The sequence below is a fragment of the Epargyreus clarus genome, unplaced genomic scaffold (assembly GCF_041222505.1).
Source record: "Epargyreus clarus isolate Ecla_fem2 unplaced genomic scaffold, WU_Ecla_fem_2.2 ptg000011l, whole genome shotgun sequence".
NCBI lineage: Eukaryota > Metazoa > Arthropoda > Insecta > Lepidoptera > Hesperiidae > Epargyreus > Epargyreus clarus.
In genome coordinates, this window is record NW_027332219.1 from 4800777 (window position 1) to 5046064 (window position 245288).

The window sequence follows — 245288 nt, forward strand, 5'->3', positions numbered from 1 at the left end:
CACTGATTGTTGCTAGCTGTTGTCGACTGTGGTCACCTGTACCTCGTCGCCTATCGTCTCGTCTCGTCACTTCTCTCACAAATTGACACTCACTCTTTACCACTTTCATGTACCGGTTATATTACTCAGTATGCATCCACATCAAACCACAAAATCACTGTCGCAGTAATTAAAATATATCAATCCGGTACCATCAAAGATGGCCTGACCGAACGTTTTAGCCTACATGACCTGACCTGAAACCATTCATTCGTTCATATGTACATTCCACACTCAAAAGCTTTTGAACTGACCCGATTGAAATGCAAGCACTCGCGAAATATTTGCAAAATATAGTGAATGATATTTCTATGTGACGCGTATGAATTGAAAAAGGTAAAAGTCATTTTCATTCGGAATTTAGTTAAAGATACTGTATTAAACGTAATAAGGTGTATTTTGTTCTAGTACAGAAATAGCGAACGAGTATGCAGTGTACCTGGTAAGTGGCTACTGTCGCCTATGGACATCAGTAATCGACCCTAGATAAGATGAGATTCCTATCTGTGGTCGGTCACAGATGCGTTGATACCTTGGTGGACTAAGTAAAAACGCTTCGGATAAGTACTCGTATGTCTCCCATAGTGTGATGGGTACATACTTATCCAAAGTAAGGATGTTGACTCTTAAAACTAGAACACAGCAGCGCTCAAAACTGCTGTCATAAGTCAGAAATTTATGAAAGATTACAATGAAATTTTAACTGTCTATCTATTGTTCAACAGACAAGGCGAAAACCGTAGCAAAATAGGAGTTTTTTGTATGCCGACATCGCCGACCACCATTTATTTTCAAGTTATATTTATTTTTAGTATTCGTTGTTATAACGGACACCGTTATACATACTGTAAAAATTTTAAGTATCTATCTATTACGATTCAAGACATAGGGCCTTGTGACAGACGGACAGACAGCGGGGGCTTAGTAATACGGTTTTATTTTTACCTTTTGGATACAGTACCCTTACCATGAGTTTTTACGTTTCGACAAATATGACTGTTTTGGTATTTGTTTACGTATTTTCCCATACAAATTCCAATCAGCGCCCCTAGCAGATTGTGTCAGAACTAGGAAATCGTATGGGCCAATACGTAAACATATACTAAAACAGTCATATTTGTCAAAACGTAAAAACTCATGGTAAGGGTACAGTACCCAAAAAAGATAACTTTAATTTACACTTACATGAACTTAGGACCCAAAATTCCTTTGTAGTTTACCTACACCATACTATTTCTATAGCAAACCTTATCGTTCTATTTCCCAAGCTTATTATTACGCCTACTAGATTTCACACCTTTATGGATAGCAATAAAGGAAATCGAACCCACTTCCCCTCTGAATAGCCTTTATTTAGGGGTGAGTTTACCTTGTTATGGGGTTGGTTTATTGGCTTCTGGTATGTTATATGCAGTTAATGATTTATTATTGTATGTAATAATAATAAATATTACGCTAGTATGTTATACGTTTTATGTAGTGGTTAAGAAACTCGGCTCTTGATCGAGGAGTCCGAGGTTCAAAACCCCGCATGCACCTCTGATTTTTCAAAGTTATATGCGTATTACAAATTACTTATCACTTGCTTATACGACGCAGGGAACATCGTGAGCTGAGAAATCTTAGAAAGAAAAAAAATTAAGATGTATGATCTCTACCATGTCGCACTTGGTCAGCGCGGTGTACTATGGCCTAATCCTTCTCATTATGAGAGGAGACCCGTGCCCAGCAGTGGGACAGTAATGTGTTGATGATGATGGGTGAGACGCGCGTGAGAGCGTAAACACCCTCGACAATATATGAAAAATCTAAAATGCCCATTCTATCAAAATCTCTACCCCTATACTAAAGGGAAAAGGAAAGATGAAATTGTTAATAGGTTATCAATAATAAATTTGGCTCACTGGGTAAAACAACAAACTTTATTTGGGTCACAAATAAGCAATGTACAGTCCTAAGGGATGTGCTTTAAACCCTTCAAATTAAACGCAGTAATAACATACGTAGAGTTTTAGATTAAATTACTATGATTTTTATGATTATCTAAAACTTTCTATAAATAAAAATTAAAATACATATAATTTAAGTGTCTCTATGTATGTTTTTTTTATATATAGGAGTAGCAGACGAGCATGCAGTCCACCTGATGGTAAGTGGCTACTACTTCCCACGGACATCTGTAATCAACCCCAGATAGGATTAGATATTCCTACCTGAGGTCGGCCACAGATGCGCCGCTACCCCTGAGGACTAAGCTGGAACGCCTCGGAAAAGTCGGTCTCCCTTACCACAACCTTCAAACCGGAACACAGCAGCGTCTATCACTGCTGTTATAAGGTAGAAATAGATGTGGCGGTGGTGCCGCCTGAGGCGAACCATAAAGGGTTCTACGACCTTCAAAATGTATGTAGGTAAGTAGGTATTTAAAACTTATAACAAAACAAAAGGTTTTTATTGTCTGTCTGCTTGCCTGTTTGTTCCGGCTAGTCTCCGAAATGCCTGGATTTACTTTAACAGCAGTTTACTGGCAGTGAGTTGATATTATAAAGGGTTTAGAATAGGTTATCTTAATAATATTAAAATATCTGATTTACACCGTATTCAATATGACAACTTAAAAGATGTGTGTATGTGAGTGTGTGTGTGTGTGTGTGTGCATGTGAGTGTGTGTGTGTAGGACCCACAACTTAGAAATCCTCCGAGTGTTAGTATTAAGGCTCATTTGACACTTACTTAATAACTTAATTCTCAAAGCACGAATTTCATAGATGCAACCCTTTAGCAAATTAACCCTACGTTGGAGGGTTAAGGGCGTTATAAGAATAAATAATGAGCTACCCTCAGTAGGATCACAAGAATTACCTTGCCCTCTCTATTAACGTGGAGTTGAAATTAATTTATTCTAACCAGGGGATTTTAGGGCTTGGCCCTAATTGTAGAGTTGAATTGGAATTATAAATTATGATAATCATTTTTTTACAATATTGTCGTATGTGCCAACCCTAAAAAATGGTCACATTGGACTCTTCGGAATGACAGGACATCTACACGGTAACGGCAACTCGTGACTCCATTGTTTTGGTATTTCTTCTTCTTCTAGTATCATATTGAACAATTGCGTTAAATGCGTTGAAACGGCAGATATACATATATTTTAGTTTGTGGCTTCCAAGTTAACACCCGTTCGTTTTAAAACAAAATTGTTCTGTAAAATGCAATTGTCTGGAATAAACGATATTTCTTTTCTCTCTTTTTTAACACGCTTTTATTTTCTAGACACAGGTGTTGTGGCCGTACCTCCCCAGTCGAACCGTATTGGTTTTATTACCCTACAAATGATCGTGGCTATTATTATGGCATTTTTTTCGAATATCTATATTTAATGCAGCTGTCTAACACACATATAAAAACAGTACGGACATATAAAAACTTACAATCCATTTAATAAATGAATGTCTTAATACATAATATATAAATAATAGAAAAAATAAATAACTAAATAATTTAATTATTATTAAGTTCGCCCTTTGTAACCACTAGGTTTACAATAAAATTTAAATAAATAAATTATTTAAAATCGCTGTCACTGAGGCCACAACCTTACGGTTTGCAAGCGTTACTTTTGATGCAACTTTGTTTGCAAATAAAGACAACTCATAATTATTCCATTAAATTAATTACAGAACATTAGCAAATAAGCTCTTAAAATCAGTGACTATTAATTTGAAAAGTTCTATTTCAATTTACAGAGTTTGTGAAGTTGAATGTGCATAATTTAAGAGTTCTAACAGTTCATACGCCATTAGAAGTGTAGTTAGAAGGTAAAGTCACTTTAACTAATTATGTTCATAAAACTCGTTTTAATAGTACATAAATGTAATTTTCAATAATTTATACGAGATTTCGTGTATCTTCAGGGTCCGGGGTTCAAATCCCAGTTTTTCTTTATTTTGATTGTTTAATATCGCACAGTATCGCAATATTGACCATGTGAGAATTGATAGACTTCACATACCTATAAGAACTTTATTTTTGTTAAATAACTTGCCGAAATAAGTGAGAGTCGAACTCGCACATGGAGGGTTCGGGACCATCAAATATTCATTTATTATTTTTAGTATTCGTTATCATACTTGAGATCCATAAAACTAAAGGCATTATAAAATTTAAACTCTCTACCTATTACGGTTCAAGAGATAGAACCCTGTGACGGACTGACAGCGGAGGCTTAGTAATACAGTTCCGTTTTTCCCCTTTGCGTACGGAACCCTAAAAATATAATTGTTACTTCTAAGAGTTATAACGATTTTATAATAACTACATACACAAATAGAATGTAACGGAACTGTCAGTTTGTTTGTTTCGTATACAAAGGAAGTAGTTTAATGTAAATTTCCTTTGTATATTGTAAATAGAAGTTGAACCGAATTGAAACTTGTGCTAAGGAGTAGTTGTATGTTCAATATTGCTCGCCTCTGTCTGCGTTATAACTTATACGAGCATCTCCGAACTTTGCATGGATTGTAGGCTCATTTTGAGCTAAATTCTGTCCCACTGTTGGGCAAAACTCGTCTCAGAGAGCGAAATAAAATAAAGAACTGAAAATCAGTGGCCGTGGTTCGCCGCGGTGAGGCTGAGTGTGGACCCTTTTGATAAATTTTACTGCAGCAATGTTTTGATTTTAAAGTTATGTTTCCTATTGTTTATGTCACATAATGTTGTAGTATTTTTTTACAAATAAATGTTTCTTTCTTTCTTTCTTTCTTTCAAATATTAGGTTGTAGTCTACCACGCCAATTATGGCTTAGTCAATTTCGTATTTCTTACTATCTTTTTCGGTTCAAATCCCAGGCACGCACCTCTGATTTTTCAAAAGTTATGTGCGTATTAGAAATTAATTACCACTTGCTAAACGGTGAGGGAAAACATCGTGAGGAACCCTGCATACCTGAGAGGTATATAAAAAAATCTCAAAGGAAGGAAGTCTACCAATATGCACTTGGCCAGGGCGGTGGCGCTAATGCTTCTCATTCTGAGAGGAGATCCGTGCCCAGCAGTGGGACAGTAATCGGTTGATGATGATAATGATGATAAAATGCGATATTATTACGTAAGGTTTTAGCCCTTTTTATGGTTCTTTACGCCACAGTCCCGCGCGCCAAGTACATTGTTAGACTTCATATATTCTTGAGATTTTTTTAGAAAATTCACTCGTGCAGGTTTCCATACAATGTTTTCTTTCGTCGTTTAAGCAAGTGACGATTAATTTCTAATCCGCATATAACCTTTGAAAAGTTAGAGGCCTCCAAAAAGATTTGAACCTGAATGGACCTCCTGAATGAGATGCCAATTTCTTAACCACTAAGCTATCACTCCCTTTAAGTTAATACCACGCGTCAATAACTCTTATATATCACACATTTAAATCAGAACACAGCAGCGTTAGACACTACTACATACACACATTTGTTTCATCTTATATATAAAATTCTCGTGTCACGAAGTTAGTTACCGTACTCCTCCGAAACGGCTTTACCGATTTACACCAAATTATATATGCATAATCAGTAGGTCTGAGAATCGGCTACTATCTATTTTTCATACCCCTAAGTGATAAAGGTTATTCACCCTTAATTTTTTATTTTTATTTATATGGCAACACAACGTTAACCGGGTCAGGTAGTATGTATATACTATAAAGAAAAATAACATCAACTAAGAAATCTGCTCACGTGTGGCTAGTCTAGCGCTTAGCGCAGATAAATTAAGCGCTGGAAGCGCTTTAAGCAGAAATAATGGGACCCTGCTTTGTAATAGCGGATATTTATGTTCGAATGAGATTATTTGCACTAAGTTATTACTATTTCAAGGTGATAGAAAACTCTTGTTATGTTAGACTCCGGCAGCACCACCGCCACTCCTATTTCTGCCTTATAACAGCAGTGTTAAGCGCCGCTGTGTTCTGGTTTGAAGGGTGTGGGAAGGGAGGCATACTTTTCCGAGGCAATCCAGCTTAGTCGTCAACGTAGCGGTAGAGGTAGCGGCACATCTGTGGCCGATTCTAGGTAGGTATCATAGCTGGAGTTTATTACAGATGTCCATGGGCGGCAGTAGCCTCATACGATCAGGTGTATTGCATGCTCATCTGCTACTCCTATATTATAGAAAAATACTTAGATGCCTAATCTAAGCGGTGACCCATACACAGCAAGTCATTCAAAGACATATCCTTGAGAGTATGGTTTAGCCCCAGAGGAACCATTGCCACACCTATAGGACATTTAGGATTTAGGACACCTGTGGTACAAATTTACTCACGACGTTTTCATTCACCATTTCAGCGTAATAATGAATTTCTCATACATACTTTAAAAAAAAATCACACCCTGGGATTCGAACCTCGGACTCCCAATTGTAAGGCACGTTTCTAACCACTATACTATCACTATTAACATATTTTATACTACTCAAAAAATACAACCCTTTTTCTGTAACAGTAAAATTATTCAAATTTTTTACTGTTATATTTTGTCTACTAACTAATGATGTACATAAACAAAATTGTGTTACTTCTCACGTCTCAAGTATATTCTAGAAAAAGATTCCTTTGACGAACGAGCTCAAATTTAACACAAGCGTCTTGTATTCGCGCTAAGAAAATTTACAAAAACTTATTTATAACGAAAATGTGACACCTACTTATGGAAGATAGAAATATTTAGTAATAAAATGAGTACGCAGTTTATGTGTACATAGCTGATATATTAGCCACTCCTAAAGTGAACAGATGGAAGGAGTTTCTTTGGTTCGACTCCGACCGTACCACCGCCACATCTATTTGCCTGATAACAATGTTATGCGCTGCAGTGTTCTGCTTTGAAGGGTGTGGTAAAGGGGACATACCTTTCTTATGCATTCCAGCTTAGTTCTCAGGGGTAGTGCCGCATCTGTTGTAGCCAACTACAGCTATAAATGTATACTTATTTTATTTTATTTATTTAGTTAGTTAAATCATAACTACAGCTAACATTACAGGTTTATATCTAATGCGTTCGAGTAAGAAAACAAATTGTTATACATTAATAAATTTAGTGAATATAGTCAATTATATTAAATTTCAGATTAATTGGTACATTTATAATCAAGTAGGTACATCGTTACTTACGTCAGTCATAATTAATTATTAGTAATCATTATTTAATTTCCACATTACATTATCTGGGGTTAATGACAAATGTCAGGCGACAGGTCACGTGGACTATATGCGTCTATTACTCTTATATTATAAAAACTATATTGTAAGTAGTTAGTATTGTATGTAGCTTAAACGGTGAAGGAAAATATCGTGAGGAGACCTGCATACCTGAGAGATTTATAAAAAAAAAGTTAAAGGTATGTGAAGTCTACCAATACGCACTTGGCCAGCGCAGTGGACTATGGCCTAATCCTTCTCATTCTGAGATGAGACCCGTGCCCAGCAGTAGGACAGTAATGGGTTGATGATGATGATGATTGTATGTAGTAGCAATACATCAGATAAGGAGACCCTTTATAGTTCAACTGCGAAATCACCTGCGCTATCTCTATTTGCAACTTATAATAGCAGTGATAAGCATTTCTGCTATAAGCTGTTATAAATTCTAGTTCCACTGTTCGAAGAATGGATTAATGACCAACATATCAATGATTAGAATTTAAATAATAAATTACAATGACACATAAATATTTGCGAACATTTCGTAACAATTGAACACAGTCATAGTCCATTTGTCTACAAGCGATATTATAATTCAATCCTGTGGGCAAACAAGCTCATATCCAAGCTATGCGTAACAATAACAAACATTACCCAATATAGAAGACGTATTACACAATCAAAATGCCTCACATTGTGGGAGGGCGAGATTGCCCCAATTTGATTTACACACAGAATGCATAATATAATATGTCAGCCATAGCTTATTACTAAGATAATCCATTATTAGAACATTGTTATATTATTAAGGGCCGTCAGCCTTGAATTATTATTTGAAACACACAAGTACACTTAAAGGTTTTTAAAACATTTAATACGTATATTTCACGGTAATAGATAAGTGTGCATCGAAAGAGTTAATACATGGGAAAATTTATTGTTTAACAATTGATATAGTAATTATTTGTAGCTACTACAAGCTTGCAGTCCTCCTGATAGCTTAGTACCGACCATGGATATCTACAACTAACTTTATATAGAACAGGGCTCGAGCTAAAGCTGATCATTGTAATGTTACCCCTGCTGAAAAGTAAAATGGTCGCCTGATGTGTAAGTCAGCCTGCATCCACATCCTTCCACCAAAACACAAGAACTTTACGCTTGCAGTGACTCATCAGTCGTACCTCCCCAATCGAACGATACTGTTCTACCACCAAACTACACTTAAAACAAAACCTATTAATTAATAATATTAATAATACTAATTAAATACTTGTACATTAATCTAGTATTGTATAATATATATTTCTTAAGTGCGTGTGTATGTCACTGAACTCCTCCTAAACGACTGGACTGATTTTGATGAAATTTGTTGACTGTGTTCAAGGGGACTTGAGAATGGTTTAGATTCACAATTTAGTCCATGGGAAAAGGTTTTTTAATTAATTTTTAATTCGTAAGTAGTTATAGAATCGGAAACTATGCATTTGATCAAGTGATGATCTTTAGCAAAGTTGTTATCCAAGAGCCCACGAGGGTTTGGGAGTTGGTAAGACCAATTTTCGACAGATGACACCACTGTCATTCCAATGCAGGTACTAATTTTCCGTTTTATGTATGTCATATTATTTCTTTAAAATGCAGGCGAATAATTTTCTATAAAATGCCGCGGGCACCACTAGTATTGTATAATCTTTTAAGGCGTCAATTTATTACGTATGCCGTGCTCACCTATAACTGTGGAGACACGACCTTTTATTCTCTACTTGTTATCTTTGTGATTTTTTATTGTGTTTTCTGCGTTGGTGAGCCTTAATTAAATAAATAAATAATGTTCTTCAAATATTCAAAAGCAAGCAAACCTATTTCTATTTCAAACACAGCCCAATGAATTTTCATGTAACTCCAATAAATTTCATGTAACGAATCCGGCATGAACCCCATAAATTCCACTTGCGAACCGCAACTGTAAAAAAATATAAAAACTGTAAAACACTGAACTTGTTTCAAACGTGACGCACTTGCGAAGTGTTTTTGTTGCGAAATAGATTTGTTAGGTTCGTGATATACTTAAAGTTCAGTTGTGTTATGTTGAGATTTGTGATTGCTTTATGGTTTTATGATACTTTCTGGAGAATTGGGATGTGGTAAGGTACACAAACTTGTTTTAAGAGATTGCTATAGCAATAGTACCTCCCGGATCGTACTACACTGATTCTAACACTATCACTACACGTAAAAGAAACAAAACCTATTAATTAAGAATATCCTCCATACATTCAAAAGCAAGCAATATACCCCTTTCTATTTCAAACAGCCCAATGAATTTCCATGTAACCTCAGTAAATCTATGTAACAAATCCGGTATGAACCCCATAAATTCCACTTGCGAACCGCAACTATAAAAACTGTACATACTATAAAAACACTGCACTTGTTTCAAATGTAACGCACTTGCAAAGTGTTTTTGTTGCGAAATAGATTTGTTAGGTTCGTGATATACTTAAAGTTCAGTTGCGTTCAGTTATGTTGAGTTTTGTGATTGCTTTATGGTTTTGTGTGAATTTCTGGAGAATTGGGATGTGGTAAGGTAGATAATAATTGCTATAGTGGTATTACCTCCCGAATCGTATTATACTGATTCTAACACTACCACTAGCCGTAAAACAAAACAAAACCAATTAATTAATTACCTTCTCCATATATTTAAAAGCAATCAGTATACCCATTTCTATTTCAAACAGCCTAATGAATTTCCACCTCTGAACCTCAGTAAATCCATGTAACGAATCCGGCATGAACCCCATAAATTCCACTTGCGAACCGCAACTGTAAAAAAACTGTACAAAGTGTAAAACACTGCACGTGTGTCAAACGTAACGCACTCGTGAAGTGTTTTTGTTGCGAAATAGATTTGTTAGGTTTGTGATATACTTAAAATTCAGTTGTTCAGTTATGTTGAATATTGTGATTGTTTAATGGTTATGTGACTTTGTGAGAATTGTACAATTGGGCATTTTGTGAATTTCACATTCCGCTTCATGATGTAATTATACATACCGACATAAGAAAATAATGTTACTATGTCCCACTGATGGACACAGGTCTTTCTTTACTTACCACCACTACCACCACAAAGGTAAGTGAGTTTTAGTGTTAGTTTTGAAGGTGGCAGAATCCTCTATGGTTCGACTCCGGTGGCACCACCGACATACTTATTTCTGCCTAATAAGAGCAACTGTATTCTGGTTTGAAGGGTATGGTAAGAGAGACATACGTTTCCGAGGCGTTCTAGCTTAGTCCTCAGGAATAGCGGCGCATTTGTGGTGGACCTCAGGTAGGAATCTAATCTTATCGGGGGTTGATTACAGATGTCCATGGGCGGAAGTAGTCATCAGATGGACTGCATGCTCGTCTGCTACTCCTATATTATAAAATAAAGTTTTCCTAGAAAAATAAAGCTAAAATTCTATACTATATCCAACACACCGAACGCAGTTGGTCGCGATGTTTTTAATTTCCTGCATCGCGACGCTTTTGTGGTCAGGGGTGGCACTTGTGTTTTTAAAGGGAATAAAATAAAATATTATTGGACTTAGTAAATGCTGGAGTAATTAATTTTGTTGCTATTTTGTAGAAAGGAAAATAAATTATTATTGGACTTAATAAGTGCTGGAGTAATTAATTATGTTGCCATTTTGTAAAAAGGAAAATAAATTATTATTGGACTTAATAAGTGCTGGAGTACAATTTATTTTATTTAAATGCAGTGTGTTATTGGTTAAAATTATTGTATATTCAACGAAAATTCAAGATTCAAAATTTAAAAAAAAGTTTTAAGACTCCGTTGACTATAGCACCGCTATTGCATATGAATATTAATTTGTATTATATAGTACCACTGAGTTATTTGGATAACTAAGAAAATGTACTAGCATTTAGGTGCCATTTTCCAATACGGCGTCGCAAGCGGCAATGACGGCATTTTCAAAACTCCCGGAGAACTTTCCAGGTAACATTATTTATGACCATAATGAAAATAATATTAAAACCAAATGACTGATGTAAGGCCATGAAATACTTACCACTGCGAACTTAATATGGCTATTATATTTTAAGACATAGATTAAATTAAAAAATACAAAAAAAAAACTTTTTGAAGTTGACAACCCTAGAGTGATTTAGTTGTTTCCATGTAGGTTAGTCGGTTACGTGACCTATGTCCTCTAATCTAGTGTTAACGTTACAAGTTTTGTATGTAATAGAAAGTTGTATGCAGTTCATCTGATTTCATGTGATTGATGAAGTGGTGACCACTTGAGAACATGTTAACGTAAAAAAGAACTAAAGTCTGAATTGTAATAATGTGGTTCTTTTTAGGCCTAATTAGCAACGCTTAGAATAGTTTAAGTTAAAAAAATAATATTGATCCGTCGTTTAGAAGCCATTGTTGCGCATAGATACATCCATACTTAGCTTTATATAGGTCATAAACGTTTTATTCATTGGGGACTAAGTTGAAACGCTTCGAATAAATAACATTACAATGAAGTTTATCTTCATGCAAACCGATTGTTGTTCACTCTAATATGGCAACTGTAATAGTTCGAAGTATATATACAGAACACTGAGAACAATTATTACACTAAACTGTAACGCCTGAGGTATACAGGTATCTGAATTGAAATATAATTCTCATAGTGAAAATAACATGTAGTTATTACGCTGAACAAATAAATGTAGTAACATGATAATTTCGTTTATAAGAAAACAGCCGATTAGGATAATCTGGAGAAAATACGAAAAATATTTTTTTGTTATTCCTAGAAATTACTTGTAATGTAATTTTTACAAAGTAATACTATTAATTGAGGCAGTGTCAGCATAATGTATGGATTTCAATCTTCCAAACAAACAAACAAACAAACAAACAAACAAACGTCCAAAGTTTAAATCCTGATGTTGCTGATGTCGTAGCTGGAGCTCGAATCGCCAGCCAGTGACCCAGGAAGGACATAGGGGTATGTGGCCACATATTGTCGTGAAGGTGGGTCCACTCCCGGAGGTGTGGAGAGCATAATTAGACTCCAATGGGCATTTGCTCATCAGATCAGAGAACAACTGGGGCATTGGGCTCATTCTGGTCGTGTTCCTTATGAGATCCTGGAGTCCTTCACGTAGCGCTGACGGCGGTCATCAGAGGGATTTTAGTAGGAAAAATCTCACATGTCATCTTCACTCTGCAAAAATAATTTTATCGAGTGTTTATTAATTATGGTTTAAGAACAAGCCCTATTACAGACGGAAATCCAGCGAAAGTGTAGTAATGGGGTTTCGTTTTTACCCTTTGGGGAAGGAACGCTAAAACATACGTAGTGCAGCCCGACAGAGTTAGTTACGAATATTTCAGAAGCGTTAACTTCAACGTTTCCCGCATGTGCAAGGTGAGCGCGTGAAATATCTCGCTCGTGGGAGTTATTAAATTTATAGTTACCAACTATTCTGCCGTTGCCGCGCTATTTATGATAGTTTCATGAGGTAAAGAAGTTCCTTGCCACAATTCAACGGAGTTTGTATTGAATTTATATTCAATAAAGTCAGTAATATAGTAATAATAATCGATGATACCATTATAATAGGTCCGCATTCTATTGTTCAACTTCGCATTTCAAATAAAATTATAAATTATGTATTGCTTTAATTATATAGTAACACATCGTAAGGTAACCTGATTGCCAGTCTACACAAAAAAGGGTAAAATAGTATAAAATTTAGAAACTTGAACCGGGTTAGTATGTTATGGATTGTTTTAGATAGCACAATAGTCAAAAAATATTAATATTTCACAATTAATGGATTATTAAAATTTGATCCAATTAGATTTGATTAATTTTTTTATCACTAAAAGTTACATATGTATATCCAGCATTTATTCGCCTATATTTTATTGGGGGTTACATAATAATAAATATAAAGTATAAATTAATATAAGTAGTCAAACTATTGTGCAACAAATATTTCAGAAACGTTAACTTCAACGTTTCCCGCATGTGCAAGGTGAGCGCGTGAAATATCTCGCTCGGGGGAGTTATTAAATTTATAGTTACCAACTATTCTGCCGTTGCCGTACTATTTATGATAGTTTCATTAGTTAAAGAAGTTCCTTGCCACAATTCAACGGAGCATCGTTATACAATACAGCTATAAACGATAATAATTATAGTTATAATAACACAATGTATCTTTAATTTTATGATAAGCTGATTTTGATGTGACTTTTCGTTTCGGATGCAAATACCAAAACGCATTCGGATTTTTAATGGTACCAAATAGATATTTAAAAAATACTTCGTTTATCCAAATAGCCCTAAATTTTAGTTTGTTAGTCTATCCTTAATAAATATTAAAGGTAAAAGCACTACTATAAAATGTACTATATATAAACTCGTATAAGCGTAGTATAAGTCAAGGCTGTAGATCTAGAAGAGGCCAAAATGACGTGAAATGATTTGCATCTTTATCTATAGATAATACCGTCACTGGAAAGGCAAAAATACTAACACGCAAAGCGGTTCCTTTGCCCGTTAGTCTTTTTGCCTTTCCAATGACGATATATAATTGGCTCAGTCTATCTTTGGTCTTAATTCCAGAAGAAAACTCTTCAGCTTCTTTATAAATGCACCTTTTAATAGATTAAACTCCAAGATAAGCTATCACTTCTAACTTTTATAAGGAAATACCTAGTCGTCTAAGAAAATATTCATTAAAAAACTCAAGCACAAAAGCTCTTTCGCTCAGTCCCGGATTATCGCGTAAGCTGCGGCTGAAAATCATCTTAAAGTTTCAGGCGCTAGTTTATTTTATAGCGAAATTTCTTGTGATAAACCGTTTAATAATCTTTTAGGATATTTGGGTTTGGTAAGGGAAACGGTGTGTCAATTTCGTTTAGAAAGTTAATTGATCATTATGAGAATATTTAAAGAATAAGTTTGAATGTAATAATTAGCTGAATATGCAGTCTTCCTCATGGCAAGTGACCATTGCCGCCCATGGGAATTGGGCACTGGTAATCAACCCTCACTAAGATTAGTACTTAGTTATGATGTCTTTATTCATCGTTAGTAAGAAATTATATATATAATTTATTTTTTAATTTGCACACAATTTTGAAAAGTCCAAGATGCACCACAGATAGTATTGGTACGTAGTACTTGATGTCGATCACAGGTGTGTCGCTACCTACCCACAAGGGTAGAGGTAGGTAGGTAGGTTCCCTTAAAACCGGAATAAAACCTTGCTTAATAATACCCTTATGAGGCAAAAATAGATATCGCAGTGGTATCCCCGGAGTTGAACTATTAACCTTAATTTTTTCGGTTAGTCGTCAACCCATTACTGTCCCTCTACTGAGCACGGGTCTCCACTCAGGGTGAAAATGGCTTATGCCATAGTCCACCGCGCTGGCTAAATACCGATTGATAGACTTCACACACCTTTAAAAACGTTTATCGAGTTGCCACTGCCTTTCCAAACATTTAAAATTGTAATCTACCCACATACCATATTTCTCGTACAATATTCTCGCAAATTGCTATCTTATAGCCATATTCCGTGAGAATACAATTTACTCCTACGTAGAGGCATCTAAAGCATACGGCAAAATGCAAACTACCCTACAATGAGAAAAGATGCTTTGAACATCAACTCAACAACAGCCGTTCCACACATTAAATGACTTGTTTCATTGAAAGATGTAATCGATTAGCGATTTTATAAATCAAGACTTCTACTCAGCTAAGTGTTAATTACTTTTCTACTAATTCGTACTTGTATAGCATAAGATGTTAAGAAAAAATCGATATACTCATTATAGTTATTTTTCTTTATATATAATAAACAAGTAGCTAACGCCATCAGGTGGACCGCATGTCCACCTGATGGCGAGTAGCTATTGTTGCCCATGGACGTCCGTAATCAACCCTTGATAAAAGTAGACTCCTACTTGAACTTGCCCACACGTTGTCAACCTGAAACGCCTGATAATGTCTTCCTTGTCACACCCCTCGAAATAAAACAGTATCATAATCATAACACTGCTCTTCTTAAGCACAAATACTGTGACGGCGGTGCCTCCAGAGTCGAACCATCGAGAAATCTACTTCAGAACCCTCTACAGGTCATCAGCTATTTGGAAGACATCTTGCACTCCCCTTGCCTAAGCGTGGTCCCGCTTCCTCGTTCCTGCCCATATCAACTGTCCTCTGCTGTTGCAAGACCATTGCCACTTCAGTTTGCGAATTGATATTTATAGTCGTAATGGGGACCGACTATTTCTACTACGTAACTTTGACTCGCTTTTCGTTACACTATTGTAGTAAAACAAGCACCATATCCTTGCCTTTCGAGCATGTGCTACGTACGAGAAACTCAATTTGTAAGCCATCAACACGATGCTAGTTGCTTGATTATTTTTCATGTACGTCAAAGGTCTTTCGAAAAAGTCGTAGGAAGGTCTTAAGTGATATTTATATAACGTACATTTTATTTTTAGTAAAGCTGGTAATATCGGGAAAAAAGTTATGAACAACAATTAAAGGTGTAGGTGACGTAACCTTTGTGGTTGAACTCCGACCACCGCTACACCTATTTCTGCCTAATAAAAAAAATATTAAGTGCTCCTTTCTTCGGTTTTAAATTGTGTAGTAGATAGATATTCTACGAGTAACAGTCTAACGGTCAGCTTCAATCTTGGTCTTTACCTAATATAACACTGAATTAACAAAAAAAATGCAATCTGACTGTGACATCTGTAACCACCTCAAGAAATGGATTCTACTTGAAACTCATACACAGACAGATACGTTGCCACTCGTGATGATCTTATATGAAAGTCAATAGGTAACCTCACCTTACCCTTGTAGTTCCGGTACAAGAATAGTGCGGTATCCCCTGCCTGTCGTAAGAGGCGACTAAAAGAGGGCTTCTGGCTCGCGGGTGGCAAGAGTGCGAGCTCGAACCGCCCGGTCAACGGCCCCGGGAAGGACGGCGGTTTGTGTGGTCGTATCCCGTCGTACGCACCAGATGGTGTGGCGAGCGTCAAGCTTACCTAGGCAAAGCTCGACGGGACAACGCGCTAGGAGGACTCCGGTTGCGTTTCTTTGGAGATCCCCGAGTCCTCTACGAAGCGCCAAAGACGGCCACTTAGGGGGTTTTAGTGCGGTAAGAGTCCCACATAACCCTGTGTCGCTCCCACAGGCATCGGGTACCTTTTGAAGGTACCTCCTTGTTAAAAAAAAGTACACCTAATAGAGAAGAAATAGGTGTGACGAAGAAATAAATGTGACTCTTCGAAACCTCATTCCCCGACTTCCGTAATTCCAAATGTCCATTATTACTAGACAGTACTCCAATTTTTATATAAAGAAACTAAGCTATGAGGTTTCTAATTAAAAACAACTTATTTTTACACCGTCTTATATAAGATTCTTAAGTACTCCTGTACAAAGAGATTCCACGTACCTCACATACTTATCTATATTATACAGAAAATGTTCTACTTATGAGGTCTTTACACCTCATGCTGTAATCCTTATTTCAAAGATTCACAGCGTCTTGGCTCAGAACTCATTTCAATATGCTAATGTATGAAGCGCTGTATTAAAATATTGACTAAATAGTATAAAGGTTGGAGAATACTCTGAAGTAAATGTACAGTGTCATTATATAAATATGGTATTTAATCATAAGTTTTAATAACTCTAATGCGGCGTTCATCATCATCATCATTATCATCATCATCATCATTATCATCATCATCATCATCATCATCATCAACCGATTACTGTCCCACTGCTGGGAACAGGTCTCCTCTCAGATTGAGAAGGATTAGGCCATACTCCAGCGCGCTGGCCAAGTGCGAATTGGTCTTCACATACCTTTGAAAACTTTTTTTAGATTTCTCAGGTGTGCAGGTTTCCTCACGATGTCCATCACCATTTAAGCACGTGATAATTAATTTGTAATATGCACATAACTTTGAAAAATCAGCGTGCCTGGGATTTGAACCTCGATCAAGAGGCCGGACTTCTTAACCACTGTGCACTTACTTGACATACTTGACAAAACTTTACAAATTCAAATGTGTAGATAGATTATTTGACTATACTTGTGTAAATGAGGGTTTTTAATTTATCAGGGAATTTGCGGCAAATATTTGCGACACAGCCACAGGATAATAAGTTTTGCTCTAAAATAGTTTAGGGCTTATGTTACAGTTTTAAAAAGTAAACATTATTTTCTAAAATCTAAAACAATTACATCAAGACTAATGAATTAATTAAACAAATGACTCAAATGAAGACTACTCCGCCACGTGGGTCGTCAAATAGTCGCAATTTTGAATTATTTTTATATTGAACCAAGGTGTAGCAACCTAAAATGAAACAAAAATAATGACTGGACATTTTTAAAAGCAAATCAGTGTTTGATAATCAAAACCCAGGCGTTTTAATAACATCGGTCCGGAATTTAAACAAAGCCGTCCGAAATGACTGTTATTATGCCGCAATTATGAAAAATGACTCGGCCTGCTTTACGAGGTGGACAGTGATAAAAAGGTGGTCAAGTGTGAGCAGGGCTTATGTTATATAGGTTCCGTTTACCTTTTTTAACTAGGGGAAACCTTCAAAAGGTACCCGATACCGTGGGACGACGCCGGGTTATGTGGGATTTTTACCGCACTAAAACCCCCCGGTGGCCGTTGTTCAGCGCTTAGTGGAGAACTCCGGGATCTCCGGCACAACACAACCAAGCACGATGCCCTATCAAGCTCTGTCCTGGGGGGAGCAATTTGCTCTCCATCCGCTCACCAGGTGTTTACGACGATGTGCGACCACACACACGGTCGTCCTCGGTTCAAGCCCCCACTCTTGCCGCCCGCAACCCTTGAAGCCTCTTTTTAGTCGCCTCTTACGGCAGACAGGGGATATCGTACCGTGTCCCGGGACAGTGACAGGATTCCGTTTACCTATGGCAAATCATAAGTAAAAACCGCGAAATAAAAAAAAAACAGCGAAAATCGCCTTATACGGTATTAAGTGGACACAATTATTTTGTTAGGAATGTTTTTGTTCTACAGTGGACTTTTGGCAGCTGTTAGAAGACTTGACTGCGTTGATTTTAACGAAAAATACACTTTCAACCTTCGTGATTCTATTTCGGACATATCTATTTTTGTTTATGATATAGGAGTAACAGACGAGTATGCAGTCCATCTGATGGTAAGTGCCTATGGACATCTGTAATCAACCCCAGATAGGATTAGATATTCGTACCTCAGGTCGGCCAAATATGCACCGCTACCCCTAAGTCTAAAACTATGTCTCCCTTACCTCAAACCAGAATCTTTATAATAAAAAAGAATCTAATCTAGAATTTTAAGTGTTATGTTGTATCATCATTAAGTTTTTTATCTTTTTGGAAAGGACCCCTAAAATGGGACAAAAGAATAAAATCGGCGCCATTAGTGATCACGCGGTGAACACAGGCGTAATCCTGAAAGAGGGTCTGAAAAATATCCGAATATTAACTTGGTTCTGCATAATTATTCTTTAATTTATTTTCACAAAATTTATTCCTTAAAAAATGTATTTTTTTATAATCTTTAAATCTATTATACTTACACAATTCGAACACAATGTTATAAGTATTTTTAACTAAAAAAAAATATGTATTTTATTCCGAGGTGAATTTATATAAAAAATATAAATTACGAATTAATTAATGTTTCATTAATTAATTATATTTATGAAATTTTCATATTCAATATTTATTTATAAAGACTCTTCTAAATATTTCTCATTTTTATCATTAACATTTTCTTTTAATTTATCAAAAGCAGGGAATATATAGCAAATTTTCAAATTCAATACAATTTTTTCAGTATTTCCCTTTTGAACTCTATAAGAACGATCAAAAAGCCCGCTACAAAAGCGCTTTTGATAAAAAGCCTTATTTTAGTCTAAAACATGTTTCATCTGGCTTTGTTATCTGAATATTCCAAGTAACACTCGTTTACATTATGCTAATAAAAGCTACCGTATTTAGATCTAAGTAAATTCTAATTAGTCATTACTCACTGGCTGTGGCTCCACGCCTTATAAACCAGATTTATAAAATACACCACAACACACCAATTTCTGCGTAACAACAGCAGTATAATATTCTGGTTTGAAGGGTGTGGTAAGGGAAACATACTTGTCCGAAGCGTTTCAACTTGGTCCTCAGGGGTCTACGCATCTGTGGCCAACCGCGGGTAGGAATCTAATCTTATCTGAGGTTGATTACAGATATCCATGGGCAGCAGTAGCCACTTACTAGATGGACTGCATACTCGTTTGCTACTCAAATATTATACGAAAACTTGACCCGGCAAACGTTGTGTTTCCATATAAATAAAAAAATAAGGGTGAACAACCTTTATCACTTAGGGGTATGAAAAATCGATAGTAGCCGATTCTCAGACCTATTGAATATGTATAAAAAATTTGGTGAAAATCGGTAAAGCCGTTTCGGAGGAGTAAGTTTTGATAATAGTTTACTAAGAAAATAGACACCAAAATCTTTCGAAATTAATAACATTTTTGTGAGATTTCGTTTAAAGTATGTTTCATTTATTCTCCCTTTCTTTCTTTGTTTCTAAACTTGAATCAAAGCATTAATAAATCATTGAAATATCGCACTGGACAGATCCTGAGGGTCAAAAGTCGGAAGAATTAAATTATTCTGTTTCTTTGCCCATCTGCGCACTCTTCCTAAAATTCGTAATTGAGAGGCGAATTCTTGATATACACCGCGGGATTCATATAGAGTTGTTAATACTCCTTTATAATAATAAAAAAAAATGTAATGTAAAAAAATTATATATCGGAAAAATTGTTTTAGTTGGCGTAAACGAAAACATTACAAAGAAAACGAGTGTATTTTTTGTAATCATATTGTAAAAAATAAACAATTGTTACACAGTAACTTTATTTTTTCTTTGCTATATCTGTCTTGAAGGTAGTAGACTTTGTAGTTTGCTTCCAGAGGCGCACGTCACCTACCTACAACACCTGTGCTGCCATGTCCCTTTTGAGGGTGGTAAGGCACACATACTTATCCGAGGAGTTCTACTTAGTGAGGAACAATAAATAGGTGGGACTTTTAACTTACCTGGTGTTGATTAAACATGACCATAGGCGGAGGTTTCACTTACAACCAGGGCCTACCTACCATCTTTTAAAAACCATCATAGTTCAGGAAAGTTTTATTTCCTTCTTAAAACAGTAAAATATTCCGTCATACACAGTTGAACAAACTTAAACCCTTATTAATTTTTCGCTTATCCATTGTATAAAACCAACTGAAATTGTCATATTTTGCTTAAAAAGTTAAATTTCCTGCAAAAAAGTTAAAAGTATGATTAAAATAATATTGTGTTAAGAGATGGTAGTAATCCCCCAGGTAGACTACATATTTGTTTGGTATTTAGATGATTTAGTAAAGTAATCTTTCAATTCATCAATCAAGAATCATTCTGCAATGTCATGAATGGGTTCTAATATTTTATTTGGGTTGTATCATCTCTATATAAATGACGCGTATGACCTAATTTAGAGGGCGGTACTCGATCCCGCGTAACAAGGTTGAGACCTTTATTTTAAACGCAAATTTTTCTCCTTTTAACGTTTGAACTTTTGACATCCTGCTTTAGGGTATATGCTCGCTTTCAACTTTTTCTTTACAATACTAAAACATTCTTTTTTATAATATGGGAGTAGACGAGTATGTAGTCCAACTGATGGTAAGTGGCTACTGCTACCCATGGAAATCCGTAATCAACCCCAGATAAGATTAGATATTCCTACCTGAGGTCGGCCACAGATGCGCCGCTATCCCTGAGGACTAAGCTGGAACGCCTCGGAAAAGTATGTCTCCCTTACCACACACTTCAAACCAGAAAAGTACACCGTTTAACACTGCTGTTATGAAGCAGAAATAAAACAAAGTACGATTATTATTGTGTAGTTAAGAAAACTTTTTTGGTATTAGGTCATAATCATTTGTTCATTGCAAAGATCTTAAGAATTAATTATAAGCTCTACACATAAATAATGTTATTTCTTCTTTTGTCTTTGTTGTCAATTATTATTGCCAAAAATCATTGTTTTCTTTTTATATTTATACATAAACGATGAGCTAGACGGCCTACCTGATGGAAAGCAGTCACCGTCGCTTATGGACATTTTCCATACCAGAGGCGTCGCCGGCTTTGGAAAAGAGTTCTTTTTACACCTTTTTTGAAGACCCATGTCATAGCGCTCCGGGAATACCTCAGGAGGAAGTTCATTGCACATCTTGCACGTCCGTTACAAGAACGTCAGTGCAAACCGAACCGTGGAGGTCCGCTAACTGGAGGAGTCCAGCTGGTGTGAATGGAACTTCATCCTACGGTGAGGGGTGCGGTGGAGGAATGGTGACATAGGTAACAGTCAAATACTTCCTCGGAACATTTACCATACCAAACCGTAATATTACATAATTTTAATACAAACATTATTTGTGAAAGAAGACGAGTGGCTACATTAACCATTAAAATTATTTATCAAAATGCTCCTGTAGATCTCAAAAACTCTGATGTTATTTATTTTAGCTTTTTATATTCACTACAAAGCTCCATCAATATCCATATTATACGATTCCTAATAATACAAGCGAAATGTGTATAAAATATTAAACCCTAGAATTAATACCAACATTACGGGAATATACAAAAATAATTCCGAGTCGGAATTTCATTGTAAAATTTACTATTAAAAATAATATATTTTGTTCGAAATGCACGGATTTTACGGATAAAACGTAACAAAAAGCCACGAGCTTTATTCGATACGCCGCTTATAAATTTTCAGATTCCCGCCGTAAAAGTGTACTTATTTAAAAATTCCCAATATAGCGCTGGGAATTTTAATTCTTAAACGTTAAACAAACTAATTGATAGTTGACACGCAGTAAATGTCCTCAGGTTTAATACTATCACCTATATGCGCTTCTAATTTTTGTGACAAGAATTTTAGAAATTTATTGTCAGTTTTTGTATCGAAAACATCGTCAGATATTTTATTTGATGTTTTTAAACTTTATCTTTAACTAAACTAGATTCGATTCCCGATTAGTGAAGATATCTTGAGGAAACCTACACGCCTGAGAGTCCTTAAAAAGTGTGTGAAGTCTAATTCGCACTTGGCCAACGTAGTAAATTATTGTCTTAATACCTCATTCTGAGAAGAGACTCATGACCAGCTATGATACAGAAATAGGTTGATGACAACGACTACCTTCTGCCCCCAATCCATATTCATAGTATAGGCCTGTCCCAGTTATGGGCTGTGGAACATAAAAAGGCTTATTTCTGCCTAATGACAGCAGTGTTAAGCGCTGCTCTATTCCGCTCTGAGGGGTATGGTAAGGGAGACATACTTATCCGAGACTTTCCAACTTAGTCCTTAGGGGTAGCGGCGCATCTGTGACCAACCTCGCGTAGTAATCTTATCTGTGGTTAATTATAGATGTCTATGGGCGGCAGTAGCCACTTACCATCAGGACTGCATGCTCGGATGCTACTTCAGAGGTAGGTGGTAGTTTGTTGATGTTCAGAAAAGTACTATATAATTCAATTTTAGGTATTTGAATATGATAAAAATGTTTGCTTTGATTATCTGCACTACAAACACATAAAGTTCACATTCAGTTAATATAAATAAACAAACATACCACCGAAAGTTTTATATCACACATGTAAATTCATCATTCATTCGTTAATGTTCGTTTTAAATGCTAATTCGTATCGATTGGGGCGATCGCTGTGTCGCGATGTTTTAAATAACCTGTCAAGCGTGATCCGGTTAATATTTTTGGGTACTGTATGCTAAATTTCTTTTAATGTTAACCAGAGAATTATTATTAAAAATCTCGACTGTTTATAAATATAACCTATGTGAAGATTAAGACTAATCAAACAATACTTCATATGACAAAATCTGTCACGTCGTTTGGGCTGCAAGGCGTGCCAAAGAATAAGACATACAGACCGACCTCAGGTAGGAATATCTAATCCTATCTGGGGTTGATTACAGATGTCCATGGGCGGCAGTAGTCACTAACCATCAGGTGGACTGCATGCTCGTCTGTTACTCCTATATTATAAAAAAAAAAAAACAAAAAAATATTACCCTGCCTAGATTAAAAAGAAAGGAAAGGTAGTAGAAGGAATATAGTTAGACCACGGAAGTTCCACCGCCATACCTACTTTGATTTTCAAAGGGTGTGGATGTCGTCCTACTCACATACGAGGTAACGGTCTTAGTCCACAGGAGTGTTCACATCTGTGATATGCTTTAAATACCTTTTAATTCTACCTGAGACCGGCCACAGATGCGTTGCTACCCCTAGGACAGGCGTCGGCAACCTTTTGTCTCGGAAGAATCAAAAATTATAATTTACAAAACTTTAAAGTTTTTAAAGAGCTACAAAATTCTTTCAATAGTAAATATGTAGTATATATGTAGAATAAAGTCTTTTTTACACAAATAACAACTAAATGGTCTGATAACTGAGTAAACAAATGAAATGATCAACAAAGCCATGGCTTTGCATTGTTATTCGCATAGAAAATCTCGAGTAAACTAAACAAAGTAACTTGTACGTACGATTTTCTTTTTAATAATTAAATCATATTTGCGTATGGAACTAAAGAGCCGCAGCGTCACATCGAAGGAGCCGCATATGGCTCGTGAGCCGCAGGTTGCTGACCCCTGGCCTAAGACTATGTTAGAACGCCGGTAAATATGTCTACCTACCCACACCTTTAAAACAAGAACACTGCTGTTATTAGGCAGAAAAAAGTGCGGCTGGTGCCTCTGGAGTCGAATCACAAAGGATCCTACCATCATAAAATTTTGTCATCAGGCAGAAACATTGTGGCATGTGGTGCCTCTGGAGTTAAAACCCAAAAGATTATACCACCATCAAAATATTAATATTTTGGTTAAGTTATGAGATATCCATTAAATAAAGAATACTCATCAAAACACCATAAAATCATCAAGTCATGCCTCGTCATACTGAACCCTAAATAAAAATAAAAATAAACGACCCCGCCGCATTGGTAAAAAGGGTTGAATGTTTGAAACGTCGGAAACGCGAGATTTCAGTTAACGATCTTTCAAAATGTGCGCTTAATCACTCGTTGCTTTTTTTAGACTTTTGCAACATTTATAGGATTTTGATGGGAAATGTAAGGACGCGATTAAATGTACATTTTCGGTTTATTTCGTGTTTTTGATTAATTGGGCGGTTTGGGCGCGTGATTTGGGTAAAAGTCGTTTAATCTGTAAATGTTTGGGGTTTTTATTTGGACCACAAAAATCACAAGCGTTTATTTAACTGGTATGTATGAGAAGGTATGTATGTATGTCTTGCAATGTAATATTAAACGAATTAAACCAACCGATTAATTTAAAATTTTGCATACATGTTAAGATCACAATTATTGATTAGCTTAGTGAAAGTTATACTGAAAAATATATGACCAACGAATTATTTTTTTAAGCTTTAGGTATTTAACAATTAGTTACAGAAAGAAGTCTACCAAAGCTAATTATTGTAGCACTTGTTTTTTCCCTTTTCAGGCAACTATTTTTAAGCTGTCAGTTTTTTTTTTGTAATAATTTATTAGGTAAGTATTCTGAAAATTTTTCCATGATACATACTATAAAAAATAACACGTGGGCTGTCATTGTCGCTTTCTTTCAAAATATTGTTACTTCAAATTAATATTACATTTGTTTAAAACTGTCAGACTACGTAAAACAAATTTATCTACCTACACCTGTCAAATTTTACAGCCTGAAATTGTAAAACTTCCGCCTTCAAAGACAAATATGAAGAGAGCCTTACGTTGAACTTTGCAAAGAAGCCGAAGATATGTTAATTTGCCAATTGAATTGCGAATTTGGAAAAAGCAAAACTGTGTGCCTCTAATGGCATTTAACTTTGGAACTGAAGAAAGCTTTCGTGGTCGTTTAAAAAAGCTTTGTAAGAAAAGTAACATAGAAGCGACGTAGGGCTGGTACCACGCCCACGCCATACATGTATGTTATTTATGAAAGTGAATGAAACGCTGTATTAGCACTACGTCTCTTCTATTTAGCCGGGGCGTTTTGAAGAAATGACGCCATGGAAATCAATTGACGGAAATGACTATAACAATACGTAACTAGCATAAAAATTGAAAGTGGTAGAACCCTTTGTGGTTCGACTCCGGCGGCACCACCGCCACACCCATTTCTACCACATAAAAACAGCGTTAAGCGCTGCTGTGTTCTGGTTCGAAGGGTGTGGTAAGGGACTTACTTTTCTGAGGCGAGCTTAGTCCTTGAGGGTAGCGGCGCATCTGTGTCCGACCTCAGGTAGGAATATCTAATCCTATCTGGTGTTGATTACAGATGTTGATGGGCGGCAGTAGCCACTTACCATCAGGTGGACTGCATGCTCATCTAAGTAAATAACGTTCTATGTACTAGTATATGTACCTTACATCTGATTATATATCTGATTATATTCTGTATATATTATTATATATCTGATTATATATTATATATGTACCTTACATCTGATTATATATCTGATTATATTCACACCATTACCAGTTCGTATGGCGGAGTGCTCGTCATATAAATCTCATAAGCAGATGACAAGGATCCAGGTTCGAGTCTCGGGTAATGAGATACTTAATTGATTTTTTTTTGTTCCGGTATTTATATACTCGTCTTTGTGTGCGTGAAGATTCAGTAGCTATAAATACTACAACACATCTCATACCATCGTACGCATGACAAAAAACCCTTCCATTATTATAACCTTTTCTATCCGACCTTCAACACTTGACTGATTACATTATCACGCATCCCGCACTTCCTTGTACCTTTGACTTTTTTCGAAACATTATTTCCGGGAATTTATTAAAACTGTTTTCTGGAAACCTAGTGATGTATATATTTTTTTATAATATAGGAGTAGCAGACGAGCATGCAGTCCATCTGATGGTAAGTGGCTACTGCCGTCCATAGACATCCGTAATCAACCCCAGATAGGATTAGATATTCCTGAGGACGACCACAGATGCACCGCTACCCCTGAGGTTTAAGCTGGAACGCCCCAGAAAAAATTATCTCCCTTACCACACCCTTCGACCCAGAACACAGCAGTGCTTATCACTGCTGTTATGAGGCAGAAATAAGTGTGGCGGTGGTGTCGCCGGAGTCGAGTCACAAAGGGTTCTACCACCTTCAAAATATATACCTGCCTCTCGTATATATTCCATTAAAATTCACGGAAGTACCTTTACGCAAGTTAATGCTAATTAACTATAAATCAATTTTTCCCTACAGTTAGGCAAACATTGTATAGATTGATTCATTAACGGGGTGTAGTTCAAAGATATGCGTGATATACATAAAAATTATGATAATAATCGGAGGGTTTGAGATTCCATTCCCAAGTAGACAGTTCCGAAGTTGTACGCGTATAAGATATGAATAAAACGCTTATATAAATTAAATAATTACGCGAATAGCGATGGCAAACGTTGTAGGACTTATAAGAAAACATACGTTCCTAGAGTTATTGAAAAAAAGTTATCAACATCATACATAAGAAGTCTACTGATTCACACTTGGCTACCTGTGAAAGTAGACCTGTGCCTAGTAGGTAGTAAAATCTACTGGTAACAGTGTGAAATCTACCAATCCAATAGAATCATATAACAACAACAAAAATAAATTCAACTAAAGGATCACCAAAGAAAAATATCACCCGATTCAATCTCATCGCAAATGTGCTACAAAGAATCCATGAATTCATCAAATAAAATGCAGTTGCATTGCAGTAGAAATTGAGAACGGTTTGTGAAGAACGTATCGTTTGTATGTAACCTGGACAAAGGATGGTCGAAAAATGGGAAGAGATGAAGAATTATCGGTCCTAAAGCGGTAAATGGTTTCATACATGTATTGTATTGTACTGAAGGTGGTAGAACCCTTTGTGATTCGACTCCGGCGGCACCACCGCCACACCTATTTCTACCTAATAACAGCAGTGTTAGGCGCTGCTGTGTTCCGGTTTGAAGGGTGTGGTAAGGGAGACAGACTTTTCCGAGGCGTTCCAGCTTAGTCCTCAGGGGTAGCGGCGCATCTGTGGCCGACCTCAGATAGGAATATCTAATCCTATCTGGGGTTGATTACAGATGTACATGGGCGGCAGTAGCTTACCAACAGGTGGACTGCATGCTCGTCTGCTACTCTTATATTATAAAAAAAAAGGTTGGATGATGGTTAGTGCATTATTTATTCGATTAATTGTTTATTTCAAGATATGTTATGAGGATCTTGGAAGCATTGACGCCTTGGCTGCTAATCTCTCCATAGGGATAAGTTTTTCCCTCCAAATTTGAAATATTTGCTGTTCCTTGTTGAGGATATCTAACCACACTATTGTGCGAATAAACGAAGGAAGATAATATTTTTCCATGGATATATGTAAGGATATATGTATGGATGTATGGTTAGCCTGTAAGGATAGATGTAATGGTGTTTTAAGATATATAAATAAATATGTATCCCGGTCCCCTAATATCTTAAGTTTTGTTAGCTCGATCCCACGCTTTATCTAATGCTTTGAACTGAAATAGTATGTAGCTACTACCACAATCCCTTATAGTATCAGATTTTTACCTGAAGTCAACACACATACGTTGCAACGGCTGTACGATGGTCACCTCATATTCAACGGTATCTACATTTTTACCGAAACATAACTACTTCACGGTAGAAATAAGGGTGGCTACTACGTGTTCTACCCCTACCATTTATTGACTAGACATCAAAATATCCATCTGAAGATACTTCACGCATTGCATCTTAAATTAAATTAAATAGTACCTAATGATTTATCATCAGGTGGACTGCACGCCACAAGAACATTGCACGATTTTCTTACACAAAAGCGGGTAAGGAAGCATATTAGTCCATTTCACCTTCAGAGCGGCGTGACATGAAAAATTACGTACAACTTCCTGCATTGCACCTTCCACTCCGAGAACAAAACAGACATGACGTACTGTGGCTAGATGTGGCCTTTTAGAATTTAATGCGAATAAACGCCTTTTTTTAAGATCTCACTGGATTTTTAAATAAATAGGGATTTTTAATTTATTTCTTTATTTATTCGTTCGTTCGTTCGTTAATTCATTCATTTAGTTATTTATTGACCATGTTAAAAACAATGTGGTGCAAAAGGTAAAAGGTAAAGACCAGAGCACGAGAGTTAGAGGAACGAAGCTCCCACATAAACAAACAAAAACATAAAAAAACAAACATAAACAATCAAACACAATGTAGATAAACATAAAAAAATTGGTAATATTGTTATAAGTAATGTTAATAATACATTTGTAATAGCGAGATCTCCCGTCGGGTTGGGTGACCAAGCCCGCCCAGGGAGCGACGGTGCTCCGACAATCTCAGAACTTGTATATATACAAGATATCACCATCATCATCATCGAAAGCGTGATTCAGAAACATGCAGCGCCGTCTCTTGAAGAGTAGCGAGAAGTCGCTACAATACATAATAATTTGATACAAAAATGAAGGAATGTTTGAACTTTGATGTAACAATCCTTTTTTATAATTTAAAAGTAGCAGACCACAATTATTTGTCAAAAATAAAAATAATATCAATTATTGACGTTCATCGACTAATTTACTAAGAAGGTGAATGCTTTGCAAAAAATGTTCAATTTGTAACTTAAATATTTTTCCTTTATGAAACAATTCATAAATGTATTTAACTTCCAAAATTTTATATTTTTGACAATTTATATCACAAGGCATTACCTACTTTACGGAAATCAAATCATAAAACAACTTCGAATAAAACAACAATTATTAAAAGCCAACTTTTACAAATGCGTATATAAGGTATTCAACATTACAAGCACTTCCCTTCTGCTTTTAATGGCGCTTGTGTTTCACTCTATAACAGGGACGCTTGTGTTTCACTCCATAACAGCAGCGCTTGTTTAGACCATTGATATAGTGCACTAGATGTGCCTGTACCTTTCACCGTATGTATTATGTGCGTGCGAATGGTATGAATGCTCTTTTGAAAAGCTTCTACTTTGATAGCGAACTGTAAAGCTGAAAGACCTATTTCATCTGTTTGGTTTATTTGTTTGATTTTTCTGTGTAAATCACTGCCTTTAAAGTTGGCTTTATCATGATAAAAAACATGTGTTTTATTTTTATTTTGAAAGTAACAAACTACCATTCATGATGGTACTCTTGCATTATCTGATGGTAAGTGGCTAATGCCACCCATGGACATTTGTAACAAGCGCCATATAAGATTTATCTTATAGTACTTTAGTACTACCTGACATCGACCAATTGAGTTGCCTTGCTACCCTGAAAACTTAGTTGGAATGCCTCGGGTTAGTATCTCTGCATCACTACACCCTTTAAATCAGGACACATCAGCGTTTAATACTTTTATTATTAAAAAGTTATAATAATCTATATTAATAGATGTAGCAGACGAGCATACAGTCCACCTGATTGTAAGTGCCTACTGCCGCCCATTAACATCTCTAATCAATCCCAGATAGGATTAGATATTCCTACCTGAGGTCAGCTACAGATGCGCCGCCACCCCTGATGACAAAGTTCTCTCTTACCACACCATAATTTCAGTTTGTACATTTTTTATACACTACATTTGAAACTCCCATCACTAAACAATATATTTCTTTTAGAAAATCAGCCAATTATGTACATTATACATAAATACACATTATTAATAAGTTTTCTTAAAATAAGAGCACTTACATACATTACACTCCCCAGTTAACGGTACACTGAAGTAACTGGAATAAATCAATACGGTTGTTGAGTAACTCGTCAGATTCTAATTGAAATGTTCGGTGGTAGTTTCATAAATCATGTCGAGGGTTGTTCGTAAGAAATACAGAAACAGGAACGGAAACTACTTTGGATGAATTCGAAAATTTGTAGGTAATTTTAAAGGTTGGTATATTTTATTCGTAAATTGAAATTTGTATAAAAAACTGTTCAAAGTGGATTGTCCCACTATTGCCCTACTGCTGGGCATTCGTCTTCTGCCAGAATGAGAAAAAATAAACCATAGCCCACCGCGCTGGGAACGTGCGATTTGGTAAACTTCACATACCTTTGTTTTTTTTATGTCCGGTAGGAAGGTTTACTCACAAGTTTTTTTTTCAATTTTAAAGCTAGTGATAATTAATTTTTAATACGCACCTAACTTATAACACCCTGGGATTTGAATTTCGAAACCCCCGAATGAGGCCGAGGTTCTAACGAGAAAGAGAAACACCTATACATGCGCGCACGCACACAAACACACACACACGCACGCACACACACACACACACACAACACATATAGGCATACCGGACACATATAATAATTATAATTATTTTTAAGTTTCTCATTCTAAGTGATGTAAAAGTCTTATGAGAAATAAAGATTCTTAAACCTAAACCTAATCTTGCTAAAGATTTTATTTGGCAAAATATATCTTATGTAAATAATCTAATAATTCTTATTTATTCGCACATTTTTCTAAATTAAACATTATCTTAATTAAATCTAGCGTATAATTTATCTTCACGCATATTTTTCATTAATATTATTTTTTCCAAAAAAGAAACATTATTCTTCTTTTATATTAATTAACCTTCAATCCAGATAATACATCTATATTTTCTACGCTAAATATTCTACTAATAAATACACCCAATATGAATCTTTACATTCTTAAACAAGCTTAACATCTCGTATTATTTATTCACGAGCAGGCCTCTCAACATTTCAATCAGCGGGTTATATCGATCACGTCGGTTTCGTTCGGCTAATAACTACTTTAATTATTCATCACGTCTGGCTCTTTAGCAGAATTAGCAGATTTATTGATGAATTGAAATGCAGACATGAAATATTACGCTTTCGTTGAGTGTACTGAAAATATTATACACATCATAAAGATATTTCCACAACAGATTTTGATAAATGATAAAAACAGTGTGTTACGAACAAGGACTTACCACCGCCACACCTTTTTTAGCATAAAGCAGTTCGTATATTTTGATGGTTCGACGGACGAAGGGTGTGAATACCAGGTAATTTACATACGATATATTTTTAAGGGGCGTTCCAACTTAGTCATCAGGGGTTGCAACGCATCTGTGGCCGACCTCACATAGGACAAGAACCTTATTTGTAGTTGATCAAAGATATCCAAGGGCCGTTGCAATATTCAATTAGGTGCACTACATGCTCGTTTGCTACTTAAGATTATAAAAAAGTATCTGAGTAAAAAGTTTACTGAGTAGTAATACTACTAGTAATAATACTACTACTGAGTAGTACTACTCAGTAAATATATTCCTTACATTCTGAAACAAGCTTAATATCTCGTATTATTTATTCACGAGCAGGCCTCTCAACATTTCAATCAGCGGGTTATATCGATCACGTCGGTTTCGTTCGGCTAATAACTACTTTAATTATTCACCACGTCTGGCTCTTTAGCAGAATTAGCAGATTTATTAATTAATTGGAATGTAGACATGAAATATTACGCTTTCATTGAGTGTATTGAAAAGATTACATGCAACATAAAGATGTTTTCTTAACAAATTTTGATAAGTGGTAGAACAGTGCAGAGACTTACCACCGCCACACCTTTTTTTTAGCATGAAGTAGTTCTTCCGTTTTGATGAAGGGGTGTGGACACAGGCTAATTTAAATATGGCATAATTTTTAGAGGCGTTCCAACTAAGTTTTAAGGGATTGCAAAGCATCTGTGACTGACCTCAGATAGGACTTGAATCTTAATTATGGTTAATCACAGATATTCACGGACAGCGGTTGGAACTTTCTATCAGGAAGACTACATGCTGGTTTGCTACTTCAAGATTACAAAAACAATATCTATCTTCGACAAATATTCTACTCAATCATTATGCCCCTTACATTCTTGAACAAGTTTAATATCTCGTATTATTTATTCACGAGCAGGCCTCAACATTTCAATCAGCGGGTTATATCGATCACGTCGGTTTCGTTCGGCTAATAACTACTTTAATTATTCATCACGTCTGGCTCTTTAGCAGAATTAGCAGATTTATTGATGAATTGGAATGTAGACATGAAATATTATGCTTTCATTGAGTGTATTGAAAAGATTATACACAACATAAAGATGTTTTCATACCAAAGTAGTTCTAATGTATTTCACATATATATCCTAATCATGCAATGATTTGAATGGAAATTGAATTGAAAAAGTTTAATATCTGGTAAAAACAGCGTGTTTCGATCAGGGACTTACTACCACCACACCTTTATCTAGTATGAAATAGTTATTGCGTTTCGACGGTAGAGTGTAAATACCGCCTATTTTACATATGACTTACGTTTAGAGGCGTTCCAAGTTATTCTTCAGGGGTAACAACTCATTTTTAGGTAGGATTTAAATCTTGTCTTAGATTGTTTATAAATGGCCATGAGCAACAGACGCCATTTACCATCAGGTGGACTGAAGTTCAGACAAAGTATCCATCTACGCGCCATATTTTCTTCAGTATATACAGACACCCTAATATAAATCCATCTTACATTCTTAAACAAGCTTAATATCTCGTATTATTTATTCACGAGCAGGTCTCAACATTTCAATCAGTGGGTTATATCGATCACGTCGGTTTCGTTCGGCTAATAACTACTTTAATTATTCATCACGTCTGGCTCTTTAGCAGAATTAGCAGATGTTTTGATGAATTTCAATGTAGATCTTAAATGTTACGCTTTCGTTGTGTGTAACTATTTATATACTACTGTCAATAGAGAGGTACCACATAAATTCGTATCATGAAGCTCTAGCGTATCGGTGAAAGGATGTGGATGTCGGCTGACTTAAATATGAGGCGACCATATCTTCAGGAGTGGTATCTGTGATCTACTTTAGTTGGAACGTAAATTCTATCAAATAAACTATAAGCTCGTTTGCTACTATATTAAAAAAAAAAACATGGTAAAGTTTCATTTATATCATTTCATATATGAGTTGCATAATGTTTGCCATATATTTTATTACCATCTGTAATAAGTGATGCATACTTTTCCTCTCCTGTAGGATCTATTACAACTATTATGATCTCTGATATAAAATAATAACTAATATTTCAAACGCATAAAAGCTATATAAAGTCTAAAATAACTTCCAAAATACATTTAGTTCCTGCTCAAAAACAAAAACAGAACCGTCCACGAAAACGCGCGAAACAATAGGGCGACTCTGGTTAATAAATTCAAAGGGAATATTCAGTTCAGACAGCTGTTAACATGACTATGTAAAGAGGTAAAACGTATGGAGGTGTTTGACACCCGTGTCGGGTACAAAGGGTGCGCTACAAAGGGTACCTTTTTGGACTTTTTGCGGTTGTGATTGACTGGTGAAATCTAGTATTTCAAAGGTACTGCAGTGGTGTCATCCAATGTCTATGTTTGCTAGCGTCGACTGCAGTGGTACGGTAGGTATCTATCTATTTTTGCAGTGTAATAATAGTAGTTATTTTGTTGATTTATGTGTTGTTGTTGCTTGTTTGATTAGTCGATCAGGTACTTAGTTGATCGGTTGTTTAGTTGGGCGATTGTTTAGTTTGTCGGTTGCTTAGTTGGTCCGTTGGTTAGATAGTCGGTTCCTTAGTTCGTCGCTTGCTTAATTGATCAGTTGTTTAGTTAGTCTTTTGTTTAGTTGAGAGGTTGGATAGATAGTCGGTTGATTAGTTGGTCGATTAATTAAAATTTGCGGTTGTGATTGACTGGTGAAATCTAGTATTTCAAAGGTACTGCAGTTGCATTCAGTGTATATTTACTAACGTCCATTGCAGCGGTATGGTAGGTATCTATCTATTCTTGAAGTGTAATAAATAAGTTTTGTTGGTTTATGTGTTGATGTTGGTTGGTCGATAAGTTGATCAGGTACTTAGTTGATCGATTGCTTAGTTGGTTGGTTGCTTAGTTGATCGGTTGCTTAGTTAATCAGTGGCTTAGTTGATCAGTTGCTTAGTTCCTCGGTTGCTTAGATAGTCAGTTACTTAGTTAGGCAGTTTCTTAGATAGTAGATTGCTTAGTTAGTTAGTATAATGATAAAGTTTCGTTGGTTTGTATGTTGATGTGTGTGACTAGTTTATTTGTATGGGATTTTTAAATGGCCAGTTGCTTAATTAGTCAATACGTTGGTAATTGAAATTAATTGCATAATTTGCTTATTTGATTGGTTTTTTAGTAGCTCAGTTGCTTAGATATATACTTCATGCTCATTCCCTTTTTCTTTATTATAAAGAAAACTAATAAATACTATTTTGAACCTAATAGGCTAAGTCACTAAGCTGGAATATATTTGGGATTAGACAGAATCATTATATGTATAAGCTGTCAGATCCCGTCTTACGACGTAGATCAAATTAACATATACAGGATGATTCAAAAATAAAATTGGAATTTAATTTTGTAAATCTCCTTACAGTAATAGTTTGCAATATAAAGAATATTTTTTTTTTTAAAAACATTGAAACATTTAGTGGCGCACTTTTTATAATACTATTTTCATTTGTTTCTATTGAAAATAGAATGGTCTTTAGACTGTCGAATGATATCTGAAAGCAATCTAAAAACAAAAATTCAAAACAGGACACTCCTATTTCCACGCTTTTATTAGCTTGGATTGTATGCATGTACGTATGTATGTATGTAACGGAATCTTTGGACTCGATTTTTACCCACAACAATTATCAAGAACCGATGACAATACACGATTTTAATAATTTTATCCCATTCTCCTCATCAGGATCATCAGGAATCAGGATCAACGATTTTCCTTGTGCGATTTTAGCGTGGTTTTTAGTTTTTAAGCTATAATTATTTTAAAGTAAATATGTCCTATTCCTGCCAAGCAAACCAGAATGCAGAACCTACTATAGTGCTGCTATAAAGTAGAAACGCGAAGCAATACTGAATATTCCAAAAATATAAAAATCGAAAAATATTTTAAAGTGACAAATTAGCAATAACATGCAATAATTGTAATCAGTAGGTATGACGTGACTGTAAAAATTGTTACAACTAGCCAACAAAATAAATAATATTGCACCACCCTGTATACACAGGTACCTAATCCTAATTGCAGGATTGAACCTGGCACATCTCCAACACCGCGCCACTGCGCCTACAGATTCATTACGGACTTAGCGGTGAGTTGGCAATCCATAACTGTCCCACTACTGGGCGTGGGCAACCACACTTGTTAGTTATTAAGCTTTTATAAATTTGGGTATAACAAAAACCTCTGAAAATAAATTTTAAAAATGTGTGACTAAAAATATATAAAAATTTATAAAGTTAGTTGATGGTCACCATCGCCACATTATATCTGTCGTATAACAGTAGTAAAGCTCTGATATGGTCTACTTTAAAGTAAAATGTATGGAAGAGAGTCTATAAGCTATTCTCATTAAGTCCTCAAGCGTAGTGTACGCGACATAAGAAAAGATTTCAGTTCTATTTAAGATTTCAGTTCAGTTAGATTGGGCTTGATTTCATTGTCTTGGTCGCTAACAAGCAGGAGGATAGCGACACATATTTTTAAACAAGCAATTATAATTAGAAACCGAATGCATAAAAATTTACCCCATAGTGATTCTTACAATTTAGGCAATTCCAACGACACCTCATTTGTTAAAATTTTTCAAGAATAACGCACTACTCCGCGGTATGTTAAAAAATATACTTTTAGAGCAGTTTTCTTACACTTTGAGGAAAATTATTCGAAATGACAAATTTCCAAAATATGGTGTGGCCGATTTGAGCCCCAGACATCCGGGGGAGGCACTCCTTTATAAGCTTAGCTTTCCTTTATAAGTTATAAGCACTGCTAAATATATTCGCAATGATGTCATATTACGAACATGCAAATTATAAGCTACCTGTGTATGCAAGCGGGCAGTCCGGGGTATGTCACTTCAATTAACATGCTGCCATGGACGGCTTCATGCAATACTAAGCTATTCTTAATTTCAAAAATAAGATTTTAATATAAAAAATTGTATATACAATAAATATAGGAGTAATTTTATGAGGAATTATATGTTTGTAATATAACTGCTAACAAAATCATTTATTTAATCTACGTAACTAACTAACAACTAACTATTCGCGACATAAAATAAAAACATTTTTTTTGATTTTAATGTTTTTCATCAATCAAATAAACTGTAAAAGATGAATATATGAGTTATCTTTTACATACATAATCGGTTTTTTTGTCTCAGTGGCGTATAAAATTTGGGATAAATTTTTCGCCACATTTAAACAATTACATCAACGACGAATAATTCACTACTCCTTTAGATATTAAAAAATAAAGCCACAAAAAGAGGATACAGTCATAACTATTAAAAAAATCTATGAGTAATAAGACCTCTTACCCTTTTAAAAATTATGTTAATGAACCTCAATTATATGAACAATTTTTAGACTTTATCGTTATTGCATGAACCCATCTCAATTACCGACGCAGTGACAAATTAATATGGTCTTTGTGTGTAGAAGGCGGTGCTGTGACGTCACTGTTTGTGATAAAAAGTCTACGTGTGTATCAAGCATGATATGGTAATGTAATTAGTATTGTAGCTATTACTCTAAGAATTTAGATACATACCATAAAACGAGATGAGTTGAAGTGAAATGAAGCAAGGTGGGACGTAACAAGATAAGACGAACCGGGATGAGACGAAACGGGTTGAAAAAACGCGATGACATAAAATAATATGGTATTATTAAAATTTTGATGGTGGTAGAACTTGTAGTTCGACTCCAGCGGCACCACCGCCACACCTATTTCTGCCTGTTAAGAGTAATGTCAAAGGCTGTGTTCTGGTTTGAAGGGTGTGGTAAGCGAGTCATACTTTTTCGAGGCGTTCCAGCTCAGGGGTAGCGACACATCTGTGGTCGACCTCAGGTAGGAATATTTTATCCTATCTGGGGTTGATTACTTATGTTCATGGATGGCAGTAGCCACCTACCATCGAACTGCATGCTCATCTGCTACTCCTATATAATATATGAAAAAATTGGTATATCCCTCCTAGTTCATTAGTGGCTCTATCGCCATCTAAACATATAATAGTACCGTTAAGTATTGTGTTCCGGTTGGAATGGTATTGTAACGTCACAGTTACCAATCAGGTAATGCATATGAGTGAGTTTAATCAGACCTTCAATCTTAATTAATCTTGGTTGGTTGTCTACGGGCAGTAGTGATTACTTTCCATCAGGTGGATTACATACGAGTACTCTTTTCAAGGTAAAGAAACTCAGTAAAGATTGTACATTAGGATCTAATTTATTTATCTTAACTATCCTATCTGGGGTTGATTACAGATGTCCATGGGCGGCAGTAGCCACTTACCATCAGGTGGACTGCATGCTTGTCTGATACTCTTATACGAGTATAACAAAAAAAAGAAAAAAAGAAACACATTTTTGTACTTCCATTGCAATCGCTGAATACCACGATATCTCGTAAATAATACAACATATAAAAACATAAAACTGCTTCATTATAAACGTACCCAAACATAAAGCAGCGGCATCCTGTGTAACTAAAACTTGTTCTGAAAGACTCTTGTTACTAATAATCCAGTTTACATAGCTCAGCTACAAAGTTGAAAACATTTAATAGTTCTGCATACACCAACTGAAATTAAACGAAAAGATTATTATTTTGTACATGAATTCATTTTTAGGGTTTCGTACACAAAGGGTAAAAACGGTACCCTGTTACTAAGACTTCGCTGTCTGTCCGTCCGTCCGTCTGTCACAGGGCTATATCTCCGGAACCGTAATAGATGGACACATGAAATTTATATAGAAGATCCATAACGGTGGCCGCTATAACAACAAATACTAAAAATAAAACAAAGTTGAATATTAAAGGGGGTCTCCATACAACAAACCGGTACTTTTCGGAATTTTTCGATCTAACTGTTAAACCGCACTAGGAAGGCGGTTGAAATTTTTACAATACATCTACTACTATAACTGGTATTATAATAAATACAAATAACAACCATAAAACCTGTTTTAATATAGTTATTTTAATTTTATTAATAATATTATACGTTGTTTACGTATCATTCATTATCTATCCCAACGCCATCTATTGTTGTGTCATATAACTAAGTATTGTTGGAAATAATTAAATGAATAAAAATAAAGTGAAGCCTCCATATGCGAGTTCGACTCGTACTTGGCGAATTATTTTTAATTCACTGAAGAATGGGGACGGAGTTTTGTTCGGTACATAAATTAGTTTCCTCGGTATCTTTTAATATTTATTAGGCTGCTTATTATAGGAAATTGAAACGACTTGCGTATTTTTTTAAATAGCAGGTGTAGGTTTGATATGAACTTAAATTGTACATAAGATTTTTAACAGTAACTATTCCTTAAAAAAGAAAAATATGACGCATTTACATAACTAACGATATCGTTGTAAGTATATTGATTCAGATTTTTGACGTGACAACGTCTTATAATTCGACTAATAAACATGACTCGTGCGGCGTTACCTCGCTCTGAGGCGTTCCATTTAAGGCTTGAAGTGCAAGCGTGAGCGCGGAACGAGCGACAAAGAGACACAATCGGCCTCCGCGTTCGGCAGCGTTCGACAAATTGGCAAATGCCAAATGCGACCATTCCATGAGTATTTTCTTATGACGTTGTCACGTTCAACTATCGTCAGTAAACCGACTGTACAGACAACCGATTTTTTTATAATGCAAACCTTTTTATAACCCAATGCTACCAGCACGAACTCTTAATCGTCTGCGTCGGTCATGATTAGCACGAGTGCCACTTACGGTCACCCATCTCAATCATGACCGCGCCTGATGTTGCTTAATATTGTGACTTAGTAACGATCTGTGGTCTACACTAACTGAATTTGCTAGTTAATATTACTCTTTAATAATTAAAAACTAAAAACCGGTATCCCTATAAACGCACCCACACACAGGATAAAGGATAAAGGTGCGCTCTATTACTGCACCTGAAACTTGTAAAAGGCTTTTGTTAGTAATAATCCAGTTAGATAGCTTAGCGACAAAGTTTGCTGAGCCATTTACTGGCCTGCATCGAATGCACCAACTTTGCCCCGTAAATAAATTAGTTTTGTCGGATTGGCAGCGCTTAATATCTGGAAGGCTGTTTACACATGCTGAAATATTAAGCAACTTATAATTATACGTTTAATAAATATAGTTTTATTATTAAATGTTTATGTTTTTGTTCTTATGTCGCATGATGCCTAATCTATTGTCGTCGTCATCCCATTACTGTTTCATTGCTGGGCATGGGTCTCCAGTTCTCCACGCGAAGTAAGAGAAGTTTAGCCCATATTCCACCGTTCTGGCTAAGTGCGACATTCTAGACTTTGGACTGGACATTTGTAATCTATCTTAAATAGGACTTTAGGTCTTAGATCGGTCACAAAAGCGCTGCTATCACTGAGGATTAAGTAAAACCCCATGTGCTCTTGCATGTTATACCTCCTAAGCTAGATCACAATTGCGTTCACGTTGCTGTTATAAATCTGAAATAGTTGACACTTACATGTTGCTTAGTGTGCAAGTCGCTTAAATCCCGTCCTAACTATATGTTATTGTGCTCCTCGGAGTATAATACTATCTCACAGTCTACCAAACAATTTAACATACACGATATATTGTAGAGTAGGTTCTGCTAGTAACTTTGCTTGTATGGACTTTACATTAAATAAACAACACCATACATCAATATCTTCATCAACTCAATCTTATATATAAAGTTCTCGTGTCACAATGTTAGTTACCGTACTCCTACGAAACGGCTTTACCGATTTTCACCAAATTTTATATGCATATTCAGTAGGTCTGAGAAATAATACGTGCGTAATGTTTAATACGATAAAATAAAACAAAGTTCTTTTGTGTTACAAAACTATTTCACGATAAACTATTTGTAACGAAGTTAAAATCTTACTTAGCTCATCGGGCTCTAAAGTGGGTCAGAGCTCGGTAGATCTTAATTAAGGCGGTACAAATATTGGAAAGAATCCAGTGGCTTAGCCATTGCAGCGGTTATAAGGAAATTAACTGCCTACAAGAGAATAATGCAATAATAGTTTAGTTATGAAAAGTACTTGGTAATATTTGATACATAGTAACCAAAAATAATCCAAAAAGTTATAGTTTTAATAAAATTAGTATGTTTTATAAGATTTTGCCGTCTATTTTGCCACTGGTCAAAACCAAGGCACGCACCTCTGATTTTTCAAAATTATGTGTGTATTGGAAATTAATTATCACTTGCTTAAACGGTGAAGAAAAACATCGTGAGGAAACCTGCATGCCTGAGAGATTTACACAAAAAAATAATCTCAAAGGTATGTGAAGTCTACCAATACGCACTTGCCCAGCGCGGTGGACTATGGCCTAATGCTTCTCATTATGAGAGGAGACCCGTGCCCAGCAGTGGGACGATAATGGGTTGATGATGATAATTCATTCGGTCACCGGTTAGGAACACAGACTTTTAACAAATTCTAATGATGCAGTTTTACTTTTATCAAAATTGACTTCGTTAGTCATTACAGCATTTTCGATGTTTCTTATAGTTTTTAATTTCGTCATAAAGGCTGCCTTGACAAAATCACCCTGTATAAATCTGAGTCACATTTATACCCATTGAGTTTAAAATTAGAAGAATAAACAAATCTCAAAGTTCCGTTTTTCCTTCGAACAGTGAAACCCTAAAAAATAACTTCGCAAGATCGGTTAGAGAAATCCCGGAATCCAGAAGATCTCAATTATAGGGGAACAAAAATTGGAAGCCGTCCAGCGCCGTATTGAATTAACTGTAATGGCTCGAAAGTAAGTCAGGAGGAGTCTGATAAATATTTAATAAGTCTTCAGACTTACAGTAATTTTGAAAATGTATAAGCAGTAAAATATTGAAGGTGGTAGAACCCTTAGTGCTTCGACTCCGGCGGCATCATCGCCACACCTATTTCTGCCTCATAACAGCAGTGTTATCCGCTGCTGTGTTCTGGTTTGAAGGGTGTGGTAAGGGAGACATACTTTTCCGATGCGTTCTAGCTTAGTCCCTAGGGGTAGCGGAGCATCTGTGGCCGACCTCAGGTAAGAATACCTAATCCTATCTGGGGCTGATTACTGGGCTGCAGTAGACACATACCATCAAGTGCACCGCATGCTGGTCTGCTACTCCTATATTATTAATAAAAAGATGATCTAGTACTATTCGAACAGCAAGGTACCACCGCCACCTATTTCTAGCCAAGGTACCACCGCCACCTACTTTCTTATAAGGCGAGCATAGGAATGGAAACTGTTATCAGCTTCACATAGAATGCCCATTCTTTATGGAGTTACACATGTTTCTGGACGGCAGTGACCACTTACCATCGGAGAATACATGCTCGTTTGGTACTTTAATATTATTGAACATAATTATATATTGATTTTGTTCTTTGGCTGCAGTAACATGCAGGCAAACTGTAAGCTGTTTACTTATTAGACATAATAAATAAATAAACAAAATGGCGATGCTTAACAATACAGCCAAAATCACTCCCACAATTAAGACGAATTCAACGACAATCCATCAAGCCGTTATGTCTGTAGTGGTAACAAAAGAATAAAACATACCGACATACATACAGGCATACATAATAATATGTATTTACTTACATACGCTCGCAAAACATTACCCTCCACGGTCGGGTAAAAAAAACGTTATAGAGGGCTTAAAACAGGCTAAAAATAACATAGAATGTAAAATGAAAACATAATTCTTGTTAATGGCGGAATTAGCCAAAACCGATGTCCTAGGTATTTTCATTAAGTTCCTACAGGAAGCGTGCCAACGCCTGGCTGCCGGCCAGTGCAATTGAGACGAAGAAACCATTTGGAATTTAAAAGTAAAGATAGAGCTGTTTTAACTCCCCTTGTAAATTTTATTAAAAAACTATTGCTGAAAACTGCTTAAAATTGCTTAAAATTATAGTCTTTGTTACATAATTTAGACGAATCCAACGACACATGTTAAGCCGTTTGGGCTAGAAGGCATTTCAACGTATACGATACTAGCTGACCCGGCAAACTTTGTACCGCCTCAAAATCTGTTTATCAAATACATTTCAGTAGTTTTTGAGCCTATTCATTACAACCAAACAAACAAACAAAGTTTTCCTCTTTATAATATTAGTGTAGATACATTACATACAGACGCTCAAAAACAGTCAGGTTAAACAAAGTAATATAGTAGCAGTCCACCTGCTGATGCCGCCAATAGACATCTGTAATCAACCCGAGATAAAATTATATTCCTGTCTGAGGACGAAACTGGAACGCCTCGAGTAAGTATGTCTTCCTTACACCCTAACTCCCTTCAAACCAGAACATAGCAGCGCTTAACATTACTGTTATTAGACAGAAATATGTTGATGTGGCGATGGTGCCGCTGGAATCGAACCACAAAGGGTTCTACCCCCTTGAACCTACTACTAATATTACCCAAAAGAAATGGTACTATAATAATAACGGTAACATTATTCAACTGTTATAGGTACAATATGCTAAATTTAGTACTCAGTACATAAAATACATTTTTACGTAAAATACAACTTTGTATGGCTTATTAGTATATTAAAAATACGACTATCATAAAAAATACGACCACTTGAGTTTTAATAAGCGGGTATGGCACTTTATGGTGGTGTTATATTTTATTGCGCCAATATTTTGGTTTCAGAGGTATTTTATGCGATATAAACTTGTTTTAAAGACCCTTTACGATCCAGACTTCAGTTTTCAGTGAAAGTGCATGATATTAGATGGAAATTCTAAAAAAAAATCTAAAAGGATATGTGAAGCAAAATAAATTTCATTTATCTCTGAATTATTTCGTTAAAAGATGGTGCTGTAAATATTGTTTTTAGAATTTTATCAACCAGTAATATAAAAATAAATGATGCAATATTTCTATTTAAAATATAATTATTTAATGTTATAATACAAAAACATAGAAAGTGTAAAGATGATTCACTATAACTTACTAAACTCATTTACTTTACTTCACCAATAGATGACACTGTAATGTTATTATTGACATCGAAATGCATCTATTTAACATATTGTTTCTTTATATCTTTAATAGTTTTTATCTTTAACTATGATCTTAGATCAAAGTATAGAATACTATAATTTCTAATCTTTTTTTTTAATTTTAATTTGACAGATATTGTAAGTTGTAACTCAATTTTTTTCCATTTCATAGATACCTATTACACTTTCTTATGCTCAAATTATAATAAATCATACCTGTAATTTTATAATAACACGCTAGAAATTACAAGTGACTTAAAAATGCAACATTTCCCAAAAACATTTTACAAAACATTTGAAAGCTCCGAACAACGTTACCAAGAGAACTACACCCTGTATAGTGCATAGACTTTACTTTTTACCCAACAGACACCAAAACCACAGGACTGCGGTTGTCTGTCTGTCCACAGCAATGCTGATAAACTGGTTCGATACCCCATCAACACGACACTGTATATACAAACATTGTATATACGGATAAAGGACTTGTCTCTCTAACGCAATTACTCGCTTCCAACTAGCTTGAATTTAAAAAGTCAGTATAGGTGCATTATCATTTTCAACCCATTATAAGCGTTAATAAATAATAATTATTATAAAATGAGTTTAAGTTGACTATGCTGATCTAAAGTAGGTATGTAGGTTTCTTCAGAATGTTTTCCTTTGCCGTTTGATTATTATTATTTAATTGGCACATCACTGCGAAAAATTAGATGTCTACAATTGGAACTTCGACTCTTAGGGTGAGAAAACGAATTTCAAACCGCCATTTTTTGCCATCACATCTTACTCGTATACTTAACATGTTACATTTTTTCAAAAGAATTTTTAATTTTTATACTTTTTAAGGAGTTTATAACATTAATCACAGTTAATTAATTTAAATACATTATTTTCAGTACCGTTAGGAAATTAAATTTACAAGTACCTACACAGAGATGATTCGTTTGTGCAGCGGTTACCATATCGATCCGGGTTTGACACTCGGCCAAGTAAACATTGTAAATTATATTAAATTTGTTTTCTTGGTATTTCTGTACTTTTAATTGTATTTTTGTGTGTATTTTGAATCTTAGTATGAGACTAAGGGTATAAAAAACAACGGGTTGCGACTGCGGAAGTGCCGGAAGAAGTGAAAACTTGAAAATTAACGTTGTGCATTTTGATATTTTGGAATGGTTAGGGAATTATCAGTGTAAAAGTACTATCATTTATGTGGTAAAATACAATATTCATTTATTGAGCTATCATACACAAACATGAGTCTTACGAATTTGCGATCAGGTCACGTGTCCTGACGCAAGTAAAACTTTTTTTACTCATCACACAAAGTGCACAACGCTGCTACAGAAGTTTTCACTTCAAAAAATCGTTTTCTTAAAAAAATATCGCTTATCCATCCGTGGTGAGACACAATGCCCATCGGAGATAGATTTCAATAAGTAGGTTGCCTTTGAAGTGGTAATGTCATCGGATATTCGAACGAAGAAATTTAATAGTAGTATTATCTATCAAGATTGAAAAGATATTGTGTTTGAGTTTTGATCTATGAGTAAGCAGCGCTTCTTATTTTCGATTTGATACTGTGATCCCATTTTTTTTTAGAATTCATCAATCCTCTTTCATACAAAACATGTCATGCTTTTAAGTATAACTATAGTAGAATGTTTGTAAATATCAATATTTACACGCTCCAGCGTGTCAGAGACGGCTAATAGTGAGCAAAGAAAGGAATTGAAGGATCAGATACATTTGTATTTAAGAGTGCATCGCTTGCACTGGCGGACAATGAGACGAAGCGCTAGGATGCGCAGGCCCATCTGTCCGTGCTGAGCTGAAATCCCACATAAGAAGAATCCCACATTCAACACTCTGCGTTGCTCCCACGGCATCGGGTACCTTTTGAAGGTGAAAAAAAAAGATACATTTGTATTTAAGAATTGTAAGTCTAATTTAATAAGGGTCTATGTTGACGGTTGCAACGTGGAAATAATTTGCTGTAAGCAAGCATAGTGTAGGACCTTAAACTTGCAATCGCATTCAAGACGTCCGAGGTTCAAATCTCAGGCGCCTCTGATTGTTCAATTATACGCGTACTAGAAATTAATTACCAATCACTTGCTAACCTAGCGTTTAAGTATTTTTTTTTTATAATATAGGAGTAGCAGACGAGCATGCAGTCCACCTGACGGTAAGTGGCTACTGCCGCCCATGGACATCTGTAATACACCCCAGATAGGATTAGATATTCCTACCTGAGGTCGGCCACAGATGCGCCGCTAACCCTGAGGACTAAGCTGGAACGCCTCGGAAAAGTCTGTCTCCCTCGTAAATATCGTAAGAAAACCTGCACGCATGAGCGTTCCTCAAAATTTCTCCAAGTTGTGTGAAGTCTACCAATTTTCACTTGGCCAGCGCGGTGGACTATAGCTTAAATCCCTCACTCTGAGAGACCCGTGCCCAGCAGTGGGACACTAAAAAGATAAAGCAACTGAATATTGGATTGGTCACCAATATTCTTAATATGTGATACATGTGATACGTGGCAGTGACATCCTAGTGGTTAAGAAACTCGGCCTCTCGATCGAGGGGTCCGAGGTTCTAAACTCACGCACCTCTGGGTTTTCAGTTATGTGCGTATTAGAAATTGATTATCACTTGCTAATCGGTGAAGGAAAACATCGTGAGGAAACCTGCATACCTGAGTGATTTATAAAAAAAAAAACTCAAAGTTATGTGAAGTCTACCAATACGCACTTGGCCAGCGCGGTGGACTATGACCTAATTCTTCTCATTATGAGACGAGACCAGCAGTGCGACAGTAATGGGTTGATGATGATTCTTAATATTCACTTAATCAAAACAGTTCTTTCCCGCAACTTATTCAATTTTTAAGACATCCTCAGACACTACTTACTTATAAACAAAAATGGAGTCTCCAACTATTACCGAGTAATAACGAGTACTTCCGAGTAGAGCAAGCAATTCCAGCTCGCTATCATTAGCGGCCATCAAAAACTCATTTTGTAGTTTTTCTAAACCTTCGTAAGTTTTATATCAAGACAAGTTCCGCTTGCGAGAACGCCCGCGTGCAGTTTTTCAAATTATAAACAGAATCACAGATTTTTATGGTAAGGCATGAGACATTCTAACTTAGTTAAGAGTAGTAACACGTTTGTGACTGATTTGAAGTTAGTCCCCAATCCTATCTGAGATCGTTATTTTTATATTATAAAAGGGGCAAATGAGTATGCAGTCCAGCTGATGGTGACTAGCCACTACCGCATGGTCATTTTTAATCAACCCCAGAAAAGATGTCAGTCCTACCTGAGGTATTAAGTAAAAATGCCTTGAATAAATTTGTCTCCCTTACCACACAATTCAAACCAGAACACAGCAGCGCTTAAAACTGCAGTCATGAGATAGAAATAGATATGGTGAACCACAAAGAGTTCTACCACCTTCAGCTATATAAAACGTATAACAAATAGGAATGTTGGCTGTTTGTGCATTCAAAACACGAAAGATTCTACTTTATTCAAAATTTCTCTCTAAAAAATATACTAAAACTTTATTCGCAATATTGTTGGGTAAAATAAAAATCATTTCAGAAGTCAAAGGTTTATTCTGAGAACAATAAAATGGCAACTTATTCGCATGCAAGAACGAAAACACTATCATGCCGATATTTTTTTATATTTATACTTTTTTAAACATATAAAACAATACTGGCTATTACAAGAAAATATTTAAGAATTGTTTTTGTAATAAAAAATGTTCAGTTGAATAAAGTTTTATAATTTTTAAATTAAAAACATATTTTTTTATTTAAAAAACAATTCCTAATTCTATTGTGATAAATAAAACACACTCAATTATACAAATGCTTCACAAATCGATTAAATGAATCGATACGGTCAAATCGATTTTGTTTGTAATATTGTTTTTCATGATCAAGAAATGCAATCTTGATGATACTATGAAAAATTATCACAGAAATTATTTTTGATGTGAAACATCTATTGACGCCTTTGAAGTAAGATTCGTATGCCGTGACGGCAAATGGCATGACGCTTCCGTATGCCGTCATGGACATTCGACGTGCCCGAAAGTTTCACAATACAGACATAAAGCGTGTCAGACACGTGCCGTGGCAGACAAAGAGTATTATCTTTCGGGCCTGTCAAAATAATGCATTGAATAATTTTGTCTAACGACACGTGTCTGATACGTTCAATGCCTGTGGATACTTCATTGCTTCTTTGTGTGAGTGCGCACTGATATTTTTACTAAGAATTCAACAACTTTTTATGTATTTGACTCCATATTATTTAAAACAAATAATGGCTTAGTTTCATGATAATTTTGTTATTTAACCATCAATTTTGATGTTTCACATCTGCCGGCCATAACAGCCATGTTTTTTCTTCATTATTGATCATTTTATTCATGCTATCTAAAATCTATTTTTATAACGTAATTTCATTAAACAGATTTGAAATGCGTTTCTCAATACAACTATTCGGTCATACCAATAATTATTATAATAATCGATAATTTTCGATAAACTTTACAAAATATCTTCTGTCAGTCTGTATAATTATCTAATAGTAAATATTCTATTAACTCTAAACATGATATTGGAATACATATCTTAAAATCGATTTTATCCATTTCTTTTCGATTATTGAGCAAACATTTTCCTTTAGACACATAATTTGTAATTATTCGTATTACAATATTTATTATTCGATATATAAAATATTCATAATCGAATACATTCAATACTAAAGCTTTTTTTTTAGATTTTGATCAAAACATTTTTTATTCCATTCAAAGCTAACATAACAATTTACTTTACAAAAGATACTTTATCTTATTCGTTACAAGGAGTCGTGTGTACAGACCCTTACATTTCTGTACAGACATGTGTACTTACCCTAACTATATACACTTCAGTCGTAGAATTAGGAACATAGTATATTACACATACGACTTTGATAAAATCTTATCTCATCAAACTGTCAGTCAATAGTCCTTTATACTTGATTTCGAATACATTTTTTGCCCACTGTTGGGCACCGGTCTCTTCCCACTCCTGGAGAAAGCCTAAAGTATAAATCAATATATGCCACAGTATAACTTGACGGAATATAAATCAAGGTATAGGTACTGTTGTTATAAGGTAGATATATTAACACCTTATCATCATAAAAATCTGGATATTTAGTCAATTCTTCTCGTAAATCTTAAAATTCAAACAATGTAATACTCCACCCACTAAAATTTTGTCTATTTCACATCTTATGTAATATAATAGATAGTGGTGTAAAAATTGCAATAAATCGAATACAGAATAGATGATGGATATTATTGTATTCATTGTTTATTTTTTACATTTATATTTTTATACAATTAACCGTAAAAATCATATATGTAGATAATTTCACATTACATTGAAAATAATATAAAAAATAATAAAATCAATGTTAATTTATTTTCTTAAATTCTATTTTACTGGCCAAAAATATCCGGCATTTTATGGTATTATTACACTCTCTTATTTAGATAAATCATGAACGTGACTAAATAAATAAAATAACGTATTATTTCATTTGCCTTTACTCTCAAAAATACAGAATAGACAGTAATTAATAATTAAATGTAATAATTTAGCATTATTACATTTAATTATTAATTACTGTCTATTCTGTATTTTTGAATACAGAACAATATTAATTACAGAATAGATATAATAATTAAATGTAATAATAGTGGGCGGAGTATAACTTATTAACTGCGATAGGATTTTATACAAACGTCGTAAAAGAAAAGTCCAAGATACATGTTTTATACAATTTTCGTAATTATAATCACGTGGTTACACGTGGGTGGCCTGGGCTGGCTGGTTTCCATTACCTGTAACAAAAACCCGTTTGAAAAATGTGCTCGAAATTGAGGCAAATGACATGTCATTTTGTGTAGACCGGTAGTATTGTAGAGTTTTGTGAATAACCCGTTAAGTAATACAACTAGTTGTAATTACAGAACATTAGACAAAGCTAAAAATAATGACTATTTTTATACTTTCCAAAAGTACCAAAGGAACTGCAGTCTATGTAACACAACTGCCGTCGGACATCTATAATCAAACCCAGATAGGGTTAAAGTCACACTTAGGTCAGCTACTAATACCCTTAAAGATTAAGGTGAAATGCTTCGTATAATTGTGTCAAAAATCTTTTATACCAGAGCACAGCATTTCTTAAGTAAGAGTTTTAATTGGCATAATTCGCTGACGAAGTGCCGATTACAATATCTACTTCACAAATTTGAAAATTAAGATATTTGTGAAGAAGCCTTTGAAATGTAGGTTACTTTAAGACCATCAAACATTAAAATTAATGAAAAATAATTATTTATTAATCAAACTAATTTGATAATAAAAATAAAATTAATTTGATTCATAAATAATTATTTTTCATTAATTACTTTAATAGTTAATAATTACTTTAATAGTCTACATTATTAGTCCCGGGTTTAAATCCGGGATTTGAACCCGGGACTTGTAGAAAGTCACACCAGCGTGGTGGTCACAACTCGATTCTAGTTTGACCTAGATTTTTTTGTTATTATCCTTATTTACATTCAAGCTAACGAGTTTTTACGATAAAATCATTAATGAGAATTATTCTTTTGTATTTTATTCTATTGTAGTATCTAACTAAATATTCCGTTCCCTAATTATACTGGAAAATGTATTGTATGATTTACTCGAAACTATTCAAGCCTGAATAGGCTTATACAACATTTTTGTTATAATAACACAGATCGTTAAAAAAATACTAAATCTAATGGTAGGTTTCTAGGTTAGGCTGTTTGAATATTTAGGTGTATTTTTTTAGTTAGGTAATGTTTTTATACCCGACTTCGGATCGTAATGTTTTTCGAGCGTATGTATGTGTTTTTATAATATAGGAGTAGCAGACGAGCATGCAGTCCACCTGATGGTAAGTGGCTACTGCCGCCCATGGACATCTGTAATCAACTCTAGATAAGATTAGATATTCCTACCTGAGGCCACAGATGGTCCACTACTCCTGACGACTAAGCTAGAACGCCTCGGAAAAGTACATCTCCCTTCAAACCAGAACACAGCAGGGCTTTATACTACTGTTACGGAACCACAAAGGGTTCTACTACCATTAATGTGCCATATATTTGCACAGCGTGCCATAGACTGAGGTCTACGGCATGCTTTTAGAGCAGTAACATTAATTCGATTAATCAGAATAGTTATTAACAATTGCGAAAATTACATGAAATGAATTAACAGAAATTATATTTTCACCTTTGAAAATATTGCCAATATTCTGCCTCTACGGTAACCAACAGTTCTTTGTCTCCTTTATATGTAGAAGCTGGAATTTTTGTATAAAGGCTTGTTCAACCACCATAGTCCTGTAATACCTACGTCCTACATAGTAGAGGTAGGTATGTGAATCATGTGCTTTAGCAATTATTTTAATTTCTTTTAAATCTCCTAATTAGACACAAGACATTTTAGCAGAATTTAAAATTTATGTTATTAGACAATATTTTACCAAAGCTGTGTAGTTTAATACATATTGGTGGATTATTAAATTATATTAATGAAAAGTGTGTCGAATTACTCACCGTAATATAATTATAAAAATTTTAAATAATAAAACATATTTTAAAATAATGTAAAAAATATTTTTATAAAAATGAATTAAACTACGCGATAAAAAAAATATATTTTTAAATAAAATTTCAGAATAAAATACATTTTAATTTTAACGCAACGTAGTGTGTACCTGCTATTCAGACCATTACATTTTGACGATATTCCCAATAATTCCCCGGTATACCCAAACTCCATTCCTTTGTAGGCGCCGGAATTTTTTCACAAAGGAGTTTGCCCTACGTCAGAACACATGTACACTTTTCGTTAATTTTGCCATGCCAGTAGCCACTAGGATCAGACTTTTTAAACAGCTACAAATTTCGGTCTGAGAAATAAACAGGTAGTATTTTGGTGTCTGGCAGTCTTCGGTGAATTTCTGTTTATATAATGTTTGTAAAATTCTTAGTGATTTTTAAGTATTCTATGTAAGGGCTCGTACACAAAACTGCGATGCGACGTCGCATCGTAAAAATCTGCGAGCTCCCTCGACGCATCGCAAAAACTTGCGAATTAATTCGCATAGCGCATTCCTGCGATGTTTCGTCACACTTGTTGACGCCATTTTTAGTTCGTTTTGAGACAGCGTGTGGGGAAGATACACAGACCTGTATTTGTTGGGTGGGAAGACGTATACTTTAATGTAAAAAATGACAACTACGACGTTGACTTTTCATATTACTGATTGAGGAACGGAACTCTTTGGGAAACTAAATATAAAATAAATGATATATGATAAATGGTGAACTCAAAATCTTCTTTGTTAGATACTCTTTCCTGTATCTTCTAAGCAAAAACAAAAGTGCACACTTCTTTTTACGATCCGTGTCACGACCTAATTTTCAAAATACGTTCCATACGGTTGACGGTTGTCGGAAGAATGGTCACCCTGGGAGACACTATGCCGCACGATATCGCATCGTAGAAATTCGTGTCGCAATTTTCTGCGTTGCGAATTCGCGTCGCGTCGCATCGCAGTTTTGTGTACGAGCCCTAAAGGGTTTTAAACTAGAGCCTACGTCTCTCACACAGTTTAGATAAATCCAAAGGCGCCTCCTATTACCAAATATTACTATGTTAAAATCCTTTAAGCCGCTTAAGCTGCAAGGTGTGTCAAAGAATAAGACACATACCTAAGTTCGACGAAAGATTACCCTCTACAAAAAAATGTAAAATATAAAGCACAGACCTGTATAAGAGGTCTGCGATATAATGTTTTTGTTCATAATGTTTAACATTACAATTGTTTATTTACATGTGAGTAATTTTACATATGTAATTCGTTTCTTTACTCCTATTTGATCCCATCGGGCGCATATTTGTTCAAAATGCTGACCTTAATAGTACGTATATTAAAAAATCATTTTTTGAGAAATAAAGTCCATCATACCCTTCCATACCCTTTAATTGTATACTCCTAGATATTATACAATAAATTTTATTATGATTCGATGCAATATTTAATATCAATATCGTTTGACTTTAACCTCAAACTTTCAAAGTCATCCTTTTAGGCACGCTTTTGAAATTCAAAACCATTTTGTAATGTTATCTTTTCGAAAACAAGAGACCTCATCAACAGGGCTCGAAACTACTTCACGTACATTTTAATCTATTTTCATTTTCATAATTCTCTTTTAACCGTCTGTGGCTTGTTTCGGTTAGGGAGGACAAATAATAATCGATTATTTTTTGTATAATAATCGATTTCAATAGGGTTATTTTTTATCAGATGGATTATTTCAAAAACATGAGAATTTTGGTATTTAATCTCGGGAGAGCGATCGATTTTAATACGCTTTTTTTAACAAATGGAGTATTAGGTAACAATAACAACTAACAACATTTTGTTTCAGGGAGTATGTAATTACAGGAACTATTAACGACCGTTTTTTTCGCCGGCCAGTTTTTAATTCCCGATTGACGACCCGCGTCGCGGAGCGGCCATCATACCGGTCTGACGCGCAAAGGGTCCCGGGTTCGATCCCCGGCCAGACAGATGTCTAAATAATGAATTTAGATTTCTGTTTCTGGATCTGGGTGTTTGTGTATTTGTCTATGTGTGTGTCTATGGCACCCACGACACAGTCCCTGTGTCGTGGGATTCCATCCTAGTGTGGGGCTGTGAGTGTAGAAGGCGTTTATTATTATCGTAGTAGGTATGCGTCACAACGTCTTTTTTTTTAATTCTGTTAAAAAAATCGATTTTATTTAGGACAATATTTTTTTATTATTTGATTTATTTTGAAAAAGTAAAGTCGATTATTAATAATCGATTGCACTCGTTCACATCCCTAGTTCCAGTTAAAACGAATCCTTTACCCATTAAGCTGTAGGACGAAAATTCCTTTTTACATGCACTTTTTGAGCGCAGCAGCAATTTAGGCACCCATTCACGAATTCAACCATTTTAGTGGCCCGCGGTTAATTTGTAGTGGATACGTTTGACCCTTTTACGCGTAAATATTTAGGGTTAAATCTGGCTCTATGGAAAATGCCTTTGCCTCGTTTTAACGAAGCACTAGTGCTGAAAAATGTTGGCACGAATAATATTTTTCAAAACTAGTATATGAAGGAATATTGTTAGACATGCTTCAATTTTATTAATGTGTGAAAAATAACATGCTATTACTCGCTAAGCCAATTACTGGTACATATATCTGGTAATATACGATGAAATATTAAGATTTATGAAAGTTGCCTGCAATTTTAAGTGGGGAAGTCCTTGAGCATACTCTACGACTCTATTCCAATGCGGATTAGTATAAATAGTAAATAAAGTTTTACCAAAAAAAGTAAAAATACTTATAACTATTTGCAGTGATTTAATAATGTTATCCTTATATACCTAGAAAAAAAAACAGAATTACTAATATAAAAGCTAAAAAACAATTCTTATTAACAAAAATTAACTACTTACTTTTTTTTCATCATGCATAGTTAAAGATCTGTAAACCTTATCAGGAGTACATAACTCTTGGTAGCTCATTAATTCAAACGATTAGTTACCCATGCAAATTGCAATATGACGGTAACAATCTATTTACCTATATAGAGGCTGCTATATACCTGGTGGTATGACGACGGAACTCCGGATTGCGGAGTATGGTGGGGGCGCTGGTGTCGACGCCGGCTTGGCTGTATGGACTTGGTTACCGTAGCCTGTTCATAAAAAAAAAACAAAAACAGATAATTAACTTATACAAACAAACGTGCTGAACAAAATGGTAAGGAATGGAGTCACTATAATGAAGTAGTAATAATTATAAAAATAAAAATTCGACTTCTTAAAATTATAGTCCATGTTTCTCAGACGAATCCAATGACACATCATATGTTAAAATAAAAGGATTTTATTAAAATAGTAGGAATAGAAAAATGTTTAAGCAACGCTGTTTTCCAGAAAGGAAAATCGTAACAATTTTAAATCATATTTATAATATTAACTCGTATATCGTAATCGTATCGTCCTGGTATCGTGTCGTATACAAAATAACACACTTATACTTCCGAGTAATTTCGAGATTCATTCTAATTTAAAAAAATATTTTTTTTGTGAAATGATTTTAAAATAGTTGATAACAAAAATTATCAGGCATAGTCAAACATCAGTCCGATTAGACAAAACAAACGTAATTAATTAATTACATAAAAACAAATCGATAGTTATTCAACACTTTTGAAGCTAGTATATACAGACAAGCAAAGTTTTAATATTTTTCTTTTGAATGTACTGGAAAAATTGAAAAAATCTCTGTCGTACTACTGACCATTTTTTTTATGTGAAAAAATTAGGCCATAGTCTACCATAGTGGTCAAAGGATAGCGGATATTAAATCTAGATAGTATTCAACAATCCATTATTGTTCCACTGCTGGGCATAATTCTGCTCTCAGAGTGAAAGGGGTTAGGCCATAGTGCACCGCACCAAGTGCGCATTAGTAAACTTAACACAACTCTGAAAACTTTTTTCTAACGAACTCTCAGGCCCCCACTCACTTCACTCAAGTTTCCGTTTAAGTATGTTACAGTTTATTTCAAATAACTTGGAAACATAACTTGGAAAAATCTGAGGTGCGATTGGGATTCCAAACTCAGACTTTCCACAGAGACGCCGAGTTTCACCCACTAGAATATATTAGACAAAGATTCAGGCATTTAAGCTATTTTCAGTCAATAATTAGGTACATGCCTTTGATATAAACCCAGCTATTCATATAGCTAAATGTTTTATTGAAATTATTTAATGCATTTTCACAAATAAAAACAGGCAGTACATTTGCAAAAACTGTTTTATAAACCAAAACGAACCAATCATTAGGGGTCCATATTTATATGGAACAATCTTGGGAAAATACTCTCTCACATAGAAATAAGGATTATCGAAAACGGTCCAAAAATTACGGAGATATCCTGTAACAAGATAATTATTCGCTAAAATGCGAATCTTATATTTTGACCAATAATGAACATTTATTTTATTTTCCCCCTAAAACAGTTAAAATCAGGAGCTACGTTTCCATAATTTAATGATTTTGAAAACTAAATCCGCCGTATAAAAATATAATAAATTGGCTACTATGCCAGCGGCGCAAAGTTTTTAAGTGTTGTGTAATATGATAATTACACCGTTAAATATTAAATTTCAAAATTCTGTTCCTTTAAAATTCAATTCGGTTCAAATTGTTTTTACAATTTTTTTAAAGAGTTCCAATATTTATTTATTTTTCTAACCAAATTTAAATTTAATAAAATATTTATTTTCTCAAATTTCAAATTTCAAAACTCAATGTCAAAATTCATTTACTTCGAGTTCTTTTTCAAAATATCGCATTAATGTATTTTTCACGTTCCAAATAAAAAAAAAACACAAATTTAAGTTTTTTTTTTTCAAAATTTCAACTGGTAACTATAACTCACCAATAGAACTGTTCCGAAGATACGGGTTCCCGTACGTAGCGGAGTACCGCAGATCAACCCCGTGGTTTTTCACCCCCGGCTGTGCGTAGATCGGCGACGGTGCTGAAAGTTAAACCTTTGTTATAAACTATAAACCTCTACAAACGTTTCTCTTCATCAAAAGCTTGATTAAAACATTTTTATAGTATAGGAGTAGTAGACGAGCATGCCGTCCACCTGATGGTAAGGCTACTGCTGCACATGGACATCTGTAATCAACCTCAGATAGGATAAGATATCCTTACCTGAGACCAGCCACAGATACGCCGCTATCCCTGAGGACTAAGCTGGAACGCCTCGGAAAAGTCTGTCTTCCTTACCACACCCTTCAAAACGGAACACAGCAGCGCCTAACACTGCTGTCACAGTAGAATGTGCTGCTGTTATGAAGCAGAAATAGGTGTGGCGGTGGTGCCGCCGAAGTCGAACCACAAAGGGTTCTACCACTTACACAAATCAAGACAAATGATCTATCCACACGTTTGATTTGTGACGGTTTGGAAAGCCAATACGGCATAACACATAACACTTCCTTCGTTTCATGTCCGTGATATTAGTATTCCTACTTCCTCGAAAGGTACTGCTGACTTTCTTTTTACTAGCAGTAGCAAAGCATATTAAGTAACTAATATTACTATTAGGTTGACTTATAATATGTTTTGCTACTTGTAATAAAAATAAAGTGTAGATAGATAAGATTACAAATATGTCGCAGTCTTTAAATCTTGCCGTGAGATGTTTAAGCGACTCGAAATTCGAAGCGGGTTGGCCTCAAATGGGACATAAAAAGGGTTGCACCCAGATTTGGCCTAATAGGCTGAGTTTTACCATAATATGTGATTATGTGACCTAGTGAAGGTGATTATACTAAATCTTGTAAAGGGGTTGACGTGACGTCGACTAGTTCAAATATAGTAAAAGGTGAGCCCTTTGTGGTTCGACTCCGGAGGCATCGACGCCACACCTATTTCTGCCTAATAACGGCAGTGTTAGGCGCTGCTGTGTTCCGGTATGAAGGGTTTGGTAAGGGAGACATACTTATCCGAGGCGTTCCAACTTAGTCTTCAGGGGTAGCAACGAATCTATGGTCGACCTCAGGTAGGAATTTAATCTTATCTGGGATTGATTACAGATATCCATGGGCGGCAATAGCAATATACTATCAGGAGGACTACATGCACTTTAATAACTACTTTAATATTGTAACAAAAATGCAGAAAAGCTCTTCTACTACCCTTATAACTAAATGAAAATCCACGACATGCTTTATTAATGTAAATTTATGAATATTTTTATTTGTCCATTTTAATTTAAAGTAATGGATGTCATAATAATAAATATTTCAATTACGTCATATTTTATAGGAAAAACTGACATATAAATGGGCTTGGAACGAAATGGTTTTTACATTACAAAAGTAACAGAAGTGCAATTTCATTTTTTTGTCATTTAATAAAATAATATATTTTTTATCAAAAATTATATGTTAACAACTCCTGAATTTTAATCTATTTATTTTATAGTAAAAATGAATAATAATGTAATGAAAATAATTTTCTTTTATGTTTTTTTAATGAAATTGTAATAAGGCACACATATAAACATTGTTGTATGTTGTGTATACATATACATTAACACAGATTCTGTCACAAATAGTATTACAGAAATTAGAAACAGAATAATAATTATCACTTAGCTATGAGTAACAGAGACAACGCTCTACAAAGCCGAAATGACGCCGTCTTTTCCTAAACCCGATGAATAAAAATTTGCCTTCAAATGATAATAAATACAAACCCGAAATGACGCTTTCTTCTTCTAAAGCCCGACGGATTATTTATTCCTTGAAATGATAATAAATACAATTTCTTACCATCACCACCAACAGGCAGCCCCAAGTTATTGATGGCATCTGTTTCATCTTCTTTGGTCCTCTGTAGAGAGTTGCTCTGCGATACATTGCCCGCTGACAATGGCAGAGTGGATGCTGTGTCGATGCTACGGGTCAATGAACCTTGTAGCGATCTGTGTAAAAAAGTACAGTACATGAACATAAAAGCAGTGTAGCTTAGTGGTTAAGAAACTCGGCCTTGATCGAGGGGTCCGAGATTCAAATCCCAGGCACCTTTCACTTTTCAAAGTCATGTGCGTATTAGAAATTAATCTAAATGAAATGAAATGAAATTTATTTATTGCAAGAATGTAGTACACAAAGATAGTTACAGCAATAGAAGTTCGTACATTCTACCATTACAATGGTGTGCAATCATGTCAAGTTGTAAAATTTAGAAAAAAAAACATAAAAAAAAACATAAAAATCTAAAAACATTAACCTGTGCAGTCGGGTAAAAGGTGCTAGTTATTTCGTGACTATACAAAATATACTAGACAAATAACTGCCATTTTCAAAGCTTGCAGTCCTGTGGTTGTATTATATGAAAGTGGCAAATATAATTTTAATATATTTTGTCGATATTTATACGTGTCGATGTTAGAAATTATCGATACAATTTTAATGATAATTTCAGACTATAATGAGCAATTTTATATAAAACAACAGGCAAGCTATTTTCCTGTTTTAAAGAGTGAAAAACGTGCACTGAAATAGAATTCTCGTCTTTGTAGCAAATTAGATGACCACAAACTAGATGATATTGGTAATGTTCAAAGAAGGTCAAATTAATGCTAAGATTTGTCTTTTACCTATTTGTAGGTACATCCAACTGTACTGGAGATTGCACCCTTAGATGTGGAGGGGGTGCATAGCCCTGAGGATAGTCGTACACGTAGCCCGCAGGATTCTAAATTATATAAACAAATGTATGTTTAAAAAATGATTTAACGAATCTTAAGAGATAAAGATAAATAACAGCTTAAACTAAGCTTAATCATGTTCTACTTTTAAGTTAAAGTAGAGATAACTTATAAATAAAATGTGGTACAGGAAATTACAGAAAATTATCTATTTTAGAACTCGAATAAATCAAGTTACACATAGGTAACTTAAACATAATTGAAACACAGATTTTCAAAATTAAAAAATAACTGGTGGCAAAGTAAAAAATAGACTTTAAAATCTGTATTAATTAAAAAAAATGTAATTTCAAAAGAAATTAGTACAAGTAATTATATAGTAACTAGTAACCAGGACAAAGCAAAAGAACAAAGACAAAGGGACAAAGGGAGTAAAAAGTATAAAAATGTAACAAACCTTAAAGTAAGGGTCACTGTACGTAGGGTCGGAGTAGTCGTTGCTATATCGGAATTGCATTAAGGGATCGTCATGTCGCATATTTGGCAGCGGCACTGGCCCAGCTAAGGGCAAACCTGCTGGGTTCTTCGAGTCGGAACGATCAGAGCTTGTGTATTCCTGGTAGAAATAATGGAGAACATTAAAACATGTGATTAAGGAAGCAAAAAATTATTAACGTTTATAACAAAATAATAATAAAAATAGAACAGTTATTAAAAAAAAAAGGAAGCTAAATTGAGAACATTTCAATAATGTGTATGAAACAATTGATGGGAGAGAGAGAAATAATTCGTAAAATATGTTATAAAACGCATGGGTTCATCTGTCAAATATAATAATAGCTTGATAACGCATCAAATCAATAAAATCTAAATACTGTTTTTTTATTGAAAGTATTTTATTTATAGAACTCTTTTCTAATGTCAATATATCTCCCACCACTTCACAAAGAGTAATTGTTATTTTAGAAATCACAGTTTCAAAAATCCTTACCAGTTCATAACTACCATCGCTCTGTGGTAATTGTAATTTAAGATCGCTTATATTGGAACTTCTATCACTTTCTTTATACATATCGCTCGTGGTAACTGTGACGTCAGGTTTCTCATTAATTTGCTGACTCTTCTTACGTCTTCTTCTGTGACAGAGTACTAGAAGAATCACAAAGCCAGAGAAGATGATTATACCTGACGTCACTCCTATTAGAATTATGAAGAGTGGCAAGGTTTCTGAAAGAAAAATATTATTGCAAATTAACAACATACATATAATTATAGTTTTGAAGTAAACACATGAGAAAAGTAGTAAAAAATTAAAATATGTAGAATGTACATGTTGATACAAAGTAAAGATTTTAATGTGTAGAGAACATTACTTCTAAAAACATGACCGTATTTAGAAGTAAACGGATACAAGAAATAATTATCTCAACCAAAAAAAGAACTATTGACTATTCACACATTTTACACTTCACGAAGTAGGTTAGAACGATTTAAAAACTAAAGAAAAACTTATAAAATAACAAAAATACTAGGATTTATTAATTTAACCAAAAAAATATTTTAATAACGTAAGCTAATAAGAAGAAACAAAACACTTACTCAAAGGTTTAAGAACTATCGCAGCATTAGCATTGCCCTTCTCATTAGTAACACTACAATTATACAAGCCGTAATGTTTTGGCTGACTGGCTCTTATAACCAAACTTGCTTTAACTATCCCATCGGGTAACACATCCACAAGAGTTGCGTAATCCTGGAAATAGAAATGAATTAAGAATCCATATAAGAGAATAAAGGAACATAATATTATGTTCTGATTGATTGATTGATCAATTGATTATACTTAGTGGCTTTCTACACTCACAGCCCTACGCTATTTCGTGTCGTGGGCGTCATGTACGCAAAATTCGGATACACAAACACCCATAAAATAAAATAAAATAAAATAAAACCCCAAATTTAAATAAAACTTCGATACGAAATTTCACAAAGATCTTTGGAGTTGAGTCCATCTAAAATTTTATATACAGTAACAGTTTCAGAAATTTTGATGTCAGATGATAGTTTGTTCTTTAAAGTTTTGTAAATTAGTATGTTTAATTATAATTAATTTAAATTGCTACACCCTTACAGGGTTTCATGCCACTGTATCAAAATTTGTAACACCTTTATATGTATGTGATAACTGCATGATGCAATAAAGATTATGAATTATGAATTATGAAAAAAATACTCACTGGATCCCTGATGACGCTGATCTCCCGACCTTCGAAGTACCATGTGACGTCATCTGACTTGGGAACTGATAACGCTACGCATTCTATCCTAACGTTTTCCCCTTCTGAACCGAACTGCGTTCTGTTCGAGAGAATCTTTGGTGGGCCTAAAATGAAATATTTATTTTTACTACATTTGAATCAATTTCTACTTAAGATTTAGTATTTATTATGTTTATACATAAAACGTTCATGTTACTACATTATTAATTAACTATTTGAACATAACATCAACCGACCGGATGTAACAAAATTAAAACTTTAAAAAGATCCTAAAAACAACCTTACGAAAAACTAAACAGATTCCATTAAATAAAATAATAAATTAAGAACAGAAACTAATTCTTCATGCTTATTATTTTTAATATCATGTCCAATAAAAATAAGAGAGCGAAAAATACTGCAATATTAATTTACTGATTATAAAAGAGTCAGTCATATACTAAGGTAGAGTGTCACGGATTACTGAAATTAAACGGACTTAGTAGATATTACCAAGTCAATAATTTAAGCAAAGGATAAGTGGTATAAACAGCTTTATAATTTCTATCACAAACCTTTAATAAATATAGTAGCTTCACTCTCAATCTCTGGATACCCTTCTAAGGACGCTCTGCAAATGTATCGACCAGCGTTGTCAGGTGTAACACGCATCTTCAAGTCCGAATCCTTTCCCTTAACCTGCTAAAAGGATTACGTTCGCATATAAAGGTTAAATTGAATTAGAAGCAACTATAAACCCATTGCTAGTTAACTTAGCGGTAAGTGATGAGCAAATAGCATAAAAACTAGCTAACCAGTTAAGTGCTAGGCAAAAGAACCACAGAGCGCAGAATTATGTAGGTAGCTTTAGGACTGATGACTTAAAATTATAGATCTAAATAAACTGCTTAAACCAGAAGGGCATATGATTGTAATGACGCCTATTAATGAAGACCTTAACACAGCAGAGGCCCTTAAAAGGCGAATGGATGAAGACATAAATCAAAATATTCGATAATGACATTCAAGCTTGAGAATAGTAAAAGAAATGATGACGATGGCAAAACAAGTTATAGTAATATAGACAATTGTATACTATATATGTTAAGAAATTGTATGATAAGCTTATTCTCACTTATGAAATAAAACAAAGTATACCAAGTGGCTTATATTTTAAATGGCCTAGCATACAATAAAAGAATTTAAATTAATGTTTAGCAGTAGTTTAAATGATAAAAATGCTAAATTGTATCATGGTAGTCACTTACCCCGATGCGACCTGGTTCGTGGAACAACCAACGGATCTTGGATGGTGGTTGGCTGTCTACGTCACACTTCAGGGTGACGTCATCACCCACAGCCGCTTCTATGTTCTGTGGTCGGCTTCTAAATGTTGGTGGATCTACATACGAAGATTAACATTACATATTATTTTAAGACTATAATGAAGTAATCACTACTACATCAACAAACTTCATCTTTTCGCCTCTCATTGTAGTGTATCATAATGTCACCTATATGGTATATGGTTTTATTAGTTTAGGTTAATATTCGCACTATCGAACACAATTCAAGAATGCAGCCACACGTTCATGAAATTCACTATCGCCGTCTAAAGTTAAGCTTCCAAGAGCCACACTTCTGCGATCAACGCACGGAATTCAGAAGCGGTGCCATACATTTCCATAAGGTTCGATATTGTGACAGCTGACTAACGGCTAGCGTGGTGTGCTTCACATATCGAACGCGACCCACAGAAGTCCACCTTAAGTTGTGGTAGAATGATCCAGGAAATGTTGATTTATTTATGGATTTCATTCTAGAAATGAGTTATAAAAATCTCATAAATTAAAAAATATATAAAGTTTAATAGTCTAAAACTTACAAGAGACTGCCAATACAACTGACGATTCATTCTTCCCAACTGAATTGGCTGCCTCGCATCTGACTACAGCTTTATGGTGTTTTCGGGTTACATTGAAAATTATCTGAAACAAGCATTATTTTTATAGATTGTATTGCTATTGCTGGACTAAATTGGATCGTGCCGTGCCCTGACACTGCGTTAGGACATTATTCAAATCGGAATACAGTAAAAATGGATATTCCTATAATTACTGCCTTTAAATAAATAATTTCTACTTAATAAAATTACCAGATTTCCTTTTAAAACATACTTAAACGAGCCTTTTGAAAATTAGTCCCCTAAGGGTCTAATTATTTCATAAACCATTTCACAATTCCTTACTTAACGTAGATAAGCAGTAAGTACTAAGAATGAATGTAGAACGTAGTCAAAGACTAAGATAGACTTCAAAAACTCATACCCTCAGGCGCTAAATATCTAACAAACAAGCAACCAGTTTACGCATTTAATTTCCCACCAGCACACAATCAGCGTAAAGCCTGCAATTATTGTGGAGAATTTCATCTCTTCCGTCCATGCATTAACTATGAAGTGTACTAAAACAGCTGTAGCCGAGAAATAAACTACCGGAAACGTTCAGAGTGTTTTTCATATAATTATTTTGCACAGGATTTCCTAATTAAATAACTTATACTAAAACAAGCACGCATTTTAAAGGTTCGTCCCCTAAGGGTCCAAATATTTCATTATCCAGTAATTACTTATATACCTAAGATTAATACTAAGAACGCGTGTTGAATGTCGTCTTCTAAGAGTCTTAGTACTTCAAAAATAATTAGAATTGTTCATATAACGTATTCAAAGATTAGTCTTTTTGATAGACTTCAAAAACTCATGCCCTCAGGCGCTAAATATTAAACAAACTAGCAACCAGTTTACGCATTTAATTTCCCGCCAGCACACAATAAGTGTAAAGCCTGCAATTATTGTGGAGAATTTCATCTTGTCCGTCCATGCATTAACTATGAAGTGTACTAAAACAGCTGTAGCCGAGAAATAAACTACCGGAAATTTTCAGTATTTTTATTAATGGAAGTGAGTGTGCTAGCAAAGTTTTAGTGCAAAAGCAGTCTAGACATTTGAGTATTTAAAACATCGTTTGTTTATTAAAAGTTTTTGTTTGATAAAGTAGCAAACGAGCATGCGGTCGACCTCATGGTGAACTACTACCGCTCATGGATATCTATAACCAACCCGAGATCGGGTCATAGTCGTACCTCAGGTCGGCCACAGATGCTATAGGATCATAGTCATATCTGGTCGGCCACAGATGTTTTAACTCTTGAATACTAAGTTCAAATGCCTCCTAAAGTAATTGTTTTTTTTTATTATATAGAAGTAGCAGGCGAGCATCCAGTCCGCCTGATGGTAAGTGTATGGGTAGCATTCCATCCCTGGCTGACCTTAGATAGGAATCAAACCTTATCTATGGTTGATTACAGACCTTTATGGGCGGTAGTAGCCACTTACCTTTAGACAGACTGCACGTTAATTTGCAACTTCTATATAATATTTTAAAAACTCAAATTTCTACTTCAAACCAAATTACTTTTCACGTACAAAATATATAAAACCATGTATGTCACTTTGATCTGGTTGTAATTTTCTATTTTTCGGTCTAGTTTTATGAAATGCAACTTTCATCAAGTCTTGTGTGAGTAGATGTTAATTTTTCATGAATATATTTACGGCGGAGGTGTTTTTCGTAGCACGTGATGTATGAGTGTAAAGCTGTATGCACACTACCAATTTCAGAGTTTTTTTTATAATATGATAGTAACAAACAAGCATAGAGTCGATCTGGTCCCATGAACATTTATTAGCAACCACAGATAAGATTTGAGCAGGACTCATGTTGTCCATAGATGAGTTGCTACCCCTCAGGACTAAGTTGGAACGCCTTAACAAAAGTTTGTCTTCTTTACCATACCTTTCAGATTAGAAGACGGTAGTGCTAAACACTGATGCAATTAGGCAAATATAGCAATATCGGTAGAGGCTACGGATTCGTAGAATTTTGAAGAGGAAAATACTAACTTAACCCCGGCGTTCTATGTTAGTCTTCAGGGACAGCAACACATTAGTGGCCAACCTTAGGCAGGAGTCTAAACTTATCTGGGGTTGATTACAGATGTCCATAGGCAGCAGTAGCCACTTACCGTCAAGTGAACTGCATGCTTTTTTACTGCTTCCATATTATAAAACTAACTATTTCCATCCATTTTGAATTTTGATTTTTATGTGATGTTTTCATATTTTCCATTTGAATATTATTACAAAAAATTTCATATTCCTTATTTGTTTGTATATTATGTAGTCTATCTTGCTGATTTGTTTTATATTCCTTGTATTTATTACACAAATTATCTCACGTTAAATTGCGATACAAACTTAAACAACACAGTATGGACACCCCTTAACAACATATTATTATATCATACAGAAAACATATTACTCACAGACGCTCTGAGAATTCCGTATGCGTATATTCAATTTAAGGAACAAGGTCTGAGGCAGTGTTTTCAGCTAATGAATGTAACAGTATGTAATATACAATACATATATGTAACGAAATACGCGTACAAAATAAGGCAATATTGTGGGTTGTATCAGATATTAATTTTTGTTTGCTTGGTAAATTTTCTTTCTTTTGACGAAATTATTGCTTTTCGATCGTAAACATATGTTTAGTGTCTATACTGTAAATAATTAATAAGCAGGCTTCAATATAAGACAATATATTATAATGAATTTTAATAGTAAATAGTAAGCAGTCTTATTGAAGCTAAGTCGTCGACCATGAATATTTGTAACCAACCCCAGATAGCTTTGGAGTCTTACCTAAGTACAATCACAAATACGACGCCACCCCCGAGGGCTAAGTTTGACGTCTCGGATAAGTGTTTCTTACTACACCCTTCAAACCAGTATACAACATCGCTCAACACTGCTTTTATTAGGCAGAAATAGTTGTGGAGGTTGTGCCGCCGACGTCGAACCACATAGGGTTCTACTACCTTCTATTAGGTTTAAAGAATTTATTCTCATACAAAACAGAGTTTCATTTACAATGAGATACAAAAAGAAATAATGATTACAAAAAAGCTTCTGCCTCTGGAGCAGTAAATTTTAGCAATATGTAGTAGGTTAACTTAGGATACATTATTATATATGTTTTCTAGTTAATACAAAATTTTTCAGTTTATTTTTATACATTTTTATATTTTCACAATTTTTTATATGGTTAGGTAAATTATTATATAGCTGTACTCCCTCAAATAGTATCGTTTTCTTTCCATAGTTAGTTCTAATCTTAGGTAATTCAATCTTGCTTTTATTTCTTAAATTATGTGAATTGGCTTTGTGATGTAATTTTAAATCAGATTTGATAGAATTTGTTACCACTTTCCTAATAAGAATACAAGTATAGTAAGTATATAGTTGGCGTAAGTTTAGTAATTTAGTTTTCTTATATAATTGTGTAGTAGGAGTAAAGTAAGGGTAGTGATATAAAACTTTTATAATTTTGTTTTGAGTTCTTTGCAGGGGGTTGAGGTTTGTTGCAGCAGCTGATCCCCATATCTCTATTAGATATTCTAAATGCGATTTTACAAGACAGTTGTATATGAGGGGGCGCACTGTGCTTGGAATAAAATTTGTTATTTTACGCAATGCACCTAATGTCGATGTGATTTTTTGTTTGACATGATCAATATGTGGTTTCCAACTCAATTTATCATCTATCCAAAGTCCGAGATATTTCTCACAATTTGATCTCGGTACCATATCGTTGTTGATAGTGAGAGGCGTAAAGTCCGGTATAGATTTATTTTTTGCAGTAAATATCATATAGCATGTTTTTTTTGTATTAATTGTCAGTAAATTATATTTTAACCATTCATTTAATTTATTTAGATCGTTTTGAGCATCATTTATAATATCATGTATAGATTTACCGAAATAAAAGAGAGAGGTGTCGTCCGCATAAAGTGTTAGGTGCCCGGTTAAGCCTATATTCCCAATATTATTTATATACAATAAAAACATTAAAGGCCCTAATATCGAGCCCTGCGGAATGCCGTACGTCAAAATTTGTGTAGAACTTATATAACTATCAATTTTTACAACTTGATTCCGATCTTGTAAATATGATTTAAACATATCAAGCGCTGTTTCTCTAACTCCTATGTTGTATAATTTTTGTAAAAGTTTTTGGTGACTTACGGTGTCGAAAGCTTTTTTTATATCAATAAAAATACCTAGCGATATATTCTTTTGATCTATATGTGTTTTTATTTTAGTGATCAAGTCTATTGCAGCTGTTACAGTACATGATTTCGGCCGAAACCCATACTGTTGCTTGATCAAAGTCTTTTTATCAATTAGGTAACTGTTTAAACGGTTATACAAAACTCGCTCAAAAATTTTTGATATAACTGGCAAGACTGACACGGGTCTATAATTACCAGGATCCGTTCTATTTCCGGATTTGAAAATAGGACTAATCCTAGCAGTCTTGAGTGAGTCAGGGAAGACGCCGCGTACTAAACATGCATTAATACACTTAGTTAACTTCTCGACAATTATATTTTTTAGGCATTTGATAGCTTTGGTACTAATTCCATCCAAACCTATACTAGTGTTACTATTTAGATTGTCAATAATTTTCGATACTTCATCAATGCTACAAGGTATAAATTTACTTAAGATTATCTCATGTGTGTAATTATCTGAGTACATTAAAGTATTACCAGTGTTAAGGTGATAGGTACTTGGTATTTTACTAGCTAATTTATTACCGACTGATGAGAAAAATACGTTGAATACGTCACAAATTGCATTTCCGTCTGTAATAAATTCAGAATTCGATATCAATTTAGGGGGAGCACTGCTATCTTTTATTTTATTTAAAGCTAAACTATTGATAGTTTCCCAAATTTTCTTCGGGTCATTTTGATTCTTATGGAATAAGGTAAAGTAATAGTTTTTCTTGCGTATCTTAATCAAACCATTTACACGTTCTTGTTCTTGATTAAAGGTTTTTAGTAGATTTTCATCTGTTGGGTTAAGTTTTGTTTGTTGCCATAATATATTTCTTAAATTTATAGAATCAATAATATCTTTATTTATCCAATCTTTTTGTGGAGTATTTAAAATTTTAGTCTTGATGATCTTATTATTTTCTATTAGTTCTGATATAATTTTTTCTAAGTAATTATAGTTATTTTCGTCATTTGAATAATTGATTTTTAAAGCATTATTATATAAACTTTCATAGTCTAGGGCTTTATATTACACCTTTTTATTGCTTTGCGGTGCTAATTTACCAATTTCCAAATAAATTTGTTTATGGTCAGATAATGACGATTCAATTATAGAAATGCTAAATGAATGATTATTAATATTCGTACATACGTGATCTAGTAAAGTATTTGTAGTGCTGGTCGTACGTGTGCTGTACGCTGTATCAATTTTATTTAGTATTTCGTATCCGTTTTCTTTTAAATCGTTTACGTATTGTGAGGTGTGGCTATCCTTGCACAGCAAATCAACATTAAAGTCGCCGAAAACCAAAGTTCTTTTACGTCGATCCAACTGCGAAGAGTAAATGTCCAAAAAGTTGTTTAGATTAGTACTACCAGGCTTATATATCGCTCCAATGTTTAAACATAGTTTATCTATATATATCCATAGATAGTGATTTCCATTTTCACACAACTCTTCGGTTATGTCATATTTTATGCTGTCGTGGACATAAATAGATACACCGCCACCTTTATCATCTTTTCTATAATTGTAAATATGCTTATAATGTTGTATGTGATATAAGTTCGCATCATTTTCTGATGTGATCCATGTCTCAGTAAATATTAATAGATGAGTAATTTTGGGTATCGCTTTTAGTATACATTTAATTTCATCGAGCTTACCAGCCTTGCGTATGCTCCTTAAGTTTGCGTAAAAGAATCTTAAAGAAGATGAGTGCAGTGGAATATCTTCGTATTTTTTTATTATATGTTGAGTTATCCTACTAAATTCATTTGAAAATAAATTATTTTGTGAGGAATCTGTTATGCGTTTTTTTGATTTATTTTATTGGTAGTAATTGTAGATTTTCCTTTTATATATTTAATTATTAGATCCTTTTCACCTTTTTCTTTCCGTGTATATAATTCTTCCTTTAAGGAGCGCAGATAATGCATTTGTGATGGAGTTTGGTCGGAGTAAATTTGTATATTCTCAGGTAGTTTTGACTTGTTTCTTAACAGGCATTTTGTTATGTCGTTATTGGTAAAATATACCTTTATAGGCCGATTTTTCTTAGAAACATATTTACCCAATCTAATGCATTTAACTGGCTTCGGACAATCCTCATACAACGTCTTTAATATTTTAAAAACTTCTTCACTATCGTAAATTTGTCTTACTTTATAATTTTTATCATTTTTTTCCAAAATACCCACGACCACGATGTTTTTCTCACGATCGCATCGGTCCTTAAGTTCTGCGATGTCTTCATGCATAAGCGCGGGCGATTGACACAATGAATTACTAGTTTCCTGATTTTTCAACAAAGATATTTCTCTTTCGATGTGATTAATTTTGTCTTCAGTAATAGAATTAGCTGTTTTAATATTTTTAATTTCACTATTAATCTTTATAAATTGTTTATTGAAATTTTCTGATGCCAATTTAATTGTTTTAATTTCACTTTTAATTTCAGATATTTCTTCGCGTATATGTATTAGATTTTCATTTTGAGTTCTACCAAAGTCTTCCAAAAAGTTCATAATTTCCTTACGAAAGCTTGCTAATTCATTTTTACATTCATGTAATTCCGAACGGTCTTTACGTTTTCTTGGATAAATGTTAACATGGTCCACATCTCCGTAGGATGATAGATTGGGAACAGACCCGCTTCCACTTTCGCTAGCGCTTATCAACGTACCACTCGGCGGTGTTCTTTGTAGGCTCATGACGTATCTGCGTGCGGTTGTTTCACGTAAGTGCGAGCAGTGCGAATAACTGCAGCGGCTATCTTCACTCAACAGGCCGAGCTGCGTACACGCTGCGAATCCGTGTATAACAGAACGTCGCAAACGAAAGTCCGTATAACAGTGTAGACTAAGCTTTAAATCTGTTAACACAAGTTACACTTTGGTAATATTGTTTTTTAATTGCACTTGAAATATTGTACGATTTGAGATAACACGTCCGCTTATATCGAGCACCAGAGGCTTACTTTCATATTTTATTAAATTACATTAAAAAATCTTTAAGGACCTCCACTAGGACTTCTGTCCTATTGGTGTCGGTACAGGTCTTTTCGCCACTCAAAATGTAAATCAAAATAAAAATAAATAAGTAAATCACTTAACACTCACCATTTCATCTGTATAATCGCCAATAACAGGGTTGTTATTCAGATACCATCTGTAGTATTGTGGCGGTGGATTTGAATCCACCAAACACTGGATTCTGGCTTCAGAGCCCTCTGGTATCATGTCCTTGACTAGTCCTGACTTGACGGCTACCTTCAGCTTTGGGATGTATTTTACCTGAAAACAAAAATGGGTTTTAAAATGTGTTTTATGTGGGCCTATAGAGGGAATGTATTTTATTCCCCTAAGGTGATATGTTATCTATCTTTTTGTAATAACGTGCCCTCCGAAGAACGGAAGGCATTTCGCATATAACTTAAAAAGAGAGGGTTAAGTTATCTTAATTCAAGATCTTTGGATGACCTTAGAACTTTTAAGATCTAAAACCTGGGAGTATATGGTTGACCTTAGAATTGTTGAACCATGTATTGAACTAGACTTTTGAGCCTAATTTTTCAAACCGAAAATAAAAAATTAATAGCACTTAAGTTCCTATTATAATACTCGTACAACGTTTGATAACGAAAAATTCCGAAAAATCAATAGATTTCCACATTAATCATCCACCTATTCGAATTTGGAATCAGAAAAGTGTTCCAGTACCAACATGCTATTGAGTCGTTCCACTTAGAGCCCGCATCTGACTTAAATGAAATTCTAACAAACGTCCTCAAGCGGTTCAAATCCGAAACGAATAGTTCCTACCCTGAATAAACTAAGCGTTGAGCCTTTGAGTTGTATCTTTAGGGTTCTGTGGTCAAATAAATAAAATACGTAAAACCTTTTCTAAGTATGGGGTTGTCTTTATTTATATTGCCTCAAAGCATTTGTAAAAAGCTGTCATCTAGTATTAAGGAGTATAAAATCAGGTAAATGTTGGGTTATCTTATGAGAGGTAGCAAAAATACATAATAATGATTTTATTATCTTCTGATTTATAATAATTTATAATGCTTCTGTGTTCTAATTTGAAGAGATAAGGAAGGCAGATACACTCGTTTGGGGCATCAGGTAAGGTTCTAATCTAATTTATGGTTGATAAACAGGTGTCCATGAGTGACAGCGTGACAGTCTCCTTGATTTCTAGTTTATTAAAAAAATCTACTTATTATACTTTTATGACCTCAATGTAACAAATATCATATAGTAGATGTGGTACAAGTCTTGAGGACAAAATTATAATTTCTTGTATAAATGTCTCCCGTCACCACCGCAAAGTAGAACATAACTACGCTTAACATTATATTTATTAGGCGTACCGGTAGTACCTAAGGATCGAAATACAACCTTAAAGAAACACAAAACAAAAAAAATGTTATACAGAACCCCCAACATTAATAAAGCCTTACACGCGCGGTTTTCCTTTCCCCACGGGATGCGGGATTATCCAAGATTCAATGCTCAAAGATTTCCTCTGTGATTCCATCTTAATGCCTCCATTGGGACTACCGGAAGCCTTACAACCTATGCCCTGGTATATGTTAGAGATTATTTATTGAAATTCACGAGACTAGATTTACTGACATATATTGTAGAACAGCGATTCAAAGTTTATAAGATCGGAGAAGAAAGTCTCCTATACTATTTTGAAGACATATCATTTATTTGTCCGAGTATCACGGTAAAACTACTGGTTCAATTTTATTCATACTCAATGAAAAACAATTACTAGAATTAAAAACTGATATAAGTTTTATCTCGCTACGATAAAAGGAGCTGAAAAAGCAGTGATTGCCAGTTTTTAAGAAGTTCGGGTAATTATGCAGTTTGGCTACTTTTTTGGCTTTTTTTTAGCATGGGTAGCTTCAATTAGTCACCATTGATGATATTCCGTCGGGGGAGGTTAACATTTCCTATTGAATTGGTTAGGTTAGGTTGGAACATATAAGACAATATAAAACTAAGCGAGCGGGTGGGTTCAATCCAGACCTTACCTTTATTCATGATCACGTTTATGTGGGACAGTAATGGGTAGATGGTGATGTGTTTTAACGGAGGGCTCAATTATGACTGGTCTTATGCACTAGATTAATGATATTAATTAGACTAGATTCCACGGTGTGGGATGGATATTTATAAAGAAGTGAACAAACAGACTAATCATTTCAAAAACAATGATAGCGGTAACATAAAAGTAAGAAAGTTAGGTAAGTATTGCTGTACACCCAGGAATAAAGTTAGGAAGTAAAAGTTTGAATCTTTGCAAGCAGATTTGGTTTTATACAGAGAATTTTACGAAGGCAGCAAAGACAATGACGTCATCACATTTTGTGGGGAAGATATGATTGTAAATTAACTGTAAATGTTAAATATAAATGTTAGGTACAGTCCGCGCCAAACTACTAGTCCGCTCCCAATATAGAAACGAGTCACGTCGCAATAGCATCGCAATAGCAATTGTAGATATTAGCGGGACTAAAACAGCGCAGTACCCCCGGCATCCCCGCTCTCACCCGCGGGGACATAGCTGCGTTAGTGTGCCCTTACGTTGCTACGGAGTATATGCTTGTAGTTGTGTTCGACCGCATTTGCTCTCTGACTACACCTGCTCGCATTAACTCCAGAGGGGTCTAGAAGTTTGACGCGCACTATACTTAAATTTAAAATAAAGTACCCACCTCGATTAAAACAGTGGCCATCCTGTAAGCTCTGTCTGCGGTGTTCTGTGCTTGGCACGTGATGGTCTGGTTGTGGTGTGACTTGTCCGGGACAAGCCGCAGTACTGACCTGGTGACAAACAATACTTATTAATTTTTCAGCCCAAAATCTTCAGTTAAGTGTTTAAGTCCTCGCCTTTGATCGAAGCTTGTATGAGCAAGATGTTTAGAAAATTTTGATAGCGTGATTCAGAACCCTGTAGCGCCATCTGTTGTCACCACAATTACCTATGTTTTTTCTTTACCGATGACTACTACAAACAACATAGTATCCCTATTCCCGTGGATGTATAGGCGATAAAATGATTAAATCCCACGTATTCAAGTCAAATCATATATTTACTGTGGTGCCAGCTCGCATTGCCCAGCAAGATACGAGTATTTACGTAATACCCTGTTAAAGGCCCATTACCTGTGGATCTTTGAGGTTGTAGACGAATTGTACAACCTCTTTGCTTTGACCCTTGAAGTCTACTGATCCATACTGGGCCAGCATAGTAAACCATAACCAGGTAAGTCATTTTCAACCTTAAAGTGACGATGAAAATGATGCTAATGACATTACGTTGGATTTTGGATGATATCCAAAGATATAGGCATTTTTTCCCAATTAATTTTCTTTTGGAAAGTACAAAAGTACAGTTTTAATACGTAGGTAAAGTACAGAAAAAATAAGTTCCAATTTTTGTAATAGTGAAGAGCCACTCAATTTGCTTAATTTTGCGCTTTAAAGCCAAATTTTTCACGTCAGAGCGTTTAGAGCCAGACAAAAGTTGAAACGATTAACTAAATAAAACTCCGGCTAACTACCACCCAACTCTGAATTAAACGTATTTAACTTTTGCAGCAAAACCGAAATTCCAACCGAATTTTAAATTTGTCTAATTATAACCAATATTTGAATTAATTACCAGTTTAGTTACTCATTATTGAAATCATACATTTTTTTATATAATATAGGAGTAGTAGACGAGCATGCAGTTAACCTGATGGTAAGTGGTCACTGCCGCCCATGGACATCTGTAATCAACCCCAGGAAGGATTATATATTCCTACCTGAGGTCGACCACAGATGCGCCGATACCCCTGAGGACTAAGCTGGAACGCCTTGGATACTATGTCTCCCTTACCACACCCTTCAAACCAGAACACAGCAGCGTTTAAAGCTACTGTTATGAGGTATAATAATTATAAATAATTAACGTATATTAGTTTATAGGGATATTGTCTAATAATTTACTTATTTTATTTTTTTTTCAGGGCCAGTGATATCGTTTATCACGAAGCTTAGATAGCCTTGAATAAACCGAAGACATTAATGGAACCCGAAAGGACTTCGTGAGTAAGAAGAACTATAACTGTTTTAAATTTCAGTCAGCAAGATGTGACACTTACATACATACGAACTCAAAAAAACCTTGTAACAATAATAATTTATTAGTATTCCTAGATATTCTCCAGTTTCTAACGAAGCTAGATTCGCAACTCGCAGCATAATTTGAAGATGAAATGCCTATCTGAATTCGTTTCAATGATGCGAAGCAATTAGTAGAGTGAAGTAGCAAGTGTGCTTGAGCTTTCAGTAATTATTGCCCTGAAAATTTGATGTTAGTGCAACTACATGGGTATAAAAGTCTGGATATTTCAGCTGCAATTATTATTGTCTTGCGTGTTTTTTTACTGAAACGCGAATATGTGAAACTGGTTCAAATTACCTTCAAATTTTGTCATATCGAAAAAATATGTTTAGTTTTAAAAAAATAATTTAAAACATTTTAAAATTCGCAGTTGTTGATGCAGGGGATGATTTTGCTCATAATTTCAACCAAATAGGTGTCTCATTTCTAGAAAGATAGATTGAATTGATTTATTATATTTTATATAATAATATTATAACAATAAATAAATTAATTAATTAATAATGGATGTTATACGTTAACCTGGCTTACTGATATTTGCCGCCTTACTGACGTTAGCCTGGCTTACTGATATTTGCTGGCTTACTGTCGATTACCATAACCTGAGGTTGGTTCGCTACTTCGTGATACTTAGTGCATTTATTTCTATATATAACGTGTCAAAATATTTCATAGAAAAAATTAATGTTTAAACAATTATGATGTTTAAACAGTAATAAAATAATGAAGTAAAGTTATTCTATCTCACCTCGTTTTGAATCTTCGTTCGTCTGGCAGGAGTTCCACCTTGCTCTGAACATTTTTCTTTATCACTACTTGGTTTCCGTCTACCCACGTTATCTGAAACAAAAAATTAATTGATATATTTGTATTGCACTCTTTGTTTCATGGCTGCAAATGTTAATATTGTATGCCTTCATTATGCTTATCTAAAGCATAAAGATATAAATATGTGTAGTATATTTATATAGACACGTAAGAAGTAATACTTCTTTTTTATAACTCAACAAAAATAACTCCAAAAGTCTTATCCAGCGTTCCAAAACTCTTAGTTTGTAAGGAAATTAGAAAAACGATAAAATAAATAATTGTTAGGAGAAAAGCTCTGCAGCTGGCATTTACCCACTATCGATCACCCATTCCATTGCCAATCAAACGAATTTAAAGCGCCGTGAGCTTTCTTTCGTAGGACATATTACACATTTAACAATTTCAGCCTGATTTCAGATTTTGCCTGAATTTCACCTAAATGTCTGATTTCTTACCTCAGCAGCAGGTTTTCCTCCTTCAGACACGCATTCGATATCTAGAGATTGGCCTTCAGTGGCGTCGATGAAGGCGCCTTGCAGTATCCGTGGCGGGTCCGGTGCCACCAACACGGTCAGTTGTGCGTAGCGTGACCGTATTGGTGGTTCACCTGTTAGAGAAAGAAATATCTGTTATGAAATTTAAGTAGCAACATTAAGGGTTCGTTCACACAGACGACGTTTGAAGGTGGTAGAACCCTTTGTGGTTCGACTCCGGCGCCACCACCGCCACACCTATTTTTACCTAATGACTGCAGTGTTAGGTGCTGCTGTGTTCCGGTTTGAAGGGTGTGGTAAGGGAGAAAGATTTTTCCGAAGCATTCCAGCTTAGTCCTCAGGGGTAGCGGCGCATCTGTGGCCGACCTCAGGTAGGAATATCTAATCCTGTCTGGGGTTGATTACAGATGTCCATGGGCGGCAGTAGCCACTTACCATCAGGTGGACTGCATGCTTGTCTGCTACTCTTATATTATATAAAAAAAACACCGACTCGGAGAGCATCGGACCGCATTTTTCTTTTCCCACAGACCGAATCGTATACGCTTGAAATCGGCCGTAGCGGAGCCGCCAACTATTTCACATAAACCGGCTGGTAAAGATCTGGAAGCGGATGCGCTTGCAATCGGAGCCGATCGGCTGCGCGAGGCATAATTAGTCTTCTTAATGACAAAAGAAGTGCACAGGCAAAAATAAACCTTAATAAAATTACTCAAAACTATGTTTCCAATGTGATAAAAATCTGCTCTCTTCTCCGAAACGGTCTGTGTGTACGGACCCTAAAGATGCATTGCATTTGGTCATAAATGGTCAATTGGGAATAAATATCTGTAAACTCCAAATAGCATTGAGAGTAGCATTGATTCTACTTAGGATCGATTACTGTTGTCAATGGTAGATCGAAGACGGTGGTGGTGTCGAAAAATTTAAACATGAAAATAACTTATTTGTTTTATAATATTACACTGCCGCCTATGGAAATCTGTAATCAATTCTAGATAAGTTGTGAGTGGGAATAGGTGCATTGCTACCCTTGAGAACAGAGTTGGAACGCAGAGTCAGATAAGTATGTCTCCTCTACCACACCCTTCGAAGCGGAACACTGCAGCATCGAACCACAAAGATTTCTACCATTTTCAAAGTGTTCTACTACCGACAAAGGGTTCTACCACCAATAAAGAGTTCTACTAATTTTAGAGTTTGTCATTGTATCACAATAATTATTGTAAACCTCATAACCACAGCTTTTAACTAAGTAACAAACTAACTTACCATTCAACCCAGAACTGACTTGGCACTGATAAGTCCCATCGTCATCGAGAGTAACGTCTCGTATGTCTAGAGAGTAGTCACCTGAAACAATATATAGCATTAAATTTATTGTAAATAGAGGGACAGTATTAGTTGACGACGATGAAATAGTTAACTGTCTGAAAGGAATTTTAAGGTGATACATATTCTTCAACAATACATGACTGTACCACCATCGAGCACTATTCGTCCCTCGAAAGAGAGGGTTTAGGTCACGACGGGATATACCGCGTTAGGCAAGTATGGGTACAGTTCTCACACCTTTGCAACATATTTATTATTGGAAAAATCGAAGGTGCTTTCCCGGGAGTCACCTCTTTAACCCCATTATAGACTGGTCTAATTTCAAATTATTAGGATATCGCTGCTTGCTTAACGGAGGAGAAGCAGTGCAAGAAACCAAGATACCAGTAATTTCAATAGAAATGACTGACTCTGAAGATAACTTTTAAAATGTTTGTCAACTTTTCGTATGACTTCATTGTACTGTTTTAATAATAGAGCATTGATTATGCACAATATAAATGAGACTAATATGCTTTGATACGCATAGCATACATTATAATTATACCTAAATGGAGATTGTTAGGCACAACCTAGATTTCTATATAACAGTCAGAATTTATATTTATATTTTAACATCATATAAACTGACATTATTTAAGACTTTTTATTAACCAACTTCAAAAAGGATGTAGGTATTCGATCGATATGTAAGTTTGTATGTATGTATGTACTTGTATGTTTGTATGACTGAGATTTTCCCAAAAAACTACTGATGCAATTCGTATAGAGTTTTTGTTGTTGAAAGCTTATGTTTTCGTGTCTATTTCTTATAGTTGAAACATAAAATTTCAATTATTTCACAATCGTAAACAGAACTTCTAATATTTATATTTCTAATTTAATTAATGTAAATACAAAGATAATTAATAATGGAAACTAATTAATATTGTTCAAAGCAGACTTATTTGTATGCATACTGGTAAGGGAATGGGATTAAAAATCTAATTCAATTAACTTTTTTAGTTGCTGTCCGGATTTTTTCCGATTCTAAGAATGGAAAACTGTTTCCACAATTGTGATTGTAATTATTTCAGTTAATGAACAACATTTGATACAAAAACGTATTGAGAACGTCCTCGTTATTTTGATGTTGTTAAACAGCATGAGTGTCTATACAATACAATACAAGTTATCCTGTACAAAAGTGTGTTTTTATAATTTAGGAAAATTGAAGTCACGACATTTACATATGACACACAAAACCAGACATACGTGTCTAGGATTTGAATCCTTAAACTTCGTTAATATCAAAAATTTTGAAATAAACTGAACGTTCAAAGTGGATAGAAATCGGGTTCAAAGATTCCGTTACTCTGTTACGTACATACATACATACATACAACCCAAGCTAATAAAAGCGTGTTAAAAAATAGATTATATTATACAACTAGGGCATATACTCATTATTAATAGTCAATATTTTCAATTTTTTCTGTTACTACTATGTGTCTACTAAAGATCGAAATTTGATAATGTCTAGTAACGCCGATTAACATAGAATTAAATCATTATATTATTTTTTTATATAATATAGGAGTAGCAAACGAACATACAGTCCACCTCATGGTAAGTGAGCTACTGCCATCCATAGAGATTTGCAATCAACCCCAGATAACATTAAATTCCTATCCAATATCGACCACAGATGCGCCGCTAAATCTGACTCTAGGCTCGAAAAAGCATGTCTCCCTTACCACACCCTGCAAACCACAACACAGCAGCGTTTAACACTGTTATTAGGCAGAAATAGGTGCGATAATGCCACCGTAGCTAAACCACTGAGAGTTCTACTTTTAAAACTTTCAAAACCTTCAATTTAAATCACCTACTTTTATATAATCATATTCAATTTCCAAAAGCTGTCAATATTAATTACGAACTAGATTCAAACAGTCAGCTGCTATATTTCTATTATTCCGTCCGCACCCGTAATTACGGTACTGTTTGAAACGGAATATATTATTAGCGTTTACGCAACGGGTCATCGTACTATGAAAGTTGGCTGAAGCTTCACGCTGAAGCTGATTCTGTTCAAGGACTGGATTATAGTTATGATTGACTCATGATGAATAGTTTATTCGTTTGTTGTAGCAGAGGCCTGAGTTTGGTTTCCAGGAACGGACGATTCGACGGCGAAGGAAAATGTATGGAAAGCCACGAGCCTAGTTTTTTTGTGAATTTAAAATATTAAAATCCAATATACCTACCTAGTCTACCTAAGTTCTACTATCAAACATAAGTCACGCTACTATGTTCCGATTCGAAGGGTGTGAGGCATTCGAACTTTATTTCTGTGTTTATTATACAGTTGCAGTTAAATTATTGCGCCATCGCTTTTAAATTCACATTGGTAAATGCTTTAATTAAAATTACCTACTATTAAGTCATAATATGAAATTTCGTAAAGTTCCTATATTATATTTCCAAAAGCTGTCAATATTAATTACGAACTAGATTCAAACAGTCAGCTGCTATATTTCTATTATTCCGTCCGCACCCGTAATTACGGTACTGTTTGAAACGGAATATATTATTAGCGTTTACGCAACGGGTCATCGTACTATGAAAGTTGGCTGAAGCTTCACACTGAAGCTGATTCTGTTCAAGGACTGGATTATAGTTATGATTAACTGATTATGATGTTGATTTGGTTGCAGGAGGTCCGGGTTCGATTTCCAGAAACGCATAAAAAGTTGATTATAATATGATGGTGAAGTACAATGAGGAAAGCTACGCCTGAGTTTTTGTGTGAAATTTAAATATTAAAATTCAATAAAGGAACCTAATTCCTGCCTTATAACAGCAGTCATGCTACTGTGTTATGACTTATGATTTGAATTTGTTAGGCGACCCATCTTGTAATTTCTTTAAAAACCAAAAAGTATAGAAAAGAGTGTGGCTATTAATATAAAAAATGTTTTTTTGTTTTTTTTTTTTTATACTAGTATCTCTTTCTATCACACTTTAAAAAGCAAAAAATACAAAAAACAAACACCAAGTATCCTACACAGTGCGAAATGAAATTACGTAACATTTTTTCGTTTCACCGCATATTTTCCCAGAGTTAAATGTAACAAAGAAAATTCTGTAGCCTCAGCGAGTGCGTCTACACGCACACCGCTGATAGCTATCTGTAGCAGACACCTACTGTGATACCGAGAAAACATAGGGCTGACACGATTGGACAAACTAACGGAAAGGATAATTTTGATAGGATGATAGGATAGTTTCACTTAAAAAAATTAAATCAACGTAACGTATCTACACATACACATACCGTGATACCGAGAAAACATCTCTAGGGTTGGCACTTTACTAAAAGGGTATACAGGGTGAATTTTTCAAGTGAAACTATAAAAAATATATTTTGTTCAAATTTTTTCATTGCTTCCTAGAAATTGATTGTTATAAGTGGCACTATCCGATGGTAGAAGAATGAAGTATTTTTTAAACTAATGATTCAGTTTTAAATTTATAAAAATCGGTTTCGTAATATTTTTCGCTAATCAATGTAGTTTTGTTTTTATATAGTATGGTTATGTGTAACCCTAAAATTGACTAATAAGTCAATTTTATCTTACTAAATAAGCGTCAAAAACACACAGCTAGGGGCCTAAATAGGTACCTACTTAAATAAAATATTCTCATTAATCCAAAATTATTTTGAAGGTGTACTAGGAATAGAAATAAGACTAACGCCGCTTGATTTATTTTTTCACAGAATTTAATGTAAATAAAGAAAATTCCACGTTGCGTCAGCGAATATGCGTCTAACACGCATTTGTTGATAGATATCTGTAGCAGGCACTTAACCGTGATACCAAGAAAACATAGGGTTGGTACGAAAAATAATTACTATATGTATATTTTTTTTATATAATATAGGCGTAGCAGACGAGCATACAGTCCACCTGCAGGTAAGTGGCTACTGCCGCCCATGGACATCTGTAATCAACCCCAGGTAGGATTAGATATTCCTACCTGAGGTCCGCCACAGATGCGCCGCTACCCCTGAGGACTAAGCTGGAACGCCTCGGAAAAGTCTGTCTCCCTTACCACACTCTTCAAAACCGAACACAGCAGCGCCTAACACTGCTGTTATTAGGTATATATATATATATTTTTTGAATATTTTTGAGCGCAACGTAAACTCTACAAAACTAATTCTAGATCTTATTATGCATTAACAAATTATGTACGTATAGACACTTCTAAAAAGTTATGGGAATAGATATGGACATAGATATGGTATTAGTCCTTAAATCGGTCATTTTTATTCTGTTGAAAAAAAATGTAACATTTTATGTTTTTTGTGTGTGAATATAGCCAAATAATTTTATTATGATTACTTAAAATTTATATAAAATTGTATAAAAATAAACTGAATAAAATTGTATTAACTAGAAAAAATATATAATAATGTATCCTTAGTTAACTTACTACATTTTGGTAAAATTTACTGCTCCAGGGGCAGAAGCTTTTTTGTAACCAGTTATTTCTTTTTGTATCTCATTGTAAATGAAACTCTGTTTTGTATGAGAATAAAATTCTTTAAACCTAAAATTACATTATGTTGAATAACACGATGCGTAACACTTTTTGCAAAAAACTTTCTTCAAAATTAATAAAAATCTGGGTCCCGTCACTGGCAACCCTATGTTATATAGGTATGTACGTCCAAAATAAAAGAACACATTGGTCTATGCGTAATTTACCTAAATATTTCATTACGTTATATTTTCGTACGTGTGCTAATAACATTTAGTACCTACTGGTGCGTTGCTTACAGAATCTTACCTAGTGATTCGTTGCTTATAAAATTGTACCTATTTTCCGTTGCTTATAACGTCGCTGACGAAATGGGTACAATTTGATGGCAATATATTTTAGTTTGTATGGTGGTATGATATATGAATTTTCCTTTTAACAGTTTGGTTTGAAATGTATGATACGACTTATACCATTCTTTGACGTGAAAATGTTTGATTGCTCTTAAAGTATAATAATAGCTGGTCGAACCTTCGTGTGTTACAAAATACTATCAGATTTGAATCGCTACGAAATTAAGTATTGGTTAACTATCATTGAATCCACAAGGGGTATCCCTGCACGTATTTAAGGGCTTATTTAGCAACTTTTGTTTTCGTTTTCTCTTAAAAATACCAAACGGTGCATCCACCTATTATGTATGTTTCATTATGTTTGTATTATGTTTCACTGTATGGAGATAGCCATTGGTCTAAGATAAATGTATAAAAATTGGTATGTAAGAGAAATATAATAACTAACAATACTAACATAATACAAGTACAATTGTTACTAACACACTAACGACATATGGATGTACCAACGTCTGAAATAAACGTATTATTATTATTATTATTATATTAAGTATGTCAGCAATTATCAATGATTGCTTACTATGAACATTTGTAAACAAATTCATATAAACGATGACACCTACTCGTATCTAAAAACATTCACAGATGCGTCACGAAGGTTCCAGACGACTCAGGAATTTTAAACTCCTGAAATGGAGACAAGCTTTCAAACTCTAACCTTAGGCGAAAGCGTTCGTATAATTATTTTTGAATGTTGAGCTTTTGTTCATTACAGAGGTTCGACTTATTGAAATTCAGTTTTAAGCAAATTCGGATCTCAATAGTTCTCAAGGTTATGTGAAGTCTACCAACACGCACTTGACCAGCATAGTTGTCTATGGCCTTATCCTTCTGATTATGAAAGAATATTGATGACCATGTTCTAAGTTAAAAAAAACGTCATAAATACCTTCTTCGTCGCTCCCGATCATGAAGTAGCGTTCGTAACCACTCAGGTTCCGATGGGTACCGAGACCGAAGTCGTCCTTAGTCCATTGCAGCGTCCCCACTTTGTTCTCCACTCGGCAGGGAAGGGTTACTCTTGAGCCCACGATCGCGTTCTGAACAAAAAGAGTTAGTATTAGTAAGGTATGGTTAATTACTTATAATGTGGACAAACGTTTTGATGTGAAGGTGGTAGAACCCTTTGTGGTTCGACTCCGGCGGCACCACCGCCACACCTATTTCTACCTAATAACAGCAGTGTTAGGCGCTGCTGTGTTCCGGTTTCAAGGGTGTGGTAAGGGAGACAGACTTTTCCGAAGCGTTCCAACTTAGTCCTCAGGGGTAGCGGCGCATCTGTGACCGACCTCAGGTAGGAATATCTAATCCTATCTGGGGTTGATTACTGATGTCCATGGGCGGCAGTAGCCACTTACCATCAGGTGGACTGTATGCTCGTCTGCTACTCTTATATCATAAAAAAAGACACTTATAAAAAAAATGTTTCTCAGACATCAAGGAAATCACACATCTTATTTCGGATTCCAATTGTATTTGTGGTTGATAATAGATGTTCTTCGGTGGCAGTGACTACTAACTTTCAAAAGGACTGAATACTGGGTTACTCCAACAAAAAATATTAATATTGTTTATATAATTATCATCGAAGTAACAAACTGGCATTGACTTCACCAGATTATCACCCTTCTGATGTCTATGATGTCGTCTCATGTGTAAGTCAGATCCACACCCATCCGCCGCAATGCAACTGTTACACGCTGAAAAAGCTATAACCGTGTTACCTTACCAGTCGAACCACACTCGTGCTGCCTATGTTCTTCACATTATTTTATTTTTTTCTAAAAGCGCCATAAGCTCTAACACCAAAGGCATCTACATGAACCGCCGCCCAATAATGGAACGCTTTAAGGAATTCATTATGGTTAACCTTTTCCGACCACAAAAAGTAAAAGTCAATTAGTGACCAAAGAAAACTCTTAGTGGAAAAGCCGGTGCAATTCCACATTTCAGCACAGCGAAATAGCAACGTTAGAACAATTTGCATAGCTTACGGAAATTTTAGAGTACGGCTTACGTTTTTTGTTAAACATTGTCACTGTGGTATAAATTATCGTTTAGGTATCTGAGAATTACATAAGACTTTGAAAATTACTACGATTAACGCCGTCGTCAAGCTATTATTGTGCCACTGTTGGGCACAGGTCTCTTCTTAGGCCGCGCCAGACATAGCACAAACATTTGAACACATATTTGAATACAATGAAGCACGGGTATTTGAGTTTTTGTTCAAAGCTTGCCTCAAATATTTGTTTATGTCCCAGACATAGACGGGGTTAAGTTCGGAGGCCATATTAGGGTCCACTAACAAATTGGTATGCTTGACACACTTTTGGTAACTTTTTTTATTTAAATTTCTAATACGCGTTAACTCAGAGATGCCTACCTGGGATTTCAACCTTGGACATGACTAACACAACTGTATTCTTGGCTATAAACATCTGTTGATAACCCCGGGTAAGATTAGATTCCTATCTAAGTTCGACTACAGATGCGTTGCTACTCCTGAAGTCTAAGTTGGAACGTCTCGAATACTTTTGTTATGTGTATGGAGACCAAGGAAAGCGGACTAAAGCATCACTTAACACTGCTATTGTACGAGTAAAACAGAAATACGCGGGCGTTGGTAACTCTGGAGTAGAACCGCATCGAATTCTACCACCATTTAAACCGATTTGCTATCCAAAAAACTATCGTACGTCATTTAACTTCTACCTTAGTACAATGCCGGCCACCTGTTTTCTATCAGCATGATTAATTCACAGATTAGCCAATCTTGATACTCATACCAGTTAATGCTTTGCATATGCTTCGTATACGACCTTGTCAGCCTATTTATTAACACTGGTCTTGTTTGGTCCAAGAGTATCAGTCGTTTTATCAGCAATTTTAATATTCTTATTTTTAATGTTTGGTATTATAGTGGCCACCGTTATACACCCACTATATAATTTTCAAAGTTCTATCTGTTACGTTTCATAAGATAGAGCCCTGTGACAGATGGGCATACAGCGGAGGCTTAGTACTAGCGTTCCGTTTTCACCGAATGGGTACGAAACCCTAAAAATAACCTTGATTGAATTTGTTATTATTCAAAATCTCTCGTATGCTATTTTAGTCCAACCTTAGTACAATGTCGGCCACATGTTTTCTATCAGCATGATTAATTAACAGATTAGCCAATCTTGATACTCATACCAGTTAATGCTTTGCATATTCTTTGTATACGACCTTGTCAGCCTATTTATTAACTGGTCTTGTACGGTCCAAGAATATCAGTCGTTTTATGTTTTTTTTTTATGAGCAAGCCGTTTTATAGCTGTTTTTTCTAAATAAAATATGCAAAATCGTACGGATTAGTTTATTAGATCAATTGGATACATTTAAGAAATGGAAATACGATGAATCCCTTTATGGTTCGACTCGGACGGCACTACTGTCATATCCATTTCTATTTTATATGAACAATGTTAAGCTTTTTTGTGTTCTGTTTTGAAGGGAATTGTAAGGGAGAGATATATTTAAAAATTATTCAGCTTAGCACTCAGTGGACTACACTGTCGTTTGCTCCTTCTATATTATAAAAATAACGAGCTTGGGTAGCGACATTACAAGCAAAGTTCCGGATTCGATTTCCGGCGAGGCAGACGTCTGAGTGACGAATTTAGATTTCTCTTCCGGAGCTCGATATTTTTGTACAACGCGTGAAGTGACTCGAGTACCCACCTTTTGTAAAAAGTTTAACTTTAGCTGTAATGTTGCATCATAGTCGTGTGGTTTGAAACAGTTTTAAAAACACATTCAGGACAAGGAAATATTTATATTCTATGTATATAAAATATAGATGACTATAATTAAAAACTAAAAAAAATCCTACACTAAAGAAACCTGTGACATTGTTTCCATGGACACTCACAACGATAAGTTGCTGACCCAATATGTTTTTAGATATCTGACCCTAACTGAGTACCCTAAATTAATTATTTAGATATCTGACTAACCGGGTATTGAATCCCGAATTCAATACGTATCAGACTAGTAACCGTTTCGTCACAAAAGTGATAAATGATTTACAACTATTTACTTTAAGCTGTTAATTTTATTTGACCTAAGCTTAGACATTTTAAGTTTGAAAGTATTCGAAGGCGAGTACAGTTTTAGTTTTAGTCTTAACATTAGTCTCCATTGTTCACGGCTACGGAAAATAGCTAACTAACGACTTAGCTCCTTAAGATAATGAGAAAATTACTTAAATTTTTGGAAAGTAAGCGTAGTATGATCATTAAAATTTTGGATTTGGTATTTTTAGACCTATAGTTAAAACTACTAAAATATTGTAGAAATTATTTTATAATAGAAGTATCAAACGAGCATGTAATCCACCTGATGGTAAGTAGCTACTCACACTTTTGAACATGTGTAATCAACCCCAGATAGGATCATATTCATACCTGAAATCGGCCACATATGCGCAGCTAACCCTGATAACTAAGTTGCAACGCCTCAGATAAATATGTCTCCCTTACCACACTTTCAAACCAGAACATAGAAGTGCTTAACACTGATATTATGAGGCAGAAATAGGCGTCGCGGTGGTGCATCCGGAGTCTAACTACAAAGGGTTCTGCCACCTATTATGTATTTATTTTTTAGTTTTTATAATGTTGTTTTAGTTTTATAATAATTAGTTAATTTTATTTTATAATGTATGTCAATATGTCACTCATGCAATTTAGACGAATCCAACGACACCTCATATGTTAAAATCAGTCAAGTCGTTTGAACTGTATTGTGTATTGTAAAATGAGCCAAAAACATTACCTTCTGCTATCGCCCAATAGCGCTTATGACTTGCACCCAACGGTCATAAAGGTATTAATTTAAATGTAATAATTATTCTACTTAATTTACATAGGTATTTGTTCAGTCGTAAAACGTTTTATCTGGAGCCATTATCAGGGTTAATAATAACAATCCTTTGAATAATTTGATAAACAAATTCGTTTTTAATCACGGGATATTTTGGCGATTGTACAGAAAATGCGCGTTGAAAGGGTTAAATGGGTTCGTGGTATTTCTGACTGTTAATAATAGGGGTGTGTCTGAGCAATTAAATAAGTCAGTATAATTTGGTTCCGTAGAAATTGTAATAAAGTATTTATCCCGTTAGTGTGTAATTTTAGGCACTAAAGATCGTTATCCAAAATGGCGGTTTTATTTCGATAAGTACAGTAATTCATATATTTAATTGTCTGACTATATTGTATATCTAAAAGGCATGCTTCTAAGTAAAGAAAACAATTTAAACAAAACTAAAAAGGCATTTTCTGGTAGAAATTTAATCTAGCACAAACTACCACGTTGAGTGTGAGTACAAGGCCTTTTTTTTGTTCACAAGGGGGAAACCTTCAAAAGGTACCCGATGCCTTGGGAGCGACACAGGGTTATGTAGGACTCTTACCGCACTAAAACCCCCCCGGTGGCCGTCCTCAGCGCTGCGTAGAGGACTCCGGGATCTCCAAAGGAACGCAACCGGAGTCCTCTTAGCGCATTGCCCCTTCGGGCTCCGCCCAGGTGCGCTCTTCGCTCACCGCACCGTCTGGTGCGTACGACGGTATGCGACCACACATACTGCCGTCCTTCCCGGGGCCGTTGGCCGGGCGGTTCGAGCTTCCACTCTTACCACCCACGACCCCAGAAGCCCCCTGTTAGTCGCCTCTTACGACAGGCAGGGGATACCGTAGCCCTATTCTTGTCCCGGAACTACAGAGATAGTGAGTACAAGGCCTAATATTTCAAAATCATGTGTACCTACTGAACATATCCCCGAAGTCCTAAGTATCTCTTTATACTCTTCAATCCTGAACAAATCAACACTGTGATGTTTTTGAAAAAATATGTGTAACGATGGTACTGCCGCAATCGATCCTCGAAGGTTTCAATCCCATCAACGCCCGTTAGTCATAATAGATCCTAACCAATTTTTGCTTATTCCAAATTTGACAATTATTGCCTAGAAAATTTGTCTAATTTCTAACTTTGGTGGCCAAATAGATTTAATTTGGTTAGATTACTAATTAAAATTGAGAACACTGGGATGCTTGAGCCACGTGTCACTTGTATACTACCATTTTACGAGTCACTTCTTAGAAATCATAAAATATTTAAATTAAAATTTAATCTAAAACACCGAACTCTCAATTGGATTGGAATTTCCGGTCGTTATTGTCGGTATACTTAAGACATGTGATCAAGGATGTTCTACAACATTTACACACTAAAAAATATAATTGTAACATATAGATACTCTTCTATCTATGTGTGGGCGCTCTATTTATTGTTGTACGAATAGTATTGAAATCAATATGTAACTAAATAAAAATAGTTTTTAATAGTACGAGTAAGTCAATAATACTTAGTACTATTTAAATAATAATATAATAATAATTTTAATTGAATTTAGTAATTTTATTATTTTTTTGATCTACTCCTGAGGACTAAGTTAAACCCCCTCGAATAAGTATGTCTCTATAACAGCAATGCTGTGTTGTCGTTTGAAGGGTGTGGTAAGGGAGACATACTTTTCCGAAGCGTTCCAGCTTAGTCCTCGGGGATAGCGGCGCATGTGTGGTCGATGTGCGGTAGGAATTTAATCTTCTCTGGGGTTGATAGATGTCCATGGACGGCAGTATCCACTTATCATCTGGACTGCATGCTCGTCTGCACTCTAATATTATAAAAAAAATGTACATATGTCACGAGTCACGACACGACTTTCTCCCAAAATAGTCCACTCTTTGATTATCACCCTAAGTTGACAGGAAGCAGTTAAAAGTGTTAATTAACCCTCAATCCTCGTGTATGAGTACGTGAATTGGGATCGTAAAACAAACATTAATTACAAAGGTTCGTTAAAATTTACTTTGAAACTCAATATAGTGTAAGCAAACGCTTATGAGTATATTTATAATGTAGAATTATAATTTTGCATTTAGTTCTTTGAAGCTTAATTTCAATTGGGGGTCATAGGTTCGAATCCCAGGTAAGCAAAATTATATGAGAAACTTCGCCTCTCATTCAAGGGTTCTAGGTCCAATCATCATCAACCCATTACTGTCCCACTGCTGGGCACGGGTCTCCTCTCAGAATGGGAAGGATTAGGCCATAGTCCACCGCGCTGGCCAAGTGCGTATTGGTAGACTTCACATACCTTAAAAAACTTGATTTGTATGCAGGTTTCCTCACGATGTTTTTCTTCACCGTTTAAGCAAGTGATAATTAATTTATAATACGCACATAAATTTTAAATCAGAGGTGCGTGTCTGGGATTCGAACCTCGGAACCTCGTGTAAGCGGCCAAATTTCTAAACCACTAGGCTATCACTGCTTTTTTGCTAGGTTCATTACCCAGACTCTAAACAGGATTTTTCAGGTTTTTGGATTTCCTCACAATGTTTTCCTTCCTTTAAGCAAATGATAATAAATTTTTACTATATTAATTAATAACTGTGAAAAATCGTGCGTGCCGAGGATTTGAACCTCAGACCCACTCTGAGAAGCCGAGTTTCTAAACCTAGTGCTTTCACCGCTTTCGTTCAACAAATATTTATACTTGAAATTTTTTGAATATTCATGAACGTTATCTAGAAGATATAAAGGCACATTAGCATTAATGTTTCTGTAAAAGATGTTTTAAGTCCGGATTTGTATCTGTGACAGTAATTGGACAGCAATGTCCTCGTTTTTACAACATGACTAATGTTTGTGTGTTTGGGCGGTTTGTGTTTTGTTCATAATTGAGAACCAGAAACGGAGAAAATTAATTTCTTTGGATATTTCGGAAATATGGTCTCTTGAAGGTGGTAGAACCCTTAGTGGTTCAACTCCGGCGGCACCACCGCCACACCTATTTCTGCCTATTAAGAGTAATGTTAAGCGCTGTTTATGTTCTGGTTTGAAGGGTGTGGTAAGGAAGACATACTTTTCCGAGGCGTGCCCACTTAGTCCTCAGGGGTAGCGGTGCATCTGTAGCCGACCTCGGGTAGGAATATCTAATCCCTTCTAGGGTTTACTACAGATGTGAAAAAAAGTTATTTCGTCTTTGAATATAGTGACCAATTACTATCAAATGGGCTGAACATTCGTTTGCTACTTCGATATAAAAAACCTTTTATGCTCATCCATGCAAAACTAGTGGTAAAGTCATGCGTGTCATAAAGTTGACAATGCTTTCATTGGTTATGGCTTTTGTGTAAAAAATCAGGTGATTAAATTAAACTGTCGAGTTTTGAATAGTATTGTAGTAGTGCACGTAGTATATTGAATATTTTATTAAAATATATTCAATGAAAGAGAAAATTAATATACTGTTATATAAAACTTTATTTAATAGTATTTTTTTACTTACGGAAGTTTCATAAATGAGATATTTATGCAGTTAAACAGCAAACGTGTATGAAGTCTACTGGATGGTAAGTGGTTGACAGATGGTAAGTGCCCATGGACATCCGTAACCAATTCCAATCCAAATAGAAAAGGGATTCTACCTAAAGCCGATACCAGACCCATTGAAGAATAAAATGGTCACCTTATATGTAAGTCAGTTAGTTATATTTTTTGAAAAAATAACAACAACTATCATAGAAATAATTGCAAGAAATTACTTAACTCAAAAATGTATAAGAAAAGCATCTTCCTACTAGTTCATAAGACCTAGCCGTATAAAATACAGAATAACTACAGCTTAATCTTAATTATACGGAAGCGTTAAAACAATACAAAAGGTCGTATGTTTAGCAAATTTTATCCCATCATAAGCAATATACAATATATCTCATATTAATTACTAATCTTTACAGATTTATTTCATGGAAACTACAAAATGACAAATTAAAAACTAAAACATCCACACTAATACTTTCAATTATATATCATTTAAGCTATTTTTACATAAAAATGACTGAAAAGGATATAATAACACCAATTAAATATAAACAAAAATACGTAAATTATTCAATATTCAATTTTAAAACCAAAACATTGCTACTATGATCCAAAAATGTAGCAAAACGAGATTAGGGTCAACGAACCCGCTCATAGAGAATTGATTAACTTGAAATGTCGTTAAAAAGGTCATAAAGCTTAATTTTATGCCAACGGATGGCTGTAGTAATTTATCGTAAACTGATCGTAATGATACAGGAGAATTTATTATAGTTATGACGAAGTGGATGTATGGTCAATGTGTTTTCTTTTATATTATAGGAGTGGCAGACGAGCATGCAGTCCATCTGATGATAAATGGATACTACCGCCCTTGGACATCTGTAATCAACCCCAGATAGCATTAGATATACTTACCTGAGGTCGGCTACAGATGCGCCGCTACCCTTGAGGACTCAGCTGGAACGCCTTGGAAAAATATGTCTACCTAACCTCAACCTTCAAATCAGAACGCAGCAGCGCTTAACGCCGCTGTTATGAGGCATAAATAGGTGTGGCGGTGGTGCCGCCGGAGTCGAACCACAAAGGGTTCTACCACCTTCAAATCTCATAATCTGAATTGGTAATTTATTTTAGTTGATGTGAAATAAAAATTGAATAACAATAATGAACGTTTTCTTCTCTCACAGCGCCACACTAGACTTCCCTGTATCATGGGTGCAATAGACACACACAAAGACCAATACACAAACACCTAGACCCAGAACAGATATCTAAATTCATTATTCAGATATCTGTCTGGTTGGGGACCGAACCCGGAACCCTTTGCGCGTCAGACCGGTATGGTGACCGCTCCGCCACGCGGGTCGTCTTAATAATATTATACATATTATGACGTTTAAAATTCAATTCTTGACCAGATACATTTGAATGAGTTTAGATTTTAAATTTAAAGATTCGTGGGTCGTCTCCGTAGGTGCCACACTTATTTGTCCATTTTAACACCAGTGTTAAGCGCCGCTGTGTTCAGATTTAAATAGATAAGAATAATTTAGGGCATAGGAAATAATCGTAGGTGCTAGCTAAGTCCAAATTAATAGATTTCACACGCCTTTAAGAACTTTATCTTTTTAGAGAATTCTCAGCTGTATATGTTTCCTTATGATATTTTCCCTTACAACAAGTGATAATTAATTTATTATACGCACATTTGTAAAAAAAAATAACATGCCTGGGATTTGAACCTCGGACTCCTCAACAGGCTGATCTGTTCAGATTATCATTATTTGTTTTATTTAACTAAGGACCGAGATAAAATATTGAAAAGCTGTTTAATCTCATCAAGTTCTTGAACGCAAAATTAGGCAAACAAACAAACAGTATCAAGCATATAAATATTATCCACACATATAGACTGTGCTAAAAGTCGGAAGTTCGTTGCCAAGACAAATGTTTGAGCATGAGACAAGTTCACTATTTGTAGAGCTGAGTGTGTACATATATGTTTATATGAGGACCCACATTTCAGTTTGTTTTGTAACCCGCACTTTACGATGTATAAAATATTAGTTGTAAAAGTTCTTGTGGGTGAGATAAACTTTTTTATGTGTAACAAGGTCTCTTGCGATATTCCTAAATTGGAACGGTCTTTTTTTCATAAAATAAAAGTAGGAGGTGAGCCTGAAGTCCACGTGATGGTAAGTGATCACCTTCAATCATGAACGGAAATCAACTTCAAAAATAGCATTAAAATACGATTTGAAATTAACCACATTGAGATAACTGAGTTTGAATGTGGTAGAACTTTGTGGTTCGACTCTAGTGGCACCACACCTATTTCTACCTAATAACAGCAGTGTTAAGTACTGTGTTCTGGTTTAAAGGTTGTGGTAAGGGAGACATCCTTTTCCGAGGCGTTCCAGCTTAGTCCTCAGCGGCAGCGGCGCATCTGTGCCCGATCTCAGGTAGGAATCTTATCCTATCTGGGTTTACAGATGTCCTTGGGCGACGTGCCCATAAGAGGGACACTAATGGGTTGACATCTAATCCATGAAGAGCAACCAAGTATTTTATGCTGTCTCCTCATATCCTCAATAGACCTCGCTTAGTAGACCGACTGCCTATTATAACATCATTTTGTATACAAACCAGACCGATGGACCAAAGCGTAATCTTTGTCACTCTGAGCGGAGACCCGTGCCTAGCAGTGGGACAATAATGGGCTGAGGATACCCATGAAGAGCAACCAAGTATTTTGCGCTGTCTCGTAGTAGACCTAAGCTTAACAGACCAACTGCTCATTTTGTTTTTTTTTTTTTTTGTGGGAAAACGCTTCATGGGTTCCTCTCAGCTGCGAGGGAAGCGGAGAGGATATGCCGGTCTCCTACCGGCTAAAACCCCATGGTGTTCCTCTGGACGCTCTTTGTCGGGCCCACGGGTACGCTTATAACGCTCTTCGGGCCCGTCTCGTATTACGTATCTAAATAAATAGTAGTAGTACCTGATCCTGGGGCTCCATCGCGAACCTCTGCTCCTGGTAACCATGGCAACGCGAGAGCACACACAGCAGGACCACGACGACATCCGGCCACACTCGCACTCTATTTCGAATGCGCACGCGCACTATATCCGTTCTGTCGTCCGCCATTTTGTTATGGAGCGGCGCATGTTTGTGTGGTTCCTTCGTGCATGGCCGTTCAGGGTTTTTTCATTATCTGTGGGAAAAGGATAATAAATGTTATTTTCGTTGGAAAATTAAATAACTAAATGTTCGTATATTAAGATTGGTTTAGAAACACTAATTTGTAATATAAACTGAGTTTTTTTGTTTATATATCTATTGAACATTTTTTATATACCTTTCGCTTTATCGAAACACGCCTGAACAACAATTAAATAAAACAAAATAAAAGATAAAAAGCACATTCATTTTGCAAACAATAATTAAGAAACTTCGTAATATAAATGCACTACGTATTGAGCTTTTCGTACTATTTTCGATCGCCTAACTCTGACCACCAAGACATTTGAGAAACACAATTTTCAGTAACAAAGAAAATATTACGAGTACAATAAATCCTAATGCTATTTACATTTACAGAAAGTAAAAACTTTTCGTATTCAGCTGTTCGTGCTAATTTAGACCCACTTATCTGACCCCCCAAGAAATTTGAGAAACACTGTCTTCAGTACATTACAATAAATCCTAACGCTATTGTGTCAACGGAAGCCATATTTAATTGCATAATGTCGTTATAAATACGCAAAGAGCTCGGTATTATATAAACGCATTTTATGTAATATATTAATACGTTATTGTTCCATTTATCAGCATTGGAGCAGCGTCGAGTATGCTCCATGGAGCAATCTGTGCCCAACAGTGGGAATTTAAAGCCGCAGGTATTATTCCCACTGCTGGGCATACGTCTCTTAGAATGGACAAGTCTCAGCGGCGTTTAACACTGTTGTTATCAGGCAGAAATAGGTGTGGCGGTGGTGCCGCCGAAGTCCAACCACAAAGGGTTCTACCACCTTCAAATATATATTAATTTAATTGCTTTATTGGATACATTCTCCGTTTCTCAGTAATTATTTAAGGCAGACGCGTAATTTTTTAATAATTTGTATTGTTATAAATGGGAAACTACATAGATGTCACTACTGTGTCTAAAATGCTAAGCAAAGAGAATATAACCACTACGATGCTAAGCTGGCCGAATAGAAAGAAGAAATGGTTGATGACCTCGATGACGATAACAGGAATGACAGATGGGACAGATGTCTAAAAACTGTGGCGTGGTTATTGAGAATTGTTTCTTTAGAATTGGCTTATTGTTTATAGAAAAGCGTGTTGGATATGTCAATGTTGTAATATTACCGCACCATTAAATATTGTTCTGGTTTATGGTCATGTTTCCCCTAATTTATCTCCGATTCTAATATCAGAAGTGGGATAGGATCCACGTGATTCTATCCCACACGCCCCTTAAAGATTTCAAACCGCGTTTATCGGCAAAGTCGAGGCCACCAGAGAAGCTGCTATCGTGGCCGTATGCTCAAGGATAGATTGGTCCGCTCAACGGAGAGACGACGGGTGGACTTGCGCCGGCGTGGATGATACTGCCTTTGTCTGTCGGTCACGCGATCACTGACGCTTGAGACTTAAGTAAGATGTATTTGCTGGTAAAGTGGATATGCTTTCTACTGCGGCATCATCCATGGTAACATAACGCCATTCATTGGATTGGTAACACGGTAAAATCAAATCAACATTTTCATATTTCCGCTATTGGTCCAAACATGTTTATTGTGTGTGTGGTGTGTGAAAATTGTAAGGATTCGTCGAAATAATGCATTTCACGTGTGAACGCGCCCGAAAGATGTAATAATTACAAAAATACAATTATCCAGTTAACTTTTAGATGGTCAATTACAAATACCTTAAAAATGATTTATGAATATCCGATAATTGTTATGCACCGAAATTCTGTACCTTGCCGACATAAGTAAAGGTCAGGATTGGCCGAGCTATGATGATGTTAAAGCCTTTGTTGAATCCGCTGCACCAAATAATGTTTAATAACTTCTATAGTTCATATGCTTGGTTAGTTATGTTTTCAGGTAACAAGCTCAGTCGACATATTAAACGTTTCAAGCTAGCATGTGGATCATCATCAGATGGTAGTATTTATGCTGCATGGGCGGTTCGAGTTGAGATCCCCGGTATTATGGCAATTCAAGACAAGTGTTGAGGAAATACACCATTCATGGTGCGGAGAGTGGTGTCTTTATGTTTCCGCTATAGTTTTCATTATGAACAAATTTCCGCCCGGTGCGTGCAACTGTGTAGACGTGTGTTCGGTTATTTATCAACTATTTAAAAACTGTGATTTGCAAAACAAAACGTAATTGGTTTCAAAATACGGTCCAATTTTAATTGGGCGGTATAACATCGTTTTGTGCGAAGATAAGAACAATAGCTATACTGCTCGCTCGTATTGAAGCGTATCTACTTGTTTCACTCTCCAGCGACCGTCGGGTGTGGTGCAAGTCATGAGCGTAAAGCGAACACCACCCAGCCGTACTGGCTCCCTCACAGATATATCTTCTCAATACGATTCATCATCGGACCATCAAATCACCTTTAGGAAGCGCAAAGGACCTGAACGCAATTGCAACTGCCATCAAGAACTACAAGAATTCCGCCGAGATATAACGTCTTTATTGGACAAACTCTCAAATTCGCAGGAGCAAACTTTAAAATGCATGAGAGAAAATATAACCGAAATGAAAATGCAGCTGAATGAAATCGTAAATTCAACGAACAACTTAAATACGGAGCAAAAAGCTATAAAAACTCAAATTGCGGACATTATAGACAAGAATAATAACACTGAACAGAAAATAAAATCCATTGAATCGGATATAAGTTTATTGAAGAACAATCCAACTGTAAAACCAGCCAATTCACAATCTTACGAGAATATACTACAAGAAATTCATGAGCGGAGTGTAAGGGCAAGGAATATAATTATAGTGGGGGTAAAAGAATGTAGATCTTTAACTGCCGAGGAAGCATATGTCCATGATAAATCTGAGGTGGAAAAGATAATAAATAATTTGGCCGAAAGATGTCCACAACCTTGTAAGATATTTCGTTTAGGTAAATACAATCCAACGAAAAATCGCAAAATAAAAGTATGTTTTGAATTGCCGGAAACAGCTAAACTCCTCCTACGCAGCAAAGGTAAGCTAACACCAGAATACAAGATTTATTCTGATCAAACAGTAGCCCAACAGAACTATTTCAAAAATGTAAAAAATGAACTAACTCAAAGAAAAGCGAATGGAGAACAAGACATCATGATTAAGTATGTTAAAGGAATACCTAAAATTATCACAGACAAAATGGCAAAAAACTAAAAAGCTCTCAAATTAAACAACATACGATTTGCGAAAATATGTCATATCAAGTGCTTAACAACTACCTGGATTTAGTAGAAGGTAAATCGAGATTAAACTTTTTTTACGCTAATGTTAGAAGCATTTGCAAGCCTGGTAAATTCGACGAACTTAACTGTATTCTCCACTCGCTAAAAAGAAGCGTACACATAGTATTATTGACAGAAACATGGTTCAGATCAAGCGAACAAGCTGAAAAATACTGCTTACAAAACTACACTCACTACTATAATATAAGAACTGATATGCCAGGTGGTGGTGTTTCTATATACGTCCACAATAATTTAAAACATGAAGTATCATTATCATCTTACTGCGAAGGAAATAATTTTCTATGGATACATCTATATAAATACGCATTAAACGTTGGAGTCATATATAAGCCGGGTCATACTTCCTTCAACAACTTTCTACAAATCTATGAGGAGCAACTTCTAAGAATAAAGAGAGCAATTGTCTTTGGAGATACAAATATTGACTTACTAGCAACTGACAAGAAAAAGAGGCAATATAAAGCTATGTTAACTGAAACTGGCTACAACATATTAAACAAGATAGATGCAGAACATTCTACCCGCGAAACAGCGACTACTAAAACAATAATAGACCATGTTGTTACTAATCTCAAGGAACGTAGTTTCCACTTTGCAGTGCTCGACTCGGCCTTGTCAGACCATAAAAATATTTATGTCGCACTGAAGCAGTACAAGCCTCCGCCTAAACAGCGAATACAATACAATGCTATAGATTACCACAAACTATATGACATGATCAAATCAACCAAACTTGATAACCAAATCAACGACTTTAATAGCTTATATGAATATATTAAAAAAATATTTACAGAAAGTAAAATAGTTAAATACAAAATACTTAATGAACCTAAAAAAGAGTGGATTAATAGACAAATAATATTAGAAATCAACAAGAGGAATGAATTGTAGAGCAAGCTAAAAGTTAATCCACAGGATGAGAAACTAAAAACTGAATATCTGAGCAATCGAGATAATCTAGCAGAAACGATAAAAAATACTAAAGATCAGTACTATTATACAGAATTTTCTAAATGCACAAATAAACCAAAAAAAATGTGGAAACTTATTAATGATCTAGCAAAGAATAAAATTAAAAATAACTGTGCTCCCCCAAACTTAAAAATTGACGATCAGTTAGTATCAGATCCTGTACAGGTATGCACGATTTTTAATAAGTTCTTCGTAAATATAGGCACACAACTTGCCAACAAAATTCCGTCACAGTTTCACACTAATAGCGACTCATATATACTTTCTAAGTTAGACTCTAATAACGGGCAACATAGCTTGTCTAGATTTGCACCTTGTACCGTAAAGGAAGTATCTAAAATTATAGATAGTCTAGACTCGAATTGTAGCGCAGGAATCGATGGTATAACTACTAAAGCACTAAAATCTATTGGCTTCAAAAATCTATTGCTCCAAAATTTAACAAACTGTATAAATTTGTTATTCAGTGAAGGACTATTCCCGCAAGCTTTAAAAATTGCTAAGGTCACGCCAATCTATAAAACCGGCTCTAAATCAGATCCAGGTAATTACAGACCAGTTTCAGTATTACCTACAATATCCAAAATATTAGAAAAGGTCATACACAACAGATTGAATGAATATTTATTAAAAATTAACCTATTATACAAAGGGCAATATGGCTTTCGTGCTAAATGCAATACGCTTAGTGCATGTGTAGATTTAGTAACTACAATAAGGTCACACATTGATAAAAAAGATATAGCGCTAGGCGTATTTATCGATTTAAAAAAAGCTTTTGATACCATAAGCCACTCTCTCTTGCTTAAAAAATTAGAACACATTGGTATAACAGGACCAGCTCTCAAAATTTTAAAATCATATTTACAAAATAGGTATCAGATTGTTCAATTTGGTAAATATGAAAGTAGTAGTGAACCAGTATCATGTGGAGTCCCGCAGGGATCGATCCTCGGTCCCTTGTTGTTTCTAGTCTATATCAATAACCTTCACCAGGCAGAACTACAAGGGAACCTAACTCTTTATGCGGATGACACCTGTTTGTTTTATTTTGGGAAAAACATTGACTCAATTATGCGTCAAGCTCAGCATGATATGAAAGTATTGGAAACGTGGTTCCAATATAATCTTTTGACTATTAATGCCTCTAAATCATCATATTTAATTTTCAGGGCAAAAAATAAAATAATAGCGCAACACCCAGACCTAACAATTAACGGTATAGCCTTACATGAAAGAACTCACGAAAAATACTTAGGACTTACACTAGATAACAAACTAACTTGGAGCGCGCACATTCAATACATTAGAAAAAAGCTTTCGTCTTTAGTTGGTTCACTGTACAACATCGCACGTTGCATTCCACGGAAGGCTCGTCTACTGATTTATAATTCCTTAGTCAAACCGCATCTACTTTATCTAATCGAAATATGGGGGTGCGCCGCTAAAACGAATTTAAAACCTATCCAGACCCTACAGAATAAATTAGTAAAAATCTTACATCATTATCACTATTTGACATCATCACGAACAATTTATAAAGAAACAAAAATCATGAACATTAAACAATTACATACATATAACACATGCATTCTTATATACAAAATCATTCATAAACTCACTCACTCGCACATAACCTTCACATTAAAATCTCAGATAAATAAATATGCATCACGTCGACATACCCACCTGGCAATACCTCGTACTAGAACAAACTATGGTAAAAATAATTTAACTTTTGTGGGAGCACAATTATATAACAAACTGCCAAAAACTGTAAGAGATGCGACTTCACTGGACATTTTTAAGAAAATATTGCGTGATCATATTTCCAATGACGATAAATATTACAACCAATAATAAATAAATACAATTTAATAAAAAAAAAACTCGTGTGCAGTTTTTAACTTGGACCACAACCCAAGCATTCTCATTGAGTTCGCATCTTACCTACAACCACGGCACTTTGCTCATTCTTTTTTTTTCTGTTTACCCGCACCGGGATTATTAGATTATTAATTTAAGTATTGTACTTAATTATAAGTTATTGTTCTCATGTAAGTGACAAATGTCTTCTATCAGAAATAAAGATCTTTAAACCTAACAAGCTGTAATGTATGTTGCTGGAGTTGGGCTTTTGTACTCATGTTTTTATGGACATTTACCATGTCGCCAAACGTCAAAACGTCCATGTATGATGTATGATGCAATCGTCGAATCTTCATAGAAGTTGAAACGAACTTCTTCACCATCTATTTAATTTTAATTGCTATAATAGCGCTATACTATTGCTAGTGCTATTTTATTAAGTTCTGAACCTGCATATGGGGATTTTTTGTGTAAAATGTTTTTAATGCCTGCCGCTAAATTAATTATTAACGGGTTGGAATTTTGAGATACTTTTGTAAGGTCAAAGTGACAGCACAGCTTCCTCGTAACCACTCTTTCTCATTATTAATTAAATGTTAATTCTGGCTTAAATTAGTATTGTTGTAGTGCAACAAGTATGTTAACGCACGCATTATGAAGTCGAAAGTAAATTAATTGTCTCTAATATTTTGTTTTGCACAGAAACTTATGGTGACGAAGGAACTCAGGCTAAGATAGCCAGACAAGTCTACTATAAGCTGCTGGTGCTGCAGGCGTTCTCCAGCGCTACAGCCGCTGTCGAAGGCTGCAAGAGGTGTTTGCTTAGTGCTGCACGGCTGCTTGTTGTGTGAAATGTTCGCCACTGAATGCTGCGGATGCTACCTGGCGCTAAAGGCCCTACCGAACGCTGCGTGCGCTACCAAGCGGCATTCTGTGCGTTGTTGGTGCTGCCGACGCTGATAAGCGCTGTCCTGCGCACCTGGCGCTAACGGGCGCTTACAGGCGCTGTTCTGCGCTTCTGGCGCTGTCGCGCGCTATGGACGCTACTGGCGTTGCCGGGCGCTGCCGCGCGCTATGGGCGCTGCTACACGCTATGGGCGCTGTGGACGCTGCTGCGCGCTATAAGCGTTGTGGACACTATCACGTGCCGGGCGCTGCCGCGCGTTATCGGCGCTGCGGGCTCTGTTGTGCACTGCTGCCATTCACTTTGGGCGATGCCGTGCGCTGCGAGCACTGTCAATGCTAACGTGTGCTGCATGGTCTACCGTGCAATGCTGGCATTAAGGGCGCTTCAAATGGAATATAAATTGTTCTTTGGTAAGGATGTGGACGTTTTGAATTTGAGCCTGGGTGAGTTATTGAATTCCTAATTAATGAAAAACTGTAAAAGAGTTCTCTCAAGTTTAGTACGGTGGGGTGGTACCGGTGTATGGACATTCTATAAGCGTTGGTGGCATGTGTTCAATGGAATCACCGATGTCTGTGGCACTACAGACGCTCGCGTTGTAGCTTTATAGGAGCTTGACGCTGTGTTGGACTAAACAAAGTGGTAATTGTGTTGAATTAATTTGGGACTTGCTTTTAGATGAAGTTTTTACTTTAATGAGAAAGTTAAGCCTTATTTCCTTTATTAAAACTTTTATTTTCCTTTTTAATTAAAAAAAAATAAAAGAACTAGGTTGTGTGAATCATAACCATGGATCACATGCTAAACTTTATTTATTAAAATGTTTTATTGAATTGAACTCGTTCGTTTCTTGGTTCATTTATTGAACTTGTGAATTTAAAAATACTTCACAGCATCGTTAAAAAAAAAGTTTAACATGTACTGTGTGTCATTTATATGAATAAAGTATGATCGTTTGTTCTACTATTCTTGTTCTTTGTTAAATTTGATGAAACTGTAAACATTAATTCTCATTATTTAGTGCGCCGTACTACTCCATGTAACATTTACATGGATGGCATGGCTTACTACCAAAACTTCAATGAACTACCTGTCATATTATTATTCGATGGTCTCTTTGAAAGGAAGTTTCGTACAATTTTAACAACTGCAGGTTTTGGTAAAATTTAAATTGTTCGTTTTTATACATCTAAATTGCGTACAAACATAAGTTTTGGTCAGGTACGGCCGAGCTCGTGTTGGTTCTAGATAAAGATAGGTGTTTTTCAAAACTTACCTTGTTTCTGACTTAACGACGAGAGATTGGTGAGTTATAAAGCGTTGATTGTTAAATGCAATATGTAGTGACGTCCGAAATTTGTGAATTGCCTCTTTCAGCAAGTCTGTGATATGCAACGCGTCAAACCTAAACTATAGTTTTGACAGGGGTGTTGTCAGTACTTGTCATGATCAAAAGTAGTGAGTATACTGTACTTCATTTTCAACATCACGACGTAAATGACCATTCACTTGTATTTCTTTACTCTGCATTCAACTATATTACACCGATGACATACAGTGCTATGTGTAGCCCAACCATCAAATTTTGGCATATGAGTTTCTACCTGTTAAGAGCCTGACGAACCAAGAAGCTTGTGTAAGCTGACTTGCACTATTTCCCTATTACACACTACTTTCGTGTAATGTACATAAACCATGTTGTAATAATTTATTCTCAATGTACAGGTATATGACACATTGGCATGTGGTGCCTACGCCGAATTGTACGTGCGCTGATGGTTGTGCACTATCCGCTGCAGGTCTGCGCGGGCGCTGCGCTGCCGAGTGCAGTGGTCCCTGTCACACGCTGTTGAGCGTTGCCATGTGCTGCGGGTGCGGCTTGCCCAATGCTTGTGAGCTGTACTAAAAGCTGCAGCATTGTGGGCGCTGTCGAGGGCCGATAGCCGGTGTGAAAACTGACGGGCGCTGCAGATTTTTTTTATTTTTCCTCCATGTGTATAATAAGCTAACGAAGTGCCTATGTTATACACATATGGGTAACCCATGATATGCGAACGACGTGCCTATGTCATGTGGTCATTTGTTTTTTTTTTTTTTTTTGTCTGTTAAACATATTTAGCTAACCCATGATATGCTAACGACGTGCCTATGTCATGTGGTCATTTACTTTTATTTTGTCTCTTATACACATGTGGGTAAACCCATGATATGCTAACGACGTGCCTATGTCATGTGGTCATTTACTTTTATTTTGTCTCTTATACACATATGGGTAACCCATGATATGCTAACGACGTGCCTATGTCATGTGGTCATTTACTTTTATTTTGTCTCTTATACACATGTGGGTAACCCATGATATGCTAACGACGTGCCTATGTCATGTGGTCATTTACTTTTATTTTGTCTCTTATACACATGTGGGTAACCCATGATATGCTAACGACGTGCCTATGTCATATGGTCATTTACTTTTTTTTTGTCTCTTATACACATATGGGTAACCCATGATATGCTAACGACGTGCCTATGTCATGTGGTCGTTTGTTTTTTATTTGCAGTACTATGTACCTAAACTATGCTAACGTCGTGCCTATGGTTTATGTCTAGTTGCGCGATTGTGAGTAACTATGCTACACAGTCATTACAGTGTGAAAACTGAGTATTCTATTTTTCGTTTTCTATTTTCAGACTTAAAAAGTAGAAATTTATGTCTATAAAACTCTACAATCAGCTGTGCGCAGACAGATGGTGAGGTTCTGCCTGGTGATTGAAGATGATGACAACACCACCGTGTCCGGGCGTGGCAACACCTCCGTCTACTACTTCAGCCAGGACTGTCGATGCACCTGTGCCTCTGCTGCATGCGTATGAGGCAGTTCCTGCATTTACGAGACGTCGATGGTCCATGAGAAGGATGTGTCGAGAACGCCACAATGTCAGGATGGCCGTGTTATAAATGGGAAACTACATAGATGTCACTACTGTGTCTAAAATGCTAAGCAAAGAGAATATAACCACTACGATGCTAAGCTGGCCGAATAGAAAGAAGAAATGGTTGATGACCTCGATGACGATAACAGGAATGACAGATGGGACAGATGTCTAAAAACTGTGGCGTGGTTATTGAGAATTGTTTCTTTAGAATTGGCTTATTGTTTATAGAAAAGCGTGTTGGATATGTCAATGTTGTAATATTACCGCACCATTAAATATTGTTCTGGTTTATGGTCATGTTTCCCCTAATTTATCTCCGATTCTAATAGTATTTTTTTTTTTAATAATTTCCAAAAACTAGGTATTTATTAGTAACGTACATTCAAACCCAGAATTATCTTAAGGAAAACCTAATTCCATACCACAGTCATCAGTATTTAAATAAAATACTAATGTAACCTTGACAGAGCTTATAAAATGCTAGGAATAACAAGAAAATAGTCATTGCCAATATATATTCTTAGGTTGATGTGAATGACCTAATATTTTCATTCTAAGAATTACTAGACTTTCAAATATAAAATGGTCTCAATAGATTTGGTTTAGTGTGCATTGTACAATACACACTCACACATACATATAAACATTGGTGTGAATTTTCATTCGTACGTGTATCGTTAAAAAGATAAAGATAAGTAGACATTACATATGTCTAATATTTATAATGGTAACACTGACTCAGCAACGGATAGATTAGCTTCCGTTATTGGTATTCGATCTATCGATATTTTGCCAACCAGATATCTAACTTTGACAATTTTAAATATGCAGAAGTCGTCCAATGTCTGTCTTTGATAGATAAATCAGTGGATAGATTGATTATTAATAATGGTCGTCAACCTGTTGGTCTGGAAGTGAGGGTATTTGCATTTACGGATATATTTCGTGTCAGACGCGTGCCGTTTCAGACAAAAAAAGTCCCCTATACATTGAGTATTGACGTATTTATATCCATCATAACACAGTCGTGTGTTGTTGAAAGAACCCCTCTGATGGTTTGAGTCTAGCGCCATCACCGCTACACCTATTTCTGCCTCATAAAGACAATGTCAAAGGCTGTTATGCTGATGTTTTAATTCGCAGGGTGTGGTATGTGTGAAACACTTTACCAGACTCCCACATAGTCATCATAGGTATGTATACTGTGTATATGGCTGATCTCAGGTAGGAGTCCAATTCATTCTACGATTGGTTTAAGATATCAATGGATGGTAGTGGCCACGGATCATCAATTGGAATGTGTACTCCTTTGCTATTTTTATATTTGAATAACCAAAACCCCATCCCCATTAGAGGAGTAGTTTTTGAAAAAATCGCGGATATAAGAATAAATATACATACGTACATACATAGGTGTTGTTTATATTATGGAGTAGCAGACGAGCATGCAGTTGACCTGATGGCAAGTGGCTACTACCGCCCATGGACATCTGTAATCGACTCCGGATAGGGTTAGATATTCGTGCCGAAAGTCGGCCACAGATGCGCCGCTACCCCTGAGGACTAAGCTGGAACGCCTCGGAAAAGTATCTCTCCCTTAACACACCCTTCAAACCAGAACACAGCACCGCTGTTATAAGGCAGAAATAGGTGTGCCGGAGGTAACGCCGGAGTCGAACCACAAAGGGTTCTACCACCTTCCACCTCTTCCACCTCTTTTTTGAAGTCGGTTAAAAAGTAACTAGGCTTATGTGGCTGATCTTAAATAGGTCTCCAGGTCTGAAGCTAATAATTATAAAACACTTCATCTATAGTGAAAAATCAGAGACAAAATCATATACAAAAATCCGAATTTTTTAAATTAATAAAAACCCGAGGCCCTCACAACCCATATCGCACGAAACGCTATATTTCGCTATCAGCTATACGAGCTACAATGTGTCGCACGCTGCGGCCATATGGTATTACCATTTATCTGGGTATGGAAATAGGTGACTAGAAGTGGCCAGATTTTTTGTGTAGTAAGGGAGAAAATAACCACCTAAAATAATGATTTTTTAATAATAATATAGAGCCCCAAATATTACAAGTGTACATTCAAATGATTTTAAGACACATAAATACAAACACAAGCTACTTAATTAGCACAAAAGTTTTATAACGCTCATGTACATGTCAAATTGAATGTAGAACTTTTTGGGACACAGTTAATTTTTAAGTATTCACATGAATGATTATTCTATTCATATCCTCCTCAGTATGTTTGCATTGATGATGTATTATATATGAATATCCAAAACTTACTCTGAGATATCACTTCTTGTGAGTTAGTAGGTCTAGAAATTTGCACAGATGTTTTTTTTTTATAACACGGACAGTATTGTACAATGTACATATATTCATTTTATTATTTTGTGAACCAAAATCATATGAATCAGATGAAATATTAAGCGCAAAAACAGTATTAATATACATATTATTATATAATTTTAAGACAAGTGCGAACACCACATATACATTTAATGTGCTTAAATACAAAGATTAATATACATATTATTATCTAATTTATAAGACAATTTGAAGAATTTGAAGGTGGTAGAACCCTTTGTGGTTCGACTCTGCGGCACCACCGCCACACCTATTTCTACCTAATAACTGCAGTGTTAGGTGCTGCTGTGTTCCGGTTTGAAGGGTGTGGTAAGGGCGAAAGACTTTTCCGAGGCATTCCAGCTTAGTCCTCAGGGGTAGCGGCGCATCTGTGGCCGACCTCAGGTAGGAATATCTAATCCTATCTGGGGTTGATTACAGATGTCCATGGGCGGCAGTAGCCACTTACCATCAGGTGGACTGCATGCTCGTCTGCTACTCTTATATTATAAAAAAAAAAGACAAGTGCGTACCAATTATTATGTCACTTCTAGCAACTTTACCACACGTTACCAGATGGTACAAATATTATTTTAACGCCTACTTTTTATAATTATGTGTACTTCGGTTAATTATCACGGTCTGTGAGCAAGATGCCGATGTTTCCCATGAATCCGTGGTTTATTTGTTTTGTTATGGCGTCAGCGGTCCTTTACCATGAACTTTGTATGGGGTACCGTACTAGGCATTGTTTGTTGACTTTTATGGTAACCTGTTATGGTATTTTATGGTGTTTGATGTTAAGTACTCGGTAGTTAAACGTAGCCAAGAATTAGTCATTTATTGTAAGATGAAAGTAGCAAACGTAAGAGGAGTTCATTTGATGGTAATGGGCCACATGGACATCTGGAATCAATTATACGTAGAACAGGGATTTTGTTTGAAACCGATCACAGCTGCGATGACAATCATGAGGTTTGCTGAGGACTAAGCTGGAACGCCTCGGAAAAGTCTGTCTCCCTTACCACACCCTTCAAAACGGAACACAGCAGCGCCTAACACTGCTGTTCTTAGGTAGAAATAGGTGTGGCGGTGGTGCCGCCGGAGTCGAACCGCAAAGGGCTCTACCATCTTCAAAAATCTCGTACTCGTACCATTGATAATATTATGATTCGAAAGTAATATGTTGTATGTTCGCACTATCGCTACTATTATACTCTACTCTATAGTTTTTATTTTTATTTTATTTTAATTGCCATATCTCAATTAAACTTAAAAAGCATAGTCGCAGAAACCATAAGCATCAGTTATTAAACTAGAGCCATTTAGTCATTCGATTTAAAAACGAAGTGAACGATAATCTAATAAGAACCAGGGGGGTTACTACCATCTCTTAAAACAATATTATATTAATCATACTTTTACTTTTTTTTGCAGGAAATTTAACTTTTTAAGCAAAATATGTCAATTTCAGTTGGTATTATACAATGGATAAGCGAAAAAATAATAAGGGTTTAAGTTTGTTTAACTGTGTATGACGGAATATTTTACTGTTTTAAGGAGGAAATAAAAGTTTCCTGAACTTTGATGGTTTTTAAAAGATGGTAGGCCCTCAGTGCTAATATTTAATCATTTCTTTAACAATCATATACTATGAGTTAATATTACGTGCCTATGTAATAGGTTCAGCTAGCTTCACACATGTATACAGCTAAATAATTTCATGGAATAAATTAGTACAATTATCTAATCACACAGGATCGGAGTACAGCAGTATCGTATTATACTGATGCTAATTACACACATAATAACATGATATTGTGTATGTAATATATGGTAGAATATTATGTAACGCATAGGAACGGAAAAAATCTGTACCTTTTCATATACATATATTGGAGGTAAATTCGAAGGTACCTTTGTGCATCGAATCCAGAGGTACTACCGCCACACCTATTTCTATCTTATAACATGCTTTTTAGCGTATGGAAAGGGAGACATCCGAATCGTTCCTTAGTCTCCAGGGGCAACAACGCAAATCTGGCCAACCTCAAGTAGGGATCTATTCTTACTCGTATATGGAGTTGATTACGTATGTCCATGGGTTGTCCATGGGCAGTTGTCACTTACCATCAGGTAGAATGCAAGCTTGGTTGCTATTTCAACACTAAAAAAATCACCACGAAGAATTATTTTGTTTATAGTGTAAACATTTGTAACTTTTTGTTTAGCTTTAATATGAGATAAAAGAAACACACGATTAATTAACTAATGCTTAAATTAGTTTAAACGACGCCACAGCTATTCCACATATATCAGGGACGGCCTATTCCGTCACTATTCGTGAAATTGTCATTTATAACTATCGTATGCGACAAATTGTCTAACACGCCCACAATTAACCGTTATGAGGCCCTTGTTCTACTAAAAAACATTTTTAATAATAAATAATCATGCTAAAATTTATCTATATATTTTAATAATATCTAAATTTATTTATTAAAAAAATTCAATTTTATGAACGAATAATCGTATAAAATATATGTACTTAGTTATTACATTTCAATAAAGCGCAACTTTTATTTGAAAATCATTTAATAACACAAAAAACGTCAAAAAAAACCTTAAATTTTTAAGTCCACATAAAAATAAGAAAAACATAGTAATTTTAATGTTTAGTTTGATAACATAATCCTATTAATAAGTACTGTGCATTTTATACATACTAAGTTAAAAAACTAGAAGTTTTAATATCGAATGCGATAAATCATACACTCATTAGGCAAACTACAACACAAAAAATACAGGCGATATTTTCCATTATTGTGTCTAAAAATATTATTCAAAATGATTGTTTTGAAGTTCTTAAGTCCTCGTTTATTCGCTTACGGTGAAGCAAGTTCATTTGTCAGATAGATAGTAAGTTTTTGCGTGTGGTCGAGTTACAAAAGTATCGTGTTTCCTTGTGCAAACAACTGTTAATTGTTGGCCTAATCAATTCTGTGAAACGCACGTGGCTTGCTTGTGTGGTATGTTTGGACACTTGACATGCTTACAGATAAAATGTCATTTTTTATAAATACTTGAGATATTGACACGGAATTTACACTCAAGAAAAAATAATGGACGTTAATATAGATTTTTTGATACCTAATTATCGAAATCATTTTTTTTATAACATAGGAGTAGCAGACGAGCATGCAGTCCACCTGATGGTAAGTGGCTACTGCCGCCCATGGACATCTGTAATCAACCCCAGATAGGATTAGATATAACGCCTAACACTGCTGTTATTAGGTAGAAATAGGTGTGGCGGTGGTGCCGCCGGAGTAGAACCACAAAGGATTCTACCACCTTTAATCATTATAGAAATTTTAAGGCAAAGGTATAATAATAACGATTTTTATATACAGAGCAAAACAGTAAGATTTTAATGTGTCATGGGTGCCACGAAGACATTAATACACAAATATACAGACTCAGAAAAAAAAATCATCTTAGATATGTCTGGCCGGAGATCGAACCTGGAACCCATTGCATGTCAGATGTTATGATAACCGCTCTGACATGCGGGTCATCTATGATAAAAAAACGTGACTTTTTATTAACTAACATATGAGAAACATAGACCAGGCTTACTCTTTGTATATGAGAGTGGGAATTCTTTTTACATCTATTGTAAAAATTCCCTGTCATAGTGGTCTGGGAATATCCTGGTAGGAATTTCATTCCACAATATGTACCGTGCGCTCAAAAATAGGGCAAAACATATTGCATCGGTCATTGTTCTAGGCACTGACGAATTGCAAGTGCTCTGAAGCTACAAATATCTGTCAGTTATAGGATGGGTGACCTAGTAGCAAATCCATTTTCGTGTTTTAAAAGACACTAGCAATAGGTAACAATGGTAATGATTTCAAACACAGCCACTCAACCAAGAGGTTCAAATCCCAGACACGCAGATCAGATTTTTCAAAGTAATATGCATATTAGAAATTAATTATCATTCGCTAAAATGGCGAAACAAAACATCGAGAGACCTACACGTCAGAGGTTTCTTTAAAAAATCTGAATTCAGACGAAAATATAAACACAAAACAAACAATCAACACAAAACAACGACAAAAAATAATATGGTAACACTAAGAATATTTATGGCTTGCAAAAGGACTATAGACTTTTTTTGTCAAAAAGCTCTAAATGATGATTGCTCTTACAACTGTATTTCACAGGCGGTTTTTAATTTGAAGTACCTAGATAAGACTTTTTGCAACCTGTCCTCGAAGTTGATGTCAAACTAATTTATGATTCATGAGAAATGAAAAGATAAATTTAACACTTCGGGCTTTCCTTTTCTATAATTTATGTTAGGCGTTGATGCAAATATTAAGATGGTGTCAGATAAGTTTCACAGAAATTCAAAAATGTGTTTCAATAAAAAGATATATGAACACAAAAATCAATTTTTGGTGCAACCGCAAAAAATGTTTAAATTTTACACAATAAAGTTATTACAATTTTTATTTAAAAAAATATGTCACTGATAAGAATAATTGTACCTACGCATTCTTTTAAATTAATTATTATTTACACATTATTTTTTAAAAAAATGAACGCATATTTTAAAATTAAAAAATAAATATAACAATATTTTTTATCAAAGAATATAATATTTAAAAAATATTTTAGACAATTTTAAAGCAAATTTCGAGCGCATCTAAGAATAAGCGTCGGCGTCGTTACGACTTTTGTTTTACTTTCAGACCCATTCTCTTCTATATTCGTGCGAACGTTGAACCCACCGCGGCTACGGATGCGCCCTGAAGGGCAATTAGAATATTTCTATGCCAACTTGGTATGAAGCGCAGAATTCTTGGGTACTACGGCATTACCTCTACGCCTATTACTGCATTAGAATGTCATTCCAAAAAATGCGAGGTATCTTCTATCGATGTATGTCAAATTGATTTGTTAATTAAAATCAAGCAATCCTATTAGTGTAGGTATTTCACGCCGTATTTTTTATTGGGACAGTAATAAGTTGATGATGATGATGATGATGATTTCACACGTTTTTATTGCTTAAATTCCTTGGACGTTTGTGTTAGAAAGACTTCAAAGGAAATGTTAATGTAGTTTTAACTTATCCTCAGGGGAAACAAAGACTTCAAGATGCTGATGTAATGATGTAATAAAATGTATTTAATGATTCCCAATTTCTTTATCTACAATAATAATATAATATTATAAAGAGGAAAACTTTGTTTGTTTGTTTGGTTGTAATGAATAGGCTCAAAAACTACTGGACTGAGTTTAAAAATTCTTTCACCATCGGAAAGCTACATTATCCACGAATAACATAGGCTATATTTTATATATATTAAATAAACAGATTTTGAGACGGAACAAAGTTTACCACGTCAGCTAGTATTGTAATAAAAATTGTAATGACAATTTTTTTAGCAGTCAATATAAAAGTGTAATTATCTAAGTTCTTTCATTACAGGTACCTGCAACGTGTTTAATTAAATGAAAACGTTTTAATTTTTTATGTGGTGCAATTAAAATAAGTATTCCCTCATTTAAAAAGTGGAAAATAGTATTTCACTGGAATTTTTCGCAACGAAGAGATGTCATAGTTTTCGCCCAAAAATATTTTTGGTTGCAACATGCAACTTTATTAGCGGGACAAAATCTCTTTAAACTTTTCAAGGTTTAACTGCTACAGGAGTACAGCGTACCAGACGCGTGCCATGTCAGGGAAAAGTATTCTCATATAAAATGTGTATAACGAAGTTATATGTACCATAATAATGCGAAAAAAATATTTATAACAATATAGGAGTAGTCAGAAGAACATGCTGTCTACTTGGTGGTAAATGTCTACCGCCCATGGACATCTGTAATCAACTTCAGATAAGATTAGATTCCTACCTGAGGTCAGCCACAGATACGCCACAACCCCTGAGGACTAAGCTGGCACGCCTCGGGAAATAAGTTCTCCCTTACTATACCTTTCAAACCAGAACACAGCAGCGCTTAACACTGCTGTCTTAGATAGGTATAGTATAGGAAAATATGACATTATCTACAACGGTCCATGTCTGACACGTCCATTGCCTATCCGTACGAGCCATTTTTTTTATTCAAAATAAATTCTTTACACAGTACTTTTTTAATGTCAATACAAGTACCGCTACTTCACAAAGTGTTTCGTTATGAAGAAGAAGCGGAGAAAGAAACTCCAAAACACACATCTTTTAAAAAAAGATAAAGCCCTAAACCGTTCTAAGAAGCAACAAGCAAAAAACTAGCCGTCTTAAAAATCGTAATGTTTATAGTTGTAGATTTATTTCTGGATCTACATAACACATTGATTTGACCGGCCTACGCATATCACACATACCAGAGCGAGAGAAATAGGGTATGAGAAAAGGGAAAGTAGGTAAAATGTGCACTATATTGCTTTCTGCTTCTTTCTTTGTCTTTTCCATATCCTTTGAAGGTGCTGTGGAAGCGTCCCATAATCCGTATATATAATACGAGCTTTTGCCCGCGGCTTCGCTCGCGTTACGAAGTAATATTTTCATCCCCTATTTTATTCCCTTGGGGGAAGAATTGACCAAAATCCTTTCTTAGCGGATGCCTACGTCATAACATCTACCTGCATGCCAAATTTCAGCCTGATCCGTCCAGTGGTTTGGGCTGTGGGTTGATAGATCACTATGTCAGTCAGTCACCTGTGAGTTATATATATTTAGATTAAACCTTAAATGATTGTGTTTGCAAAACTCAAAAGGAATTCACATTGAGCTTCGAACTTGAAAATTTACATTTTGTAAAACGTTGAATTTCTTTATATGACTTTTTTTACAATATAGGAGTAGCAGAGGAGCATGCAGTCCATCCTTTGTTAAGTGGCTACTGCCGGTCATGGATATCTGTAATTAATCCCAGATTAGGTAAGATTCCTAAATGAAGTCGACCATAGACGCACCCCTAAGGAGTAAGCTGGAATGCCTTAGGAAAGTATGTCTCCCTTACCACACTCTTCAATCCAGAACACAGCAGCACTACTGTTATTAGGTACAAAAACGTGTGGCGGTGGTGCCGCTGGAGACGAACAGCAGATGGTGCTACCACCTTAGATTTTTAACCACCGACTATTTTTAAATACTTCATTATTTACTTACTTATTTACTTTTAATATACCGACTGCAGACTGTAATGTCTTTCAAGCATATGTATTTCCTTCCACAGCGCGTAAAATAAAAAAATAATATATATTTTAGGAAACGACCATAACAGGAACCTGTCCTTTATTATGAGTTCTAAACAAATTTATCGCTATTCGTAGCTAGTTTATGGTGAAACAATTCCTTATATCAAGTGTTTGAGCAGATCAAATGAATTCGGTTCGCAAATCGAATATTTAATTCAAGTGCACTGAACTTATTTAACTGATTAAAAGCCTTTATGAACTGTTTTGAAGATTAAAGCTACCAAAATAACATTCATTAATTAATCTGGGAACTCATTTCATGTCATACATTTGTTCTTAAGAGGGTAATGGATTTTGTCTACACTAATATTATTAAGAGGAAAACTGTGTTTGTTTGTTTGGTTGTAATGAATAGGCTCAATGAGTCCTGGACCGATTTAAAAAAATCTTTCACAATTTGAACTACATTATCTACAAGTAACATAGGCTATATTTTATATGAAATATATTTGATAAATACATTTTGAGGCGGTACAAAGTTTGCTGGGTCAGCTAGTTACATATAATTTGAGTTGAATTGATGTGACAAACATTTATGTCGTCGTCTACTCATTATTGCCCCACTGCTGGGAACGGATTTTTTATAAAACTTAGAGGTATTGTGGACATAGTGAAAAACATAACACACGTTTGAGATTACTTTTAACAAATCTCATATATAAAAATGATAATGATTTTTAATACACACAAATTCTGAAAATTAAGAGGTTGGGATTGAACCTCACACCCTCAAAAGCTTCTAACCACTAAGCTATACTCCTTTAATAAGATTAAATGACAATAAGACGGACATACGCTCTAAATAATAAATTCAAAGAGATACAGTCCGTCAAATAGTAAAATTACCTTATATGAACTCTATAAAGCAACTTTTAGTCATGCAGTCCACCTAGTTATAGTTTGCGCCAAACTGCTGGTCCGCTCTGAAGTTGCGAGCAGGTATAGTCATACAATTTGCTATGGCAACACGATTCATTTCTATGTTCAGAGCGGACTAGCAGTTTTACCCGGACTATACCTGGTCTTTGCCATCCATGATCAACTGTAATCTAATATCGGTTACAGATCCGTCACTTAAAGATTCTGAGGACTTAAATGCCTCATGCATCGACATAATTCCACACAAGCTTTTAATGATTCACGGGCGAACAATGCACAGTATAAATATTTCTACAGTGACAGATGCCACTTACCACCAGATGGACAGCATGCTGATTTGCTACTTCTAAAACACATAAAAAATTGTGACCATTGAAGTGGTGTAGAAGCACGATTAATAACTTTTTACCCACCTCGCTCGCAATAACTTATACACACATGTGTAAATATATTCCCTTTCAAATCTTTTATCCCTCAAAAACAAATCATTCGAAAACATCCCGCTAAATCCAATCAGACATAAAAATAAGAACGGAAGTTCGTATCGATACGAAGAGAGCTTTATTTTAAGCTTTTTGACTCAGTATGTTTTAAAATTCCGAGCTTTATGGTTTCGAATACACATACTCATATTTTACGTTTGAGCTGATGCTAGAATGGAAAACTTGTTATAAATCATAATATTTCTTTCTACATGTTTTTAGTTTTGATTTGTGAAAAGCCAAATCACCCTTTTCTTTAGAAATTCGATGAAAAACAGATTATGAATAAATGCCTATGTATTTTGTTAATCGTTGATCTATTTAATATCAAAACTTAGATTTATGTCAAATAATTTACGCTGAAATTATTTTTAAAATTTAAAACTGTCAAACATTCGGATTTTGATACTTTACAAATATTTAAATTTAGGCCAGTTCTTTCAAATGTAAAGCATTTTTAAAAAGTCAATTTGAAGACACAAATAACGCATTAGAACATTTTTAATGAGCTTAGAGCAATTGTAATGAAAAATAAATACCATTACGTAAATAAAAAGAAATTTTCCCGAATTTACAATAAACAAAAGCATAAAATACACATTTTTGTTACCAACAAAACAATACAAACATTCCAAATAAACAATTACAACTTTACAACAATTTTATTTTTAACCGCTCTAAATACTGGCTACGGAACGAACGAAACAATTGAATTTGGAACGCCGCTGATTCATTTAAAAATCGAATTTGAGCCAACTTACCCAAACAAGGCAAACACTAAACAGCACAATTTCGTTCAAACAACACTTTCGATCATTTCGATCGGATCGTTCTTACTTTGAATTTCGAACGCGGGTCGATCGCGTCGGGTGAGTAAACGGACTAACACGTTTACGAATTCTGTGGAATATTTTTAGAATACGCCCCCTTATTGTAGATCAGGGTTTCGACCACGTGGTTTCCGTTCGAGGGTTAAGGAACTTGACCACGTGTGGGAATGGGGGATGTTGGAACCTATTTATATCATATCCCACAAGGGTTTACTAATGATAAGAGGATTTCGACAAAAACAATGAAGATAGTGTTTGAAGATCCCGCTTGGAAAGTTGCCATACTTACCTGTAGCCAAAAGTGGTATTAGCGTACGTTCAGGTAAAAGAAGGACAGGCTAGGGTTATACAGCAGTGAAGGGGTTAACACAATATATTGCATTAAATTGCGCTAAAACAATTAATATAATACAATACCTTTTGCAATTATAACAGCGTAAGTGTATACTTTACACTTTTGCACTTTGCCATGAACTCGAGAAAAATAAATATCAATAAATTAGGGGTGTTTAATGAATAAAATAAATTCTCTCTCAATGCGTCACTACTTTCTTTTAACGATATTTATGGTAAAATAAGCGCCAATGTTGCATACGATCGTTTGGCACTTTTTAATATTTTGTTGGTAAGTGAGTTACACTTTTTGGCACCTACGTTATAATACCAAAGGTGCAATTTTTTATTATACTTGAGTGCCAAGAGTGGTATTAGTGGCAGAGGTGATTTACATTAAGGTACAATGAAAAATGATAGGACTATAGGACAGTGAAAGGGTTTGTGGTAGAAGGAAGAGTGTGGAAAGACAACCGCTATGGATACCTTACCTATTGCTCAAATAATATCTGAAATTTTCTCTTTTAATTTCTATGAAAAATAATGAAAAAACAACTGTGTCACAAGTTTTTCAAAGTGCCTATTACTACATACGTTGCCTACATGAACCTTAACTTTTCTATTTATAAAAGAAAACCCTATTGGCACTAACGAAACGTTGTAAAAACTTATCTAAAATTTTGGCATATGGCTAGGAAGTATCTGTTTTATATTGCGTAATACATGTGAACTAATATTTCATCGTATGAATCATACGAGCATGTCTGGACTTGTATGTACTGAAATCACTTCGAAACCGAATTGTAATGTTAAAAAAATATGCTTAATTGGTGAAATATAAATTATTATTTAACGCTTAACGTGTGACGATGGTGCCCCCAAAGTCAACCACAAATGGTTCTTCCGCCTTAAAATTTAAGTAAAAATAATTAACAGTGTATAATATTTCAAAATTGTCAGTTTGTAACTTCTAAATAAGTTTGTCACTTCGAATGTAGCTTAAGTTTCTGAAAGTGAAAATATTTCAATATTTTTTATATATAATGTTTATATTATACCAATAAAATTGAAAACTATGAGAGAGCGGACTAGCAGTTTGACGCGGACTATCATCATCATCAACCCATTATTGTCCCACTGCTGGGCACGGGTCCCCTCTTAGAATGAGAAGGATTAGGCCATAGTCCACCGCGCTGGCCAAGTTCGTATTGGTAGGCTTCACATACCTTTGAGATTTTTTTAAATCTCTCAAGTATGCAGGTTTCCTCACGATGTTTTCCTTCACCGTTTAGCGTGTGATAATTAATTCCTAATACACACATCATTTCGAAAAATCAGACGTGCGTGCCTGGCATTTGAACCTCGGACTCCTCGATAGAGATACCGAGTTTCTTAACCACTACGCTACACTGCCCTATGACGCGGACTATACATTCTACTAAAATACAAATAGAAAATATTTCTATTACACTACATTCTAATAGAGAAATAGGAAACAGTTCTGGATATAGGAAGTAGTTTTCAATACTATTGGTATAATATAAACATTATATACAAAAATATACTTCCATATTTGTATCGACAAACTTGAATAGCTGTTAACATGAAGTTCTTACACACCGTTGCATTTATATATAAAATGTTTTATAACCTTTTTATCCTAAAGTTTTTACGAGCGCAAATGGAAATTTTATTTTCTTCCCTAATAATAAATATTACACTGAAGTGAGTAGTGCGGCCAAGTTTAGCTAGCAACATATAAAGATATTACCTTAGATGAGATGATGCCGGAGTGGAACCGCAAAGGGTTCTACCACCTTCAAAATTAATAAAAGATTAATAACAGCCAACAAAATATAGTTTGATGATCACTGAAACTCAAGAGCAATTTGGTTTGAAGGTAGAGAATACTTTGTGGTTTGACTCCGGGACCACCACTGACACACCCTATACTACCTAATAAAAGGAATGGTCTGCACTGTAGTGATCTGGTTTAAAGTGTGTTAAGGGTAAAATGTGTTAAGGGTGACATGTTATCCGAGGCTAAGTTGTAAGTCTTCAAGGATCGCAACGCATCTGTGGCCCACCTCAGATGAATGTTATCTGGGCTTGATTACCGATGTTCATGCACCAAGTGGACTGCTCATTTGCCTCCTAAAGAAAGTTGCAACGCTTCATTTAGGTAAAGTTTTCTCATGGTATGGTAGTAGGTTATGGTAAAGTAGAACGAAATATTTGGTTGAAATTAAACTACTTATTAAGTAAAGTCAGCAGAGGCACTGCCGAAATTCCTTTAAAATACATGCATATAAAAGAACTAGTTAACACAAAATAAAATTTCAACGTCCAAAAACCGCATATTTCGGACGAAACGCATTTCCGAGCAAAAAGTGTAAAACGAGCACAAAATAAGCATAAAACGAGTGCAAAATAAGCATAAAACGAGTGCAAAATAAGCATAAAACGAGTATACAATAAGTATAAAACTAGTGCAAAATAGGTGCGAATTGTGTGAAAAAATATGTTCGTTACCTTATGCCGATTTTAATTCCTGATGTACACGGGATTTACGCAAAAGGTGCAAATGTCTGGCTTTCGTTTTGTCCATTTTGCGTCGTCTCCCGCTAAATTTGTCCGCAGTGCTGAACTGCTGCCTTTTTTCTCTTCGCGGCAAATGAAAATCTAAATTTTAACCCTAATGTGGGGAGAGTAAAGCGCATATTGGATCTTAATGAGTAAGAAGGAATCGCGTTTTCCTTGCTGTAAAGTCAAATAAGAGCAAAATTACTTTGGCGTCTAAATTAAGAATATCTATCTTTTTTTGGTTCGATTTAGCGGTTCGACATGAATCCTTTGCAGGCTTAATCAAGACGTTTAAATGTTTTTAAGTCTAATGAGGCTGTAGAAAACATCGATAGATTCCGAGTTCACAATTTATACAGTTCGTTCAACGGTAGCTTTCTTGTTTCATTTTTTATTTTTCTTTTTTTACGTCTACTTTTATATAATTTATACCAGTATTCAACATTTAGTAACTTGCATAAAATTACTCGTCAATAATTAAAAAAAGTTGCGTTTCCAGGACTTATAACTTAATTTTGCATTACAAAAGTATATTAAATTAAACCAGTTAGCTTAGTTAGTTAGATATAGCTATGTGACTCTTGTAAAGATGGGGCTTACTGTGGCTACCGCATTAGCCCATGTGCTTTGGCGCAGTATATGAATAACTTCGTAGCTGCTACCCGCTATCCAGAATTTAATCCTATCTACATGGAGGAAAGGTATTTATAATCTACTCAACTCTAATAAGGAAAATGTATATTATACTGGAAGAATGACATAATCATACATACGAGTACATGTTAAGTATGAATAGTAAAAGATCTGAAATTTCTAACGCCCTTAAGCTCGTTGTCAATAATGAATCTATCCAATTGTCGCCTACAAAAGACCAAACTTTCACCATCTTTAGTGCGCATAAATTGTCAAACTTCGATCGTTGATATGCGATTGGATACAATTATTTGAATTATTATTAATAACGTTAGATTTTAATAAATTTATAGTACAAGATGTAAGAATAGAAATAGGATCGAAATTATTTAATTTGATAACTATAACACAATTCAAAACATTTTTTAATTAAGTAAAATTATGAAGTCTTCATTTCAAGTTCAATTCACCACCTTATAGAAAACTTTAATAACTACGCAAGTAAAAAGTCATAATAACCCTATTTCTAACTCAAAATGCGACATCATACTTTAACAGAAACAATATATAACTCAACACTTGTCACGTCTAAGAATACGGACAAATTGTTCAGATATCATCTCGTATTCATTTCAACATTTCATTACAACAAAACTGTCAAGTAATTAAGCTAATTGGCCATCCAACCTGCTGTAATTTATGTTCGCGTCTAAAGTTCCCAAAATTTATGGTAATGCCCACATTAGTAAGCGGAAGCGGGTACATAAATAAACGCTAAACGCTCTCGCATTCATAATTTTATAGCCGCGCTAGGATTCTGTTGCGTATGACAATATGGGATTAAACGTTTGTGTAGGATACTATTTACATGTGGATTGTTTAAACAAATTAAAAGTTTGATCAAACAAATTGAAGGGTTATCCCTTCAAACATCAGTTCCACGTCACTAATTAATGTATAGGTATTTAAAAACTCTTGATTTAAAATAATTAATAAAATTTACTGAATAAGTACGAGTAATTAATTTTTTACCTGTAATGTTAGTTGTAAATGTCATTTCAATAAATAAATAAAACTTTATAAATAGAAAAAAAAATATGATAAAAAGAATGTTTTAGTAGTTATGGATTTTACAATAAAATCAGATATAAATTTGAAATATTAATATTTCTTTTCATAAAATATTTGTATATTCAAATGTAGGCATAAATTAACCCACAATTTCATTTTTATCAATTTATTTCAAATGAATTATTTCTTTGAATAAATTACGAGTAATAGATGTGCATGAATTTATTAAATTCTCAAAATAGCAATTCGAGTACATTTTAACATAAGTTATGCGACACATAATTTCATTTAATTTCTTTTATCTTTCACCCGCTTAAAATACGAACTAAAAGTACAGTGAAAACTCAATTCAATTTAAAATTCAAATATTTTACAAATAGGTAAATGTTTATGTATGAACAGCTGTTGAAGCTTAGGCAGACCCAGATTCGGTTATAAATAGATACACATAAAGGTGTCGGTATTTTAAAAGCTTGCTTTAAAAGGATGCTTTTATTTATCTTATACTTTTGTGATTGAATGAATCGCCTCATTCATAAATATCTGAGAAAATGTTTGTGTTACCAAACGTAGTTCAGACTGTTTTAAACTTTATTTATAAGCTGTTTTTAACTTGAAGCTGACTATAGATTGTGATGTCTTTTTAGGTATAGATCTTGATAAATTTAAAGCCATAACCATGTTACCTGAAGTTCGCCGTCGTTTCTGAATTATGTTGCAAAAATCGTTTTAAAAATATGTAAAAGTAAAAGAAATATGTTACAACTAGACTAGGTATGTTACGTAAAACTTCGGGGAAATAATCCCACCTGTTATAAAATGTTACATAATATAATATTGAAAACATTATAATATAAAAAAAGATTATTCGGTGCTAAGCATTATGCAAATGCATTTTACAAACTTTTCGTATATATTTTTAAACACTGCACAATTATAGCAGAATAATAAAACACGTTTTTGTTAGACTATTCAGCTAAAAGTGCATATTTGTATTTCAGCAAATATATTGTAATAATTTTTAAAAATAATATTTTAATATCGCAAAATAACGCTTGCAAAGTTATAATTAGTGTGTCAGTGTCACTTTTATAAAGAGTTAGCAAATTCTAAGTAAAAGCTGGCTAGTTTGTTGCATACTTTTATAAATAAAAGTTTGCTATTTAGTCTTGCTTCGCTAAGACCAAAATAGATTTAAACTCTCGAAGAAAATAGAGAAACAAACTAAGCTATCGATTGGGGTACACGAGTTACCTTAACTTACAATGCGTTATTTAATTATGGTAGAACTCCGTGCTTCAAAATCAATGACACAAACCTAATATATACCGTATAATGAGGTTCATCGCAGGACTGACCTCATGTGTGACATTAATTTTATTTGGGGTTGATTACAAATGTCCGTGGGCGACAGTGACTCCTTACCATTTGGTGGACAGCATACTTATTTATTTGCTACTTAATATAAAACAATATGTTCAGTACAAAGAAGAGTCAATGGTGGTAGGACACTCTGTGGTTCAAAGCCGAAGGCAACGCCGTTATTTCTACCTTATAACAGCAATCCAGCTTAGTCCTTAGGAATAGTTTAGTAACGTACCTCAAATAAGATAAATAAAAAATATAATGTATTAATAATAGTAAAACAGTGATAGCCTAGTGGTTAAGAAACTCGGCCTCTCGATCGAGGGGTCCGAGAAGGATTTTTCAAAGCTATGTGCGTATTACAAATTAATTATCACTTCCTAAACGGCGAAGGAAAACATCGTGAGGAAACCTGCATACCTGAGAGATTTATAAAAACAAAAAAAAAAAACTCGAAGGTATGAGAAATCTACCAATACGCACTTGGCCAGCGCGGTGGACTATAGCCTGATCCTTCTCACTCTGAGAGGAGACCCGTGCCCAGCAGTGGGACAGTAACGGTTGATGATGAATAATAGATAAATAAAAAATATAATTATACAGGGTTACTGATAATTCGATACATTCCCTTGGAGGGGTAAAAGTAGAGCTCATTTGCAATAGGTTTTGCCATTAAGTACCCTAGCCGATAGTGATTTGTTTTTGAGATATTCCATTTTTTACTGTTTACAAATACTGTAATATTTCCTAGCACTTTAGATAGCTAGTGAAATAGGGCTATTATTTTAATGCAAATGAGCTCTACTTTTACCCCTCCAAGGGAATGTATCGAATTATTAGTAACCCTGTATATGTTGGCCAGCGCGGTGGACTATGGTCTAATCCTTCTCATTATGAGAGGAGACCTGTGCTTAGCAGTGGGACAGTAATGGGCTGTTGATGTACCTCAGATAGGACTTATCTAGGGTTGATAGCAGATGTAAATAGGCAGCAATAATCACTTACCATAATGTAGATTATCACTTCAATAACTCGTTTATAACTTCACCTTCATAAAAATCATAAAAAAATTAAATTGCCTCCAATCCAAAAAAGAGACTCAGATGTTGTAAATCTTGTTTTTCTTTTCTTTGATTTTCTTTTCTTTTAGCTATTTCTAAATCACAAAGGAATACAATCCGCTTCCGCTTATAAAATGTAATCTCAACCTAAACGGATACATCGTAACATACTTAAATCTGGAGTTACTTTTGAATAAATTAATTCAACTAATAAAATGTTTATATCTTGTATATAATAGTAGTGTTTTAAAACAATTTAAATGATTATTCAAATTGTTTATATCTCAAAGAATAGAAGCGTTATTTATGACGGCTTCTGAATATTTATAAAGTGGAATTAAATTTTTTATAGTTAATCAAGCGTTACTTTGCGAAAATCTATGTTATACATTTGGAATAAAAACTACACAACAATTCGCTACCAATATGTATGGTGGTTTATATTTCAAACCATGCAGTATGTACTAGGTACTTACCCTCTCACATAGGTTGCGTGCAAATGTAAAAAATAAAATAATAATTGGGTAAGTGCGAGTCGAACTTTTACATAAAGGGTTCCGTACCATCAAATTAATCAAAGCTATTGTTATTTTTAGTATTGTTTGTTATAGCGGCCACTGTTATACATACCCTGCAAAAAAATCAAGTGTCTATCTATTACGGTTCAGTAGCATTACCATGAGTTGGCATAGAAACGCCACTATAGAAATGGTAAATAGAAAACTATTGTCATTTTGCTAGTGAATAACATAACTACTATCGTTACGGTATTTCTTGACAACGTCTGTCAAATTAATGACTCATGGGACCGAATTTGTATAGCAATAGATCATAATGACGTTCGCTAGCGATTTGATTTCGATAGGTTTTTTACGTATCGAGTTACGTCACTACGGATTTTAGTTCTACGAGTAACCACCAGAGGCGCTGTACAATTTTTCATACATTTATTTTACGCAGTCGCTAGCGAGTAATACTTTTGTAAACTCATGGTAGTCCTACAGGAGATATTTACTGAGCAGTATCGTATTCCGGGAAATGGGAATACGCTTATTGCCGTCAAATGGCATATTATGTGTAAATATAATAGCATGGTTCCTCGAAAATGTTATTAGAAGCTTTGCTATTCCGAGTACTAATTATATTTGTCCAAGTTAATCGTCTTTGATCCTTTGAAATAAATACATCAGTTCTGCACCACTGATAAGTTAGTTGTAAAAGGCAATAACCATAAAAAGTTCTTTAACATTTTTTTAAAACATTATGGTGTCACTGCTGGGCATAGCTCTCTTCTCAGAATGAGAGAGGTTCTGGCTATAATCCATCGCACTAGTCAAGTGTGAATTGTCGAAGTGTTCCAACTTGGTCCTCAAGGATAGCACCGCATCTGTGGCCGACCTCAGGTAGGAATCTTATCTTATCCAGACTTTATTACAGATTGTACGTAGGACTCCTATTTATTCTGGGGTTTATTATAAACGTCTATGGGTGTAAGTGGCCAATTACCACCATGAAGACCAGATGAAGTGCAAATTCGTTTGCAACTTATGTATAATAAAAATTAAACACCCAAATTCTAAACAGAATTTTAAATTCATATTTAATAATGAATCGGCTGTCGGGGAATGAACCCGGTACCCTCTTCGTATAACCGGTTTAAACTTCGCTAGTAATGAAAAATACTTCTAACCATAATTTAATAAAATCTAGCTCGTCTCCTAAATTAAAATATGAAAGTAATATTTTTTCAATATAAAACTGTAATATCCTTAAAATATTAAAAGTAATATCCATTAGGGTGGTTTCAAAAGTGATTATTAAATTTCTAGTAGCATTTTTTATTCCACACTAACGGTTTACCTGTCAGTCAAGTGTTCGTGTGTTATCTTGACAAATAAAATAGATGTGATGGGCTCATGTGATAAGTGGAACGCGAAAATATTAAAATTAATATTTTTTATTTAGAAATATTTCTAATATTTATATTCTAAAATAATATTACCCACGCTTAATTGCAAATAATCATGTTAATATTTTTTTCCTTAAATATAATCTAAAAAGTATAAAATTATTGAAAAGTTATTTTATAACATTTCAATTTTAAAATAAATATAAACTTCCTATTTTTGTAATAAATGTCTTCCAATATTTTATCATTTACATAAAAAGTGTTTAATTTATATCCACTTTGTAAAATGTCAAAAATATACAATTTATTCTCCAGGAAGATGTAATATAATGTTATTGCTTTTCATCAAGTACATTCAGGAAAATTGTAATTTAATTTCGTGGAGAACACAACTCACCGCCATATTTTTTTAGTGGAATAGATTTAATACAGCAAACTTTGATAAGTAAAGATACTTCACCGCCTTGAAATTGAATGAAGCCACTAAAAGGCTGATTTGTCAGTTATTTTTTTGAATTCTTGACAAATTAAAACCATTTTAGTGTTAAAAATTTGCGAATAAATAACTTACATAATAAATAAATATTTCAAATATTTAAGGGTCATTTTAGCACGGAGACGTGGCAAAACTTTTTTACGCAACTTTATTTCATTTGTTAAAACTGGTTACATTTTCTCGTTAGAAGTGAGTAATCTTTACTAATCTATTACAGCAATAAAAAGTTCGACCGTAATTGAAATCATTTTTGACATAATTTATTTAGTTGTGTAGGCTCATTATTCCTGAAAGACTACTTTATGTAATAAAAGATTCAATAACAACTGCATTCCTTATTTTCTCTGTCAATCCATTCATTATCATGTCATTTAATTGCTGTCATGGTGTCATTTACGCGGAACAATGCCGATATACGTAGTTAAGTGGTGCAAAACACGAAATTGAAGAAAAAGTGCGGATAAATATCGTTTATTCGTGAATGATCTAAAAACTACATTTTTTTAATATTTTTCAAAAATGAAATTAGATGACAGTGACAATTTTAAATTGTCAAAACTGGTTACATTTTCTTGTTAGCAGTAAGTAATCTTTACAAATCTATGTCCCTACACAATATAATATCTAGGTATCTTTCTTTTTATATACTTTCCCGCCAGAATGCTACTCACCAACAATTAAATAGACTTTTACTAACATAAAATAATAAAAAAGTATTGTAATGAAAACATATATATGTTCAATATTCAAATTTGTGTTCTATATTCAAATAATTTGTATGTGATAGTTCCGTAATATTCAACTAGATGGCGCTGCTAAAATAGCCGTTGAATCACGCTGTTGAGAACCTTTCGTAGATACTATAAGAGGCCGCTTGTAAATTTAATAAAATATATTCAGTGGAACATACAAGTGTGTTTTTATTACAAGTGTGGTTAGTAACAACCCCTCAACCCCCTCACCTCTCTCCGAGTTCGACATGGTCCTTCGAGCCGGATCCATCTTATTCTATAAGATTGGACTGGAGGGTTTTTTGTGAAGCAACGGACTTGCGGGCAGCGGATTGTTGTCGCAAACGCAAGTCAGACGACCAAGTGTGGATGGTTGTCAATTCGGACGGTCTCCTGAGGAGGTGACTGTCAGGCGGAGCCAGCGGTGAGGTGCAGCAGGGAGCGTTGCTGTCGGAGCACTGCAACGACCACGGGCAGCGGAGCCCGAGGCAGTTCAACCTTCGACGGGCAGCGGAGCCCGAGGAAATTGAACTTCGGCGGGCAGTAGAGCCCGAGGCTACACTACGGGCAGCGGAGCCCGAGGCTACACAACGGGCAGCGGAGCCCGAGGCTACACTACGGGCAGCGGAGCCCGAGGCTACACTACGGGCAGCGGAGCCCGAGGCTACACTACGGGCAGCGGAGCCCGAGGCTACACTACGGGCAGCGGAGCCCGAGGCTACACAACGGGCAGCGGAGCCCGAGGTCGTGTGAATCAAATCACATGAGGTTAAGTAAAACCGAAGAAAATAGTGAGTAATTTACATTATAAAAAACTCTTTGGTGATATTAAAAAACTTTTTGAATTAATATTAGAACATAGAACATTACAAATTTAAAGGTAGGTACAGACTGATATAACATAACATGCAATGTAACAGAATTCCCATAGTCTATACGCCACTTGCGCACGAATAGTGCACACTACGCGCGCGAACAGAGCATTTCAACTCGTGCGCGCCACGATCCGCCATTTGTCGGTTTTTTCGCCGAACACAAAGGACCGCGTATGGTGCGCGAAGAGCCAGTGTGGACGGGTTGTGTGTGTCTGTACTACGGAATGGTACTGTCTTCGGTATTTGCGACAGATTCGGCTATGTTCGCCCCGAGCATGCTGGAAACAGATGCGATTGGGTATATGATCAGTTCGTGCGCGCGCTACGTCCACACTCATGAAATGCTCCTTTCATGTTACATTGCTTGTTACGTTACAGCAGTCTGTACCCACCTTAATATAAATTATATAAATCTATGCCCGATTTCTGAGCAATATAAATACGTCAAACACTTGTAAAATTTGAACATTCTGAATTTGCAATTTTGTCTGAAAGTAGTTTTTATTGACTTATGCTTATTACTTATTAATTATTATTAAGTTTAATACTTATTAATTTATGGTTATTGGTTCATAATGGAGTCAATTATAAATTTACAAAATGATTTAGCGGCACGTGTTTACAAAAGTAAATTGAATTATAAAAAGTCTCCTAAGGAAAGAATTACACTAGAATACGTAAATGGAAGGTTAGAGGGTTTAGAACAGTTGTGGTCAAGGTTTATGTTAGGACACGAGGAGTTAGCTAAGAATTATCCACCCGATGTATTAAAAAAGTCTATATACGTCACTGGCGAGATGTATGACAAGGTAGAGGAAATTTATTTAGACTACAAATGTGAACTGCAATGCCAGTTATCAAAATTCCAAGTAAAATATAGTACACCATCTCATACAGCTCCCCCAATCTCAATAGCTAAATTACCCAAAATAAATATTCCATCGTTCTCCGGAAGTTATTCGGAATGGTGTTCGTTTAAGGAACTATTTAAATCGTTAATTATAAACAACAGTACTATAGATAACATTCAAAAATTGCATTATTTAAAGGGCTGTTTAGTGGGTGAAGCAGAACAAATTCTTAGACACATTCCCATACAAGAAGAAAACTTTGAGCGATGTTGGGAATTACTTACAAAACGCTATGATAACAAACGATTTGTTTCTAATCATGCAATAAAACGATTGTTAAGTCAAAAGAATCTTATTAATGAGTCCGCAACCGGTTTAAAGTCTATTGTCGATACAACTGATGATTGCTTAGCTACCTTGAGTAATTTAGGGATAGATATTAGGAGCTGGGACATTTTAATCATACATATTCTTACTTTAAAGTTAGACCCAGAAACTCGTCGACAGTGGGAATTTAATATCGCTAGTTTATGTGAAGAATTGCCTACTTATGATCAATTTAAGAATTTCTTATTGACTAGGTTTAGAGCTTTAGAATTTCTAAATACCAAACCAACTCCTGCAGTTAGCCAACTTGTCAAAATTAAATCTTTACATGTAAAAAATGTTGTTTGTCCATATTGTACAAATGATCACAAACTGAGCTTTTGTAAAGAGTTCCAAAGGAAGTGTGTAGATGCCAGGCGTAAGTTTGTCTTTGACAATAATATATGTTTTAATTGTATGGGTGGTAGTCATTCGGCTAAAGACTGTCGGTCTCAGGTAAAGTGTTACATTTGCAAACGAAATCATCATTCGCTCCTGCATCCCAAGGGAAGGAGTCCTATGGTTACCAACAATAACAATGAAAATAACGGGTATGTTGCCTCTTCTTCAGGAAATGCTAATGGGGAAACCAATCCAACACCATTAGTATCTTGTTTTGCAAAGGATACAGTTCAGCAACAGGTGTTGCTCGCCACAGCACTAGTGGAGGCTACTTCCAGGAACGGAGTAGGATACAAGGTTCGCGCACTCTTAGACCAGGGGTCGCAGTCATCCTTTGTCACTGAGTCTACGGCACAGTATTTGGGTTTAAATAAAACTCTTGTTAAAGGAAAAATAACTGGTCTTGGTGGAGATAAGCAAATTATTTCCAAGGCGATGATTACCATCGAAATCAAATCTTTGATTAATTCTGATGTCAGGATTCCGGTGAAGGCATATGTCCTCAAAAACATAACTTCTCTTCTTCCTACGAGAAAAGTTGAAAAATTGGATTGGCCAGAATTAAAGGAACTAGTTTTAGCTGATCCACAATTTGATGTTCCAAATCACATTGACCTTCTTTTAGGTGCAGAAACATACAGTCAAATACTACAAGAAGGCATGAAGAAAGGTCCGTTTGGTAATTTAATAGCACAGGCTACTAGTTTCGGTTGGATTCTCTCAGGTATGGTGAATCCATCAAATGATCCTATTTCGCAGATCCAAGTTATGCACTGTTGCACGGAAAGCAATGACATGCTCAAAAGATTCTGGGAACTTGAGTCAGACCAACGGCAACCTAAGGAAACCATGTTCACAGATAATGAAAAACGATGTGAACAATATTTCAAGGAAACAACTCAAAGGGATGAGGATGGCAGGTATATCGTACGTCTTCCATTCAGAAATGGTACTCCTGAAGTAACGGCTTCACGGGAAATAGCTGAAAAAAGACTGAAACTTTTAGAAAATCGTCTTAACAAGAACAAAACAATGAAAGCAACATATCAGGAAGTAATTGAAGAGTACTTACACTTAGATCACATGGAAGTGGTACCTAAGGATGAGATTGATAATGATAAATCAATTTATTTGCCTCATCACGCGGTGGTCAAAAATGACAGACAGACTACCAAAATAAGGATCGTCTACGATGCATCATGCAAAGGGAAAAATAATTTATCATTAAACGATCAGTTGCTGGTTGGACCCAAGTTGCAACCAGAACTAAGGTGCATTGTGATGCAATGGAGGATTTCACCCATTTGTATGTCAGCCGACATAGCTAAAATGTATCGGCAAATAAAGGTCAACCAGCGGGATGCTGATTGTCAACGCATACTCTGGAGAGAAAATGATAAGGAAGAAATAAAAAGTTACCGACTTACCAGAGTCACCTTTGGTACGGCGTCAGCGCCTTATTTGGCAGTAAAGGCTCTTCAGCAAGTAGCACATGATCACGGTGTAAATTATCCTTCAGCAGCTGAAAATATACTCAAACATTTCTACGTAGATGATTTAATGACCGGTGTTAATAGCGTCGAGGAAGGAAAAACAGTATACAAGGAAATGAACGAACTACTAAGCAAAGCAGGTTTCGAACTACAAAAATGGCGCAGTAACAGCGATGAGCTGTTCAAAGTAATGAAAAGTATAGAAACAAAAGGGGACAATACTGGGAACCTGAAAATACAAGAAGATGATATTACAAAAATAATGGGACTTACCTGGGACCGAAGTGAAGACTCCTTTCGCTATGTTGTTAATCTGCCTGAGCTGAAAAAACCTGTAACGAAAAGAAGAATTATATCAGATATATCTCGTCTCTATGACCCACTAGGTTGGGTAGGACCAAGCATAATAATAGCAAAAATCATAATTCAAAAGCTCTGGCTAGCGGCACTTGATTGGGATGATAAGGTACCAGACAATATCTTAAATGAATGGTTGACTTACCGCGAAGAGCAGACCAACTTTAATAAATTACGTATACCTAGATGGCATGGCACGAACGTGAACGAGATTTGTCGTGAGATTCACGGTTTCTGCGATTCATCTAAGGTGGCATACGCAGCGGCAGTATACCTCCGTGTACTTGACTCAGCAGGAAAGGTGACTGTTACCTTGGTCACGGCCAAGACTAAAGTTGCACCTGTAAAAGTAGTTTCCATTCCAAGGTTAGAGCTATGCGGTGCCGTGTTACTTACCAGATTGTTGTTGGAAGTTGCACAGGTGATGAATGTGAAGAAGCACAACATTCATGCATGGACCGATTCGACCGTGGTACTAGGTTGGCTAAATGACCATCCAAGCAAATGGAATGTCTTTGTGGCGAATCGAGTGTCAGAAATTCTCAATAACTTGGAACCAACCACCTGGTGCCACGTATCTTCCAAACAGAATCCTGCAGATGGAGCATCTCGAGGTTTACACCCTTTGGAACTGGTGAACAATCAGTTATGGTTTCACGGTCCAGACTTTATATCTCGTGAGCCTATCATCTATCTCAGACCAAAAGAGGTTCAGACTGAAATGGAAGCACTTAAAACACACTGTGCTACGCTAGAAGAATCTACATGGGATAAATATTCTTCGTTAACGAAAACTGTACGAGTCATGGCATATTGCAGGCGGTTCATAGTCAATTGCAACAAAACAAGAGGACCTAAAATAACTATAAACTATCTTACAGCGAAGGAATTAAGAGATACATTAACAATCTGGATTAAAGAATGTCAATCGAACAACTTTAATGATGAAATTAAATTAGTAAAAGAAAATAAAAACTTACCTAAAGGCAGCAAACTTAAGACACTGAATCCATTTCTTGATAACGATGGTGTATTAAGAGTGGGAGGTCGACTGTCACACTCAAGGTTGAATATAAATAAGAAGCATCCAATAATAATACCAAGGCAGTCTCATCTGACGGAACTAATCATTTCTGATGCCCACAAACAAACACTTCATGGTGGACTACAATTGACTTTGGCATATATTCTAAGCAAGTATTGGATATTGGGCGGAAAACAATTAATAAAGTCACATAACAGACAATGCGTAACCTGTGTCAAAAACTCAGCAGTCACTAGAAATCCGTTGATGGGGCAAATGCCGGCTGCTCGTGTTACCCCAACTCGTCCATTTAGTCATAGTGGTGTAGATTACGCAGGGCCTATTCAAATCCGCACGACCAAGGGCAGAGGTCATAAATCCCATAAGGGATATATCTGCTTATTTATTTGTATGGCTACTAGGGCCATACATCTTGAAGTTGTGACTGATCTAACGACGGAAGGCTTCTTGCAGGCTTTCAAGAGGTTTGTAGCCAGACGAGGAAATTGCTCTCAGTTATGGAGCGACAATGGAACCAATTTTGTTGGGGCAGCAACCGAGTTACAAAAACATTCTTCTGATGAGTACAGGCGTATGCATCAGGAGGTAGCTGAAGCACTGGCGATTAATCATTGCGAATGGCATTTCATACCGCCTCATTCGCCCAACTTTGGAGGTTTGTGGGAGGCTGGTGTGAAATCTGTAAAATACCATTTAAAGAGAGTCGTCGGTAATTCGACGCTGACATACGAAGAAATGGCCACGGTACTAGCCCAAATAGAGGCCTGCCTCAATTCTCGGCCAATGTTAGCTCTCAATGACCAACCAGATGATTTTACGGTATTAACACCAGGGCACTTTTTAATAGGTGAACCACCAGTGGCAGCACCTGATTATGATTTTGAAAAGTCAAATGTGAGCAGTCTGAAGAGATGGCAACATACCCAACGAATGTTACAAACATTTTGGCGACAGTGGTCGCAGGAATACTTAACTAAATTTTTACATCGGTATAAATGGACTGATCGCCAATCACAACCTTCCCTGGGCGATGTAGTAGTCATAAAGGAGGATCATTTGCCCCCATGCCGATGGCTTTATGGTCTAATAACTGCCACTAATCCAGGAGAAGACAAGGTTGTTAGAGTTGTATCTTTAAAAACTAAAACTGGAATTTTGAAACGACCTGTGTCGAAATTATGTTTCTTACCAATAGAAAAGTAAACTAATATTTTTTGTATGTGTAACAATATAATAAGTAAATTAGATTCTACATTCTAATTTTGCTGGACAATGTTTATGTATGTGCAAGTGCTTTAAAGGTACTCATTTAAGAAAGTTTTATGTAAATATTTAACCTTTGTATTTCCTAGATTCTCTATGGTGGGCGGTCGTAATTGTTGTAATATTGTTAATTTGTTATTAAAGGGCAAGGTCCATCTTGCCCTTGGTGGGCGGTATGTTCAATATTCAAATTTGTGTTCTATATTCAAATAATTTGTATGTGATAGTTCCGTAATATTCAACTAGATGGCGCTGCTAAAATAGCCGTTGAATCACGCTGTTGAGAACCTTTCGTAGATACTATAAGAGGCCGCTTGTAAATTTAATAAAATATATTCAGTGGAACATACAAGTGTGTTTTTATTACAAGTGTGGTTAGTAACAACCCCTCAACCCCCTCACCTCTCTCCGAGTTCGACAGTGTCATTTACGCGGAACAATGCCGATATACGTAGTTAAGTGGTGCAAAACACGAAATTGAAGAAAAAGTGCGGATAAATATCGTTTATTCGTGAATGATCTAAAAACTACATTTTTTTAATATTTTTCAAAAATGAAATTAGATGACAGTGACAATTTTAAATTGTCAAAACTGGTTACATTTTCTTGTTAGCAGTAAGTAATCTTTACAAATCTATGTCCCTACACAATATAATATCTAGGTATCTTTCTTTTTATATACTTTCCCGCCAGAATGCTACTCACTAACAATTAAATTGACTTTTAGTAACATAAAATAATAAAAAAGTATTGTAATGAAAACATACCCTTACATTTGATAATTTATCATTTTTTGACACTTATTTTTGAACAATTTAATAATACTTTTAAATAAAAAACTACAACTTTTAAAACGGTTGCTCTTATAACTTAAGCTACAAAAATCGAAACAAACTTTCTATGCACTACACGTCACTCTTACCACAACGTCCTTAAGTTCATATTACATCAAAAAAACACCTAATGACAAAATCATGCTATATTTTTCAATGACGTGTGACAAGTTGTTAGTGTCGTGTCATAATTGCAACTGATTGCAGTTCGAATGGCAATTTATTGCAGCTCTGCTTGACAAGACTTGTAGGTAATTGCAATGAAAATATTATGACTTTTATTTAGTCTAAGTTTTACATGTATTATACTGATGGTCGTAGAAGCTTTCTGGTTCTCCATTTGGCATCAACGCTACGCCTACTTCTGCCTAATAACAGCGGTGTTAAGCTCTTCTGTGTTCTGGTATAAAGGGTGTCGTAAGGGGACATACTTATCCGAGGATAGCTTAGTTTTCAAGGGTAGCAACGCATTTGCAGCCGACCTCAGGTGAGACGCATACCTTCTCTGTGGTTGATTGCACATTTCCATGAGCGACAGTGGCCACTTACCATCAGATAGACAAGCTCGTTTGCTACTTCTGTGTTATAAAAAAAAGCTCTTTCCATAAATCTATATTTGGCTACCGCGGTAAAGTAGGATTAAGACGTCCTACAGTTCTATGAAAACGGGTCCATCTCAACAGTAGAAAAAGAGTCAAGAAATAGAACAAAAAATATATAATTTAAACGTGGTAAAAACTAAAACACGCTAAAATCGCACAAGGAAAATCGATTATCCTGAAAATCCTCATGAAGAGAATGGGACAAACTTATTAAAATCGTGTATTGTTATCGGTTCTTAATAATTGTCCAATTTGTAAAATTAATCTGACTATTCAAAATAGGTAATAATAGAGTTCAAAGTTTTCCTTACATACACAGATAAAGCGGGGCAAAAATAAAAAAAAAGTGTGTGTGTGTCAGCTACGACGCACGATTGGAGTTTACTCCTTACGAATGATAATTATGATATATATCGAATAGAAAAAAGGGTAGGTAAATGAACGCATCTGCTAAAATGATAAGAGAAACAAACATATATCTGTAATTATTCGGATTATTTATATTACTTCAATAATGCGTATTACATAAAGTATGTTACAAAATAATATAAAATAGCGCCATCTAGTGGCAAGTTTTATAAATTGTAAGTTTGCAAGTTTATCAATCTATGTATTTTGGTTCCAAATATTATAATGGTAACTTAATATAATTGTTTATATTAAAGTAAATTTTAATATAATATAATTATTTATATTTAAAACAATGTTAAACGTTTTATAACTTAAAACTTAATAATTATAATTTCTTTGCCATCTATAAAATATCCTTGTTGCAATTTACGGATGAAATTTATATGAGACTCAATAAACATGTTATTATATGTAATTTGGATTGTTTCTGAATGTTTTATAATTCTAGAATTCATTTAAAACGTATTGCTAATTTTATATAACTTATTTTGAACATAATTCATTAGCAATAATTCTGTAATAAATATTAAATAATACTGTTTTGATTTTGCCCGTTTATCGTTGATAGATGGTGCTGATCAATAATGCATCCATTTTTATAAGTTAAATTAATATATTAGTAACTTACAAAAGCCTCTTTATGTTAAAAACTTATTATGCTAATATTATATCTTATTCAATTGCTTACTGATTTTATATGTTACTCTTCTTTAAAAACGTTCATAAAAGATTGTTAATCATATTATGGCGCCAATGTTCATATTTTTCACAGTGTTTATAAATGATCAAACCTATAACTTAATTTATGCAAAAATGTAAACAAATTAGTTAATGACGTTTTAATGTTTTATATGTTGCTAATTATTTTTATTGTAATAATTACTTTCATATGGGATTTGAACTTACTGTATTTTAAATTAATAAAAGCACTCTTGATTCATATTTTGGTTTCCGTTACGCCTCAACTTTTCGTGTTACACTTGATTTTACTCCTCATAAAATTTCCGTACCGGGCCTTATAACTCAAATCGTTTCTTAAGGAGTAAACTCCAAAAAAGAAACTAAAATATTTCCGTTTAAATGTCGCAGATATTTTTAATATTTAATTTTAATTTTATTGTAAATAATTTTGAAATTAATACGTATTAATTTAATTTATTTGTGTAGATGTATTATTTTATCACATTCAACTTGACCTTTGAAGGACGTGTCGGTTCTGATTTAAATTTAAATTTCTAATATCTCATTTCACCGATCTTCTAATGAATATTAATTTAATGTTAATAAGTTGTAGAAGGCATTAATATGCCTAGTTTTAATAACAGTTCTTTTTCGTGGAATTTGTTAAGTAAATTATGTTATGGCTAGCTTAGCGAATTTTGTACCTTTTTGTAATATTAGAAATTCATGTGAGTTTGTTTTTTATTATTATTGGTATAGTCCGCGTAAAACTGCTAGTCCACTCTGAATATAGAAATGAATCGCGTCGCCGTAGCAAATTGTATGACTACACTTGCTCGCAATAACTTCAGAGCGTACTAGCAGTTTGGCGCGGACTATAAGTGGATACATGCTCATGTTCGTCTAAATCTGTGCTCTTGCTATTCACCTATAAAACTGTGTTAACTTTCTTTTTGTAATTTTATTTTTTTAGCTTCTTTCCCCTTTATTTATTATTTGTTCTATAGTATGCTATCTCTATATTTACACTTAATTTTATATATTAGTCCTGCATCTATCATTTAATTGCACCCTCCCTATTATTTTAAGTCATCTCTTCTTTAACTCCTCATCCTAAGGTTGTCTGGAAGAGATCGCTGTTTTAGCGATAAGACCGCCTTTTGTATCGTCCAAAATTGTATGTTTTGTTTTGTGTTCTTTTTTGGGTACAATAAAGAATATTATTATTATTATTATTATTATACATGCTGTCCATGGATATCTACAATCAATCCTAAATAAATTTAGATTCCTGAAGTTGTAAAAAATGCGGTGCTACCCCCCTGACGTCATCAACCCATTACTTGATGTTTTCCTTCACCATTAAATCAAGCGATAATTAATTTCTATGACCCTCGTAATTTCTAAAAATCAGAGGTGCCTGGTATTCGAACCTCGGACCGACTGATGGGCCGACTTTCCACCACTAGGTTATCACTGCTTTATTCTACCTAAATGTTTTTACGATGTTTGTTCATACATTATTCAAAAACATTTAATAGCAGAATTATTTTTTGAGCCTGTCTAAACACTAAAAGCGACTAAAATATTACGTTCCTTTATATGTCACAAAAGCTTACCCCTTATAAGCTTGTGTTATTCAAAAGCTACGTTTAATAAGGCACTGGAAATATTCCCTTTGACAACGGTTTACACTGGAGCTAATTCCAAAATGTAAAGGTTTAGGTTATTTAAATTTCATATGAGAAACTGTAAAATAAATACGGTTACATAATAATATCGAAACAAGAAATAATGTTATTTATGAGATTTTAGAATTAAACCATTTCTTTAAGGCAGAAGGTTACGTGTCTACCAAAAACGAATATATTTTCTATTATTAATATTGATAACCCACGTGGCAAAGCGATCACCATACCGGTCTGATAAGTAATAGATTCCGGGTTCGATCCCCCGCTAGACAAATAAACAAATAATTTTAGGCCTCTCTTCTGGGTCTGGGTGTTAATGTTATATTGTATCTGACCATGGGACCCACGACACAAGAAAAACCGTACTGTTGTATAGTCCGCTCCAAACTGCTAGTCCGCTCTGAAGTTGTTGCGAGCAGGTGTAATCATACAATTTGCTATGGCGACGCCATTCATTTCTATATACAGAACGGACTAGCAGTTTTATGCGGGCTATACTTTGTATGTAGAAAGTGTTAAAATATTCCATTAGTATTGACATTCCTTTAATATATGATTTTAAAACGGCCCCTTAGGATTTACATATAAATCAATCGCAGTGCTAACATCCATGCATAAATTGCATTGCACGCATGCCTATGCGTATGTCCATAAATAAAGTGCATGAGAATTAAACAAATTCTGCATTCCGGGATAAAGAATGCGCCAAACATGGCTATATCCCTGCATAGTATGGAGTAGGGTGACCATGACTGCATACTAAACTTCGTTAATATGCAGTTTATTAAATTTTATAGACTGTCTATAAAATTTAATATGTTTTAATAGGTTTTAATGTACTTATGATAATGTAGGAATAAACACAATACGATTTTTTTTATATAAAACTGATATTAGATATTCATAAAAACTATAAAACTATTAGGAATAAAACGAGAAAAATTAGATTTATTTTTCTGTTACGAATGCGTTTAAAATTGCAACATTTTAAAACCGGAAAATTAAAATCTTAAGTACTCAAGAGTTTCTTGTAAAATGGATAATTGCTTAAAAGAAAAATTTTAAAAACCCATCCCCTTAGGGGGGTTAAATAGATGCAAACAACAGAAAACATGATTCAAAATAATTTTCCACATAATATTATTTTCAAAAACTTTTTGTCAAACGATAAAGACTTTGGTTTTGAATACAGGTACCATATATATTTTTAGATTCATTTTCTCTACCTATAGTGGCAACCCTACCCATGACAGACGTATAGACTGTGCGCAGAATACGTTATTAAAGCTTATTAGTAATAAATACAGAACCGGTCTTGTCTAGCCAAGTTTGTAGAGGCTCTACGATTAGATCTCGATAGCAAATCAAGTAATCCGATATAAATTATTTATAGCACAAAGTATTATTGAAATATGTATCTGAGTTTGGGATATGTCATAATCCCCAATAAAAGACGTTAAGCTGTTTTAATTTCAATCAATATAATGATAATGATGATAATATTTTTTGAGTATGAAATCTTATTATGGATATTATAACTAATACGTTATGTTAGAGTTTTATCTAACTAACGGAAAATATGCAAAATATTCATTGTTTCAGTTAGAAAGGAAGATTACGAAGGTCATTAAACATTATTATTAGTGTATTACCTTCTTGAGAAACAAACGCACTAAACTATTATTTGTAAGCTGACATCACTTATTTATGTTTATGCCCGAGGTAGAACTTCCTGCAAATCAGCTAATACTGCTTATCTAGGAAAAAACATTTGTTTTTTAAAAGATATTAGCTTTTTTTCAAGACTAGGTTTTTCTAGAGTAGGATTAAGCAGGGCGTTATCTCTCATTAAGTGTTAAAGTACGTAAACAACACTACTCCAATCCAATTTTGGCAGTGACCATGAACATCTTGATTAGGAATGATTAATAATAAATTTAAGCTCATTTAAATGAGCATGTATTTAAATATCTAAAACAACCAGATGTGCTCACTTAACATTTATCTAAATACATATAACTCAAAGGTGACTGACTGACATAGTGATCTATCAACGCACAGCACAAACCACTGGACGGATCGGGCTGAAATTTGGCATGCAGGTAGATGTTATGCCGTAGGCATCCGCTAAAAAAGGACTTTGATCAATTCTACCCCCAAGGGGATAAAATAGGTGATGAAAATATTACTTCGTAACGCGAGCGAAGCCGCGGGCAAAAGCTCGTTTTATATAAATCGTATGGGGATTATTGTGAGCATTGACCACTCGTATGATGCGACGTTCAACTGGTTCGATCTTCGTCCAGACATCTGAATGTTAAATATTTAATTCGGAGTGATCTACTTGTCCTTGTTTGTGTTCATAGCATGTACGGTATAGAGAATCCTAGTGTAAATAAATATTTAGTTATCGTTATTACTAATGTTTATCGTTGTCAATTCACGTACCACGTCAAGCAGTGATAGCCTAATGGTTAAGAAACGCGGCCTCTCGATCGAGGGGTCCGAGGTTCAAATCCCAGGCACGCACCTCTGATTTTCAAATTTATGTGCGTATTAGAAATTAATTATCACTTGCTTAAACGGTGAAGGAAAACATCGTGAGGAAACCTGCATACCTGAGAGATTTATAAAAAAAATCTTAAAGGTATGTGAAGTCTACCAATACGCACTTGGCCAGCGCGGTGGACTATGGCCTTATCCTTCTCATTCTGAGAGGAGACCCGTGCCCAGCAGTGGGACAGTAATGGGTTGATGATGATGATGATGATGATTCACGTACCGCGTAAGTATAGAGAAATAGGTACAATCCTCACAGTTACCAAATTATAAAATCTTTATGATGTTTTTTCTCTTTATTAAAGGGATTAGTAATTAATTTTTACGAACTAAGCCACTTAGAATTCAACAACAAGTCCAAAAATAAAGAAAGATGATTTTATCGTAAAATCATAAATTAAATAAGACTTAATCTATGCGTGATTGCTAGATTTAAATCTGTTTGTAGCGGACATATTTGAGAGTTGTTTAATGTCATTTACTTATTATTATTCTACCATTTCAAAAACCATTATCACCAGATCAAAATCTAAGACATGTGTGAGACAGGTGTGATATGATCATTGTTTTTACATATGTTTAAACTATGATCTGTATGAATTTGATAGTATCTTAGTATAATAGATTTTTTACCGATACTTCAATCTTTAATCTTAATAAAATGTAACATTGACTGACAGACAAAGCATAGATTAAACCGGTGGGTCTAGAAGAATCATATTTCGCACAGGATTCATGTATGTAGTGTAGGTACTCGGAAAGGATTTTTAAAAATTCATCCCCTAAGGGGCTAAACAGGTAATGAAAGCTTGCTATTAAAGAAATGTAACCCTTTTATCTTATGGCAGCAGTTAGTGCTGCCGTGTTCTAACATTATATACAATTTTATTGCAATTTGTGGTAAGGTAAGTTTTATATGAGGCGTAGGTACAAATTTAATCATCAGAGGTGCAACGCATGTGTAGGCCGACCTCAGATAGGACTCTATCCTTATCTGAACTGGATTACAGATTACATCTGTAAGGAAAATTACAAATTTATAACATACTAGCAGAACCCCGCGGCTTCGCCCGCGTAAAAAAAAAATATGATATAACAGACAAATACTCGTAACTGTAATCGTAAATTTGTACCTTTAACAATTTTAACGATAAAATAGCATTAATATTTAATTAATAAAAGCTTTTTTTCTTCACTGTGTAACTAAATTGGTCAAGCTTTCTTCAGAAACATACACTAAAATTCTAATTAGTGGACTGTAACGAAACTTTCTTTAAAATATAAGTTTCATGTAGGATACAATAATTATTATTTACTCTATTCTATAGGAACCGTCCATGTTATATGTGGCCTTACATACAGTGGTTCTTTCCAGGGTAGTTGGCTGGGCGGTTAGAGCTCCCATTCTTGCTGCCCGCAAATCCTGAAGTCCCCCTTTAGTCTCGTACGACAGGCAGGGGATACTGTAGCCCTGTTCTAGCCCAAAATTTTAATCCAAGGTCTATGTGTCTATCACATAACCATCACTAATCCACGCATAACCACAACCATACCCCACGGCAGGACAAAATGTTGGCACGCAGTGTGTCCAAAGTAGTTGCGATGTACCTAATCAGTATACCAAAATTACGCATTATCATATATGAAATTTGCACCCGTCCACGTTGTCGTGTATTTGTCTGAATAGACGTTATCTGAAATTTTACGTTTCTAACTTCGAACCTAAAAGATTCCCGTATATATACATATAACACTTCTTTTACCTCCTTAGTAGAATTTCAAAAACATTCCTATGTACATATGTATCAATAAATACTTTATCATCAAATTTCTGAAAGCTAATTCAACACCTGCGGTCGGCAAGCCGACACCCACGGGTGGTGTATGGCCCGCGACTTTTCCTTGTGGCCCGCGGGTCTGCGCGTTACTAATAATTTACCAAGTGCAAGTCCAACCCGCACCTTGAGCATTCCGTACAACTAAAATTTTTATTTACACATTTTGTGAAAATTTCAACTGTCTACCTCTAACGGTTTAAAAGTTAGTTGAAAATATATCGAATAGCAGTTTGTTGTATGGGGACCCCTTTTTGTTTTCAACTTTTTTATTTTTAGTATTTGTTGTTATAGCGGCCACCGTTATGCATCCTCTGTAAGAATTTCAAATGTCTATCTATTACGGTTTCAGAGATAGAGCCCTGTGACACACGGACAGACGGACAGACAGTGAAGTCTTAGTAATAGAGTTCCGTTTTTATCCTTTATGTACGGAACCCTAAAAAACCTTCGATGTGCACTTCAACACGCGTAATACATTCCCATGTTAAAAATATATGTTACGATGGCCCGTGGAATTTCACCCTACACTAAACCTCTCTGCACTCTGTTCTTTTTCCAGACACGCCAAAGGAAGTAACTTCAACAACGGTTTTTAAAGAATCTTCCTTTACTTATAGGTTTCTAAAGGTGGTAGAACCCTTTGTGGTTCGACTCCGGCGGCACCACCGCCACACCTATTTCTACCTAATAACAGCAGTGTTAGGCGCTGCTGTGTTCCGTTTTTAAGGGTGTGGTAAGGGAGACAGACTTTTCCGAGGCGTTCCAACTTAGTCCTCAGGGGTAGCGGCGCATCTGTGGCTGACCTCAGGTAGGAATATCTAATCCTATCTGGGGTTGATTACAGATGTCCATGGGCGGCAGTAGCCACTTACCATCAGGTGGACTGCATGCTCGTCTTCTACTTCTATAGTATAAAAAAAAATAGTACCCTAATGGTGGTTGATTGTTGAGTTGCTAAAATGCTGAAACAGATGTGTAAACAGAAAGGCATAATGCATACACCCTTCTATAGCAGTCTTAAGGGTTGATCTAAAAATCTAAAAAAAACTGTGACTCAGATGCTTCATTGATTGTAATGATAATTTTTCATAGTGGTCGCTCCCGCATTAACGGAGTTTGAAATAAAATTCCAACCCCCATTTAACGACCTTAAGGGATGATTTTCCAAAAATAATGGTATAGGTGTTTAATTATTTTCTATCGAAAACCCAAATACCGATTTTTATACAGTTTACATTAAAACTGGAGGACTTTCATACAAACTTACATCCCCTTTTTTACCCTCTTGAGGGTAGATTTTCCATAAATGGTGTTAAAAAGTTCTATTATTTCTAACAGGAAAACCAAATGCAAGTTTTTATAGTCCTTGCTTCCGAATTAACGGAGTTTGGAATAAAATTCCAACCCCCAATTAACGACCTTAAGGGATGATTTTCCAAAAAAAAAATGAAATAAGTGTTTAATTATTTTCTATTGAAAACCCAAATACCGATTTTTATACAGTTTACTTCAAAACTGGTGGACTTTCATACAAACTTACAACCCCTATTTTACCCTCTTGAGGATAGATTTTCCATAAATGGTGTTAAAAAAGTTCTATTATTTCCAACAGGAAGCCAAATGCAAGTTTTTATAGTCCTTGCTTCCGAATTAACGGAGTTTGAAATAAAATTCCAACACCCATTTAACGAACTTAAGGGATGATTTTCCAAAAACAATGAAATAGATGATTAATTATTTTCTATCGAAACCCAGATACCGATTTGTATACAGTTTACATCAAAACTGGGGGACTCTCATACAAACTTACAACCCTTATTTAACCCAAATGAGGGTTCATTTTCTAAACGGTAGAATTATAGTTCCACTGTATCTAACCAGTGAGCCAATGGCTAACTTACATAGTGCTGGCTTTCAAATTGGCAAATTTTAAAATAAGCTGTTAACCCTTATTTTACCAACTTAAGGGTTGATTTTCCAAAAATGGTGAAATAGGTATTTAATTATTTTTAATCGAAAACCTAAATACCGATTTTGATAGCGTTTACATCAAAACTGGGGGAATTCTATACAAACTTACAACCCTTATTTAACCCACATAGGGGTTGATTTTCCAAAAACGGTAGAACTAAAGTTATTTTATATCTTACCAGCAAAGCAATGGCTAACTTTCATAGTGCTGGCTTCCAAAATGGCAAAATTTAAAATAACCTGTCAACCCCTATTTAACCACCTTTAGGGTTGATTTTGGAAAAACCCTTAGATTAGATTTTTATTACTTTAAATCAGAAAGCTAAATACCAATTTTCATCTAGTTTGCTTTAAAACTGACGGACTTTCATATTAACTTCCAACCCCCATTTAACCCCCTTAACGGTGGAATATCAAAAAATCCGTTCTTAGCTGACCTCTACTCGGTGAAAAGAATATTCCTACCAAATTTCAAGTCTTTAGCTCTAATGGTTCCAGAGATATCGTGATGAGTGACTATATACGTGGAAATCTCTTATATTTATAACATATTGAGGTAATTATAGAAACTGTTAGATTTTAAAATATACTAGCTGACCCTGCAAACGTTGTATTATAAAAAAAGTTTAAGGTGAACAATCCTTATCACTTAGGGGAATGAAAAATAGATAGTAGCCGATTCTCAGACCTACTGAATATGCATATAAAATTTAGTGAAAATCGGTAAAGCCGTTTCGGAGGAGTACGGTAACTAACATTGTGACACGAGAGTTTTATATATAAGATACTAGCAGAACCCCGCGGCTTCGCCCGCGTAAAAAAAAAATATGATATAACAGACAAATACTCGTAACTGTAATCGTAAATTTGTACCTTTAACAATTTTAACGATAAAATAGCATTAATATTTAATTAATAAAAGCTTTTTTTCTTCACTGTGTAACTAAATTGGTCAAGCTTTCTTCAGAAACATACACTAAAATTCTAATTAGTGGACTGTAACGAAACTTTCTTTAAAATATAAGTTTCATGTAGGATACAATAATTATTATTTACTCTATTCTATAGGAACCGTCCATGTTATATGTGGCCTTACATACAGTGGTTCTTTCCAGGGTAGTTGGCTGGGCGGTTAGAGCTCCCATTCTTGCTGCCCGCAAATCCTCAAGTCCCCCTTTAGTCTCGTACGACAGGCAGGGGATACTGTAGCCCTGTTCTAGCCCAAAATTTTAATCCAAGGTCTATGTGTCTATCACATAACCATCACTAATCCACGCATAACCACAACCATACCCCACGGCAGGACAAAATGTTGGCACGCAGTGTGTCCAAAGTAGTTGCGATGTACCTAATCAGTATACCAAAATTACGCATTATCATATATGAAATTTGCACCCGTCCACGTTGTCGTGTATTTGTCTGAATAGACGTTATCTGAAATTTTACGTTTCTAACTTCGAACCTAAAAGATTCCTGTATATATACATATAACACTTCTTTTACCTCCTTAGTAGAATTTCAAAAACATTCCTATGTACATATGTATCAATAAATACTTTATCATCAAATTTCTGAAAGCTAATTCAACACCTGCGGTCGGCAAGCCGACACCCACGGGTGGTGTATGGCCCGCGACTTTTCCTTGTGGCCCGCGGGTCTGCGCGTTACTAATAATTTACCAAGTGCAAGTCCAACCCGCACCTTGAGCATTCCGTACAACTAAAATTTTTATTTACACATTTTGTGAAAATTTCAACTGTCTACCTCTAACGGTTTAAAAGTTAGTTGAAAATATATCGAATAGCAGTTTGTTGTATGGGGACCCCTTTTTGTTTTCAACTTTTTTATTTTTAGTATTTGTTGTTATAGCGGCCACCGTTATGCATCCTCTGTAAGAATTTCAAATGTCTATCTATTACGGTTTCAGAGATAGAGCCCTGTGACACACGGACAGACGGACAGACAGTGAAGTCTTAGTAATAGAGTTCCGTTTTTATCCTTTATGTACGGAACCCTAAAAAACCTTCGATGTGCACTTCAACACGCGTAATACATTCCCATGTTAAAAATATATGTTACGATGGCCCGTGGAATTTCACCCTACACTAAACCTCTCTGCACTCTGTTCTTTTTCCAGACACGCCAAAGGAAGTAACTTCAACAACGGTTTTTAAAGAATCTTCCTTTACTTATAGGTTTCTAAAGGTGGTAGAACCCTTTGTGGTTCGACTCCGGCGGCACCACCGCCACACCTATTTCTACCTAATAACAGCAGTGTTAGGCGCTGCTGTGTTCCGTTTTTAAGGGTGTGGTAAGGGAGACAGACTTTTCCGAGGCGTTCCAACTTAGTCCTCAGGGGTAGCGGCGCATCTGTGGCTGACCTCAGGTAGGAATATCTAATCCTATCTGGGGTTGATTACAGATGTCCATGGGCGGCAGTAGCCACTTACCATCAGGTGGACTGCATGCTCGTCTTCTACTTCTATAGTATAAAAAAAAATAGTACCCTAATGGTGGTTGATTGTTGAGTTGCTAAAATGCTGAAACAGATGTGTAAACAGAAAGGCATAATGCATACACCCTTCTATAGCAGTCTTAAGGGTTGATCTAAAAATCTAAAAAAAACTGTGACTCAGATGCTTCATTGATTGTAATGATAATTTTTCATAGTGGTCGCTCCCGCATTAACGGAGTTTGAAATAAAATTCCAACCCCCATTTAACGACCTTAAGGGATGATTTTCCAAAAATAATGGTATAGGTGTTTAATTATTTTCTATCGAAAACCCAAATACCGATTTTTATACAGTTTACATTAAAACTGGAGGACTTTCATACAAACTTACATCCCCTTTTTTACCCTCTTGAGGGTAGATTTTCCATAAATGGTGTTAAAAAGTTCTATTATTTCTAACAGGAAAACCAAATGCAAGTTTTTATAGTCCTTGCTTCCGAATTAACGGAGTTTGGAATAAAATTCCAACCCCCAATTAACGACCTTAAGGGATGATTTTCCAAAAAAAAATGAAATAAGTGTTTAATTATTTTCTATTGAAAACCCAAATACCGATTTTTATACAGTTTACTTCAAAACTGGTGGACTTTCATACAAACTTACAACCCCTATTTTACCCTCTTGAGGATAGATTTTCCATAAATGGTGTTAAAAAAGTTCTATTATTTCCAACAGGAAGCCAAATGCAAGTTTTTATAGTCCTTGCTTCCGAATTAACGGAGTTTGAAATAAAATTCCAACACCCATTTAACGAACTTAAGGGATGATTTTCCAAAAACAATGAAATAGATGATTAATTATTTTCTATCGAAACCCAGATACCGATTTGTATACAGTTTACATCAAAACTGGGGGACTCTCATACAAACTTACAACCCTTATTTAACCCAAATGAGGGTTCATTTTCTAAACGGTAGAATTATAGTTCCACTGTATCTAACCAGTGAGCCAATGGCTAACTTACATAGTGCTGGCTTTCAAATTGGCAAATTTTAAAATAAGCTGTTAACCCTTATTTTACCAACTTAAGGGTTGATTTTCCAAAAATGGTGAAATAGGTATTTAATTATTTTTAATCGAAAACCTAAATACCGATTTTGATAGCGTTTACATCAAAACTGGGGGAATTCTATACAAACTTACAACCCTTATTTAACCCACATAGGGGTTGATTTTCCAAAAACGGTAGAACTAAAGTTATTTTATATCTTACCAGCAAAGCAATGGCTAACTTTCATAGTGCTGGCTTCCAAAATGGCAAAATTTAAAATAACCTGTCAACCCCTATTTAACCACCTTTAGGGTTGATTTTGGAAAAACCCTTAGATTAGATTTTTATTACTTTAAATCAGAAAGCTAAATACCAATTTTCATCTAGTTTGCTTTAAAACTGACGGACTTTCATATTAACTTCCAACCCCCATTTAACCCCCTTAACGGTGGAATATCAAAAAATCCGTTCTTAGCTGACCTCTACTCGGTGAAAAGAATATTCCTACCAAATTTCAAGTCTTTAGCTCTAATGGTTCCAGAGATATCGTGATGAGTGACTATATACGTGGAAATCTCTTATATATATATAGATAGAATAGATTAGTCTTAATTAGCTTTTGGTAAATTTCGAGTTACTTATAAATGCCCTTAGATAACAATTACTACTTGACATCAGGTGGACTATATGTATACCTACTCGTCTGATGATTATATCATATTTTTTTTAATATGATATGACACACGAGAGAGATAACATCTTATGACAATAGATTTTCTTATCTGGTGTCAATCAGTGGGCGACCAGTTTTATTAATGTAACAGAAAAGTACAATAATAGTTTTTGGAAAAAATATTACGCATACTCTTCTTACATTAGACTTCTTATATTAGATTATAGTACTTTATCAAAATACTAGTGGATAGGTATCTTACAAAAATTAATATGTTGTTGGTTATGTCTTATTCAGCGTATTAAACATACATTTACATTAGTACAGCTGATATTTCTAGGAAAGAAACTTTGTTTATGTTTTGAAAATAAAAATAATGCATCGGTTATTTTATTCATATATTATATTGAGAGGTCTGAGGTTCTACACATAGGACTCTTATTTTATCTGGGGTTGATTGCAAATGTCTATGAGCGATAGTAGTTTGGCAAAGGGAGATCTCCCGCGGGCTAGGTGATCATGCCCGGGGAGCGGCTTTACTCCTACAGTCTCAGCTTGTATATATGCAAGATGTTTTAGAGAACTTGGATAGCGTGATTCAGCAGCGCCATCTCTTGACGAGTAGCGGAAAGTCGCTACAGTAGCTACTTACCATCAGATAAATTGCATGCTTTCTTGCTATTTCTATATTATAAAATAACAGCTAAACCAATTGACCAGCAAAGAAGGGTAACTAAATATAATCACAAAAATGAACATAACAAACCGACCTTTTCATATATCGAATAGTTAAACATTACTCAGGTATGAATATGTAATTAAGAAATAATCTCATTTAAGCATAACAGGTTATATGATTAAATTTGAATAATTAATACAAAAATCGAGATCATGATCAACTTTCAAACCGGAATCGAATCGGGTAATTAACTCACAACCCATTTACTTATGGTCTTATGGTGTTAATATTAAATTATATGATTTCCATGGTAATGAGGTAGTATTAACTTCTGCCAAATTTTATACATAATTCATTCAAATGTTAATTACGTACGGTTAATTTATAATTTTAACCGGATTACTGGGTATACATTTTTAAGTAAAAAATTATTTATTTATACTTTATTGACCAGAACAAAGTTGTGGTACAACAGGCGGACTTAATGCTAAATAACATTTTTTCCCAGTCAACCTTGAGGATGTAAAGAAATAAATTGAAGGCGGTTCAATAACATAGAAGGATATAAATAAATGTCAATAAGATGAAAGAAAGAAACATAATAAGAATAAATGTGAAAGGGAAAGAAAAAAAGAGGAACAGAAACTAAGTATATAAAATACAAGTATAGGTACATATTAATCAGAATAATGAATCAGAGTAAAAGCCAGAAAATAATAATAAAGATATGATACTAGAAATGTATATTTTACAAACTGGAAACGTGTATTAATTTACAAGAACTATTTATGGATTCTTGACTCAATCAATCGAAAACAGTTAACCACTACAGGAAATTCTTAGTCCTATCCGAATAGCCCGCGGGGCAAGCGGTTACTAGCAATGACACGCAGAGATCCGAGTTCGATCCCTAGATAGACATCAGAATGACGTATTATTAAGTCTGGATATTAATGCCCGCGTCTTTATATATGCACCCACGACACAAAGAATCTTTTAACCCAGCTAAGATTAAAACATCATTAAAATGACACACCAAAGTAAAAATAATGCCTACTGTAACTATAAAAATATATACATTAAAGTTTATAAAAATTAGGAATTTTATACCTATGGGAGATATGCTTCTTACTCATTTCTTTTACAAATTCTGTTAGTGGAAAAATTGAGTAAAACAAAAACGCAGTCGAAATAATTCGAGAGCACATCCATTATCGATAACCACTAGTAGGGCCCACGTACCTACTTAGAGCTCGTGTAATTATTTTTTACGCCGCAAACTGGATTGAAAGCTACCGATGTCTTGATGTATCTATCAATTATTTTAATAACACTTCTGTGGTGCACCTTGTAGTAAATGGGTTATTGAAATGAATTATTTTTAGTTTGCAATATCGGTAGTATTGTGATTGGTAAAGCTGTTTATATTATGCAGTGTAGCTTAGTATAGTTTGGTACATTGAAAGCAAAAACTATCATCCACTCTTTAACTCCTCACCCTAAGGTTGCCTGGAAGAAATCGCTGTCTTAGCGATAAGGCCGCCTTTTGTATCGTTCAATATTTGTATGTTTTTATTCTTGTATTCTATTGTTTTTGGGTACAATAAAGAATATTATTATTATATTATTATTATACGTCTACGCAAAATATTTTTTTTATTTCTACATACTATTCAATTATTTTTTAAACCACTCTAATCAACCCAAATACTTTAGATCGGTCATAGATGGCTTTCCTAAGGTTGGAGAAGTAAACTAGCCTTCATTGACACTCATGGACATCTGTTACCAGTTTCATATACACACAAAATTTTACCTGAAGAAGATAAAAGATGCGTTGCCTCTCCTAAAGAGTAAGGCTGTTAGCCATTTACCAGCCTAGACGGTCAACCAGTTACCGTACCGTACCGTACCCTTCAAACCAGAAGGCAGCAGCGCTTAACACTACTCTTAATAGGCAGAAATAGGCATGGCAGTGGTGCCTTCACAGTCAAACCACGAAGAGTTTTGTCATTTATTACCTACTACATAAAACAACAGAAACATAAACCCTATCAAAGTGGGTAAATGTCGCGTGTTCTACCCCCATAACCTTGTTCCAACTATGTATTTAGTGTTATTGCTAAAATATTCAAGCGTTGCAAGCGTGCACTTTCCTAATTAGGGAATACCATCAGGCTAGTGTAGTTGGTTGGATGGGAAAGTTGAACCCTTCGTGGTTCGATTCCGGCTATATTAAAGCCATAAATATAATAAACTATATCATTGTTTGAAGGATGTAGTAAGGAAGATATACTTTTTTGAGGCATTCCAGCTTAGTCCTATGAGGTAGCAATGCGTCTATGGCCAACCTCAGATAGGTAGGTTTGAAGGTGGTGAAACCCTCTATGGTTCGACTCCAGCGGCACCACCGCCACACCTATTTCTACCTAATAACAGCAGTGTTAAGCGCTGCTGTGTTCCGGTTTGAAGGGTGTGGTAAGGCAGACAGACTTTTCCGAGGCGTTCCAGCTTAGTCCTCAGGGGTAGCGGCGCATCTGTGGCTGACCTCAGGTAGGAATATCTAATCGTATCTGGGGTTGATTACAGATGTCCATGGGCGGCAGTAGCCACTTACCATCAGGTGGACTGCATGCTCGTCTGCTACTCTTATATTATAAAAAAAATATATATCGCTTATAGATATCTGCAATAAATCCTGGATAATATCTGGAGGCACGGCAGTGCCTCCGCCAAGTCGAGCCAAAGCCAAAAAAAGCGGCACGGCCGTAGTATTCTTTTCTCGAAGCAATTCGGCCCATTTTCGACCTCCTGTAACTTCGTTGCATATGAAGCTAGAAGCCTGAATTTTCAGAAGCCAAGCAAGCATTGTGTAGACACGGTATATTTCAAATTTCATTAAATTTGAACCAGTAGTTTAAGAATTACAAGTAGTCAAAGTTCGTAATTTTGTCACTCACTCACTCACTGACTGACCGATCATCAAAAGTTTAAGGCACTTCTAGCAGACATAGAAGGTTGAAATTGAGAATACAATTAGTGTTTAGTATATAACTCATGGGAAAACTAAAATATTTTGCAATTTCTGTCCAGTTATCTAGATACACCAACTACATTAAATAACTTTGTATCCTATATAAGTTATATAGGATGACAAAGTTACATTTGCAGTTAATGAATCTATGTTTCTGTCCGCGAAATGTACGAGTAGTAGGGGAGCCCATGATGTTAAATGGGTAGAAACTCGAGCGTCGATAGGACCTATATGATTGTGTAGATTACACGTTAGAGTGAAGAAAAGGTTGTGTGATATTTTTCGATTCACCGTGGGAATAGTTTCTAGACGATTCGAAAGATGTAAAAAGCAGAGTCAGACATACTCAAGGCGCGGCAGGTTAGTGATAGAGTATATATCTCTGATGCTGGAAATATGTTTATCTGCTGGTTTGCATAGGGGGGGGGGGGGGGGGGCAGCCATACGAGATGCAAAAATGTTCGAAAGACTGACGATCCGATTCGAAAGACTGTCAGTGACTCTTCGAAAATGCAAAAAAAAAATCGTTATCATGCCACACTAGAGGGCGTAAGATTATTATACAGGAAATTCCAGCTGATGTTTTACTTATCATAACCCTTCATCTGACGATTTAGTGGAGGGGTTTTTTATATTGACGATTTGAATAAAAATAGAATGAGAATGTATGAAGAATAATGTATTTTCCATAAAATTAGCCTTTTCCTTTAGTTTGTTACACAGCATTTTTCTAGCATTATTTACTTTATCGTTTATATTAAAAAAAATTACCGCACTCGAGTATGTCCAGGTATAGATTTTTTTGCAACCTTATTACTCCCTAACGCTGCCCTCAAATCGTCAGGTTAAAATTTATTGTTTTCAGCATGTAATTAAGCTACTATAGATAATACTATTTTTTTTTTAATAATCTGACGGACTTCCCTGGTTGAACCCCCAAAATGGATGGTTTAAGATACTCTATAGGATGTAAGGTATCTCCCATATCTTAATCTGCCGCGTTCGAGTCACTCTCAAAATCCCGTCTTGGGCTCCCCTACTATTATTGGCGACGACTTCAATTGTTTCTATTCTCGAGACATAAGACGTTTTCTATTCCAACTTCAATTTAAATTCAATACAAATAATTGGTGAAGTGCGAATCGAACTCTTACACTGAGGGTTCCGTACCACAAAAATATTTGATTTTTTATTTTTATTTTTACTAATTGATATTATAGCTGCCATATAATGCATTGTGAACATTTCAACTGTAACATCTACGGTTCACTCATTAAAATGAAAAACGGCAAAAAATAGCAGGTCCTTATATGTTTGTCCCTGTAGTTCCTGGACTAAAAAAGGGCTACGATATCCCGTGCCTGTCGTAAGAAGCGACTAATGGGGGCTTCCAGAGTTGGGAGTGGCAGCAAGGAGCTCGAACCGTCCAATAAGTGTCCCTGGGAAGGACGGCGATATGTGTAGTCGCATACCGTCGTGAACACGGGATAGTTTAGGAGGAGCGAAAACTGCCCAGGGCAGAGCTTGATCGGGGCATTGCGCTTGGAGGACTTCGGTTGCGTTCCATCGGAGATCCCGGAGTTCTCCAACAAACGTTGAAGACGGCCACCCGGCGTCACTCCCACGTCGTCGAGTACCTTTTGAAGATTTCCTCCTCATAAAGAAAAAGAAGGTCCTTGTATGGCAACTCTCCTTTATATAAAAGTTTTTCTTCTTACTTTTAGTACTTGTTGTTAAAGCGGCCACCATTATATATATTCCGTAAAAAAATAAGTTTCTATCTATTAAGGTTCCAGAAATAGAGCTCTATGTCAGACAGACAGCTTAGAAATAGGGTTCCGTTTTTACCCTTTGGGTATGGAACCCTAAAAAGTAATATAATATCAAAAACATTCCGAATTTCTGACAAATGTCATGACAAAAAACTAGATGTTACGGCTAATGTGCCTAAATCAGTTAAAACGCAGATTAGCTTTCCCATTACCTTTTTTTTTTTTTTTTCTTTTCGAGGAGGAAACCTTCAAAAGGTACCCGACGACGTGGGAGCGACGTCGGGTTATGTGGGATTTTTACCGCACTAAAACCCCCCCGGTGGCCGTCCTCGGCGCTTGTTGGAGAACTCCGGGATCTCCAACGGAACACAACCGGAGTCCTCCAAGCGCGATGCCCGAATCGGGCTCTGCCCTAGGGGAGCGTTCGCTCCTCCCGCAACATCTGTTGATTACGACGGTATGCGACCACACATACCGCCGTCCTTCCCGGGGTAGCATACTGGACGGTTCGAGCTCCCACTCTTGCCGCCCGCAACCCCGAAAGCCCCCTTTTAGTCGCCTCTTACGACAGGCAGGGGATACCGTAGCCCTATTCTAGGCCCGGAACTACAGGGACAAGCTTGCCCATTACCTAAAGTACAAAACGAAGATTGTATCAATTTTCACCCCTTGACGTCGACCCGTGCATGTCATGATGCGTCGTCGTGTCATGAATTTACGACAAACATTGTATATTTTCACGAAACAATATCGCTTTGTGGCACAATGTCGCTATGTGTCACGATACGTCGTCGTGTCGTAAAAAGGCATGTGTTTTAACCCTAAGAACAAGTCTGAAAAGATGTTTCGAATTTTAACTACATAGTTAATCTGCATATTTTCTAGCTAATCTTAAGACTGCCTAGTTAATGTGTATGCTAACGTATTCTACAATATAACGGTAACATACAAAAAATACAATAACTGTCGTGAGGTAAAGCAACTGTCACCGTATTATAAAATAATAATAAGTTTGTTTCCAAGGAAACAAATGTGCAAATTTCGGCCTTATTGCGCTTAAATAAATGTCTGTATAAAAAATAATAAGCTTACATATACAAATTTACAATGTTCACAATGAAAATCCCTAATAACTTCTAAACGGATTACCCTTATTACACAATTCCTTTTGCCCTATCCGTTTTAGACCTAAATCTACCAAATGGCCTTAAAGACAAACCAATATCTACACAAACAAAAAATCATGTTTTCAACTTACGTAATATTTGATACGTAATATTACATAAATTTAGTTAAGTTCGTTTCAAATTATTCGAAATAAGAAACTGTTATATAAATCGAGCTTAGATAGCCACTTTATAACATATTCTTGCCATGATCACCAAAAATATCAGCTCCTAGTGGCTCGGTACAACAGCAAATACCGACTTACCTCCCTAAAAAATTGATAGCTATAAAAAAACGAAAATGCACAGTTTAATGTTGAATTTAAACAACCGTCCATTGCACAATTAGGGTATTTTTTTTTGCTCCATTGCTCGTACAAAACAAACATAATAGTTATATATAAAATGATATTGTTCGGTGAGCTAAGTTTTAAATAGAAGTGAATAAAAATATAGTCTAGCTGAAAATATGTATTATTAATATACTCTGGAAATATTAATTCTAAAAATAACTACAGGTCGAATGCAGAAGACAAGTGCAGACTAATAATTTAAGTATGAATTTGTTAGCGGTGAGTAAACTTACTGAAAAAGGATTTACTGTTAATTTCTTGAAAAACGGTTGCACTATTAGTAATTATATGGATAATATCATCGCAACTGGCCACAACGTAAATGGTATATATAAATTTAAACAATTTGTCAAATCACCGATATGTAATTTGACAATGTCAAATAAATATTGGCATAGAAGACTAGCCCATATTAATCCGGAATATATGCGAATTTTAAAGAATATTGTGACTGGTCTTAATAATGTGAACATTACGACGGATATGACGACTAGTGAGAAACCATTTCCAAACCTCTGAACGCGAACGAACGATATACTGGAGATCGTACATACAGATTTATGTGGTCCCATGGAAGCTACTTCACTCAACGGTTCAAGGTACATGTTATTATTTATCGACTATTATTCTCGAATGACACGATGAATGTTTATTTTCTAAAACATAAGAGTGAGTCTTTAAGAAATTTCAAAAATATAAAGTGTTGAAAAGGGAACTAGCAAGTCGAACAAATGTATGAGATCAGATAGTGGGACGAAATTTTGTAATAGAGCTTTCAATATTTTATTGTCAACAAATGGAATTCTACATCAGAAGGCTATATACCCCTAAACAAATTGTTGTGGTTGAAACAGCTAAGAGAACTATTATTGTAAATGCGAGAAGTCTAAAACGAATGTTATCATTATTAAATAAATATTTCATTTCATTTCAGAAGTCAGAAGTCTATTATAAATTGAAACGAATTTGAGCAAGAGCAGTAAATACTGTGGTTTATATCAAAAACCGGAGTCCGACGAAGTCAGTGAAAGATTACCAATGATTTTTGTCGGATATTCAGAAGAAAGTAAGGGATGTCGATTATTTAATACGAAGACACGTTAAATCACAATAAATAAATAAATCACAATCAGTAGAGATGTTTTTTCCTGAGGATACCTAATGGGAATAATTTCAGTAGTCAAAATAGTAACTTTTTTAGATTTAATTTATTGTCATGTTCGAATGAAAGTGATGATGAATGGCAAGATTATTTACATAACTACAAAGACTAACTACAAAAATTTAATTGGCTTTAAAAAATCTGTTGTTGAGATTCAACTAGTAGAAGGTACCGGAAAGGAAAAGAGTAGAAATATCTACAAAAAGGAATGAGATGCCATCAAAAACAATGCTTGTAAAAAGATCCAAGTCTCGCCATTCAGTTCTTCTACCGTAAAAAGTTTTGAGATCTATGTAAAACCAAGCCGGTAAATGTATGCAGTCCCTACTTAAGGGACTTTCTGTCTTAAGGTATTATCTCACTATCTAACCTAACAACATCTCATGGGACCATACCAATATTAAAAATCTTTTATGTTTTAAATAAATTGACTTGGCAATCGTACTAATGTTACCTGTGTGATGCGATATGATAAGATGAAAACACAATGTGACTTGCAGTACGATTGCCACGTTAATTTATTTAGAACATAAAAGATTTTTAATATTGGTATGGTCCCATGAGATGTTGTTAGGTTAGATAGTGAGATAATACCTTAAGACAGAAAGTCCCTTAAGTAGGGACTGCATACATTTACCGGCTTGGTTTTACATAGATCTCAAAACTTTTTACGGTAGAAGAACTGAATGGCGAGACTTGGATCTTTTTACAAGCATTGTTTTTGATGGCATAAGAGTCTTACCTGAAACTAGCCACAGATGCGATGCTACCCTTATAGAATAAGTTGGAACGTCTTTGTAAAGTACTTCTTCCTTACCACACGCTTTAAGCCAGAGCACAGCAATGCTTAACATTGCTCTAAGGCAGAAATAGGTGTTGCGGTGATGCTGCCGCAGTCGAACCTAAGAGGGTTTACCACCCTTAAACCTACCGAGGGTGTGTTGCTGCTTCTGAGGACTAAGCTGGAATGCCTCAAAAGTATGTCTCCCTTACCACACTCTTCAAATTAACACAACAGTTAGTGCCGCTAGAGTCGAACCACAAAGGGTTCTACTACCTTCAAAATATAGCCTCAGATGGAGGTTATACCATCAAATGGGGTGTTAGTTGGCAAATCCAATATTACAAAAGTGTTGCGAGAAAAATAAGAAGTATATGACACACCTATCTTTACCTTAAAGTGTTAACGCAGTTACACATGAGATTAATCAATCAGCAAGTGATAGAGGCGGTTAATCTAACATGTACCTAACAAGCTCTCAAACTAACGTCGACTAATGAATGCGAACTATCCAAGTGTCCACGAGATCCGTTAGCTTTGACAGCGATGGGTGCTCCCGAGATTAATGGGTCTTTGAACATGTCAATAAGTGCTTTGTTGTAAGATAAGGGTTTGTGACATGTACTATGGTATAGATATATTTGGGTTAGATTAGTAGGATAGTGAGGTATCAGGTTGGTATCAGTAGTATGGTTGACGTTAGTTTGACGACCCGCGTGGCGGAGCGGTCACCATACCGGTCTGACGCGCAGAGGGTCCCGGGTTCGATCCCCGGCCAGACAGAATTTTAAATGATGAATTTAGATTTCTGCTTCTGGGTCTGGGTGTTTGTGTATTTGTCTCTGTGTGTGTCCATGGCACCCACGATACAGGGAATCCTAGTGTGGGGCTGTGAGTGTAGAAAGCGTTGAGGTCTTGCAAGCCGTTGCAACCCTTTGCATTTCGACTCCGGATACACTAACTACGGTAGGACTCTAAGCTTTGTCCCTGTAGTACCGGGACCAGAATAGCGCTTCTGTATCTCCTGCCTGCAATTAAAAGTTGGCTCTCGGTTTGCAGGCAGCAAGAGTGGAAGCTCAAACCGTCCAGCAAGCGGCCCCGAGAAGAACGGCGCTTACTGTATACCCTACCTGTCGTAAGAGGCAATTAAAAGGTGGCTCCCAGGGTTGCAAGAGGCAAGAGTGGGAGCTTAAACCGTCCAGCAAACTACCCAAAGCTTCAGAAGCGGTGTTGTACACACCAGATGTAGTGTGAGGAGACTGAGGTGCGTAAATTGCTCCCCCCAGGGCAGAGCCAGATAGAAGCATCGTTAACAATGTAACACTTCATGAGTCGACTGTAGTAAATTTAAATTTTGAAGGAAACTAGGTCCAACAAGTTGACAATTATCCATCTGTGATAAGAAAACAAAAGGTAGATTAATTATTAATTAAAAACGGGCGAAAACATCAACAACAATTTAATTGCATGAAAACAAGGGAAACATTTATATCATGGGCATTTTTTCTAACAGACACGTCAACTAAAATGAAGTCATTGTCTCGAACTAATAAAGATGTTAGCTGACGTCACGATCCACAATATAGTAAATGTAAAACATATGTAAATTGTACGTGTGGCGTTTACACGCTGTAAGAATGGGACAAGCAAATAACATTCCGTGTGTACTGTGTACACAGAAACACACGGGGTGGTATTGCGACGAACAGAAATTGCGGTTTAAATTAAATTTTCTTTAAAACAGTTCAATGTAAAAAATGTTTGAAAATTGTTTTGTAAGAAAATAGCAATATATTTTGAATGAGAAACTGTACGCCGTACGGGAAGTAATTGCGATGAACAATTGAAGATACATCATGTCTCGAAGAAATGAAATTAAACTCTCGTCACACATTTTGCGTGAATATTTTCGTGTATATCTTTTTGCATAAGTAATATTAATGTTAAAATGCAAACTAATAAATAAAAATAAATATTATTTGAAAGCTTGATCTACGTAAAAAATATATTAAATACATAAGAAATAGGTACATTGTCTAGATTTTCATATAACAACTTTCATCCCGATTCACACTGACACTATCTTAGATTTATTGACGTTTGACATACCTTTCAGGAAAACTTACTACCAATTGGTATTAAGTAGTGGATGACACTTTACCTCATGTCCTGTCTTTGTAACTATATAGGTACTTGAATGTCTTTAGTTGTTCTGTTGGAAACACTTACAACGTTGGACCACTTAAGACGTGGTGGTAGAACGTGGTGAAATATGAACTTTATAAATTGAACAACATCCTATGTAATACCATATTTATGCTATAAAATAATTATGATTTTGATTATGATTAAGAAGGAATCTTAAATTGAGTCGTTTTGCTCGACACAATATTCACCCGTATATCCCACAATGTTTTTCTTGAAGCCCAACGTCATTGCGTATCTATGCAAATTGCATTACCACCGATCCCATTCCGTTTTACACCGCAATAGGACCCTGGAAAATATTAAGGACACCTCGGAATTTATAAGGCTGACAGCTTAGTAAATTCGGGGAAGACTGTACCAATTGGTACCTTCATATGGAACTTTTATTATAGATATTTCGTTCTATGAAAGTGAATTAGCAAACGAGCATTCAGTTCAATTAATATTAAGTGAAGACAGAACTTATTATGAACCCTTACCATGAGTTTTCAAAACATCCCACAGTTTTACGTTACGTTTACTCAACCCGTTATTCTGTTCCGTTTGCTTCAGTTGAGTAAACGTAACAATAAGTAAGTGCTCAAGTCTTTTTGTCTACCTCACATGTTCGCAAAAAGAGAGACAAAACATAATGCGCCATTTTGTCAATTAGACATTAAATGTTACCGTACTGGGCAAATACGTACCAAAACAGTTATATTTGTCGAAACGTAAAAGGGTAATGTGTGTTTTCTGATGTGTTTTTTTAAAGAAATTGGGCCAGTAAAGAAGCATCTACTTTTTTTTATACTGTAATTAATGCCATTCATACAGACCTGTTCTCAGTCCCAAATATTGATTAGAAACGTACCAGAGGTGGGTCATTTCTACCGATTTTTTCTGGCTAATAACGGCAGTGTTATGTTATGTGATAAGGGAGGCATATTCCGAGCCGTTCCGAACTAGTGCTCAGGGGTAACAACTGTAAGCGTCCTCAGGCAAAACCGTAATGTTGGCGGCATAAGCCGCTTACCATGAGGTGAACTACATGCTCATTTCCTATTATGAAAATTGAAAGAAATATCGTCATGGTATCATTGTAGTAGAATCCTAAAAAACTTATAACTTTACTAGATGACCCGGCAAACGTTGTGTTGCCATATTAATAAAAAAATGTCAAGGGTGAACAACCACTTAGGGGTATGAAAAATAGATAGTAGCCGATTCTCAGACCTACTGAATATGCATATAAAATTTGGTGAAAATCGGTAAAGCCGTTTCGGAGGAGCACGGTAACTAACATTGTGACACGAGAATTTTATATATAAGATATTCTAGGTATTATGGTTTTATAGCAAGCTTAAAGAACAAAGGACATTGCACTTTTATCTTTGCTAGAACCCCCGATGCCTGTTTAATGCGGGAATCCTTTGAAATACACTCCGATGTCAAAATCTTATTAACTCAGAAGAAATACAGAGAGCCCGTACAACTGCTGATTGCTTCAACTTTGCTGAACTGTCACACCACGAAGGATAAGCGATAAACTATGAAAGAAATTATTACTTAACGAGTAGTCCCCGCGATTCCTTTCGAATGGATATCGGAAAGCAATACATCGCGTAGGCTAAACAATAGTTCAATAATTAAGAGTTAAAACCATTAAGAGTTTATTATCTACAATACAATCCTAAAAAATACGAGTAAGTAACTTTAAAATAAAATAACGTGTGATATAGTAAATCGATTTTGATCTACGATTCGATCGATCGTTTTAATTTCATGCGATATTAATTGCACAAACGAACAGGCAAGCAAACACAAAAAGATGAATTTTATGTAATCTGGAAATTCTATCCTGCTGGGTAATATTGGATCTTAATTATGAAAAAAATGTGCATTTGTATCATATTCACGCGTAATGTACTCGTATTGGCTAATTGAATTACATAGAAACGGTCCGTCTCTCTAGCAAACATTTATTTGTATGTATGAAATTAAAACAACAGTCTAACATGACTTGGCCTTTCTTACAACCAGTAACGTTAATTTTATTGTTATATAATTATGTTTAAAGCGTATAATTTTTTAAGAAGATGCTACAAAAATCTTCTGGATTTTGTCCCTTAATCGCCTATAACATCATTGAAAGAATTAAATAACGATACCTAATTGAGGCCAACACCATACACAATCAAAACAATATAATGATACTTAATCGCTTTTATATCGCTCATCGTTTCTCGTTTGTAGTAAGACAACCCCCTTACCTGCACAATGGAGGTAACTGGAACTACCAGGAAATTTATAGAGTAAATCCTATAATTACTTTCAAGCGGAATTTTTATGTGGAAAGCTAGCTATCATTATAAGAATTTCTTTTCCAAGAGCGTTGGAACTGTTTATGTTAGAAATATGAGCCTTATTCTTAAAGAAAAACTCAGAAGCAATACGTCGCTAATAGAAGGGGGATATACTTTTTAATTATAATGTAGCAGTAGACGAGCATGCAGTCCACCTGATGGTAAGTGGCTACTACCGCGTGGACATCTGTAAATATCCCCAGATAAGGTAAGATTCCTACCTAAAGTCGGTTACAGATGCGCCCGCTACCCCTGAGGACTAAACTAGAATGCTTAGGATTAGGAGATTTACCTAAGGCGTTCCAACTTAGTCCTCTTGTACCAACGCATATGTGTCCAAGCTTTATTAAGACTCTTATCTTATCTGTAATTGATTACAGGTGTCCATGGGCGTCAGTAGCCACTTACCATCAAGTGCACCATGCTCGTTTGCTACCTAGTATATTTAATCTCACCACACCTTTCAAACCAGAACGCAGTAGCGCTAAATACTGCCGTCATGAAGCAGTTTGGCGGTGTGACGTTGGTTCCTCCGCTAAACACTGTTATTAATTCAATTCAATTCAATTTCTTTATTTGCATAAGGATAAGGTACATAAAATGATCTTAATTTATAAATTACATCGTCTCTTATTATACCTTTATAAGGCGTGCAAATTAACATTATATTCTTACAAAAATAATGTCATTATTACAATTAATTTATCAAAATATATTATTGTTCAAATAGCCAATTAGGCAGAAAAGGTATGGCGTTACTTACCCTGGAGCTCACAAAGGGTTCTACCACCTTCAAACGTCCAACCTACATGTTCTCAGAAAGCAAACAAAGCAAAGGTTCAAGATACAGTACTTATCATGTTATTGCTTACATAAGCTCACTCCATCAGGCTCTGAAGTTAATCAACATAATTGCGCTGTCGTGTTCCGACGCACCGAACTGAACCTGAGGGTATCGCCACATCACATGTGTGTAATACTGTAATGTATAATAGATATGACGTTTATGTTTTACAAGTGGTAGATGTAGAACGATGTGGCGGTACCATTGCGAGACTTTCGGACACTTCTGTCTGTTAAGCGCTGATGTGTTCTGGTTTAAAGTGTGTGGTAAGAGATACTTTTCCGAAGCATTCCAGCTTAGTCATTAAGGGTAACGGCACATCTGTGGCTGATCTCTGACTCTCATCCTATCTAGGGTTGATTACTGATGACTATAGACCCCTAAATGAGGTAGGCCTTAGATGCATTGCTATTTCTGAGGAGTAACTTGGAACGCCCCGGATATCTATGTCTCCCTACCACACCCGTTATTTGGCAACAGGTGTGAAGGTAGTGCCGCCGATTTTCAATCTCTATAAGTTCTCTTATAAGATAACGAGCTTTTGCCCGCGGCTTCGCTCGCGTCACGAAGTAATATTTTCATCCCCTATTTTATCCCTTTGGGGGTAGAATAGATCAAAAATCCTTTCTTAGCGGATGCCTACGTCATAACATCTACCTGCATGCCAAATTTCAGCCCGATCCGTCCAGTGGTTTGGCCTATGCGTTGATAGATCACTATGTCAATCAACCTTTGAGTTATATATATGTAGAAGTAGTTAAGGTTTTTTATAAAACATTTTTTTAAACAAACAATAAAAGATATACAAATTTCAAATATCTGAAGAATCGAACCCGGGACAGCGTAGACTAGGAGGATGCGGCTGCACCCTAACACTGATGGTTGTTCCCACGGGCATGTTATAATCGATTACTGGTACTGTTGTCTTACCCACTTCACGGTGGCTGGACAAGCGCGATGTTAGTATTATTATCCCACTGTTGGGCAAAACATCCCAACATAAATTTAAAAAAAATTATGAAATAGGTATCAAACATATATGCTTGCAAGAGGTCATTTTGAGTCTAGAGGCAACACTACCGCATTTATTTTGAGTGGTAAGAGATTTTTTTTATATTTATACTACCTGACCCGGCAAACTTTGTACCGCCTCAAAATCTATTTATAAAATATATTTCATATAAAATACAGCCTATGTTACTCGTAGATAATGTAGCTTTCGAATGGTGAAAGAATTTTTAAAATTGGTCCAGTAGTTTTTGAGCCTATTCATTACAACCAAACAAACAAAGTTTTCCTCTTTATAATATTAGTGTAGATTTGAGGCAGACGGGCTACCTGATGGAAAGTAGTCACCGTTTCCTATGGACATTTGCATCACCAGAGGAGTCGCGGAGTCGAGAGGAGATTTGGATAAGACGTTCTAACTTAGTCCAAAGGCTTGATACCTACTTAGGTACTTAGATCCTATATACGAGAGTCTTATTTCCTTCACCCCAGGTAGGACTTCTCCTCAGATAGGATAGGGTCTTATCGGGAAGTGATTATCAGTTGATCCATGGGCGGTAGCTTACTATAATAATGGTAATGTATATTTTACTTTCAAATTAAATTTTCGCGTATATTTTATTTTAATTTAACAGATTATTTAGTGTTTATTTTTACTATTTGTTTCATTTATTATTGTAATTGGGATAATTGTTCTAATTAATTAAATATAATAAAAAATAAAATATTAACAAACTGAAGAAATGTTTGAAGGTGCAAATTATTTTAGATACCTACCACTACTTTACATATTCAAACTTAATTATATTGCCAGTGTAAATTAAACAAGTTCTATTGAACCACGTTTAAATCCGTATTCAAAATTTTCATTCAGGGTTCATTCGGAATTGTTTATCAATTAGTAACACGTTAAGTGGAATATTATTCATTGTTAGTGTACTTTTAATTATCACTTTAATGTCATTGTTAGTATGGTGTTATGGAAATTGTGTGCTTGACATGTTTTGAAAATATTTTATTATTTTTATTTTAACAGTTTTGGACTAACGATTAGGCAATAGTCCATTTGAGGTGGTAGAACCCTTTGTGTTTCGACTGCGGTGGCATCGCCGTCTCACCTATTTCTGTCTCATAACAGCAGTGTGAAACGCTGATGTGTTCTGGTTTGAAGGGTGTGGTAAGGGAGACATACTTTTCTGAGGCGTTCCAGCTTAGTCCTCAGGGGTAGCGGCGCATATGTGGCCGATCTCAGGTAGGAATATATAACCCTATCTGAGGTTGATTACAGATGTCCATGGGCGGCAGTAGCCACTTATCATCAGGTGGACTGCATGCTCGTCTGCTACACCCATATTATAAAAAAAACGATTAGGCAATAGTACATCGCACTGGCAAACTACGAGTTGGTTTTCACAAATCTTTGACAACTGTTTTTTTAATTGAAGATCTCTCAGGTATACATGTTTCGCCGTTAAAGCAAAGTGATAGTAAATTTCTAATACGCCCTTAACTTCGAAAAATTAAATGCGTGCCTGGTATTCGAACCCCGGCCTTTCGTTTGATAGACCGCGTTTCAACCACTAGGAAAACTGTTTTACCTTTATACAATATACCGTAAATCTTCTTCAAATATATTATAGAAATTCATATATTTTCACCTACACAATTCCTTAACCGAAGGTTCATTGAAACAAATGTCCCCAAAATATTCAATTAGCAAGTTCACAATGAGTTTGAAAAGCCAAATTGGCGTAACAACACAATACAGCATAATTCTGAACAAAGCCGGCTGAATTTGTTTGTTAAATGGACAATTGAAAGACAATTTTCATTTTGTTAATACTTAAAATTTGTGAAATAATATTTACATTTTGTTTTCTAAATAAAAAAATCGGCAGTTAAATAGTATATTTCATAGTAGGGTTGTCACATAATCTATATCTATACTAATATAATAAAGAGGAAAACTTTGTTTGTTTGATTGATTGTAATGAATAGGCTCAAAAACTACTGGACCGATTTTAAAAATTCTTTCACCATTCGAAAGCTACATTATCCACAAGTAACATAGGCTATTTTTACTCGTATATGAAATATATTTGATAAATAGATTTTGAGGCAGTACAAAATTTGCCGGGTCAGCTAGTAAATAAATAAAATTGAACCGTCACTTTGTAATATCAAAATAACAGTTTTTACTAATCGCATACTTATAACAATAAAACAATTATATTGTCTGTTTGTCTGTTTGTTTGTTTGTTCTGGCTTATCATCGAAACAGCTGAGCCGCTTCTGCCGAGTATTTCATTGGCAGTTAGCCTATATAAAAAGGTATAAGTTAGGCTACATTTATATAAAAGAATAATTAAGGCTCCACGCAAAAAAACATAAAAACTCCAAAGTATGTACGTTTATAAACGCGGGTAAAACCGCGAGGCACAATCATACAAGTCATTTGTCACATCCGCAAACATTAGTCAGTATTAGTCAACACTAACATGAATAACAATGTCCTTTAATTACTCTATGAAAACTGTTTCACACAGGAATTGCCAATTAAGAGTTATTTAAATTTTTACAGCGTCCTCTCCACAGAGCTCGTATGAAGTAGAATTGTTTGAGTAATTTCGATACATACGTACACCTATTTCTGCCTATTAACTGTAGTGTTAAGCGTTGTTATGTTCTGGTTTGAAGGTTGTGGTAAGGGAGACTTTTCCGAGGCGTTCCAGCGTAGTCCTCAGGGGTAGCGGCGCATCTGTGGCCGACCTTAGGTAGGAATATCTAATCATATCTGGGGTTGATAACAGATGTCTATGGACGGCAGTAGCCACTTACCATCAGGTGGACTGCATGCTCCTATTAAGAGTTCCTACTAAGAGTTCGATAACCCGGAAATCTTCTAAGTGTAGTACACTTAATCATTTGTTCGATTTATCTGTCTATCGTCGCATAATATTAACTAATGAAAACCGTATTATGAATGTCTATCTCTTACTTGGTCTATGGTTTCTAGCTTCAATAGAGTTGACGAAACAATTCAAAGAGTCAATTGAACAATGTCGACTGATGTCTATTCCACGGTTTTGTTTTTTGCATTTGTTTTTCACTATTCCATTCCATTCCAACTCCTTCTGCTTTATAAGGCGCAAGTGAGACCCCACATGGAGTACTGCTCGCATCTCTGGGCAGGAGCACCCCAATACCAACTTAACCCACTTGACTCCGTACAGAAACGCGCAGTACGAATCGTCAACGATCCGAGGATTTCCGAACGGCTAGAACCTTTAAGTTTACGGAGGGACATAGGTTCCCTCTGCGTGTTCTACCGGCTTTACAATGGTGAGTGTTCCCAGGAACTATTTGACCTGGTGCCTACATCACCGTTCCTCCATCGCACCACTCGCCGAAGGATGAAGTTCCATCCACACCAACTGGACTCGTGGCGGTCCTCCACGGTTCGATTTGCGCGGACGTTCTTGCCACGGACGTGCAAGATGTGGAATGAGCATCCTTCTGAGGTATTCCCGGAGCGCTATGACATGGGGCTCTTCAAAAAAGGTGCAAAAAGAGCTCTCCTTCAAAGCCGGCGATGCATTGGCGACTCCTCTGGTGTTGCAAATGTCCATAGGCGACGTTGACTACTTTCCATCAGGTAGCACGTCTGCTTTATCGTCAGGTTCAAATATAAAAAAAAAAATAAAATAAAATTCATCCCACTACTGGGCACAGGTCTCCTCTCAGAATGAGAAGGGCTTAGGTTATATTCCACTACGCTGGCCAATTACGTATTGGTAGACTTTATACTATTAAAAACTTTTTAGACGACATTTTTGGATTGTAATTTTGAGTTCCTTGCGATGTTTCCCTTTACCGTCTAATCAAGTGATCATTAATATCTAAGAGACACATAATTTTGAAAATCAGCGGTCCCTAAATTTGAACTTCAAACCGCTGACAAGGATTCTGACATTCATATCACTAGGTTACCTCTATTTATGAAAATAGCTTACAATTTTCTCTGATGGTAAGTGGCTTCTGCCGCTCATTGACGCAATCAACTCCTGATAATGGCGATAAAGATTTCTACCTGAGGTTGGCAACAAATGCGTTGCTACCCCTGACGACTAAGTTAGAACACCTCAGATAAGTGGGAGACACACTTCAAAGCTGAACACAGCATCGCTAAACCCCATAATAGTAAGCCAGACATATGTGTGTACTCTCTCCCAAGTAGAATGCAATGGGTTCTTCAAATAAAATCAAAAAGACAATTTTTTGTTACGGTCCGTAACCCTTACCAAACTACAGAAGCGCTTACCAGTTGTAAGGTAGAAATAGTTCCACATAATGACTGTAATCTTAATACAAAGTCTTCGGGGTGGTTTCTTCAATTATATTGCATCAGACAGATTAATGCAGGCAATTAAAATGAATGCACAAATGATCTAAGCTCATGAGTCAGATTATACTCATTGTTTATTAACATTTGTGTATCAGGATGTCTGGTGTAAATTAATTTGGGTTTGGTGGTCCTAATGTGAGTTTTTGTAAATATGATGAGGTGTTACTTAAAGGTTACTAGCTGACCCAGCAAACGTTGTGTTTTGATGGAGACCTGCACTATAATAAATATTTAATATCATTTGACTTTGTAAGGACTAAATTTGCTTAACAGCGAATGATTATTTCTCCTAAGTAACGCAAATAGCAGTGATAGCCTAGTGGTTAAGAAACTCGGCCTCTCGATCGGGGGGTCCGAGGTTCAAATCCCAGGCACACCTCTGATTTTTCAAACTATGTGCGTATTATAAATTAATTATCACTTGCTAAATGGTGAAGGAAAACATCGTGAGGAAACCTGCATACCTGAGAATTTAAAAAAATACGTGTGGCACTCGGAGACTGCCGCGGTAAAGCTATTGCATAGCATTTTTTATGCTATGAAAACGCTCAGAAGGAATTCCAGAAATACAATATATTCTTCCATAATCATTAACATTTACATTAATACATCTTTATCCACTATTTTATCATATCTCCATTATATAAGACATTGCAAATATCAGCTGACATTTCATAACTCCAAGCAAGACTGAACATTCTAAACAATGACATTTTATACTTATAGACAGGTTATACCCGTACTAACTTGACCGAAAACTTGAGCGAAACTCCATTGATAGCACACATGCACGTTTTTTATTTTACTTACCTTTCACTACTTAGACAAATGTTCTCTAAGGGACAGAGCTATTAGAACAATGTGATAAAAAAAGACAACTAGTGTTTGACATTGCGTTTAAAGTGTACGCCAACGTAAATATTGACCATGGAATATAGTGACCAATGATTACTTCAGTCAAAACGGGACATCGATTTTTTTATGTCAACTACTTTTTATTTGAAAAAATATGGTTTAAAAAACTAAAAACACGTTATTATGATAAAATCAACTAAAAAGTAGAAAATAATTTTCAATCTAGGGATTATTTAAGGAACAGTAAATAGTATAATTGAGGAAAAAGTGTGGGGCGCTTTTCGAAAACTGATAAATGGAGCACCCCATGCTTTTTTCACAATTTTACTATTTATTGTTATTTAATTAGAAGTTACTTAATTAAACGTTACTAATAATTCAAGATGGTGGAAATCAGCTTTTAAAACATTGTTATTTTAAATTTACGGATTTTAATATTTAGTTATCATTACTGTTATTTGGGAAAACGGACCAATTTTGTGTCCCGAGGTTCTTTTCGGAGACAACGGGACGAAGCATCGAAAAAAGGGACTGTACCGTTCAAAACAGGACATATGGTCACTTATCCATTGATCCGCATGCTTGTCAAAGACAAAGAAATAATGGGACAGAAGGTAAAAAATATACAAAACTGTTGATATGTTTTAGTGCGCCGTTTACGTAGAAATTTTATAGTACATTTTAACTAAATAATTTATTATATAAATATATAATTTAAAAGTCTGATACAAAATATGTAGATTTTATGGTTTATTCTATTTTATCTTTAAATAATGTATCTATACAGATCGATTGGTTTAAAATAGACAATTTAAAAATATAATCAATTTTTTATTCAAAATAGGTTCTTTATTCTTTTTTAATGTAATTGCATCTACCACCACTTCACAAGGTGTTTCGATATGGAGAAGAAGCGAAAAATTTCTGGCTATACAAAGATTGTTTATCAAGTTCAATAAAGACGTAGATAGGTTACTAACAAAACAACCGGCGCTTGTTAGTGGCACTCATCGGGAGAAATACACACTACTTTATAAATAATATATTTAAACAACACACTAATAAATAGTTAAGAGGAGCAAGTTCCTACTTATGGCATGTTCGCCTCTTAATGTGCGGGCGATAGGTGCGCCGGCGGCGGCATCCGCGGCGCGCGGCCAGTCGCCCCACTCCTTGACCACTTGGCCTACGGCGGTGGGCAGAGACGGACGCTCGCGATAATTTGTAACCGATCCCAATTAAACAGTTAAAATACAGTCCACTTCTTTCATTTCGAGCCCTATGCATATTAGGTTGTCCCTGTAGTTCCGGGACTAGAATAGGGCTACGGTATCCCCTGCCTGTCGTAAGAGGCGACTAAAAGGGGGCTTCCGGGGTTGCGGGCGGCAAGAGTGGGAGCTCGAACCGCCCGACCAGCGGCCCCGGGAAGGACGACGGTATGTGTGGTCGCATACCGTCGTACACACCAGATGGTGTGGCGAGCGTCAAGCTCGCCTGGGCGGAGCCCGACGGGGCAACGCGCTAAGAGGACTCCGGTTGTGTTCCTTTGGAGATCCCGAAGCCCTCTACGCAGCGCAGAGGACGGCCACCGAGGGGGTTTTAGTGCGGTAAAAATCCCACATAACCCGGCGTCGCTCCCACGTTGTCGGGTACCTTTTGAAGGTTTCCCCTTCGATAACAAAAAAAAAAGGCATATTAGGTGCTCTAACACGGCACGTCTAACTGAATATGCAAAAAAAGGATAAACATATAACTTTATGCGTGGCAATCATGATGACTATTCGTTAAAGATGAGTTTAAGTCTGATCCGTCTATATGAATTAATTGAATAGCTACCTATAATGTGCTTGGTATAGAGAGAATAAATTCGTATATGCATTAATTTAATATGGTATTAGTATTAAGGGAAAAATACGTAATTCAGTGCGTGTCTCTGCGTGAATGTTGCATGGAATGGAGAAGGGTGTTCAAGAGTGTTTTATGATTAACTACTAGTATGATTTTTGGATGCAGGCAAAATAAAAAATAAATTCTTTGGTTTTGTAAGATTTAATTATCATCGTCCATGGTATGTTCAGAGCAAGTCCGACTCTAATAATTTGGATGCGAATCGTCTTCCCTTCTTACCTTGCGAACAATGTCCAACCACTTTAGTCGCCCTATTTCATTTAATGGGAACCTAAAACATACACAGAAATACAATCACTACACAGAAATAGTATTAGAAAAAATATCGACTTAAACATCAAATTAATAAATATAACTTTCACATTAGTAAATGATTTGTGTAGTTTCTTACGATATATATACCAATAATGTACCTTCTGGACTATTTATTAATTTAATCTATGATACATGGATACGCACAATTCATAACGCTTCTCTTTTACACTTAGTAATATGCCCATCTTTTTATTCGCTCTATTATCTGTGACATATATTTACGCTAAATTTAATTTGAATTATTGAAAAATCGATAATAACTTCTTGAAATTGAAATACTTACGAATGATAAGTGATTCCACCACCTTGGGTGATTTTTCCGCTGTAGTTTGTGCAAAATATCATGACACAAGACGGCATTTTTAATCACTTTTCAACACAGAAACTTTGACATAGACACGACCATTCTGAGAGGCGCGCGGCCCGTGACTAAGTTGTCATAGGCCAATTAGCCCATGAATCATGTGCCAAATTTCGAACGTGTATGACTCATCTACGTCTTTATTAGTAGTATATCGATGATTCTAAAATATAAAATAGAAAAGTATTTAATAAGTGACGTAAAGTATTAACAACCAGCAATATAAATGGATCAATGCGATTTGCCTGTGACATTTGGCCGAATGTTACAGGTACATCGCATTTTTCATTAATAAATGCACTTTGTTTATTCATATTTAAAACACTTTGTACACAAATTATTTGTACCATAAATCATAATGGCGTTTTGATTTTGTGCTGTCAAGTCTGTCAGTTGTAATTGTACGTTTAAAAATAACAAACACTCTTTTACGTTATTTTATCAATCCAGAATTCAACATAGCTTATGTTGATAAAACATATTATTTTGATAATATGGTAATATAATTTTGAATTTTATAATGGGAATATAAAATATACTTCACGCAATTTTAAGATTTCTGCACGGATTATAAAAAAAATGTGTATTACTGCCATCTGTGTTCAAGTTGACGAATTAAGGTTATCAAATAAAATAATAAGGAATGTAAAATAATACTTTATTCAATTATATCCATATTTTTCTATTGACAGTCAACAACTCGGTTGCCTGGAGACTTGATATCCAACAGTCCTCCACCGCTATTTTCACTTTCACCACCAGGGGCGCCGGCAGCATTTGGTCAAGGTGATGGCGCACCAGTATGCCATTTTCAGTTCTGACTTCATAATGGAGTCTACTTAATCTTCGGATGACGACTCCGCACTCCCATTTAACTCTTGGGTTGGTGTAACTGCGGACTTGTACCTTATCACCTTGTCCGAACTCCTGCGTTAGCGGTGCATTGTAATGTAATCTGGATAGTGGGGCGGATTTCTTAAATAAGGCATGCATATAGGTTCTTACCTCTCTGCCGAACATTAACTGATAAGGTGATAACTCTTTTGTATTAGGTGTACGTCTCAAGCGTGCCTTGACAGCTAACAGTTTATCAAATAAACTTCCGCTCTTGCTGATATAAAAGAACATTCAGGTATTAGCCGATTATTTTCTTTTTGTACATTCAAAAATTTAAATTTTAGCTTTGTATATATTTCTTCAAATTCGTACCTGTATTTTATTTCCTCTTCTAAATTTTCTTCTTCTGTAAGCCATTCAATATTTTCTTGAATCGCGTAGAATTTGTTCAAATTTTCTTGTAAAGAATTCAGTCGTATATTTATTTCTTCAATGTCAATTTTTTCTATTCCCGAAATGTAATTTTCGGTTCGTTTCATTAACCCACGTAATGTGGCTCGTATTTCCTTATTGTTTTTTAGTTCATTCGACATCTCGTCGCCAATATCAAATAAAATAATAAGGAATGTAAAATAATACTTTATTCAATTATATCCATATTTTTCTATTGACAGTCAACAACTCGGTTGCCTGGAGACTTGATAGTTGGATATCAAGTCTCCAGGCAACCGAGTTGTTGAAAGGTGTTACTTATTTTCGTTACGGAATTTCTCGATTCGGTCGCCGCGCTCAAAGCCCGCGATAAAAGCTATGCAATAGCTTAAAAAAAATATCTCAAATGTATGTGAAGTCTTTCAATACGCACTTGGCCAGCACGGTTGACTATGGCCTAATCCTTCTCATTATGAGAGGAGACCCGTGCACAGCAGTGGGACAGTAATGGGGTGATGATGAAGTAACGCAAATGGATCACCGCGCAATGGGTTAAGATTATAAAATATTCACAATACTATGTCATTTTGATTCTGATTTTGTATGTATGTCATGGGGCATACAAGAGTAAAATTTTGCGAAATAGCGGTAAATATATTGACATCAAAAAAAGTTCTGTAAAGAACCCACGTTAAATTAAATATCTTGGACCTTGACTTTGACATTGAAAAATGAAGGCTGAGGACTAAGTTGAAACGTCTCGGCTAAGTATGTTTCCTGTACCATATCCTTCAAACCAGAACAGCAGCGGTTAACTGCTACAAGGCGAAAATAAATGTTTTTACTTAAAAAGAAATTCAATTACCGTTAACGGACTAAACTCTTTGAGCTTGTGACATGACACAGTGTAGTATTAGTAAAATAGTGATAAGTGAACATTATAGAACACAAGAACAATGTGTCTACTCCCTTACGTGTTAAAACAAAGAAGTGCAGTGTCAGAGAACGCTACCTTCATTATATGATTATTTAGCAGTTTAAGTTAGCGTAATTACTCATTAGTCTTAAATTAGGCTACATCGTAATAAATATAAAGTAATTATTACTAACTTGATACTTTGTACACAAAAAAAATACCGTTAACGAAGCATTAATACGATATAATGGAAAAAACAAGCATGCAGTTTATATCCAGAACAAGAACAAGTATTTAAAGATTTTATTTTATATATTGTTTTCGCGTCACTGACACCTTAAAATACTGGACACGAAACTGGTTTCGAAGTGCAACCGGAAAACGACGAGACATGGTTGTCGCCGACAAAAACTTTGGTTGATACTTGATATCATATAGTATACTTTTTTATCGGTTATGTATTGGCTTTGCTTGTTAAGAATCTTCCCATGTATTTCCTGGTAAAAACATGACAAATAATTGCGGGTAGCAATAGCATATTCACTTATAATGAGAACATATCCAATCTTAAAATTTAGTTACAAGCATTTATAGCTTAGTCCTCAGGAAATGTGGTATGATCAAGATCATGGGTGATAGTGAGATCAGTTGAACTGAGGTGCTCTATTAAAGTCGCAAGTAATAGTGTAGCGACTTTGCACAACTCGGCAAGACATGGCACTACAAGATTCTGAATCTCGGTATTGAAGTTCTCTCAACTTACATACAAGCTCCGAAATTAGACTATTGGAATAGGGCCGCTGCCCAAGAATGTGAAAAATCGCTTTGCAAAAATATATTTATAAATCGTATAAAATACGTGAAGCAAGAACTTTGTACCCCTTTTTACGAAAATTACGCGGACGGACGAGTATGAAATTTTCCAGGGTTACAGTTTATATAGAGTAGAAGTGCATAAGGCTATTTTTAATACATAGAAAATACATTAAATCAATAAAAATAACGTACAAACGCATACATATAATATAACCCTTTTGTCTAAGGCAGTGCTTCCAGATGCACTGTGATTACAGTAGATCTACCGTATATTTTTTAAACCTTGCATATTTTTACTGTATACTATGTTGCCAATATACAGTGTAGGAATCTACCGTATTTAGTTACAATGTTATTTAATTTATGTAAATAACTTTAGTTTGATGACGTTGCCGACTTTTATGTTTTGGTTGTCAAACTTTTTTGTTTTTTGTAGTAAAATTTCACAGACCTGTGTCTCTGAAATTTTGGCAACTGTTTGCCAAAATTTTATCTAGTTGTTCTTTTTATTGTTTTTATTGACAATATACGAGTACATTCCTTTCCCTCCTTTCTATAAAAGTTTCGTAGGAACCGTGCATGTATAATGTCTAAATCATAGTAAATAGGCCACCAATATTACATAAAATAGTTTCGTTAATATTTGTCTCACAACTTCTGCGATTTTAGATATAACAGCAAAAATACCTTAACATCAGCCTGTACATATTCGTAGTTGCATCGATGGAGGCACACGTCCATTTTTATAACAAAAAACTCGAAATCCTAACCCTGGATTAGCTATGCCACAGCAGCTAAGCAAAATCGGTCATCTATAAAAAAGTCATATAAATTCTGGAATCGAAATGAATTCGTAAAACGAATAAAATAAAAACGTTATAAAACCGATACGTCAGCGCAAGTGTTAAACCCATTACAGTGTGACGTTTATTGACGTCCTCTTTTATTTATATTTCTTTCAATAAAAATAAAATCGTTCTACATTTGAATATATTTTTTTTTATATTTTGTACGTGTATATTTTAATTTAGGTTACATTTTATTTTTAAAATTGTGTTGTGTTCATACTGGTATTTATTTGAAGTCTCGTGTTGCAATTTTTATCGCATGTGTCTAAATAAAATTTTATTAACATTTCATTTCTGATGAATGCGGAATTTTGAAATTACTTTAAATTTACGATTTTATATTATTTGATTTTTTGATGTGTGAAATTTTATGAATGGTCCGAAAACTATCTCACAAAAAAATCACAAAATTAAAAAAATGTAACTACATAATATTATAGTTACTAAAAATATATTTATGTTGGCATGTAGGTAAAAGTAAAATGTAAGAAGTAAAATGTAATCATGTCCTATAATTTTACTATTTACTAGAGAAAACAATTCAAATGACTTTACTAAGCAAGCCAATAATAATAATACTGGATTAAACACGTGAGCAAGAATCGTGACCGAATACTTTTCGGTATATCTTTATATATATATATTTCTTATGTGCGTGTGTATGTCACTGAACTCCTAAACGACTGGACTGATTTTGATGAAAATGTGTGTTCAAGGGAACTTGAGAATGGTTTAGATTCACAATTTAGTCCGTGGGAAAAGGTTTTTTAATGAATTTTTAATTCGTAAGTAGTTATAGAATCTGAAACTATGCATTTGATCAAGTGATGATCTTTAGCAAAGTTGTTGTCCAATAGCCCACGAGGGTTTGGGAGTTGGTAAGACCAATTTTCGACAGATGGCACCACTGTCATTCCAATGCAGGTAAAAATTTTCCGTTTTATGTATGTTATATTATTTCTTTAAAATGCGGGCGAAGCCGCGGGCACCACTAGTATAACATAAAATATTCACAGCCACAATATTTGTCTGAAAAATATTATAGAATTAAAGTAGGCGATCCTAATACAAACTTATGTAGCATAAACTACAATAGAACCAATTACCAACATAAAATGATCTTTGGAGGAATATCTTTAATGACAAAATACATAGAAAGCAGAGATCAGCTTAAAATTGATATTGATATTTTTTACCTAATAAGTGTGCACAATTTTGTACAGTATTTTTACCCGACTGCCAAGGAAGGGTTATGTTATTCGCGCGTATCTTGTATGTTTGTCTTTCTTTATTTGATCCGATCTAACAAACGGCTGGATGAATTTCAACAGTTAAGGTTTCATTATATTTGTCTCAATGACCCAAGTGTCCTTAGATAGGTGTTAGTAAAAAAAAATCAAAATGGCGGATTTTTGGCGCGAAATAGTAACACATTTAAAAAAATAAGTTAACCGAACCTATCGAGTAGGGTACCAAATGAAAGGAAATTAAACGGAGATTATAAAAACATATTTGTATATATATAAAACAGCAAGGTGACTGACTGACTGACTAAGTAAATGACTTATTAATTTTTCAGAAATCAACGTAGAGCCTAAACCAAGGACTTTACAGTTTTGAAATTTTGCACATAGGTTCTCTATATAGCGTAAATAAGTACTAAGAAAGGCCTTTTGGAAATTCTACCCTTAAGAGGGTAAAATAGGGGAAAGCGGTTTTTTTGAAATCCTTTAATTTTGAAGCAACTTCTATAAAATTTTATATTTGGCTTTCTGGATAGGAACAAGGACGAACTTATTTATCCCCCTACGAAAAATCAACCTCGTAGAGGGTAAAATAAGGGTTAAAAGTTCATTTGAACAATCGTCAATTTTGAAGCAAACACTATGAAATTTTGTATCAGGCTTGTTGGATAAAAATAATGAAATACTACCTCTAAGGAGGTAAAATAATGACCGAAACTTTAATTTACTGTATTTATATATTTTATAGACCGTAAATGGTGAATTTTTTCGCGAAATAGTAACACGTTTTAAAAAAGTTAACCAAACCTATCGAGTAGGGTGTCAAAAGAAAGGAAATTAAGAGGAGATTACACATACAATAAATAATATATCTTATATATAAAATTCTCATGTTAGTTACCGTACTCCTCCGAAACGGCTTCACCGATTTTCACAAAATTTTATATACATATTCAGTAGGTCTGAGAATCGGCCACTATCTATTTTTTTTCTTACCCCTAAGTGATAAGGGTTGTTCACCCTTAACATTTTTTTATTATATGGCAACACAACGTTTTCCGGTTCAGCTAGTACATATATACTCCTATATATACATCGAGATGACTGTCCGACTAAATGAGTGAGTTGCTTTGCCAGAGATCAACGCAAAGGGAAACCGATGAACTTAAGCGTGTTGGAATTTTAGACAGTAAATGAGCACTACGAGGATAAAATAGGATAATATTATTTGAACATCTTTGGTTTTTGAAGCAGACACCTACTATGAAACTTTGTATTTGGCTTTCTGGATAAATATAATGAAATGCCTATTTCACTGCTTTTGGAAATTCTACTTCAGCCTTTTTGGTGCAGTCGGGTTTTTGATTTTTTTAATTAATTACTTGTTATGTTCCTTATAATTGGTTGATTGCAATATCACTTAACTTAATTATTTAAGATTTTAGAGTAGATATCGAATTGACGGTAACATCACCTCCACATCTATATCTGTCTTATAATAATTTGATGGACGATATCTCATCTGCTACTTCTATATTTAAAATCAGAATCAGAACGTTCAGTAGTTTACGATAAAACGGATCACACACATTTGCTATGGTAATCATGTATATATTGATATAAAATAATGATATAAAATAATATTATTACAAATTCGTAATAATTGGTGGATGATACTTCTCATCCTTTGGTCTATTGCTATTTCTCAGTAGAGGTCGCGTTCCGATCCAGTAGTAGTTTAAGAAAAATATTGTAACTGACAATTTGTAAGTGCCGCCGTTGGCCTATACAAAATAAATATTTCATTTCATTTCATATAATTGAATGAATGAATTGAATACACAAATGAATTCCCCGAACTATTTCGTCATAAATGCCGTCTGGCTTACTGGCTGGCTGACAGGTTCTTGAATATAACTATTTTGGAGACACAATGGCTTCCTTTACGTTTACAGCTTTGACATTAGGTATTCTAGAATGTCTACCTATTTACCATCCTCCAAAGAATCACACTAAAGTTAAAGTTCCATATAAATCGATTGAATCTATACTATATAATATTCTATTTTTACAGGCGTAAGTTGCAGCTGAACTGCTTTTTTAAGCATTTCTTACCCGCAAAACTCCCCATGCAAAAAAGCTTATAAAAATCTGAAGGTCGGCGAAGGTATCAACTTACAATCAGGTGTCCAGTCAGGTGGTTGCTTTATATAAAGATATAAAATAATTCCCAGATATTAATAAAGGATGGTCACAAAAGGTATCTTTATACAATTTCCTTTTATTCCATAACGAGCACATTTGTTGGCAGACAGAAGACAAAATTGATTGTTTTCTATTTCAAACCGCCATATCTCTAAAAAATACCGTTAACAATTTCGCGTAGGCGATGTAAGTGTTAAAAATTAACCCTAAACGTATTTGTAAAATTAACTTTAACACTCCAACTGCAGAGTTTGTTTTCGCTTGTAAAATTCTTAACACTACAACTGTTGAAAAAATCAATTGCAAGATTTAACGCCATTTATAACCGGTTATTTCTTGCCGTAAATAATGCCGTCTATTCAATTTGCTAATCTTTCAATGCGACGTGGTTATTTAATTTTAGCCTGCGGCGGTATGTTTGTGGAATGTTTGGGTGAACATCGTTATATCTATTAATGTTTTTATATTACAAATACAATTGAAGTGTCTACTGTCATTATTTGTGATTACGTATTATAGCGATATTTAAAAACATTTTAGATGTTTTAAAATTTTTTATTTGTATTATTTGCGTACCTATTATAATATAAAAATATCGATGTTTTATCTATTTTCCTGTCTTCCCGACCTCAAGTAGAACATTGATTATAATTAGGGTTTGCTTTTAAATTCATATTTATATTCTTCATAGTATAAAATGGAAATTATTATTGATTATTTACATTTTTTTCTTTTCTTCGGAATTATGAAATATACGCAAGAAAAAATGTGTTTCCCTTCTACAATATAATAATATAATAATAATAATATATTGTTTCAATAACATACGATTAAATTAATATATTTATCTTAATATCATCAACCGATATTTTTTCTAAGTAATTTTAATTTAAATTGTTTATTTTTTATTTTACTCCGTATTCTTTTTAAATGTGTTGGATGTTAACTTCAAAGAAATAAACCGGTTTTATATTACCTAACGGTGATATTTTAAGATACCTTGTTACATATTTTTAGTACTGCATAAAATCGTAAACACAGATAGTCCCAAATAATTAATAAAGTACGTAATAATTGTTTACTTCACGTTTTACGTTCACCTCCATCCAATAACACGTAACATCGTAAAATTTTACAGCCGATAATAACAATAATTCGTTTATCAACCGACCGCGGAGGGTTGAAAATAGGCTTTATTCGGAAAAAAAATCCTTGCACTGAACACCTGTCCTAATTACGAGTCCTTAACGAATACTATCCAAACCGGCCCTTATAAAAACAAAGTAAAAGTTTGTTTCTATCATCTGAATACAGAACGCTCTTATGGGATTGAAATAACAACGAAAATCGCATACACATACATTTGAAATGGTAAGAATAATTTGTCGGATGAGCATATTAGATATGCGTTCTGTCTATGTAAACAACTCTTCTATTACTGTAAGAATAACGATTAAAATAGAAGGGATTTCGTTTCGTTGGCTATAAAACTGAGTTGTTAAGCAACCACTTAGTTTTTCAGTTCGGTAACATCAGAGCGCGTTTATTACAATACTTATAAGGTTTAAATCGACTGTTTTGTTAACAGCGAAGCGGTTTGGTGCCGGTTTCATCTCGGTATACCGCTTTTTGTTAGGGCTACTTTATAATATCTTTTTTATTGAAAGTTCGTTTGTTTTACTCTTGGTGAGATCAAAGCACACGTTTCTTTAATTTGGTAAAGCGTTTCGCTACGGGTTTGCGTGAAGTTTGAAAACTGTGGCTAATTTGTAAAGAAATATTGTTTAAACATGTTTGTTTTTTATTATGTGGCAAAATTTCGTATAGGAGTATAGGAGGCTTGTGTAACGTAATGGATTTATAAAAGTTAAGTAACGTCACGCGCGGTCAGGAATGGGATGGGTGACCCCTGGTAGTGTATGTTCCTGGGTTTCCATGATATGCATCCAGATAACAAAGTCTTTCTTGATAGAAGATAGGTAGGTGGTTAATGTTAATAAGGCGATAAAGTTCTATCTAGTTCGACTATTTCCATCTATTTGTTCCCCATACCAACACCTACGTCTTTTATGTCGTAATAAACACATATTTTCTAAACTCTCGCTCCAAAATTAAAACTTTGTACTCTTCAGCCGAGTTTCAGTTTTTTACGAAATAATTATGAACGTAACTTTAGACTCAAATTACTTGCTAAACCAATTAAGAGACCTTAAAAGGTACCTTTGGATATTTATCAAAATATTATTAATACCTAATTCAATTACTTTAATCAACAAAATTATTATTAAAAATAATTCGTCGTATTTGCTAAAATAAAACTCTCGCTGGCTTAAAATAATCTCAATGCCATTACTAAACTCAATAGTTGTTTATTTAATTAACTTAAATGGTCCCTAGACTAGCTGGGATTTCTAGAACTTTGTAATCTAATAATACGATCCTTAGATGTGTATGCTAACGCCATCTCTTGGTAGATTTTCTGAAACACTTTGTATGTGTTATGTGAAGAAAACTTTGTTTCTTATTTTGAATTTAATAAACTGTAAAAAATATCTTTTGATTTACAGATTTTTTGCATGTATTGTGATTCATAAAAATAAAAAGTTAAGTTGTATTGTTAATAAATTATAAAGTATTGTATTACAATGACTATTGAATAAAAATAATTTATTTTTTGGGAAACAAATGTTTCAGATTACTTAAATTATTTTATATCACGGCGTGCGTAAATGGACGTTTTACGCACGCTTCGCGTGCGCAAAACCCCCATTTCCGACCCCGTAATATAATAGTACATTACAATACGAGGACGAAAAATTTTTTTCTGACAAGTGTGAGTTTGCAGGCCGAGCCGCAGGCGAGGACTGCAATCACACGAGTCAGAAAAAAATTTTTCGTCCTCGTATTGTAATGTACTATTTATTTTCAAATTAACCAGTGATTTAAACTATGTATTAATATAAGAAAACAAAAAGAAATTACTTACCTATCCTAAATCCAGCAATAAATCCAAAAAAGTCAATGTTAAAACCACTTAAAACACGAAATCCACTTAAAACACAATGTCACACGAAATTAAAACAAAACTTTTCCGCGCTTCAGAAAACAACAGCTTAAACATGTATACTTGGCGCGAAATTCAAATATCCGTGAGCATAACAAAAATAAAACAGTTTTGTAATTATTATGCGCAAAAGTACAATTACCACAGATAAAATAATATTCGAAAGTTAGGCGCGAAACGTATGTCAACGTGACTTACAAAGAGCGTCTGTATAGAACGCGCGTTGTCAATGCACTGACGGCTTATTTCTCACTGGATGGAAAGTTTGATAAGCAGTTGTGCTTATGCGTAGGCCATAAGCCAAGAGCTTACTACGTACTACGCTACGCTACGATGATTTGAGGCCGATATGATAGTGTTGTGATTGGTAAATTGAATTATAAGTTGTGACTTATATTGTTCTATATTTAAAATTGAAATATATTTTTACATTATTAATATTTTTGTTTTTTCTCAAAGTTTCTAAGTTTATTATTGTTGTTTTTACCCGACTCTTCAGTGTAATGTTTTCCGAGTGTATGGACCTATATCAAATTTTTTAGCACGCTGTACTATCCAAATGGTTTGACGGATGTTAACATTGTGGTGACGTTGAATTCGTCTAAATCGTGGGAGTGACACAAATATTCAGTAAAACATTTTTACGCAGTCTGGTTTTAATTTTTATAATAATTACTAACTACTTATGTAATTAGTAACTATCTGATAATAGGCCGTGTATGGACATATGAAACTAATCTCAAAATACAATAGGATATCGAAGACTGGAAGTGTAATTGTTCTTAGTCCAAAATGTTATACTATAGGTACAATACTATAAAAACTTGTTTTAATTAATAACAGGTATATTTTATTCAACCAAATATCTTATTATTGAGACGTCTGTTTAAGCATAAACTTATTATTTAAATCTTGACTCGACTTATTTTTTTTTAAATATAGTTATATAATGTTTGTTATGGTCCGCGCCAAACTGCTAGTCCGCTCTGAAGTTGTTGCAAGCAAGTATAGTCATACAATTAGCTATGGAGACGTGATTCATTTCTATATTCAGAGCGGACTATCTGTTTTACGCGGACTATAAAAAGCGGACTCTTATGTAGACAACATTTCTGTATGTCTCTGAGGACTAAATTAGAACGAGTTGTAGCAGTGGACTTTAACATTATATTTAACAACAAAATATTTAACATACTTTTTCGACTTTGTTTTACCAAAGCTTTTAAACTATTTATACCCATTAAAGTATCGAATAAGTTTGGTCTAATGCCTGTAATTATCCATCTTATATTTATAATGAAGTTTTCTTCGTTTCAACTGATGAATTAATAATTATTGCTTGAAAAACTTTGAGTAGCACTTTAAAATTACTCTATAATTAAGGTTAATTCCTTAAATAATTTAAGTTATTGTTCGGTATTAGATGGGCAAGTTTATACTCGGGACGATACCAGTACTGAGATATTTAACAGAAGCTCTGTAATTTTTGTATATTATCATCGTCAAACCATTACTGTCCCATTGCGGGGCACGGGTCTCCTCTCAGACTGAGAAGCATTAGGCCATAGTCCGCCGCGCTGGCCAAGTGCGTATTGGTAGACTTCAGATACGTTTGAGATTTTTTTTTAATCTCTCCGGTATGCAGGTTTCCTCACGATGTTTTCCGTCACCGTTTAAGGAAGTGATAATTAATTTCTTATACGCACATAATTTTAAAAAATCAGAGGCGCCTGGGCTTTGAACTCGTCAATCGAGAGGCCGATTTTCTTAACCATAAGGCTGTCATTGCACCATCATACATCATTTACTAAATATATATAACTTAAAGGTGACTGACTGACATAGTGATCTATCAACGCACAGCCCAAACCACTGGACGGGTCGGACTGAAATTTGGCATGCAGATAGATGCTATGACGTAGGTATCCGCTAAGAAAGGATTGTGTCAATTCTACCCCCAAGGGGATAAAATAGGGGATGAAAATATTACTTCGTACCGCGAGCGAAGCCGCGAGAAAAAGCTCGTTTTTGTATATACATCTATGGAAACTTATAATCGACCAGTAATCTATCCAGGTAAGACAAGATTCCTACCTGTGGTCAGCCACAGAAGGGCCGTTATCCCTGAAGAGTAAGCTGGAATGCCTCGGAAAATATGTATTCCTTACCACACATTTCAAACCAGAACACAGCAGCGCTTACACTGCAGCTATTAGACAGAAATAGGTGTGACGGTGGTGCCGCTGGAGTCGAACCACAAATTTACCTACCAAAACAAACTACCAAATTTTCTAACTACCAAACGATTAAAGCTCTACACACTAAGCCAATTAATTTTAGCAACAATATTAACAACAATATTAATTTAAAAAAAATAACTAAATAATATATTTCCTTAATAATTTTTAACTAATAACGAACCAACACATAATAACCAACTAATCTTCCATAAACAGTAGAACAGAATACGGTACATTGTACTTCATAGTATTAACTACAGTAGCACTACCATGAGTTGGCATAGAAACGCCACTATAGAAATGGTAAATAGAAAACTATTGTCATTTTGCTAGTGAATAACATAACTACTATCGTTACGGTATTTCTTGACAACGTCTGTCAAATTAATGACTCATGGGACCGAATTTGTATGGCAATAGATCATAATGACATTCGCTAGCGATTTGATTTCGATATGTTTTTTACGTATCGAGTTACGCCACTACGGATTTTAGTTCTACGAGTAACCACCAGAGGCGCTGTACAATTTTTCATACATTTATTTTACGCATTCGCTAGCGAGTAATAATTTTGTAAACTCATGGCAGTGCTACAGTATTATATCAAGTAAAAGTAAGCTAGTTAAAGGCATAACATCTGTTCACACGGTAGAGAGTCGACCTTGTATCAACCTCTACTCCACGCAAGATTATAAATTATTAGGAGGCTCTACAATCTCGGCGACGTTATAAGAACTCTTTTCGAACGAGATTTAAAATAAAATGCGTTGTGATAAATTCATTTTTTCCGGTATTCCTTTAGAATTTCTAAAACTATAGAAGTCATAGTTTCTAAATATTGAAGACATAATTTAAATTTATACATAATAAGTAGCATTCTTCGGTATGCTGATAATTGTGAATCAGAACTTTTTAAAGCACAAACATATATAATATACTTTTGATTTCTATTTAAGATTTAGTACTTTTGCAATAAAATTCATATTTTCAATACATATATAGTTGGTTATGACAGCTATTAGAATGTCATAAAATAATTAAACTTGAAAATGGTATTTACTTGTTATAAAAAATACCTGTTTTACAAAAAAAAAAGGATGGAAGGAATATCTGATCCTCTCTGGTGTTGATTACAGATGTCCATGGGAGGCAGTAGCCATTTACCATCATGTGGACTGCATACTCGTCTTCTACTCCTGTATTATATATAAAAAAATAACGCCTCATGTAAGTATCTCTGCGTTACCATAACTAGACTACTAAAACAGCATGACTATACAGGAATAGGAATGATTTCAGTAGCGAACAAAAGTCCGAAATAAAGACCTCTTTGACGTTTCAAACACAACGGCTCTTTTATGGGCTTTCAGAGTCTTTACGTTCCGTTTGTTCAATCAATTGTCTATTGGCACATGCTGCGGAAAAAGACACGAGAAAGTTACGGGTACGGTCTATTTATTGCCGTAACAACCCCTAGTTTTGAACTTCTACTATGAAATAAAAAGTTTACAGTTTACACATAACGTATATTTTCTGTAACACTTTAAGATTACTACTTTGATTAATAATTTTAACCCCCTTAGGGTACGATTTTAATAAACAGGGGCATTTTAAATAATGAAAAGTGTTTGTTTTGATTGATTTTGAATTTTGTTTTATAAATTTGAAGTACTAAACGAGCATATCGTCTAGCTGATAACGTGTCCACTGTCGCCCATAGACTTATTTAATAAATCTCAAAATTATTTGAATTCTATCTGAGGTTAACCACAGATGCATTGCTAGCCCTAAGGACTAAATTAAAACGCCTCGTGTCGCTGTCTTACCATAACTAAAGGAGAACTGACACTTGACTATCACAATGCAGAAATAGTACGAGTAACAATTTCACTAGCGAACAAAAGTCCGAAATAAAGACCTCTTTGACGTTTCAAACAAAACGGCTCTTTTATGGGCTTTCAGAGTCTTTACGTTCCGTTTGTTCAATCAATTGTCTATTGGCACATGCTGCGGAAAAAGACACGAGAAAGTTACGTGTACGGTCTATTTATTGCCGTAACAACCCCTAGTTTTAAACTTGTATTATAGAACAAAAAGTACTACAGCTCACGCATATGAGGTATTATTTCTGTAAGGCTTTAATATTGCCTTCAACTTTTATTAATAATTTTAACCCCTTTAGGGGAAGAATTAAGAAAAATAAATATTTACTTTGATTGATTTTTATTTTTTTTATACAACTTTAAAGTACCAAACGAGAAAATCGTCTACCTGAGAGCAAGTTGCCACTGTTACTCATAGATATAATAAATCAATTCCAAATAATATTTGAATCCTATTTGAAGTTGGCCACACTTCAATGTCCTGAGGACTAAGCTAAAACGCCTTATGTAATTATCTATACCTTACCATAGCTAAACCAGAACAGCAGCGCTTGACTGTCATAATACAGGAATAGGAACAATTTCACCAGCGAATAAAAGTCCGAATAAAGACCTCTTTGACGTTTCAAACACAACGGCTCTTTTATGGGCTTTCAGAGTCTTTACGTTCCGTTTGTTCAATCAATTGTCTATTGGCACATGCTGCGGAAAAAGACACGAGAAAGTTACGGGTACGGTCTATCAATTTTGCCGTAACAAACCCTAGTTTTGAAGGAAACTACTGTAAATGTAACAATGAAAAGTGTGGTTCGAATATTATTACGAATCATTTTTGTTATTTACTTTATATTGCGCTTAACTTTCATTAATTGTTAACTGTAATGGAAGATAAAACACCAAATTCCTTTTTAGGGTTCCGTACCCGAACGTTTTTTTTACTTCTGGGATTCTTTGTTATAGCGGCAACCACTTTATATATTCCGTAAAAAATTCAAGTACCTATCTATTACGTTTTAGGAGATAGAGCCCTGTGACAGACGTATAGATTGATAGACAGCGGAGGCTTAGTAATAGGTTTTTGTTTTTACCCTTTGGGTACGGAACCCTAAAAAGTATCGGTATTTAATAAATCACACATCGTTTCCAAACGCCCGAAAAAATATAATTTCAAAATTAACTACCTAATTCGGCGAGAGTGTAACGCGACCTTAACGCCACAATAAGAATGTCTCCGCTGCAAAAGCAGCATAACTTCTATAAATTCAAATATAGATAAAAAATAAAGACCTACTCAATTCGTCGAGAGTGTAACCCCACCTTAACACAATAAGACTGTCTCCCACACAAAACATCGCTCGATTGAGGATTACCGTAATTTCCTATCTGCTACAATGTCATTGTTCTCCGGATAGGAAAATTAGAAAAATATGTTATGTGCTCATTTAACTAGTTGTTGATAAGACCTTAATAAAGTTTTTTTTCATCATCAACTACCCATTACTGTCCCACTGCTGGGCACAGGGCTCCTCTCAGAATGAGAAGGATTAGGCCATAGTCCACCGCGCTGGCCAAGAGCGTATTGGTGGACTTCACATACCTTTGTGAGACTTTTTTTTTATAAATCTCTCAGGTAAGCAGGTTTCCTCACGATGTTTTCCATCACCGTTTAGCAAGTAATAATTAATTTCTAATACGCACATAACTTTTGAAAAATCAGAGATGCGTGCCTGAGATTTGAACCTCGGAGTTTCTTAACCAGTAAGCTATCACTGCTAAGTTTATTTTACGATTGAAGTATCAATCAAGCATGCAGTCCACCTGATAGTATAACGATCCACGTGACAGAACGATCACCATACTTGTCTAAAGCTCAAAGGGTTCTGGGTTCGGTCACCGCCCATACAAAGATCTGAAAAATGAAAACTTGTTATGGGGAGGGTGTTTATACTCGTCTTTGTGTGTGCTAAAGGCACCCACTACTGAGGGAATCCTAGGGTACCGGCATGCCCTTCACTGCTTCAAACTGCGCTATACATAGGGTTGGCGGTACCTTCCCGGTCAAACCATGTACATCTTATATATAAAATTCTCGTGTCACAATGTTAGTTACCGTAGTCCTCCGAAACGGCTTTACCGATTTTCATCAAATTTTACATGCATATTCAGTAGGTCTGAGAATCGGCTACTATCTATTTTTCATACCCCTAAGTGATAAGGGTTGTTCAGCCTTATTTTTTTATTTATATGGCAACACAACGTTTACCGGGTCAGCTGGTATAATATACAATTATTCCACTTTTCATATATTTCTGTATAATAATAATTATATACTTTTTTGCTACAAGGGCCTTTGAAAATAAAAAAATAATAAAAATTAACACTTCGCGAAGTTTCAATAAAAACCCTTAATTAATAACAAACTTAGTCAAGCATGACTCGGTTTAGTTTCTTTTTTATTTTATTTATTGAACACCAACATGTACATTTATATAGATTATATACAACAAAACACATAAGTGTTATAATTAAAGGTGTAGACTACATGCAGGTTAAGTAAAAACAAACATAAAAGAGAGAATAAATTGAATTGAATGAAGCACATAGTTAAATAAATATAAAAATCATTTAATCCTAAAGGTCGCACTAATTGTATGAGAAAGTTTTCTATTTATATAATTAAAACAATTAAATAATATAGAAATCGTAGAAAACAAACACGGAAACTTAACAATAGGTGTTTAACAAGAACTGCGTTGATGCGATTCTTTGTCGCCCATGTGAACCGAGCCTTAACAATAGGTTATCTAAGTGATTGTTACATCACTATGGGGAAAGAGAGATCTTAACATCATTATGTGTTAAGCGCTGCTGTGTTCTGGTTTGAAGGGTGTGGTAAGGGATAGACTTGTACGAGTCTGAGATAGTTCTAATAAATACCCTTCAGTAGCCAACCTTATAACTTTAAACCTGCACAAACCTGATAATACTGTATCCAGAAAGTAGTGGGTACTTACCATGATTTTTTTTATAATACAGTAAACGAGCATGCAGTCCACCTGATGTTAAGTGACAACTGCTGCCCATGGACCTCTGTAAACAACACCAGATAGGATTACATGTTCCTACCTGAGGTCGGCCACAGATGCGCCGCTTCCCCTGAGGACTAAGCTGGAACGTCACGGTGGCGATGGTGCCACCGGATTTGAACCACAATGGGATCTACCACCTTCGACGGACTGCATACTGGCATGTTACTTTAATTTCATAATAAAAATCTTTTGTCATTATATATAGTTACTCTGACGTTCGTAAGCTTAAATAATAAAGGTGGAGGTTATTTCTTGAAAAAACGATGTCATTGTACCTACTACTAATTTTATGTTATAACCAACTTAATCATTCACAGTATATTCATTGGTTCATAAAAACAAGTTATAGTAAACCAACATACTTATATGGCTACTATGCTTTTTATGTTCCACTGGTGGTAACTGGTCTTTAACCACAACCGGGGAAGGTCTCAACGTACTTTGCACTGCTCTCATATAGGTATTTGTATTTGTAAATTGTGAATTACTTATCACTTGCTTAAACGGTGCAGGAAACATCGTGAGGAAACCTGCATGCCTGAGAAATCATTAAACAAAAAGTTTAAAAAAGTATGTGAAGTCTACCAATACGCACTTGGCCAGCGCGGTGGACTATGGCCTAATCCTTCTCATTCTGAGAGGAGACCCGTACCCAGCAGTGGGACAATAATGGGTTGATGATAAATATATTTGGTAAAAAAATATACCTACTATATGATTTTAAACTGCCTGTATAACATCAATAAAATACAAAATAAAAATAAAATATACACAGATTTAATATTGCAATAAAATCAATTCATTTCATTCATTTTACACGGTATCGCAAGCTTAAAAAGCAAAACGTGATGAAATTCAACAAGAAGACATTAAAACAATTTGTCAACAGCATGAATAGGAATTTGGTTTCTTAAAAACCAATCAATCGATGACATCTCGCGAGAATCAAAAGGGATCCCTCGAAGAATTATTCGTCGAAGTTTGCTTAAAAAATATTCGCACGGTGAAATTTATAGGTAGTTTCTGCCCGTGACTTTGGTTGTTTCAAAGGTGTGATAATATAAATCTCTTTTAAACAAAGATTCCCTTGTTTGAGTCCCAGAAACCTTTAGTAGTAGTAGAAACCTTTAGTAGTTTTTCGAAGTGATGTGCATATTTAACGTCTATTTTGAAGGTGGTAGAGGCTTCGGCTTCGGAGGCAACACCGCCACATTTATATCTGCCTTATAACAGCAGTGTTGATGATGCGTTCCAACTTAGTCCTCAAGGGTAGCAGTGTGTCTGTAGTCAACCTCAGGTAGAGATTTAATCTTATCTGAGATTGATTACAAATATCAATGGGCAGTAGCCACATACCATTAAGTGGACTACACGCTTGCCGCTACTTAAGTATTAAAAAAATCAACTGTAACTCGGTTTATTGGTAAATCTGCATAAAAGTAAAGATGTGTGAACTCTAGCAACCTGCTCATGATGCTGGGCCTAATCCTTTGCTATTCACTCTGAAAGGAAACCCGCATCTGTGATCGATCTGCGATAAGATTTTCGGTCCATTCGAAATCTATAACTGATGTCTATGGACAGTAATGACCACAATATGTGGTACTTAATTCAGACAATTCAAATTCAAATTCAAATTCAAATCTCATTTATTCAAAATTGATTCATATAGAATACTTTTTGAAAGTCAACAAACTACCACCGCTTCGGAAGGTATTTCGCTATGGAGAAGAAGCGGCGCAAGAAACTCTATGTTTTTATACTATAAGATATTATTATAGTTATTAGGAAAAACATCTATGTAGTTGTATTATTATACAAAAAACCGTATTATATTTTGGGTAAAAAACTTATGCCTATTCATCAACATTCATCGCGAAATCATTGTAAAAAGATCCAACAAAATCGATGTCATAATTTGCAAAATTTGCTCCTAATAATAAAAAAATGTAATTGATAGTTATTTTCGCAGTCGGACAGACGAACTAACAATTTACTTATTGATACAGAATACAGATAAATACAAAATCAAACATATACCATCTGGCGGCGTACGTAGCGGCCATTTTGATTAAAAAAATAAAACTGGCCAAGGAATGTATTCGGTCAGCCAAGTTGTTTTGCACCTGTCACATCTCGAACCCGTTTTCAACGGATGTGTCGAGCATTCACCCAGAGCGAGCGGGATGGCACTATAAGCGTGCCGGGAGAGTGAAACAGAGATATTAAAAAGTCCATGCGAGTGCGAGACGGGTATATCGTCGCGTGGCGTGTGAAAGGGATAGAAATAATCCAGCTTTACTTGTTATATTTAATAATCCAGTTATAATAAGGTAGTGTGGTGTGAACTCCTTATGTGTTTACGATAAAGTTCATATTGCGAATCGATTTTTATGGAGTACTCTAGAATTTTTGCATGGTTTCAACTTTTGTCAAAGTTCTGTTACGAGGTTGTTTGTTTGAATAATTCACGCGTTGATTGCTAAGTTGTGATGCCTGATATAAATCGAGATTCCTGGGTTCGAATCCCAGTCACACACTTTTGATATTTGGTGCGTGTTAGAAATAAAAACATGTGAAGTGTAAATATGTCATTATGATAATTTAATCTACAAAGCGCATATAACATCAAAAATTCAGTCGTGCTTGCCTGGGTATTGAACCCCGTGTGACACGCCGATATTCGTACTAGGTCGAAGGTACTAGGTACAAAATTTTTTTTAAAGATCCCGAAAATACTAGCAACATTTCTTCTTTTATTAACTACTAGCTGACCCGGCAAACTTTGTACCGCCTCAAAATCTATTTATCAAATATATTTATATAAAATATAGCCTATGTTACTCGTGGATAATGTAGCTTTCGAATGGTAAAAGAATTTTTAAAATCGGTCCAGTAGTTTTTGAGCCTATTAATTACAATCAAAAAAACAAAGTTTTCCTCTTTATAATATTAGTATAGATACCCCACCAGGACGAGGCGGTCCCTCTAACGCGCAGAGGGTTTCGGGTTCGATCCCCGGCCAGACAGATATCTAAATGATGAATTTAGGCTTCTGTTTCTAGGTCTGGGTATTTGTGTATTTGTCTTTGTGTGTGTGCATGGCACCCACGATACAGGGAATCCTAGTGTGGGGCTGTGAGTGTAGAAAGCGTTTTATTATATTTTTTTATACCATACCTCTTCTAATCCACACTTTTCCAGTGTGGTGTACTATAGCTTCTTCTTCTAGCCCTTTTTACTCTGAGAGATCTTTGCCCAGCAGAGGAACAGAAACGGGTTGATGATAATAACTATACCAATATGATAAACAAAACATAAGAGCACTTGGGTCACAGGAAATATCTGACTCAGACTTTTAATTATGTATCTGAATCAGCAACAAAACCATATCAAAACAAGCTCAAAACAGCCTTATCATTGCAATTCCATATATAAAGCAGTTGTTTGTGTGTTTGTTCGCGTATATATTAAAGGAGAAGACTGAATTTAAAATTGTTTTTATATTTAAAAGCTTTTAATTAGAACTAAAAACTGATGCATATTTTATCTTTTATCATAACGAGCAATTGAGATTTAACAAATCACTGAGCTCAGAGGTTTAAGCGGTCTATGCACTAAATGACATAATATGACGTAAGAGGATACCTATTTACATGTTAACAGTAAGAATATGCAAGCATTCACCACACCATTATAGGTGCGGCGACTTTCCGCTACTTGACAAGAGATGGCGCCACGAGTATTATGAATCACGCTATCGAAGTTTTCTAAATATCTGACATATAAACATACAAGTTCCGAACTGAGACTGTCGGAGCACGGCCGCTCCCCGGGCATGATCACCTAGCCCGGCGGGAGATCTTCCTTTGCCAAAATGGTACGAATTTCAGATCAATTTTATTGGGAGTCCAAGGTTCAAATCCCTCTGATTTATCGATTTTATATGCCTAATGGACATAAATGATTGTATACTCCATAAAAACATTGTAAAAACATAACAAACAATCTTGCAATAAACCCGATTGTAAATTATCACTGCCGCCCACAGACATCAGTACCAAATCAACTCCACATAGAATGAGATGACAACTGAGATGATCTGAGGCGATCATATGTATATCACTCGGCATCCACAACCTCCCAAACGCAAAAACTGCTTCATGACAGAAATAGGAGTGACAGTAGTACCCCAGTCAAACATTACTTCTACAACCTTTAAAACCCACAACACTGTTAGACAACACGGAGACAAAGTCACGATCATAAGCAAGTATTACAATTTATCCCATCATTATCGATCATTGCGTCATTCCCTCCCGTCATCTCCATCATAGTTTCAATTGAAGATTTGCAATACAGGTTGCAACTGCAACATATCATTAAACTAAATGACAAAGTAATCATGTGAGATGGTCTTGTATTAATAGTCGCAGGTTAGGTAGGTTAGGTACTTGTAAGAAGCAGTTATAGACTAGGTTGAAAATCGGCCTCTCGATCGAGGTGTCCGAGGTTCGACTCTCAGGCACGCACCTCTAACTTTTCCAAGTTATGTAGGTATTACAAATTACCACTTGTTGAAGGAAAATATTGTGAAGATACCTGAGGTATCTAAAAAAAGATCTCAAAAGTATGTGAAGTCTGCCAATTCGCACTAGGCCAGTGCTATGGTCTATAGCCTAATCCGTCTTCTGAGAAGAGACCCGTGCCCAGCAGTGGGACAGTAACGGGTTGACGATGATAAACGAAGGTATTATTAATCTATTACTCTAAAAGCAATCTAAGTCTCGGCTTAAGGCTATCGAATCTATAAACCTCAAGTTATCAAGGGTCTTAACCGTTCCTCAACAAACATATGCCTATTTGCTAACACATTAGGGGGCCAGAACTATTCAAGATCTATCCATATCTCGGGAACTATGGCAATAAGTAGTATCACGAGGGTCCGAAGTTCGTTGTAAATATGGTTAAGCTGGTCGAAGCGCGGGCTTAAAACTGAAATTACTATCAGGGTTGGGATATACTGGGAGTGGATTTGTAGGGATTGGGAGTGGATTTGTAGGGATTTTGAGTGTTTTTTTTATAATATGGGAGACGCAGACTGATAATTATAAATTATATTATTAGTGGCTACTGCCGCTCATGGACATCTGTAATCAACCCCAGATAGCATAAGATATTCCTACCTGAGGTCGGCCACAGATGCGCCGCTACCCCTGAAGTTGGAACGCCTCGGAAAAGTATGTCTCCCTTACCACACCTTTCGAACCAGAACACAATAGTGCTTAACGCTGTGCTTAATAGTGCGAACCACAAAGGGTTCTACCACCTTCAAACCTTCACCTTCACCTTTGTGGCTTGACTCCGGCGGCACCACCGCCACACCTATTTCTACCTAATAACAGCAGTGTTAAACGCTGCTGTGTTCCGGTTTGAAGGGTGTGGTAAGGGAGACAGACTTTTCCGAGGCGTTCCAGCTTAGTCCTCAGGGGTAGCGGCGCATCTGTGGCCGACCTCAGGTAGGAATATGTAATCCTATCTGGGGTTGATTACAGATGTCCATGGGCGATAGTAGCCACTTACCATCAGGTGGACTGCATGCTCGTCTGCTACTCTTATATTATTAAAAAAAAAACAAAGGATTCTACCACCTTCAAAAATAGCTATAATTGCTCTCATTGCACCCCCACCCTACCACGTGACCCGTCGCGGGCACTATCGGCCTCGCGCCACTAAATACTACCCGCGCAAATATATGGAAATTGTTCCACCCTCGTGCCGCGGGATTAGGGGTCGTAATCCAGAAGTTGGAGCAGCTGCGTGATTTTGCATATGGATTGATTGTGGTTGAGACTATCTTCGATATGTACCTATATGTTAATATGGATGGTAGTAGTTGATAGTGTTATATAGAATATTATGTAAATAATTAATAAGCGGCAGTGATTGTCTAGTAGTTAAGAAACTCAGCCTCTAAATCGAGTGGTCCCTGGTTCGAAGCCCAGGCACACACCCCCGATTTTTCAAAAATTATGTACGTATTAGAAATTAATTATCACTTGCTTAAACGGTGAAGGAAAATATCGTGAGGAAACCTGGAATACTGGAAAGATTAAAAAAAAGGTATGTGAATACGCACTTGGCCAATGCGGTGGACTATGGGCTAATCCTTCTCATTCTGAGAGGAAACTCGTGTCCAGCAGTGGGATCATAATGGGTTGATGATGAATGAATGAGGAATCATACCAACTCTAAAGTTGCCTTATTAAAAAAAAGCGAGTGTTAAGCGCTAGAAGTGTTAAAAATTCTGATGACACGTAATCACGGCAATCCGTAAACATCTGCGGTTGTTGTAGGATTGCAGCGCACAGATTGCACCTGTACCTTGGGACTGAGCTACATACCTGTACCCTTACCATGAGTTTTTACGTTTTGACAAATATGACTGTTTTGGTATTTGTTTACGTATTGGCCTATACTGTTTCCAAGTTCTGATATAATCCGCTAGGGGCGCTGAATGGAAATTGTATGGGCAAATACGTAAACAAATACCAAAACAGTCATATTTGTCAAAACGTAAACACTCATGGTAAGATAAGTAAGGTAAGATTATAAGAGGCGACTAAAAGGGGGCTTCCAGGGTTTCAGTCTGCAAGAGTGGGAGTTCAAACCTAGTCGAAAGCCTCTGTATGATGAACGTACATGCTGACCAAGGCAGAGCCCAATTGGTCCTATTGGGAACCTTGAAGGTTCGGTTGGGATTCATTGGAGATCCCGGAGTCCTCCACGTAGCGCTTAGGACGGCCTAGTTTCCAATGAACCATAAAGTGTTTTACCACCTTTTAAACATTTGATCGGAACTTTCAAGGACCTGATGTAAAGGAAAACATAATAAAATAAAATAAAAAGAGACTTTTATTTCTTGCTATACATAATTAATAACTTATACTATGACCTCATGCGACTGATAATTTAATATATTTTATTTCATTTGTTAACATTTATAATTTCTAGCCATTATAAAATTGCATTTTTATATTGATTAAGTTAATTACATATTGATTATTTTATTAACAAAATTAAATTAATTAAATAAATTAATATTAATTATTAACATAATATACTGTATTTTTATTTTTGTTATTTTATATTTGCATTAATTTATTTTATGTTTATTTATTTTTAAACGAAAACATAAGAGCTAATAATTCGTCTCTAATGTAACATAAGAACACACGTGAGCATAATTGATCCCGGTACAAAAACCTCCAAGACAGGTAATTACTCCCGCCGTCCGCTGCACCCGGCGTTCCCACGCGGGCCCCGGTATCGCGAAGGGATGAAAGGATTCTGTGGGGTATTGAGGAAATCAGGAACCGTACTAAAAATCTTGTATGTATAAAATTTTGATCTTCGTAATTCTTTTCAAAAAATGCCGAAATTTTTATTTTGTTTTACCCAACTGTGAAGGTTAGTTTTCGAGGGTCATCATCAACCCATTACTGTCCCGCTGCTGGGCACGGGTCTCCACTAAGAATGAGAAGGATTACGCCATAGTCCACCGCGCTGGCCAAGGGCGTATTGGTAGACTTCACATACCTTTGAGATATTTTTTTTGTAAAAAATCTCAGGTGTGCAGGTTTCCTCACGATGTTTTTGCTTTACCACAAGGCTATGACTGCTTTCGAGCGTATGTATGTCTAGTTAGCTGGCATACCCTGCAACCCAAATGACTTGATGGATTTTTAAATAACATTTTATTTCTAAATACAATATTGAATAATGAGAGGTATCGTCTGATTAATATAAATTGTGGGAGTGATATCGGCTACGTTACTTCCATTTTCAGTTAATTATTTTTAAGCGATCGGGTTGTTTGTTCCATAATTACCAATTTTACCTGTCCCTTCACTACAATGGTTCTTAACAATAGTTGAAGTATTATTTTTTAATATTTTATGACCATTTTTTTCATAAAGCAATAAAAAAGCATAAAGTTCAATTGTTTCAGTCTCCTTCAATATTTCATGTATCAATATTTTTTGTGTTCAATAATTTTTAGTTAAGGCAGTCTTTTTGAATTACTTGAAAACCTTAATTAATGTAACACACAAAAACATAGATTAGTAAAGATACTTCGCCGCCTTGAAATTGGATGAAGCCACAAACGGCTTATTAGTAAGTTCTTTTTTTGAATTCTTGACAAATAAAAATATTTTTAGAGAAAATTTACGAAAAAATAACTAATACTGCGTAGTTTACATAATAAATAAATAATTATTTCAAATATTTTAGGGACATTTTAGCACGGAGACGTGGCAAAACTTTTTTACGCAACTATTTCAATTCTCAAAACTGGGTACATTTTCTTGTTAGGAGTGAGTAATCTTTACTAATCGATGCACAAAAATAACCATTTCAATACTTATAATCATAATTCATTTTAAAAGTTAAAAATATAATCCCATTTAATGTAAAATAATTTATAACTTAATTAAGCGATGAAAGGCAAATATTTTATCTACAAACAAGCCTCGTTGTTAAATAGAATTTAATTAAATTTTATTGGAGAGAATTTTACAAAAAAATGAAATTATTTTCAATATATGAATTTCATGGAAGCAGTTCGCCGAATACCTTCATTTTTAATTCAGATTGAGTACGAATGTAAAGGCGAGTTCATAATGCTCAATGAAAATATTTTAAAAAACGAAAGTCAAAATAAAATATATATTTCTTAAATATTTAAGATCCAAACAAGCACGCAATACATCTGATGGTAAGTGACCACTGACACTGGATATCGGAAATTAACCCCAGATTAGATTTGAATCCTACTTAAGGTTGGCCACAGATGCGTTGGTAATCCTGGGTAAGGAACGTCTCGGATACGCCCCCTTATCATACCCTTCAAATTGGAACATAGCAACGCTTAGCATTACTTATTAGGCAGAAAAAAATATGGCGGTAGTGCCGCTTGATTTAAAGAATGACAGTGTTTACACGTACTTACAAGCCATTTTGTGAACACGAGTACCCGTTGAATGCGATTCCCGCGGAACGGGTAATGGCCGAGATTCTTTACCTGTGGATATTGCTGCTATTTTGGTATTTTCATCGGGTCGACTGCTTGCTCGTTTACTACCTCTATTTTATATAAAGGCTACTAAGCCGTCGGGGGTATCATCGAATCTTTAGCCAACTAAAGATGAAACTTCAATCCTTTCTGAAAATTAAAACATAAAAAAAACTGTTACACGACGCATCCCAACTTAGTCCTCAAGAATAGTAACGCGTCTATAGGGAATTTTAAGTGGGGGTAACTTTGCTGCTATTTTGCTGTTCATATCAGATGAAGTGTATGCATGTCCTATACTCGGATATAATATATTTTTACTCCCAAAAAAAGACAGTTGTGTGGAAAAGACTCAGTAGGCTTTAGGAGTAGTAACCCAATCGTAGTTTATTCCATTAAGTAACATTATACTATTGTGGGTTGATTACAAATAATATATGGATTAGCAGTTATGACTATTTCCTATAATCGTAAGGTAAACTACATGCATAAAACATGTTTTTGGTGCTATTCCATTCACAAATTAATAGTGTGTACAGTGTGTACACATCTTTACAAGCCATTCTGTGAACACGAGTACCCGTTGAATGCGATTCCCGCGGAACGGGTAATGGCCGAGATTCTGTATCTGTGGATATTGCTGCTATTTTGATATCTTCATCAGGTCGATTGCATGTACGCTTACTACTTCTATTTCATAAAATGATTACTAGCAATGCAACTGTAGTCAAATAAAGATTGAACTTCAATCCTATTTTATAACGAAAACACATGTTCATTATCACTGTGACCACTTACTTGGTAGATTTATCACTTCAATTTCATAAAAAAATCTATTACATGAGGCATTCCAAGTTAGTTTTCAAAAATAGCACCGCGTCTATAAGCAACTTATACAAGGCAACTCTAATTTTAACAGTAATAGCTATTTACCATAAAATAATCATTTGATTTATTTTTTAATTCACAAACTAGTGTGTATATGCCCTTACAGGCCATTCTGTGAACACGAGTACCCGTTGAATGCGATTCCCGCGGAACGGGTAATGGCCGAGATTCTTTATCTGTGGATATTGCTGCTATTTTGCTATTTTCCCCTCATATTTATTTCTACATGGATTTAACTCAAATCGGATTTAAAAGCTCTCAATTCAGGTGTTGTTGCATGGATTTATTTTAAAATTAATATTAATAGTTTTGGAAAAGGCAGTTTTTGATGGATTTTGAGTGCAAATGTCTTTTTAGACTGGAATAAACTCAGTAGAGTATAAATAAATATTTTCTCTTAAAGGAAAATTTAACATAGATTTATACTTCCAGAAGTGTTACTACTTGGTTGGCTTGAACGCTTCGGATCTATCTGTCAAAAAATACTGAAAGCAGTCTACCGATCTTCTTTTGGGCAGCGTAATGAACTATGGTCTAAATCTTTTTAACTCTGAGAGACTTTTGTAGTGGGACAACAATAGTTTGTTGATAAATGTTGAAAAGATTATAAAAATGGTTCTGATGTTGACGATGATGAGAAGATGATGATTATGATGACCCCAATTTGGAGTAGCAGAACAGCATGAAGTACACCTATATAATCAACCCCAGATAAAATAAGATTCTTACTTTAGATCGGCCACAAATGCGCCGCTACACCTGATTACTAAGCTAGAATACCTGAGAAAAGTATCTACCTTACCACATCCTTCAAACCAGAACACAGCAGTGGTTAACACTACTATAAGGTGTAACACTACTGCACTGCGTACTTACATACAAAACTTCGTAATTTGAATATTTTTATAGAGGTGTACACTAACAATTCTCCCATCAATTCACCCAGTAACCCTCAATTTGCATCCCCTCACAAAATATGCCAATTCAGAGGCATTAAGTTGTCGCGGCAAAAATCCTCACCTCCGCTGCACAGGAAATTATGCTCGCGTGAATCAGCACCTTAGCGGTATTGGAACTCAACGGTATTTAGGGTTGCCACTGAATCAAATATATTTTTTGTAAAAAAAAATGTGATATATTTTTTTTATAATAGTGTTTTGCGATTCTGTCTCAATCTTGGAGGAAAGTCCAGGGTTCGAATCCTAATCACGCAAGCACCTATGATTTCAAAGTCGTGTGTCTATCACAAATTAATTATCACTTGCTCAAAGTGGAAGAAAATATCGTGGGATCCAACTTTGTATTCCGAGGAAGTGGCGCATCTATAGCTAACCTCTCTTTCTATTCTCTTCTCTCTCTCTCTCAGGTGGGAATATGGTATTATCTGTGGTTGATTACAGAGGTCCATGGGCGGCATTATCCACTTACCATCAGCTGGTCTAGTCCATAACATTAATAGATACATGTCAAAGAACGATAAAATGTCAAAAGGTAATATCTTAAGTTATAGGATAATAAGTTATACAAAAGTTCTAAAACACCCTTTACTCCAAAAATATAAAAAAAATTGAAAGGTGCCTTTACCTACACGCTTCTTTGATTCTTACAAAACCTATGAGTATTTAATATTTTGTCATTATCTAAAAACTTTAGAGCTGTCAGCCCTAAAAACAATCTGTGTCCGCCATTAGCCAGGAGTGCCAATGTGTTGCAGCAGTGACGTCATAAGCGTCGCTTCTTGTAACCGAGATGAGAAAACAGCTATTGTTGGTAAATTTCGTAACATTGTCTAAAAAGCGTAATACATCTCGGGCTCAAAACAAAAATTGAGGCAATGCTTTGTTATATAAAGTTTTAATAACGTTTTTTACGAGTATATCGTCAACCCATTACAGTCCCATCTCTGGGCATGGGTCTACTCTCTGAATGAGAAGGATTAGGCCATAGTCTACCGCGCTGGCCAAATGCGTATTGAATACTTTTTATATAGTGGAGGAAATGTGTAGGCACCAGGGCAAACACTTTCTTCATTCGCAACCCACATTAGGATTATCTGTCATGGGTACAATGGACACACAAAGACAAAAACATGATCACCAAACAGAACGGAAATATAGATGTATGTCTGTATAATCGTATTTGATGTATGTCTGGCCGGAGATCGAACCCAAAATACCGCGTATCAGAACCGCGTATGGTAACCGCTCCGCTACGCAGGTCATTAAATAACTTTAGCATCAGTTGAACTGTAAGCTAGACTAATACTTATATCACAAAGTCAGAAATCATGATGTTTCTAGCCAATAGACTAAGCGAGAATGCCTCATGTATTCGCGTACACATACGTCTTACTTACTGAATATCACGTTTATATCACAAAAAAATCAGAAATGACGATGTTTCAAGTCACTAGACTAAGCGAGAATGCCTCATGTATTCGCGTACACATACTTCTTACTTATAGAATATACTTTTATATCACAAAAAATCAGAAAACATGATGTTTCTAGCCAATAGACTAAGCGAGAATGCCTCATGTATTCGCGGACATATACTTCTTACTTACTGAATATTACTTTTATATCACAAAAAAATCAGAAATGACGATGTTTCAAGTCACTAGACTAAGCGAGAATGCCTCATGTATTCGCGTACACATACTTCTTACTTATAGAATATACTTTTATATCACAAAAAATCAGAAATCATGATGTTTCAAGCCAATAGATTAAGCGAGAATGCCTCATGTATTCGCTTACACATACTTCTTACTTACTGAATACTACTTTTATATCACAAGAAATCAGAAATCATGATGTTTCAAGTCAATAGACTAAGCGAGAATGCCTCATGTATTCGCATACACATACTTCACAGTAACCGACAAACTACTTCAGTAATTAGAGCTTTCGAGTTCTAAACGAGCTTTTGCGTTAGAAATCTGTTTATGAAAAGCTTGAATGCAAGCTCTATGGCAATTTACTGTAGGAGCTTTTGTTCAGAATTGTAGCCTTGTATGCTGCTAATTCTGAGTATAAACCGAGTATGATGTTATGTGTGTATTAATACGTACATTTAAAGGTGGTAGAACCCTTTGTGGTTCGACTCCGGCGGCACCACCGCCACACTTATTTCTGTTAAGACAGCAGTGTTGAGCGCTGCTGTGTTCTGATTTGAAGGGTGTGGTAAGACAGACAGACAGAGACATACTTACCCGAGGCGTTCCAGCTTAGTCCTCAGGGGTAGCGGCGCATCTGTAGCCGACCTCAGGTAGGACTATCTAATCCTATCTGGGGTTGATTACAGATGTCTATGGGCGGCAGTAGCCACTTACCATCAAGTGTACTGCATGCTCAATAAAATAAAATATTTCATTACTATACGACTTATGTAGGGCGACTATTGTATTAATAATTTTAACGGTAAATGACCATACTTACAGTTTTAAGCGTTGATGTATTTTAAAAGAAGTGGTAAAGGAGACATACTTATCTGAAGGGTTTCAATTAAGACCTCAGGGGTAGCAATGCATATGTGGTCAACCTCAAAACTTACTTACACTTACTATCAGACGGACTGCATGCTCGTCTGCTTCTTCTATTTTATAATGGAACTAGCTGACCCGGCAAACATTGTGTTGCCATATAAATAAAAAAATGTTAAGGGTGAACAACCCTTATCACTTAGGGGTATGAAAAATAGATAGTAGCCGATTCTCAGACCTACTGAATATGCGTATAAAATTTGGTGAAAATCGATAAAGCCGTAACTAACATTGTGACACGAGAATTTTATATATAAGATGATGATTTGATGATAAAAGCTTTGAAGCAAAACAAGAAGAACATAGTTATTAAAAACAATTAATATAGAGCTCACAGTCTACACACATTTATATTAAAACAAGCAATTCTGCATTCGAAATAAAATCCACAGATTAAAAACTCCAAGTAATAAAAATAAGATTAAATAAAAGTGCACTTTGAAACAGCTGATATTAATTCACGAAATCTCGCTAAATGAGATAGTCCGTGCAAAATGAAACGATTCGGAGAGCAATAAAAGACAAAACCCATAAACTAAGATTATCTAGACGATATAAACCGGAGTCGTTTAGTGAAGGGTGGCTTGCACCCGTACGCTTCGGATCGGGGATAGTCGTGTGTGAAAACTTTACTGAAGAGAACTTCTTTAGGCGTGTTAGACATTTTTTGAGATGGCCACAGCTCTCGACATAACAGCAGTGTTAAGCGCTGCTGTGTTCTGGTTTGAAGAGTGTAAGGGAGATATGCTTTTCCGAGGCATTCCAGCTTAGTCCTCAAAGATAGCGGCGCATCTGTGGCCAACCTCAGGTATGAATATCTAATCCTATCTGGGGTTGATTATAGTTATACATGGGCGGCCGTAGCCACTTAGCATCAGGTGGTCTGCATGCTCGTGTGCTACTCATGTATTATAAAAAAAAAAGTTACTTGAGACCACTAATATGATGTCGAAATTGGAACACTTGTATATAAATGTTACTATTTAATTCTTAAAACCTGTTTTTTTTTCTTCTCGAGGGGGAAACCTTCAAAAGGTACCCGGTGCCGTGGGAGCGACACGGGGTTAATTGGGATTTTTACCGCACTAAACCCCCCCCCCCGGTGGCCGTCCTCAGCGCTGCGTAGAGGACTCCGGGATCTCCAAAGGAACGCAACTGGAGTCCTCTCAGCGCACTGCCACTACAGGGACAAAAAAGAAACAGTCGGACCGAGATTTGAACCCGGGTTTCCTGCGTTATAAGGCGCCCAATTTCCCGACCCGGCTATTCTAACTTCAATTCCTAAAACCTACCAACATTAAAACACATTGCTGTTATGGTAAAATTATTTAGGACTGGTGCATCTGCAGTCAAACTACAAAGGGTTCCTTAAAGCTTTCATCCGTCCTATTTACATTGATAAATCAGATCTGAATAGTCCTTAGGATGTTAAAATCTTGCGATCTTTCCTCTGGAGAAAATTGAATTTATTCCTCATTTTCCATAAAATGCCTATGTCGAATTTATTTTGGACCATTAGCATATTAAAACTGGATCTTACCTGAGTAACGTCAGCAGAAAAAATACATTTTTTATAGTTTAATTAGGCATTTTCCTTATTAATTTATTTAAGTCAAATAAGACTAGTATGTAACCTAGATAAGTAAATTCTGTTTTTCCTACAGATTAATATTTAACATTACTTATTATTTAAATTACATTGTGACAGAAATTAATTTTTTTTGAGTACTTTTTTATATTTTTGATAGTATTCAATAGTAAAATTTTATTCACATTATTAAAAATGCACGGTTAAAAATATAGCAAATTTTAAAGGCTGGTTAAAAAGACAATAATTGAATATTATAAAAAGTGTAATTGCCAAAAAATGTAGGACCTTAAACAAAATGCTTTTCAAATTTCATATTATCAATTTCTTTCAAAATGAAAATGTATAATAAATATTGAATAGTATTTGTATGCAATCAGTACCCCGCCCTTAAAGTAACCGCTGATCGCATTTATTAAAAGCACGCTTTGGAGTCACGAGAAAATTGATCTATTCTGCTGGCGTCACAATGAAATTTTGAATATTTATCTTTAAACCTTTATATATCTCGACAAATCTCACTACTCGTCAACTCTGATTTTCTTCCTATTGTGCTCTTGCTATTCATAACTTTTTTTTCTTTTATAATATAGGAGTAGCAGACGTGCATGCAGTCCACCTGGTGACAAGTGGCTACTGCCGCCCATGGACATTTATAATCAACCCCAGATAGGATTAGATATTCCTACCTGAGGTAGGCCACAGATGCGCCGCTACCCCTGAGGACTAAGCTGGAACGCCTCGGAAAAGTCTGTCTCCCTTATCACACCCTTCAAACCGTAACACAGCAGCGTCTAACACTGTTGTTATTAGGTAGAAATAGGAGTGGCGGTGGTGCCGCCGGAGTCGAACCACAAAGGGTTTTTGTAATCTTAATTTTTAGTTTTTTACCCTTATATTTATTATTTTTATTGTATGCTATCTCTCAACTTACACTTAATTTGATATATTAGTTCTTAAACTTTAATTTATTTGCTCCCTCCCTATTCGTTTAAGTCATCCCCTCTTTAACTCCTCATACTAAGGTTGTTTGGAAGAAACCGCTGTTTTAGCGATAAGACCGCCTTTTGTGTCGTCCAAAATTGTATTTTTTATTTTGTGTTCTTCTTTTGAGTACAAACAATAATATTATTATATATTTAACTTAGTATCGATGATGATGACTTAACCGATCAACGTTGGCAGTCCGATGGGTGACCGCTAGTACCTAGAAATCATGCACAATTTACCCATTTCTGAATAAAACTAATCACACATTCAGTTCTGTTTTCACTTTAACTGATCTTAGACCTGATGATCTATAAACACCTCCTTTTTGAAGTCGGTTAACAGTTAGTTAAACAGATTTTCTTTAATTATAGCTAAGAAGGGTAGCAATGCATTTGTAGCCAACCTCAGGTAAGACTTCTTACCTTATCTGACGTTGATAACAGTTTTTTAAACGCTTTCTTACACTTACACTTACACTCACAGCCCCACACTAGGATTCCCGGTGTCGTGGGTGCCATGGATAATACACACGTAGACAAATACACAAACACCCAGACCCAGAAACAGAAATAATTTCATCATTTAGATATCTGTCTGGCCGGGAATCGAACCCGGGACCTTCTGCGCGTCAAACCTACTTACCACTTGCAACATTACAAAAGATAAAACGGTAACGTTATATAATAAACTAGTTTTTGCCCGCGGCTTCACCCGCGTTTAAAAGAAAAAATATGACATACTAACATACATAAGAATGTAATTCGTACCTTCATTGAAATGAAAGTGGTGCCATCTGGCGAAAACTGGTCGTATCAACTCTGAAATCTTCGTGGGCTCATGGACAACAACTTTGTTAAAGATCATCACTTGATCAAATGCATGGTTTACGATTCAATCCTTAGTAATATCGATTAAAATAATCGATTTTCTAGTCCAAAAGATCGATTCTCCGATTAATCGATCTTAGACCGCCATCCCTAGTTCCCGTGGGATTTCCGGGATTGAAACTACCCTATGTCCTTTCTCGGGTCTCAGACTATCTTTGTACAAAATTTCATTAAAATCGGTTTAGTGGTTTAGGCGTGAAGAAGAGACAACCAGATAGACAGACAGACAGACAGAGTTACTTTCGGATTTATAACATTAGTAAGGATGTAAATACATAACTCTACCTAGATCACCCTGACAAGTCGGTGTTTTTGAAAACAAATTTCAAAAAACAAACAACTCAACACCAATAGCATTCTAATATGGCGGTATGGGGTGCAAAGTTGAGAACTGCACTAGGTTTTCACACTGTGAAACAACTTCAGCTTTTGGCTCTACATAGAGTAAGTATGTCCAGAAGTGGATGTTCATTTCGATTTTTATGACCCACTATTGGGCATCTCTCACTGTAGGAGACATATAAAATATAGTTTTGTTTTTATATAATATAGGAGTAGCAGACGATCACGCAGTCTATGTGCTCGAAAGTGGCTACTGCCCCCCATGGACACCTATAATCAACCACTACAGATAGGATTTAATTCCTACCTGAAGCCACAGATACGCCGCTACCCCTGAGGACAAGCTGGAAAGCCTCGTAATAGTATGTCTCTCTTACTACAACCTTCAAACTAGAACACAGCAGATCTTCACACTGCTGTTATTAGGCAGAAATAGGGATGACGGTGGTGACGCTGGAGTCGAACCACAAGAGTTCTACCTCATTAAATAAGCTTTGGAATGATTTAAGTTGTAGTAACCGTATTCATTCGCAGTACTACGATAGACTGCTTAAATTAATGAAATCAAAACCACGCAATAGAATTGTATCACAATTTTGATCTTCACTTAGTAAAATTTCACTGACAATTCGTACTGATAAAAAAATAAGAAATATACAACGAGAGAGACAATAAATGTGTATATGAACAAGTGCAGTCAAAGAAATAGGTATAAAAGTCTCCATGAGGAAATTCAAACAAATGAATCTTCTGCATCCATTCCAAATCCATGGTGCAAACTTCTTTCTGTTTAGCGCGAAGTTTTACCGGCGTTTCTTAGGAAAAGTCTTTTGTTAAGCTCCCGTTTAGCTCTTCTATTCATGCAGAGCACTCCTTGACAACACAATGGGTATCGGTTTTATTTTCCTGGATAATATCCCACTCAACGATGATATTTAAGAGATAAATATATTTTTGGTTCATAATTTTTAATAGCAAAGCTTGTTGTAAACTCCTGTTTGGAATATTCTTTCATTGTTCTCCAAGGGTCTATGCCACACCTAATTCTGCTTTCATCAACAACTCATTACTGTCTCATTACTGGGCACGGGTCTCCTCTCATAATGAGAAGGATTAGGCCATAGTCCACCGCGCTGGCCAAGTGCGTATTGGTCGACTTCACATACCTTTGAGTTTTTTTTTTATAAATCTCTCAGGTATGCAGGTTTCCTCACGATGTTTTCCTTCACCGTTTAGGAAGTGATCATTAATATATTTTTTTTAATACGCACATAATTTTGAAAAATCAGATGTGCGTGCCTGGGATTTGAATCTCGGACCCCTCGATCGAGGGGCCGAGTTTCTTAACAACTAGGCTATCACTGCTTTTGTCCAGCAGACATTTGCAGTTGGCAATTCTTCTTTACAGCTGTGTTAAGTGCTGTGGTATTGGTTTTACGGAGTGATAATAGAGAAAGAATTGATTACACATGTCCGTTTGGTAACGAGAGATCACCCGCCAGGTTAGGTGATCATGCTCCTTAGCGGCCGTGCACCATCAGTCTAAGTTCGGAGCTTGTATATGTACTAGATGTTAAGAAAACTTCGATAGTTGCGGGAATTCTCCATGGGAAGCATCACCACGTACTTCAATTGAAAAAAATATTATCAAATATGGTAAAGTTTATCGTACGTGAGTTGCCATACCGGTCTGAGGGTTCCGCGTTCGATCGCCGGTCAGACAGTCTGTGTGTTTGTGTATTAGTCTTTATGCGTGTCCATGGCATCCAGAACACACAGAATCCTAGTATAGAAAATGACTTTTTTAATGATTAAAATCTTGTTTAATATAATCTTAGTTATCATTTCCTATGATCTCTTAATCTCTAACAATGTATGGGAGACACTAAATTCTAATAAAACCCACAACTTCCCGAATCCACAGGATATTTTGCTCTATTCCGTTCCCAATTTATTTACAGGTATGCAGTTTGCAAACCCTAGCAATTCGAATGTACTAGTTGGAAACATAAATTCTGTCCTAATATTAGAAAAGCGAGCTAAGGTCAACGGCAAATTGCTAGCGAGTTATTCCTCTATTCAATTATATGAGCATTTTCCTGGCTGGAAGTTTTTGCATTGCAGGATAAATGGTATGTATGAAGTTTGTTAAGTCGCTTAAATGGCAAACACGCTTGTAATTGAGTGTAGCTTTAAAATGGTGTAACTTTATTCAATCGGTTCATTTCAATATACTATGAAATAACTTTCAACAATGTTTCATTTACTATATTTATTCAAAATAATTTATCCAACGTTTTATCTTACAAAGATTGAAATGTAACAATTTGTGCATACTAAATATTGATAAATTTCAATATCTTTGGTACATAAAAATGGGATAGGTTACTTATAAAGGGCGTTAACGAATTAGGATTCCAAAGTAAGAAAAAAACATTTTAATAATAGCTTTTTACCATCCTTAGACCTTTCCAATAAAATAACGTAAAATCCATTAATATTACATGAAACATTTTATAAACAATAATAAATCATAATTACGTAATAACTAAACCCGCTAATGGCTACGAAAATCGCTATTAAATAGCCAATTCTTTATCAGATATTTTAAAGTACATCTTGCGGTAAAATTTCGTCGTCGAGCAAGACGTATTGAGAAGGCTTTGCGGGCCTGTAATGTATTTGTGAGGTTTCGTAACCAAGGTTTGGAATGGAATTTAATGCATCGATATTTTTAAATGGGATATATTTCTTGTTAATATATTCAAAAGTGGTAGAGCCCTTCGGGGTTCGACTCTGCTACCACCTATATATCTATTTTTTTTATAATATAGGAGTAGCAGACGAGCATGCAGTCCACCTGATGGTAAGTGGCTACTGCCGCCCATGGACATCTGTAATCAACCCCAGATAGGATTACATATATAGAAGCGCTGCTACCCCTGAGGACTAAGCTGGAAAGCCTCGGAAAAGTATGTCTCTCTTACCACACCCTTCAAAACGGAACACAGCAGCGCCTAACACTGCTGTTATTAGGCAGAAATAGGTGTGGCGGTGGAGCCGCCGGAGTCGAACCACAAAGGGTTCTACTACCTTCGCTGTGAAGCAGCACTGCTGTGAAGGGTGTGATATAAAAGTCAATTTCATTAATAATATAATCAATTTATAGAATGTTTTGTCAATTAAATATCGATGTTTGACAATTTCTGCCTAGTAGAAATTAATAATCGTTTTTTAAGGTAATCAATGCTTCTGTGGCCAATCTGACGTAGGCCTTATTACCTATCTGGGATTGATTAAAGATGTTCTTGAGCGACAGTTGTAACTTACAATCTGATGAATAACAACAAATACTTCAATAATGTAAATAAAATTCTTTCTCTACTTTTATGACGTAAAAATATGAAAAGAAATCTTTAAAAAGGCATTTTTCAAACAAAAATCCGCCATTATTCAAATTTAGGTGGTCAAGTACTAAAAGTATTCCACTTTTCACACAAGAACTAGAAATTCTATCTAAAATAGAACTATTGTGGCGGTCAGTAGTAATGGCCTTTTATTGCCTTTGGACAAAAAGGCTTCAATATGGAAAATTGCAACCTTTCTAGTAACTTGACCTGACATTGTGTAAAGGACTTGTCATATTGAAAGTGAGCAAGCGATTAGTTATCGCTTGGTATCATTTTTCATTATGTCCGTATTACGAGTATAAATTAATGTTCACTTATTTTAACGATGATAGAAAACATCGCGGTACATAAAATCTTTAAAAGTTTTAAAGATCTTAATTGATAGGCTTCATACACTCGAGAGATTTATTTATTTATAGTAACAAGGACTCGTTACATTTTTAATACTTATACAATTAAAGAAAAATGTAGAAAGCTGCAATGAGCAGTATATCTGCAGGCTACTCCATATAATCAATTAATTCATAATTTTATTAAACTAGATTACTCCGCCGATAGTATTATATGGGGCTGACTAAAGAATACTATTATGACCGCGATTTGTTTTCATGATCATCTTCATCTAACTGGCGCTACAGCCACGCATGGACCTTGGCCTGGTCCATAATCTAGTCAGATTTCATCGCCATCTGGTTTACCATTTAGTAAACATTTGGGTACCCTCGTTTCACCCATTCTTTCTACATGTCCTGCCCAACGTAGGCCTCAAACTTTAATAACCTTGATAACGTTAGGCTTATCATACATATGGTAGACCTCGTGGTTGTATCGAGTTCGCCAAGCCCCATTTTCTTGCACTGCACCGAAAACACGTCTCAGATTTTTTCGTTCAAATACTAGTAATGACTCGTCGTCCTTGTTGCTCAGTGTCCAACATTCAGATCCGTATATCAATATCGGTCTTAGTAAGACAATGTAAAGGAGAAGCTGGATCCCTTTTTAAAGTATTTTTGAGCGAATTGATATTATTGTGACGACTCAAATAATCTCCATAAGTCCCAGTAGGACCTTAAAATTCGAATATCCATCGATCCTCGATCCAACATCGATCGAACAATCATCAAGTTATTGGTATCACATGGAAAAGTCGGTTAAAAACTACAAAATATCACTAAACTTATTTCACATTTACACGAAAATAAAACTGACCCTTCGTAACAAAATATGGTTTATCCACTTAATCTTTAAAAGGGTTGCTAAATTAGATTGCGATTAAACCGATACCTTTTAAAGGGCTTCGGAGACCTAGCTTTGAAATACTATCTAGACGTTTAACCCTAACATTACTTGCCCTTATTTACAGTATTTGAATTGTCGACTCCCTACCACTGTCATCATAATTTCCATTTCTTGTGGGTCTGGGTGTTTTTTACCTGTCTATGTGTGCAAACATACACAGCATATATACTTACATAAATAGTTATATCTTATTAATATATCACTTTTTAAAGCTGGTAGAGACCTTTGTGGTTCAACTCCGGTGGCACCACCGCCACACCTTTTTCTGTCTAATAACAGCAGTGTTAAATGCTGCTGTGTTCTGGTTTGAAGGGTAGGGTAAGGGAGACATGCTTATCCAAAACGTTTTAACTTAGTCTTAAGAGGCAGCGACGCATCTGTGACCAAAGTAAAAGATGCTTTGTACACTCACAACCCCACACTAAAACTACCTGTACCGTGTGTGCCATGACATCCACGACATATATATATATATATATATATATATATATAGACACACAATATAGACAAACACACAAACAACCAGACCCAGAAACATCGTTTAAATATCTATCTGACTGGCCGGGATCGAGTCCAGGACGAGCGGAGGGCGTTACACCGGTATGGTGATAGCCTCACCACGAGTGGTCAATTTCAGGTAAGATTCTAATTTTATCTAGGGTTGATTACAGACATCCATGGGCAGTAACCGTTTACAGGTGGCCAAGGGACCTACCACTCTCTTTTAAAAACCATCATATTTCAGGAAAGTTTTATTTCCTCCTTAAAACAGTAAAATATTCCGCCATACACAGTTGAACAGTTTGCAAAAAAGTAAAAGTATGATTAAAATAATATTGTGTTAAGAGATGGTAGTAACCCCCCAGTATGCTTTTACAGCACTACTATAAATGATACTCATTTTGAAGGTCTTGAAGGCGTGTAATCTTATAGTCACATAAAAGGTACAGAGTAACGATATAATAACTATACGTAAGTAAGTTCACACTAGTGATTAGAAGTATTATAACTACACAAGTATCTCCGTTATTCGACTGTTCTTGCTGAAGTCTCCGACCAGAATGTCGCTCTCTGTTAATTCGAGCGCCGCCAAGGTGTCGTCCCCACTTCACCTACCCGCATCTGTTTTTAAACTGTAGTGTCAAATGAGTCACATATTACTTTAATGTAACGTTATAAAAATGTGATATCGTTAATATCCAAGCTTCTTATTAACGATGATAACACTACTTAAACTTAAACTTGCACTACTGAAATTCCTTACAAAAACCGTACTAAAACTATCCATACTACATCTATTGCGATATTGGTTGTTGACACAAAATTCTCAAGAAGCCTGCTAATATCGTGAAGTACGGCTCACGGATTCTTAGTGTGAAGAGCGTAGCGTGTAGAAGTGTGGCTTCCGCACGCTTCGCCCGTTATCGGGGGCAACTTGCTTCTACAAGGTTTTTTATACATTTCTTGGGTACTGTCGGTTAAGATATAATTTTGTTATTGGACTCGTAAAAAACTTTTTAAAGCGGTTGGAAATTAGGGTAATATTAGAAAGAAAACCTTTATTTCGTACAATGTAACGTAAATATATCACACAAAACATATAGAATACAAAAAGAAAAAATATATTATGATTAAAAATATATGAATACATGATATGCTTAATGTTGCTACCCATAAGTATCTGTTCTCTTCAGTTTTTTCCGAAATGAGAATAATGTTTTGGATGAAATAGCAATTTTATATTTATTAGTAAGAAATATTATTTAGAAAATACATTGTCAAAAAACAAAAATAAACGCTTTCTACACTCACAGCCCAACACTAGGATTCCCTGTATCGTGGGTGCCATGAACACACAGAGACGAATACACGAACACCCAGACCCAGAAACAGAAATCTAATCTTAATATTTTTTTCATAATAATAAGTAATTATGTAACATTGAAATACATATTAAAGTTACATAACAAAATCGTAAATGTATTCTATCTGGAGAAGAAGGAAAATCTCAGATCAAAAAGGAAGACAACATTTTGAAACAGCGACGAAGATATGATAGACTAGGGTAGAAGCCTTTAAAAATAATAAAAAGTGAAATAAAATTGTAGTAGGATGAAACCCATTAGAAAAGGAGGGGAATATTATAAAAATGAAGGGAAAAATAATTTACGGGCGATCTGAGGTCGGCAAACAATTTAAGAAATCATCTGTAACCCATTGACTTTTATCATACATGTGCGCCATTCATGTACTACACAAATCGGTAAACTTTGCTATGCTTCAATGTTGTTCAAATGCTTTTATCTATATTTTTTGGTCTGAGTATAAAATATTCATAGAACTAAAATTGGACTAACGAAAGTATCCATTTCGAAAGAATCTTGACTCGAGGGCTGAACCCCATCAATTTGTGCCGTATTTAAATTTCAAATTCGCTTCGAGATAAATTGAAAATTGTTACAATATGCCACGAAGTTTACAAGAATTATCATTATTGACTTATTAACAGTTATATAGTAGGTTTAAAGAAGTTTAATCTCATAAAAGGCGGTTGTCACTTACATGAGAATACAGTTGGGTATAATATAGAGTAGAGGTGAGAAACTTTCCATTTCAATCGGGGGTGCCAGGTTTGAGTTGCAGGGACACATCTTTCAGTGATGTGCGTGTTAGAATTTAATTAATGCGAAATTTAAAAGTTCTCAAAGTGTGTACAATCTAGAAATATGACCTACGCCTACCCCTTTCACTCTGAGGTGACCCTGAGTCCAGTAGGACCATCATCTGAGAGAAGTTAGACCATAGTCCACATCTTTCAGTTGTCCTAAGTATTTTTTATAATATATGAGGAGCACACGAGCAGTCCGCCTGAGGTAAAGTGGCTACTGCGGCCCATGGACATGTGTAAGCAACCCCAGATAGGATTAGATATTCCTACCTGAGGTCGGCCACAGATACGCTGCTACTCCTGAGGACTCAGCTGGAACGCCTGTGAAAAGTATGTCTTCTTCACCACACCCTTCAAACCAGAGTACAGCAGCGCTTAACACTGCTGTTATTAGGCAAAAATATGTGGCGGTGGTATCGCCGTCGAACCATAGAGGGTTCCACCATCGTTCATTTCAATCAATAGCAACGTAAAATTTCTTTGGAAGCCCCGTAATACTACTGTACAAGTATTCATATACTCGTAATTTAATACTTCCATACTATAAATCCCGTTGCAAACTTATTTCCGGGCGTTTCCACAAAGATTTTAATTAGCAAATAATTAATTTTCGCTTCAGGAACAAAGTTCGCTATAAGCCGGCAAGTTTAAAATAAGCAGTAAGTCATTTTGAAAGCCAATAAAATGTGGCAACCGGCGCCAATTAATAGACATATTTCCAACTTAGCAACTTCTGTGGAAACCGCATGAAACGTAACTCTTGGTATGATGTACGTGATACTAAGAATGGATGCGGCATGTTGACCTTTTTGGAAGACTACGGATTAATGTTTTTTGTATGTATGCATGTCGCATTCTTTACCATGCTGTAGCACAAACTGTTTAACTATTTTTACCACGCTTTTATTAGCTTGGGTTGTATCTATGAATGTATGGATGGATGGAACGGTCCGATTAATTCAAAATTTTGCACAATTATTAAGAACCGATGACGATACACGATTTTAATAATTTATTCCCATTCTCCTCATCAGGAGCAGAATTGCCATTGCACACTGGTTCAAGGTCCATTGCTAGGAACACTACCTAATCGTCATAGTAAACGTGTACATTCCGCGCCAAACTTCTAGTCCGCTCTGAAGTTGTTGCGCACAGGTTCAGTTAGCATATACTCCGTAACGTAAGCACTGTCTTCCTCCCGCTGATATCTGCAATTTGCTATTGCTACGCGACTCATTTCTATATTCGGAGCGGACTAGCAGTTTGGCACGATCTATGCCTTATAGACACTTCTTGTTAATGTCATACTGTGCACATAATCCTTAATGCCTTATCCATTAAGCTTCATCATTAACACAATTCATGTCCGAGCTGTGTATTTGAACAAAAATGTGCAGTATTTACGCTGTCGCCACAACCTGATAAATGGAGCACTGACCGTGCATTCCATATGGAATAGAAGACCAGATTTTTAAGGAAAGAAAATTATTTTCAAAAATGCAACATAATATTTTGTTGTATAATTGCAGGTATTTATTGTATATGCTTTCTCGTCATCAATCCGTTGTTGTTCCACCGCTGAGCACGGGTCTCCTCTCAGAGTGAGAAGGGTTAGGTTATAGTCCACCGCGCTGGCCAAGCTTATAGGCAGCGATATCTACTTATCATCAGATGTAATCCATGCACCACCGCCACACCTATTTCTGCCCCATAATAGCAGCGTTAAGCGCTGCTGTTATGGGGTTCGATTACAGATGTCCATGGGCGGTAGTCATCGTGGCTAGTCTGCTACTCCTGTTTTACTCCTATTTAAAGAAAAATGCTAGTTTGTTATTTTTTTTATAATCTAGGTGTAGCAGATGAGCATGCACTCTGCTGCAGTCCAAATACGTCTCTAATCAATCCCAGATAACATTCGATTCCTGTGATCGGCCACAACACAACTCCTGAGGACTAAACTGGAATGCCTCGAAAAAGTATGTCTCCCTTACCACAGCCTTCAAACTAGAACACAGTAGCGCTTAACACTGCTGTTATTAGGTAGAAATAGATATGGCGGTGAAGCCGCCGAAGTCGATCTATAAAGGGTTTTCCCACAAGTAAGTTGTTTGAAACCATGTAAGTCTTATAGTTATATTATAGGATGTTAGGTCCAGGAAGTAGCTTCGTGGTTGTGGTTATTAGTGGCACGGGACCACAAATAAACCGTTAGAAGTGTAAAAGTCGATTGTGTTCATTTTATATCACATTCTTGGCTACGATTTCCTTTTTGACCTGCTAGTTTCTTTAGCTTATGATAATAAGAGTTCAGTTATTATTTTGTTGATATGAAAATTAGTGGCTTCTTATTTAGAGTAGAGTACAAAAGTGCATGCATATGCACACATATTTATAAGTGCTGAAATCCTTGCAAAAAGGCGAGTTTATTATAAATATAAAAAAAATTCTAAAAATATTACCTAGAGTAACAATCGACTTTATTTTACGAATGCAACGCAAATATTCATATAAAGTACCTAGTCGAAAATATGTTAAAACTACGTCACTACCACAGTTTAGATAAATAAAATCTACATTATGTTAAAATACATCAAGCCGCTTAGGATATAAGGCTGTAGGGACCTACACACACGCTCGAAAGACATTGCTCTCCGAATTTCGGTAAAAATAATAATCAAAATTAAAATTTTAATTCGCTAATACCTGGTGTATGTCAAATACTAAAATTCAGGTCAGGTTAAATAAAATCTAACTAGAACCCACTATCCAGGCTGCACTTCATTCAAATCATGATATTCGTCTTCAATGGACGTTGAACACTAAATATAAAGCCTAACGAACCAAATCGTCTTCTGTTGGACAAGCACGGTCGATCACGATACGGAAATTCGACAACGTAATCTATAATCGCATTGCTCAGGTCGAAAAAATATATTTGTCTTACCATTTCATAACAACTACTTACGGAAACTTATGCAAAATTGTTTTCTGAAATTACTTATATTATTTGTTTTATACGAAATAGAGCCACATATTTAAAGAAGGTACTCGTATAATTTTAACGTAACTATAGTCTGATTCATAATTAGGTGTCCAAAATGTAAACAAAGAAATGTCATTGTCAAAATTCGATGACAGGTATTGCAAACCTTAACAAATTAACAAGAAACGAAAACTTTCACAAAATTCAACATAAAACAAAAACTTAATAACTGCACACTATTTAAAAAAAACGCGCTATGAAAACTAGAAAAAATTCGAGTTCGATCACGATCGCGAAAATGAATAATATCAACTACGAAACTTAAAAATGGCGGCACAAAAAATGTTTTGGATGCCGATTGTGTGACCATTATCACAATTTTATTTTTTCTCATAAATCTTGTTTTTTTATTATTATTACTGTATAAAATGAAATTGAGTTAATACAAATATTGGAAAATGTGAATTGATTTTAATTTATTTAGATTATTATTTTATTATCGATGTCTTAATTTAATATTGTCAAAAATAAGAAACTGCCATTTGACACATATTTTCTTGATAGGTCAACACCTTTGTTTACATTTTGGACACCTAATTATGAATCAGACTGTATATTCGTTATTATTGACAAGTACCAGACATAGTATATTACTCACAGACATAAATAATATTATTAGAACAACATTTTAATAATTAAAACAGTAAATTATTTTCAGTATCACAATCAACGAAAGTTCTTCGGTTATAAAAATATGCTTTATAATTTTCTAAATATATTTTATTTTTCTTTACAAAGGACGTTAAATGCTGTCACAGAAATATAAAACAATATTAAGTTTCGCCTAACCTAACATAGTTAACTGACGTCTGCATCTCATTAAAAATCTCATATCGATAACGAAACGATACTTCGTGACCAATACCAAACATGCTTGCATTCCTGAATATTATTCCCTGGGTTTAGCAAGGAAGCGGGCAGATTGCTAGCCATTCCCAATACTATATTGGAAGTTAATAAACCAAATTCTGCCCGACAAAGAGGCAATGGAACGTAAATGGCCGCATTGTTAGAATAGTGCAAGACGCCTAAGATTATTCTTGGGATAGGTTTGGACTAACATTTAGGTTAGAATCGAATACTTTGTGTAGCTTTTTTATCGCCTACATTTTAGTGTTCACCTGTTGGGTGATTCTTTTGAAGTGAGAGGCATTTTGGCCTTTCATTAATTGACTTATTACCAATTGGTAATAACTTATTAAAAGTTCTTCTGAAATGTTAAACTTCAATCAATGAGATGGTATCAGTTTAAAGTGGGATTTATTGTATGAAAGTCTCGAAAGTGTCCGCTCTATAGCCCTATATATTATCTTTATAACACAAAACCTTTTCGATGCACACATTCACTTCACAGACACACACATACACATATGTCTAATTTTTTAATGAATTCTCAAGATTATTCACGTAGTTTAGCATTAAGCATTTAGCATTAAGCATTAAGTCCGCCTTTTGTACATTGTTTTTAACATGGTCAATAAAGAGTAAATAAATAAAAAAAAATGTGAGCCGTCACGGGACGCCTGGCAGATGTGAAACATCGATATTATTTTGTAAAAGTAATATGCAGAAAAGAACATATTGTGATAGGAACTAAATATGTCATAATGATAAAATAAAATATCACGATTTTTTTCCAGATAACGATGACTATTTATTGAATAAACATTTATTTTCATGTGGGAGAGAATCGCACAGTCGATTGCGCATGGCGACGCGTCGCGTCGCCACACCGTACACACTACTGCATATAGACTGTATATATACCATCGTATAGCGTGGTATATATGTATATACCACGGCATGCGTCGCCACGCCAGAAATCGGTTTTACGTGCGGCTATAGATGTTTCACATCAAAAAGTTTTGATTCGTCGTAATAGCAAGTGATAGTTAATTTAAAATACGCATAAAACTTTGAAAAACTAGAGATGCTCGCCAAGGATTCGACTCTGACTCCAATCAATAGTTTTGAAGTAGAGTTTAAGTAGTATTTTGCCGCCCCTACCTCGGGTCCTACCTAGGCGCACAGGCGGGCCGGCAATTACACATATGCGCTTAAGAGAAATACTTGACAAACATTTCCTTTACTAATCCCAATAATTTCTCAGTGACATTAATGTAGTGCATGTCAATCATTGTAGCCATTAATTATCATGATCTTATTAGGATCAATATTAATTAATGATGACAAAGCAGCTAGCAATTAGTTAATGTCTAACATAAGTCGTCGACACTATGTTTGTTCTTGTTCCTAATACTGATATTATAAATGGTAATTCTGTCTTACATGTTTATACTAAAGCCTTCATCAATTTTGATCTTTATATGGAATAAAAAACACTTTTTAAGCTCACAGTCCTACACTAGGATTCTGTATCGTGGGTGCTATGGATACACACAGATACAAATACAGAAACACCCAGACCCAGAAACAGAAACCTAAATTCACCACTTAGATTTCTGGCTGGGGATCGAACTCGGGACCCTCTGCGCATCAGACCCGTATGATGACCACTCCGCCACGCGGGTCGTCAATATGCTGATTTTCAAAAATTAGCCCATGAGATTTAAGTTAATATGAATGAAAAAAATATTTTAAACCATGTTATAAGGCTATTGCAGGTTTATTGTTGTTTTTATTAGATTGAATAGCAAATGAGCATGGAGTCCACCTGATGGTGGCAGTGATTACTTGATACATGGAAATCTGTAACCAACGCCATATAAAACCAGGAATGTCGTCGTTGGTTTGCCACTCTTGAGGCCTAAGACGGTCATCTTCTATGTAAGGCAGCCGGCTTCCAAGCCCTTCCACTGAAAAAAAAAATGTTTTAATTTAGCATAGCATATACAATAACATACAAAACAGTATACTAAAAAAAAAAAAACAATTTCTAGTGACATGGTAATGCATAGCAAAGGTTAGCCACTCCACTTAACTTTTTTTCAGTCATAAGTTCATGATAAATGCCTTTTTCTAATCTTCAACCAAGTCATATTTTCCACATGACTTACCAAGCTTATTACACATGACTTATTCCAGCTTATTCTATTTTTCTAGCTTATTAAGATTCATCCGAGAGTAAAACTATTCTAGAAAAATTCTACACTATCATTCGCAATAGTAATTGTTACCATTTGAAAACAATATGGCCGACTGGGGGTAGTAGAGTTTTATGAGAACTCTATCGCTAAAACTGCGTTGCAGCTATTGCAAACTATGGCATAATCTCTACTATATTCCTATCGTGTCTATTAAAGGTCTAACTTTATGGAATACTAGCTATCCCTGCGACTTTGTTCGTGTGGATTCAAAATATAACGTCGATTGTACAGCGCCATCTATCAAGCACACCGAGAAACCAAATTTCTACCCACATACAAATCATGCATATTATAAAAGTTACTTCTGAAAAATTACTACTAACTTTTGATAGAGTACACACCATTAATTAATATCTTCATGCAATTCCTTAAATTTATTGCCATACTATTAACGTTATGCGATTTTAAAGACAAATAGACAAAAAATCGAAAAATACTAGAAAATAATGTATTTATAGCATACTAGCTGACCCGGCAAACTTTGTACCGCCTCAAAATCTATTTATCAGATATATTTCATATAAAATATAGCCTATGTTACTCGTTGATAATGTAGCTTTCGAATAGTGAAAGAATTTTTAAAATCGGTCCAGTAGTTTTTGAGCCTATTCATTACAACCAAACAAACAAACAAAGTTTTCCTCTTTATAATATTAGTGTAGATGAATGAATGAAAAATGTTATTAATATAGAAGAACAAACGATCAGTCTACGTGATGGTAAGTGGCCTTTACCACCCATGGATTTCAGGAATCAACCTCAGATAAGATAAGAGTTACCGAAAATCAGCCATAGATACCTTACTACCCCTAAGAACTAAGAACGTAGGGCTCTAGGCTGTATAAGTTATTTTATTACAGTTATATAACCACAACTTTCTTTCCACAGTGTATACCGTGATAGAGCTACAATATTGCAGGCTGGGGGCTGATACGCTTTTATAGCATGACGCCGTTACTATCGGTATGTGGACCATTGTACACTTCAGAGCAACTTTATTTAATATAAGCGTATAGTTCGTAACTATGTAATAAATATCTTTTAGTGAAGTGAGAAAAATATTAATAATGTCATTTTAATGAAATAGTATGCAGTTCACTCGTTGGTAAGTATTCACTGTCATGCATGGACAATTGACATATGTAGTTTATCCGATCTTGAATTGTAGTTGTACTTAACATGAATCACAGGTGCGTTGGTACCCTTACCCATACATATGAAGATCCACATCCGAACACAGCACTCATAAATTAGTAATCTTAATTATCTAAATCTAGACAAATCTTTATGTCTACCTGTTTGGAGATCGAACTCAAATTCGTTAATATTTATTAAGATCGATGATCACTGCGTCAAGATACAATATGTGTAAGATATTTTATTACATAGTATATACAGTTATATAACCACAACATTCTTTCCACAGTGTAGACCGTGATAGAGCTACAATATTGCAGGCTGGGGGCTGATACGCTTTTATAGCATGACGCCGTAACTATCGATATGTGGACCATTGTACACTTCAGAGCAATGGTATTTACTATAAGGGTACAGACCGTATATACTAGATATATTTAAGGATAAAAGTAAAGCAAAAACAATATTTATAATGTTTTTATGGAATAGTAAACAAGCATAGGTGCATGATAGTAAGTAGTCACTGCCATCCATGGACATCTGTAATCAACCTCAGATAAGATTACCTACAGGAGGTCGGCCACAGGTGCGCCGTTACACCTAAGGACTAAATTTGAATGTCTCGGAAAAGTATGTCTCCCTTACCACGCCCTTTAAATGACAACACAGCAGTGCTTAACACTGCTGTTATTAGTAATTCACTGTTGTATTTAACTGGACCATACTGCTCTAATGTATTTTTTTACATTTGTTTTTTTTAAAGACACAAATAAAAAATAAAAGGTCCTTAAACTCATTAAAGTATGAAAAGCGCTGAAATCCCATTTCAGTGCTCTGTTCCCATTTTCATGGCCTCAAGTGTACCTCAGTTAGTTTAACAGCCTGTTTATTCCAGCTTATAGGGTCATTCCCTTAAGCATCTGTAGGCTTTTTGGGAATGCTTCAGTGTTTCTTTTGTTTCTGACCATCGCATTTGACTTTATAAAGGCACTTTGCCCTAAAGCCCTTTAACGAAGTTCACGAAAAAAGGGATAATAAAAAAATTGAAGGTTGAGACTGGTTTATGTATAGAACCGTGTTTCCCAACCTGTGGTCCGCGGACCCCTGGGGGTCCGCGAGTATATGTATGGGGGTCCGCGGTGTCATCTCTGGACCATACATAAATCGCTCATTAAATGCAAAAGGGCCGTAAAACGAAAAATCAGCAAACCAGTTTTATTAGAAAAACGTGATCTAAGCACACGGTATTTTAAAAAATTAAAAAGATGCATCCAATGATGTATAACACTATTATTTATCTATAAAAAAAAGAAAAAAATACATAAATTGGTTTTTCAAATTTTGTTTTGGCTCTCCTGTAAAAAAAATATTTGGGATTGCGTTTTTTTCGCTGTTTATTTTATTAAGGAGGTCCGTGAAAACTGTGCTTGATTTCCTAAGGGTCCGTGGACTGAAAAAGGCTGAGGAACGCTGGTATAGAGGATTCAGTACTAGCATATAATTTCTGTGATGTACAATAATGAATGTTTAAATTATACTTTTTTTTTTTGTATAATTTTAGTGTAGACGAGCATGCAGTCCACCTGATTGTATGTGGCTACTGCCCGCCCGTGGACATTTGTAATCAACCCCAGATAAGATTAGATTCCTACCCGAGATCGACCACTGATACGCCACTACCCCTGAGGACTAAGCTGGAATACCTCGGAAAAGCATGTCTCTCTTAACATACCCTTCAGACTAGAACACAGCAGCGCTTAACACTGCTGTTATGGCGCAGAAATAGGTGTGGTGGTGGTGCCGCCGGAGTCGAACCACAAAGGATTCTACTACCTTCTCAAAACAGTGCAAATAGATATCTTTCTTAGTAACATATACACTTATTTGAGTCTTTGTAAAGTGTAGGTTGTATCAAGCTTCGTAAATAAACGTAAACGGACACTTAACACCCCTAATTAAAGTTTCAAGTAGTTACCGCTCCGGCGATTACATTGTTTAGTTTGTGTTGGTTTAAACACATGAAGATATTTATACCCTCTACTTGTGACGATTTTTTTCTACTAATGCATGATATTAATCGACCTATCGCATTTTTAACCAAAGATTCAATAATAGATAATAGAAATAGATATATGGATAATAGAAATTAGGTGGACTCTCAATCAAGGACTCCGAGGTTCAAACCTCTGTCAAAGTCAGTAACTTCTGATATGTACATAAATAGCATATTTTGAAGGTGGTAGAACCCTTTGTGGTTCGACTCCGGCGGCACCACCGTCACACCTATTTCTACCAGACTATTTAGACAACAGTGTTAAGCGCTGCTGTGTTCTGGTTTGAAGGGTGTGGTAAGGAAGACATACTTTTTCGAGGCGTTCCAGCTTAGTCCTCAGGAGGAGCGGCGCATCTGTGGCTGACCTCAGGTGGGAATATCTAATCGTATCTGGTCATACATGGAATATCTAATCGTATTGATACAGATGTCAGTGGCAGTAGCCACTTACCATCAGGTGGACTGTATGCTCGTCTGCTACTCCTATATTATAAAATAAAAAAATAGAAACAGCATGAGGAGGATAACCTTTCCTTTTTCCTACAATTAAGCCTTGATAAGATTAAATTCCTACTGACACATGTGTGACGTTGACAATAGATGCATTACTACCCATCAGGACAAAGCCGATTTGATAATTAAGTTTTCCTTACCACACCCTTCAAACCAGAACACAGCAGCGCTTAACACTGTTAGTGTCAGGCAGACACGGGTATATGAGAGTACCCTTAGAATGAGTTTAACGTTTTAACAAAAATGACTGTTTTTGTTTTTGTTTACGTATTTCCCATACTATTCCAATCAGTTCTGACATAATCCGCTAGGGGCGCTGATTGGAGTTGTATGGGCAAATACGTAAACAAATACCAAAACAGTCATTTTTGTAAAAATGTAAAAACTCATACGAAGGGTATACAGAAACGGTGATGCCTCCAAAGTCGAACTACACGTCATTCTACCTTTAACCCTTGTTACTAACAAAGTAGTTATTATAAAGTAACAACATATTTTGTAACGTAAAGACTGTCGCATACGAGCGACCAAGCTTCCTAAATAAACGCGGACAGTTACAAGCTAATTAAAGTTTAAGAGCCGCTAGCCGTGTGATTACAATGTTCTGTAGTTTCAATGTAATTATATGGACCTTTATTTTTATTAGAAAATAAGTTTACTTCATAATTTATCGGTCTGTGAAAATAATATTACACTTATCGGTGATCCCTGAAGTCAAAGGCAGTGATAGGTTGAAACTCAGCCTCTCAATCGAGGGGTCCAATGATCGAACCTCAAAGTTATGTATCCAGGTAGGCATAGAATTTTATCACTCGAAATTTGGAAAGATGGTAGAAACAATATGGTTCGACCGAGGACGTACCGCCGGTACACCTATTTATAAGGAGACGCAATTATTAGGTAGAGTATCTATTTTAGATGTAGTTGCTTACAGATGTCCAATGAAGACTATTCTCCTGAAGACCTACTATTCACCAAAAAAGATTTTTTTTTAAAATCTGTGAAAATTTTTACCTACATCTGAGATCTATAGCTTATTTGCTGCTATCACCCTATAAAACCCTCACATTCAGTATAAATCAACGTACAACGAAAATCATCCCTCAAATCAGCCCTCACAAAGTTTATCGGTTCAAATTCCGAACTTGTACTGAACTCCTAAACAAGCCCCGAAAAAGGGCCAATTATCCCCTCCACGCCAATTAAACCAGATACCAAGCGGTTGTGCGGGCGATTAAATATTCAGTTCGAGTTTACTTATTTTGTAAGTTGATGCTCAGTTTTAGAAGCATCAGGTTATAAGCTACTACAAAGTAAAGGTTTTAGTAGTAGTAGTAGTAGTAGTAGTAGTAGTGGTGGTAGTAGTAGTAGTAGTAGTAGTAGTAGTAGTAGTAGTAGTAGTAGTGGTGGTAGTAGTAGTAGTAGTAGTAGTAGTAGTAGTAGTAGTAGTAGTAGTAGTAGTAGTAGTAGTAGTAGTGATAGTAGTAGTAGTAGTAGTAGTAGTGGTAGTAGTAGTAGTAGTAGTAGTAGTAGTAGTAGTAGTAGTAGTAGTAGTAGTAGTAGTAGTAGTGGTAGTAGTAGTAGTAGTAGTGGTAGTAGTAGTAGTAGTAGTAGTAGTAGTAGTAGTAGTAGTAGTAGTAGTAGTAGTAGTAGTGGTAGTAGTAGTAGTAGTAGTAGTAGTAGTGGTAGTAGTGGTGGTAGTAGTAGTAGTAGTGATAGTAGTAGTAGTAGTAGTAGTAGTAGTGGTGGTGGTAGTAGTAGTAGTAGTAGTAGTAGTAGTAGTAGTAGTAGTAGTAGTAGTAGTAGTAGTAGTAGTAGTAGTGGTGGTAGTAGTAGTAGTAGTAGCAGTGGTAGTAGTAGTAGTAGTAGTAGTAGTAGTAGTAGTAGTAGTGGTAGTAGTAGTAGTAGTAGTAGTGGTAGTAGTAGTAGTAGTAGTAGTAGTAGTAGTGGTAGTAGTAGTAGTAGTAGTAGTAGTAGTAGTAGTAGTAGTAGTAGTAGTAACAGCAGCAGCAGTAGCGGAAGCAGTAGTAATAATAGTAGTAGTAGTAGTAAATTAACTCTTATTGTTACTCTTTTTATGCCTTACTGTGGGCAACAGGTTAAGTCACGATAGCTTACTGGTTAAGGAACTCGGCCTTATGATCGAAAAGTTTAAGGTTCAAATCAGGCACGCACCTCTGATTTTTCAAAGTTATTTCCGTATAAAAATTAATTATCACTTGGTGAAGGAAAAGATCGTGAGGAGAGCTGAGAAATGTTAAAAGTTTTCAAAGGTGTGTGAAGTCTACCAATCCGCACTTGGCCTGCGCCGTGTACTAATCCTTCTCATTCTGAGAGGAGACCTGTGCCCAGTATTGGAACAGTAATAAGAGTTGATGATGAATATTTCAAGAAATCAGTTCAGATTCGATCTTGTGGACCACAAACTCTTTTGCAACTTCAAACTTATTAAAACTTCTACGCATTACATATTTCTAGTAATTAAGGACTTTTTGCAACAAAATAGCATAATAAATAACATCTTTAAAGTCCTGTCCCCAAGCGATCGTGATCCAAACAGAAATATCCGTTTGAATTTGTCCAGAGTTGGCCCAAAACTCCTAAATATGCCCCAAAAAAGGGCCAATTGGGGATAATAATCCGCAGCAATTAAATTGTCCGCTAGCAAAAGTTATAGCGCTAACATTTCGGCAAATATTAAACCAGTTATGAGTTGAACGTTGAATATTCATTGTGTAAGTTAGTTTGGATTTTCGGGCTAATAAAACATTGGTCGCGGGTTTCAGGTTCGAATTTAAAGGTGGTAGAACCCTTTGTGGTTCAACTCCAGCGGCACCACCGCCATACCTATTTCTGTCTATTAACAGGAGCGTCAAGCGCTGCTGTGTTCGGGTTTAAATGGTGTTGTAAGGGAGACAGACTTTTCCGAGGCGTTCCAGCTTAGTCCTCAGAGGTAGCGGCGCATCTGTGGTCGACCTCAGGTAGGAATATCTATTCCTATCTGGGCTTGATATATATCCATGAGCAGCAGAAACAACTTACCATCAGGTGGATTGCATGCTCGTCTGCTAGTCCTATGTTATATATAAAAAAAAAATACTTGTCTTTTTTATAATATTAAAGCATGCAGTCCACCTGATGGTAAGTCGCTGGTTACTAAGCTGAAACGCCTTGCACAAGTATGTCTCCTTTACCTCACCCTTCAAACCACAACACAGCAGCACTTAACACTACTGTTATTAGGCAGAAATAAGTGTAGCGGAGGTGCCGCCGGGCTCGAACCACAAAGGGTTCTACAAATCGACTTAGTATACCCAGTATTGACTTTAGAAAACTGTCAAATATTTTTTGTATATCTGTTTCAAAATCAATTACCGTTCATAGCTAATCATTATTTCCGGCTATGCTCGGCTACGCTGTCACAGTTTTGCTTGAATAAGCAAAAAAACTTTTAAAAATATTTCCCTTAAACAATATAGCTATAGGAAAACATACTTTACCGATTTAATAAGAGAGTTCGATTTTAATTAATCCCTTGCAGTAATTTCGATAATAATCCGTTACTTGAACGAAATCTTAAAAACGCGAAATGAGTTAATGTTTTTGAAAAATGGACTCTGTTACAAGCGTAGTAGGTGCAATACAAGATGCATTTTTTAAGCAAATTTTGTGCATTAAAATTGAATCTCTTTATCACTTGAGTGATTTATTGAATGGTACATTTACATAATGTTTATTTTTTTATTTTTTTGCAATATTTCGTTAATGGTGATGGAAAATTAAGTAATTTTGGTGAGGTTACTAATTTGTTTACAAAACCGTTTTGTTTTAACTAGTTACTAGTACTAGGTTATAATAATTCGACGACCCGCGTGGCGGAGCGGTCACCATACCGGTCTGACGCGCAAAGGGTCCCGGGTTTGATCCCCGGCCAGACAGATATCTAAATGATGAATTTAGATTTCTGTTTCTGGGTCTGGGTGTTTGTGTATTTGTCTACACAAAGAGTAGTGTAGTGTCCATGGCACCCACCACTCACAGCCCCACCCAGGGAATCCTAGTGTGGGGCTGTGAGTGTAGAAAGCGTTTATTTATTTATTTTATTTTTTATTTATAATATAAATCCGCTTATTTCAATATATTATTTAGCTTAACCTAAGACATATAACATCCTCTTATTTATCGTTTATTTTCACCCATGCTACATGGGGTCCAATCCCTTCTTTAAACATCTTGAAATATACCTTCATACACCATCCCTACCTTTATATACGTCTGCTAACTGACCCGGCAAACGTTATGTTGCCATATAAATAAAAAAATGTTAAGGTTGAACAACCCTTAGCACTTAGGGGTATGAAAAATAGATAGTAGCCGATTCTCAGACCTACTGAATATGCAATAATATGCATATAAAATTTGGTGAAAATCGGCAAAGCTGTTTCGGCGGAGTACTGTAACTAACATTGTGACACGACAATTTTATATATGAGTTAAATAGGATATGTCCGTTTTGATATAGATACTAGTAATTGTTTTTAACATAACGTTTCATTCCTTTTAATACTTCAAAATAAAAAAGTATCTTATCTGTTCAAATCATGCACTTTACTATAATATTGAACTTACTTACGATTTTATACCGAATACGTAATTGCATTTTAGGACAAACCAGCAGAGCGATTGTGGGTTATGCCTCTCAAATTTACCAAGATTTGCTGCACTTAGCTGCATGTGTAATCATCCTTATACTGGGATAGTGCTGAAGGTGCCCACATACGCTTACTTAGAGCAGACTCGACCAAATCTAGGCTTGTGGGGCCACGAAAAATGTCGTAATGTATGTACTTTATTCTATAGAAAAGGTTGAACCCTCTTTGGTTCAACTGCGGCACCACCGCCACACCTATTTATGCCTAATAACAGTAGTGTTAAGTGCTGCTGTGTTCTGGTTTGAAGGGTGTGGTAAGGGAGACGTACTTTTCCAAAGCTTTCCAGCTTAGTTCTAAGGGGTAGTGGCGCATGTTGTCAATCTCAAGTAGGAATCTGATCTTATCTGGGGTTGATTACAGATGTCCATGGGCGGCAGAAGCCACTAACCATCAGGTGGCCTGCATACACGTGCGCTAAACCTATTATATAAAAAAAATTAAATTCATCATTCGATTTATCGGTCCAGCCGAGTATCGAACCCGGGACCTTCTGCGTGTCACACCGGCATGGCGTCTAGAAGAAGGATTCTACTAACTATGAATATGTATTAAATTCCTAACCAAACACGCTTTAATTTATTAATTAATATAACCTTACATGAACATGATTAGAAACAATATGATACATAAACTCGTTGCACTTTGTCCCATTGTTTTTATAACGAACAAACAACATTGACAATGAGTATTGTAATTATAGGACATGTTTGTGACAGAGTAATGACAGGTGACATGGTTAAGGCAAGCGGTAAATGATAATGAGAAACGTATGCCGTTTATAGTACGAGAGCTGGCTGTGTCATTTCTATGTTCATCTATTTTTGGTCAAAATAGTTTTTCAAAGATATTTATGTTTTTAATTAGAATTAGAAAAAAATGAAATTTGGTTATGTTACTTTTCAAAATATAAACAAGTATTTTTTTATTGTATTTTTCAGCATACTTTTCAAATAGTGTTTAACTGTGTTTAAAATTGTGTTGTATTTTAATTTCAAAATAAACTTAATTTGTTCAATAGTCAGTTACATTGACACTAATAAATTATTTATAGGCAAATTTTGTAATTGTGTCTAAATACTTGAAAAAGGATTGGTAAGATAAATTTATTTTGGACGTCTTTTCATATAATACCTTACCGTATTTATTAATTAATATCGATATCCACATCCATATCATATTATCCATAAAAAAATATTTTAATAAAAATATAGAGAGACATAACAGTCATGTAGTCGGATCTTAGACTATGAATAAATATGTAAACTTTACTTTTTTATGTTCATTTATTTTGCAAGAACATACGAGTAGTATTTAAGAACAGTATTACTATTCAAATTATGTGCAAGACTTAGCCCAGATAAGTTTCTATTGCGTTGACGCTCGAAGTACTTAGTAATTGTTCTTACAAATTTTCTGTACAAATAATAGTTGACCTGACAAAGCGTCAAATTGATTTGCAAATCTTCTTCAAAATGGCCGCCAAGAAGCAAGAGTTGCGACCCCACAAACTTGAATTTAGCTTTATCATCCAAAAAATAAAATCGCATCCTTTGACTTTCATTTTATTTGAATAGTTTTCAATAAAAATATATTTTTTAATATTGTAGGAGCAGCAGACGAGCATGCAGTCCACCCGGTGGTAAGTGATTACTGCCGCCGATGGTAATCTGTAATCAACCCCAGATAGGATTAAATATGATATATATTCCTACCTGAGGTCGGCCTTAGATGCGCCGCTACCCCTGAGGACTAATCTGGAACGCCTCGGAAAAGTATATCTCCCTTACCACACCCTTCATACCAAAACACAGCAGCGCTTAACACTGCTATTGTGAGGCAGAAATAGGTGTGGCGGTGGTGCCACCGGAGTCGAACCACAAGGGGTTCTACCACCTTCAAATACATATCCAAAAGCTAAAAAAAAACAAGTTTATAAAAATTAAGGCTAATTTCATAACATAAGTTAACAACTTAACATCGTAACATAAGCTATCTTATATGATAAACGCTATCGTAGTGGCCCCATGCAACCCAGCACAGATTACATTATCGAAGTAAATGCAAACCAAACTGAATTATAGCGCTGAAAATTGCTGTTTCACTGCAATATTGATACGTATAATTCCCAATGAAGTATGGTTATAGCGGACTAAATGGTATTCGCATAAGTGATTTTCGCACAAAGTCTTGAGAGTTATTATCACGGTTTTATTAGTTTGTCCTGTATGTATGTATGTATATCTGTATATAACTGGGTATATAATGGAATCTTTAAACTCAATTTTAACCCACTTTCGACAGTCAAATTTATTCAAAAATTTAAACAATAATCAAGAATTACTTTAATAATTTTATCCCATTGTCCTCATCAGGATCATCAAGATTAACAATAAAAATTAAAAGTTAAAAGTTTAAAACAAAATAAAAGCTAAAAAAAACTAAAAACCACGCCTTTATAGTTGATCAAACTAAAAAGTAAAAAAATCTGAAAAAAATATGAAAATGACCAAAAATATAACACCGCTAAGAACTCTATTATTAATTAGTAGAATAAGTTTTTTCGTGTAAGATAGAAATAAGTGTGACGGTGGTGCCACGTAGAACCACAGAGTTCTACCACTTACATCTCCTTACATAAGGTGTGTAATGTGTACGACTATTACTACCTTCGCCTTTAAGTCTAGGCTACATCGAAAAGCTGTTTGTTCATCAGATTTCCCAACTCAGTCGCATTAGAACATTACCATAATTACTTCATTCGTAAGGTAACTTCATCCCCCGAAATCTATTTCAAGGGTAAATTGAATTAGAATACAAACGACGCTAAGAAGCTTAGCAATTAGCTCTCCAATTAAGAGAAATGGCGTTTATCTGAATGTTAGCACGTTACTTAATATATTCTAATTGCATAAGTATTTCTATTTCTATTCTATTTCTACCTAATAACAGCAGTGTTAGTCACATCAGCAGCTGCTGTGTTCCGGTTTGAAGGGTGTGGTAAGGGAGACAGACTTTTCCGAGGCGTTCCAGCTTAGTCCTCAGGGGTAGCAGCGCATCTGTGGCGACCTCAGGTGGGAATATCTAATGCTATTTGAGGTTGATTACAGATGTCCATGGGCGGCAGTAACCACTTACCATCAGGTGGACTGTATGTTCGTCTGCTACTCCTATATTATAAAAAAAAAACAAAGTTAGTTTAATATTGTCTCTGTAGTCGCAGCACCAAATTAGGGCTACGGTGTCCCCTGCCCAGAGTGGAAGCTCGGACTGACCGGCCAGCGACCACGGGAAGGACGGCGGTATGTGTCGCGTACCGTGGTGTACACCAGACGATATGGCGAACATCATGCTCACCTGGGTGGAGCCCGGTATTTTTTTTTGGGACAACGCGCTAAGAGGACTCCGGTTGCGTTCCTTTGGAGATCCCGGAGTCCTCTACGCAGCGCCGAGGACGGCCTCCTGGGGGTTTTAGTGCGGTAAGAATCCCACATAACTCTGTGTCGCTCACACGGTACCGGGTTCCTTTTGAAGGTTTCCCCTCGATAACAAAAAAATCCCTGTCTGTCGTAAGAAGAGAGTAAAAGGGGGCCTCCGTATTGTACCAATACTAAATCAGTATGTGTTATGGCGTATTTAATCGTTTATCCAAAAAAGTAAAGTGCGTGCCTCATTGCGTGTAATCGTGCGTGCGTATATTTCCGTGCGTGTATTGCGTGCGACCTATCTTAGCGATCCAAAAATTTCCGAAAAATCTCATTTCACATCCTACATGCCACGTAAGTACATTCAACTGCATTTAATTATATAATAAAATAGAATTATTTAATAAAATAGAACGACCCCAAATAGGATTACCAGTACCTTGGGTATGAGTTTTTACGTTTTTACAAAATGACTGTTTTTGTATTTGTTTACGTATTTGCCCATACATTTCCAATCTGCAAACACACAGTGTTCCGTCGTGAAGTGATGCCGCAATGCCAGCAATAGAAGTCGGTGGCGAAGGATCGCAAAAGCTACTGTTCAAGACAGTGATGACTGACCAGTTGTCATGATTATGCCACGACCACTCTGTCAAGAGTGCACGACTACAGAGAATCATGTTAATCAGGTCCGAACGATAGCGCTATACGTTTCTGAATCACGCTATCGAAGTTTTCTAAGCATCTGGCATATATACAAACTCCGAACTTAGACTGTCGGAGCACGGCCGCTCCTCAGGCATGATCACCTAGCCCACAGGGAGATCTGCTGCCAAAACTACAACCGTCTTAATGTACACAAAGCACGAAAATTCGCACATTTATCTACTAGCAGTAATTAAATCCCACCGTCTTCGCTGGGTTGGCCACGTTGTAAGATTGAGGAGGATCGCGGCGTCAAGCGCGCGTACTTAGTGCGTCCAAATGGTCAACGCCCTGTTGGCTGCCCAAAATATCCCTGGGCAGAAAGGGTCGAGGCAGATTTGCGCGAACTAAAAGCCAATAACTGGCTTGAGTCTGCGCAAATCAGGGACAAGTGGAGAAACCTCGTGTCGGAGGCCAAGACTCACTTTGGGTCGCTGCGCCAGCGGAGTAAGTAACCATTAGAGGTCATAAATCTAATTTAACTTTGTAAATCAGATTTACAAAGTTAAGTATGTTCAAATTAATCAGACTCTTGAAATAAAAGACTTACATAAAGTCTATTTCAAAATTAATCATCATTAATTTTCAAAAGCAATTTCGTAATAAGGCTCTTCTTACAATCAATACAGCCTTTCAATTGTATTAGATCAGCACTCGGTTACGGTAACAACATTGGATAACTGTAAGATTATTACTACGTATGAGGGTTTGGTGCAAGGTAAAAGCGGTGTATAAAAAAATAATCGGTTAAGGTGTAGAAGATAGGGAAAACTCGAAATAGTACTATAAATAAATAAATAAACGCTTTCTACACTCACAGCCCCACACTAGGATTCCCTATGTCGTGGGTGCCACGGACACACACACAGACAAATACACAAACACCCAGACCCAGAAACAGAAATCTAAATTCATCATTTAGACATCTGTCTGGCCGGGAATCGAACCCGGGACCCTTTGCGCGTCAGACCGATATGGTGGCCGCTCCGCCACGCGGGTCGTCGCTATGGTAGTAATGTACTCATTTGCGCAAACAAAACTGCTGATAAGTAGTCACCGCCCATGGAAATATGGAAACAACTCCGTGTAGAACGGTGATACCCGAAGCTGATCACAGATGCTTTACCGCTTCTGAAAACTAAGATGATCGCCTCATTAGTAAGTCAGCCGACGTCCACATTCTTCCACCAAAAGGAAAAACTGCTTCACAATGGAAATAGGTGTGGCAGTGGCACCTCCCTGGTCGAACTATGCTAGGTCCGATTCCGTTATTATTTATTATTACATTATTTATTTTACACATTTTGAATATAATCAAGCAGTCATTAAAGGCCCTTTGTGATTCGGCTCTGGCGGCACCACAACCACAGCTATTTCTGTCAGAGTGTTAAGCTCTGATGTGTTCTGGTTTGAACGGTGTGATAAGGGAGACATATTTATTAGGAATCTATCTAATTTGTTTAGGTTTGTGTATAGATATCCATTAACAGCAGCAGCCATTTACAATTAGGTGGACAGATTACCCCTATTTGATAAAAATATATAACCGTGCTGTGCTTCACGCTTAAGCTTATAACTTGGTCCAATCCATCGATTACATTCTGTATGGTACACATATTGGATATAATCGCCATTCCACTGAATTACTGGCCTCTCCGCCAATTACTCAATAATAAAACCGAAGCGTCTGTTATTAAGGAAATTGATCTACATCTCGTTGTGTTGTTTTTGAATCCATTGTAACGATATTTTACTTATTTGGTGATGTAACTTAAATATTTCGTCAGTATCTTCTTTTTACAATCAATGATGTAACTAGAAATGTTTGTAGGACTCTAAACGAAACTTTCTTATAGCTAAATGAAGTTGAAAGGTGCAAGAACTCTGTGTAGTGCAACTCCAGAGACAAAGACAAACGAGAAATTTATCCGAATAAAAATGTTTCTTTCTTTCTTTCTTTCTTTCTTTCTTTCTTTCTTTAATTTCGGATTTCGGTACGAGCAACGAATCTGTGGCTTAACTAAACTAGGACACTATCTGATTCTATCTGAGATTGGTTACACATGTCTATAGTAAGCAGTTACTTATCATTAAGTAGACTGCATGCTTGTCTGCTACTCTAGTCAAATATTTTATTCAAGGTTGATTTTTCAAATATTTTTAAATCGTCATCATCCTCATCTGTAACTAACTTCATGTAGAACTGGGTATCTACCTGAAGTCGATCACAGATGCGTCGCCACTCCTTAGGCGACAACACCTTATCTCAGACATAACTAAAGGTGTTAGAACCCTTTGAGGTTCGACTCCGGCGGCACCACCGCCACACCTATTTCTACCTAATAACAGCAGTGTAACGTTGCTGTGTTCCGGTTTGAAGGGTGTGGTAAGGGAGACAGACTTTTCCGAGGCGTTCCAGCTTAGTCCTCAGGGGTAGCGGCGCACTGTGGCCGACCTTAGGTAGGAATATCTAATCCTATCTGAGGTTGATTACAGATGTCCATGGGCGGCAGCAGCCACTTATCATCAGGTGGACTGCATTCTCGTCTGCTACTCCTATATTATAAAAAAAAAACTATCCCTAAGATAACACCTTTTTATCGACCACCCACGTGGCGGAGCGGTCACCACACTATTATGACGTGCAAAGTGTCCCGGGTTCGATCCCTGGGCAGACAGATATCGCAATGATGAATGCAGGGATGACTTCTGGGTCTGGGTGTTTGAGTATTCGTCTTTGTATGTTCATGGCACCCACGACACAGGGCATCCTAGTATGGGATGTGAATGTAGAAAGCTTGTTTATAAGTAATTATATTATTTATCGAAATAAATATTCCCTAATCATTTCCGAACTACAAACAAAAACCATTATACAGGCAAAAATAAGTTCGGCCTTACACATCTCAACCTAATCCACAAATGTATTCCACTATCCTCTTTACTATTTCATAGAGCTCAGCTGAACATTAGACTTGCCATTACCTGTACCATACCCTTATTGTATTCCCCTCGCCTCCAAATTGCTTCATCTAGGCCCCACGTATATACTTTTACGATTTTAATCTCGTAGGAAGGTACGAGGCAAGTAACCGTGTATTGATATTCGGTTCACACCGCGCTCTTCATTCTGGCTTGCATCAAAATTTACGAGGACCTACCTATTAGGTACTACGTATTGTGGTTGGTTGAGTGGAAATAATATTCTATGGTTCCATGTTGGAATTGGAATAGTGGTTGAAAGCTTGGGCTATCAAACCAGGGTGCTTTGGATTCGAATCTGCCTGAGATTTGAATCCCCCATCGCAATTTTGTATCCGGGGTTGCAGGTGTCAAGAGTGAGAGCTTGAACCACCCAGCCGCCCCGAGAAAAACGGCGGTATGTGTGGCCGCATACCGTCGTGCACACCAGCCTTTCGCCAAGTACGAGTCGAACTGGCACATGGAGGATTCCGTACCACCAAATGTTAATTATATTTTACTTATGTTTATTAAAGAACCATATTAAAATATGTTTTATTGTTCTTATTTGTAGTTATTATAATAGCAGTTATAATATAATATAATAGCAGTAAACATATTGTAAATGTTGCAACTATTTTCCTAGTACGGTTTAAAAGTTAGATCGGAAAATGCCGAAGAATACCGGTTTGTTGTATGGAGACCCCCTTTAATATTCAACTTTATTTTAGTTTTAGTATTTGTTGTTATAGCGGCCACCGTTATGCATCCTCTGTAAATTTGGAATGTCTATCTGTTACGGTTCAAGAGATAGAACCCTGTGACAGACAGACAGACAGCGAAGTCTTAGTAATAGGGTTACGTTTTTACCCTTTATGTACGGAACCCTAAAAAAATAGGTCTCGCATCTTTTTTTTTTATAATATAGAAGTAGCAGAAAAGCATGCAGCCCACCTGATGGTACATGGCTACTGCCGCCCATGGACATCTGTAATCAACCTCAGATAGGATTATATTTTCCTACCTGAGGTCGGCCACAGATGCGCCGCTACCCCTGAGGACTAAGCTGGAACGCCTCGGAAAAGTGTCTCCTTTACCACACCCTTCAAAACGGAACACAGCAGCGCCTAACACTGCTGTTATTAGGCAGAAATAGGTGTGGCGGTGGTGCCGCCGGAGTCGAACCACAAGGGTTCTACCACCTTCCACCACACTTGACATCTTGATTTTTTCAAAATTATGCGCGTGTTACCAACCTCTGGTACTGCAATCCTAATAGATGTTCACAAATGTCCATAACACTACCATAATCAACTTACCACCAAGTCTACTTCATTTTATAAAAAAAAAACATTTTCAGTTGAAACCAAAATAGAAAATTTCGATGAAGTTTCATTCAGAACGGCGTGTGGATACGGCGAGCAGTTAAAAGTGGAACAAATATTGTTCAGCTCGGCGCAAACAAACACTCCACACGCACGCTCGTGTACTTATGCATATTCTATGTACGAGTATGTGGCTACTGTTTGATTCCATTTTAAGTTTGATGTCAGTAGAAACATTTATACAAAAAATGTGTGTTTTGCTGGTAAAAGTTAAAGAAGCTCCAATGACTAAAGTAGTGATAAACTCTGCCTTTTTATCGGGAAGTCCAAGGTTCGAAGCCCAGGCACGTTTCTTTTTTTAATCAAAGGTATTGAGAAGAATTCTAATACTTTTAAGTTATTTTAGTTTTCATTATTCAAAAAAATAAAATTGTCTTCGGCCTTCTGCCTGTAATGTCTTTGGAACTTTTTTTCAATCATTCTAGAATCATTTAAATATAGTGAAAAGACAACTGTTTGATCCTAACTAATATTATAAATGCGTATGTAAGTTAGTTCCACTTTCACGCCTTGTCATGAAATTTTGTATACACGTTATTAGGGGTTCAGAAAAAGATATAGGGTAGCTTTTCTTCCGAAAACAATTCTCCCGAGAGATAAATAAAACCCTCTGACTGCGAGCGAAGCTGCGGTGACAAGCTAGTTTTTAATATCTTCATCATCATCCCATTACTGTCCCACTGCTGGGCACGGGTCTCCTCTCATAATGAGAAGAATTAGGCCATAATAAACCGCGCTGGCCAAGTGCGTATTGGTAGACTTCACATACCTTTGAGATTTTTTATTTTTTATAAACTCTCAGGTGTGCAGATTTCCTCACGATGTTTTCCTTTACCGTTCAAGCAAGTGATAATTAATTACTAATACGCATATAATTTTGAAATCAGAGGTGCGTGCCTGGGTTTTGAACCGCGGACCCCTCGATCGAGAGGCCGCGTTTCTTAACCACTAGTTTAATACTCCAGTTTTTAATATCTTACAAATCATAAACAAAATCATCTCTAAAATTGTACGTTAACGTGCTGAGAATGTACCTATTATTTTACTGGTCAATTTGAATATTACCACTGTAGGTACGACACGAAAACCCCATTACCGAGGCTTGAATACACAGCAATGCATTCCATTCGATTGGTGGTCTAATAATTGGTTGAACTCAACCCTGTTTGTGTTTTAATTAGCGTAATTGTGTCTTATTATGATTAATATAAGCTAGACTTTTTTATAATATAAGAGTTACAGACGAGCTTGCAGTCCACTTGATGATAAGTGGCTACTGCTGCCTATGGATATCTGTAATCAACTCCTGATAAGATTAAATTTCTATCTGTGGTCGGTTACAAATGCGCAGCTTCCCCTGAGGACTAAGCTGGAACGCCTCTGAAAAGTATGCACCACACCCTTCAAACTGAACACAGCTGTTATAAGGCAGAAAAAGACGTGGCGGTGGTGCTACTGGAGTCGAACCACAGATGCTGAAATGCGTCCAACCCATTACTGTCCCACTGCTGGGCACGGGTCTCCTCTCAGAATGAAAAGGATCAGGCCATAGCGCTGCCTAGGTGCGAATTGGTAGACTTCACATAACTTTCAAAAAATTTTATTTAACATTTCTCAGGTATGCAAGTTTCCTCACGATTTACCTTCACCGTTTAAGCAAGTAATAATTAATTTCTAATACACACAACTTTGAGAAATCAGAGGTGCCTGGGATTCGAACCTCGGACCCCTTGATCGAGATCGAGTTTCTTAACCATTCGACTATCACTGCTTATGTCTCCCTTACCTCACAAGTTTTCTAAAGTATCCAAGATGAGTCACATAGCACGAGTAAAGAGGTCACATTTTCGAATTCAGGTATGTTCAATTGCACTGCGTGTGTAGAGGTGTAAGCCAGATGTATGTAATCGCCGGATGCTGCGCCGAATCTCGTGTCGTTAGTGAGATGAAGCTAGGTTAGTATGGAGTCTTGCTAAACAATAACTGTATCAGTTGAACTGCATGTCTGTTTGCTATTTCTATTGTGCAAATCAAAACAAATGAAATAAAAAATATTTTATTCAAAGTGGAGTCTTTAAAAAACTATTTTTGAACGTCAATATAATCTAGGTGTTTCGTTATGGTGAAGATGCAAAATACGTGTTAAAACTCCTTGTTAAAAGTCTACCTAAATTCTTAGTTTACTTCCGGTACTTCTACTTACGGTACTTCTAAGGACTGTATTAGAATGCCTCATGTAAGTGTCACTACATTACCACACCTGTGAAACTACATATCGACAGTGCTAACGACACATTCTACCACGTTAGATGTACATACAAACATATATACATTCATTCATACATAAACATCGAGTAACGCCAAAATAAGTGCGATAGTGGCACCAATGGAACCTATAATAAAACTTTGACCACAAACGAAGTCGTCTCCACACTTACTTATCACTATCTTAGTCACACGTAATTACAAACCAAAAACAGTGGAGAAGCAAAAACTAAGTCCAAAATTAGAGGCTCGGTGAATCAACACACGTCCGGTTGTTAAATTTGAATTATTTCCCAAGAAAGAGACGGTTATACCAATATTTGTGGTAATGTTAGACGCTTACCATATTGTTCTGTTTATAGCTACCATTATGGTTGTGCGAAGTAATTCTTGTATTGCCTCGCTCGGAATGCTTTCTACACTCATAACACTCTGAGTTTTTATAAGTTTTGAGTTGCAAACGTTTTGAGTTGCAGTTTCACCATCATCATCATCAACAACAACCCATTTTTTCCCACTGCTGGGCACGGGTCTCCTCTCAGACTGAGAAGGATTAGGCCACAGTCCACCGCGCTGGCCAAGTGCGTATTGGTAGACTTCACATACATTTAATTTTTTTTTATAAATCTCTCAGGTATGCAGGTTTCCTCACGATGTTTTCCTTCAGCCTTTAGCAAGTGATAATTAATTTCTAATACGCACATAACTTTGAAAAATCAGAGGTGTGAGGCCTGGGATTTGAACCTCGGACCCCTCGACCGAGAGGCCTAGTTTCTTAACTACTAGGCTATCACTGCTTGCTTGAGTTGCAGTTTATGTGATCGTAAAAGGTGAGTACCGCATGAACATTTAATGGTGGTAAAACCCTCTGTGGTTCGACTCCGGCGGCACCACCGCCACACTTATTTCTGCCTATTAACAGTACTGTTAAGCGCTGCCGTGTTTTGGTTTGAAGGGTGTGGTAAGGGAACTATACTTTTATGAGGCATTCCAGCTTACTCCTCAGGGGTATCGGCGCATCTGTATTTTAAAAAGAATCTTCGACCAAATTTATATAGAATGCTTATAAGGTATGAGAATCCCTTGTGGCTCGATTTCGGAGGCCATATCTGCTTAATAACACCAATCTTTAACGCTGATGTATTCGAATGTATGTATTAAATGTGTGGTAAGAGAAACATAGTTATTGTAGGCGTTCCAACTTTGTTGTGAGGGGTAGCAACGCATCTGGACCAATCTTAGGTAGAAATCTAATCATATCTGAGATTGATTATTGATGTCAAAGGGCGGTTTTAGCTACTGCCCATCAGTTGAACTGCATGCTCGTTTGCTACTACAGTATGTTAAAAAAAACCTTTATTAAATAATTAATTTGCAAAAATATTTAACATTGAATACAGACTTATATGGCGCCATACTGACCGTTAAATGAATTGTAAATTAAACGATTAATATAATTCAAATTTATGTTACTTTACAACTTACATTGAGCGTAAATACTAAAGGTTCAGAAAAGGTCATATTAGTAATATTAAATAGGTATTACTAGCTTTACTGAGAAATCGCCCACGTTTGTTTAAAGCGGGTTTACATGCAGATAACTTTATTGTAGATGGTAGAACGTGGTGCGACTCTACAGGTACCACCGTCACATCTATTTCTGCCTTAAAAGTAGGTATACAATTATTTAACGTTGCTGTGTTCTGGTTTGAAAGGATATAAGGGAGGTCTTTTTATAATATAGGAGTAGCAGACTTGCATGCAGTCCACCTGATGGTAAGGCTACTGCCGCCCATGGACATCTGTAATCAAAATCAGATGAGATTAGATACTCCTATCTGTGGTCGGCCACAGATGCGCCGCTACCCCTGAGGACGAAGCTGGAACGCCTCGGAAAATTTGTTTCCCTTACCACACACTGTGAAGCAGAACCTAGCAGCGTTTAGTATTGCTGTTTTATGGCGGAAATAGGTGTGGCGGTGATGGCGCCGGAGTTGAACCCCAAAGGGCTAGACTCCATGTAAGATACCCATGGGCGGCAGGAACCAATTACTTAGACATCATGCTCGTTTGCTAGGCTTCAACATTGTAAAAAAATTGACAATAATATTTTTTTTTATTTCAAAACTCTAGTAGTGCCTCCGACTAGGCTTAACGAAAACTACATAGTTAGGTACCACACATGTTATCCACTATCGATCACCCATCCAATTACTGACCACTCCCAAATTGCTTAACTTCGTAGATGTAATGATAAAACATTTTTCAACATTGCCTTTTTCTTTGATTTTAAGATAAAATATTTTTAGAATTCCTAATGTCATGTTATTATGTTTTGGCTAAATATAAACCGGGTTTATCTTTTGTTTTGTAAGAGCGGTAGTATAATAGTATCGACGCCTACATGCGAAGTCGTTGTTAAGTTTATAAATAGTTTGACCGATTGCGAAATACGTATTGTGTAATCATAAAGCTAAGGATACTATTAATGTTGGTTAAACTCTTTGTTGTTGGCAATTACTGTTTCTATTACTTTTACAAAGTATACCATTTTTAGGGTTCCGTACTTAATGGTTAAAAACGGAGCCCTATTACTTAGTTTTCGCTGTCTGTCAGTTTGTGCGTCTATCCGTCTGTATGTCTATCACAAGGTGCTATTTCTTAAACGATAAAATAGACATTTGATTTTTTACAGAATATGTATAATGGCGGCCTAAATTTAATTAAAACTTTTAAATAAATGAAGATCGCCACACAAGAAAATTTTAATCCATTGAACCGTGATAGATAGACATTTCAAATTTTCACACTGTTTTGAGATTTATGGCTGCTACGATAAATACTAAAAAGTTGTAAATTAATATTATTATTTTTTTATTTAAAAATATTTTTTATTCCTACTTTGCAATGTAGCTCCGAATTCGTATACCAATATTCCTTAAGACAGCTCTGGCCATTCATAAAAAGGATATTAAGACTAGACTTTTTACACATTTATTAGAATTACAGGGTATTCTACAAATAATAATCAAAATACCATATTAGAAAGATTACTCGCTCCTAACAAGAAAATGTAACCTTTTGACAATTGTCACTGTCGTCTATTTTCGTGTTTTAAAAATATTTAAAAAATGTAGTTTTTAGATCATTTGCGAATGAAACGATATTTCTTCGCACTTTTTCTTCGAGTTTGTGTCTTAACTGCGCATGTCGGCATTATTCCGCGTAAATTACACCATGACAGCCATTCAACGGCTGACAGAATTGTCAGCCGTTTAGGTCATTTAATGCGTTCATTTAATGAGTACTTTATTAACTTCGTAAACTAAACAAAACATTCGTGAAGTACATGAATAGAATAGTACTCGAAGCGAGAGTCAAGATGACCTTATTTGTCGACACCTACGCGAATTCTACAAGCTTTTGGATTTATAATCCACGTTAGAATAATATGGATATTCTTAAGTTTCATTTTATATTTAAAAAAATGAATAGAACTCTCTGTGGTTCGACTCCGGCGGCACCACCTCCACACCTATTTCTGCCTAGTAGTGTTTGTTATACGCTGCTGTGTTCTGGTTTGAAGGGAGGACTAGATACTTTTCCGAAGCATTCCAGCTTAGTTCTCAGGGATAGCGACGTATCTGTGGGCGACCTCAGTTAGGAATATCTGAGATTTATTAAATAATCCTATCTGAGATTATATACGTCCATGGTCGGCATTAGTCACTTACCATCAGGTGCACTGCATGCTCGTCTGCTACTCCTATATTATGAAAAAAGGTATCTCAAAATAATTCATCATTTAAAAAATCGCTTCGAAAAGCGACGGTACAATTTCCGATCAGTTATCTTGAAGAAACAATTCTTGAAAAATGATTACTGACAACACGAGACAGGTCAATTTCCTGTCGTGTATTAGGGAATATTTTGAACGGAATCTAACCCTTACGGCAGAAACATTTGCAAAAAATATTCCAATTTAGTGATAATAGTCTTCAGTGATAATAACGCATTTATGGTCGTGCTCAGATATTTTGGACATTTGGTAGATGATGGTAGTACTCTTTGATGAAGATATCCATGTACGGTAATAACCATTTACCATCAGATAGACCGAAGGTTTGTTTACTACCTCTATTATTTAAAAAAATAACATAATAATATTTAAAAACAAAAATATTTTCAAAAGACGTCACAGAAGCCCAAAGATAACAATGACAAAGTTACATATTGTCATAGCCCTGAGGTATTCCCTCAGGACTATGACATGGGGCTCTTCAAGAGGGTTGTAAAAAGAGCTCTCCTTCAAAGCCGGCGATGCATTGGCGACTCCTCTGGTGTTGCAAATGTCCATAGGCGACGGTGACTGAGTTCCATCAGGTAGCCCGTCTGCCTTATCGTTAGGTTACATATATAAAAAAAAAAACATATCTTCCCATTCCAGTAATATTCCTTCCACCGTAATGCGGAAGTACTTCAAGCTATGAAGTCAGTGGTGGACTAAGGTAGCCGGAGACATGGGGTGGAAGTTGAATACAGGCCCCCAGTCTAAAAATTAGATTTGATTTTATAATATTTCAAATGTATCATACACTTATTCGCCGACAAACACGTATGATTTGCTGATTTACACATTTACAGATTGTTGGTTCTGACAATCTTTTTTTAGTTAGCAACTGTTTGGGAGCCCCAGGATCAGCGACCAGGGGGTTACTACAATTTCTTAAAACAATATTATTTAAATCATACTTCTACTTTCTTTGCAAGAAATTTAACTTTTTAATCAAAATATGACAATTTCAGTTGGTTTTATACAATGGATAAGCGAAAAATTAATAAGGGTTTAAGTTTGTTGAACTGTGTATGACGGAATATTTTAATAGTTGAATGAAGAAATAAAACTTTCCTAAACTATGATGGTTTTTAAAAGAAGGTGGTAGGCCCCCAGGGAGAGACCGCCCCTCCCCCCGTTCCCCTCCTCCCCCTTAGTCCGCTAGAGTCGGTGGTATCTCCCAAGTCGACTCATATTGACTTTGTTTTTTGTAAGGTGGTACCTTTCAAAAATCAAATCTAAGTTAATCCACATAAATCTACCATTGTGCTGCGCCTGCGACGGATTTTGGCGCCAGTCAGACGCTCTCATGTTTGCAATAAACTCCATTTTGTGCTAAGAGGTTTATGCAACTAAAATTTATTAATTATTTGTGCCTGCCTCATCACTCTATCCATAAATCTAATATTGTCCTTGTCAAAACAACTTTCGGTTTTAACGAGATAAAACTCATTGGTATTTCACTATAGTACTTTTAGGGTTCTTTAGTGTACGAAACCCTGAAAAATACTTTGTTTTTAATGATAAAAATAAAGAAGAAACAAAGGAATTCACTTGATGGTATTGCGCCAAAATTTCCTAAAGGCTTGTCATAAAAAAATTAAAGGCAGAACAATTCGTGGTTTGATTCGATTGTGAAAGCATCACCACACCCATTCGTGCCTAATTAGGTCGCATATGTGGTCGAGCTTAGGTATCTCGGACACTCGGCAGAAGGTGGTAGAACCCTTTGTGGTTCGATTCCGTCGACACCACCGCCACACCTATTTCTTAATAACAGCAGTGTTAGCGTTGCGATGTTCTGTACTCCTATATTATAAAAGAGTCTAACATTTACTCCACTTTACAGAACATTAAACTACATTTCGATGACACTACAGTTTGGAAGTAGTTTTGGCTCAACAAGTGGTTAAAAGCGGTCAAGTCTCCTTAGCGGCCATTTTGAGCAATTTTAACACTACTTTGGAGGTTTTCGAGATAAGTTTTTACAAACGTTGAAATACGTACAAATATTTTGCTTGGTCATCTAGCTGTTAACATTTTAAAGTCATAGAATTTAAAATTGAAACATTTTAAAGTCAATACTTACGTATAGATGAACCAATACAATGTTTTTCATAAATTATTTTAAATATGTTTTGTCGTATTTTCTAATAATTGCAAAATTAAAATTATATATTTACTCTATATTTTTACTTTTGTCCGTACGTGTGGTTGTCTTGTTGCAATGGTACAACTACTTTTTATTTTCTTAAAGCAATCCAGATAAAACAAAACCTTCTTCCTATTAGAGCTGTCTGACCAACAGTGGACTTCCAAAATGGAATACTAGTGATACAATGTGTAGAGAGCCTGAAATTACAAATAATTATAACAAAATTACGATAATATGAATAACTTTGACAGGCGTTGCTACATTTTCATAAGAATGAATCATACATGGCGAAGTAGTGATAGTCTAGTGGTTAAGAAACTCGGCCTCTCGATCGCGGGGTCCGAGGTTCAAATCCCAGGCACACACCTCTGAATTTTCAAAGTTATGTGCGTATTAGAAAATAATTATTACTTGCTAAACGGTGAAGGAAAACATCGTGAGAAAACCTGCATACCTGAGAGATTCATCAAAAAAATCTCAAAGGTATGTGAAGTCTACCAATACGCACTTGGCCAGCGCGGTGGGCTATGGCCTAATCCTTCTCATTCTAAGAGGAGACCCGTGCCCAGCAGTGGGACAGTAATGGGTTGTTGATGAATCATACGTAGGTAAATTTATTAAAGCTATATTCGATAACTGACAGAAATAGTTGTTGACTTTTTACAATATTGAAGTACAAATCAGTAAGCAGTCCACCTGATGGTAAATGCCTACTGCTGCTCGCGGACTCATCTGTATTCAACCCCCAATAAGCCCTGATTCCTAGCTGAGATTGGCGAAAGACGCCTGAGGACTTAGTTGGAACGCCTCGGATAAATATGTATCCCTTACCACACCCATCAAACCAGATTACGGTAACGCTTAACACTGCTGTTATTAGACAGAATAGATTTAGCGGTAGTGCTGCCGGAGTCGAACCACAGAGCGTTGTGCTACCTTTAAACTACCTTTAAATCTGAGATCATAATGCTTCCATTTTTATTTAATTAACTAGCTGACCCGGAAAATTTTGTACCGCCTCAAAATCTATTTATCAAAAATATTTCATATAAAATATAACCTATGTTACTCGTAGATAATGTAGCTTTAGAATGGTGAAAGAATTTTTAAAATCGGTACAGTAGTTTTTTAGCCTATTCATTACAACCAAACAAACA

General features: G+C 35.6%; 1 protein-coding gene and 1 long non-coding RNA gene across 5 annotated transcripts; one reads left to right on the forward strand and one right to left on the reverse strand.

The window, feature by feature from the left end:
- Positions 1 to 49116: 49116 nt before the first annotated feature.
- LOC140745850 (irregular chiasm C-roughest protein) lies at positions 49117 to 181181 on the reverse strand. 4 transcript variants are annotated; one of them, XM_073077778.1, is made up of 20 exons: positions 180857 to 181181; positions 93743 to 93956; positions 83189 to 83339; positions 77294 to 77374; positions 75983 to 76134; positions 75466 to 75557; positions 73261 to 73369; positions 70646 to 70819; positions 63219 to 63321; positions 62602 to 62735; positions 61909 to 62032; positions 61313 to 61458; positions 60675 to 60828; positions 60067 to 60302; positions 59533 to 59691; positions 59025 to 59122; positions 58195 to 58346; positions 56283 to 56384; positions 54432 to 54524; positions 49117 to 49576 (listed from the first exon to the last, which is right to left on the reverse strand). In XM_073077778.1, exons 2-20 carry the CDS (start codon positions 93887 to 93889, stop codon positions 49539 to 49541), a joined length of 2445 nt encoding a protein of 814 aa, XP_072933879.1. In that variant the 5' UTR covers positions 93890 to 93956; positions 180857 to 181181; the 3' UTR covers positions 49117 to 49538. The 4 variants fall into 4 exon arrangements, with proteins under 4 accessions (XP_072933879.1, XP_072933880.1, XP_072933878.1 ...); XM_073077779.1 differs by having other exon boundaries at positions 54410 to 54524; positions 61909 to 62035; XM_073077777.1 differs by lacking the exon at positions 180857 to 181181 and adding an exon at positions 115713 to 115839 and having other exon boundaries at positions 61909 to 62035.
- Positions 154680 to 155515, forward strand: LOC140745849 (uncharacterized). The gene is made up of 2 exons (XR_012102706.1): positions 154680 to 154982; positions 155318 to 155515. It is a non-coding gene; the product is annotated as an uncharacterized LOC140745849 (long non-coding RNA).
- Positions 181182 to 245288: the final 64107 nt, after the last annotated feature.

Excerpts from the sequence above, each read along its gene's own strand:
- LOC140745850 (XM_073077777.1), bottom strand. The coding sequence starts at position 93,889 with ATGGCGGACGACAGAACGGATATAGTGCGCGTGCGCATTCGAAATAGA. Across the intron at positions 77,375-83,188 it reads GATCGGGAGCGACGAAGAAG|GTGACTACTCTCTAGACATA; the intron begins GTATTTATGACG and ends ATATTGTTTCAG. Across the intron at positions 75,558-75,982 it reads GAGGAAAACCTGCTGCTGAG|ATAACGTGGGTAGACGGAAA; the intron begins GTAAGAAATCAG and ends TTTTTGTTTCAG.